The 243,793-nt window shown below is 41.4% G+C and overlaps 1 protein-coding gene across 1 annotated transcript; it reads right to left on the bottom strand.

The window, feature by feature from the left end:
- Positions 1-1,129: 1,129 nt before the first annotated feature.
- LOC139380931 (contactin-associated protein-like 5) lies at positions 1,130-132,828 on the bottom strand. Its single transcript, XM_071124100.1, has 24 exons — positions 132,643-132,828; positions 85,026-85,136; positions 80,855-81,048; positions 60,751-60,898; positions 50,704-50,907; positions 49,906-50,090; positions 47,988-48,131; positions 46,659-46,926; positions 45,427-45,570; positions 44,655-44,829; positions 41,469-41,575; positions 35,840-35,959; positions 35,127-35,327; positions 17,405-17,561; positions 17,032-17,159; positions 16,741-16,911; positions 14,503-14,721; positions 11,198-11,437; positions 9,920-10,144; positions 8,318-8,451; positions 5,530-5,617; positions 4,751-4,954; positions 4,317-4,376; positions 1,130-3,579 (listed from the first exon to the last, which is right to left on the bottom strand). The coding sequence occupies exons 1-24, from the start codon at positions 132,713-132,715 to the stop codon at positions 3,338-3,340; spliced, it is 3,942 nt and encodes a 1,313-aa protein (XP_070980201.1). The 5' UTR covers positions 132,716-132,828; the 3' UTR covers positions 1,130-3,337.
- Between the last annotated feature and the right edge of the window lie 110,965 nt (positions 132,829-243,793).

Here is a 243,793-nt window from a genome sequence, read left to right as displayed (position 1 = left end):
GATGGATGGATGGGTGGGGTTGGGTGGATGGGTGGGGTTGGGTGGATGGGTGGGGTTGGGTGGATGGGTGGGGTTGGATGGATGGATGGATGGGTGGGGTTAGGTGGATGGATGGATGGATGGGTGGGGTTGGATGGATGGATGGATGGATGGGTGGGGTTAGGTGGATGGGTGGGGTTGGATGGATGGATGGATGGTTGGGGTTGGGAGGTTGGATGGGGTTGGATGGATGGATGTATGGTTGGGGTTGGGAGGTTGGGTGGGGTTGGGAGGTTGGGTGGATGGATGGTTGGGGTTGGGAGGTTGGGTGGATGGGTGGGGTTGGGAGGATGGGTGGATGGGTGGGGTTGGGAGGATGGTTGGGTGGGGTTGGGAGGTTGGATGGTTGGGGTTGGGTGGATGGGTGGTTAGGTGGATGGGTGGTTAGGTGGATGGTTGGGGTTGGGAGGTTGGGTGGGGTTGGAAGGATGGATGGTTGGGGTTGGGAGGTTGGCTCTCTTATTTTAGTTTATTTTCCTTTACATACTAAATGTAAACTCTTTAATACAATCATAATGATCAATACTGTCCTTTTTTTCTAAATGTTTTATTTTCTTTTGGAGTGGCAGCCTACAGGTAAATACGATATTAACTGAGTAGCAAATTATGTGTCGGTTGTCCCTTTAACCCCCCCACACACGCAACAAAGAAATCACAGAAAAATATATAAATGTGGTCACAAAAAAAAAGAGACACAATAAAATGTTCCACAACTACAGTTCTGACATCGAAGCAATTTAATGTTCTGGCTTTGTGATTGAATTAGGTCAGATTCCATTTTATACCCTATTTACCATAACAACGTTTGGAGGAAGACGGGACGTAGTTTCACACCACGTAATGAATGTTTCTACTTCATCAGAATACACAGCACCACCCATCCTTGGTCTGTACATGCTTATACACACATGTACCAACAAATGCAAACACACATACCGTATTCAAAGCCCCAAAAATGTGTGTGAACGGAAGAAAGAGAATGGTTGTGATAGAGCACGATAGTAGCACGAAACATCTGGAAAATATGAATTATTTTTCAAAAAGAATGTTTGGTTTTATTAAACATATATTCATAATATACCTGTACAATTATAGCCATAAAAAAATGGCCCTCAAAGTAATCACAATATCAACAAGTACAAATAGGAGTCTCAGAGGTTAATTATAACTTGCTTTCAAGGACACTTTAATTTGAAAGAAAAATGTTTTCAGGCAATACCTCAGCCAATCTTTTTATTTTGTGACGGTGTGTATATGAATTGTTGCTCATGAAAGAGTTTTACGTATGAATTTTCATTCTCTGTTATTATTGTTTCTAAACTGTCAAACCGGGTTATTGTGCACTGATGATACTTTCCCTCTTCATTTTAGGTGGAAAATAAAACTAAGCTGAGCATCCACATCCATCATCCAATACCAGTAAACACTAATCACCTTATAATGTAGATCTAACATAGGGATACTGTTGACAATCAGTACAAAAGCAATGAATTACAAACTTCAAATAAGAAATAAGATATAAAATGGTCACCAATGCATGACCAGGATCAAAGGTGTGCCAGAACAAATGGCTGCTTGAGGAAACAATCCAAACGAAACAATGAAAAGTACAAAAAAAAGACAAAGAGCTTATGAGAAGATGAGGAACAACTAAAGCTTTGTATATGGCAGCTCTTTGAAGACTCTTCTAACCCTTGGCCGGCAGCCACTTGAGTGGGATGTGATGGGTTGGTTCTCTTGCTAGGGGACAGCTAGCAGATGTTCCAGTCAGCTGGGTTCTTTTTACATTCTCTTCCTTGCAGCAATACAAAGCATCCTAGCCTACGGCATAGAAACCTCAAGAACATTGGGCAGAAAGAACAATGATTTTCAATTGAACTTTCCAATGAAAAATGTAGGAAACCGGTCCAGGCACCTGTCTCTTGTATTGATGTAATTTTTAAATGGCTTTATTTAGGGATTTAATGAAATTTAAATATATCATTTTTTGTATTTAATCTTAATTAATCACTGCATTATCAAGATCAGTAAAACAATACTTATCTTACTCCAATGTGTTATTTAATATTATGCTATCTAAGAAGGCCTTTGCATTGAGCCTTTTCAACCATTCCCAGAGCACTGCACCGCAGTACTGTAATTACCATCAAAATGGTGGCTGAATAGTCTCCCTGCCCTCTGAAGGCAACCCACTCTGTATTGACCCTCTGTATTACATCAATGGCACAGATGTGAAAGCTGTTGAACTTCTCGTCCTTTTCGTAAGTATTTGAAATGGAGTAAGTGCATCTGTGTGTAGTTTCTGTGCGTCGGGAGATTTCTTCCCCACACGACAGTGGGAAAGTTTAATCTTGGCCATCTACACCATTGTGGCTTTTTCCCATTACATTGCCCACTGTTTCCATAACATTGCCCACTCTTCCCATAACATTGCCCACTTTTACCATAACATTGCTCACTCTTCCATAACATGGCCCACTTTTACCATAACATTGCTCACTCTTCCATAACATGGCCCACTTTTACCATAACATTGCTCACTCTTCCATAACATGGCCCACTTTTACCATAACATTGCTCACTCTTCCATAACATGGCCCACTTTTACCATAACATTGCCCACTCTTCCCATAACATTGCCCACTTTTACCATAACATTGCTCACTCTTCCATAACATGGCCCACTTTTACCATAACATTGACCACTCTTCCATAACATTGACCACTCTTCCCATAACATTGACCACTCTTCCCATAACATTGCTCAATCTTCCATAACATTGCTCACTCTTCCATAACATGGCCCACTTTTACCATAACATTGACCACTCTTCCCATAACATTGACCACTCTTCCATAACATTGCCCACTTTTACCATAACATTGACCACTCTTCCCATAACATTGACCACTCTTCCATAACATTGCCCACTTTTACCATAACATTGAATATTCTAATCTTTCCAGACTCTTTGTATTTCTGTCATTGGATAAATCCATTGGACTATATCCATATGCTTCAATCTCTTATGGCACTGTTTTCCTGTCCCATCACCACCATTTGTGAACCGGCCGGTCAACATATTTGCAGCTACAAGTCCCGTCCTACGGAGTATCTACACAGAAACGGGAAGAAATTCCCCATCAGGATATTCCCACAGTTCCCTAAAGGAGAAGGAATTCTTAATTTCTACCCCAGAGGAGGGAGGAAAAAGGCTGCCTCCTCCTGTGCAGACAGCTAGACAAAACAGAAGAGAGGTAAGCGGCGATGGCTAGAAGGCTTGGCTGGACACTGTGGTCAGATATAGTACTCCCTGTTGTCCCTGAGGGTGGAGCTATGACTGTCATGGAGGTGGCACTCTGTCCGGTAGGCTGGTTCTGCCTGGTAGGCTGCTTCTCTCCGGCAGGCTATTTCCAGGTTGGTTTGGTGCTCCTTCTCCTTGATGCTGGCGTCTCTCTGGGCCTGCCGGTGCTGGTACAGGAAACGGGTCATCACCACCACTACACACAGAGTGATGAAGATTACTGCTGACACCACACCTGTGGGGGAGCAAGGGCAGCCATTTTAGTTATAACATCTGAGGGGGGCTGGGGTCATGACTCATATCATGGTATGTCTCAATTTATTAGAAATAAGTTATCCTGGACTTAAAAATGCACTGTGCAGAAATCGCTGCGCCATTACCTGGTTGCTAAAATTTGAATAGTTCGCTTAATAGTCCCATTGCACTGTTTATTCCCCCCTATGTTTCTACATGTATATAGCTAGTTGTGTGTCCAGCACTTTTGAACTGTATATGTGACAAAACATGCAATTATAGTGTATCATCATTGTACCATCTACACTGCTGTGAAACATATTTTCCATAACCAAAAATAATTGTATTTTCAGCTGTTTGAAGCTGGTGTACAAAACTGGAAGTAATAGATGCAAAAACGTAACGAAAGAATGGGAAGCATAGAAATAGTGCACATAGAACATATCTACCACCTCTTAGACTTGCTTTCAATGAGAATGACAGATCTATAAACACACATTTCTGTGTGAATTTGGTTGGGTCGCCCAAAAAGTTACATATTGCAGATTTAACAATGAGGAACCCAATTCACAAAAAACTTCAGAGGGACAGCCATTGTGAGGTAAGAGAGTGAGAGAGAGAGGAAGAGAGAGAGAGGAAGAGAGAGAGAGGAAGAAAGACAAAGAAACAAAGTGACATCTGGGACTAGTTTCATATTAACACCGAAACAATAAATTAAGATAAAATAGAGAAACAAACCTCCTATGACTGCCGAGTCATGCAGGCTGATATTATCTTTGTTTGTTTTCGCAGCTTGATCTGGCAGGGAAGAAAGGCCCATTCATTATCTTTCAGTAATGAGTGAACGAGCTGTGCAGCAAAATGGATGTTCCTCAACAGGGTGTATGTGGCAGAAGATAACTTATTTGTTTAACTGCGTAAACAATGAAAAACAAAAGTTCCATCAGGCTGGCAGGCTTCAGCTCATTGTCGACTCATTCGTGATTCATCTGAAATGTAATAATGATGCTTTAAGCAGGAGGCGAGACTGGGAACATCCACAATCGATTCCACACAGCTCCAAATGGCTTCCGCTGTGAAAGCTGAATAGCTGTGGCAGAGTAAAGGAACTCATTTACTTGTTTTATCCAGTTAGCTGAGTGGAGACTGTGTTTTACAACAGCAGCACTTACCTGAGAGTGGGTGTGAGGTTGTTGAGTCAGCCGGAGCCCCACAGTTAGACTCCACCAGGTGACCCCGTACACTGACCAATGAGCTGCCACGGTTCAGTAGCGCTGCCTTCAGTGGAGCCATGTGATTGAACTGGACGGACGACAGGCAGCCAATGAAGCCCTTAGATCCTGCCTGCATCACTTCCTCATCAAAATTTTCACCTCCTGTTATACAGAATTAACATTGAAGCATTATAGCAGCAGTCTCCCACTAAAAACTACAAAACATACTTCATGATGTACAAATGAGTCATTGGGGAAGATATGTATGAAGAGCATTTTTAATAGATCTTCATTAGAGCGGGAAAGGGAGGGAGAGGAGGTGAGAGAGTTTGCTTTCTGTCCAGGTTATTGTTTAAGACATTTCTGTGTTTTCAAACAGCACCATTTTAGGTCCCATCAATTAATCTTTATTCAGCCTTTATTAGGTTCACCATTATTTCCCTCCGGAATTAAATATACATGTTTCTATGGCAACAGCAGTGAGGGATATAAAAAATAATCATCCTTCAGCAATGATGGTCAAAATCTTTAAATCTGTGATTACAAAAGCTGTTCTGAGACGGGGTATGAACATTTTGGGAAATTGTTATGAGCATTTGAACATTAAGTCAAAAACAGAACATGTGAAAAACTTAAACTTCTTCAGTATCATAGTATGGTTCCACTAAATGGTCCTCCACCTTCCATTATTCAAAATAGCTCCTTGCATGGCAGTAGAATTTAATTGGAAGGCTTACCGACGACTATGCCCAAAGTCAAGGATCTGATTAAGATCAACTCTGCATCAGATGACAGGGTGTACTTCCTGTGGATGTCCTGGTCGATCTGGTGGGAAAGTGAAAGATAATCAAATAATAAGGAGGATTACAGGAATTACAAATCCATTTTACATTTCAATACATTATGGATTGAGTATTCTTTCATTTAAATGGCTGCCGTTTACTGTAGTACCAATGCACTCTCATAGGGGTATACATTTGTTAAATGTTTTTATTTAAACTTTATTTATCAAGGAGTCATACTGAGACCAAGTCTATTTTACAGATGAGCCCTAAATGACATAGATGACAGAAAATACACACATCAAAATGTAAATACAAAAATGCAAGCAGAAAGAAAAACACGGTCATAAAGAACAAACACATTGATCAGTAATAAGGTCCTCAATCAGCTTTCTGAATGGACCTAGAGGCAGCAGAACTAACTCTTTCTTCAGTAATAAGGTCCTCAATCAGCTTTCTGAATGGACCTAGAGGCAGCAGAACTAACACTTTCTTCAGTAATAAGGTCCTCAATCAGCTTTCTGAATGGACCTAGAGGCAGCAGAACTAACACTTGCTTCAGTAATAAGGTCCTCAATCAGCTTTCTGAGTTGACCTAGAGGCAGCAGAACAAACACTTTCATCAGTAATAAGGTCCTCAATCAGCTTTCTGAATTGACCTAGAGGCAGCAGAACAAACACCTTCATCAGTAATAAGGTCCTCCTCAATCAGCTTTCTGAGTTGACCTAGAGGCAGCAGAACATTTTAAAGATTGTTCCACAAATAAGCTGCAAAAAAACCTAAAAGCTGGATTTACCTGTCTCAGTAGAGACCAAAGGAATATCCAGAGTTAACCATCCCTGAGACCGGGTGTGGTAACTTGTATGTCTAAAGTTGATTAAATATGTTACAGTAGGTACAGTTTTTGTAAAAGAGATTTATAAATGAAAACATAGCAATGTATCAACCTACGTGATATCAAAGAGGGCCAACCAACTTTCTGGTAGAGAATGCAGTGATGAGTACTAAAACTGTTGCCCATAATAAAGCGCAGAGCGCTATGATAAACGGCTTCTCAATACTTTAATGAAGTGGCAGATAACGTCGCCATAGATGATGTCGCCATGTTGACTGAATAATCTGCTTTCTACTATTTAACGAGAGGCAGGACCTATTTCCATAGAAGCCCAATTTAATTCTCAGCTTCCTAACTCATCAATATGCATTATAAAATACAATTTGTATCAGTAGATACACAATGAGTTCTATTTGTCAAGTAATTTTTAGACAATTTACATGCAGCCTGGTCTAAGCCAATTGAGGAAAGCTTGTGAATTAGTAGTGAGTGATCAACAGTATCGAAAGCATTTGACAGGTTCATGAAGAAGGGCAGCACAATGTTGCCTTTTATCCATAAAGTCAACCACATCATTTATAACTAGGGATGCATAGAGATAGTGCTATGACCTGGTCTAAAACCCGACTGATGTACAATTGAAATGTATTTCAAAGATAAGTAAAATCTTAGCTGAGAGTTAATCAAGGACTATAATATTTTAGCTAAGTTTAGAAATAGGGCAATAATGAATTAGGTCACAAAGGTCACCTTTCTGAAGGGGGAGTACATGGTCCGTCTTCTAAGCCTTGGAGATAGTACTAGATATAATTGTCAGGTAAATCATATGGGTTAATGACGGAGCAATCAGGCATGTCAGCCCCAGTTAATAATTCACCAAAAGTAAATTGTTGAAATGAAAACAAAGATTCACTAGAAGTTGATGATTTAACCACCCAGTCAGCTAGAGGCTGGCAGATGGAAGAGCAGTCAATTGACTGTCCAGGGTCAATTAAACCACAGTTTCTCTCAAATAAAAAGCCTGCCGAGATAAAATTATGACTAAAAACATAATTTATCCCATTCTTTTCTGTTATGATGCCAGAGTCAGATAGAACTTGCTTAGGCAGGGAAGAAGATTAATTTATATGCTTCAGTGCATTTACTGTTTTCAAAAATTTAGAAGGATCCCCAGCAGAGTCAGAGATAGAGCTAAAAAAGGTGGCTTGATTTAGCTTTCTTCATCAAGATAGTACATTTGTTTCTCAATTGCCTGAAAGATTGCGAGTTTACTACAGATTCAGTTTTCCTTGCTTTGGCCCAGGCCTGATTATCTCATTTGAATGAGCTCAGAGAGCGCCGAAGAAAACCAAGGGTTGGATCTTTCTTTGACTCTTTGACTTTTGAATTTTTTTAAAGGGGTGTGTTTATCTGCCAAAGCAATACATATGGAGGATATATTTTTCAGGGTCAGGAATACAGGAGATAGTGGCTAAATCAGAGCAGAACATGTCATTTAAAAACCCTTTAGGAGAAAACTTTTTAAAATGTCTCCTCTTAAATAAACGAGGATCAGTATTTTGCTGTATTGTATCTCTTATACCCTCAAACTCTGGACCTCGAAGCTAGTTCCACTGCGTTTTTTTCATTGTTGCTAATCAGGGACTGGTTTAGACCGGGAACACAAGGTGGGTACAATTAATTATCTGATAGAACAGAAAACCAGCAGGATACAGACCTCAAAGGGTAATAATCGAGTACCCCTGCTCTAACACATACTCTGGGACAAGGATCACTGAGATCATATGCAAATACTCCACTAGACAAATATTTATGGGGGTTATTAATGAGGATTGACATGCCTATATGTAGTGATGGAATTAAAATGCACAGGATCTACACCTTTTGTAAATGTATCCATTGCTCACCTGTAGGTAGACGTCTTTTCCCTCACGGTGGATTCTGATACGGTGGAGGCGTCCGTCTGCCAGGCTGGAGGGTCTGGGACTGAACACATCTGGCCTCCTGTCCACATGGAGATGGTACCAGATCTGTAGACTCCCTATAGACCACAACACAAACTGGGTGAAAACTATGCACTGAAAGATCTTAAACCTACATTAAGTTGTTGACTATTGGACTTGTTAAAGTCACGCATTGAAGTCAATGTGAGGACTGTTCAAATATCTCCAGTTACCATTTGGGCTAAAGTATGCGCCAACATGAAATCATATTTTGAAATAATTGAAACAATTGCCCTCATGGTGATTTGTAAACACTATTGCCTTGTTCTTTGAATACAGCCATTATCAATGAGCTGTGCCGATGAGATTGTCCCAAGCTGGAGGCTTGAGAATAACATTTAAATAGCTAAACTTATCTCATGATGTGGCTCACCTCACCTTCACCTACAAACCCTTATATTAAATTCATATCAATCAATAGAAATGAGTTTGGAATTAAGATAAGCTTATTAACAAAAATAGCATTTTGACTGAAATACAATGAAGAGTGTTGGCAGTTTATTTATAAATAGACTTCTCTATTGAAGCCCCCACAGTTACCTCTTTAGACATAAATATGTATCCTGGAGCAGCCTAAACTCTTTGCCCTGTGTTGAATATGTCAATATGCACCAAATGTTCCTCCCACACACATACCACACTAGATCAGAGAGGCAGAGAGCTTTCCATTATCAAGTGAAGTTGGGTCAATATTACAATTCCAGCACGGTTGGTGAAGGGATTTATGTTGTGTTTGAGAACCCCCTGACAGTGCCCAGGTGCCTGAGATTACTGTGGATGAAGTGTCCTCCTGATCCTCCCATATTTACAAAGGTGTGATTCATCCACGCGTTCTGATTGAACAAAAGAGCAAAGACTTAAAGAAACACAGGGCGTCACTCAACACGATGCTGATGGGCTTTCTGTACAACTTGGAAAGCTGTCAGATTAGAGGTTAAGGTGCGTGATCAAGGCTTCGTTATGGATGCGGCAGAATAGGCTTAGACGCGCCATTGAACTTGGATCTGTCAAGGTTAAATTCGTTTTTTTTTCATTCCTGTCTGTTATGTGATGGATGGAAATATTCTAAACATGACACATTACTTGTTCCATACTTGTCAAGGGATTATAAATCCATCTTTCTATGAAACGAATTGCATTCTTTGTGTTGAAAGGTGTGCAAGGCAAAGTGTTTTTTTCAGCTCTTTGCTGTGCAGTACAATGGGAGAGAACACTCAGCTGGAGTAAATAGTACGCAATAGTTAGCACTCTCTTCCATATAATGAGATTACATTCTGATTTTAGAGTTGCCCTCTGCCAGCTAATGGAGTCATTATAACACCCTTCACTAAAGCCTTGGTGGAGTCCCAACTTCTTCCCGTCAGAGTCCAAATACAAATCTGGAAATATGTTTGAAGCATATTGAATTTCACTCATATTACCAAATGCAATGAGGTGTAAATGTACACCTCAGAAATTATTAAATTATTTGTAATACTGACAAATGAGTAGTAGAGGTGTCCCTACCGTTGCGTGCCAGGATGACTGCTATGTACTGCTGGCTGAAGGTGCTGACAGTGAGCAGCATGGCAGGGCTCTGTGTGGTCATGAAGATGAAAGCCATGTTCTCTCTGGCCCTGCTGTTCCCTCTGTAGACACTGGAGGCCTGGAAGCTCCTATTCTGCATCACAGAGAAAGGCTCCTGGAAGGTGTAGGTCACCGACGACTCTCTGTTAAATGACACAGACACCTCTGTAGGGACAGGGAGAGAGGATGGATCATTTGGACAGACATACTGCAATACACTGAATTCAAAAGATAAATTGTTGAGAGCAAATAATGTCCATCAAATTGTAGCTGTTTTCTAGCTAAACCAAAGCAACAGTCAGAAGAAAGATTTTAAAAAACATTCTTGATGAATGCACGTTCTGTCAATTTCATTGGACAAAATAGAACAAAATGTACATCCTATAAGAAACAGACCACCCTTTGTCAAAGACGTGTCTGCTCCATGATAATGGAGCACAATCTACACTCTGAAAGCCACTGATCTCAACACCTCCACTTCAAGAGCAAAGTGAATACCCCTCAAAGCATTCTGTTATTTTCTCTTCTCCCGTTCTCCTCAAAATTAATTAATGGGAAATATATATATTGCATAATTATATAGCAGTCTAAGCACGATCTCAGCGAGATTTTTTATAACTAAGTTTCATAATAAGTCATCATGACTTAGTGGAAAGAGAATAAAGAATTGAAGGCTCTCTACCCACACAAGAGCAGATGCTGGAAATAAAGGAGCATCTACAGAAAAGGGTTAAGATTGGTCAATATGGCTTTTTTTCTTAAGAATGATTGAAGGTAAGAATTTCCTTAACATGCAAGTGGCTCAGGTACAAGTATATCCAGTAGTTCAGAGAAAAAGAAGCTAAGAACCATATTCAAGAATCCCGCACATGCGGCAGTGGATACACAAATCTTTTTGCTCAAGAGTTGCACTTTTTGTTCTAGATTGTGGAGGGCTCAAAACCTGGCAAGGAAAAAAAAAAAGACCCAACACTTTTCGGCAGGGGAGTGGAGAGCTATACAGTACCGGTTGCATATGAATGTCATCATTCTACTGTATAATACATGAAGTATGACGAGGACCTTAGATACATGATTCATCTTCATTTGGAAATGTAAGCCTTTTCTTATGTCTTAATCATTGTGTCAAGTGTTTTTTCCATTCAATAATTCATCAAACAACAATATCATGAGTGAACCCATTTACATCTAGTTCTTGGGGGGCATATCATCACACACCTTCCTTGCAGGATGGCCCCCCATAGGCAGACTGAGAGCAGTCACAGACGTAGCCGCTGTTCTTCTCAATGCACCTCCCGCTGTTGTGGCAGAGACTGCTGGAGCCACTGCAGTGGCCGGGGCAGCCAGCGCTCACCCCCGGGGTCATCTTAGCCCGCTCCTCCAGGTTAAAGGTCACACCGTTTATAGTCAGAGTTCTGATGCAACCCAAGAAGCCCCTCTGCCTAGCCGCCGTTCCCCCTGGAGGAGGGACGACAGGTTATAACTAGTTCATATGTTTATTACAGTGTTATAACACAATTAGTATATAACGCATCACATTCTACTGAGTACTAGCTGCTGTTCCCCCTGGAGGAACCACAGGTTATAACTAGTTCATAATGCCTATAACAATGTTATAACACATTTGTAGTCTAGTTGTGATACATAATAACTCACCGGGAGGCTAAAGAAGCCCACTGCTTTACTGCAACCCTTGATTTAAGTATGTAAGACAACTCTGGAGCTCATTAAGACTAACTATATGAAAATATGGAAGAATAGCTATTAGGATGAAGTGTTGGGCAGACCTTTGCAAACATTATAAGCAGAAGAAACAGTAAAGCGCCTGAAAGACAAATCAAGATTTATGGCCAACCAAAGGTTTAATCTCAGGGAAAGCTTATAGGTAATGTCTTATAGGAAACCCATTCATGTGTGTAATGCCTTGGTATAAGCAGAAAGTGACTGTGAAATAATCATAATGAATATGATCATTCATACTGTGACCTATTGTCTATTTGAGGCTATCATAAATCCTAAAATAGCAAATGTACCGAGACAATAGTATATCTCTGGTGGAACTTGTCAGGGGAAAGGCCACTGTTAAAGTCTGCGTATTGAAATAAATTATTTCCTAAGAGGGGTTATATTATATTACTAAGGCCAGCCATACCCGCAAACAGCTGGCTATTGAGACTGAAACTAAGGCTATGAGAAAGGCAGTCCTACCCACAAACAGTTGGCTGTTGAGCGTGAGACCAAGGCTATGAGACCAGGCCAGTCCTACCCACAAAGAATGTTTGAAGGGCAGCTTTTTTCCATCTACGTAACATTGCAAAAATCAGAAACTTTCTGTCCAAAAATGATGCAGAAAAAATGTATCCATGCTTTTGTTACTTCTAGGTTAGACTACTGCAATGCTCTACTTTCCGGCGACCCGGATAAAGCAGTAAATAAACTTTAGTTAGTGCTAAATACGGCTGCTAGAATCTTGACTAGAACCAAAAATGTTGATCATATTACTCCAGTGCTAGCCTCCCTAAACTGGCTTCCTGTTAAGGCAAGGGCTGATTTCAAGGTTTTACTGCTAACCTACAAAACGTTACATGGGCTTGCTCCTACCTATCTTTCTGATTTGGTCCTGCCGTACATACCTACACGTACGCCACGGTCACAAGACGCAGGCCTCCTAATTGTCCCTATAATTCCTAAGCAAACAGCTGGAGGCAGGGCTTTCTCCTATAGAGCTCCATTTTTATGGAACGGTCTGCCTACCCATGTCAGAGACGCAAACTCAGTCTCAACCTTTAAGTCTTTAATGAAGACTCATCTCTTCAGTGGGTCATATGATTGAGTGTAGTCTGGCCCAGGAGTGTGAAGGTGAACGGAAAGGCTCTGGAGCAACGAACCGCCCTTGCTGTCTCTGCCTGGCCGGTTCCCTCTCTCCACTGGGATTCTCTGCCTCTAACCCTATTACAGGGGCTGAGTCACTGGCTTACTGGTGCTCTTTCATGCCGTCCCTAGGAGGGGTGCGTCACTTGAGTGGGTTGAGTCACTGACGTGATCTTCCTGTCTGGGTTGGTGCCCCCCCTTGGGTTGTGGCGGAGATCTTTGTGGGCTATACTCGGCCTTGTCTCAGGATGGTAAGTTGGTGGTTGAAGATATCCCACTAGTGGTGTGGGGGCTGTGCTTTGGCAAAGTGGTTGGGGTTATATCCTTCCTGTTTGGCCCTGTCCGGGGGTATCATTGGATGGGGCCACAGTGTCTCCTGACCCCTCCTGTCTCAGCCTCCAGTATTTATGCTGCAGTAGTTTATGTGTCGGGGGAGCTAGGGTCAGTTTGTTATATCTGGAGTACTTCTCCCGTCTTATCCGGTGTCCTGTTTGTATGCTCTCTCTAATTCTCTCTTTCTTTCTCTCTCTCGGAGGACCTGAGCCCTAGGAACATGCCTCGGGACCACCTGGCATGATGACTCCTTGCTGTCCCCAGTCCACCTGGCCGTGCTGCTGCTCCAGTTTCAACTGTTCTGCCTGCGGCTATGGAATCCTGACCTGTTCACCGGACGTGCTACCTGTCCCAGACCTGCTGTTTGCAACTCTCTAGAGACAGCAGGAATGGTAGAGATACTCTCAATGATCGGCTATGAAAAGCCAACTGACATTTACTCCTGAGGTGCTGACTTGCTGCAACTTCGCCAACTACTGTGATTAATATTATTTGACCATGCTGGTAATTTATGAACATTTGAACATCTTGGCCATATTCTGTTATAATCGCCACCCGGCACAGCCAGAAGAGGACTGGCCACCACTCATAGCCTGGTTCCTCTCTAGGTTCCTTCCTAGGCAGTTTTTCCTAGCCAACGTGCTTCTACACCTGCATTGCATGCTGTTTGGGGTTTTAGGCTGGGTTTCGGTACAGCACAGCGGATGTACGAAGGGCTATATAAATACATTTGATTTGATTTGAACAGCTGGCTGTTGAGACTGAGACTAAGGCTATGAGACCAGGCCAGTCCTACCCACAAACAGCTGGCTGTTGAAACTGAAACTAAGGCTGTGAGGCCAGGCCTACCTACAAACAGCTGTCTGTTGAGACTGAGACTATGAGGCTAACCCTACCCACAAACAGCTGGCTGTTGAGACTGAGACTATGAGGCCAGTCCTACCCACAAACAGCTTGCTGTTGAAAATGAGACTATGAGGTCAGTCCTACCCACAAACAGCTGGCTGTTGAAACTGAGACTATGAGGCCAGTCCTATCCACAAACAGCTGGCTGTTGAGACTGCGACTATGAGGCCAGTCCTACCCACAAACAGCTAGCTGTTGAAACTGAGACTATGAGGCTAGTCCTACCAACAAACAGCTAGCTGTTGAAACTGAGACTATGAGGCTAGTCCTACCAACAAACAGCTAGCTGTTGAAACTGAGACTATGAGGCCAGTCCTACCCACAAACAGCTGGCTGTTGAAACTGAGACTATGAGGCCAGTCCTACCCACAAACAGCTGGCTGTTGAAACTGAGACTATGAGGCCAGTCCTACCCACAAACAGCTGGCTGTTGAGCCGGAGGCGGAGGAGTCCCTCAGATGGAGCTTCCAAGAAGCGCAGGGGCAGCTGGTCCACCTGCAGCGAGGCCTCCTTCACGCTGCGCTCTGCCCTCACATAGTGCCACTGCCTGTCATTCAGGGGCACGTGGGACTTGACGGCCAGGTCCACCGGCCTGTTTCCCACGTCAAAGGAGAACGTCACCACGGACGGAGCTGAGGCAACAGAACAGGGACACAAGCTGACAGTCAGGTCGCAGAGAACTCATCCTTCAAACATTCATTCTCTCTCTCTCTCCCTCTCTCTCTCAATTCAATTGAAGGTCTTTATTGGCATAGGAAACATATGTTAACTTTGCCAAAGCAAGTGAACTAGATAAACAAAAGTGAAATAAACAATACAAATGTACAGTAGACATTACACTCACAAAGGTTGAATAAAGACATTACAAATAACATATTATGTGCAAATAGTACAAAAGGGGAAATAAATAAACATAAATATGGGTTGTATTTACAATGATGTTTGTTCTTCACTGGTTGCCCTTTTCTTGTGGCAACAGGTCACAAATCTTGCTGCTGTGATGGCACACTGTGGTATTTCAACCAATAGAAATGGGACTTGATAGAAATTGGGTTTGTTTTCAAATTCTTTGTGGATATGTGTAATCTGAGGGAAATATGGTCATACACGTGGCAGGAGGTTAGGAAGTGCAGCTCAGTTTCCACCTCATTTTGTGGGCAGAGTGCAAATAACCTGTCTTCTCTTGTGAGCCAGGTCTGCCTACGGCGGCCTTTCTCAATAGCAAGGCTATGCTCACTAATCAAAGCTTTGCTTAAGTTTCGGTCAGTCACAGTGGTCAGGTATTCTTCCACGGTGTACTCTCTGTTTAGGGCCAAATAGCATTTTAGTTTGCTCAGTTTCTTTGTTAATTCTTTCCAATATGTCAAGTAATTATCGTTTTGTTATCTCATGATTTGGTTGGGTCTAATTGTGTTGCTGTCTCTCTCTCTCTATTTCTCTAGGCACATGGCTTATTTTCTGATGTCTATTTGATTACCTTGTTGTTCGTGGAATTAAGTTTCTTTTCAAAGCTAAGTTGACAGCTTGATGATATAGTGCTGTAGCTAAGTTGACAGCTTGATGATATAGTGCTGTAGCTAAGTTGACAGCTTCATGATATAGTGCTGTAAATAAGTTGACAGCTTGATGATATAGTGCTGTAACTAAGTTGACAGCTTGATGATATAGTGCTGTAGCTAAGTTGACAGCTTGATGATATAGTGCTGTAGCTAAGATGACAGCTTGATGATATAGTGCTGTAGCTAAGTTGACAGCTTGATGATATAGTGCTGTAGCTAAGTTGACAGCTTGATGATATAGTGCTGTAACTAAGTTGACAGCTTGATGATATAGTGCTGTAGCTAAGTTGACAGCTTGATGATATAGTGCTGTAACTAAGTTGACAGCTTGATGATATAGTGCTGTAACTAAGTTGACAGCTTGATGATATAGTGCTGTAGCTAAGATGACAGCTTGATGATATAGTGCTGTAGCTAAGTTGACAGCTTGATGATATAGTGCTGTAGCTAAGTTGACAGCTTGATGATATAGTGCTGTAACTAAGTTGACAGCTTGATGATATAGTGCTGTAACTAAGTTGACAGCTTGATGATATAGTGCTGTAGCTAAGTTGACAGCTTGATGATTTAGTGCTGTAACTAAGTTGACAGCTTGATGATATAGTGCTGTAACTAAGTTGACAGCTTGATGATATAGTGCTGTAGCTAAGTTGACAGCTTGATGATATAGTGCTGTAACTAAGTTGACACCTTGATGATATAGTGCTGTAACTAAGTTGACAGCTTGATGATATAGTGCTGTAGCTAAAATGACAGCTTGATGATATAGTGCTGTAGCTAAGATGACAGCTTGATGATATAGTGCTGTAGCTAAGATGACAGCTTGATGATATAGTGCTGTATCTAAGTTGACAGGTTGATGATATAGTGCTCTAACTAAGTTGACAGGTTGATGATATAGTGCTGTAGCTAAGTTGACTGTAATTGTACTTTATTATACATCTTATAATTTGGATTATCAAGTCTGTTTGGAATGTGTGTGTGTGTGCATGTATGCGTATGAGTGTGTGTGTGTGTGGGAGTGTGTGTTTTGTGTCTGTGTGTGGCATTCTCATGCTTGTGTGAGTGTGTGTGTGTGGTCCACAGACTCACAGCTGAGCTCCACTCTGATGAAGTCCTTGAGGCCCACGTTCTCCAGGAAGACTCCTGAGGGAGCGCTGGTCTTGAAGTAGAAGGAGATGTCAGCGCTGAGCTCTGCCTGGAGGGTGGGGAAGTGCAGGTAGGATGACTCCTGGTAGAAGGACGCTGCATTCCACACAGACTCTAGAAAACAGGAAATACACGTATTTTCTAAGTTTGAACACAGTCAATATTTACTCAGCATGTTGTTCAAAAGGACCATCTGTAAGATAAAAATTTTACAAAATAAAACAGTTCACCTACTGTCGCCATAACAACGCAGCGGGCCGATTCTGTAGAGCGCCTCAGAGCCAGTTCTGTTGGTGTCTCCAATCACGATCTCACTCACTGGTAAGTGCTCTTTGTAAGAAAGTACTCCTGTGTCATTAGACCTGCAATAGACAGACAGGAGAGTATGCTCTCTGTGGAAGGAATCAAACAATGATGAACCCCTCCCACCACTGTCATGACCCACTTAAGCTGATACATTTGGTCTCTTCCAGAAAATCTCCATCTGACACAAGGTAATATACTGAATATTGCTAAAATGTAGAAATATAGATGGACAAGCACAAGAAAATTTATAGCTAAATCATATTGAAGGACAGTAGACAGAGAGACATATTTGCCTAGTTACCATGAGTCTGTGTCAGCATCACAGTTGCAGAAGTAGTTCATGTCCATGCAATTCTCCTCCAGGCTGCAGGAGCACTGCTGAACACCTGGCAGGAAGCCTCCCCAGTAGGTCCGTCTCTCTCCACCCTGGTCCACCCACCAGGACAGAGGGCTGCCATCTGGACCAGTCACAGGATTACAATTAGGTCCACATGTAGAGAAACAGAATCAGCACAGTGAATGTGATTAGAGCCCTGGGCATCTTTTGGTATCCCATGGCATTGTGTCAATGAGTCCTCAGTGATGTCAGTTAGACTCGCAGGGCTCATTTCCTGGAGCATCTGTAAGTGGCCCTGCTACAGTCTTCTGTCCCACAACATGACTCTGCCTGAGAGACACTACAGGCCTGCAGGAAGTGTCCTCTCAGCCCTCTGCATAGATATAGGCTTCTATCAACACAACATGACTCTGCCTGAGAGACACTATGGGCCTGCAGGGAGCAGCCTCTCAGCTCTTAGACTGTACTTTTAACACAGGAGGGTGGTGGGAGGGTGGGGACCATATAATGGGATGTAATGAGTAATGTAATGAGAGTAATTTGAAGTGTGGTCATGGGGGGGTTGTGACAGTGGTGCTATTCAAGTCACACTGCCTGACTCTGACAGTGTATTTTGTGGGATAACGGATCACACAGCATCAAAGCTTAATATCCAGTATTCTTCTGCCTTTGTTCATCATGTCAAATTTACATTGTTACTCAATTGAAACAAAGCTGAATAGAATAAAAATGGTTTAGGGAATAACAAATTATATGGAAATAAGATGAATTGTTTGGGAGGAAATGTCGATGTACATTCGCAAATCAACTTGATGCCTTGGCTCATGAGCTGTGCGGCCGTTACCCTGAACCGGATTTTTAACAGGGTCGTTAGAAAAAAATGATAATTGCCGTGACCTAGCTCAATATCTAGGCGCCAGATAAGAACGAGACTTCAGCTTCCATAAAGTGACCATTGGACTTTCCATCTTTCGGACTGAATAAGTTTGTAGGGGCAACAGTTTTGATTAAATGTACATCTTATCGCTCTCACATGATAATTTGTGTCCATTAAGAACCAATGATGTGCTACCTTTTTGAAGCACTTCTGACAATGCTATCATCTTTTCAGCTAAATCTCAGAGTTCTAAAACCGGACCAAAGCACTTGGGTTGTGCAGCAACAGCGCTAGTAGCTAGCTAACACCAGTCGGATGAGAGGCAAGCTACAAGCAAAGGAAGCTAGCTATATTTTGTTATGGAAAGTTTTTCACATGGCCCTCTGCACACAGACTGCCTCACAGCATTGCTTCCATCCCTCTCCTCGATGCTTCGAGGGTGACTGTTGTTGATGTATGCAGAGGGTCCCTGGTTCCAGCCTAGGTAGGGGCGAGGAGAGGGAATGAAGCAATGCTGTTACATTCCCAGCCAACGCACCAAATGTAATAGTGCTCCGTCCCTCTCCTCGCCCCTACCTAGGCTTGAACCAGGGACACAATGCACACATCAACAACTGACACCCTCAAAGCATCGTTACCTATCGCTCAACAAAAGCCACGGCCCTTGCAGCGCAAGGGAAACAACTACTTCAAGATCTCAGAGTAAGTGACACATCACCGATTGAAAGGATATTAGCGCGCACTAGCTAGCCATTTCACACCAGTTACACAATCTAATCGTAGTCGCTGTACTCATAATATACAGGATAACTATTGGCTTATAGTGAGGATAGCCATGGTGCAAGCACAGCTTCAGATGCAATTGTTAGGCAAGGGCAATTTAAGTGTAGGAAAGGATGAAACAATGTCTGTGCCAAAAGTAAGTACAGACAGTAGTATAAATCACCCCGCAGAGTCCCCGCAGCCGGACAATTTTCTCAAGGCTTCTGGAAAGAAATGTTGTCTGCATACTCAGTCGTTGTATGCTACTTATGTAGCAGGCAAAACCCAGAGGACTAACCGTTCAGAATTTGTTTTTTTTGAGGTCTCTGTCTGTTCACTGGGCTCTCATTGGCAAACGATATTTCTTAGGAACTTGTTTTCAGTTCCTACTGTTTCCACTGGATGTCACCAGTCTTTGGAATTTGGTTGAGGTTATTCATTTGTGCAATGAAGAAGTAGGGCCAACTAGGAACTGGGTAACACTGTTGAGAGTTTCGTCTCGCCCTCTATTGAAAACAGATAGACCCGTCTTCAATTTGATCGATTATTAACGTTTAAAAATACCTACAGTAGTTTGAAATATTTTGGCAAAGTTTTTTGGCAACTTTTGAAATATTTTGTAGTGACGTTGCACATTTTGGAAGTTGTTTTTTTCTGGATCAAACGCGCCAAATAAATTGACATTTTGGATATATATGGACGGAATTAATCGAACAAAAGGACCAATTGTGATGTTTATGGGATATATTGGAGTGCCAACAAAAGAAGCTCGTCAAAGGTAAGGCATGTTTTATATTTTATTTCTGAGTTTTGTGTAGCGACTGCAGGGTTGAAATATGCTACCCTCTTTGTTTACTGTTGTGCTATCATCAGATAATAGCTTCTTATGCTTTCGCCGAAAAGCCTTTTTAAAATCTGACATGTTGGCCGGATTCACAACGAGTGTAGCTTTAATTGAGTGTCTTACATGTTTGATTTTTATATCAATTTATTTGTATTTGCCACGCTGCATTTTCCCTGGTTTTTGGCCAAGTGGGACGCCCCTATACCATAAGAAGTTTAAGCAACGAGTCGGAGTCAGAGGACAAGCCTTCTCAGGTGTCTCCTAAAACCCGTTATGGGCGCCGACAGAGATGGCCGCCTCGCTTCGCGTTCCTAGGAAACTATGCAGTTTTTTTTTTTTTTTTACGTGTTATTTCTTACATTAGTACCCCAGGTCATCTTAGGTTTCATTACATACAGTCGAGAAGAAGTACTGAATATAAGATCAGCGTCAACTCACCATCAGTACGACCAAGAATATGTTTTTCGCGACGCGGATCCTGTGTTCTGCCTTACAAACAGGACAACGGAGTGGATCCTATGCAGCGACCCAAAAAAACGACTCTGAAAGAGAGGGAAACGAGGCGGTCTTCTGGTCAGACTCCGGAGACGGGAACACCGCACACCACTCCCTAGCATTCTTCTTGCCAATGTCCAGTCTCTTGACAACAAGGTTGATGAAATCCGAGCAAGGGTAGCATTCCAGAGGGACATCAGAGACTGTAACGTCCTTTGCTTCACTGAAACATGGCTCACTGGAGAGACTCTATCCGAAGCGGTGCAGCCAACGGGTTTCTCCACGCATCGCGCTGACAGAAACAAACATCTTTCTGGTAAGAAGAGGGGCGGGGGCGTATGCCTCATGGCCAACGTGACATGGTGTGATGAAAGAAACATACAGGAACTCAAATCCTTCTGTTCACCTGATTTAGAATTCCTCACTATCAAATGTAGACCGCATTATCTACCAAGAGAATTCTCTTCGATTATAATCACAGCCGTATATATCCCCCCCCAAGCAGACACATCGATGGCTCTGAACGAACTTTATTTAACTCTCTGCAAACTGGAAACGATTTATCCGGAGGCTGCATTCATTGTAGCTGGGGATTTTAACAAGGCTAATCTGAAAACAAGACTCCCTAAATTTTATCAGCATATCGATTGCGCAACCAGGGGTGGAAAGACCTTGGATCATTGTTACTCTAACTTCCGCCCCGCCCCCCTTTCGGAAAAGCTGACCACGACTCCATTTTGTTGATCCCTGCCTACAGACAGAAACTAAAACAAGAGGCTCCCACGCTGAGGTCTGTCCAACGCTGGTCCGACCAAGCTGACTCCACACTCCAAGACTGCTTCCATCACGTGGACTGGGAGATGTTTCGTATTGCGTCAGATAACAACATTGACGAATACGCTGATTCGGTGTGCGAGTTCATTAGAACGTGCGTTGAAGATGTCGTTCCCATAGCAACGATTAAAACATTCCCTAACCAGAAACCGTGGATTGATGGCAGCATTCGTGTGAAACTGAAAGCGCGAACCACTGCTTTTAATCAGGGCAAGGTGTCTGGTAACATGACCGAATACAAACAGTGCAGCTATTCCCTCCGCAAGGCTATCAAACAAGCTAAGCGCCAGTACAGAGACAAAGTAGAATCTCAATTCAACGGCTCAGACACAAGAGGCATGTGGCAGGGTCTACAGTCAATCACGGACTACAGGAAGAAATCCAGCCCAGTCACGGACCAGGATGTCTTGCTCCCAGGCAGACTAAATAACTTTTTTGCCCGCTTTGAGGACAATACAGTGCCACTGACACGGCCTGCAACGAAAACATGCGGTCTCTCCTTCACTGCAGCCGAGGTGAGTAAGACATTTAAACGTGTTAACCCTCGCAAGGCTGCAGGCCCAGACGGCATCCCCAGCCACGCCCTCAGAGCATGCGCAGACCAGCTGGCCGGTGTGTTTACGGACATATTCAATCAATCCCTATACCAGTCTGCTGTTCCCACATGCTTCAAGAGGGCCACCATTGTTCCTGTTCCCAAGAAAGCTAAGGTAACTGAGCTAAACGACTACCGCCCCGTAGCACTCACATCCGTCATCATGAAGTGCTTTGAGAGACTAGTCAAGGACCATATCACCTCCACCCTACCTGACACCCTAGACCCACTCCAATTTGCTTACCGCCCAAATAGGTCCACAGACGATGCAATCTCAACCACACTGCACACAATGCTGTTCATCGACTACAGCTCGGCATTCAACACCATAGTACCCCCCAAGCTCGTCATCAAGCTCGAGACCCTGGGTCTCGACCCCGCACTGTGCAACTGGGTACTGGACTTCCTGACGGGCCGCCCCCAGGTGGTGAGGGTAGGCAACAACACTGGGGCCCCACAAGGGTGCGTTCTGAGCCCTCTCCTGTACTCCCTGTTCACCCACGACTGCGTGGCCACGCACGCCTCCAACTACATCATCAAGTTTGCGGACGACACAACAGTGGTAGGCTTGATTACCAACAACGACGAGACGGCCTACAGGGAGGAGGTGAGGGCCCTCGGAGTGTGGTGTCAGGAAAATAACCTCACACTCAACGTCAACAAAACTAAGGAGATTATTGTGGACTTCAGGAAACAGCAGAGGGAACACCCCTCTATCCACATCGATGGAACAGTAGTGGAGAGGGTAGCAAGTTTTAAGTTCCTCGGCATACACATCACAGACAAACTGAATTGGTCCACTCACACAGACAGCATCGTGAAGAAGGCGCAGCAGCGCCTCTTCAACCTCAGGAGGCTGAAGAAATTCGGCTTGTCACCAAAAGCACTCACAAACTTCTACAGATGCACAATCGAGAGCATCCTGGCAGGCTGTATCACCGCCTGGTATGGCAACTGCACCGCCCTCAACCGTAAGGCTCTCCAGATGGTAGTGAGGTCTGCACAACGCATCACCGGGGGCAAACTACCTGCCCTCCAGGACACCTACACCACCCGATGTCACAGGAAGGCCATAAAGATCATCAAGGACATCAACCACCCGAGCCACTGCCTGTTCACCCCGCTATCATCCAGAAGGCGAGGTCAGTACAGGTGCATCAAAGCTGGGACCGAGAGACTGAAAAACAGCTTCTATCTCAAGGCCATCAGACTGTTAAACAGCCACCACTAACACTGAGTGGCTGCTGCCAACACACTGACACTGACTCAACTCCAGCCACTTTAATAATGGGAATTGATGGGAAATGATGTAAATATATCACTAGCCACTTTAAACAATGCTACCTTATATAATGTTACTTACCCTACATTATTCATCTCATATGCATACGTATATACTGTACTCTATATCATCGACTGTATCCTTATGTAATACATGTATCACTAGCCACTTTAAACTATGCCACTTTGTTTACATACTCATCTCATTTGTACATACTGTACTCGATACCATCTACTGTATCTTGCCTATGCTGCTCTGTACCATCACTCATTCATATATCCTTATGTACATATTCTTTATCCCCTTACACTGTGTACAAGACAGTAGTTTTGGAATTGTTAGTTAGATTACTTGTTATTACTGCATTGTCGGAACTAGAAGCACAAGCATTTCGCTACACTCGCATTAACATCTGCTAACCATGTGTATGTGACAAATAAAATTTGATTTGATTTGATTTGATTTTGAGCCGCCGAAGCCTCCCACCATTAGCTCTGACAAATTGAAAACCCTAGTCATTGGCGACTCCATTACCTGCAATATTAGACTTTAAAAAATAATCATCCATACACTGTTTACCAGGGGGCAGGGCTACCGACGTAAAGGCTAATCTAAAGATGGTGCTGGCTAAGGCTAAAACTGGTGAAAGTATAGGGATATTGTTTAACCATGTCGACGGAGGAGATCTTCATGGGCTATACTCAGCCTTGTCTCAGGGTAGTAAGTTGGTGGTCTGTTGATATCCCTCTAGCGGTGTGGGGGCTGTGCTTTGGCAAAGTGGGTGGGGTTATATCCTGCCTAGTTGGCCCTGTCTGGAGGTATTGTTGGACAGGACCATAGTGTCCCCTGACCCACCCCTGTCTCAGTCTCCAGTATCTATGTTGCAATAGTCTATGTGCTGGGGGGCTAGGGTCAGTCTGTTACATCTGGTGTAAATCTCCTGTCATATCTGGTGTATTGTTTGAATTTAGGTATGCACCCTCTAATTTTCTCTCTCCCCCTCCTGGCTGTCCCCAGTCCACCTGGTTGTGCTAGTGCTCCAGTTTCAACTGTTCTGCCTGCTGCTAGAGAACCCTGACATGTTCACCGGATGTGCTACCTTGTGACGGACCTGCTGTTTTTGACTCTCTCTATCGCTCTACCACACCTGTTTTCTCGACCTCTGAATGCTCAGCAATTAAAAGCCAACTGACATTTACTCCTGAGATACTGAGCTGCCAACTGACCTGCACCCTCTACAACCACTGTGATATTATCTGACCATGCTGGTCCCCCTGCTGGTCATCTATGAACGTTAGAACAAAGGACTGGCCACCCCTCAGAGCCTGGTTCCTCTCTAGGCTTCTTCCTAGGTTCCTGCCTTTCTAGGGAGTTTTTCCAAGTCACCGTGCTTCTACATCTGCATTGCTTGCTGTTTGGGCTTTTAGGCTGGGTTTCTGTATAGCACCATTTGATTGATTGATGAACACCAAACTTTGGGAAATGCCATGTTCCTAATGTATAATACATGCAACGTTACTCCATATAAAGTGGCTTCACTTTGAAAGTCAAGGGGGGTGAAAGTATTCACCCCCCTTGGCATTTTTCCTATTTTGTTGCCTTACAACCTGGAAGTAAAATTGATTTATGTGGGGGTTTGTATCATTTGATTTACACAACATGCCTACCACTTTGAAGATGCAAAATATTTTTTTCTTGTGAAACAGACAAGAAATAAGACAAAAACTGAAAACTTGAGAGTATATAACTATTCACCCCCCCAAAGTCAATACTTTGTAAAGCCACATTTTGCAGCAATTACAGCTGCAAGTCTCTTGGGGTATGTCTCTATAAGCTTGGCACATCTAGCCATTGGGATTGTTGCCCATTCTTCAAAGCAAAACTGCTCCAGCTCCTTCAAGTTGGATTGGTTCCACTGTTTGACTAGGCCCTTCCAAGACATGTTAATGTTTTCCCTTAAACCACTCAAGTGTTGATTTAGCAGTATGCTTAGGGTCATTGTCCTGCTGGAAGGTGAACCTCCGTCCCAGTCTCAAATCTCTGGAATACTGAAACATGTTTCCCTCAAGAATTTCCCTGTATTTAGCGCCGTCCATCATCCCTTCAATTCTTACCAGTTTCCCAGTCCCTGCTGATGAAAAACACCCCCACAGCATGATGGTGTTCTCGGGGTGATGCGAGGTGTTGGGTTTGCCTCAGACATAGCGTTTTCCTTGATGGCAACAAGCTCAGTTTTAGTCTCATCTGACCAGAGTACCTTCTTCCATATGTTTGGGGAGTCACCCACATGCCATTTGGCGAACAACAAATGTTTTTTGCTTTTTTTTTTTTTTTAAGAAATTGCTTTTTTCTGGCCTCTCTACCTTAAAGCCCAGCTCTGTGGAGTGTATGGCTTAAAGTGTTCCTATGAACAGATACTCCAATCTCCTCTGTCGAGCTTTGCAGCTCCTTCAGGGTTATTTTTGGTCTCTTTGTTGCCTCTCTGATGAATGTCCTCCTTATTTGGTCTGTGAGTTTTGGTGGGCAGCACTCTCTTGGCAGGTTTGTTGTGGTGCCATATTCTTTCCATTCTTTAATAATGGATTTAATGGTGCTCAGTGGGATGTTCAAAGTTTCAGATATTTTTTTATAACCCAACCTTGATCTGTACTTCTCCACAACTTTGTCCCTGACCTGCCACTTTCCTGGTGGTGCACCTTGCTTAGTGATGTTGCAGACTCTGGGGCCTTTCAGAACAGCTGGATATATACTGAGATTATGTGACAGATCATGTGACACTTAAATAAAGTTCACCTGTGTTCAATCTAACTAATTATGTGACTTCTGAAGGTAATTGTTAGCACCAGATCTTATTTAGGGGCTTCATAGCAGAGGGGGTGAATACATATGCACACACTACTTTCCAGCTACATTTTAAAAAAATAATAATAATTAATTTCACTTCACCAATTTGGACTATTTTGTGTATGTACATTACATGAAATACAAATAAAAAACAATTTAAATTACAGGTCGTAATGCAACAAAATATGAAAAATGCCAAGGGGTGTGAATACTTTCGCAAACCACTGTACTAGTCAACCTGGCTTGCTTAGCAATGTAGCTAGCTAGAGTTACAGCCCTTACCTTATGCATTGATTCAGTATGCTCTCAAATGTTATTTGTCACATGCACTGAATACAACAGGTGTAGACCTTAAAATTAAATGCTTATTTACTAGCCCTTAACCAACAATGCAGTTCAAGAAAGAGTTAAGAAAATATTTACTAAATAAACTCAAGTAATAAAATAAAATGAAAAAAGTAACACAATAAAATAAAAATAACAAGGCTATATATAGGTGCTACCAGTACCGAGTCAATGTGCGGGGTACAGGTTAGTTGAGGTAGTAATCCAAATTTGCGCTGACCGATGAATACAGTACAGTAAAAGTACAGTAATACAGTAAAAAGTAGCCAGGGGTGTGCGGGTGAACATTCTTGCATTCAACACCAACATCTTTGCTTGCGTTGACCTTTGCACATTCAAAAGAAAACACCATGCTTGCTAACCTGGTTAGCAATGTTACCGTTTTCAACACAACATTGTTTTTTTTCTACCAAGCTAAATAAATAAACGTTCAATCAGTACTGGGTGAATGAACAACAACAAAATCTTCCTGTCATCTCCAGACTGTCCATTAAATAGAGTGTCAAGACAAACGTGTTCATGACAGGGTAAAACATAAAATCATGGGATCTGAAGGTCCTGGGTTCACCTCTGGGAGAATACATTTCAACCATTCTCTTTGACACCTCCATCCTTGTCCTGACACACACACACCGGCCCGCACGTTGTGTGCTTATTTTTTTCTATTAGATGGCTCTTAAAAGAGCATTGTTAAGTGGCAATGGACGGGGACTGTGGTGTGTGTTCTACTGTGTGTGTCTTGTTACTACGGAGATGGTGGAGACTGAAGAGACCAACTCTCAATACTCAATGAATACATCATTGCTCTCATCAGTCAGATGCATTCCAACCCCACGGTACATCCCAGGGACACACTGCTTAATGGTAGGGTGGCGGATTGTGTGTCCCTGAAATGCATACACCAGCTGATTGAGGGAGTGCAGGAACTTGTCTATGCACTTGTTTATATTCTGGTCCCAATGGAGACCACCACTGTCCCGGGAAATATTCGGATGACCACGTCAAACCACTTCTAAATCCGCACCTCTGCCACACCAGTGCCATCCCCTTGGTGTATCACAAGTTGTTTTCACTGAGGTGGATGACTAGGATGTCAGAGGGAGAAACAGCACAGTCCCTCTGCTGGCGCAAAACACAGAGCAATTTGTGCCACTTCATGCCTTGCTCTCCAGGCTACCTAATGTGACAGTCAATAATGTAAGTAAATAGTTAATGGGTAGGCTATATGTTGAGTATTTGTGTATTTTCCAGAAGCTTGTAAAAAGGTTTCCCCAGTTTTCTCCAAATTGTCTTAAATGGGTTTCTGTTTTTTCGCTTCCCTCTGTGTCACGCCCTGACCCTAGAGAGACGTTTAATTTCTCTATTTGGTTAGGTCATGGTGTGATGGGGGGTGGGCATTCTATGTTTTGTTTTCTATGTTTCTTTATTTCTATGTTTTGGCCGGGTATGGTTCTCAATCAGGGACCGCTGTCTATCGTTGTCTCTGATTGGGAATCATACTTAGGTAGCCCTTTTCCCTCCTTCAGTGTGGGTAGTTATCTTGTTAGTGGCACGAATGTCCTGTTAAGCTTCATGGTCATTTTGTATTGTTTATTGTTTTAGTTGGCGACATTATTCAAATAAAAATAAAATGTACCGTCACGACGCTGCTCTTTGGTCTACTTCCTACGACGCCCCTGACATAACTACCCACCACCAAAGGACCAAGCAGCGTGGTAAGGGGGACTGATGGACTTGGGAGGAAATCCTGGACGGTAAAGGACCCTGGAGGCAGGCTGGGGAATATTGCCGTCCCAAGGAGGACCTGGAGGCAGCAAAGACGGAATGGCATTGTTGCAAGGGAACACGGCTAGCAAGGAACCCCGAGAGGCAGCCTCAAAAATGGGTGGGGCACACAGGGAGTTTGGCTGAGTCAGGTTAGAAACCTGAGCCAACTACCCGTGCTTACCGTGGCGAGCGTCGTACTGGTCAGGCACCGTGTTATGCGGTGGAGCGCAGTGTGTCTCCAGTGCGCGTTCACAGCCCGGTGCGCTACCTTCTAGCTCCCTGAATCGGCCGGGCTAGAGTCGGCATCCATCCAGGTCGGAGGGTGCCGGCCCAGCACATCTGGCCGCCAGCATGTCTCTACGGCCCAGGATATCCTGCGCCGGCTCTGCGCACTGTGTCTCCGGTGCGTCTGCACAGCCCAGTGTGTCCTGTGCCTGCGCCCCGCACATGCCGGGCCAAAGTCACCATCCAGCCAGGACGGGTTGTGCAGGCTTTACGCTCGAGACCTCCAGTGCGCCTCCACAGCCAGTGTATCCTGTGCTCGCTCCCAGAACAAAGCCTCCAGTGAGACAGAGCTGAGTAGTTGTTCACATCGCAATACATATTTGTTTTTGGCACGAAGCCTCCAGTGATGATCCATGGCAAGAAGCCTCCAGTGATGATCCATGGCGCGAAGCCTCCAGTGATGATCCATGGCGCGAAGCCTCCAGTGATGATCCATGGTGCGAAGCCTCCAGTGATGATCCATGGCAAGAAGCCTCCAGTGATGATCCATGGCACGAAGCCTTCAGTGATGATCCATGGCAAGAAGCCTTCAGGGATGATCCATGGCACGAAGCCTCCAGTGATGATCCATGGCAAGAAGCCTCCTGTGATGATCCATGGCACGAAGCCTCCAGCGAGGAGTCATGGCACGAAGCCTCCGACGGCGGCCTCCAGTCTGGAGCCTCCAGCGACGGCCTCCAGTCCGGAGCCTCCAGTGACATCCTTCAGTACGGAGCCTCCAGCGACGGTCTCCAGTCCGGACCCTCCAGAGACGGCCTCCAGTCTGGAGCTTCCAGCGACGTCCCCCAGTCTGGAGCCTCCAGAGATGGTCTCCTGTCCCAGGCAGTGATGCAACCATGCTCTCGATGTTGCAGCTGTTGAACCTTTTGAGGATATCAGGACACATGCCAAATCTTTAAATTTCCTGAGGGGGAATAGGTTTTGTCGTGCCCTCTTCACCACTGTCTTGGTGCGTTTGGACCATTCTAGTTTGTTGTTGATGTGGACACCAAGGAACTTGAAGCTCTCATCCTGCTACACTACAGCCCTGTCGATGAGAATGGGGTCGTGCTCAGTCCTCCTCTTCCTGTAGTCCACAATAATCTCCTTGGTTGGCTACATTGAGGGATAGGTTGTTATTCTGGCACCACCCGGCCAGGTCTCTGACCTCCTCCCTATAGGCTGTCTCGTTGTTGTCGGTGATCAGGCCTACCACTGTTGTGTCTGCAAATTTAATGATGGTGTTGGAGTCATGCCTGGCCATGCAGTCGTGGGTGAACAGGGAGTGCAGGAGGGGACTGAGCACGCACCCCTGGGGAGCTCCAGTGTTGAGGATCAGCGTGGCAGATGTAGATGTGTTGCTACCTACCCTCACCACCTGGGGGTGGCCCGTCAGGAAGTCCAGGATCCAGTTACAGAGGGAGGTGTTTAGTCCCAGGTTCCTTAGCTTAGTGATGAGCTTTGAGGGTACTATGGTGTTGAACGCTGAGTTGTAGTCAATGAATAGCATTCTCACATAAGTGTTCCTTTTGTCCAGGTGGGAAAGGGCAGTGTGGAGTACAATAGAGATTGCATCATCTGTGGATCTGTTTGGGCGGTATGCAAATTGGAGTGGGTCTAGGGTTTATGGGATAATGGTGTTGATGTGAGCCATTACCAACCTTTCAAAGCATCATGGCTATGAACGTGAGTGCTACGTGTCTGTAGTCATTTAGGCAGGTTGCCTATCGTGGTCTGCCTGAAACATGTTGGTATTACAGACTTAATCAGGGACATGTTGAAAATGTCAGTGAAGACACCTGCCAGTTGGTCAGCACATGCCCGAAGCACACGTCCTGATAATCCGTCTGGCCCCGCAGCCTTGTGTATGTTGACCTGTTTATAAAGATCTTACTCACGTCGTCTACGGAGAGCGTGATCACACAGTCGTCCGGAAGAGCTAATGCTCTCATGCATGCCTCAGTGTTGCTTGCCTCGAAGCGAGCATAGAAGCGAGCATAGAAGTGATTTAGCTCGCCTGGTAGGCTCGTGTCACTGGGCAGCTCGCGGCTGTGCTTCCCTTTGTAGTCTGTAATAGTTTGCAAGCTCTGCCACTTAAGACGATCGTCAGAGCCGGTGTAGCATGGTTCAATCTTAGCCCTGTATTGGCGCTTTGCCTGTTTGATGGTTCGTCGCAGGGCATAGCAGGATTTCTTGTAAGCTTCAGGGTTAGAGTCCCGCACCTTGAAAGTGGCAGCTCTACCCTTTAGCTCAGCGCGAATGTTGCCTGTAATCCAGTTAGAGCACTGATTATGCTTTTGGGTCCTACTGTGTCTCTGACAATGAATGGGCGACATAAACCTAAATAGAAACTGACAATTGTGCACGACTACAGTATTACTTACTAAAACTGTTGTTACACTAATGTTTTTTTTATTTTCCTCTTACTGTAGTACTGTAGCCCACTCCCGACCAGTCCCGTTGTACACTGAGTGGTGCAATGGGCTAAGACACTGCATCAGCAGTGCAAGCTGTCTTGCTACATATGCTGGTTCAATACCTGGGCCGGCCTCGACTGGGAGACCCATGAGATGACTGTAGGGTTTTTCTTTCTCTCCCACTAAAAACAGAAATAATTCTAAATAACTAAATGGCTTTATTTACAAATTAGTAACAATGACTCACCCCATGTTCAAGAATGTCCCCCCCCCCTCGCTCATTTTACGTTATTTGAAAAACGAAATCTCCAAAATATTTGTATTTTTTAAACAAAGCGATTATTATTATTATATATAAAATCCCCTTGGATATTCACAGATATATTATTAATCCTGTTATTAGCAGGACAATATACACTGCTCAAAAAAAGAAAAGGAACACTTAAACAACACAATGTAACTCCAAGTCAATCACACTTCTGTGAAATCAAACTGTCCACTTAGGAAGCAACACTGATTGACAATAAATCTCACATGCTGTTGTGCAAATGGAATAGACAACAGGTGGAAATTATAGGCAATTAGCAAGACACCCCCAATAAAGGAGTGGTTCTGCAGGTGGGGACCACAGACCACTTCTCAGATCCTATGCTTGACTGATGTTTTGGTCACTTTTGAATGCTGGCGGTGCTTTCACTCTAGTGGTAGCATGAGACGGAGTCTACAACCCACACAAGTGGCTCAGGTAGTGCAGCTCATCCCAGATGGAACATCAATGCGAGCTGTGGCAAGAAGGTTTGCTGTGTCTATCAGCGTAGTGTCCAGAGCATGGAGGCGCTACCAGGAGACAGGCCAGTACATCAGGAGACGTGGAGGAGGCCGTAGGAGGGCAACAACCCAGCAGCAGGACCGCTACCTTCGCCTTTGTGCAAGGAGGAGCACTGCCAGAGCCCTGCAAAATGACCTCCAGCTGGCCACAAATGTGCATGTGTCTGCTCAAACGGTAAGAAACAGACTCCATGAGGGTGGTATGAGGGCCCGATGTCCACAGGTGGGCGTTGTGCTTACATCCCAACACCGTGCAGGACGTTTGGCATTTGCCAGAGAACACCAATTCGCCACTGGCGCCCTGTGCTCTTCACAGATGAAAGCAGGTTCACACTGAGCACGTGACAGACGTGACAGAGTCTGGAGACGCCGTGGAGAACGTTCTGCCGCCTGCAACATCCTCCAGCATGACCAGTTTGGCGGTGGGCTAGTCATGGTGTGGGGTGGCATTTCTTTGTTGGGGCCGCACAGCCCTCCATGTGCTCGCCATTGGTAGCCTGACTGCCATTAGGTACCGAGATGAGATCCTCAGACCCCTTGTGAGACCATATGTTGGTGCGGTTGGCCCTGGGTTCCTCCTAATGCAAGACAATGCTAGACCTCATGTGGCTGGAGTGTGTCAAGAGGAAGGCAGTGATGCTATGGACTGGCCCGCCCGTTCCCCAGACCTGAATCCAATCGAGCACATCTGGGACATCATGTCTCGCTCCATCCACCAACGCCACGTTGCACCACAGATTGTCCAGGAGTTGGCAGATGCTTTAGTCCAGGTCTGGGAGGAGATCCCTCAGGAGACCATCCGCCACCTCATCAGGAGCATGCCCAGGCGTTGTAGGGAGGTCATACAGGTACGTGGAGGCCACACACACTACTGAGCCTCATTTTGACTTGTTTTAAGGACATTACATCAAAGTTTGATCAGCCTGTAGTGTGGTTTTCCACTTTAATTTTGAGTGTGACTCCAAATCCAGACATCCATGGGTTGATACATTTGATTTCCATTGATAATTTGTGTGTGATTTTGTTGTCAGCACATTCAACTATGTAAAGAAAATAGTTTTTAATAAGAATATTTAATTCATTCAGATCTAGGACGTGTTATTTTAGTGTTCCCTTTATTTTTTTGAGCAGTGTATATTGTTCAATGCTCCTGAGTGGCACGCAATGGGATTGCCTTGCAGTTCTCCTGCTATATCCACTGAAAGCGAGCGAGGTTCAAGGCACAAGGGAAAGGGAGGAGGAAGTAGCACAGTGTAACACTTGCACTAATAATGGCACTGACTAGGGAAACGTTACTGCTGTTCTTAGTGCCAGTCTGCACGTTCATACCAAAACAATGTAACTAATGTCATATTTATGCTTTTGTTAAAAAAATAATTATAAAAATACTCTTTCAAAATGCCGATGTGTATTTAGTTATGGATCCATAACGAATTACTATGGGAATAAATATCACTGAATTAAAGAAATATCCTCCAATGTAATTATTATCTATCTAATTATTGGCGGAGAGTCACGTCATATTTTTCGATATACTGTAGGCAACATGAGTCTCACTAGTGTTGAGTAATGTGCTGCAAAGCGTAGGTCTTGTAAATGTATAGAGCATATTGAAGTTAGAAGCAATAGTCTACAACTATTTTAGCACAGTTTCACGCTACTTTTTGACAAGCATGGTGACTGGTCTAGATAAATCAATGAGATTTTTATTTTGACTGAATCTCCGTTTGGGTATTGGTTTGACTACAATTATAGTGTAGAAATGTTATGATCTTTGTGTAACCTTTATTTAACTAGGCAAGTCAGTTAACCTCTTGGTGTTAGGGGGCAGTATTTTCATTTTTGGAAAGGAAAAGATGCTAAAATATGCATATAATTGACAGCTTTGGATAAAAAAAACTTTAACGTTTCCAAAACTGTAAAGATATTGTCTGTGAGTATAACAGAACTGATGTTGCAGGCGAAAGCCTGAGAAAAATCCAATCTGAAGTGCCCCAGGTTTTGAAAGCGCTGCGTTCCAATGACTCCCTTTTGAGCTGTGAACGTATTCCCCAAGGAGCTTTCTACGTATTCCCCAAGGTGTCTACAGCATTGTGACGTAGTTTTACGCATTTCTGTTGAAGAATAGACATAGGCGGCCACATTGCGTAAGTGGTCACATGGTGTCTCCGAAAGAGATTCTCGCGTGAAATACAGAGGTAGCCATTATTCCAATCGGTCCTAGTGAAAAACAAATTGTCCCAATGGATATATTATCAAATAGATATTAGAAAAACACCTTGAGGATGGATTCTAAACAACGTTTGCCATGTTTCTGTCGATATTATGGAGCTAATTTGGAATATTTTTTGGCATTGTGGTGACCGCAATTTCGGGCGATTTCTCAGGCAAATGTGAAGAACAGAAATAAAAAGTTTTGGCCTTTACAAAATTTTATTTTGGCCTTTATTCAGATTACAATCGCTCACTTTAGTTTTTTTGAAAACAAAATAACCTCCAAAATATCTTTATTATCAGGTTGATGGCACAGTCATATAGCCCTGCACCTACATAAAGCTGAGTGACTGTTCTTGTCTATTACTGTTCTGTATTATGTCATATTTCATGTTTTGTGACCCCAGGAGGAGTAGTTGCTGATTTCGGCACAGCTAATGGGGATTCTAATAAAATACCTCTCCCTCAACATCAACAAAACGAAGGAGCTGATTGTGGACTTCAGGGTTAGGGTTAGGGTTGCGGGGCCGCAGTGGAGAGGTTGAAAAGCTTCAAGATCCTTGGCGCACACATCACTGACAACCTAAAATGGTCCTCCCACACAGACAGTGTAGTGAAGAAGGTGCAATAGTGCCTCTTCAATCTCAGGAGGATGAGGAAATTTTGCTTGGCCCCTAAGACCCTCACAAACGCACCATTGAGAGCATCTTGTCAGGCTGTATTACCGCCTGGTACGGCAACTATACCGCCCACAACCGCAAGGTTCAATTTGATGTAGCATGAGAAAGACATATTTCATACAGCAGGACAAAAAGAGCATCACCGTGACAATGTAAGGGGCATATTTTGTTTGCAAGTCCAATTATAGTGATCTGTGTTTTTCTTTCGACAGCTGTGGTTTCGGAAGCATTCAAGTAAACAATGAAAGCAATTATGTTTTGTTCATATCTACTGGGCCTGAAAATAGCTAACTTTTATTTTTAATGATCTTGTTCGGGCATAAAACACTTGTTTATTGTCTGCGATGACACTGCACCTCAGAGAAATCTGACTACATACATATTTCATAAATGATGAACCTATAGTTGGGTCTCCCCAAGCGATGAGAGAACTAACTAGATGGAGTCTTCAAGTCCCCATGCGATGGCACACAAACAATGTTCAATAGAACCCATACAGCAGGGAATATACAAATGCTATATAGACAAACAATTGGTATTAAATTGGTTGTGCTTGAGATGCCTACTTAGTGAAATGTGCAAAATATCTGTCACTGAAAGTTTCCAACATGTTGCAAGTCAATACTGGAAAGGCTCACCCCACGTGTTGAAGAGGCGGGACTTCCTGCAGCTGTATACTACTTCCTGTTGACACTGCTCTGACCTGGCCACGAGGGCCATCAGTTGTTCAGGTGAGGCGCTGTAGTTAAACTTCATAATGTAGGGCTTCTGTAGTGTAGAACCCTGGACCCTGACTGGATCTGTGCTGTTGTGGGTCACTACTGTCCACACCTTGTTCTCTACAACATGGAGCAGATAAAAAAGGTTTTAGTTTAGTTTTTTTGGACACTTGGCTGTAAAAAGGCACAGAGTCAAAATCTGAAAGCACAGTACATTGAGGAGTGATTTGAATATGATTATGCATGATCCTGTACCAAGCTGGGAGGTAGTTACATATTTGACACTCCACTTAATTACCAGTCAGTCTCGGTGAACCTCACTAGAGTGCATTGTGATTTTACAGATATGAAGTGGTCTAATGTGGCTGCTTCCCAAATAAAGGCACAAAGGGAAAAGGAAAATGCATGTAATCCAGAATGTTCTGACCTTAAATAAAGCCCCTGAATAGTATAGGATAAAGATCTACGAGATATACTGAGATTGATTATCACAATACTGTTGGATTATCATCAACGGCAATCCGATTAAATACATAATTCTGTCTGTAAACCTAGATTAGTCTGACAAAAAGATCCTAAAGGCCATCAGTTTAAAAATGTATGTAGGGTTTAGGGCCAGGGTGGCAGCTCACCTGTCATGTTGCAGTAGACCTGTGTGGGCCCCAGAGGACCACTGCCATCCGGATCAATGGAGAAGAGGCCTGAGGAGCTGCCAGTCAGCCGGTAGGCCTCACATGATGCCTCATAGATGGCTACAGAGGAACACAGGGAAACATCATGACTCATAGATGGCTACAGAGGAACACAGGTGTTACGGATACAGGTATCCTGTGTGTGTATCCTGTGTGTGTGTATGTGTGTTTCTTTTCTCTCCTTCTCCCCTCACAGGTGAAAATCATTACTCCCCAATCAGTCAACAATCAACCCATCAATCAGAAGACACACCTCCTCCTGTTTCCTACCCAATCACAGTTCCTTTCCCTTGGTTTAAAAACCCCATCAGTTGTTTGCTCTAGAGCTCAATCTCTCTGTAAATGCCATGTATGTAGATCTCTCTGTTTCACTCTCTTTTTGTGTCTTAACCTCTCCTTTTGTTTGAGCACCTCCATAGCACTTTGTCATCACCTGTGAGTATTGTTTTTGGTTATGGTGTTTGTATTTGATTGCTGGTGGGAAAAGGGGAAACCAAGACAAGTCGCCCATGGGCATACACTACCCGTAGGTGAACTTTGTTAAATACACTAGTTAGAACTGGGCGGACCACCCACTGTATTTTTGGTTAGTTAGTTAGCTGTTATTAAAATAGGCTAGTCTAGCTTAGGGGTGTTTTGAATACTTCTTGTTTCTTTCCTTGGGTCCAGCTCAGCCCCTTTTCCTGCTCTCCCCTCATTACCGTGTGTTTATAAATAAACCTTGAGTTTGACGGTAGATTTCAGTTGTCCTGGTTATTTCGTTCACACTCTTACTTTGTCACTATAATAATTTACATGAGTTATGTTACGGGTCTCCTTACCATCCCCCCTAGACTGTCGGGCCAAAAGGGATTCGTAACATAAGTGGGGGCTCATCCGGGATCTGTCATAACTGACACCCATGCCGCTCATGTAGATTGTGATAGTGGTATAGTTCAGTGTTGAGCGTCATAGCTGAAGTAGCATTAGTGTTTGCTATTTTCTTTGGCTCTTGTGAAGTAGTTAAGATGGCTACTTTTGATTTGAAATCCTTTTTGGATAACCCTTCGTGGGAGGTTTTTGACAAATGTCGTAGAGTTGACTTAATGACCTTGGCTGACCATTATTCAATATCGATTCCGCAGAGTTTAGTTAAGGCGGAGGTTAAACAGCTAGTGTTAAATGTATTGTTGGAAGAGCAGGTGCTTGTGTTACCGCTGCCTGAGTCTACTACCCCTGTAGGGGATGTTGCTGCTCCTGTAAGCCCATTGGTGTCTGAGAATGAGGGCGAGGCTAAAACACCAGCCACATTGTCCCGTTTTGATCCACTCTCCCCACTGTCAAACGGTGATACCAGGAGGGATGTCCGTTTAGCACAGTTCCAACTGGAGGCGGAAGAGAGAGCCCAAATTAGGCGAGAGACTCTCCAGTTGGAGATGTGTAAAATTGAGGCAGAAAGAGAACAACAGCATTTGTAGATGTGTAAAATTGAGGCAGAAAGAGAAAGAGAACAGCGGCAGATGACGTTTAAAATGCGCCAGATGGAACTGGAGGCAGAGACAGCGAGGCTAGCCTCCGGTCCTACTGTCACTGTTAGTGAGTCGTCCTCACCTGCTATGTCCTCAAACACGTTTGACATTAGTAGGCAGATTGCCTTAGTACCTTTGTTCAGAGAGTCGGAGGTTGACTCTTATTTTTGTGTATTTGAGCGTATAGCCGTAGCATTGAAATGGCCTGAAGAGGTATGGTGCCTATTACTTCAGTGTAAATTAACTGGTAAAGCCCAAGAGGTTTTGTCAGCGCTACCTCTGGAGGACAGTTTGAATTATGAAGTGGTCAAAGCTACTGTTCTTCGTGCCTATGCGCTTGTGCCTGAGGCATACCGACAGAGATTTAGGTCTCATAGAAAGTCTTCTAGTAAGACTTATGTGGAATTTGCTAGAGACAAGGGAAATCTGTTTGATAAATGGCATGCTGCTAGTAAGGTAACTGATTTCAACTCTCTCCGGGAGTTAATCTTGTTGGAAGAGTTTAAAAATTGCTTACCCGAACGCATTGTAGTTTACCTAAACGAACAGAAAGTATCCACCCTGGCAGAAGCGTCTGTGTTGGCAGACGAGTTTGTGTTGACGCACAAGAGTGTGTTTTCGGCTCAAACTGAGAGTAGAGCCACTGAGTTTCCTACCTTTAGCCCTAGTCGACCAGCAGTAGTATATCAAGCACGCCAGAAGAATGAGCGTCCCTGTTTCTATTGTCATAAAGTGGGACATATGATTAATGATTGCTTCCTGCTTAAACGCAAACAAGGGATGCCTCTTCGTGCCAAGCCACCAACAGGTGTTGGTCTAATTCGTACGGTTGTGAGGTCTGCAACAAAACAGGTGCCTCAGGGTAACTGCAGTTTGAAAGTCTCAGTCCCCGACCGCAGTTATGAACCATTCATTTTCGAGGGGTTTGTGTCCCTAACGACTGACGAAGCGTCTCAGCGTCCGGTTAAAATCCTTAGAGATACTGGTGCGGCGCAGTCGTTTATATTGTCTGATGTGTTGCCCTTATCTGACGATACATACTGTGGTTCCAGTGTGTTAGTGCAGGGTATTGAAATGGGTTTTGTCCCAGTGCCATTGCACTTTGTGAAAGTACACTCTGAGTTAATCAGTGGCATATTCATAGTGGGGGTACGTCCTATGTTGCCAGTGAAAGGTGTGACCTTTATAATGGGTAACGATATTGCCGGAGGAAAGGTATTAACCGTATTGGATAAAAGTGACCACTCTCTCTCGAATGAGTTGGCACAGAGTTATCCACATGTGTTCCCCGCTTGTGCTGTCACTCGTGCTCAGGCCCTACAAGAGGGTAACGTGATAGATTTGTCGAACACTGTTCTGTTCAAAGAGGTTGATCAAGAGGATGGATTGTGTGATACCTCTGAGAAGCTGATCACCTCTGACAAACAGCCCAGGAAAGAATCAAAGTACATTGAACTTATTGCTGATGCAATACAGTTACCAGTCACTCGTGAGCAGCTGATTGCTAACCAAAAGGTTGACAACCAGCTTGCTAAATGTTTTTCTAGTGTTGTCTCATTGGAAGATGTGAAGAAGAAGAACGTGGCTTACTTCATTGATGGTAATCTCCTCATGCGTAAATGGAAATCCCATGTTGACGCCGATGGAGATTGGAATGCTGTTTACCAAATAGTGATTCCTACAGCCTTTTGACAAAATGTGTTATCTCTTGCTCATGATCACCAGTGGTCTGGTCATTTAGGAATCACAAAGACTTATGATCGGATCCTTCGACATTTCTTTTGGCCGGGTTTAAAACAAGATGTGGCTCAGTTCTCTCGGACATGCCACACATGTCCGATAACAGGAAAACCAAATCGGGTTATTCCTCCCGCTCCTCTTTGTCCCATACCTGTCATAGGTGAACCATTCGAGCATGTGGTGGTTGATTGTGTCGGACCGTTACCGAAGACAAAATCGGGTAACCAGTTTTGTTAACAATAATGTGTATGGCTACAAGATACCCCGAGGCTATTCCTCTGCGAAGGATTACAGCCCCCGTAGTGAGTAAAGCCTTAATAAAATTCTTCACGACATTCGGGTTACCGAAGGTGGTACAAAGCGATCAAGGTACCAATTTCCTATCCAAGCTCTTCAAGCAGGTCTTAAAATCCTTGTCAATTACGCACCGTGTGTCAAGCGCCTATCACCCAGAGTCTCAGGGTGCGCTTGAAAGATGGCATCAGACACTGAAGTCTATGCTACGTAAATATTGTTTGGAATCTGAGAAAGATTGGGATGAGGGAGTTCCTCTAGTTTTGTTTGCTGCTCGTGAAACTGTGCAGGAGTCCCTAGGTTTCTGCCCGGCTGAACTAGTGTTTGGTCATACAGTGAGAGGACCAATGAAAGTCCTTAAAGAACAGTTTTTGTCCCAAGAGTTGTGTACAGGAGACGAATGTATTGGCAGATGCTTTGTCTCGTGTGTAAAAATGATTTTTGTATGTTTTAGCAAGGTTGACTTTGTTATTATTGTGAGTATTCATTGAAATACTGTAATCGCAATCCCCCCTAGGGTTGCTCTTTTAAGGGTGGGAGTGTTACGGATACAGGTATCCTGTGTGTGTATCCTGCGTGTGTGTGTTTCTTTTCTCTCCTTCTCCCCTCACAGGTGAAAATCATTACTCCCTAATCAGTCAACAATCAACCCATCAATCAGAAGACACACCTCCTCCTGTTTCCTACCCAATCACAGTTCCTTTCCCTTGGTTTAAAAACCCCATCAGTTGTTTGCTCTAGAGCTCAATCTCTCTGTAAATGCCATGTATGTAGATCTCTGTTTCACTCTCTCTTTGTGTCTTAACCTCTCCTTTTGTTTGAGCACCTCCATAGCACTTTGTCATCACCTGTGAGTATTGTTTTTGGTTATGGTGTTTGTATTTGATTGCTGGTGGGAAAAGGGGAAACCAAGAAGTCGCCCATGGGCATACACTACCCGTAGGTGAACTTTGTTAAATACACTAGTTAGAACTGGGCGGACCACCCACTGTATTTTTGGTTAGTTAGTTAGCTGTTGTTAAAATAGGCTAGTCTAGCTTAGGGGTGTTTTGAATACTTATTGTTTCTTTCCTTGGGTCCAGCTCAGCCCCTTTTCCTGCTCTCCCCTCATTACCGTGTGTTTATAAATAAACCTTGAGTTTGACGGTAGATTTCAGTTGTCCTGGTTATTTCGTTCACACTCTTACTTTGTCACTATTATAATTTACATGAGTTATGTTACGGGTCTCATTACCATCCCCCCTAGACTGTCGGGCCAAAAGGGATTCGTAACAACAGGGAAACATCATGCCTCATAGATGGCTACAGAGGAACACAGGGAAACATCATGACTCAGATGGCTACAGAGGAACACAGGGAAACATGACGTCTCATAGATGGCTACAGAGGAACACAGGGAAACACCATGCCTCATAGATGGCTACAGTGGAGAATGAGAATACTATGACAAATGTAATAAAATATGTTACTAAAATAAAATAGCTTGCAGGAACTTCAGAGTTAGATAATGGGGTGGTGTATATTCCTATCAGAGTTTGAGGGTACATATTGATAACGGGTTAGTGCATATTGATAACGGGTTAGTGCATATTGATAACGGGTTAGTGCATATTGATTACGGGTTAGTGCATATTGATTACGGGTTAGTGCATATTGATTACGGGTTAGTGCATATTGAGTACAGGGTGGTGCATATTGAGTACGGGGTGGTGCATATTGAGTACGGGGTGGTGCATATAAGTGTCAAAGAGAGAGGTTATTACCATTTCAAATGTGATGGTGGCCTAGCAATAACTACAGAGTCGCATATCTCACCAAACAATCAATGGCTAAGCACTACAACAACATATTAGATATGGAAATAGTGAGAATAAATTGTTTATTTCAATTAAACAGTGTATGTTGCAGGGTCGGGGTCAATTCCATTTAAATTCAAGTCAAAGTATATCAAAACTTGACAAGCATTGAAGAGAATTGGAATGGGAATTTCACTTCCTGAATTGACTGAAGAGCAGGTGGAGACTCACAGTTGTGGCAGGTGGCTCCAGTGTATCCTGTGCCAGAGCAGTCACAGTAGAAATGGCTCCAGGACTGTGAACACTGCCCTCCATGTTCACAGAAGTTGGGCAGACATCTGGAGAGACAGGGAAGATCAGACAGTGGGAAGGAGTACAAGTAACCTAGTACCAGAGAGGCAAAGCCATGGAGACAGCGATGCTAAAACAATGTGGTTGCTCCCACTGACCGAACTGAACTAGCTGGAGTCAACGGTTTGATGACACTACAACATACACACTAGGGCTGCAGGTAGTCAGTTGGTTAGAGTGTTGGGCCAGTAACCCGAGCTGACAAGCTAAAAATCTGTCATCTGCCACTGAGCAAGGCAGTTAACCCACTGTTCCCCGGGTTCCCGAATAAGTGGATGTTGATTATGGCAGCCTTCCGCACCTCTCTGATTCAGAGGGATTGGGTTAAATGTGGAAGACACATTTCAGTTGAAGGCATTCAGTTGTACAATTGACTAGATATCCCCCTTTCCCACTTGACTGACAATGACAGGTGTTGTGATATCTACTTAACAACAAAACAGCTGTAATTATTCATGACAGACTAATCTCACAGGGAGCTGTTTAAAGATCAGAGCATCTGCATACAAAACTCCTTAGTGTCTGAAGATTTTACCAAACAGAATATTGAGTTTACTGTTCTGATTTTCATAACATGTTGGTTATTTTCCTTTTTGGTGGCGTCTCAAATTCAATTGAACCAGCCAAACTGATTTCAGTGTAAGTAAGGCAGGTGTTTGTGCAGGCATTAGCTTGTAAACAAAGTCACTGCATAAACATGCATGGCTAAGGTAGGTGTCAGCAACCCAACCCCCTCTCCTCACCCCTCTCCCTGTTAACAATATGCAGAAGCATTCCCAGTGAAATGTCTGATTGGCTAATGAAAGACACTTCGATTAATAGTGCCTTCCCCATACCTCTCGAACTTCCAAAATTACTATCATTTTTTAAATAGTATTATTTAATTCAGCTTTAATTGTGAATCCTGTCCCAGGAGGAGCTCTGATTTAGTGGGGGTTGTGCATACAACACAGCCTTTCCAAATTCCATTTACCTATTTAGCTTTACAAAGGGAGTCAACTGTTCTCCGGATAATGTTCAGGTGATGGTTAAATTATTGCTGTTATTTTTATTCATGCACATTGAAGGGGCTTTCGTGGACCATATAATGATGCTGCTCAACTTGCAGAACTGTTTCTCCGCGATACATTGGTCAGTGAAGTTTGTGGTAAGAGTGAATGGCGAGGAACGCTCTTGTTCAACAAATTTAGCAATATTCTGAGAGCTTTTTGTTTTACGTAATTAGGTTCATCGGTGACAAAGAAATTAATTGCTTTTGTGTAATATATGTCACAGGCCAAAGTGATGGGTTGGGCATGTCTCCTAATGGCTATATTGAACATTCAGAGGGACCCTTGGCCTCCTCTCCGAGGTGGCACATGAAAGCTGTGGTCTGCCAGTCAACCTGCACTGGCTGTTAGGGGACAATCAACCTAAACCTGGCACGGTCCTGGAGGATGACAGCTGCTCATGAATGTTTTAAAGCTGGAGAATTGGTGATGGAGAGAGAGGGAGGCCTAGATCTGCTATGTTTTACTATTAATAAACAGGAAGAGTGTTGAGCAGCAGGAAGGATCAATCACTGTTTTGAAACATTCTGAAAAGGTAAAAGGATAGAGAGAACAACTGCCAGGATGATGGAGTAATCTTGTTTGATTGTAGTGATTAGTCCATTACTGTGGAGGTTGCGCAATTATAAGTAGGTAAGCATTATTGAAAAGGTTGAAGACGGAAATGGAAGAATGTATTTGATTGTGTTGATTACTGGAACTTCACAAGCATAAACAGTGCTTAATCCTCACCACAGGAAGAGAATACAAAGTCCTTCAGAAATGGGCGCTTTATCTCTGTTTAAATCTCCAGCTTCCCTAAAACACTCCATGTGGCAGATCCTGAAATAGTGACTAAACTATTTACAGTATTGGTTTGCAAGTAGACATCAGATTATTCATGCGGTGCTTGCTGTAACTAATGTATTGGGTCCTAGTTGCCACATACTGTATTTGACAGATTCAGTTGAAGTCGGAAGTTTACACACACCTTAGCCAAATACATTTAAATTCAGTTTCCAAAAACCTGACATTTAATCCTAGTAAAAATACCCTGTCTCAGGTCAGTTAGGATCACCACATTTTAAGAATGTGACATATCAGAATAATAGTAGAAAGAATTATTTATTTCAGCTTTTATTTCATTCACCATATTCCCAGTGGGTCAGAAGTTTACATACACTCAATTAGTATTTGGTAGCGTTGCCTTTAAACTGTTTAACTTGGGTCAAACATTTTGGGTAGCCTTCCACAAGCTTCCCACAATAAATTGGGTGAATTTTGGCCCATTCCTCCTGACAGAGCTGGTGTAACTGAGTCAGGATTGAAGGCCTAGTTGCTGGCACACGCTTTTTCAGTTCTGCCCAAACATTTTCTATGGGATTGAGGTCAAGGCTTTGTGATGGCCACTCCAATGCCTTGACTTTGTTGTCAAGGTATTGCAACATTGTCACATCACTTCAAAATTCAAATACTGTGTGCAGTAATTCACTGGTCATCCTAAAAGCCAACACTTCCTTTGGCCGCCTTTACTTCCAGTTCTCTGCTGCCAATAACTGGAACGAATTGCAAAAATCACTGAAGCTGGAGACTTATATCTCCCACTCTAACTTCAAGCATCAGCTGTCAGAGCAGCTTACCAATCACTGTACCTGTACACAGCCAATCTGTAAATAGCCCACCCGACTACCTCATCCCCATATTGTTATTCATCTTCTTGCTATTTTGCACCCCAGTATCTCTACTTGCACATCATCATCTGCACATCTATCACTCCAGTGTTAATGCTAAATTGTAATTATTTTGCCTCTATGGCCTGTTTATTGCCTTACCTCCCTACATTTGCACACATGGTACATATATTTTTTTCTATTGTGTTATTGACTGTACGTTTGTTTGTGTGTAACTCTGTTGTGGTTTTTGTCGCACTGCTTTGCTTTATCTTGGCCAGGTCGCAGTTGTAAATGAGAACTTGTTCTCATCTGGCCTACCAGGTTAAATAAAGTTGGATATTTATTTTTATTTAAAAAGGTGATACCTGTCATGGATGCCACATGTGTCAAACTGCAGCTCCTTGTAGTCTCCTAGTCGTCCTTGGTGCACCAGGTTCAGGTCCATGGGCTGGCTGTTGATGGAGAAGAGACGCATGCACCCCTGGAACGCCAATGTGGGGTTCTCACAGTACGAGTCACTGGAGGACGAGGAGGGGCAGCCTAATGGAACACACAGCAGAGGGATGTTTACGTAACCAAACATCTGCCAAATCAGCTTCTACTGTAATAATGCAACAAAAGAGGCTTACACAAATATGTTAAGATGCTAAGAGGGTGGTGTGCTGACTGATTTACTGACTGGAGGCATACAAGTAGAAATTACGAAAATGGAAATGATTTAAACAGTACATGCACATTAATATAGTTTTTTTCATCTTCAGTGTGACAATCCTGTACAGTTTTTTAATCTCCGTTATGGCTGAGAGAGAAGTTGCCCCCCCCACCCCCCCCAAGAAAAGAGAGCAACTTTAAACCTGTCAAGACATGCCACTATGCAAGTTGAAGCTTTTTAAAAGCAGCTTAAATAAAACACCAGCTATCAGAAGATTTTAGATTCACATGTTCTGGGAAGCTAAAGTTTGTACAGGGATGTATTACGTCAATCTCTGCCTACAAGGCAATGTCAACTCCACTAAGGGACTGAAGTGATGATGACAAAGAGTGAGACTTCGTAGGTATTACAGTCCACAGATGTATCAAGTCATACCCAAGCATATTTTAAAATGTAACTTTTAGTCATACTACCTGTCCTCTTACCTCCGAAGTAAAGGCTGTCTCCTGCCTCCATGTGGTCTCCCAGCTCCATAGTTGAGGACGGCTCATTGTCCAGAGTCATGGTGACCTGGAGACCTCGGGAGCTAAGACTCGCAGAGTGCCACAGTCCATCATTCACTCTGTGACCTGTGGACACATGGGGTCAGTTATGAGATAAACCGTTTATAAAGACACGATCAATCTCTGCATATGACTGTGGTTTTACAATAGTAACTACACTGTTACAAAAGCATTTTAAGAAAACAATTTTAGAGTACATTTTTATATTTATATTTCTAATCTTGTTTGTCCGCAACAAAGCTCTGCATTCAATCTGTTGCTGGTGTTGACTTTATGGCTCTCCCTACACGCTACACACACATTTCATATCGTTTCCCCCCACACTATCAAATAAACAAAGGATCACCCACAACCCCCAGTCTGTTTTGTTTGTGGTTCCATTTTGAGAAGGAACCAATGGAAAAACCTCAGAGGTATAATCTTTGCTTTTTGATTTAATTAAACTCAGGCTTTTACAGTGAAGGGCATCCAAGCTGTGTGTCTACAATCCCCTCTGTGCTTGCCATCTGCCTGCAGTGTTAGAGTGAAGTTGCAGGCTAAGAGAATTACCATGGAACACGATTAAATGCGCTATATTTCAAGCAGTAAATAGTTTGAAACAAACAAACGAAAATCACACCTGGTGCAAACCTTGACTGAAAAGCCTCTGACATGCAATAGATTGGAGGACGACCTCAGCATGTTCTTTCTGATCACATCTGGATTACGTTGCAGTGATTGAGATCAGTCCAAAATGACACAAACCTAACTATGTCTGTCTGCATGGAGGGATTCTGTGTTTTTGGATTTAGTTATTTCTACAGGATTAGCGAGACAGAGCATATTTCATTTCCCCATGTGTGGGAAATGGACAAAACCAAATGCTTCTCATTGTGTGTGAACTCAGAAGAGATAAGCACAGAGCCAGCTGAATGGATTCTCTCTTATAATCTTTTCTCATAATCTTTACTATCACTATCAGACTATTTATGTGGAAAACCACAAACATTCAGAGTCACAAATGCCTTCTCTGCAATAATAAAATGGGTTTCTCATTGTCTGCCTGCTTCACTGGAACAAAGAGCCTTTTCTACTCTGAGTCCCCATAGACAGAACCACTGATTCCAGCATAGAGTGGGTCTGGGTCAGCTAGACTAGGGGCTGTTGGCCCTCACCGGTGGAGACCTCTTCTTTCTGCTGGGCTGACATGTGGTGGGTCAGGCGCAGCCGACTGTTGCTGATCTGCAGCTCCAGTCTCTGGGGCTCCAAGGCCAGCCGGGTAGAGAGCAGTAGCCCATCTGGGTTCCACGTTCTGAACTGGAAACGCACAGCGAAGCCCCCCGAAGCAGACAGCGTGGCCGGGAGCGACAGGAAGCTGCTGCTGGAGCTCAGGAAGGTAGTGGACACCAGCTGAGGCTCAGAGCACGAGAAGGTCACATTGCCCTGGTGACACAAATGGAACACAGTCTTACAGTCACCTTGCCCTGATTCACATCAACTCTCAACATTTCAGGGTTAATTAAACAATTATGCCAACTCTGTAAGTCTAGTGCTGCTATTAATTACTACAAACACTCCCTCCCTTTCTAGAAAGGAGAGAGAGATGGAGAAAGAGACAAAAACAAGTAAGTATTGAGAGAGATAAAGAGACGGAGAGAAAGAGTATGAGGGGAATAATACAGAAAGAGATAGAGAGGGAGAACGAGGGAATGAGAGAGACAAAATTAACTCTACAGGGAGCAGGGTTAAATGTCACTACCAGCCCAACTGTGACTCCTAGGGACAGGAAGAGCCAGTACAGAGGACATGAGTTCCTGTACACAGGAAAAGGTCAGAGCAGTGTGGGGATGAACACATCATTGATCGCGGTGACATGGAATGGCAGCAACTAAACCTTTCACAGGGACTCTTCCATCAACTCCACCAAACTTGATTTCAGAGTGATTCTGTTTCAATAGGCTGACACTGAGACACAGAATTATTGTGTTCAGGAATCATTGATAACTTTAGTTCTATTTCAGTGTTAGTGGATTTATTGTTAGAGGTAAGGTGAGATTTATTTGTGTTTGGGGCTCTAACAACACTGAGCCAGAAGGTTACTTAAAGTTCATATCCATTGAAGATGTAATTTAGGGTCTGCACTAGACCCTGACATATACCTTAAATAATGCAATCTACCTCTATCCTACTAATAATACTTCTACAGCTCCTGCTCCCCCTCATCATTGAGCCCGGATCTCTTTTCCAAAACAAGAAGTTTTCTCAGCTAAGAGTGGTTCTCGCCACGCACTCTGTAAATCACTGCTTCCCTATCTGCAATCTGACGGTTTATTACTCAACAAATGTTATGGTCCTTTGGCTCTCTAAGGTTATGTGATGTTAACCTCCACTTCTAACAAAATGGAGCATTATCACATACATAAGTGAATATATTGGTAATGCAGTGTAAAATAAACTTGGGCCTTGGCCTATTCATACAAAATTAATAGTTGAAAAGCTCTTACCACGCTGTAGATCTGAGGCTTGCGTCGCTTGGCTAGGTCGATGATGTTGATCCCATTGTAGTAGAGGTTCTCAATGCAGCCATGGAAGTTCTTCCTCAGGAAGGTACCAGGCTTACCTGGCAGTGGGATGCCCCCAAAGCTGAGCTATGATGACGACAGAGGGTGAAGTATAGACATGTTAGAACGAAAAAGAAGAAAAGTCCTTTGAGTGTTAGGTGTCACGTTGAAAAGAGATTCTAAAGAGATATACCAAGGGCTCTATTTTCGTTAAAGGGGTGCTAGCGTCAAGCGCACGCTAGTTTTTAATTTCATCATGTAAAAACTGCCACGCTGGCATTTTCCAGCCCTAACGCCAGGTTCGGCAATTTACATGTCTTATATCAGCTCGCTTGCGCTCAGATGACGGGGTGGAAATATTTGACGTGTTCCCTTAAAAACAAGATCCAAAGTGCTAATTTCAGGCAGTGCTGAGAGGGATATTTAAGAGCGGTAACGCAGTTGAGCTGGTTGAGGCATGGCGTGGGAGCCTGCCGAGCCAACCGAGACATGTGAACCTCTCGAACCAGCTGAGGATTGCTTCGGCAGCGGCACCCGGACCCAACATCACCAAAAAAATAAATAAATTGTAGTGTCTGCATTCTATAACGGTTCCGTAACCACAGATGCTGGGGGACGGGAAACAAGTACAGGGTGAGGATTTAAATTGAAAAAAACATGAAACTAAACAAGACTAGCGTCTGGACAAGAGAAACAAAACAACATCAATGCAGACATGGGGGATGAAACTGAGGAAGTGACAGATATAGGGGAGGCAATCAATGACGTGATGGAGTCCAGGTGAGTCGGATGAAGCGCTGGTGCGCGTAACGATGGTGACAGGTGTACGTAATGATGAGCAGCCTGGCGACCTTGAGCGCCAGAGAGGGGGAGCGGGAACAGACGTGACAAGCACAGCCTTCCCTCCTCTCAATTAAGGCTTTTTTTTTTGTCTGCCCAATGCAATCGTGAAGTAGTCAATAAAGGGTTTGGCTCCTGAGGCCGCTTGGAAATAAATCTTAATCACCAAAGCAGGCCCACATTATTTCAAACATGCAGGTCCCGTTTTGGATGTGTGTAAAACCCTCCATAGTCTGAATTGTTTTAATAGTATATGCCAACGGGGAGAAATGATGGTGCTGTAAGTGTGATCAAGCCTATATAAAACAAGATATTGTTTCATTTTGTTTAGAATTTGATTAGAATTATTTGTTGTCTTTTTAGGCCTTATCAAAAATGAATTGAATCTTGCTTATTGACAATCTTTGGTATGCCCATGCACAGCCATAATGCAATTTACACTAGGCCTAGCCCCTATATCAGCATGAACGCTATTGAAGCCTTGCAAATACTTAGAATAATGTGGACTGCAAATGGGTTCAAGTTAACCTATTTAGCAAAGATGGGATAGGTCTACATTTTGTTATTTCGTTTCTGTAAACCATTTAACAAACTATAACCGATTAACATTGGAATTGGAGTTGACTCCAACACAATACATAAAAGACAGTAAATAAAAAAACTGAAGAAACCACATATTTTGCCATGTAGCACATTCTGATTGGCCAGTGAGGGGCCAAGTCTCGACACATGCACAACTTGCTTATTCATCAAAACCCAGCACTTTCACGTCAACGCCAGAAAGAAAACCGATAATTGTGATAGTGAAAATCAAAAAAAATATCACACACTTCCGAAGCTATAGTGCTATTGCCAAGCGTTTAGACTTACCATTGCGTTAAGTTTGTTAAAACAGAACCCCAAGTATTATTCTTAATCTTACCATGGCATAAGTTTAAAGTGTTTTTCTGACTGGGTGCTGGTGGTGTAATCTTTTCAGACCTACTGTAAAGGAATATTCTGGATGTTTGGATAGACACACCTCATAGTCCACCTCCAGGGAGTCTCCTTCCCCCTTGGTCCTGAAGTGCTGTGTGTGGGTGTCCACGGTGAGGTTGACCTGCTTGTTGAAGCGCTCGATGAGGACAGAGTGCCAGTGCTGGTCGTCCAGAAGACTGCTGAGAGTGACCGCAACACGACCACTGCTGAACCGCAGCCTTGTGTCATCTGAAGACAGAGAACAGACAGAGAGCAAGATTATATGGTTACTTTGATATAGATCATAAAACAGTCCAGTATATTGAGGAAAGAAGAGGTCTGAAAGAATGTGCTCACAAGACAAACCCAAAACGGAGTACTAGAACAGTCTTCCCCAGACTCAGATGTTCACAATGTGGATCTTTATGGTTGTTAACATTGATCATTATACAGTTGCCATAGGGACCATTTGATTTGATTTGTATTGAAAGAAGAGGTTCTCTCATAGGAAGTGCAGACAAGACAGTCATTTAAGAATCCTCTTTCCCAGCTCAACTGCTCTCAATGTGGATCCTTAACAGTCTATCTTGTAAATGGAGCTCAGCAGCAGTGGTAACTGGAAGGGTATCGGAACACAAACATCCAGTTACCCTCCCAGACTGCTCCCCAGTCTGCTTTTAAATGGTTCAAAATACTATTTTATCTGCAGTCCGAGTCCCTTGTGTCCTATTACCAATGACCTCTAACCTCTAAACCCTGAGTTATGTGAGCCAAGTTGAGGTAGAGGGCCAACCTGCCCCGGTGTGATTAACTCACCCAGGTTGAGGTAGAGGGCCAACCTGCCCCGGTGTGACTAACTCACCTAGGTTTAGGTAGAGGGCCAGCCTGCCCCGGTGCAGCTCCAGTGTGATGTAGTCGCCCCTCTGTCCCTCTCCATGGAGCAGCACCCCCTCAGCCTGGCGGCTCTTGAAGCTCAGCGAGATCACATCCTTCACCGTGCTCATGGACTTCTGGTTAAACCGGTAGAGTAGCGAGCTTCTGCCATCAAAGTCTGCCACATACGATTCTAGGGGATTGAGAGAAGATCAAAGAATCATCGTGTTTTCGAAAATTGCCCCAACGATAGCTCTCTCTGTCACATCTGAGCTGTGAGTTTTCTGTTGCCACTAATTTTGAGGGGAATTCAAGTGGCAAGTCCCATTTCTCTCAACAGTATTACATTTTCACCACAACTTTTGATTGGAAGTACATGTCAAACTTGCAATTTTTTTGACATACTTTTATCACAATTCTCTAGCTCTGTCTAATAGATTCCCTAACACTGTGTCTCTGCTCAGTGCTCAGTTCATGTGGATGGGCCTGAACTGAAGACATAATGTAGTAAGTTACAGCAGCAGGGGAAACGTTGAATTCCTGTTTTTTAAAGCCTGGATGCATTATATTTTCTGTTGGGATTCAGTTTGTGTAAGTAAAGCTGTCTGAGTAAATAATGAAATCTCTAACATGCACCTGCTATTCCAATGCAGAACAGAAGAAGGGTGATGTGCCTAGAGAAACAAGGGAAGCTATGAGTAGAAGACATGTTTGGGCAAGCTGTTCAAAAAAGGTTTGCTTTACATTGTATCATATACATGACTATGCAAATAACTTTTGGAACTATCACTTATTGAAGAATGTCTAACACATTCATGAACACACAAACAACATGCTAGAATTCCCCTAGCTTTTTCAAATGGTTTACTCAATCTAATGAGACAGTATTGTGTTTCAGTGGAAGTCACCGTGGGATAAAGAAGGTTAGGATTCATTTAAACTCCAAGGTTTTTACCCATATGTATATGCCCAAATATGAAAAGTTAATAACTTAGCTGGTATGAGATGATTATACAGGTGAAGTCGGAAGTTTACATACACTTAGGTTGGAGTCATTAATACTTGTTTTTCAACCACTCCACAAATGTCTTGTTGACATCTGAAGGTAATTGGTTGCACCAGATCTTATTGAGGGCCTTCATAGCAAAGGTGATGAATACATATGCACGCACCACATTTCAGTTTTAATTTTAAATTTATTTTTTTAAGTAATTTTTTTCTCATTTCACTTCACCAATGTTGAATATTTTGTGTATGTCCATTACATCTAATCCAAATAAAAATCTATTTAAATTACAGGTTGTAATGCAACCAAATAGGAAATAATAATTTTGCAAGGCACTGTATGTATGTATGTATGTATGTATGTATCAATGAGACATTAAGATAGTTATCACTATTAGTTATTTATTGTGTAGGGTGCTATCCTACTTGAAATAAAATGATGTAAGAGAAAAAAATGGCCACGTTAGCTACCGTAGGCGACACGGCCGTGATACACAAATAGGAAGAACCCTCAGGTTGGCAGCCATGCCAAACCGTCTTGAGAGGCAACAAATCTCCCCAATTAGCTGATTCGCTTTTCAAACATCCACTCCTTTCGACACACCTACTCGCCCATACTCCTCCATCTACAGTGCCTTGCGAAAGTATTCGGCCCCCTTGAACTTTGCGACCTTTTGCCACATTTCAGGCTTCAAACATAAAGATATAAAACTGTATTTTTTTGTGAAGAATCAACAACAAGTGGGACACAATCATGAAGTGGAACGACATTTATTGGATATTTCAAACTTTTTTAACAAATCAAAAACTGAAAAATTGGGCGTGCAAAATTATTCAGCCCCCTTAAGTTAATACTTTGTAGCGCCACCTTTTGCTGCGATTACAGCTGTAAGTCGCTTGGGGTAAGTCTCTAACAGTTTTGCACATCGAGAGACTGAAATTTTTTCCCATTCCTCCTTGCAAAACAGCTCGAGCTCAGTGAGGTTGGATGGAGAGCATTTGTGAACATCAGTTTTCAGTTCTTTCCACAGATTCTCGATTGGATTCAGGTCTGGACTTTGACTTGGCCATTCTAACACCTGGATATGTTTATTTTTGAACCATTCCATTGTAGATTTTGCTTTATGTTTTGGATCATTGTCTTGTTGGAAGACAAATCTCCGTCCCAGTCTCAGGTCTTTTGCAGACTCCATCAGGTTTTCTTCCAGAATGGTCCTGTATTTGGCTCCATCCATCTTCCCATCAATTTTAACCATCTTCCCTGTCCCTGCTGAAGAAAAGCAGGCCCAAACCATGATGCTGCCACCACCATGTTTGACAGTGGGGATGGTGTGTTCAGCTGTGTTGCTTTTACGCCAAACATAACGTTTTGCATTGTTGCCAAAAAGTTCAATTTTGGTTTCATCTGACCAGAGCACCTTCTTCCACATGTTTGGTGTGTCTCCCAGGTGGCTTGTGGCAAACTTTAAACGACACTTTTTATGGATATCTTTAAGAAATGGCTTTCTTCTTGCCACTCTTCCATAAAGGCCAGATTTGTGCAATATACGACTGATTGTTGTCCTATGGACAGAGTCTCCCACCTCAGCTGTAGATCTCTGCAGTTCATTCAGAGTGATCATGGGCCTCTTGGCTGCATCTCTGATCAGTCTTCTGCTTGTATGAGCTGAAAGTTTAGAGGGACGGCCTCGGTCTTGGGGACGGTCTTGGTAGATTTGCAGTGGTCTGATACTCCTTCCATTTCAATATTATCGCTTGCACAGTGCTCCTTGGGATGTTTAAAGCTTGGGAAATATTTGTGTATCCAAATCCGGCTTTAAACTTCTTCACAACAGTATCTCGGACCTGCCTGGTGTGTTCCTTGTTCTTCATGATGCTCTCTGCGCTTTTAACGGACCTCTGAGACTATCACAGTGCAGGTGCATTTATACGGAGACTTGATTACACACAGGTGGATTGTATTTATCATCATTAGTCATTTAGGTCAACATTGGATCATTCAGAGATCCTCACTGAACTTCTGGAGAGAGTTTGCTGCACTGAAAGTAAAGGGGCTGAATAATTTTGCACGCCCAATTTTTCAGTTTTTGATTTGTTAAAAAAGTTTGAAATATCCAATAAATGTCGTTCCACTTCATGATTGTGTCCCACTTGTTGTTGATTCTTCACAAAAAAATACAGTTTTATATCTTTATATTTGAAGCCTGAAATGTGGCAAAAGGTCGCAAAGTTCAAGGGGGCCGAATACTTTCGCAAGGCACTGTATATTGGGCTGCAGTGACCCATACTCCGCCATCTATATTGGGCTGCAGTGACCCATACTCCGCCATCTATATTGGGCTCCAGTGACCCATACTCCTCCATCTATATTGGGCTGCAGTGACCCATACTCCACCATCTATATTGGGCTGCAGTGACCCATACTCCTCCATCTATATTGGGCTGCAGTGACCCATACTCCGCCATCTATATTGGGCTGCAGTGACCCATACTCCTCCATCTATATTGGGCTGCAGTGACCCATACTCCTCCATCTATATTGGGCTGCAGTGACCCATACTCCGCCATCTATATTGGGCTGCAGTGACCCATACTCCTCCATCTATATTGGGCTGCAGTGACCCATACTCCACCATCTATATTGGGCTGCAGTGACCCATACTCCACCATCTATATTGGGCTGCAGTGACCCATACTCCGCCATCTATATTGGGCTGCAGTGACCCATACTCCACCATCTATATTGGGCTGCAGTGACCCATACTCCTCCATCTATATTGGGCTGCAGTGAGCCATACTCCGCCATCTATATTGGGCTGCAGTGACCCATACTCCACCATCTATATTGGGCTGCAGTGAGCCATACTCTGCCATCTATATTGGGCTGCAGTGACCCATACTCTGCCATCTATATTGGGCTGCAGTGACCCATACTCCGCCCTCTATATTGGGCTGCAGTGAGCCATACTCCGCCATCTATATTGGGCTGCAGTGAGCCATACTCCTCCATCTATATTGGGCTGCAGTGACCCATACTCCGCCATCTATATTGGGCTGCAGTGACCCATACTCCGCCCTCTATATTGGGCTGCAGTGACCCATACTCCGCCATCTATATTGGGCTGCAGTGACCCATACTCCGCCATCTATATTGGGCTGCAGTGACCCATACTCCGCCCTCTATATTGGGCTGCAGTGACCCATACTCCTCCATCTATATTGGGCTGCAGTGACCCATACTCCTCCATCTATATTGGGCTGCAGTGACCCATACTCCGCCATCTATATTGGGCTGCAGTGACCCATACTCCTCCATCTATATTGGGCTGCAGTGACCCATACTCCGCCATCTATATTGGGCTGCAGTGACCCATACTCCGCCATCTATATTGGGCTGCAGTGACCCATACTCCGCCATCTATATTGGGCTGCAGTGACCCATACTCCTCCATCTATATTGGGCTGCAGTGACCCATACTCCGCCATCTATATTGGGCTGCAGTGACCCATACTCCTCCATCTATATTGGGCTGCAGTGACCCATACTCCTCCATCTATATTGGGCTGCAGTGACCCATACTCCGCCATCTATATTGGGCTGCAGTGACCCATACTCCTCCATCTATATTGGGCTGCAGTGACCCATACTCCACCATCTATATTGGGCTGCAGTGACCCATACTCCACCATCTATATTGGGCTGCAGTGACCCATACTCCGCCATCTATATTGGGCTGCAGTGACCCATACTCCACCATCTATATTGGGCTGCAGTGACCCATACTCCTCCATCTATATTGGGCTGCAGTGAGCCATACTCCGCCATCTATATTGGGCTGCAGTGACCCATACTCCACCATCTATATTGGGCTGCAGTGAGCCATACTCTGCCATCTATATTGGGCTGCAGTGACCCATACTCTGCCATCTATATTGGGCTGCAGTGACCCATACTCCGCCCTCTATATTGGGCTGCAGTGAGCCATACTCCGCCATCTATATTGGGCTGCAGTGAGCCATACTCCTCCATCTATATTGGGCTGCAGTGACCCATACTCCGCCATCTATATTGGGCTGCAGTGACCCATACTCCGCCCTCTATATTGGGCTGCAGTGACCCATACTCCGCCATCTATATTGGGCTGCAGTGACCCATACTCCGCCATCTATATTGGGCTGCAGTGACCCATACTCCGCCCTCTATATTGGGCTGCAGTGACCCATACTCCTCCATCTATATTGGGCTGCAGTGACCCATACTCCTCCATCTATATTGGGCTGCAGTGACCCATACTCCGCCATCTATATTGGGCTGCAGTGACCCATACTCCTCCATCTATATTGGGCTGCAGTGACCCATACTCCGCCATCTATATTGGGCTGCAGTGACCCATACTCCGCCATCTATATTGGGCTGCAGTGACCCATACTCCGCCATCTATATTGGGCTGCAGTGACCCATACTCCTCCATCTATATTGGGCTGCAGTGACCCATACTCCGCCATCTATATTGGGCTGCAGTGACCCATACTCCTCCATCTATATTGGGCTGCAGTGACCCATACTCCGCCCTCTATATTGGGCTGCAGTGAGCCATACTCCGCCATCTATATTGGGCTGCAGTGACCCATACTCCGCCCTCTATATTGGGCTGCAGTGACCCATACTCCTCCATCTATATTGGGCTGCAGTGACCCATACTCCGCCATCTATATTGGGCTGCAGTGACCCATACTCCGCCATCTATATTGGGCTGCAGTGACCCATACTTGGATGATGAGGGCCAGCTATGCAAAAGGTATTACAAAGCAGTGCAGTGCAAGGGAGGTTTAGGTGCAAAATGACATAAAAAAAACTATTTTACACATAACATTTGCATTGTAACATAATTCTACTCGCAACTAAATTCAGAAAATATATTTATTGACAATGACATGAATGTAGTGGAAAATAGAGAGTGAACAAATGTCAACGATAATGAAGGCCAGTGATGAAGATGCCTCTAATGACTTGCTGGCACAGAGGCCCAACGTGATGATTCAATCATGATTTATGGCATTGTTTGAATGGCAGACCATCCATGGGCTATCATAGGGGTCAAACACACCTTATCTGTGGTAATCTCGATGAAGAGACATTCCCACAGAAGTCCTAGGGTCACTGAATCCAGGAGAGGTGTGAAGACTGACGAAACTTGAAACGACGCAATGAATGTTACTGTGTGAATTAAATTGTCATGGTTGGATTGTTTCATGAGTTCATAAAGAACTTTGAATTTTGATATGATTCATTGTACTTACTGTAAGTGCTATGGATGTATCGTTACAGTGTTATCCAGTTTGTGGAATGGCGGATAGTTCAAAGAGGAGCAACACAGAGGTGTGCTCCTATCAAACAGTGTATCATGTAACATACATGAAGTAGAGAATGCGTGTGAAGTGTTATGCCTTTTGTTTAAATGTTTTGGGCCATTCAAAGTGACGTTAATTAGACGATGGGAGACACTAGGATTCGGTGCTCTTGGAAGAATAAATGTTGGTTTAAAATGTCAATCATGGAGTAATTTGTAAACCGATCCCCTGATGTACAGTTGAAGTCGGAACCTTATATAAAACCCGTTTTTCAACCACTCCACAAATGTCTTGTTAACAAACTATAGTTTTGGCAAGTCGGTTAGGACATCTACTTTGTGCACTTTGTGTCATTTTTCCAACAATTGTTTACAGATAGATTATTTCACTTATAATTCACTGTGTCACAATTCAGGTGGGTCAGAAGTTTACATACACTAAGTTGACTGTGCCTTTAAACAGCTTAAAAAATTTAAGAAAATGATGTCATGGATTTAGAATCTTCTGATAAGCTAATTGACATAATTTGAGTCAATTGGAGGTGTACCTGTGGATGTATTACAAAGGCCTACATTCAAACTCAGTGCCTCTTTGCTTGACATCATGGGAAAATCAAAAGAAATCAGCAAAGACCTCATAAAAAAAATTGGAGACCTCCACAAGACTAGTTCATCCTTGGGAACAATTTCCAAACTCCTGAACATACCACGTTCATCTGTACAAACAATAGTACACAAGTATAAACACCATGGGACCATGCAGCCGTCATACCGCTCAGGAAGGAGACACGTTCTGTTTCCTAGAGATGAACGTACTTTGGTGCGAAAAGTGCAAATATATCCCAGAATAACAGCAAAGGACCTTGTGAAGATGCTGGAGGAAACAGGTACAAAAGTATCTATATCCACAGTAAAACGAGTCCTATATCGACATAACCTGAAAGGCCACTCAGCAAGGAAGAAGCCACTGCTCCAAAACCTCCATAAAAAAGCCAGACTACGGTTTGCAACTGCACATGGGGTCAAAGATCGTAATTTTTGGAGAAATGTCCTCTGTTCTGATGAAACAAAAATATAACTGCTTGGCCATAATGACGTTTGAAGGAAAAAGGAGGAGGCTTGCAAGCCAAAGAGCACCATCTCAACCATGAAGCATGGGGAGTGGCAGCATCATGTTGTGGGGGTGCTTTGCTGCAGGAGGGACTGGTGCACTTTACAAAATAGATGGCATCATGAGGGAGGGAAATTATGTGGATATAGTGAGGCAACAACTTCCACATGGACAATGAGCCCAAGCATACTTCCAAAATTGAGGGAAAATGGCTTCAGGACAACAAAGTCAAGGCATTGGAGTGGCCATCACAAAGCCCTGACCTCAATCCCATAGAAAATTTGTGGGCGGAACTGAAAAAGCGTGTGCGAGTAAGGAGGCATACAAACCTGACTCAGTTACACCAGCTCTGTCAGGTGGAATGGGCCAAAATTCACACAACTTATTGTGGGAAGCTTGTGGAAGGCTACCCGAAACATTTGACCCAAGTTCAACAATTTAAAGGCAATGCTACCAAATACTAATTGAGTGTATGTAAACTTCTGACCCACTGGGAATGTGATGAAAGAAATAAAAGCTGAAATAGATCATTCTCTCTTCTATTATTCTGACATTTCACATTCTTAAAATAAAGTGGTGATCCTAACTGACCTAAGTCAGTGCATTTTTACTAGGATTATATGTCAGGAATTGTGAAAAACGGAGTTTAAATGTATTTGGCTAAGGTGTATGTCAACTTCCGACTTCAACTGTACATAACCATGCTATCAATTACAACAGGGCACTGTCAATGATGGGGAATGCTCAGAACAGTAGTGACAACAGTTCAAGTGATTATTAGTGAAAATAGCTCCGATTTGTGGACCTTTTATCAATCAGAAGTGTGAGGGTGCAGGTGAACGAAAACCAAAATGAGATAAACATGGGATAGACATGGACTTGAGTCTACAGATTTGTTTTTCTCCAGATGTTTTATACAAATAAAGACTTGCTAAATTGTGAAAATTCTTCATTTTTACATGTTCCTCTGTAACTTTGAGGAAGATCCCAACATTTATTAACATTTTCACCGTCATTGTAAAGACCTTGTTATTTTGTTGCTTTGACAAAGTCATTGCTGTCGATTATTATTCATTTAAAGGTAAAAAAAACTACAAAAAAATCACTTGCTAATTGAAATGCATTTGAATTTGTATTTATTATGGATCCCTATTAGCTGCAGCATCTACTCTTCATGGGGTCCAGCAAAATGAAGGCAGTTTGCAAAATGAAGGCAGTTTGCAAAATTAAGGCAGCATTCCAGGTGACTACCTCATGAAGTCACCTGGAAAAGAATGCCAAGAGTGCGCAAAGGCAGACAGTGGCTATTTGAAGAATCTCAAATATAAAATATATTTAGATTTGTTGAACCCTTTTTTGATTACTATATGATTCCATATGTGTTATTTCATAGTTTTGATGTCTTCACTAGTATTCTACAATTTCAAAAATAGTAAAATAAAGAAAAACCTTTGAAAGAGTAGGTATGTCCAAACGTTTGACCGGTAGTGTATAGATATATATATTTTTACAGTACTTAAACGGTGGAACGGCCCATAAGTGGAAGTTTGCCATCTATGACATGTTCAATGGTAACATATGGCTCTTCATTTGCTTGCTATTAGAGCACCCTGGAGTTACATTTTTTGCAGTTTAAGTGAAATGAGTTGCTGGTGAAGCTGCATGTATTAGCAGAGCACACATTCATCCAACATGAATACAGGGATCATGCTGTGGTACCATTCGGCATTATTTGAAAGTGCTCGCTCGGGAATAATTATAACTGTCATAGTGCAGTATTTCGCTGGCTGATCCAGTTAGTGCTACTTCAGAATGTGTGTGAAAGGCGTCCCAGTGAATCCCCTTTATTTATTTAGCATTACCCAGGCAGGAACCGGCTCTTAACTGGCACGCCTGCCTGGCTGTCGCTGTCTACCTCTATTAGCTGGTAGGATTGTGTTTCGGTCAGCATTTGCTTTGATCTCGTTTGAAGGAAAAATGTCTCTTCACCTTGCAGACACTATACAGTATCTCTTTAAATAGTGTGCGAAACAGGATGGTTACAGGATGGTTACATAATCATTACAGGATGGTTCCACAATGATTACAGGATGGTTACACAATGATTACAGGATGGTTCCACAATGATTACAGGATGGTTACACAATGATTACAGGATGGTTACACAATGGTTACAGGATGGTTACACAATGGTTACAATGACATAATGCTATTTTCTAATGGAAACCACTGTCAACAAGGGGATACAATCAGCCCCATGATAGATGACATGCTTAAACAAGCCTCAATGTCATCCGTAATAGATGTTAGAGTCTGCACAGGTCTGACCGCACTCTTGTTAGAACATGTTTCCTTGCAGTCCAGGAGTCCCCCAAATTACCACATGGGTATGAATCATGGCAGAATAGGATGATATTAGCTGAACGTGTTTGTGTTCTGTAAGAGCTGGGGGTCACTTTAATGTAGTCACAGCCCATATGGTCTGAATGTAAGGGCTGGTGGTCTGATCACTCACTGTAGGCACTGCCTATATGGTCTGAATGTAAGGGCTGGTGGTCTGATCACTCACTGTAGGCACAGCCGTAGACCTCCACTCTGAGTCCCACCCAGCCACTGGGGTTCCAGTCCAAGGGGACGAAGCGCAGGAAGCGGCTTCTGATAGAGTGAGACAACTTGTGGTGGACGACACCGTCAGCGTTCACATTCCCCGCAAACCTCTGCAGACAAACAGAGGAGGAAAACAGGAGGGAGAGCAGGGGGAGAGAAGAGGGAGAGAACAGGTTTAATAAGATGTAACAAGTTTCTCAGCGTTCATGCAGTGTCACTACATTTACCCTGTTGGGTGAGGTTTATGACCCCCCCATAAATACCTTTCCCCCCTTTCTCTCCACTAGACATAATGGACTCTTGGAATGCTCTTTGTTAACGTAGAGAGAGTATGGTAACATTAACAGTTTTGGGAAAGATACAATATTTCAGTAATCCAACCAGTTGAAAGTGTCCATTGGTACTTAAAGAATATGATGTCAGATCAGTTTGTGTCTGGGACATTATATCTGATGATAGGATGACATAAATTGTATCTTGGAAAGTCTACACATTATAGTTATCAGATTCACATGGAATTGTTGTGCCGCAGCTCTATAAACACACCCTGTGGTGCCCCAGGTTGTTAACGAGTTCATTGTTGCATGGTTTAATTCAATCACGTAATCAATCAAACGTTAGGTAATAAATTTGATAAAATGCCTGTCACATAATTTAATCAGTCAGAGACACGACAATGGTAAAGGTCAAAATTACAGTACACCTACTGTAATATTAATACAACATCAAAGCAAGTACTGCGTAATACAATACACAATACAATAAACGCTACCGTGATCAGAATGAATGAATGAAATGCATTGAGGAGAGGGGTTTGTACTTCACAGTATTTTACTGTAATTACAAGGGCTTGGTACAAGCAGATTGGCTGCTGGGTAAAGTGTTTACATATTACAGCATATTAATTCATATTTGGTGTATTATATCACTTGCACGTCTAGAGGCCTTAACAAAGGCTTCCAAACTGGCAGTGACAATAGGGCAAAACAGACCAAAAGGACATGGAAAAATGTTGAACCATTTCAGGTTTAAGACTTGCTGCCACTCCAATCTGTCCCCTATACAATTTAAATTAGTGGGGCACTATAACCACATAGGAGTTCAATTGGTACAGCCTTCTCACTCATGGGTGCAACAAATATAGCCTCTTAAAAGGCACGCCTCCAAATATGTTAATGACTCAGGAACAACGATATCATGAGCCCACTAGTGATCAAAAGTGTTTTGGAACTTCAAAGATACGGTACGATAATGTATTCTGTAAGATGGAATTAAGGTAGCATTCGATAATTTACAGGATGTGTCAGAGTATTTTACTGTTGATAATAACCCAAATGACCTTATAATTACATTTTTCAGTTCATGTCCACAGAAAGTGTACCTTTAAAAATGTACGTTTAATTAAACCTGCTCATCATGTAAATGACGTCATCGACGTCGTTCAACTCTATTCAGTGATAGAAAGTGAGTAGAAATGGAAGAAGTACTGTTTTTTCTTCTATATAACATATGAACAGTTCAAACACATGGAGACCTTTGGAGGTCATATAAATCACCATGATAAATGACATCTCTTTCTCTCAAATGAGTCATATACAGCAAACCTAAGACCAATTTTTTTGTGTGTTTGGGCCTAAATTGATGAGTGCATGGTGTAACCTTGGAAACACATGTATAACAAGTGATTCAGCAGGGACAGTGACCTCAAGCTTTGCAGCTTGCTTTTAAAAAGCCCCAGCAGTCATCTTGCATCATGTCAGGAAGATTGTTCTCCCATATGAGTGATCTATTTTAAAGCACAATGGAAACCAAACCCTGTCTCAGAACAGCCATTGTTATTCCAGATCGGAAAAAATGGCGACAGCGCATCCATCCAATTACTGTGCAGATGTGAACCAGAGTATCTGGAACCCTGAAGGGAGCCGAAGACCTCCCATTGGACGACAGAGCTTCATGTTAGGCACTGTCTACATAAACAGCTCAACCCCACAGTGACTTCATTCATTCTATTTCTGTATCCATCCTGAACCGCCGGTCTCCCTCCCTGTTCATTAGGACTCTTTACTCTTCCTCTCTCATGACGAGGTCCCTAATGTCACATACATCAGCTGAACACACACAAGCCCCTGGGTACACCGATTCACGCCCCTGCTCTATGCTATGCTGCTACTGCTAAGATATATTCTCAGTATATGAGAATTCAAGATAACAAAATTCTTAGACTATACACTGAGTATACAAACACATGAAGAACACCTATTGTCCTGTAGTCCAATGGGAGGTCTTCTCCTCCCTTCAGGGTTCCAGATACTCTGGTTCACATGACGACATAGACTAAACAGGTGAATCGAGGTGAAAGCTATGATCCCTTGTTGATGTCACTTGTTAAATCCACTTCAATCAGTGTAGATGAAGTGGGAGATATGTTAAAGAAGGATGTTTAAGCCTTGAGAGAATTGAGATGGATTGTGTATGTGTGCCATCCAGAGGGTGAATGGGCAAGATTAAATATTTAAGTGCCTTTGTTGAACGGGGTATGGTTGTAGGTGCCAGGCGTACCAGTTTGAGTGTATCAAGAACTACACTTCTGGGTTTTTCACACTTAACAGTTTCCTGTGTGTATCAAGAATTGTCCACCACCCAAAGGAATTCCAGACAACTTGACACAACTGTGGGAAGTATTGGAGTCAACATGGGCCATCATCCATGTAACACACTTTAGACACCCTTGCAAAAAGATGACTTAGCTACGTGTCAAGCACAAAGAGCACCTGAGAGCCATGGTTGCCGGGCTTACAGGGGAGGCTAAGACAGCTAAGCTCTCCAAGGGGGCCTACGCCAAGCACTTTGTTATCTCACTGCATTGGATGCTACTCTACACATCCACATTGGTAAACATTACAGACAATCTATTATTTACTCTGTTCAATGAGGAAGAAAACACAGAATAGCATCTGGGATGGAAAACTTTGACAAAATATGATTTCCATCATTCATCACAATACAATACATTGTCCATCATGAAGATATGAATATGACAAAGGCAGACTTGTATATACTGTATATTCTCGATATGGGAGAAATACGAGCTAATAATCACAGAGGCTGTGATCTTATGAGATCTTTGTTTACTTTGTTTACATACTGTAAATAAATATTTTCTGTTTGATTTACTTGAAAGGATGCTGGTATGTCTCCCATATTGATGTGTACAGAACTAAGCTCTGGCTCTTCTCAGAACTGCCTTTGACACAATATTGATACAACAATGGAGACAATAAATTAAACACATTGATGCAGTAACCAAATATATGCACTACTACTATAACACAAGAAAAGCATCTTTCTTAGATTTACAAGAAGAACCTGATGAAGCCCATGTCTGGAACAAGAGTAACGGATGAAGCCCATGTCTGGAACAAGAGTAACGGATGAAGCCCATGTCTGGAGCAAGAGGAGCAGATGAAGCCCATGTCTGGAACAAGAGGAACGGATGAAGTCCATGTCTGGAACAAGAGGAGAGGTTAAAGCCCATGTCTGGAACAAGAGAAACGGATGAAGCCCATGTCTAGAACAAGAGGAGAGGTTGAAGTCCATGTCTGGAACAAGAGGAACGGATGAAACTCATGTCTGGAACAAGAGGAACGGATGAAGCCCATGTCTGGAACAAGAGGAACGGATGAAGCCCATGTCTGGAACAAGAGGAGAGGTTGAAGCCCATGTCTGGAACAAGAGAAACGGATGAAGCCCATGTCTGGAACAAGAGAAGAGGTTGAAGCCCATGTCTGGAACAAGAGGAACGGATGAAGCCCATGTCTGGAACAAGAGGAGAGGTTGAAGCCCATGTCTGGAACAAGAGAAACGGATTAAGCCCATGTCTGCAACAAGAGGAGAGGTTGAAGCCTATGTCTGGAACAAGAGGAACGGATGAAGCCCATGTCTGTTAAAAAGAGGGATAGATGAAGCCCATGGCTGGAACAAGACATGGAATACCCTATGAAGATATAACATTTCCTGTTGTCATAATATGAAAACTAGTAAGGTTACAAATATATATTATTCGGGGGAGTTACTTGCTCAGGCAGTAGGAAGCTCTCTCATCCATTTATATGTAGATGATACAGTCTTGTACTCAACTGGGCCCACCCCAGTTGTGTGTTACACGCTCTACAACAAGATTTCTCTGCCCTTAACCTTGTTCTGAACACCTCCAAAACAAAGCTCATATGGTTGGGTAAGAAGAATGCCCCTCTCCCCACAGGTGTGATTACTACCTCTGAGGGTTTTGTAGCTTGAGGTAGTCACGTCGTACAAGCACTTGGGAGAATGGCTAGACTGTACACTGTCCTTCTCTCAGCACATATCAAAGCTGCAGGCTAAAGTTAAATCTAGACTTGGTTTCCTCTATCGTAATCGCTCCTCTTTCACCCCAGCTGCCAAACTAACCCTGACTCAGATGACCATCCTACCCCTGCTAAATTATGGAGATGTAATATATTGATCAGCAGGTAAGGGTGCTTTCGAGCGGCTAGAGGTTATTTTCCATTCAGCCATCAGATTTGCCACCAATGCTCCTTATAGGACACATCACTGCACTCTATACTCCTTTGTCAACAGGTCATCTCTGTATACCCGTTGCAAGACCCACTGGTTGTTGTTATTTACAAAACCCTCTTAGGCCTCACTCCCCGCTATCTGAGATATCTACAGCAGCCCGCATCCTCCACATACAAAACCTGTTCTGCCAGTCACATTCTGTTTAAGGTCCCCAAAGAATACACCCTGGATCCCTTGTCTTTACAGTTCACTGCAGCTAGCGACTGGAACGATCTGAAACAAACACTCAAACTGGACAGTTTTATCTAAATCTCTTCATTCAAAGACTCAATCATGGACACACTTACTGACAGTTGTGGCTGCTTGCGTCATGTATTGTTGTCTCTACCTTCTTGCCCTTTATGCTGTTGTCTGTGAATTACATGGGCTTGCTCCTACCTATCTTTCTAATTTGGTCCTGCCGTACATACCTACATGCTACACGCTACGGTCACAAGACGCAGGCCTCCTAATTGTCCCTAGAATTTCTAAGCAAACAGCTGGAGGCAGGGCTTTCTCCAATAGAGCCCCATTTTGATGGAATCGTCTGCCTACCCATGTGAGAGACGCAGACTCGGTCTCAACCTTTAAGTCTTTACTGACTCCTCACTTCAGTGGGACATATGATTGAGTGTAGTCTGGCCCAGGAGTGTGAAGGTGAACGGAAAGTCTCTGGAGCAACGAACCACACTTGCTGTCTCTGCCTGGCCGGTTCCCCTCTCTCCACTGGGATTCTCTGCCTCTAACCCTATTACAGGGGCTGAGTCACTGGCTTACTGGTGCTCTTTCATGCCGTCCCTAGGAGGGGTGCGTCACTTGAGTGGGTTGAATCACTGATGTGATCTTCCTGTCTGGGTTGGCGCCCCCCCCCCCCTTGGGTTGTGCCGAAGCGGAGATCTTTGTGGACTATCCTCGGCCTTGTCTCAGGATGGTAAGTTGGTGGTTGAAGATGTCCCTCTAGTGGTGTGGGGCTATGCTTTGGCAAAGTGGGTGGGGTTATATACTTCCTTTTTGGCCCTGTCCGGGAGTATCATCAGATGGGGCCACAGTGTCTCCTGACCCCTCCTGTCTCAGCCTCCAGTATTCATGCTGCAGTAGTTTACGTGTCGGGGTCTAGGGTCAGTTTGTTATATCTGGAGTAATTCTAATTCTCTCTTTCTCTCTTTCTTTCTCTCTCTCGGAGGACCTGAGTCCTAGGACCATGCCTCAGAACTACCTGGCATGATGACTCCTTGCTGTCCCCATTCCACCTGGCCGTGCTGCTGCATCAGTTTCAACTGTTCTGCCTGCGGCTATGGAATCCTGACCTGTTCACCGGACGTGCTACCTACCTGTCCCAGACCTGCTATTTTCAACTCTCTAGAGACAGCAGTGATAGAGGTACTCTTACTGATCGGCTATGAAAAGCCAACTGACATTTACTCCTGAGGTGCTGACTTGCTGCACCCTCGACAACTACTGTGATTATTATTATTTGACCATGCTGGTCATTTATGAACATTTGAACATCTTGGCCATGTTCTGTTATAATCTCCACCCGGCACAGCCAGAAGAGGACTGGCCACCCCTCATAACCTGGTTCCTCTCTAGGTTTCTTCCTAGGTTTTGGCCTTTCTAGGGAGTTTTTCCTAGCCACCGTGCTTCTACACCTGCAATGCTTGCTGTTTGGGGTTTTAGGCTGGGTTTCTGTTGAACACTTTGAGATATCAGCTGATGTACGAAGGGCAATATAAATACATTTGATTTGATTTGATTTGTGTCCAACAACGTTTGTACCCTATTTTGTGGTGCTGCCATGTTGTGTTGCTACCATGCTGTGTTGTTATGTGTTGCTACCATGCTATGTTGTCATCTTAGGTCTCTCTTTATGTACTGTTGTGTTGCCCCTCTTTTCTTGATGTGTGTTTTGTCCTATATTTGTATTTAATGTATTTTTATTTTTATTACCTGCAGGAGGCCTTTTGCCATTTTGCCTTTTGCCTTAGGCTAACCAACGTAGCCAGGTGCACGGTGTTTCCTCCGACACATTGGTGCGGCTGGCTTCCCGGGTTGGAGGCCCGCTGTGTTAAGAAGCAGTGCGGCTTGGTTGGGTTGTGTTTCGGAGGACGCATGGCTTTCGACCTTCGTCTCTCCCGAGCCCGTACGGGAGTTGTAGCGATGAGACAAGATAGTAATTACTAACAATTGTATACCACGAAATTGGGGAGATTGGGGGGTAAAATAATAAAATGTTGACCTTGTCATAATTTGAAAACTAGTAGGTTACAAATACATACTATTCCTGGGAGTTACCGCTACCATAGTAATTTCAAGTCACTAGCTGCAGGCTGAAAGAAACATTCCATCATATACGTTGCATAGAAACCCAAATCCAACCATGTAGATAGATAGGTGTGTGTCATGTATGCTAGAATGGAGGTTTTAAAACGACAGCTGCATGTGCATTTTATCCAACACATATGGCATAGCATACTTTGCAATACAACATTCTTTAAAGGCAGTTGTACAATGTGCTCTGCAATAAGAGTTGGATTTCTAAACCAGACGGGTTCTCAAAAAACTTGCCCAATACCATAGTGGGCATGCATAATGTTGGATGCATTGGACTGTAAGATTATACAAAAATCAGTTGGGAAATTAATGTCTGAGTTTCAAATACAAAATCTTCAGTGAATGTGAGTATATTGGCAACTAGGTAGACTTCCCACTCCTAGCAAGAGGGTAGTGCTTGTCAAGCGGGAGCAAAGCGCCCTGTGTCCTGGTGTTGTTGCCGTTCATGCTCTCCCCATTTAGTATTACACTGTATATACAGTGGCTTGCGAAAGTATTCACCCCGCTTGGAATTTTCCTATTTTGTTGCCTTACAACCTGGAATTGAAATAGAGTTTTCAGGGGTTTGTATCATTTGATCTACACAACATGCCTACCACTTTGAAGATGCAAAATATTTTTCATTGTGAAACAGACAAGAAATAAGACAAAAAAAATTTAACTTGAGAGTGCATAACTATTCACCAAAGTCAATACTTTGTAGAGGCACCCTTTGCAGCAATTACAGTTGCAAGTCTCTTGGGATATGTCACTATAAGCTTAGCACATCTAGCCACTGGGATTTTTGCCCATTCTTCAAAGTAAACCTGCTCAAGCTCCTTCATGTTGGATGGGTTCCGCTGGTGTACAGCCACAGATTCTCAATTGGATTGAGGTCTGGGCTTTGACTAGGCCCTTCCAAGACATTTAAATGTTTCCCCTTAAACCACTCGAGTGTTGCTTTAGCAGTACACTTAGGGTCATTGTCCTGCTGGGAGGTGAACGTTCGTCCAAGACTCAAATCTCTGGAAGACTGACACGTTTCCCTCAAGAATTTCCCTGTATTTCCCTGTATTTAGCGCCATCCACCATTCCTTCAATGATGACCAGTTTACAGTCCCTGCCGATGATAAACACCCCCGCAGCATGATGCTGCCACCACCATGCTTCACTGTGGGATGTCGTTCTCGGGGTGATGAGAGGTGGTGGGTATGCGCCAGTGTTTTACTTGATGGCCAAAAAGCTCAATTTTAGTCTCATCTGACCAGAGTACCTACTTCCATATGTTTGGGGAGTCTCCCACATGACTTTTGGCAAACACCAAACTTTTTTGCTTATTTTTTAGTTTAAGCAATTACTTTTTCCTGGCCACTCTTCCGTAAAGCCCAGCTCTGTGGAGTGTATGGCTTAAAATGGTCCAATGGACAGATACGCCATTATCTGCTGTGGAGCTTTGTATAGTATTTGTATTTATTATGGATCCCCATCTTCCTGGGGTGCAGCAAAATTAAGGCAGTTAATACAATTTTAAAACATTACAATACATTCACAGGTTTCACAACACACTGTGTGCCCTTAGGCCCCTACTCCACCACTACCACATATCTACAGTTCTAAATCCATATGTATGTATAGTGCGTATGTTATTGTGTGTGTGTGTGTGTGTGTGTGTGTGTGTGTGTGTGTGTTTGTGTGTGTGTGTGTGTGTGTGTGTGTGTGTGTGTGTGTGTGTGTGTGTGTGTGTGCATGTGTCTGTGCCAATGTTTCTGTTGCTTCACAGTCCCCTCTGTTCCATAAGGTGTTTTTTTTATCTGTTTTTTATAATCAAATTTTACTGCTTGCGTCAGTTACTTGATGTGGAATAGAATTCCATGTAGTAATGGCTCTATGTAGTACTGCATGCCTACCATAGTCTGTTCTGGACTTGGGGACTGTGAAGAGACCTCTTGTGGCATGTCTTGTGGAGTATGCATGGGTGACCGAGCTGTGTGCCAGTAGTTTAGACAGACAGCTCGGTGCATTCAACATACCTCTCATGAATAAAAGTAGTGATGAAGTTAATCTCTCCTCCACTTTCAGACAGGAGAGATTGACATGCATATTATTAATATTAGCTCCCTGTGTACATCCAAGAGCCAGCCGTGCTGCCCTGTTCTGAGCCAATTGCAATACAGAAATACTCATTATAAAAATTCAGAAAAGATACAACTATTTTACATTGGTTTAAAGATGAACGTCTTGTGAATCCAACCACGGTGTCAGATTTCAAAAATGCTTTACGGCAAAAGCATACCTTACGATTATTTGAGAACATAGCCAAGCAGGCAAATCATTAAAAACAGTAACCAGCCAAGTAGAAGAGTTACACAAGTCAGAAATAAGTCTCTCTTTATATCCGAAAAACTCAGTTTTGTTCACGCATTTTCTTCGGTAATCCACAGGCTCAAACGAAGTCACAACAGGCAGACAAAAAAATACAAATTGTATCCGTAAAGTTCATTTAAACATGTCAAACGATGTTTATATTCAATTCTCAGGTTGTTTTTAGCATAAATGATCTATAATATTTCAACCGGACAATAACGTCGTCAATATAAAAGGTAAGCAAGAAAGGCACTCTCTCTGGTCGCGCGCATGAAAAAGCTCTGTGATACGGCAGGGTCCACTCATTCAGACTGCTCTTACTCCCTCATTTTTCAGATTACAAGCCTAAAACAATTTCTAAAGACTGTTTACATCTAGTGGAAGGCATAGGAACTGCAATTTGAGTCCAAAGTCAATGGATACTGTAATGGCATTGAATAGAAAACTACAACAACAACAAAAAATCCTACTACCTGAATGGATCTTTATCAGGTTTTCGCCTGCCAAATCAGTTCTGTTATACTCACAGACATTATTTTAACAGTTTTGGAAACTTTAGAGTGATTTCTATCCAACCTTACTAATTATATGCATATCCTATCTTCTGGGCCTGAGTAGAAAGCTGTTTAATTTGGGCATGCTTTTCATCTAAAATTCCAAATGCTGCCCCCTACCCTAGAGAAGTTAACCTCTTGGATCTCTAGGGGCGCTATTTCATTTTTGGATAAAAAACGTTCCCGTTTTAAGCGCAATATTTTGTCACGAAAAGATGCTCGACTATGCATATTATTGACCGTTTTGGAAAGAAAACGATTTTCATGAATAGTTAACGTTGCGTTATGGTAATGAGCTTAGGTCTATAAATAGAATCCCGGATCCGGGTTTGGTCGTCGCAACAGGTTAAGAAAGCAGAACATCACTTTATTATAGACAGACTTCTCCCCATCTCAACTACTACTGCATCAATATGTTTTGACCATGACAGTTTACAATCTAGTGTTACTCCAAGCAGTTTAGTCATCTCAAATTTCCACATGATTTATTACAAGATTTAGTTGAGGTACCGGGTTTAGTGAGTGTTTTGTTACAAATACAATGCTTTTAGCTTTAGAAATATTTAGGGCTAACGTATTCCTGCCACCCACTTTCAAACTATTTGTTGAGTGTTGCAGTCATTTCACTCACTGTAGTAGCTGACGTGTATAGTGTTGAGTCATCGGCATACATAGAAACTCTGATTTACTCAAAGTAAGTGGCATGTTGTTAGTAAAAATTGAAAAAAGCAAGGGGCCTAAACAGCTACCCTGGGAAATTCCTGATTCTAAATGGATTATATTTGATAGGGTTCCATTAAAGAACACCCTCTGTGTTCTGTTAGACAAGTAACTCTTTATCCACATTATAGCAGGTGGTGTAAAGCCATAACACATAAGTTCTTCCAGCAGCAGATTATGATCAATAATGTCAAAAGCTGCACTGAAGTCTAACAAGACAGCCCCCACAATCATTTTATCATAAATTTCTCTCAGCCAATAATCAGTCATTTGTGTAAGTGCTGTGCTTGTTGAGTGTCCTTCCCTATAAGCTTGCTGAAATTCTGTTGTCAAAATGTTTACTTTAAAATAGCATTGTATCTGGTCAAACACAATTTTTTCCAGAAGTTTACTAAGGGTTGATACGTCGGCTATTTGAGCCAGTAAAGGGGGCTTTACTATTCTTGGGTAGTGGAATGACTTTAGCTTTCCTCCAGGCCTGAAGGCACACGCTCTCTTAAATGTGAAGATGTGGCAAATAGGAGTGGCAATATCGTCTGCTTTTATCCTCAGTAATTTTCCATCTAGATTGTCAGACCCTGGCGGCTTGTCATTTTGATTAGACAACAATGATTTTTTTCACCTCTTCCACACTGACTTTACGGAATTCAAAAGTACAATGCTTGTCTTTCATAATTTGATCCGATATATTTGGATGTGTAGTGTCAGCATTTGATGCTGGCATGTCATCCCTAAGTTTGCTTATCTGAAAAAGTTATTAAAGTAGTCTGCAATATCAGTGGGCTTTGTGATGACTGAGCCATCTGATTCACTTCAATGGAGGAGTTGTCTTTTTTCCCCAGAATTTCATTTAAGGTCCCCCAAAGCTTTTTACTATCATTCTTAATGTAATTTATCTTTGTTTCATAGTGTAGTTACTTTTTATTTTTATTTAGTTTAGTCACATGATTTCTTAATTTGCAGCACATTTGCCAAACAGAAAAAAACTAACTGCCAGACTTAATTGCCATACTGTTTGCCTAATCCCTCTCAACCATACAATTTTTAAATTCCTCATCAATCCAAGGGGATTTAACAGTTTGTACAGTCATTTTCTTAATGGTTGAGTGTATATTAGTTACTGGAATAAGTAGTTTCATAAATGTGTCAAGTGCAATGTCTGGTTTCTCATCATTACACACCACAGAACAGCAAATGATCTTTACATCATCAACACATGAATCACGACAACACTTCTTGTACCTCTTGTACACTATATTAGGCCCAGACTTTGGAACTTTGGTTTTCCTAGATATGGATACTATATCGTGATCACTACATCCTATGGATTTGGATACTGCATTAGTATTCCCCGCATATTATCCAGATACTGACTGTTAGCACTTGGTGGTCTATAGCAGCTTCCCACAGGAACGGGCTTTAGGTGAGGCAGATGAACCTGTAGCCATATTATTTCAACAGTATTTAACATTAGATCATCTCTGTAACGGTATTCGTCGTCGGAAGAAGAGGAATTTGGACCAAAGTGCAGCGTGGTAAGTCTTCATGCTTGTTTTATTAAAACTGAACACTATAACAAAAATAAACTAGAGAATAACCGAAACAGTCCTGTAAAGTGAAAACACTAAACAGAAATTAACTACCCACAAAAACCATGAGGGAAAAGATAACTAAGTATGGTTCCCAATCAGAGACAACGATAGACAGCTGTCCCTGATTGAGAAACATACCCGGCCAAAACAAAGAAATACAAAAACATAGAAAAAGGAACATAGAATACCCACCCAAATCACACCCTGACCAAACCAAAATAGAGACATAAAAAGCTCTAAGGTCAGGGAGTGACAATCTCTAAGCTTTACAGGAATGTGGTTCTGAATATAGGCCGCAACACCGCCACCGTTGGCATTTCTTTTTTTTTTTTTTTTTTTTTGGCATTTCATTTTTGTGAACCAGGAAGTGGGTATGTTTCTGTGGTCTTATTGCCAGGACCGGCCAGGGGAGTGGGTGAGATACATCCCCTGGGCCGAAATGGCCCAGAACTCACTACGCGACTCCTCTACTAATGTGTCCCCCTTTCAGTGTGTGTTGGGGTACCAGCCAGTCCTGGCACCATGGCATCCAAGCCAGACCGAGGCTCCTGCGGAGGAGGAATGGGTGCAGCGCTCCAAGGAGACCTGGAGGGCCGTCCAGCTAGTGGACGGCAGAAAAGGAGTGCTGACCCCCACCGCAGTGAGGCCCCCGTGTTTGTACCGGGGGAAAGGGTCTGGCTCCCGACCCGAAACTTGCCCCTCCGCTTGCCCTGCCGGAAGCTGGGGCTGCAGTGTGTAGGGCCCTTCAAAGTCCTGAGGAGAATAAACGAGGTGTTTTATCGATTACAACTCCCTTCCTATTATCGTATTAACCCCTCGTTTCATGTGTCTCTCCTCAGGCTGGTGGTAGCTGGTCCCCTGCAGGACAGTAAGGTGCCGGAGGTCCCTCCTCCCCCTCTGGACATCGAGGGGTCCTTGGCGTACACGATACGGGCCATTCTGGACTCGAGACGCCGGGTGAGGGGCCTGCAGTACCTCGTGGACTGAGAGGGGAGGTGCTGGGTACCGGTGGGGGACATTTTGGATCCGTCAATGTTGAGGGATTTCCATCGCCTCCATCCGGATTGCCCTTCGCCTCGTCCTCCGGGTCGACCTCGAGGCCGGTGTCAGCACGCTGCTGGAGCCGTGCATCAGGGGGGGGGGGGGGGTACTGTCACAACTCCGACCGAAGGTGGCTCCCCTTCGGGTGGCGCTTGGCGGTCGTTGTTGCCGGCCTACTAGCTGCCACTGATTCTTTCCTCCCCCTCCTTATGTGTTTATTGTTTACACCTGTTTTGAGTTTGTTGTAATTAGTTGGGCTTTATTAGTCAGCCGGCCCGCCCGTTTCTTTGTGCGGGATTAATTATTGTAATCTTTGTGTTTGGTGCAGACGAACGTGTTGGTCTATGTTCGTGGAGTTCGCTGGACAGTTTTCGTCCCCCAAGTCTGGGGCATTTGTTTTGAGCACCCAGTGTTTCGTGGGGTGGCCGTTGTTCACCGTGTGTGCATTAATAGAGCACTATATTGAACTATCTGTTTCCTGCGCCTGACTTCCCACTCACGACACCCAGAATGTTACAATTGTTGTAATTTTATAACAGGTGCTGATCAGCAGAAATAAGGGAGTACTAACTAACTCTCATAGTTGTAGATGTGAGTTTCTCTTTTAAACAATCGCCTGGCTTTGTACACAGGTAATAGCTAACATTCGCCCGAGCAAGCGAGCTACAATCAAAAAGCCTGTGTTTGTTCTGTTATTCATCTGGGGGATGTGATCAATCCATTTATTACAGGGGGACAAAGATCATACATCATTTTTGGAGAAATGTCCTCTGGTCTGACGAAACAAAAATATAACTGCTTGGCCATAATGACCATCGTTATGTTTGGAGGAAAAAGGGGGATGCTTGCAAGCTGAGGAACACCATCCCATCCGTGAAGCATGGGGGTGGCAGCATCATGTTGTGGGGGTGCTTTGCTGCAGGAGGGACTGGTGCACTTCACAAAATAGATGGCATCATGAGGCAAGAAAATTATGTGGATATATTGAAGCAACATCTCAGGACATCTGTCAGGAAGTTAAAGCTTGGTCGCAAATGGGTCATGCAAATGGACAATGACCCCAAGCATACTTTCAAAGTTGTGGCAAAATGGCTTTAGGACAACAAAGTCAAGGTATTCGCGTAGCTATCACAAAGCCCTTACCTCAATCCTATCATAAATTTGTGGGCAGAACTGAAGAAGTGTGTGCGAGCAAGGAGGTCTACAAACCAGACTCAGTTACACCAGTTCTGTCAGGAGTGTGTTTGACCCAAGTTAATGGGAATGCTACCAAATACTAATTGAGCGTATGTAAACTTCTGACCCACTGGGAATGTGATGAAATAAATAATTCCCTCTACTATTATTCTGATTTTTCAGATTCTTAAAATAAAGTGGTGATCCTAACTGACCTAAGACAGGGAAATTTTGACTTGGATTAAATGTCAGGAATTGTGAAAAACTGAGTTTCAATGTATTTGGTTAAGGTGTATGTAAACTTCCTACTTCAACTGTAGGTTTTGTATGTCATAGTGGAGACGCAAGACTTGCAACCTTGGCTATACCCAGTAGATACTATTATGGGCCTATACCCTTCACATACTAATGGAGTCAGATAGTGAATCATATTGGGGTCATAGACATTCCACATTGACCATTAGACCATGCTCTTAAGCTAACCAATTTCCACATGGTAATAGACTACATATTGAATGGCCTGTGGGCTGCTCAAGCCTGCATGTAATGGAAGACTAGAGTAGCTGGAAATAAGGGATGAACAGAAGTAGAGGGAGCTTGTGTTCTGATGTATATGGTCATGTGTTCAATCAGGGGTAATGAGAGCCTGCGAGCAGCACTCGGCACTAATAGGTTTGTTAGTCTGTTTATCGTCGCACTTTAAACCAAATATAACTTATGAATGCTTAATGAAACCTTTCATAAGGCCTCAATGAATGCTTAACAAATCTCCTATTACATAATATGTTACCTGTTAATCAAGGTTCAAAACAAATGTGTGACCTAAACTGTGAGATAAAAGATGGCTTTTAAGAAGCGTAGGTTTTAACTAAGCACAACCTTTTTACGTCTTTATTTCCTCCACATTTGTATGCAACAACGACAATGGTGCAGCTGTTCTGGCCTCTCAGCGTCTTTGATCCTGGATACCTGGTGACAATTACCAGCAGCATGTCAATGAATACCATTCTCCCAAAAAAATGTGCCCTGTCTGATTCACAGGAGAGAATAAAAGTTTCTGAAAAGTGCCGTGTGCCCGAGATCAAAAGAATCAGTGACACCTTTCATGGAGAATAAAGAGCGGGTTGAACCTCGGAAACCTTTACAGCACCATGGTTTGAATGAGAGTGACATTCACCTCATCTTTATTAAGGGCAAAGTCTCTCGGAGAACGGAAGAACAAACCTCATGAGATTTACTGGTGGAATAAAGGTTCAATGAAAAATAAATGTTAAATGTTACGGTTATCAGCACTTTTAGAACTTTATAGTACATAATATAATTGATGTCGCATTAACCCTTTCAAACATGCCCAGTAGGCAGAATTAGCCTGTGACCTATGCTACAAGGTTAGCATTTAGAAACAAAGTGAATAATTTCTAATCTCAATGTCAAATAGATTAACACAGTGCCTCCTTCTCTGTGGCCGACATGAGTAAGACATTTAAATAGTTGCCTGGAGTGTTTAACAACATATTCTATCGCTCCCTATCCCAGACCGCTGTCCTAACATGCTTCAAGATGTCCACCATTGTTCCTTTACCCAAAAAGGTAACTGAACTAAATGACTATTGCCACGGAGCACTCACTTCTGTCATCATGAAGTGCTTTGAGAAACTAGTCAAGGATCATATCACCTCTGCCTTACCTGACACCATAGACACACTTACATTTGCTTACCTCCCCAATAGATCCACAGACGATGCAATCACCATCGCACTGCACACTGCCCTATCCCATCTGGACAAGAGGAACACCTATGTAAGAATGCTGTTCATTGACTATAGCTCAGCATTCAACACCATAGTACCCTCCAAGCTCATAATCAAGCTCGAAGCCCTTGGTCTAATCCCCACCTTGTGTAACTGGGTCCTGGACTTCCTGACGGGCTACCCCCAGGTGGTGAAGGTAGGAAACAACACCTCCACTTCACTGATCCTCAACACTGATGTCCCACAAGGATGCGTGCTCAGCCCCCTCCTGTACTCACTGTTCACCCATGACTGTGTGTCCACGCATGCCTCCAACTCAATAATCAAGTTTGCAGATGAAACAACAGTTGTAGGCCTGATTACCAACAATGATGAGACAGCCTAGAGGGAGGAGGTAAGGGCCCTGGGAGTGTGGTGTCAGGTAAAATACCACTCACCTAATGTCAACAAAACAAAGAAGCTGATCGTGGACATCAGGAAACAGCAGAGGGAGCACCACCCTATCCACATCGACGGGACCGCAGTGGAGAAAGTGGAAAGCTTTCTCCACTGCGGTTCCTCAGCATACACATCACTGACAAACTGAAATGGTCCACCCACACAGACAGTGTGGTGAAGAAGATGCAACAGCGCCTCTTCAACCTCAGGAGACTGAAGAAATTTGGCTTGGCACCTAAAACCCTCAAAAACTTTTACAGATGCACAATTGAGAGCATCCTGTCAGGCTGTATCACCGCCTGGTATGGCAAATTTTACAGATTTCATAACCGTCAAACAATTACGATGGAACTTTTGTTGCAGAAATGTAGTTTGTTTTGTTAGAACAATTTCATTTTCAGCTGCTTTGTATGTAATGGCTGACCAAAAATACCAATCATTACCCTGATCTATTTGTTTAATAAGAGTTAGAAACATATGATGCGCTCTCCAAGTTAAAGATTTTAATTTTATTAACAAGGCTATTATTGTGAAATTATTGTGGCAATTTTCTTGGCCAAAGCAAGTTTAACGTTCTATCCCTGTCTTTGAATGTCAATACTTTTATGAGACACAAAGTACACGCATTCCCTCCTAGCAAAGTACATCTGAGAATAGACTATGGCACTATGCTCTTGAAAACTATCATTGAGATGACAACTTATGATGCATTAAAGTGTCTAAAATGCATTTCTTTGGGGAGAAGATATGCAGCAACAGTAATAATTGTGTACTGATGAACACTCTATTATGATTCCTCATATCTTACCACTATGAGGAATCAAGGATCACCTGCCATTAACCCTCTAGCACTTAGCCATCCCGGATCCGGGATCGTGAATACAGCCTCAAGCTCATTACCATAACGCAACGTTAACTATTCATGAAAATCGCAAATGAAATGAAATAAATATGCTAGCTCTCAAGCTTAGCCTTTTGTTAACAACACTGTCATCTCAGATTTTCAAAATATGCTTCTCAACCATAGGAAAACAATCATTTGTGTAACAGTAGCTAGCTAGAGTAGCATTTAGCGTTAGCGTTAGCGTTAGCATTCAGCAGGCAACATTTTCACAAAAAACAGAAAAGCATTCAAATAAAATAATTTACCTTTGAAGAACTTCAGATGTTTTCAATGAGGAGACTCTGTTAGATAGCAAATGTTCAGTTTTTCCTGAAAGATTATTTGTTTAGGAGAAATCGCTCCGTTTGGTGCGTCACGTTTGGCTACCAAAAAAAAACGAAAATCCAGCAATCAAATCGCAGAACTTTTTTCCAAATTAACTCCATAATATCGACTGAAACATGGCAAAGGTTGTTTAGAACCAATCCTCAAGGTGTTTTTCACATATCTCTTCGATGATATATCGTTCGTGGAAGTGTGCTTTCTCTCCTGAATCCCAGGAGAAAATGCCTGCACCTGAAGATTACGCACCAATTTAGACAAAGGACACCGGGCGGACACCTGGAAAATGTAGTCTCTTATGGCCAGTCTTCCAATGATATGCCTACAAATACGTCACAATGCTGCAGACATCTTGAAGAAACGACAGAAAGGGCAGGCTCGTTCGTGGTGCATTCACAGCCATATAAGGAGACAATGGAAAACAGAGCTTCAGAAATTCTGCTCATTTCCTGTTTGAAGTTTCATCTTGGTTTCGCCTGTAGCATGAGTTCTGTTGCACTAACAGATAATATCTTTGCAGTTTTGGAAACGTCAGACTGTTTTCCTTCCAAAGCTGTCAATTATATGCATAGTCGAGCATATTTTCGTGACAAAATATTGCGCTTAAAACGGGCACGTTTTTTTATCCAATAATGAAATAGCGCCCCCATAGACTCAACTGGTTGTAAGTGACAAAAGCTAGGAGATGAAAATAGATTATCCACTGGACACAGACGTCAGTTCAACGTCTAGTTTTGATTTACATTTGGTTGAGTTGTGAACTCAAGGTGAAATCAACAAAAAACCTCACCATGTCATTGGATTTAGGTTAAAGTTTGGGTGAATTTTTTTTAAACAATACATTAATTACTTTTTGCAAATCGAATCAGTTTTCCACATTGATTCAACATAATCACAGATGTTTTTTGGTCGAAATGACATGGAAACAATGACATTGATTCAACAATTTTGTGCCCAGGGGGATGGGTGTGGAGTGATATGTGTCCATGTCAGCTCCATAAGAGCCCCAAGCTGGCTTGTCAGCACAGTTATGTCCACTACTCTGAATCTAATGGCTCCTACACCTCTCACACAAACAACAATAGTGCAAGGTTTATGTCTGCTTGGATACAAGTGACAGCACCTAATAGAAAGGTCACTGGAATTGCTGTGGCATCCCCTGCAACACCTCAATGACCAGAAACAGAAGTGTTGTTGGCCTATGGTTGGGCCCTAGCCTATATGACTACTACGTGAGTATCAGGTAGGCTCAGAATGACTGTACCGGGAAAATAAAAGGAGTAGTCGGGCTAAACTCTTTCACCCATCTGTTTCTGAGAGTGTGAGTAATGAAAAGTTCACACCTCCAGGGTGAGACATGGCATCCATTTTGATGAGGCAATAAAGGGACTTGATAAGTAAATCAATCTTTCCTCCTCCAGAGTGTGACTTTTCAATGACACTGCATCTGTGGGGGGAAAATGGACAGAGAGCCAACTGCACCATATCTGAATCGTGTGTGGACATGAATAACATTATTATTCCACAACCTGGAATGGTGTGATAGAGGAACATGTGTTTAGGCCTGTCCAGGGGGTTGTAGTTGCCTGAAGAGTTGCAACATGCAGTATTGTTTGTCCAGGGGGTTGTAGTTGCCTGAAGAGTTGCAACATGCAGTATTGTTTGTCCAGGGGGTTGTAGTTGCCTGAAGAGTTGCAACATGCAGTATTGTTTGTCCAGGGGGTTGTAGTTGCCTGAAGAGTTGTATGTGCATCTGCAAAAGCCATCCTTTGTTATGATTTTAAACCACAGGAACAAAAACAAGTCTAGAAACCTTGATAACCGTTTGTCTGTCCCTCATGGCAATACTAAACAGAAGTAAAGACTTGAAAGAGTGGATTAAAACTTCCTTTTATCCGGCAGAAGGAAGATATAGAGCTCAGATGCTGAGTCACACGGTTCTTATCCAGAAGTGGTATTTAGAAGTGCCATCTATTCTTCCATACGTTCAGTCTGATTCAAATCTACTTCAGTAAACCCAAACATTTCTGTCAGCATGTGCCTCTGAGTTGACAGGTAGAAGGCAAACTAGCTAGCTACGTATATCCCCAAGGATGTCTGTCGTTACTGTCAGATATAACGCTTCTTCGGAGCGTTGTCATGAGGAGGACAGTTGTCATGAGGAATGCCAGTTATAGAATTGAAGCTCTCGCATAGAAATGAACAAGCTTGGCAAAGTTAACAGCCTGAATTTTTTTAAAGGATTAAAATAGAGAACAGAGTCTTGTACAGTAAATAAATCATCAACGAGGAGACTCACCCCCACCCCGTCCTCCTGTCGGTACTGCTTCCAGGCTCGGCCTGTGTCACTGAACAGGAGCAGGTAGCCGCTGACCCAGTCTGAGCCTCCGTAGCGCCCCTGTGTGGCGACGGCCGTCACCTCCATCCTGTCCCTGAGGTCCAGCTGCAGCCAAGGCTGTCTGTCTGTCACCTGGGGAGACCAGCCTCCCGCTCCTCGGGAGACCAGAGAGAGAAAACAGCTCAGAACAGGAAGGTGCAGAAAGTGACCTAGCATGTGACACAGCAGGAGTAGAACACACACACACACACACACACACACACACAAGCAGATGCGTAGTCCAGACAGCTAGCGCCAGTGCAAAATATTATTTTCCTTAAAACTCCAGCCCTGTCACCAGATACAATCCCACTCTCTCGCACACATTCGATATTCTCTGAATCGGTCACTGTGGCAGTTATAATGACTACAGAGGTGTGAGTCTGCTTTGTCAGACAGGAATGATAAGGCATTATTCAGCTGGGCATTTTGGATTAATTAATTCAGACTCCCTGGCTGTACTCTACTATAGGTTAGAATGATCTAAACCCTGTTTAAAAGCAAATACAATTTAATTTGATTTGATTTAATGTAGCCTTATTGGAGGTGATTTGGACAGTGCACTGTAAAAGGGTTACTGTCAATTCAACAGTAGCTTACAGAGAGCTCAGTGGTACAAGTACAATTCTGTATTTAATATTACAGAACACCTGCTGTAATATGAATACGGTATCAAAGCAAGTACTGTATAATGACACACAGTACAATATTGTAAAATGTACTGTGTTATGCTGTAAAAAATTAATTGCTGCCATAATCAGAATGAATGAATAAATGATTACATGAAATTCATTGGCGGGAAGCGGTTTGTATTTCACAGTATTTTACTGTAATTACAAGGGCTTGGTCCAAGCAGATTGGCTGCTGGGTAAAGTGTTTACACATTACAGCATATTAATTCATATTTGGTGTATTATATATTTTGCACTTCTAGAGGCCTTAACAAAGGCTTCCAAACTGGCAGTGACAATAGGGCAAAACAGACCAAAAGGAAATGGCAAAATGTTGAACCATTTCAGGTTTAAGACTTGCTGCCTCTCCAATCTGTCCCCTATACAATTTAAATTGAAATAACCACATTGACTGGACTTCGCTAAACACCCGCAGATCTCTACATTACTCCCATTTAGTTCACAAAGCCCTTCTTCATAAACATCCATCTTATCTAACTTTGCTGTTGAATTTTTTTTATATATTTTTTTATTTTTACCTTTGTTTAACTAGGCAGGTCAGTTAAGAACAAATTCTTATTTACAATGACAGCCTAGGAACAGCGGGTTAACTGCCTTGTTCAGGGGCAGAACGACACATTTTTAGCTTGTCAGCCAAGGGATTTGATCTTGCAAACTTTTAGGTACTGACCCAACGCTCTATCCGCTAGGCTACCTGCTGCCCCACTATGTCACGGCCTGGCCATAGAGAGGCTTTTTATTCTCTATTTTGGTTAGGCCAGGGTGTGACTAGGGTGGGCGTTCTATGTTCTTTTTTCTATGTTTTTGTATTTCTTTGTTTTGGCCGGGTGTGGTTCTCAATCTGGGACAGCTGTCTGTCGTTGTCTCTGATTGAGAACCATACTTAGGCTGCCTGTTTTCCCACTATGGGTTGTGGGTAGTTGTTTTCCATTTCAGTGTTTGCGCCATACGGGACTGATTTGGTTTGAATTAATTCTCTTGTTCTTTTGTATATAGTGTTCAGTTAATTAAAGGCAATATCAACACGTGCTGCGCTTTGGTCTACTCCTTCTTCCTCAGACGAAGAGGATCGTTACACACTATATAGACATCTGAGTTGTCTAACCCATTCACAGGTTTGAACTCTTGAGGTCCCTAGGGTCTCCACAAAGCTAAAGGTCAATCTGCTTTTGTTTTTGTGCACCGTATTGCTGGAACACAATTCAAAATACATTTAATCTTGAAGTTCTGGTGCCGTTCCGGCAATTTTTAAAGTATTGTTTGAGGACTTATTTGTGGAGGAATGTAACTGTTTTTCAGGATGATTTGTGATGTTTTATTTATGCTTCCCATAAATTAATGTGTGTGTGTATGTATACAGTAGTGTCTGTATAATGTGTCTACATTGTATTATACAGGGTGAATTTGGAAAAGAGACCTAGGTCTCATGTCTTTCCGTAAAAAAAAAAAATATATATATATATATTAGGCACTTCTGCAAAATCCCTTCTAAATTGGAAATCTAGTAACTATAAGACTCTCAAGACTGGTTGGTTCTAGAGGTTTCGCGGGTCTCCTCTGAGTTAGGGAAGACTGCCTTAAGTTACTGTGCCCCTCATTCTTGGAATGACCTACAGGTCACTATAAAACTTGATTCTTAAGCCTCATAAGGTAAATTTAGCACTGATTAAAAAATGTGACCATTGAAAACTGCACGTTTTGATTTATTGTATTTGTTTTTACTGCGCTTTTAAATGTAACACTATGAAATTCTAACTAATTTTGTAAGGATCATTGTTGTTTACATTAGATATGTTTTCAGAGAAACATTGGAAATTAAACTGGTTAAATAAAGGTTCCTAAAACGTATTAACAAACTAAAATGTACAATGTGCTGCAGTAAATTGTTTTACTGTTGATAATACCAAAAACGTGTGTGTATAAATGCCAGTTTTCCGTTACAGTGTGGTATAAGGCTATGCCTTATATCAGTCTTGGTAGTGCGCTAGACTGATCCTTCTAGACGGATCTGAACTAATTTGAGTTTTTCTTTCTTGTCTTTCTGGTAGTGAACCATTAATGGCTTCAATACTGTAGGTCTTCCTTGGAAAAACGGAGGTAAACATGAAACCAAAACAACTAACAATAGGCTTTGAACCTAGCCTGATATTGGTATTCAGCATTCTGTTACACGCAGTGTCGTTACTCTTAAATATGAACAGTCTTGATAACCCTTAGCTTGCAAACCTCCCAGATAAACTAACAGAGAAACAGACACGCTAGCAGAGAATGAGTAGTCTGTCATTGAGATGCATATATACTGGTATGTTTTGTCCTAAGCTTGAAATTACTTTTCTTTTTTAACTCTCCATTTAAGCTATGCATTTCCAGTATATGGGAAGCTTGTCGAAGCGTTAGGTGAGAAGTAGATCTAATGTATTTTGGTGATAGAAACCACCCCACTATTTTGTTTGTGTGTCTGTCCATTGAATTTCTAATTTAATTTCAAGATTTACTGAGGGAAACACATTGCCCAGTCCATCTCCATCATATATAGCACTGTTATGAATTCAGTGGCTAAGATTCCACAGGGGGTGGAGATATTGTAAAGTATGGTGTGTTTTTTTTAAAGATGAGTTTAATCCCCACAGCTACTCAGTCGTTGAGCGGAAGAAGACAGGTTAGCTCTGGCAGAAAGGTTCATTACTCAGCTGCTGAAGGCTGGTACACACCACCATGGGAGCAGATGAGTGCAGCATATCAAACCAGAGTCTGAGCAACAGAGGAAGCATCGTTTATGGTTGTTACAGACACACGTAGGGGGGTTTGGCCGTGGCTAAAAATAACCCAGGGTACAGTCAGCGTTTGATGGACAGGGTGTGAAAAATATATGTGCATATCTGCTACCCTGGAAGATCTGTGGTTGTTATATTTTTATAAGTATGTAAAAGGCCATACAGTGAAGAGCAGTTTAGAAGGCAGGCATGAATGTGCACTTCCAGCAACTCTACGTTGTTGCCACATTGACTACGAACCAGACTGAGGAGTATGGATTACATGGGACAATTAGGTTGGCCTTTGAGTTGATCAATACTTTGACACGTTTTAATTTACACAAGTGAGAGCCACTGATGTTTAGTGATCAGACGCAGGTAGCTGACTCTAAATGAAACAGCTGACAATTAATCTAACTGCTCACAACCATAGAATTAAATGACAAGAAATTGTTGTTTACAATCCATTCATCAAATAATTTATAGCTATACACTGAAAAATGTATGTTTATTAATTAAGCTACATGTGGAAATGAAATGCTAAACAAACATACTCGGCACGTAATGTTCATGGGAAGTAGGCATCATGAGGATCATTATTACTGATATGTCTACTCGGTGTTGAGCATGGTCTTAGTCTTTACTCACCATCTCGTCTGTTGAGCTTGGCGAAGTGTGGAGCGTTACTGATGGAGGACTGCGAGGACCTCTCAAAGGAGGCCTGAAGAAGATTTGATACCAAAGGGCCATCACAGTTATCTAAAAAGACCAAAACCAGAACACTCAGGTCAGTAAGATCATAAAGTAGTCTGAAAACTGTAGCAAATATGCTTTCCACATACATTTTATAACATTGAAATTATCCTATTTCCTGTGATCTCCTTGAGCATGTATTATACTGTCTTCAGTGAATGATTGACGACATTCAAGTGAGGTTCACTAGCTCCAGTATCTGCCAAATGACAGTGTATTGTATATGCAGACAAACGTGACAACCAACTCATTAAACTCTGATGGCATTAGACACAAAAGATGGGAAAGACAAATGGTTCTGAGAAGGGTTACACCTAATGCTTCATTTCAAAGTCATGCACAGGCTGATGAAATACGAGTTCTCCTAACTTTGTCTCTTCGTTTACCAAGCTTTACCGTTCTTTGTGGACTGGGAGACTTAACTAATTGCATGTCTCGTAAATGAGTCAAATATTTTGGCATTTGTGATGGAGCACCACAGTGAAAGTTAATTTACCCCTTGTTGTTATAGTCCTCATAGTGGATAATACATGGTTTCCAACATTCTGAAGCTAGCCCTCTTCATCTAGGAATGTGCACCATTTTGTTAACGTTTGTCTCTAGAGAATATGGACAGTTTGATGATGAGTTATGCAGAAAGTACAGAGACCTTCAAATGACCGACAACAAACCGCCTGGAACAGGGATCATCAAAGGCGGGCCCATTTGTTCAATGGAGGCCCATTTGTTCAATGGAGGCCCATTTGTTCAACGGCGGCCCCATTTGTTCAACGGCGGCCCATTTGTTCAATGGAGGCCCATTTGTTCAACGGCGGCCCATTTGTTCAACGGCGGCCCATTTGTTCAACGGCGGCCCATTTGTTCAACGGCGGCCCATTTGTTCAACGGTGGGCCCATTTGTTCTTGAGTGGATGGTCGGGGGACTGGAATGTAATGACAAATAATTTGTAGACTGCAAATTTACTGCAAGAAGCTCAAACAGATATAATCTTTGACTAAAACATAATAATTTCAAACCTTGCTTACATTTGTATACGATCACGTGTCTCTATATTATGCGTGGGAACACATTTCCAAAAATAAAATCACATGGAATTGATTTCCTGGTGTTGTTACAGTCTTATGTCCAGCAACTAAAATAAAATAAAAAATCATTTTTTAAAAATGTTTATTTATTTTTTGCTCAGAAAACTTGGAAAGGGGGCAAATAAAACCACGCAGGGTCCAAATTTCGCACCACAGGGCACCAGTTTGGGAACCGTGGCCTAGAACTTGTTTGAAGTTATCTGTCCTGGTCCAAGTGGGTACAAGCCTCTTTAATCTCTCATTGTTGGGATGAAGACATTTTCAGTTTAGAGGAAATCATCAAGAAATCGCCTCCTTGTTCACATAAAAGATCAAAATCACTTTTTCTTATTTTGTCTGCTTGCCCTTCCTCTAACAATAACAATTGACATATATGTTTTAATCTGTTTAGAACAGGGTCAAGAAAACCCAAGAGACAAACCATTAGTGTTTCCTGTTTTCAATTGTGGCTTCAAAGAGCATCAGCACAATATTTGATTATGATGCTGCCAGGCTTTTATATCACATAACGAGCACATATCACTCCTCTCTTCTCTCTTCTCACATTCTTATGTTCCTTCTATTCTTACAGTGCATTCGGAATGTATTCAGACCGTTTCCCCTTGTCCACATTTTGTTACGTTACAGCCTTATTATAAAATTGCTTAAATAAAAAATGGCACTCATCAATCTACACACAATACAACCGTAATGACAAAGCAAAAAAGGTTTTTAAAATTTTTTGCAAATGGTTTAAAAATAAAAAACTGAAATACCTTATTTACATAAGTATTCAGACCCTTTACTATGAGACTCGAAATTGAGCTCAGGTGAATTCTGTTTCCATCCATCATCCTTGAGATGTTTCTACAACTTCATTAGGGTCCACCTGTTGTAAATTCAATTGACTTGACATAATTTGTAAAGGCACACACCTGTCTATATAAGCCCCCACAGTTGACAGTGTATGTCAGAGCAAAAACTAAGCCATGAGTTCGAAGGATTTGTCCGTAGAGCTCCAAGACAGGATTGGGTCGAGGCACAGATGTGGGGAAGGGGACCAAATCATTTCTGCAGCAGTGAAGGTCCCCAAGAATGCAGTGGTCTCCATCATTCTTAAATGGAAGACATTTGGACCCACCACCCGGCCAAACTGACCCATCGGGGAGAAGGGTATTGGTCATGGAGGTGACCATGAACCCGATGGTCATTCTGACAGAGCTCCAGAGTCCCTCTATGGAGATGGGAGAACCTTTTAATCAGGCCTTCATGGTAGAGTGCCCAGACGGAAGCCGAAATGCCAAGCGTCACATCTGGAGGAAACCTGGCACCATCCCTACGGTAAAGCATGGTGGTGACAGCATCATGATGTGGGGATGTTTTTCAGTGGCAGGGACTGAGCGGCTCGTGAGGATCGAAGGAAAGATGAATGGAGAAAAGTACAGAGAGAGCCTTGATGAAAACCTGCTGCAGAGCACTCAGGACCTCAGACTGGGGTGAAGGTTCACCTTCCAACAGGACAACGACCGAAAGCACACAGCCAAGACAACGCAGGAGTGGCTTCAGGACAAGCCTCAAGGCTCCCCATCCAACCTGACAGAGCTTGAGAGGATCTGCAGAGAAGAATGGGAGAAATTCCCCAAATACAGGTGTGCCAAGCTTGTAGTGTCATACCCAAGAAGACTCGAGGCTGTAAACGCTGCCAAAGGTGCTTCAACAAAATACTGAGTAAAGGGTCTGAATACTTATGTAAATGTGATATTTCAGTTTTTATTTTTAATACATTTGCAATAATTTCTAAAAACCTGTTTTTGCTTTGTCATTATGGGGTATTGTGTGTAGATTGATGAGTGGAAAAAAATCATTCAATCCATTTTAGAATAAGGCTGTAATGTAACAAAATGATGAAATAGTCAAGGGATCTGAATACTTTCCGAATCCACAGTATGTCTATCTCTTAGACCACATCTGTCCAATTCATTCCACGGAGGACTGAGTGTCTCTGGATTTTCCCTCCTCCCTTGTACTTGATTGTTGAATTAAGGTCACTAATTAGTAAAATAACTCCCCTCACCTGGTTGTCATGGTCTTAATTTAAAGGAAAAAAGGAAAAACCCAAACACACTAGGCCCTCATGGAATAAGTTTGACACCTCTTAGACTTTCTCTCTTTCCCTGAGGCCAATTAGTACATTACATCATTGATTCAGTAGTACCTCATTGACCTGCTGAGACCTGCTGCTTTCCACTGCACCTTATTGCCACTCACCATAGCGATGCTGAGAACAGTTTGTTTACAGACTGGAGAGAATGCCAGCGTGAGACTCAGCTCCACAGAGAAGTATGTGGTATATATCTCCTTTTCATAGTCCTGTATTCTCTCTGGCTCCCTCTTCTATTTCCTTGCATTTCTCTCTTACTCCTCTCCTCTCTGAACACTTGCCCGCCCCCAGCTCAACTGTCTCTCTCTTTCTCATTAGAGCATATTTCCTCTCATCTTCTCTCCTCTGTGATTGCTGGGGACAGCTTTTTCCCTCGTCAGCTGGATGAGGCTTTGCCCTCAGATTGCAGTTTGGGACCTGTCACTGACCCCCTCCCCCTACCTCCTCCCCTCAGAGGAATGCAGAGGAAGACTGTGTCTACTCTATACACTCTCCAGGGGCCTGCGGTTTTAGTTGCCAAGCGGTAGCTAAGCTGATTATTCAGCTAATTAACCTTTTCACGAGTCTGCTCAAAAAGACACACATAAAAAAAGATGGCTCCAGGTTTTATGAATTGATTTCCAACAACATCATGAGAGGGAAAGAGATGCGAGAGTGACAGCAGGAAGAAGAGACATATGTTGAAAGCAGGGAGATAGGGTACAAGGTGGAGAGGGCGGTCCTTGAGAGTGTCAGATGCAGGGTGGAGAGGGGTCCTGCAGAGTGAAGGATGCAGGGTGGAGAGGGGTCCTGGAGCATGCAGGGGGCAGGATGGAGAGGGGTCCGGCAGCGTGCAGGGTGGAGAGGGGTCCGACAGGGTGCAGGATGCAGGGTGGAGAGGGGTACGGGACATACAGGATGCAGGGTGGAGAGGGGTTCGGCATGGTGTGGAGGCCCCTCTGGTTAACACTCAGTGTGATTCGTTTCCGCTAAGATACGTCAGAGACAGACAGAGTAGCCTTTACATTCTGTTAAAAAACAAGAAGAAGAAAGGTTGGAAGATGTGATTCTGTGGTTCTAAGCTGTGAGGCTGTAGTGGCCAGGGAATGATATGATACCCAATGAGGGCTCTAAGTACCTAAAGGAAAGGACAGCAACGAGGCGCCAATCTGCTCAGAAACATACAGGGTATACTGTAGAATCACTGGGATATCCCGAAGCCTTAACCGCTATGGATTGGAGAACAAAACATTTAGAAATTCACACATATCACAGATTTTGTGGTGTTATTTGCAGCACAATTTTTTAAAACAAATTATAACAATCTAAGCAAGAAGCGAAAATGAGGTAGGTGTCCCTTGCCTTCTCTGCATTGGTCACCTTCCGGTTCTCTTTGTTAAAAGACCTCAAGCAGTTTGCCCTCCATGTCCTTTAGCTGCCCACACACTGTCCTTTGTGGCAGTCACATCTGCAATAAGCCTCAAGGTTGCTGTCCACCGTATTGGACTACACAGTCTTTGAAAGCAAGGAGAGCCTTGAGTGCAATCCAATTGACTCCTCTTATTGATCTGCTTAATTCCTATGGCTAGGGGTTCCGCTAGTGGCACCCCTCGACAATATTCCGACAACATTCCGCTCAAAAGGCAGCGTGGGAAATTCAATTTTTTTTTTTTTTATATGTAACTTTCACACATTAACAAGTGCAATACACCAAATGAAAGATAAACTTCTTGTTATCTACCCATCGTGTCCAATTTTAAAAATGCTTTACAGTGAAAGCACAACATATGATTGATTATGTTAGGTCAGAGCCAAGTCACAAAAACACACACAGCCATTTTTTTTAGGAGTCACAAAAAGCAGAAATATCGATAAAATTAATCACTAACCTTTGATGATCTTCATCAGATGACACTCATAGGAAATCATGTTACACAATACATGTATGTTTTGTTCATATTTATATCCAAAATTCTCAGTTTACATTGGCGCGTTAAGATCAGTAATGTTTTTGCTTCCAAAACATCCGGTGATTTTGCAGAAAGCCACATCAATTCACAGAAATACTCATAATAAACATTGATAAAAGATACAAGTGTTATTCACAGAATTAAAGATAGACTTCTCCTTAATGCAACTGCTGTGTAAGATTTTTAAAAAAACTTTACGGAAAAATCACACCATGCAATAATCTGAGTACGGCGCTCAGACGATAAAATCAGCCCAAAAAATATCCGCCATGTTGGAGTCAACATTAGTCAGAAATAGCATTATAAATATTCACTTACCTTTGATGATTTTCATCAGAATGCACTCCCAGGAATCCCAGTTCCACAATAAATGTTTGATTTGTTCGATAAAGTTCATAATTTGTCCAAATTCCTCCTTGTTGTTAGCGCGTTCAGCCCAGTAATCCATCTTCATGAGGCGCGAGCACTACATCCAGACACAGTCCAAAAGTTCCTTTACAGACCGTAGAAACATTTCAAACGATGTATAGAATCATTCTTTAGGATGTTTTTAACATAAATCTTCAATAATGTTACAACCGGAGAATTCCTTTGTCTGTAGAAAAGCCATGGAACGAGAGCTACCACAGAGTTTGTGGCACTCTGCCAGACCACTCACTCAAAGAGCACTTATGAGCCCCTCCTTTATAGTAGAAGCCTCAAACAAGTTTCTAAAGACGGTTGAGATCTAGTGGAAGCCTTAGGAAGTGCAAAATTACCCCATAGACACTGTGTATTTGATAGGCCAAGCTTTGAAAAACTACAACCCTCAGATTTCCCACTTCCTGGTTGGATTTTTCTCAGGTTTTCGCCTGCCATATGAGTTCTATTATACTCACAGACATCATTCAAACAGTTTTAGAAACCTCAGAGTCTTTTCTATCCAATACTACTAATAATATGCATATATTAGCATCTGGGAATGAGTAGGAGGCAGTTTACTCTGGGCACACTTTTCATCCAAAAGTGAAAATGCTGCCCCCTATCCCAAACAGGTTTTAATATTACACAGTAAATTGTCATATCTTGATTATATAAGCACTTTCTCTCTCCCTCTCTCTCTCCCCTTCTCTCCCCCTCTCTCTCTCTCTCTTTCTCTAGCTTTCCTTCACACTCTCTCTTCCTCTCTCTCTTTCTCTAGCTTTCCTTCACTCTCTCTCTTACTCTCTCTTTCTCTAGCTTTATTTCTCCCTCTAACTCTCTCATGTTTAATGTGATAATATAAGTGATCAATTGTTTCCACTTCTGAGGTATGAGGCTTAGTCATGCATAGTAATTAAATCAGGGCCACCTGCTATGTGTGTGGCATATGCCAAACTGCATTACATTTATCTGAAATGTAATTCATGCATTACCTCCCCCTTACATTGTCAAAAACATTATTGTATCTTACATGTCAATTAATCGGATTTCCATTCCATTTAAATTCACATCACATACAACTCCTTAAACACTGTTGGGTACCAGCTACCTGGCGATAGTTGCTAGTCCATTGTCCAATTTTTGTTGAGGATCTATGAGAAAACATGACATGACTGGTTTCAGTTGAGGATAGGTCTAAAGAAGATCTACAACCATCTTCTCTCAACCGTGACCTTCAGTGCAGACATTTCTATCAGATGCAATATCGTAAGGTACTTCAGGGGAGCATAAACACCTATACAACATACAACTGGGGTTCTACAGCCATAATAACAGAGGTCGATGTCATCTCCATGGCAACAGCCTTTAGCCACACAGAGGGTATAAATGGCCCAAATATCCTCTGCACCTTGACAGGTGATGTGTAGAATATTAGATGATTGAATTGGCATGTGAATATTGTAGTAATGAAAAACAAAAACATTCCACAACTTGGAATACAATCGTGAGTTATGAAAGCCCCATCCATGTCAGTACGAGACAGCGAGAGAACTGCCTGTGGACTCAATAACACTGAGGGCAAGCTGCGCAGCATGGCTTTGCAGGCTCTGACACGCGGTGGATCATCGGCTATCTTTAAAACGAGGGCCTATTCTGGCACTGTCAGCCAGGCACTTCTCTCTCAAGGTCTCAGCCCATTCTGAGCAGAGAGAAAACACAGGTTTCCACTGCATATTCTGAATAAAATAACTCAACTTGTCACACCCTGACCATAGTTTGCTTTGTATGTTTCTGTTTTGTTTGGTCAGGGTGTGATCTGAGTGGGCATTCTATGTTAGATGTCTAGTTTGTCTGTTTCTGTGTTTGGGCCTGATATGGTTCTCAATCAGAGGCAGGTGTTAGTCATTGTCTCTGATTGGGAACCATATTTAGGTAGCCTGTTTTGTGTTGGGTTTTGTGGGTGATTGTCTATGTTAGTTGCTTGTGTCAGCACAGGTCTCATTTATAGCTTCACGGTTGTTTATTGTTTTTGTATAGTTTGTATTCAGTGTTCAGTGCTTTCTTTTATTAAATATTCATCATGAACACATACCACGCCGCATTTTGGTCCTCCGATCCTTCTCGCCTCTCCTCTTCAGATGAAGAGCCCGTGACACAACTGAATCAGAATATTCAGTATTCTGTAGAATAACTCAACTGAATCAGTATATACAGTATTCTGTAGAATAACTAAACTGACTCTGAATATACTGTATTCTGTAGAAAACTAAACTGAATCAGAATATACTGTATTCTGTAGAATAACTAAACTGACTCTGAATATACTGTATTCTGTAGAATAACTCAACTGACTCTGAATATACTGTATTCTGTAGAAAAACTCAACTGAATCAGAATATACAGTATTCTGTATAATGGTTCTTCTGTGTTGAGTAATAACAAACATGTTTTACTTTCAGTTCTCTATCTTAGCATATTACTTTGCCGCACATATGAAAAGCTGATATAGCTTATGACATTAACTACTGTAAGGTTTGACGTTTCCTGGCCTTTCTGGGGAATTTGCATGTAATTGCAAACACATTTCCACTAAGCTCTCAGCAGCTCATGGTGGCAGCTGCCTCTGAGTCTACCAATCTCACAGGAGTCAATGGCCTTGAGAAAGAAAAATAAAAAGATAATATAATATCAATATTTACTCAAGGGAATTCTTGGTCAACCCAGGCCACTGTTGCTGCATGTCATGAAACCAAATTCCATTTTAATACAGTCCATTTTAATATATAGTACCAGTCAAAAGATTGGACACACCTACTCATTCAAGGGTTTTTCTTTATTTTTACTATTTTCTAAATTGTAATATAATGGTGAAGACATCAAAACTATGAAACAACACATATGTAATAATTTCTTAAGCAAAACAGTGTTTATGAGATTATTTGAAGTAGCCACCCGTTGCCTTGATGACAGCATTGAACACTCTTGGCATTCTCTCAACCAGTTTCATTAGGTAGTCACCTGAAATGCATTTCAATTAACAGGTGTGCCTGTGCAGGTTCATTTGTGGAATTTCTTTCCTTCTTAATGCGTTTGAGCCAATCAGTTGTGTTGTGTCAAGGTAGGGGTGGCATACAGAAGATAGCCCTATTTGGTAAAAGACCAAGTCCATATTATGGTAAAAACAGCTGAAATAAGCAAAGAGAAATGACACTCCATCATTCATTTAAGACATGAAGGTCAGTCAATCCAGAACATTTCAAGAACTTCTAAAGGTTTTTAAGTTCAGTCTCAAAAACCATCAAGCGCTATGATAAAACTGTCTGTCATGAGGACCGCCACAGGAAAGGAAGACCCAGAGTTAACTCTGCTGCAGAGGATACGTTTATTAGAGTTACCAGCCTCAGAAAGTGCAACCCAAAGGAACAGAGTTCAAGTAACATCTCAACATCAACTCTTCCGAGGAGACTGTGTGAATCAGTCCTACATGATCAAATTGCTGCAAAGAAACCACTACTAAAGGACACCAATAAGAAAATACATGCTTGGGCCAAGAAACACAAGTAATGAACATTAGACTGATGGAAATCTGTCCTTTGGTCTGATAAGTCCAACATTTAGATTTTTGGTCCCAACCGCCGTGTCTTTGTGAGATGCAGAGTAGGTGAAAGGAGGATCTTCACATGTGTGGTTCCCACCGTGAAGCATGGAGGAGGAGGTGTGATGGTGTGGAGGTGCTTTGCTGGTGACACTGTTTGTGATTTATTTAGAATTCAAGACACCCTTAACCAGCATGGCTACCGCAGTATACTACAGCGATACGCCATCCATCTGGTTTGCCCTTAGTGGGAATATCATTTATTTTTCAACAGGACAATGACCAAACACACCTCCAGGGCTGTGTAAGGGATATTTGACCAAGAAGGAGAGTGGTGGAGTGCTGCATCAGATGACCTGGCAGATGACCAATCCCCCATTCTTAACCAAATTGAGATGTTTGGGATGAGATGGACCACCAGCGTGAAGGAAAAGCAGCCAACAAGCAGCCAATCAGCAGCCAATCAGCATATGTGGGAACTCCTTCAAGACTGTTGGAAAAGCCTTGCAGGTGAAGCTGGTTGAGAGAATGCCAAGAGCGTGAAAAGCTGTCATCAAAGCAAAGGGTGGCTACTTTGAAGAATTTAAAATAAACTTTAATTTGTTTAACACTTTTTTGTTTACTACATGATTTCATATGTGTTATTTCATAGTTTTGATGTATTCACTATTATTATACAATGTAGTAAATGGTAAAAATAACACAAAACAACGTGAATGAGTAGGTGTGTCCAAACATTTGACTGGTACTGAAGTCAAATGTTTCCTTTCACGCAGTAGTTTCTCTTGCAAAGTTTCACAAAATGTCCCAGAGAGTTAAATTGGAAAGAATTACTTTTCTGATTAAAAACATCTCTTGGACCCTGGGGTGTATTTTATTTAATTGCCAGAAAACATTGTTATATCTTCCTATCTGCATAGATTTAAGACAAAGGCAAACTAATGCTGTTGATGCCACACAAACCAAGGTGAAAGAAGAGAAGATACAAAGACATTATAAATAACAAACCAATCATCTTTTGCTGAACTTCCATTGTTATTCAGGAGTAGCTGAATATCTCCTCCATGTATTTACAAGAACATACAGTGGGGCAAACAAGTATTTAGTCAGCCACCAATTGTGCAAGTTCTCCCACGTAAAAATATTCGAGAGGCCTGTAATTTTCATCATAGGTACACTTCAACTATGACAGACAAAATGAGAAGAAAAAAATCCAGAAAATCACATTGTAGGATTTTTTATGAATTAATTTTCAAATTATGGTGGAAAATAAGTATTTGGTCAATAACAAAAGTTTATCTCAATACTTTGTTATATACCCTTTGTTTTGCAATGACAGAGGTCAAACGTTTTCTGTAAGTCTTCACAAGGTTTTCACACACTGTTGCTGGTATTTTGGCCCATTCCTCCATGCAGATCTCCTCTAGAGCAGTGATGTTTGGGGCTGTTGCTGGGCAACACGGACTTTCAACTCCCTCCAAAGATTTTCTATGGGGTTGAGATCTGGAGACTGGCTAGGCCACTCCAGGACCTTGAAATGCTTCTTACGAAGCCACTCCTTCGTTGCCCGGGCGGTGTGTTTGGGATCATTGTCATGCTGAAAGACCCAGCCACGTTTCATCTTCAATGCCCTTGCTGATGGAAGGAGGTTTTCACTCAAAATCTCACGATACATGGCCCCATTCATTCTTTCCTTTACACGGATCAGTCGTCCTGGTCCCTTTGCAGAAAAACAGCCCCAAAGCATGATGTTTCCACCCCCATGCTTCACAGTAGGTATGGTGTTCTTTGGATTCAACTCAGCATTCTTTGTCCTCCAAACACGACGAGTTGAGTTTTTACCAAAAAGTTATATTTTGGTTTCATCTGACCATATGACATTCTCCCAATCTTCTTCTGGATCATCCAAATGCTCTCTAGCAAACTTCAGACGGGCCTGGACATGTACTGGCTTAAGCAGGGGGACACGTCTGGCACTGTAGGATTTGAGTCCCTGGCGGTGTAGTGTGTTACTGATGGTAGGCTTTGTTACTTTGGTCCCAGCTCTCTGCAGGTCATTCACTAGGTCCCCCCGTGTGGTTCTGGGATTTTTGCTCACCGTTCTTGTGATCATTTTGAAACCACGGGGTGAGATCTTGCGTGGAGCCCCAGATCGAGGGAGATTATCAGTGGTCTTGTATGTCTTCCATTTCCTAATAATTGCTCCCACAGTTGATTTCTTCAAACCAAGCTGCTTACCTATTGTAGATTCAGTCTTCCCAGCCTGGTGCAGGTCTACAATTTTGTTTCTGGTGTCCTTTGACAGCTCTTTGGTCTTGGCCATAGTGGAGTTTGGAGTGTGACTGTTTGAGGTTGTGGATAGGTGTCTTTTATACTAATAACATGTTCAAGCAGGTGCCATTAATACAGGTAACGAGTGGAGAACAGAGGAGCCTCTTAAAGAATAAGTTACAGGTCTGTGAGAGCCAAAAATCTTGCTTGTTTGTAGGTGACCAAATACTTATTTTCCACCATAATTTGCAAATAAATTCATAAAAAAATCCTACAATGTCATTTTCAGGATTTTTTTTCTCATTTTGTCTGTCATAGTTGAAGTGTACCTATGATGAAGATTACAGGCCTCTCTCATCCTTTTAAGTGGGAGAACTTGCACAATTGGTGGCTGACTAAATACATTTTTGCCCCACTGTAAATATTTCTCTAGAATACACATTTTCCAGTACTCAGTAGGTTACTATAACCAAATACGAGGCATCCAAGTAAAGTTACAGTAGTTTGTGGATTCATCCATAACTACATCTAACCTTTTAAATCAATGAGTGGGTAAATGAAATCCAACTATTTTCTACACCCATTAAATCCTGAGATTGATTTTCTCCACTGGTTCTACAAATCCCCCACCGGTTTTGATTAGCCTATTACCTGCGTTGTGAGGCATGAAAATCCTCTAGGGATTAATACCTGAAACAGGACCTGATGAGTCTTCCTTATAAAACTCCAATTCCCATGGCGATTAGATAACGAGATCATTGCCCAAAGATAAACAAATGATGACATTAATTGTATCATTCATTCAGATTGCGGCTTGCACATTTACTGAATCACATATCCAAATTGAGTTGAGTTATAAGCAAAAACCTGCACGAACACTTGTCATGTTCCCCTAATCCATCAGTGTGAGATTAGAGCACTTCCACCAGGCAGAAGGAGATTAAGAGGCCAGTGATCTGAGCGTGTCGGCCTCATCTTCCACTTATACAGCCCTGCCCGCCAGGCCCCAATAAGAGCAGTGAGCAGGGTAGAGCTCCTTCACTGCACCACAACTCTTCTTTGTTTTTCCACAGAGCAGTGATCACTCCTGGATCATCACCGTGTAGCTGCTAAAGAGGATCCCAGGCCATAATAAGAACTGGCAACATCTTGATTACAATAATCACTGTAGTCTGTCCGTCAGTTACTCATTCATGGATTTCTCTTTATATAATTTTTCTTTGTGGATGCTGTCTCTATGTTGGAGCTCTCCTCCTGGAAATTTCTGCAGTGTCTAATGACAATTTATTTGGTAGACAACGACATCATGTAAAAAAAAACAGACAGCAGCAATGAGCCTGTTTGCGCTACTTTGGCTGACTGATCTTATCTGACCTGATTTGACGACCATAAAATCGCTCGCCAGAAGATGTCTCTGACGCTAAGTGATTCAATACATTTTTTAAGACCCAGATACGGTCGGGCAGTGAGATACACTACATGGCCAAAATCATGTGGACACTTGCTCGTTCGAACAGTTTATTTCAAAAATCATTAATATGGAGTTGGAACCCCATTTGCTGTAACAGCCTCCACTCTTCTGAAAAGGATTTCCACTAGATGTTAGAACATTGCTGTGGTGACTTACTTCCATTGAGTCATAAGAGCATTAGTGAGGTTGGATACTGATTTTGGGCAATTAGGCGTGGCTCGCAGTCGGCATTCCAATTCATCCAAAAGGTGTTCGATGGGGTTGAGGTCAGGGCAATGTGCTGAAACAGGAAAGGGCATTCCCCAAACCATTGCCACAAAGTTGGATGCACAGAAACATGTAGAATGTCATTGTATGCTGTAGCGTTAAGATTTCCCTTCATTGGAAATAAGGAGCCTAGCCCGAACCATGAAAAACAGCCCCAGACAAATAATGCTACTCTACCAAACTTAACAGTTGGCACTATGCATTGAGGCAGGTAGCGTTCTGCTGGCATCCACCAAACCCAGATTCACCTGGGTGGCTATGGGGAGGGAGGCTGACTGATTAATCACTTCAGAGAACACGTTTCCACCGCTCCAGAGTCCAGTGGCGGCGAGCTTTACACCACTCTAGCAGATGCTTGGCATTGATCTTAGATCTTAGGCTTGTGTGCGGCTGCTCTACCATGGAAACTCATTTTATGACTTTACCAATGACAAGTAATTGTGCTGACATTGCTTCCAGAGGCTGTTTGGAACTCGGTAGTGAGTATTGCAACCGAGGACAGGCGATTTTTTACGAACTACACACTTTAGCACTCAGAGGTCCCATTCTGTGAGCTTGTGTGGTCAACCACTTTGCGGCTGAGCCGTTGTTGCTCCTTGACGTTTCCACTTCACAATAACAGCACTTACAGTTGACCGGGGCAGCTCTAGCAGGGTATAAATTTGATGAACTGACTTGATGGAAAGGTGGCATCCTACGACGGTGCCACACTGAAAGCCACTGAGCTCTTCGTAAGGCCATTCTACTGCCATTGTTTGTCTATGGAGATTGCATGGCTGTGTGCTCGATTTTATACACCTGTCAGCAATGGGTGTGGATGAAAGAGCCGAATCCACTAATTTGAAGTGGTGTCCTGCCAATGTACATTACGAAAATCACTACAGCAAATTCCAATGTGCTCTGAAGAGATTTTGATGTTGGCGTTTTATTCTGTGGTATGCTGCAGGCTGCTGTGCATGTTGGCGGTTTGCTTTCTGTCCTTGCCTATCTCACTCTCTGCCCCTTCTTCTCCCTCTGCTACTCTCTAAGCAGACATGTAAAACCCTGCAGAGCATGCATCTTTACATCAATATTATGTATGGTAAGAGGATCAAGGTTTAAAGATTTAGGGTTCTTGCGTCATCAGGAATGATTAATATTTAACTTTAAATAGATTGGTACTTGCTATTGTTCTATGATTATCAAGCACTAGCAAACCAGCAGACGTGGGACAGCACGTAGGCCTACAGTTGACCTGAATGGATTACCTCGCTAACAACTTTAGCAAGACTTTACTATTCCTATTACACAAGTGGAATAGGGAACAGTTTTTATTCCACTTGTGTAATAACAAAAAGCCTTGTTCATAAAACATTGTTACAATAGTCGGTGGTCACATAATGACATTTCCCTGCCGCCAGCAGTTTAAGTCTGCTTGCTACTGTTGGAAAGAGGCTGGCTGATGGAGGAAGGCTGGTTGATGGAGTGAGACTGGCTGATGGAGGAAGGCTGGCTGATGCAGGGAGGCTTGCTGATGGAGGAAGGATGGCTGATGGAGGGAGGGAGGTTGGCTGATGGAGGGAGGGAGGTTGGCTGGCTGATCGAGGGAGGCTGGCTGACCGAGGGAGGGAGGCTGGCTGATGGAGGAAGGATGGTTATTGGGAGGGAGCCTGGCTGATGGTACGAGGCTGGCTGATGGTGGAAGGCTGGCTGATGGAGGGAAGCTGGTTGATGGAGGGAGGCTGGTTGGTGAAGGCTGGCTGATGGATGGAGGCTGGCTGATGGAGAAAGGCTGGCTGATTGAGGAAGGCTGGCTGATGGAGAAAGGCTGGCTGATGGAGAAAGGCTGGCTGATGGAGAAAGGCTGGCTGATGGAGGAAGGCTGGCTGATGGAGAAAGGCTGGCTGATGGAGAAAGGCTGGCTGATGGAGAAAGGCTGGCTGATGGAGAAAGGCTGTCTGATGGAGAAAGGCTGGCTGATGGAGAAAGGCTGGCTGATGGAGGAAGGCTGGCTGATGGAGGGAGGGAGGCTGGTGCAGGGAGACTGATAGAGAGGCTGAAGCATTGTACTGTAATAGAAGGTTTTAGGCAGCAGAACTTGGCTGGGCAGCACTGGGCTGTGCTATTCTCCTCTGCATGTTTGACCTGGAAAAGGAGGCTTGGTATTAATCTAAATCCCAAATTACAATCCCTTCTCTGAATAAAGGCTAATGAGGGGTTTCGCTCTACTCTATTCTGACTGTTGGATTTTAGCCAAAAGGGGAGTTGGTGAGTTGACATAATCCAAAAAGCAAACAGATTAAATGGGTTGATAGCTAAACAGGAATTTGATGGATTATTTATGACCATCTCCAGATACAGTATAAGTAGCCTACTCCACCTGAGATGTGATTTTACAGTAGTTGCCGCCAAATCAAGTTTTGATGCAGTCAAACAAATCCCTGAAAACATAATCCCAAATACAGTCTGATAGCCTGAAAAGAGCTGTCTGAAGTATAATAGACATATTCCTGAGGGCAAACCATGGTTATATGAACTCACCAGTAATGAACCAAACACAGACAGAAGGGTATAGAGACTTTAGGTCGTTTGCGAGCTGAATACTAAATAGATATACCGATCTTAATTTCAGCCAGTTTCGTACAGCAGGACAGTAATCCTGCAGCAACAGGGAATGTGAATTATTATGTGGATTATAATTAAAGGACGTTATTGTAGGGGTTGATACATTTTCCCTAAGGGAAAACCAAGTCTGATATTTCAAAGTGGAAATTACAAACTTCAGAAGCTTTTTTAAACCTCAAATACACTACAAATTAAACATGTCCTGCAACAGGGTCAATGGTCAATGTAGATATGTAGATCCTACATCCATACTAAATGAGTCATTGAGATACACTAGCATATATACATTATCTTCTGGGGTTGAGTCAATAGGGCATCCTCAATCCTCTCCCCACAACTATTTATAATAACCTCATGTTACATAAGATTGGTAACATACATAGAAACCAGTGATGTTTGTTTCATGACAGCTCACCAGATCATGTTCTATTGGCTGCACAGGGATATTTCAGATGGTATACAATGGTAAACACAGGTAAAGGCTTCAATGACTCACGATGATATGCCTACTACACAGTTTTTTAAATTATATTACTGGCCTACATTCAACAAGGAGAATATTACCAAGTAGATTAAGTGGCTGAAATAAATGTTGTTTAATAAATGTTAGGTCCAATTTTTTTTAACCAATGTTAGCCCATTACTGTCTTTGGCCCCAGCTCCCTTATCTGTGAAACATGTCCTGGTGACTCCTGATTTTCATGTCGTCTGTCTGACACTGCCTTAAAAGAACACATCCTCAACTCTCTGTGCTCATTGGCAAGCTTCTTAGATACCACACGAACATAATTGGCCTACAATGAAACCAGACTCATTTACGTAACAAATTGCCCTATTTTCCCAGGATAGCTGAGTTTCAAATTGTCTTTGTTTTTCCTTCTCTTCTACAGCCTAAATGCCAACTTGGGATTTCGATACTTAACGTTTACATCAGTTCACCCAAACTCAGCATCCAGGTCACACCAGATTTACTGCTATATTAGAAGTTTGTCCAGGTCCCCAGTCAATTTCAACAGGCGCTGGTGCAACATAACAGGCCTACTTTACTGTTAAAATGGTGTCGGAAGAAATGGCAGCGGTTTTACAGGCACCCAAACAATTGGGTTATTTTGCGTTATTTGTAACTTATTTTGGACATAATGTTTCTGCAACCGTATCTTACGGATTAGACAAAGATTTTTTCTTCAACAAGCAGGACGCCCACGACATTCTCCGAACACCCATCAAGACATCCCAGTTATTGGCAGGAGGAAGGGACGCAGGTACAGAGGACACAGAGCGGGGTGCCTCGTAAGGGTTCGCAGAAGGCGAGTGGGAAAGCTACCATTACCATCAATATTACTCGTCAACGTGCAATCATTGGACAATAAACTAGATGAGGTACGATCACGAATATCCTACCAACGGGACATCAAAAACTGTAATATCCTATGTTTCACGGAATCGTGGCTGAATGACGACATGGATATTCAGCTAGCAGGATATACGCTGCACCGGCAAGATAGAACAGCGCACTCCGGTAAGACGGGACGGGACGGGGTCTGTGCATATTTGTAAACAACAGTTGGTGCACGAAATCTAAGGAAGTCTATAGATTTTGCTCGCCTGAAGTTTTCTTTATTTTATTTTTTCATTTCACCTTTATTTAACCAGGTAGGCTAGTTGAGAACAAGTTCTTATTTCCAACTGTGACCTGGCCAAGATGAAGCAAATAAGTTCCAAACATACAACAACACAGAGTTACACATGGAATAAACAAACATACTGTACAGTCAATAATACAGTAGAAGAAGTCTATATACAGTGTGTGCAAATGAGTTAGGATAAGGGAGGTAAGGCAATAAATAGGCCATGGTGGCGAAGTAATTACAATTCAGCAGTTAAACACTGGAGTGATAGATGTGCAGAAGATGAATGTGCATGTAGAGATACTGGGGTGCAAAGGAGCAAGATACATTAATAAATACAGAATGGGATGAGGTAGTTCGATGGGCTATTTACATATGGGCTATGTACAGGTGCAGTGATCTGTGAGCTGCTCTGACCGCTGGGGCTTAAAGCTAGTGAGGGAGTTATGAGTCTCAAGCTTCAGTGATTTTTGCAGTTCATTCCAGTCATTGGCAACAGAGAACTGGAAGGAAAGGCGGACAAAGAAAGAATTGGCTTTAGGGTGACCAGTGAGATATACCTGCTGGAGCGCGTGCTACGAGTGGGTGCTGCTATGGTGACCAGTGAGCTGAGATAAGGTGGGGCTTTACCTCGCAGAGACTTATAGATGACCTGGAGCCAGTGTGTTTGGCGGCAAGTATGAAGCGAGGGCCAGCCAACGAGAGCGTACAGGTCGCAGTGGTGGGTAGTATATGGGGCTTTGGTGACAAAACGGATGGCACTGTGATAGACTGCATCCAGTTTGCTGAGTAGAGTGTTGGAAGCTATTTTATAAATGACATTGCCGAAGTCGAGGATCAGTAGGATGGTCCGTTTTACGAGGGTATGTTTGGCAGCATGAGTGAAGGATGCTTTGTTGCAAAATAGGAAGCCGATTCTAGATTTATTTTGGATTGGAGATGCTTAATGTGTCTGGAAGGAGAGTCTGGAAGGAGAGTTTACAGTCTAACCAGACACCTAGGTATTTGTAGTTGTCCACATATTCTATGACAGAACAGTCCAGAGCACGGGTGGGCAGGTGCGGGCAGCGATCGGTTGAATAGCATGTATTTAGTTTTATTTGTATTTAAGAGCAGTTGGAGGCCACGGAAGGAGAGTTGTATGGCATTGAAGCTTGTAGAGTATCTTGTGATAAAATTCAGACCACAATATTGCCTAGAGAGTTTTCAGTTACACTTTTCGTGGCTATTTATTTACCACCACAGATGGATGCTGGCACTAAGACCGAACTCAGTCAGCTATATAAGGAAATAAGCAAACAGGAAACCGCACACCCAGAAGCGGCGCTCCTAGTGGCCGGAGACTTTAATGCAGGGAAACTTAAATTGTTTCTACCTAATTTCAATCAACATGTTAAATGTGCAACCAGAGGCCAAAAAAATCTAGATCACCTGTACACCACACAGAGACGCGTACAAATCTCTCCCTCGCCCTCCATTTGGTAAATCCAACCTGCTTACAAGCAAAAATTAAAGCAGGAAGCACCAGTGACTCTAAAAAAGTAGTGGTCAGGTGAAACAGATGCTAAACTACAGGACTGTTTTGCTATCACAGACTGGAACATGACCCGGAATTCTTTCGATGGCATTGGGTGTTACACCACATCAGTCACTGGCTTTATCAATAAGTGCATCGAGGACGTCGTCCCCACAGTGACTGTACGTACATACCCCAACCAGAAGCCAGGGATTACAGGCAATATTCTTAATGAGCTAAAGGGTAGAGCTGCCGCTTTCAATGTGCGGGAAGCTTATAAGAAATACTTCTATGCCCTCCGACGAACCATCAAACAGGCGAAGCGTAAATACAGGGCTAAGATTGAATCATAGTACACCGGCTCCGACGCACGTCTTATGTGGCAGGGCTTGCAAACTATTACAGACTACAAAGGGAAGCACAGCCACGAGCTGCCCAGTGACACGAGCCTACCAGATGAGCTAAATCACTTCTATGCTCGCTTCGAGGCAAGCAACACTGAGGCATGCATGAGAGCATCAACTGTTCCGGACGACTGTGTGATCAGGCTCTCCACAGCCGACGTGAGTAAGAACTTTAAATAGGTCAACATTCACAAGGCTGCAGGGCCAGACGGATTACCAGGACGTGTGCTCCGGGCATGTGCTGACCAACTGACAGGTGTCTTCACTGACATTTTCCACATGTCCCTGATTGAGTCTGTAATACCAACATGTTTCAAGCAGACCACCATAGTCCCTGTGCCCAAGAACACGAAGGCAACCTGCCTAAATGACTACAGACACGTAGCACTCATGTCATGACCAATGAAGTGCTTTGAAAGGCTGGTAAAGGCTCACGTCCGTAGCCATGAAGTGCTTTGAAAGGCTGGTAATGGCTCACATCAACACCATTATCCCAGAAACCCTAGACCCACTCCAATTTGCATACCGACCAAACAGATCCACAGATGATGCAATCTCCATTGCACTCCACGCTGCCCTTTCCCACCTGGACAAAAGGAAAACCTACATGAGAATGCTATTCATTGACTACAGCTCAGCATTCAACACCATAGTACCCTCAAACCTCATCACTAAGCTAAGGATCCTGAGACTAAACACCTCCCTCTGCATCTGGATCCTGGACTTCCTGACGGGCTGCTCCCAGGTAGTGAGGGTAGGTACTAACACATCTGCCACGCTGATACTCAATACTGGATCCCCTCAGGGGTGCATGCTCAGTCCCCTCCTGTACTCCCTGTTCACCCATGACTGCATGGCCAGGCACGACTCCAACACCATCATTAAGTTTGCAGATGACACAACAGTGGGAGGCCTGATCATGGAGAACGACGAGACAGCCTATAGGGAGGAGGTCAGAGACCTCGTTGTGCCAGAATAACAACCTATCCCTCAACGTAACCGAGACTAAGGAGATGATTGTGGACTACAGGAATAGTAGGACCGAACACGCCCCCATTATTATTGACGGGGCTGGAGAGGAGCAGGTTGAGAGCTTCAAGTTCCTTGGTGTCCATACCACCAACAAACTAGAATGGTCCAAACACACCAAGACAGTCATGAATAGGGCTCCACAAAGCCTATTCCCCCTACCGCATGGTAAGCGGTACCGGAGTGCCAAGTCTAGGACAAAAAGGCTTCTCAACAGTACATTCATGTACATACTACCTCAATTGGCCTGACCAACCAGTGCCCCCGCACATTGGCTAACCTGGCTATCTGAACTGTGTCCCGCCACCCACCAACCGCTAACCCCTCTTTAATGCTACTGCTACTCTCTGTTCATTATATACGCATAGTCACTTTAACTATATCTACATGTACATACTACCTCAATCAGCCCGACTAACCGGTGCCTGTATGTAGCCTCGCTACTGTAATTTTTCAGTATTTTTTACTGTTGTTTTCGGCACACGTGACAAATAAACTTTGATTTGATTTGATTGGACTTTAAATTCACCTATAGATGTTTACCCACCCCCCAGTTGCAATATAGCAGGCCTACTCCCCCCCCCCCCCCCCTTGACAAAAACTGAATACTGAAATAAGTCTGTGAGATCTTGCTGAACTCAGATCTGCCTCGGACATCCACGAGTAAAAAAAATGTGCAATCACTTTGGCACTAATTTCAGAACCTTGTGGTCATTTCTCAAAGCTCTAGACACAAAAATCTAAACGGTCATCACTTGTAACACAGTCTGTCTAATGTTCAAAACATTGCATTGTGCATTCATGTCTTTAAAGAAACCTTGCACTTGCATATCTATTGGTTCAATTAACTCATTTATCATGAAATACCATAGGAACATTCATTTAGATCACCCACACACAAGATACCGGTAGTTTCACTGTGTAGTTGTTCGTACAATCATTAAATATTGTAGTACAAAATATGTGATACATGTTTCATTATGGTACTACACATAAATGCATCACTGTAAAAGGACTAGTACAGAGAATACTACAGCAAGAGTGGAATCATTGAACAAAATCTGACATGTATTTATGAAATACAATAAAATCACAACAGGTTTCTTTGAATCAAAGCAAAAATAATTAGCTACAAAAAAGGAAAAAACTACAGTAAAACGTCAACTGCAGTGTTGGCTTACCGTTAAAAGCTAAACAAAGGTGTTATTACTGTACTTCTGTATTTCCATCAACCCTGTCCTGTGGATTTGGCCACAGGTTCTCATCCACATCACAATGGATGTTTTCATTAGCCAAACATCTTCGGCAGTAACGGGTTGTAATTGTAGATGGGCCTGAAACCATGCTTGCACCCTTGAGCATGATGGAACCTGACATTATCCCACACAATGTCATAGGTCATGCCATCAGCTGCCCTCCTGAGATTTTTACGCACTACAGTCTCTAGAGTTTACAGAGAATGGTGTGATAAACAAAACACATTCAGTGAGCGGCAGTTATGTGGGCAAAAACACCATGTTAATGAGAGAGGTCAGAGGAGAATGTCCAGACTCATTCAAGCTAACAGAAAGGCCACAAATGCTCAAATAACAGCCGTTTAAAACAGTGGTGTGCAGAAGACCATCTCTTAACATACAACACCATGAATAATTCAGGCTGTTGTGAAGGCAAAAGGGGGTCCTACCCAGTACTAGATAGGGGTACCTAGTAAAGTGTACCTAATAAAGTACAGTAATGTCAAATCTGAAAACATGGTCTGCGAAAAGTGGTACATTGGACCATAGAAACAGTGTCTGATAAAGAATGATGATGAAATATTACATCCATAGATGATGTAGTCCAATTGGTTCATGTTCCACGGTAATTGGTGTCAATGGATCACATTATCCTGAAACTTGAATGATCTAAACATGGAATACTGTTTGTCAGTTTCCATGAAACTGCATTAAGAGTAATGCAACAGTTACTTATAATTTTGAGCAGTTGTATCAATTGATAGTTAGATCATTGTAATGAAATGAATAGACAGTCATCTCAGATGTAATGTGTGAATTGCATTTTGAAATGGTAATACTTTGATGTTAAGTTGTGTCATTTTGAACAGGTAATTTTAGTTCAATGAACAAATGATATTAGCTTGATGTGTAGTGTAGCCAAGCAATTGGAAAAAGTGTTAAGAGTTTTGAAAAATGTGCATTTTGATCATCGGTTGTGAGTTTTGTGTCGAGAGATTTGAAAAATGACATCAAGGTTCTGAAATTAGTGCCAAAGTGATTGTAAAAAAACTGTAATAGGAATATCACAAAATATCAGAGAAGTTCTATTTTTACAATTCTATTGCCATAGTCACAATCATTGCACGGTGGTAATTCCATTCATATTGGACACTCCAGGTGATCCCGCCTCACCGCTGCTGAATGGCTCTAGTGCTGAGAAACAATCTGGATCTGTGTCGGTCCTAAGTGACCCCACACAGGTTTAATCATTAGCCCTCACTAGAAGTCAGCAACAAGGGGTTTGGGGCTGATTATAGCCCCCAATTGAAAACCCGACTGAAGGAGAGGGATTCCCATTGGAGGAGAATCATGTATCCCAGCAGCCTCAGATGGTGCGTCCGACACTATAGCCCTCTCTGTTTCCTGTAGAAATGTCACCTAGCACACTCACATTTAAATACCCTGGAATAATATTACAGATATTATCAAATAAATGGTGCTAGTATTATGTGGTGAAATCTAAGCACACTGTATATCATGTACTGTATGTGAAGTATTAAGCTGTACATCATGTATCTGAAGTATTAAGCTGTAAATCATGTATGTGTAGTATTATGTTGTGAAGTGCACATTAATCTATATATAAAAACAGGATATGCCAGTCCATTTTCACCACCAAAGGCATTGAGGTTAGGGCTGGGCGATATATCCTGAATAATGGTATGGCGGTATGGATTCACATAGCGATACTGGTATGGATTTTTTACAGTACTGATATTTTGATAGTGTTGAATTTTATGAAAAGTTCTACAAATTGGACTACTTCCCTGTCAGTTTTGTCCTAGTTTGGTTGAGGGTAAAACCATCAGAATGTAGAACGCCCATTTTAACCACTTAGAATTAATTTACTGGAACGAATAACAAAGTCTTTAATTCTGCTTAGATCTTTTAAAACCCACGACTGCGTGGCCATGCACGCCTCCAACTCAATCATCAAGTTTGCAGACGAAACTACAGTGGTAGGTTTGATTACCAACAACAACGAGACGGCCTACAGGGAGGAGGTGAGGGCCCTCGGAGTGTGGTGTCAGGAAAATAACCTCACACTCAACGTCAACAAAACAAAGGAGATGATCGTGGACTTCAGGAAACAGCAGAGGGAGCACCCCTCTATCCACATCGACGGGACAGTAGTGGAGAGGGTAGAAAGTTTTAAGTTCCTCGGCGGACAAACTGAATTGGTCGACCCACACAGACAGCGTGGTGAAGAAGGCACAGCAGCGCCTCTTCAACCTCAGGAGGCTGAAGAAATTTGGCTTGTCACCAAAAACACTCAAACTTTTACAGAAGCACAATCGAGAGCCTCCTGTCGGGCTGTATCACCGCCTGGTACGGCAACTGCTCCGCCCACAACCGTAAGGCTCTCCAGAGGGTAGTGAGGTCTGCACAACGCAGGGGGCAAACTTCCTGCCCTCCAGGACACCTACACCACCCGATGTCACAGGTAGGCCATAAAGATCATCAAGGACAACAACCACCCGAGCCACTGCCTGTTCATCACGCTATCATCCAAAAGGCGAGGTCAGTACGGGTGCATCAAAACAGGGACCGAGAGACTGAAAAACAGCTTCTATCTCAAGGCCATCAGACTGTTAAACAGCCATCACTAACATTGAGTGGTTGCTGCCGTACATGCAATACATGTATCACTAGCCACTTTAAACAATGCCACTTCATATAATGTTTACATACCCTACATTACACATCTCATATGTATATACTGTACTCTATACCATCTACTGCATCTTGCCTATGCTGTTCTGTACCATCACTCATTCATATATCTTTATGTACATATATCTTCATCCCTTTACACTTGTGTGTGTGTATAAGGTAGCTGTTGTGAAATTGTTCGGTTAGATTACTTGTTGGTTATTACTGCATTGTCGGAACTAGGAGCACAAGCATTTCGCTACACTCGCATTAACATCTGCTAACCATGTGTATGTGACAAATACAATTTGATTTGATTTGATTTGAGACAGGCCTCTACAATGGATTAGTCCACTCAGACAGAACTCTACAATGGATTATTCCAGTCAGACAGGCCTCCACAATAGATTAGTCCACTCAGACAGACCTCTACAATGGATTAGTCCACTCAGACAGACCTCTACAATGGATTAGTCCACTTAGACAGGCCTATACAATGGATCAGTCCACTCAGACAAGCCTCTACAATGTATTAGTCCACTGAGACAAGCAGGAGTTAGACAGGTGTCTCATGTGACATAAAATTGTCTATGTATTTGCCACTGCTCTATACAAAACAAATATTGGTTGACCAACAGCCTATCAACCAAACAAAATATAATTTGGGGTCAGCCCTACTGTCCACACATGCAAATTGCTAAAGTTGATGCAAGTGGATAATTTATTTTCAGGCCACTATATTTGTAGCGATTCATCGTTAGACATTATCAGATGAGAAACACAAGCTTATTGAGAAAACACAACCGTGGGTGAGATGACTTAAAAGGATCTGAGCGGACCTAAAGCGTCATTTTTCACATATTGGAAAATTAAGAAAGCTTTCGAAAATTGGAAAATGAAGAAAGCTAATTTAACTGGAAACAGCTCATGTCCCCCACTACCACTATGCATATTACTCAGACTGTGGCAACTTGAAGACAGCTATTTAATCAAATGAATTGGCTGCGGACCGACTTTTCCAAACCTTTCCTCCTGACAGCTAAAGGTCCCGAAGCCCCTGCACATGTGCAGGACCCTCCACTCCACACACAGTCTTTGCTCCAGAGAACAGGCTACTCTGGCGAATGGTTCGAGATCACATATAACACAACTGAATATAATAGCAGAGTATAACGTTATTTTAAGACAAATGACACCATCTCATTTCTTATGAGATTTTAGGATGACTGTGTGAATGGTCACATTTTTATCTCATGTGGTCTCAACTCAACAGCGTGCCTCACTAGGAAAAATATGTGCTTTGGTTGAAACTAAACACAGGTAAACTATGCTACAGTTTGTTAAAAGCATCTGCTCTAAAACTCACCCATTGTATATAATTCAAAACAACACTGTAGGCTACTATGAAACTGTAGGCTACAACTCAAGAAGATCTAAATGTGTAAGAACCGACGCTGATGATGAGAAGCAGGTACAGAGAGTGAACATTTAATTAAGAACGGACATGGAACAGGACTGGAACAGCGTCAGAACAAGGTAACACAATGACAGACGACAATTAATGCAGAAGCGGGGGACAACCTTGGGAACAGACCGATATAGGGGAGGAAATAAACAAAGGTGAGTGAGTCCAGGTGAGTGTAATGAATCGCTGATGCACGTGACGAGGGGAGCAGGTGTGCGTAATGATGGTGGCAGGAGTGCGTACTGCAGGGCAGCCTAGCGTCCTAGTGTGAGGTAGAGCGGGAGCAGGCGAGACATGAATGCATATCCCCATGAAAACCGATTGAGATCAAATGGTTGGTATGCAGATGCTGCATAGATGTTTCATAGGTAAGATTTGTGAGGAATTAGATGTGATGGAGATTTTTAGAGGGTAATTCAGACCATGTTTATGGCTCAAAGTTGCTTTTACATACATATACAGTGCATTCGGAAAGTGTTCAGACCTCTTCCCTTTTTCCACATTGTGTTACGTTACAACCTTATTCAAAAAATTTAATTTTTTAAAATAAATCCTCATCAATCTGAACACAATACCCCATATTTACAAAGTGAAAACTGCTTTTTAAACTATTTGGGAAATGTATTAAAAATAAAACAAAACATAAATACCTTATTTACATAAGTCTTCAGACCCTTGAGAATGAAATTTGAGATCAGGTGCATCCTGTTTCCATTGATCATCCTTAAGATGTTTCTAGAAATTGATTGGAGTCCACCTGTTGATTGGATATGATTTGGAAAGGCACACACCTGTATATATAAGGTTGACAGTGCATGTCAGAGTAAAAACCAAGCCGTGAGGTCAAAGGAATTGTCCGTAGAGCTACAAGACAGGATTGTTTCGAGGCACAGATCTGGGGAAGGGTGCCAAAAACATTCCTGCAGCATTGGAAGTCCCCAAAAACACATTGGCACAAGTTTGGAACCACCAAGACTCTTCCTAGAGCTGGCCGCCCGGCCATACTGAGCAATCGTGTAGAAGGGCCTTGGTCAGGGAGGTGAACAAGAACCCGATGATCACTCTGACGGTGGTTTCTCTGTGGAGATGGGAGAACCTTCCAGAAGGACAACCATCTCTGCAGCACTCCACAAATAAGGCTTTTATGGTAGAGTGGCCAGACGGAAGCCAGTCCTCAGTAAAAGGCACATGACAGCCCACTTGGAGTTTGCCAAGATGCACCTAAACAAGATTCTCTGGTCTGATGAAACCAAGATTGAACTCTTTGGCCTGAATGCCAAGAGTCACGTCTGGAGGAAACGTGGCACCATCTCTACGGTGAAGCATGGTGGTGGCAGCATCCTGCCGTGGGGATGTTTTTCAGCTGCAGGGACTGGGAGACTAGTCAGGATCAAGGGAAAGATGAATGAAGCAAAGTACAGAGATCATTGATGAAAACCTGCTCCAGAGCGCTCAGGACCTCAGACTGGGGCCAAGGTTCCATTTATAACGTGACAATGACCCTAAGCACACAGCCAAGACAACACAGGAGTGGCTTCGGGACACGTCTCTGAATGTCCTTGAGTGGCCCAGCCAGAGCCCAGACTTGAACCGATCTAACATCTCTGGAGAGACCTGAAAATAACTGTGCAGCGACACTCCCCATCCAACCTGACTGAGCTTGAGAGGATCTGCAGAGAAGAATGGGAGAAACTCCACAAATACAGGTGTGCCAAGCTTGTAGAGTCATACCCAAGAAGACTTGAGGCTGTAATCACTGCCAAAGGTGCTTCAACAAAGTACTGAGTAAAGGCTCCCCTCGTCACGTGCATAAGCGATTCATTACACTCACCTGGACTCACTCACCTGTGTTATTTCCTCCCCTAAATGTGATATTTCATATATTTTATGGGGAGGGGATACAATTTCAAAAAACGGTTTTAGCTTTGTAGTTATGTGGTATTGTGTGTAATCCCTTTTACAATAAGGCTGTAACGTAATACAGTGTGGACATAAAAGGACACTAGTTTGAACAAAAAGACACCACAACTATTATAAAATAGCTCATAGCAATGAACATGTAAATGCTCTTTTGTATGTGTGGGTCATTGTGTTATACAGACAAATTGCATTTTAGTCTTGACACTTCAAAACCATTAGACCCTTACCATCCAGTGTGATAAAACAGAATAACAGAACAGCAATAAGACTCTGCCCTGCAGACCTATTTTAAAGAATGAACAATTTACTTGAGTGTGAGTCATACTGTATGACACAATGTATCAAACCACAATCCAAAAACCTACGGTAAATCAAAGCGGACCAGGCACTAGCAAAAACATAACACTAATTTGATCAGGAGCTCATGGAGAGGAAGAACAACCGTTTCCCTCTACCTCTCTTTGCCTTAGTACTCAATTCACCCAGAACACCTGAGGTGCAGAATGAGGTGAGGATCAGAATAGCCATGTTGTCATCAGTACAAAAAGCAATGGTTTTAAACAGTGTGGCCTGAACAGGATAAGTCTGGTAGAGGAAGACATTCACACATTACGGCTGTGTGTTTATCCAGAACAGTTGTGTTTGTAATGAATTCCTATAGAAACCCCTTCAGGATAAAGACAGCTATATTGTCCCTGTGCGAACTGCGTATCATTGCCCTGTCCTCAGTGTCTTGCCAACTCAAACATTTTAATGCCCTCTAAGTCTCACCAGGGCATATCATAATCTGTATTATCTGTGATCCTGGCAGAGGGCTAAGCATGGTGAGTCAGACTATCATGATCCTGATGATGATAACGGTTTATCCCAATGTCCTCTTCAGAGCAAGTCAACAGCTGATTATCATTTTGGAAATATAGCATATCAGCTGATAAGACTGGCCCCATCGTAATTAAACAACAACCCAACAACATCCCTCGCATAAATTATAGTGACATTTTGTCCTCCTCCTAACTCCCTGATCTCTGAATGGATCTCATCTGTCTTGGCAATCTGGAGGGAGACAAGGGGCGAGTGATGGTGCTTTTATCCAGGGCATTTCAGACCATGTCTTTCTCTTAAAGATGCTTCAATCTCTAGATTCACCAATCACTCCCTGGTCTAAAATGATCCCCTATTGAAAAACCTGGAATAATTTAGTCTGGGGCAAAGATGAGAATTATTATCATATGTCACTGCTATTGCATTTGTCTTCCCTCCCAAGTTCATTCATACTGTAACTACGCTCGTTGTGTGGTCTATCTACAATAAGAGCTATCCATTTACATTTTCTAGGGTTTCAACGGTTGGATGGCTTGCAATGTTTGACAGTCTTGTGTGTGTCCCCATGCACACGCTTTGGTGTGTGTGGGAATGTAGGAGTGTAGGTGTATGTGTGTAGGTGTGTGTCTGTAAGAGTGTAGGTGTGTCTGTGTGGGTGTGTATATGTGTAGGTGTGTAGGTGCGTGTAGGTGTGTTATGTGTGTGTGTGTGTAGGTGTGTGAGTGTAGGTGTGCAGGTGTGTGTGTGTAGGTGTGTGTGTGTAGGTGTGTGTGTGTGTGTAGGTGTGTAAGAGTGTAGGTTGTGTGTGTGTGTAGGTGTGTGTGTGTAAAGAGTGTAGATGTGTAGGTGTGTGGGTGTAGATGTGTAGGTGTGTGTGTGTAGGTGTGTAAGATTGAAGGTGTGTAGGTGTTCTGTGCGATAAATAAATATTCCAAACATAGTCCGGGACAGTTGTGGGATATGGATAGATCTCAAATTAATACAGCGACTGGCATCAAAAAAACTGTTTTAAGTAATATGCCTGACGCAACAGATGAGATAGTTTAGCTTAAAATGTTGTTAAATTGTTTGGCTATTTCTTCACATTATAAGCGCAGCAATGTGCACAAGGCAGTGGGCTACAGTGCCTTGTAAAAGTATTCATCCCGCTTGCCGTTTTTCCTATTTTGTTGCATTATAACCTGTAATTTAAATGGATTTTTATTTGGATTTCATTTAATGGGACATACACAAAATTGTCCAAATTGGTGAAATGAAATGAAAAAAAATTGGTGTGTGCATATGTATTCACCCCCCTTTACTATGAAGCCCCTAAATAAGATCTGGTGCAACCAATTACCTTCAGTTAAATAAAGTCCACCTGTGTGCAATCTAAGTGTCACATGATTTGTCACATGATCTCAGTATATATACACCTGTTCTGAAAGGCCTCAGAATCTGCAACACCACTAAGCAAGCGGCAACATGAAGACCAAGGAGCTCGCCAAACAGGTCAAGGACAAAGTTGTGGAGAAGTACAGATCAGGGTTGGGTTAGAAAAAAATATATAGAACTTTGACCATCCCACGGAGGACCATTAAATCCATTATAAAACAATGGAAAGAATATGGCACCACAACAAACCTGCCAAGAGAGGGCCGCCCACCAAAACTCACGGACCAGGCAAGGAGGGAATTCATCAGAGGCAACAAAAAGACCGAAGATAACCCTGAAGGAGCTGCAAAGCTCCACAGCGGAGATTAGAGTATCTGTCCATAGGACCAGTTTAAGCCGTACACTCCACAAAGTTGGTCTTTACAGAAGAGTGTTCAGGAAAAAAACATTGCTTAAAGAAAAAAATAAGCAAACATGTTTGGTGTTTGCCAACAGGCATGTGGAAGACTTCCCAAACATATGGAAGAAGGAACTCTGATCAGATGAGACTAAAATTTAGCTTTTTGGCCATCAAGGAAAACGCTATGTCTGGCACAAACCCACCACCTCTCATCACCCTGAGAATACCATCCCAAGCAATACCAAGCATGGTGGTGGCAGCATCATGATGTGGGGATGTTTTTCATTGGCAGGGACTGGGAAACTGGTCAGAATTGAAGGAATGATGGATGATGCTAAATACAGGGAAATTCTTGAGGGAAACCTGTTTCAGTCTTCCAGAGTTTTGAGACTGGGACGGACGTTCACCTTCCAGCAGCAAAATTACACTAAGCATACTGCTAAAGCAACACTAGAGTGGTTTAAGGGGAAACATTTAAATGTCTTGGAATGGCCTAGTCAAACAGTGGAACCCATCCAACATGAAGGAGCTGGAGCAGTTTTGCCTTGAGGAATGGGCAAAAATCCCAGTGGCTAGATGTGCCAAGCTTATCGCTAGAATAACTATGCACTTTTTGCCTTAAGCTGGGCATCATTCACAAGTTATTGACTAATATTGTCACAAAATGTAATTTTGTCTTTACATATACTAAATAATATATGTGTGAAATTTGTTTTGATTTAGAATGGACCATTATCATGCACCTGTCTCAACAAGGGCAGCAGAAAAAAATCTACGTCATCTATGTGCTTAATAACCTCTTGGTGTTAGGGGGCAGTATTTTCAAAAAATAACGTTCCCAAAGTAAACGGGATATTTTGTCAGGACAAGATGCTAGAATATGCATATAATTGACAGCTTTGGATAGAAAACACTCTAAAGTTTCCAAAACTGTAAAGATATTGTCTGTGAGTATAACAGAACTGATGTTGCAGGCGAAAGCCTGAGAAAAATCCAATCCGGAAGTGCCCCAGGTTTTGAAAGCGCTGCGTTCCAATGACTCCCTTTTCAGCTGTGAATGTACCATCAGCGAGCTTACGCTTTCTACGTATTCCCCAAGGTGTCTACAGCATTGTGACGTAGTTTTACGCATTTCTGTTGAAGAATAGACATAGGCGGCCACATTGCGTAAGTGGTCACATGGTGGCTCCGAGAGAGATTCTCGCGTAAAATACAGAGGTAGCCATTATTCCAATCGGTCCTAGTGAAAAACGAATTGTCCCGACGGATATATTATTGAATAGATATTAGAAAAACACCTTGAGGATGGATTCTAAACAACTTTCGCCATGTTTCTGTCGATATTATGGAGCTAATTTGAAATATTTTTTGGCGTTGTGGTGACCGTAATTTCAGAGCGATTTCTCAGCCAAACGTGAAGAACAAACGGAGCTATTTCGCCTACAAAAATTATCTTCTGGGAATAAAATGAACTTTGGCTGTCTACCTGGGAGTCTCGTGAGTGAAAACATCTGAAGTACATCAAAGGTAAACAATTTAATTTGATTGCTTTTCTGATTTCCGTGACAAGGTTGCCTGCTGCTAGCAAGGCATAATGCTATGCTAGGCAATTATAAACTTACACAAATGCTTGTCTAGCGTTGGCTGTAAAGCATATATTGAAAGTCTGAGATGACAGGGTGATTAACAAAAGGCTAAGCTGTGTTCCAATATATTTCACTTGTGATTTTCATGAATAGGAATATTTTCTAGGAAGATTTATGTCCGTTGCGTTATGCTAATTAGTGTCAGATGATGACAACGGTCCCGTTCACAGGATGGGGTGTCACTACAGGTTAAAAAGCGAATTGAGGACGCTTTTGATTAACCTGAGCTCATGGGCTGTCATGAAGGGTTTGATGTGATTTTCGAAGACATTTTCATTGATGTTAGAGTGATTAGAGGGACAATAGAGTGCTGAATACCAGACAGTTAACACGTTTGGTAGACTACTAATGACCATCAGCAGCATCAGAGCTTGATGAAGCCTAATAACGTGACTAAACGTTCACATGGAATTTGACTGCCATCATGACTTGTGACCGCCGGTATGGCGGTAATACGGTCACCGTAACAGCCCTACATGTGTAAGAGTGCAGGTGTGTATGTAGGTTTGTGTGTGTAGTAGTGGTAGGTGTATGTGTAATAGTGTAGGTGTGTGTGTAGTAGTGTAGGTGTGTGTAAGAGTGTAGGGGTGTGTGTAGGTGTGTATCTAAAATTCAAAGTCAAATCAAATCAAATTTTATTGATCACATACACATAGTTAGCATATGTTATTGCGAGATACTTGTGCTTCTAGTTCCGACCGTGCAGCAATATCTAACAAGTAATCTAACAATTCCACAACAACTACCTACTACACACAAATATACTTAAGTGAAGGAATGGAATAAGAAAATATACATGTAAATATATGGATGAGCAATTACCGAGCGGCATAGGCAATATGCAATAGATATAAAATACAGTATATATATATATATATATATGAGATGAGTAATGCAAGATATGTAAACATTATTAAAGTGTCATTATTAAAGTGGCTAGTGATCCATTTATTAAAGTGGCCAATGATTTGAGTCTGTATCTAGGCAGCAGCCTCTCTGTGTTAGTGATGGCTGTTTAACATTTTCATGGCCTTGAGATAGAAGCTATTTTTCAGTCTCTCTGTCCCAGCTTTGATGGACCTGTACTGACCTAGCCTTCTGGATGGTAGTGGGGTGAACAGGCAGTGGCTCGGTTGGTTGTTGTCTTTGATGATCTTTTTGGCCTTCCTGTGACATTGGGTGCTGTAGGTGTCCTGGAGGGCAGGTAGTTTGCCCCCGGTGATGTGTTGCGCAGACCGCACCACCCGCTGGAGAGCCTTGGGGTTGTGGGCGGTGCAGTTGCCGTACCAGGCGGTGCAGTTTCTGTACCAGACGGTGATTCAGCCCGACAGGATGCTCTCGATTGTGCACCTGTAAAAGAGGAACATAAATCCTTCCACCTTCTCCACTGCTGTATCGTCGATGTGGATAGGGGTGTGCTCCCTCTGCTGTTTCCTGAAGTCCATGATAATCTCCGTTGTTTTGATGACATTGAGTGAGAGGTTGTTTTCCTGACACCACACTCCGAGTGCCCTCACTTCCTCCCTATGTAAGTGTGTGTGTATTAGTGTAGGTGTGTTTGTAAGAGTGTAGGTGTGTGTAGTACTGTAGTTGTGTGTGTTTGTGTAGGAGTGAGTGTAGGAGTGTAGGTGTGTGTCTAATATGTGCTCTTGTATAAATCCCTTTGACTCTGCGTGGGTCGTCAAGGCACATTTGCCTATGGTATTGACAGGATCATTTCCCCATGGTACTGACAGGATCTGGAGCAGTATGCTGGAGCCAGACCCTAGGGAAGTATGTCAGAGGTTGTACTATAAGTATGAGCTTTTGTAATGAAACCCCCCTTGCTGTTCCTAGCCCAAGGCAACCTTCACAACCCTACTCTCCCTCCCAGCAGGGTGACTTCATTAAAACTCCTCACATGATTGACCTCATAAAACACTTGAGGTAAAATACCTTATCACACTAATGCTCTGGTCAAAAGTCCACAATCCCCCACAGAGAGTGGGGATGTCTTAGGAATGTGAAATTAGGAGGCCCTTACTGGCCCGGCTGTAAAATTTGCCACCAAGAGGGCAATGAATTATGGATGCAAATGTATGTCTTTGATTTATGTAGATCCACTTGTCATAAGCCCTAATACATGATCTATCACAGCTCTCGACAGCTGCTTTCATAAATACAGTGAATCCCTTTACATATAATGTTTTAACCTTTTGAGTGCTTTTGTCAGAATAAAATCCTCTCCTTGTTTTAACTCTTTAGCTACACGACTATCATACAACTGTTTAATTGCCCAGGCATTTGTGGTGCATCAATCAGTACCAGTTCTAGTATAAATAAGTTAATATGAGACGGTTGTTTACTCTCTTGCTAGTGTGGCAGCCCTAAACAAGATAATGTTGTACCACGGATTGTCCCGGGTTTGTGGCTGTCTAGATCTCTGCTGTTTGTTGTTTTCAATCTTTCCTGTGACCCACCCTGTCTGGAACTGCGAAGAGCAGCAGCGTAACCTACGTTGCTAGCTACCATGACAAAGACCAAAGCTGGCGGGAGTACCGTTGAGGACAGTGATGTCTGTCTATCACAGGTGAAGGATTTTTTAAACAAACAAAAAGAGACCTACAAGCAGTTGTTACAACAACACGAAAATAGTTTCAAGTGTTTTGTCCAAATACTTGTGGATTCTACTAATAAAATAATGGACAACCTATCTAGGACTTGAAGAACAGTTCAATGAGTTGAAACAGGGTCAGTTCAATGAGTTGAAAAAGGGTCAGCTCAATGAGTTGAAACAGGGTCAGCTGAATGAGTTGAAACAGGGTCAATTCAATGAGTTGAAACAGGGTCAGCTCAATGAGTTGAAACAGGGTCAGCTCAATGAGTTGAAACAGGGTCAGCTCAATGAGTTGAAACAGGGTCAGCTCAATGAGTTGAAACAGGGTCAGCTCAATGAGTTGAAACAGGGTCAGCTCAATGAGTTGAAACAGGGTCAGCTCAATGAGTTGAAACAGGAGAACGGCAAGATGACAACAATCTGTAAGTCATTGAGAGAAGACAGCAGTTCTGTGTGTGAATCCATGATAACAATGACAGATAAATCAGACTCTCGAAGGACAATGATGGCGGAACAACGTGGTTGTGGACGGAATTGAAGAATGTCCACATGAGACCTGGACTGAGTCTGAGGACAAAGTGAAGGAAATGATCTCTGAGAAATTGAAGATGGACCACAGGAAGATTGAGGTGGAACACACCCACAGGACTGGAAAACCCACCACCGGCCCAGGCCATAGGTCCAGTCCGATAGTGGTCAAGTTCCTGAAGTTCAAGGACAAGGTAGCTGTTCTGGAAAGAGGCAAGAACTTGGGAGGAACGTATATCTTCCTCAACGAGGACTATCCTGAAGCTGTGCGCTCGAAGAGGAAAGAACTTATCCCAGCCATGAAAGCTGCCTGAGCGTGTGGGGACATTGCTTACATCCGCTATGACAGGCTCATTGTCCACCCTCCCTCCTCGAAGCCTGGAGGGGATGATAGAGCCAAGCCTATGGGTTCGTAGCGTCAATCCCGCAGCACACACACACACACCAATTGATTAATGTACTGCTGAATGCATATTATTTTCTCTTGTTTTGTTTGCTCTTTTGATTATTACATCTATCTCTGATAAGCCCCACAGGAAAGGGCTGAAAATAGCCCATGTGAATATATGTAGCCTTAGAAATAAGGTTCATGAAATCAATAACTTGATAACATCCGATACCATTCATATATTAGCCAATGTTAGAGGTTAACAAAGAGTTGCAGTCTGTTTTGGAATGGGTGGCCAGTAAAAACTGGTCCTGAACATCTCTAAAACTAAGAGCATTGCATTTGGTACAAATAATTTCATAAGTTCTAGACCTCAGCTGAATCTGGTAATGAATGGTGTGGCTGTTGAACAAGTTGAGGAGACTAAATTACTTGGTGTTACCTTAGATTGTAAACTGTAATGTTCAAACCATACAGATTCAATGGTTGTAAAGATGGGGAGAGGTCTGGCAGTAATAAAGAGATGTTCTGCTTTTTTGACACCACACTCCAAAAAGCTACTTCTGCAGGCTCTGGTTTTGTCTAATCTTGATTATTGTCGAGTCCTGTGGTCAAGTGCTGCAAGGAAAGACATAGTTAGGCTGCAGCTGGCCCAGAACAGAGTGGCACGTCTTGCTCTTCATTGTAATCAGAGGGCTGATATAAATACTACGCATGCCAGTCTCTCTTGGCTAAGAGTTGAGGAGAGACGGACTGCATCACTTCATATTTTTATGAGAAACATTGTGCTAAAAAAATCCCAAATAGTTTGCATAGTCAACTTACACACAGCTCTGACACACACACATATCCCACCAGACATGCCACCAGGGGTATTTTCACAGTCCCCAAATCCAGAAAAACATTCAAGAAGGCGTACAGTATTATATAGAGCCCTTATTGCATGGAACTTCCTTCCATCTCATTTTGCTCAAATAAACAGAAAACTTGGTTTCAAAAAACAGCTTAAGCAACACCTCACGGCATAACACCTCTCCCCTATTCAACCTAGATAGTATGTATGCATTGATATGTACAGTTGAAGTCGGAAGTTTACATAAACTTTGGTTGGAGTCATTGAAACTCGTTTTTCAACCACTTCACAAATTACTTGTTAAAAAACTATAGTTTGGACAAGTCGGTGAGGGGCACTGAACGCTGCAAAATATTTTATTGAAGTTGGTGTGGTTGAAGGCAAATGTTTCCAGTACAATGGTGTGCAGGCGGTAGATAACATCCAAAACATACACTGCAGCATTTGAGGGGGAGGGGGGCACACAATGCAAATAGTCCGGGTAGCCATTTGATTACCTGGTCAGGAGTCTTATGGCTTGGGGGTAAAAACTGTTGAGAAGCCTTTTTGTCCTAGACTTGGCACTCCGGTACCGCTTGCCATGCGGTAGTAGAGAGAACAGTCTATGACTGGGGTGGTTGGGGTTTTTGACAATTCTTAGAGCCTTCCTCTGACACCGCCTGCTATAGAGGTCCTGGATGACAGGAAGCTTAGCCCCAATGATGTATTGGGCCGTACGCACTACCCTCTGTAGTGCCTTGCGGTCGGAGGCCAAGCAAATGCAGTACCAGGCAGTGATGCAACCAGTCATAGACTGCAACATGCTCTCGATGTTGCAGGTGTAGAACCTTTTGAGGATCTCAGGACCAATGCCAATTATTTTTAGTGTCCTAAGGGGGAATAGTCTTTGTGGTGCCCTCTTCACGACTGCCTTGGTGTGTTTGGACCATTCTAGTTTGTTGGTGATGTGGAACACCAAGGAACTTGAAGCTCTCAACCTGCTCCACTACAGCCCAGTCGATGAGAATGGGGGCATGCTCGGTCCTCCTTTTCCTGTTGTCCACAATCATCTCCTTAGTCTTGGTTACGTTGAGGGATAGGTTGTTATTCTGGCACCACCCGGCCAGGTCTCTGACTTCCTCCCTATAGACTGTCTCGTAATTGTCGGTGATCAGGCCTACCACTGTTGTGTCGCCTGCAAACTTAACGATGGTGTTGGTGTCGTGCCTGGCCATGCAGTCGTGGGTGAGCAGGGAGTACAGGAGGGGACTGAGCACGCACCCTTGGGGAGCTCCAGTGTTGAGTATCAGCGTGGCAGATGTGTTGCTACCTAATCTCACCACCTGGGGGCGGCCCGTCAGAAAGTCCAGGATCCAGTTGCAGAGTGAGGTGTTTAGTCCCAAGATCCTTAGCTTAGTGATGAGCTTTGAGGGTAATATGGTGTTGAACGCTGAGCTGTAGTCAATGAATAGCATTCTCAGGTAAGTGTTCCATTTGTCCAGGTGGGAAAGGGCAGTGTGGAGTGCAATAGAGATTGCATCATCTGTGGATCTGTTTTGGCGGTATGCAAATTGGAGTGGGTTTAGGGTTTCTGGGATAATGGTGTTGATGTGAGCCATTACCAAACTTTTAAAGCACGTCATGGCTACAGACGTGAGTGCTACGGGTCTGTAGTCATTTAGGCAGGTTGCCTTTGTGTTCTCGGGCACAGGGACAATGGTGGCCTGCTTGAAACATGCTCGTATTACAGACTCAATCAGGGACATGTTGAAAATGTCAGTGAAAACACCTGCCATTTGGTCAGCACATGCCCAGAGCACACGTCCTAGTAATCTCACGTCGGCTACAGAGAGCGTGATCACACAATCGCCTGGAACAGCTGATGCTCTCATGCATGCCTCAGTGTTGCTTGCCTCGAAGCGAGCATAGAAGGGATTTAGCTCATCTGGTAGGCTTGTGTCACTGGGCAGCTCGCAGCTGTGCTTCCCTTTAGTCTGTAATAGTTTGCAAGCCCTATTTGCTTATTTTCTTGTACAGCTGACTGAGTATAGTCTTAGTGCCAGCATCTGCCTGTGGTGGTAAATAAACAGCCACGAAAAGTATAGCTGAAAATTCTCTAGGCAAGTAGTGTGGCCTGCAATTTATCACAATATACTCTAATTCAGACGAGCAAAATCTTCCTTAGATTTTGTGCACCAGCTGTTGTTTACAGATATTCACAGACCGCAGGTCCTCTGTACCTGCGTCGCTTCCTCTTTCAAATAACGGGGATGTCGGCCCTGCCGGGTGTTTGGAGGATGTCTTGTGCGTCTTGTTTGTTGAACAAAAAATCTTTGTCTAATCCGAGGTGAGTGATCTCTGTCCTGATGTCCAGAAGCTCTTTTTTGCCGTAAGATACGGTTGCAGAAACATTATGTACAAAATAAGTTACAAATAACGCGGGATAAAAACACATAATAGCACAATTGGTTGGGCGCCCGTAAAACTGCTGCCATTTCTTCCGGCACCATTTTCATTTACACCAGCTCTGTCAGGAGGAATGGGTCTAAATTCCCCCAACTTATTGTGGGAAGCTTGTGGAAGGCTACCCAAAACGTTTGACCCAAGTTTAACAATTTAAAGGCAATGCTACCAGATACTAATTTAGTGTATGTAAACTTCTGACCCACTGGGAATGTGATGAAAGAAATAAAAGCTGAAATAAATCATTCTCCTACTATTATTCTGACATTTCACATTCTTAAAATAAAGTGGTGATCCTAACTGACCTAAGACAGGGAATTTTTAAATGTTAAATGTCAGGAATTGTGAAAAACTGAGTTTAAATGTATTTGGCTAAGGTGTATGTAAACTTCAGACTTCAACTGTAGGCTGCATGTGCCTTTAAAAACAAAATATGAGGTTCTGTCCTTGAGCTGTTCTTGTTTATTGATGTTCTGTATTATGTTTCATGTTTTGTGTGGAGCGCAGGAAGAGTAACTGCTGCTTTTGCAACAGCTAATGGGGATCCTAAAAAAATACCAAATATACCAAAGCAACAGAGTCTATGTAGAGTCCCATTACACAAAAGTATAAACTTGCTTCTATCACAACCACAGTTCTCTCTCTCTCTCTCTCTCTCTCTCTCTCTCTCTCTCTCTCTCTCTCTCTCTCTCTCTCTCTCTCTCTCTCTACATAAACGGCTTGGAATTATTATTTCAATGTTATTTCACTGTTCAAGACACAAACTGTTCACAGCCCTCTTGTTGGTGGAAAGAATTTAGGTTTAATGCTTATTTCCTGCAATTCTACACATTTTTTCATTGGGCGCAAAGAAAATGTTGCAGTTTTAAAGCACATTTTCTTGCAATTCTATACATTTTGGCATGTCTAATGTGTATTCATGTGATATTTCAGTGGCAAAAAAATTACACCCTAAACCTAACCCCTAACCCTAACCCTTTTCACTGGGTTAGCCAAAGAGTGTACCCTAAACCTAACCCCTAACCTAACTCCCAACCTTAAATTTAACCCTAACCCTTTTAACTAGGTTGGCCAAACAACATACCCTAACCCTAAAATGAACCTTAACCCTAGACCTAAAACAAACTCTAACCCCTAACCTTAACCTAACCACTTATATATGTGTTTATAATTATGTTATATATATATATATATATATATGTGTGTACTATATAAGCATCTATCCCTTGATCCCTTGTATATTTTAATATCTTAGTCACTTCATGGTCATAGATAAACAGTCAGACGATCATTTTAGAAACAATATTAACCTACCCTAACCCTAACCCTAACTGCTAACCCCTAACCCCTAATCCTAACCCCTAAACCTAACCCTAACCCTAAACCTAATCCCAAACCTAACCCTTTTCACTAGGATGGCCAAACAGTGTACCTTAACCCTAAATCCTAACCCTAACCGCTAACTCTAACCCCTATCCCATAACCCCAACCTCTAACCCTAAACCTAACCCTAACCCTTTTCACTAGGTTGGCCAAACAGCGTACCCTAACCCTAACCCCTCAACCTAACCACTAACCCTAAACCTAATCCTAAACCTAACCCCTAAAACTAACCATTTTCACTAGGTTGGCCAAACAGTGTACCCTAACCCTAACTCCTAACCGCTAACTCTAACCCCGAACCCATAACCCCAACCCCTAACCCTAACCCCTAACCCTACCCCTTTCACTAGGTTGGCCAAACAGTGTACGCTAACCCTAAGCGCTAACTCTACCACTAACCCATAACCCCAACCCTTAACCTCTAAACCTAACCCTAATCCCTAAACCTAACCATAAACCCTTTCACTAGGTTAGCCAAAAAGTGTACCCTAAACCTAACCCCTAACCCTAAACCTAACCCCTAATCATAAACCTAACCCCTGACCCTAAACCTAACCCCTAACCATAAACCTAACCCTTTTCACTGGGTTAGCCAAAGAGTGTACCCTAAACCTAACCCCTAACCCTAAACCTAACCCTTAATCCTAAACCTAACCCTAACCCTAAACCTAACCCTTACCCTAACCCCTAACCCTTAACCCTTAATCCTAAACCTAACCCTAACCCTTTTCACTAGTTTAGCCAAACGGTGTGCTACAAAAGTAAGAAGAAAAGTCAGCCTTTACCAATCGAGGAAATTGGATTACTTCACGGACATTGGGTGGAAATGTTTTCCTGTAACGGATTACAACCACCACTGAATCTTTTGGCTTCCGACGAACATGAGGAAGAAAAACAAATCTTCGGAGCCAAAATGCATGAATGATTGGCAGATCAACAGACCGTACAGTGCGTGCACATGGTCAAATGGTTCATTGTGGAAGAAGTGTTTTACTGGAAATCACTATCTATGTTATGTCTTTTAGACATTTGCTATACCTATTTATAACTTTATAAACTAAATACAGAAACGAACAGTAAACCATCTTGTGCTACTTATGAATCCTTAATTGCTAGAACAAAAGGTGATTGAATGGAAATGTCACGTTTCATGCTTCAGGCCGATGCAGATAGTTGACTCAAGACCAAATCCTTTAACTACAGGATGAGAAGATCAGGAGTTATCACAACTGATGTACGAGGTCATTGAACTGTTAGGCCATGAAATTAAATTAGCCACACACAAATGCACACCAACAGTACCCATGCATGCATGCAACCAGTCAGTAACTCACACACACACACAGAGAAAGGGTAAACAGTAAAGTGAGTGTTCTATTTTTGTCATCTGTTAGACATCCTATGACATAACACCCCGTAATATAACACCCTGTAAATATAACACCCTGTAACATTACACCCCATAATATAACATCCTGTAAGTATAACACCCTGTAACATAACACCCCGTATGATAACACCCTGTCAGTATGACACCCTGCAAAATAACACCCTGTAATATACACCCTGTAAATTAACACCCTGTAATATAACACCCTGTAATATACACCCTGTAATATACACCCTGTAATATAACACCCTGTAAGAATAACACCCTGTAAGTATAACACCCTGTAAGTATAACACCCTGTAAGTATAACATCCTGTCATATTGCACCACGAAGTAAAACACCCTAAAGGTATAACACCCTGTCATATAACACCTCATAAAAATAACACCCTGTAATATAACACCCTGTAATATAACACCCTGTAAGTATAACACCCTGTAAGTATATCATCTTGTAAGTATATCACCTTGTAAGTACAACCTACTATAAGAATAACAGACTTTAAGTATAACCTACTGTAAGTATAACCTACTGTAAGTATAACCTACTGTAAGTATAATCTACTGCAAGTATAACACCCTGTAACTATAACACCCTGTAAGTATAACCTACTGTAAGTATAACCTACTGTAAGTGTAACACCCTGTAAGTATAACACCCTGTAAGTATAACCTACTGTAAGTATAACATACTATATGTATATACTGTATGTATAACCTGATGTAAGTATAACAGACTGTAAATTTAATCCAATGTAGGGATAACACCATGTAAGTATAATACCCTGTAAGTATAACACCTTGAAAGTGTAACCTACTGGAAGTATAACCTACTGTAAGTACAACCTACTGTAAGTATAACACCCTGTAATTATAACCTACTATAAGTATAACCTACTATAAGTATAACCTACTACAAGTATAACCTACTATAAGTATAACACCCTGTAAGTATAACACCATGTAAGTTAACCTACTGTAAGTATAACATACTTTAATTATAACTTACTGTAATATAACAGACTGTAAGTATAACACCCTATAAGTATAAAACCCTGCAAGTATAGCCTATTGTAAGTATACCACCATGTACGTATAACCTACTGTAAGTATAACCTACTGTAAGTATAACACAATGTAAGTATAACACCGTGTAAGTATAACCTACTGTAAGTATAACACCATGTACGTATAACCTACTGTAAGTATAACACCATATAAGTATAAAACAATGTAAATATAACTTACTGTAAGTATAACCAACTGTAAGTATAACACCATGTAAGTATAACCTACTGTAAGTTGACCTACTGTAAGTATAACCTACTGTAAGTATAACATACTTTAAGTAAAACATACTTTAAGTATAACCTACTGTAATATAACAGAAAGTAAGTATAACAGACTATAAGTATAACCTACTGTAAGTATAACCTACTGTAAGTATAACAGTCTAAGTATAACACCCTGTAAGTATAATCTACTGTAAGTATAACCTACTTTAAGTATAACATATTTAAGTATAACCTACTGTAAGTATAACACCATGTAAGTAGAACACCCTGTAACTATAAAACCCTCTAAGTATAATACCCTGTAATTATAACATACTGTAAGTATAACCTACTGTAAGTATAACACCATGTAAATATAACACCCTGTAAATATAACATACTGTAAGTATAACACCCTGTAAGTATAACACCCTGTAAGTATAACCTACTTTAAATATAACATAATTTAAGTATAACACCCTGTAAGTATAATCTACTGTAAGTATAACAGACTATAAGTATAACCTACTGTAAGTATAACACCCTGTAAGTATAACACCCTGTAATTATAACATACTGTAAGTATAACCTGCTGTAAGTATAACCTACTGTAAGTAAAACAGACTATAAGTACAACCTACTGTAAGTATAACACCCTGTAAGTATAACCTACTTACAGTATAACCTACTGTAAGTATAACACCTTGTAAGTATAACCTACTGTAAGTATAACACCCTGTAAGTATAACATCCTGTAATTATAACACCCTGTAAGTATAATCTACTGTAAGTATAACCTACTGTAAGTAAAACAGACTATAAGTACAACCTACTGTAAGTATAACACCCTGTAAGTATAACCTACTTACAGTATAATCTACTGTAAGTATAATACCCTGTAAGTATAACACCCTGTAATTATAAGATATTGTAAGTTAAACCTACTGTAAGTTTAATACCCTGTAAGTATTACATCCTGTCAGTATAACATACTCCAAGTATAACCTACTGTAAGTATTACATACTTTAAGTATAACACCCTGTAAGTATAACCTACTGTAAGTATAACACCCTGTAAGAAGCACTGACCAAGACATGGACATTTTCATATCAGATCCATCAGTCTTTTAAGCATTCTGTGCTGAGTTGAGTTCATTCCTTTCCTTGAGTTTTGAGGTTTCAAATTTGGGGAGAAGGATAGTGAGAATGACCCATAATGATCAGAGCACTGCCTGGGAGGAGGACCGTTCAACAGAAGCTTAACTTGATAAGACTGACCCTAACAGAGGAGAGCAGCTGGCCGGTCAAACTGAGGCACTAACACTGTAGTCACCCCCCCCCAGGATGCCTTCCAGCACCACGGAGAGCAACAGCAACACAGTTACTGTCTGACATTCAACTGCTGCTGATGATGCCTTCAATCCCAGCTAGCTAGTTTGTGCTGGCTAGCTGGCAACAACAGCAGCATGGCGCTAGTTAAGACTTGTAAAATAAAGTGATGTTTATTTCGATGGACGAGGGAGAAAGTAATATTGGTCACCATCTGGATGTCACCGTGACATGCCAATTAGCTAACGTAACAACAGGCCGCTGCAAACTAAATGTGAATGACCAGTACAATGGTGTTGTATCGAGGTGGTTGCCGACAAGTTGCTTCAAACCAGGCAGCTCTAGTCTGTCACGTGTCTCCGGCAGTAGCTAATGTGGCCAATTTGTTCCATCCCATTTGATTATATTTTTGATAGTAGGATAGCAGCCGAAACGAGAAGAAAAATTGTAATGTTGGTACTCATCTGGGTGTCACCGCAATACAATCTACTGCTCAATGGGGAGTTTCACTGTGATACAGTATACTGCTCAATGGGGAGAGATTCACCGTGATACAGTCTACTGCTCAATGGGGAGAGATTCACCGTGATATAGTCTAATGCTCAATGGGGAGAAATTCACTGTGATATAGTCTACTGCTCAATGGGGAGAGTTTCACCGTGATACAGTCTTCTGCTCAATGGGGAGAGATTCACTGTGATATAGTCTACTGCTCAATGGGGACACAACAACAAAGGCCAGTGTGCTTTGCTCCCCAGTAAGGAAAGAGAAGTAGCTAGATAGTGTAGTCAATATAAGGCCAGTAAGGAAAGAGAAGTAGCTAGATAGTGTAGTCAATATGAGGCCAGTAAGGAAAGGGAAGTAGATAGATAGTGTAGTCAATATAAGGCCAGTAAGAAAAGGGAAGTAGCTAGATATTGACTACACTATAAGGCCAGTAAGGAAAGGGAAGTAGCTAGATAGTGTAGTCAATATAAGGTCAGTAAGGAAAGGGAAGTAGCTAGATAGTGTAGTCAATGAGGCCAGTAAGGAAATGGAAGTAGCTAGATAGTGTAGTCAATATAAGGCCAGTAAGAAAAGGGAAGTAGCTAGATATTGACTACACTATAAGGCCAGTAAGGAAAGGGAAGTAGCTAGATAGTGTAGCCAATCTCAGGCCAAGGTGACAGCTAAAGCACATTTATTGTACTGATTCTCACCCAAAATGTACAACTATGGCATTAACGTCTACATTTTAGTTTTAAAAAAATAGAAATTACAATTACAATTACAATTAAAAATTGAATGATTCTGAACACTCACAAGTTTCAAAATCTCTTTGAAGTTTCTACTTTTTAGCTACAAGCCTTAGCTAGCTAGCTGGGAAGGGCTCATCAAGACGACTGACTGAACTAGCTAGCTGGGAAGGGCTCATCAAGACGACTTACTGAACTAGCTAGCTGGGAAGGGCTCATCGGGACGACTTACTGAACTAGCTAGCTGGGAAGGGCTCATCAAGACGACTGACTGAACTAGCTAGCTGGGAAGGGCTCATCAAGATGACTGACTGAACTAGCTAGCTGGGAAGGGCTCATCAAGATGACTGACTGAACTAGCTAGCTGGGAAGGGCTCATCAAGACGACTGACTGAACTAGCTAGCTGGGAAGGGCTCATCAAGACGACTGACTGAACTAGCTAGCTGGGAAGGGCTCATCAAGACGACTGACTGAACTAGCTAGCTGGGAAGGGCTCATCAAGACGACTTACTGAACTAGCTAGCTGGGAAGGGCTCATCGGGACGACTTACTGAACTAGCTAGCTGGGAAGGGCTCATCAAGACGACTGACTGAACTAGCTAGCTGGGAAGGGCTCATCAAGACGACTGACTGAACTAGCTAGCTGGGAAGGGCTCATCAAGACGACTGACTGAACTAGCTAGCTGGGAAGGGCTCATCAGGATGACTGACTGAAGCAAATCCGTACGACTCCACTTGACTCTTGCTGCGTGACAGCCGTCATCAATTTGGGCACTAGTCGTGTCCGTATAGCTAAACAGGTGCCAGGCACTAACATTAGCAGCAAAGCTCAATACACAGCAGTATTTTCCTTAACCTTAAACAAGGTTATATTGCATTCAATAATGCCATTTAGACAACATCTCCCTGTTTGAAAAAAGGTTTCAAAGAATTGCACAGAAACATTAAAGGGATTTAGAACTCCAGTGCTACCAAATCAATATCAGAAATTGATTACTAATTTAATTGCATTTATTTATCAAGTCTGAAATAAGCTATGAATTATGAATTGATATTATTTCTACTGAATACTGAACCTTTTATGTTGACAACTCTTTGGTGACGTCTGTCATATTGTACAGCAGTATTTTCAACTCCAGTCCTCAAGTACCCCAACAGTACACATTTTTGTTGCTGTAGCAAGGACTTGATGATGAAGTAGAATCAGGTGTGCTTGTTCGAGGCCACAACAAAAAGATGTGCTGTCGGGGTACTTGAGGAGGAAGATTGGAAAATACTGCTGTACAGTATACTGTTTAGATGAGGCTCTTTCATGTTGTACTATATGCTGTTTAAGTGAGGTTCTGGCATACTGTACACTATACTGTTTAGATGAGGGAACATGTCATACTTTTCTTAGCTTTGAGAACATACAGTAGTGTTCAGAACTGTATCATTCCACTTCAAAATGATCAATTGTATCCTCTGTTCAAAGCTAATTCTGACCTCTAGTGACAGCGGAAACATTCTAACACCGATTGTAGCCTACATACAGTATTTGCGCTTGACAAGCATGGTATGCTGCATGTGCTTCTCTGGCAGCATAGCCGTCCAGTCGAATTGGGTTCACATTACAGGTAGTAGGTATAGCGCACATGTATTGTGCTCTAGTGCGGTCCCTAAAATAAACCGTAGCCTACAAAAAAAAACAGAAACATTGCTGCGTTTTTGCAAGGGCTTCACAAATCCAGAGGTAGAAAAGTGCTGTTCAAAACTTAAATTCAAATGTAGGCCCACAGATCCGTTAATAGAGAACTATGTTCACTACCAATGTGAGAAAGATGGATCTATGCGACACATGTCATGTCCATTCAAATTGGCATGTTTCACAACATGTCTCCGAAGAACATGAAGTGTAGGATATTAATTGATCTGAACAATCGATAAGTCGTCCACAAATGCTCGAATAATCCGTTTAAATACACTGCAATTGTAGAGACAACGGCACGTTATGGAAAACCGCTCTGAAGCTTGTGTGACTGAGTAGTCAGTCATACAGTATGTTGGGGGCGGACGTGGCATTATTGACATTTCTGCTGATTTAGAATTGCCAGAAAAAAAACGACCATACAAACTTAGAAAACAGAACCAACTCTCTTTTTACAATATATGTTGTAGTTTTGTCAAGTTACTTACAATGACTGGCCGCCAGCGCAGTACTGAGGACGCCGAGCACGGTGAGATTGAAGGCGATGGCCAGAGATGACATTTCCACCTTGCTCGCCACAGATATCCAGGCTTCTGTATATCCTCAGTCTTTGAGTGAAAATAACTCCGATGGTGCCTCCGTGCAGTGTGGTATAATTCCAGCTGCTTCGACTTTACCTCTTAACTACAGAACCATCAAGAGGCAGGTCTGCCAGCGCGCGCACAACATCCTTTCCTAGTGCGCTTTCTCTGCTGCTGTTGCTGCCAATGCTCCGTCACATCGGTGCGTCTCCCTCTCTCTCTCTCTCTCTCTCGCTCTCTCTCTCTAACTCTCTCTCATAAAAGCCTTTAATCAATTTGAGTTTATGTTTGCACATTCTGCACGATTTAGCAATGGTATAGCAAGATTTACATATTTTGCATTAGTTATGACAGTTTTTGAAGGTTGCAAAATATTTCAGAGGGACTGGGGAGGAGTGAGGGAATGGGGAGAGAGAGAGACTGGGGAGGGGAGAGGGAGTGAGGAGGGGAAAGGGACTGCGGAGGGGAGAGGGACTGGAGAGGGGCTGGGAGGGGAGAGGGACTGGGGAGGGGGCAAGGGGGACTCTTCTTTACCAGAAACAACAATATCATGCACTCACTAGGGTTTTTGGTGCTCCAAAGATACGGTATGGTATTCTGTGGGGTGGAATTACAGTACAATTCGAAATTAAGCAATTTTTTAACCACCAACAACATTTTCTCACAATGCACCATAATTTACAGTATGCTAGAGTAAGACATTTCAGAGTATTTTACTGTTGCTAATACCCCCAAAATACTGTAAAAAATAACAGTTTTCCTTTACAGTGAATACCAAGCTGCTAGCAGACCTGGCTCAAATGAAAACTTCATACTTCAAAACTACGTCTACCAACTTGTTTGGCTTAATATTGCAGTTTCTCTCAAGATATTGTGCCAAAGGCTGTGTGTTTTAAATGTTCAGACTCCATAGACTACAGAGACGCTACAAAGAAACACAGGCATTTTTCTCTTCTCTCAGTTTATTTACTTCTACCCTCAGTGATTGCCCACAGGCGGTCACCAAATTACCACAGCGGTGAATAACATCCTGTCTTGCAGTGATTACTGTCTCTATTATCGTATCTAGAAACAGATTTCCTTTTTGGATGATAATGAAAAACAATATTGTGATCTATGGGCAAAGACTGTTTACGAAATGGTAGGTGGGGAGATATAAGCTCAGAGTCATTAATTTCAAGGTAACACAATTGTGAAGAAAATACCTTCAACACAACAGGTCTTTTCACACACACACACGCACACACACACACACACACACACACACACACACACACACACACACACACACACACACACACACACACACACACACACACACACACACACACACACACACACACACACACACACACACACACACACACACACTGTTCCCCTATGCTTCCATATTGCTGTAATCCCTCCATTCATCTATAAGCAGTAATATCTTCTATTATCACAGTTTAGATTTTATTGGCCACCTTTTGGACATAGAATGAGACAGTCCTCTCAAATGTATATATATATATAAAAAAAAAGTTTAAATGAGAAGTAAGCATTGGTACTGTATGAAGCTGAAAGAGAAAGGAAATTCACATGAGCACCACAATGCCTACTCCACACATGCTCTACCAATGGCTTCTAGCACAAGGTTTTGTCCTACTACAGTAGCGATGTTGGTCTACTGTACTTCTAACAATGTGTTTGCAGGTTGCTTAGGATTTAAACCTTCTCACTGCGTGGCAGTTTTCCCAAAGTTTGGTGTATTTAACTGGCAATAATAGCAGCCAAGGATGTTCACTAATGTATTTGTTTGTGCTCTGATTACACACAAGTGTACAAGTCAGCAGTTTCCACAGACATATGAGAAACCTTCGGTAGCAAAATATACCTACTTAGCTAGCTACTTTCCTTTTGCTTCTCATCCAACTGGTGTTAGCTAGCTAAAGCTGCTAGCCTTCTACTAGCTAGCTGCTACTGTTGCACTCGAGCTGTTTAGATTTGGCTGAAAATATGTTAGCATTGTCAGAAATGCTAAAAAAAGGTAGCGCATCGTTTATTATCTGGCCGAAATGTGCACTTGAGAGTAATAAAATGTGAATTTAATAAAAACTGTTGCATCTAAAAACGTGTTTAGTCCAAATTGATCTAATGGTCGGTCACCTTATGGACGCTGTAGCCTCGTTTTAATCCGACGTCTAGAATTTGAGCTAGGTTTGGGAAAAACATTGTCTGATGACCCTACTGCTATGAGTTCTACACTAAAGTGATTACAAGGGCCATATTTGACACCTTTCTCAGGCAAACAAAATACGGCCCCAGGTTCAACATCATTTTCACTTGACAAGTGCCCCATGAAAAATGTATACTTTCTTTCAAGTCTCCAAGGTTGGAGCAAATTGAACATTTAACGAGACAGAGTAAAAAGTACTTGCATCCAAAAAGCCCGAAAATCAGCACGTGTTTGTTCCGTTCTAAAATACAATAAGCAGGCTTTAGTGTTAAATCAACTCTACTGATCTGAAAATGTTTTTTCTCATTTCAAGGAGTTAATACATAACTTTTATGTTTAGATTGACTTATTGATTTATTGAAAGGCTGATTAGTTGTGATTTGTTGGTTGATCATTGACTAATGGATAGAGAAAATTAAGTTTGTTGTTGCAGTGGTGTGTAGAACTAATGACAGTGACTCATTTCACAATGCCTGCAATGGTTATTAGTGAATGACTGTTCTACTGCAATAGAAATTGAAAGACCTAATACTGAATATAATAACATGGTACCCTGAGTACCAGCCACATAATCAGAGAGATGGCTATGGACGTGATTTCATTTGATCTTCACAATAGTCAAACATTAATAAACCCATTCGTCATTTGTGCTCTGCTCTGGTTGGAAGCAGAGGGTGTTGTTGGAAGTGTGGAGAGGATCCATCTGCTCTCTCTTGCTGATGTCGTTGTACCCACTGGAAACAGCCACCCAACACAGTACATTAGCAAAGACTGCCGTGTCCTTTGCATTCAAGGTGTTTTGTAGTACTGTTCAAACATGAGATGTTAAATTACAAAGATGCTAGCTAGAAATGTTATATCTGCCATAAATATAAGTCAAAGTTTCTAACTCAGGTGGAGAAAGTGCACTAAGTCACCAAGTCACTAAATTCGCTGCATTCACCAAGGGCAAGTGTGTTCGTTTACTTAGTTTGAAAATCTCATTTTACGGCGCTAGTCAATACAGAAGACAGTTGACCGTTAAAGTTTGCTCAATAACCTTAAACTTCCCAGATGCGTGGTCTAGAGTGTTGCCAAGGTGTAATGTTAAACTGTACTAATGGACTCACTTGATGAAATCTGCAGATAATGAAAATGTGAGGAAAAGATCAAGAGAAAAATGCAGATGAAACAAAATAGAAACTGCTGAAATATTATTCCTGATCAATAATTGAGCATTTCATGGATGTTCTTCTTATTTCCAGAAGTACATTATCTACAATATTCTCCATAGTGTATTGTTTTACTGAGATAGTGATACTGGAATATACAGGAAATGCTAGCCTCAACATTTGAATTCCGGAGTAAAAATCATTGATTTATGGATGGATGGTCTCCCAAGGTACATACTGTGGCTAGTATCATGGTGGTGGTATGCGTTCAAATAAGAAATAGTGGCAATATCAGCAATAGTTTGGTGAACAATGGCACCAAGTACATTCTTGTTGAAGGAAAGGATCAAGGAAGTAACAGACATCCTAGTGCTCTTAATTTCTCAGAAAAGGCAAAGTGGAACGACATTAGTTTCCAGGTTATCAGCCAAAATCACTTAGAGACCCCATCTATATCCTGGCCAGAGCATGTGAGCGGAGTTGCGGGGTTGGAAACTCTTCTCTCTTGGCCTTTCTAACCGCTCCGCTAAAAACCACTCAGCGCAGGAAAAAACTGCAGCTCCAAATTCGCTCCATTCATTAAAATCACAATTTAACCAACACCCATCTATTTTTGTGACTAACTGGACGTACCATATGGTTTTTAAGTATTGACACCAAACCATATGAATTTGAATTAAAGTATTTGAATAAACATGAAAATGTGACTGTAGGAAGCCCACATCAATTCAAGTTGCGGTGGCAGGTAGCCTAGTGCGTTGGGCGTTGGGCGTTGGGCTTGGAACCGAAAGGTTGCAAGAACTAATCCCTGAGCATGGCAGGAGATTCCCTGAACATGGCAGTTAACGCACTGTTCCTAGGCCGTCATTGAAAATAAGAATTCGTTCTTAACTGACTTTCCTAGTTAGATTAAGATAAAAAATAAATAATAGGCTACATGTAATTTTAAACAGCATATAAACACTCTAAATAGGTCATTATTTCAAGGCCTAAAAAAATATACATTGTGTTTTGTGCGACACAATAGGCTAGTAGGGACATACAGCGCTCAACATTTCATTTAATTGCATGAAATGACAAATTCATTCATATTTATCTACAAATTGTGACTTAATTGTGACCTAAATACAAATTAAACGAAAAATTACTAATTAGTGCCTCTGAATTCATTTTTAGAAACGCGAGTTTGTCCAGTCTGTGACTTCAGGCTCATGCGATTGTGCCTGGAGAGCAGGCCAGCAGTGGAGAATATCCTCTCCACACTTGCAGAGCCACTGGGGATAATAAACACCTCTGTGGCCACTCTTGGCAGGCTGCGCAGAGATGCACAGTTGTTTTTTTCTCAATATTTTTTATAGGTGGGCCTAAAGGTTTTTAGGCTAAATAACCCAATCAAAACGGAAAGCTCATTGAACGTGATATGCCAGGCATATTGGGCCAAAATCTAATAGATAATAGAACGAAAATGAACAAAACTTTAAGAGATCAGATTTTTGGTTTATAAATACTTTATTAAAATGACACACTTAGCTAGCCACCCACCTCTTCCTTTTTGTTAGCAAGTTCACGTAGTAAATACACCATCATGCTTTCGGGATACACGTCTTTTCAGATTCCACAATGATTCTTTAGTTGCGGAAACTACATCACCACACTCCCTCTCTTGCTCTTGGTCCTCATCTTTGTAAATCACCTTGCTTTAGCATCTGTGTGTTTTATCAGTTTCATTATTAAAATATTTATCAAACTCCATGACAGTAGCTAAAGAAAGGGGCTATAGCAGCACACGAGTAGACTACAAATGCGTGCTGCGCCGGGCATGCCCGGAGCTCCTGAAGTGAGCGCTACTGGAGCGAAATTGGAGCGGGAATGGGCGACACTCCAGCCTTTGGGAATCTCGCTCGGTGTTCCATTAAAATTGGGCACGCTCTGCTCCAGCTCCGCTCTGCTCACATACTCTGATCCTGGCTTTTCCTTTTAGAGGCAGGCAGGATCCTATAGCCTATCTGCAGGTAGGATCCTATAACCTGCAGTATAAGCAAGCAGGATCCTATAACCTCTCGGTATCATATAACCTATCAGCAGAAAGAGATTATTGAAATAGACATGTGCATGAAACCGCTATGTAGACTTATGTAAAATCATTGGCATAATCTGGTGAACACTTTCACCTGAAAATACATTTCATTCTGGGACTCATAGATCACCTAGAGATTCAACACCTCTCTATTTGTTGCATTCTCAGGTTCTCCTCTCCATCACATCACTCTTCTGTGAACACCCTCAGATGGAGGCACGGTGGAGAATTTAATTTGGGAAACAGAGACACCTTAAAGTTCCACTCATATGGATGATGGATGAGGCTGAGATCTCAGATGCAAAGAACTCTCACATTTAGGGCTGAATGATTCTGATGACGATGCCCTTGAGCATTTCTCAATTACCACAGGCCTCTCTATTGAAAAGCTCTAGCATTGGGAAAGTGCTTTTTAACGAATGCTGCCATAAGAAGCCAACAACCCTCTGGCCACAGTGTTACCCATCTCTGTTTCTCAAATGCTCTATCAGTTGTCTGTGTTCCATTTGTTGTCATCTCTGTGTTCTGCTCCTTTGATCTCAATTACATTGTGGATGCATTGTGGCATCCACAGAACCCAAAACAAATATTGAGGAGAGATCTGAGTCACAGAGTTCTTCTAATGTCATATTAGCTGCCTGGCTTCAAAACTACGATACAATAACCCTTCATTTCTTGCCGTTAGATGTATTTGCAACGATATCAAGGCAATATGAGCTATCTGCTTTTGTATTACCTAGAGACGGGGGCAGATTTGTCATTTAATCATGGCTGCATTAGCCTTTTCATATTATCTCTTGTCCTCTCCCTCAGCTGAAGTAATAGTGTTACCAAGGCAATAACTGACAGGGTTCAAGGTGGGCGTGCGTTTCCATGGCGTTAGGATTTGTCAAGCAAACCCTCCCAGCAACCCAGGCACAGAGCATAAAACGGGTAGGTGTCATCAGAGGAGAGTGAAGTTGGGAATGTCCTGACTTTAACGATGACGTCGTTACGCAGCCTGATCAATTTACAACTAAATGTTGTTTTTGTCGCTGTTCAAAAACAATATTAGGTTAGCATATATATAGCCTCTTAATTACACTGATAGTGTACATGTATAAAACACGATTGACAGGATGACAAATAAAACACATTCCTCTAGTACACTTGTTTGTTGATGGTGGGAGGATGGAGCTGACATATAGATGTACTGTAGTCTACATATAACATATTCTACATATAACACATATCATGTTCTACACATATCATATTCTACATATAACATTCTACATATAACATATTCTACATATAACATATTCTACATATACCATATAACATGTTCTACATATAACAAAATAAATTCTACATATAACACATTCTACATATAACACATATCATATTCTACATATAACATATTTTACATATACCATATATTCTACACATAAAAATATATTCTACATATAACACATTCTACATTTAACATATTCTACATATATGGTATTAAACATATACTGTAACATATTCTACATGTACCATGTAATATATTCTACATATAACATAGCATATTCTAGAAATAACACAATCTACATATAACATATTAAAAATAACATATTCTACATATAACAAATTTTACATAAAACATATTTAATGTAAAACAGTCTACATGTAACATATTGTACTTATAACATATTGTACTTATAACATATTCTACTTATAACATATTCTACTTATAACATATTCTACTTATAACATATTCTACTTATAACATATTCTACTTATAACATATTCTACTTATAACACATAACATATTCTACATATAACATATTCTACTTATAACATATTATACTTATAACACATAACATATTCTACTTATAACACATAACATATTCTACATATAACATATTCTACTTATAACATATTATACTTATAACATATTATACTTATAACACATAACATATTCTACTTATAACATATTATACTTATAACACATAACATATTCTACATGTAACACATAACATATTCTACTTATAACATATTATACTTATAACACATAACATATTCTACTTATAACATATTATACTTATAACACATAACATATTCTACTTATAACACATAACATATTCTACTTATAACATATTATACTTATAACACATAACATATTCTACATGTAACACATAACATATTCTACATATACAATATTCTACATTTAACATATTCCACATGTAACACATTCTACATATAACATTAAATATTCTACATACAACACATTCTACATATAACACATTCTACATATAACATATGATCCATATAACAAACAACATATTTTATAAATACCATATCCCAGGGGCGTAACTTTGGTTTTAGAAGTGGGGGGGACATCACTTTTTCATTTTTTTATGTTGCAGATAGATAGTTTCTTCCAGTCAAAAGTTATAGAACACCTACTCATTCAAGGGTTTTTCTTGACTATGTTCTACATTGTAGAAAACTAGGGAAGACATCAAAAAAAATGAAATAACACAAGTAGTCATGGAAAAACACATGTAATCATGTAGTAAACAAAAAAGTGTAAAACAAATCAAAATACATTTTATATTTGAGATTCTTCAAAGTAGCCACCCTTTGACTTTGCACACTCTTGGCACTCTCTCAATCAACTTCACGAGGAATGCTTTTCCAACAGTCTTGAAGTAGTTCCTACATATGCTGAGAACTTGTTGGCTGCTTTTCCTTCACTTTGCGGTCTGACTCATCCCAAACCATTTCAATTTGGCTGAGGTCGGGGGATTGTGGAGGCCAGGTCATCTGATGCAGTTCTCCATCACTCTCCTTCTTGGTAAAATAGTCCTTACACAGCCTGGAGGTGTGTTTGGTCATTGTCCTGTTGAAAAACAAATTATAGTCCCACTAAGCCCAAACCAGATGGGATGGCGTGTCACTGCAGAATGCTGTGGTAGCCATGCTGGTTAAGTGTGCCTTGAATTCTAAATAAATCACAGACAGTGTCACCAGCAAAGCACCCCAACACAGTAACACCTCCTCCTCCATGCTTCACGTTAGGAAATAAACATGCGAGATCATCTGTTCATCCACACCACGTCTCACAAAGATGTGGAACCAAAATCTCCAATTTGGACTCCAGAACAAAATACACATTTCCACCGGTCTAATGTCCATTGCTTGTGTTTCTTGGCCCAAGCAAGTCTCTTCTTCTTAATGGTGTCCTTTAGTAGTGGTTTCTTTACAGCAATTCGACCATGAAGGACTGATTTACACAGTCTCCTCTGAAGAGTTGATGTTGAGATGTGTCTGTTACTTGAACTCTGAGAAGCATTTATTTGGGTTGCAATTTCTGAGGCTGGTAACTCTAACGAACTTATCCTCTGCAGCAGAGATAACTCTGCGTCTACCATTCGTGTGTCGGTCCTCATGAGAGCCAGTTTCATCATAGCGCTGGATGGTTTCTGCAACTGCACTTGAAGAAACTTTCAAAGTTCTTGAAATGTTCAATATTGACTGAACTTCTTGTCTTAAAGTAATGATGGACTGTCATTTATCTTTGCTTATTTTTAGCTTTTCTTGACATAATATGGACATGGTCTTTTAGCAAATAGGGCTATCTTCTGTGTACCCCCCCCCCCCCCCCCCCCCCTACCATGTCACAACTCAACTGACTGGCTCAAACACATTAAGAAGGAAAGAAATTCCACAAATGATCTTTTAAGATGCCACATGTCTTAATTGAAATGGTTCTTGCTGATGTTGGCTGATGTTGGCTTAGATCTGTAGATGATCTTTGTCCTTTCAACGTGGGGACTGCCAGTCCGGACGTCCTTGGAACAGAAAGTTACATTTTTGTCAAAGGGCTTATATAGGATTGGGAGAGAGGGTCGTGTTTCATAGTTTACAACCAATGTCTGTTCATATGGGCGGGGCCACTGAGTTGGCAGAGTTTACTCTATGACAAACCGTTCTCTCGTTAAGAAGCTATTACATTTAATCTTTTCACAAATAGTTTCATATTTAAATTGCACAACAATTCCATGTGAATCTGATAACTATAATGTGTAGACTTTCCAAGATACAGTTTATGTCATCCTATCATTAGTAATAATGCATCAGATGAAAACTGATCTGGCATCATATTCTTTAAGTACCAACGCATATTTTCTGCTGGTTGGATTACCAAAATGTGGTTCCTTTCCCCACCCTTTTGATGTTATAAGACTCTCTCTATGTTCACAAAGGACTTTCCAAGAGTCACTCTGTAGAGTAGGGAGAGAGAAAGGGGGAAAGGTATTTATGGGGGTCATAAATACCAAAAAACAGAGATGCTTGTTTTAGGTCCCAAGAAACAAAGAGATCTTCTGTTGAATCTGACAATTAATCTTGATGGTTGTACAGTCGTCTTAAATAAAACTGTGAATACCTCGGCGTTACTCTGGACCCTAATCTCTCTTTTGATGAACATACCAAGATTGTTTTAAGGACAGCTTTTTTCCATCTACGTAACATTGCAAAAATCAGAAACTTTCTGCCCAAAAATGATGCAGAAAAATTAATCCATGCTTTTGTTACTTCTAGGTTAGACCACTGCAATGCTTTACTTTCCGGCTACCCTGATAAAGCACTAAATAAAATTCAGTTAGTGCTAAATATGGCTGATAGAATCCGGACTAAAACCAAAACATTTGATCATATTACTCCAGTGCTAGCCTCCCTACACTGGCTTCCTGTTAAGGCAAGGTTTTACTGCTAACCTACAACGTATTACATGGGCTTGCTCCTACCTATCTTTCTGATTTGGTCGTGCCGTACATACCTACACGTACGCTACGGTCACAAGACCCAGGCCTCCTAATTGTCCCTAGAATTTCGAAGCAAACAGCTGGAGGCAGGGCTTTCCCCTATAGAGCTCAATTTTTATGGAATGGTCTGCCTACCCATGTGAGAGACGTAAACTCGGTCTCAACCTTTAAGTATTTACTGAAGACTCATCTCTTCAGTGGGTCATATGATTGAGGGTAGTCTGACCCAGGAGTGTGAAGGTGAACGGAAAGGCTCTGGAGCAACAAACCGCCCTTGCTGTCTCTGCCTGGCCGGTTCCCCTCTCTCCACTGGGATTCTCTGCCTCTAACCCTATTACAGGGGCTGAGTCACTGGCTTACTGGTGCTCTTCCATGCCGTCTCTAGGAGGGGTGCGTCACTTGAGTGGGTTGAGTAACTGACGTGATCTTCCTGTCTGGTTTGACGCCCCTTGGGTTGTGCCGTGGCGGAGATCTTTGTGGGCTATACTCGGCCTTGTCTCAGGATGGTAAGTTGGTGGTTGAAGATATCCCTCTAGTGGTGTGGGGGCTGTGCTTTGGAAAAGTGGGTGGGTTATATCCTTCCTGTTTGGCCCTGTATCATTGGATGGGGCCACAGTGTCTCCTGACCCCTCCTGTCTCAGCCTCCAGTATTTATGCTGCAGTAGTTTATATGTCGGGGGCTAGGGTCAGTTTGTTATATCTGGAGTACTTCTCCTGTCTTATCCGGTGTCCTGTATGAATTTAAGTATGCTCTCTCTAATTCTCTCTTTCTCTCTTTCTTTCTCTTGGAGGATCTGAGCCCTAGGACCATGCCTCAGGACTACCTGACATGATGACTCCATGCTTCTACACCTGCATTGCTTGCTGTTTGGGGTTTTAGGCTGGGTTTCTGTACAGCAGGTTGAGATATCAGCTGATGTAGGAAGGGCTATATAAATACATTTGATTTGATTTTGATTTGGTCATAAACCTCCCCCCATCAGACAGATGTTACTATGGAATACTGTAGTATAATTACAAACATTGCATACATTTTTATTTATTTAATTTGACCTTTATTTATCTAGGCAAGTCAGTTAAGAACAAAATCTGATTTTCAATGACGGCCTAGGAAGGGGCAGAAAGACAGATTTGTACCTTGTCTGCTCAGGGGTTTGAACTTGCAACCTTCCGGTTACTAGACCAACTAGGCTACCCTGCCGCCCAAGTGCAAAGGCTTTTAATGACAATTACATGAAGTTGATGCAAAGAGTCAATATTTGCAGTGTTGACCCTTCTTTTCCAAGACCTCTGCAATCCGCCCTGGCATGCTGTCAATTAACTTCTGGGCCACAGCCTGACTGATGGCAGCCCATTCTTGCATGATCAACACTTGGAGTTTGTCAGAATTTATGGGCTTTTGTTTGTCCACCAGCCTCTTGAGGATTGACCACAAGTTCTCAATGGGATAAAGGTCTGGGGAGTTTCCTGGCCATGGACCCAAAATATATATGTTTTGTTCCCCGATCCACTTAGTTATCACTTTTGCCTTATGGCAAGGTACTCAATTAGGCTGGAAAAGGCATTGTTCGTCACCAAACTGTTCCCGGATGTTTGGGAGAAGTTGCTCTCGGAGGATGTGTTGGTACCATTCTTTATTCATGGCAGTGTTCTTAGCCAAAATTGTGAGTGAGCCCACTCCCTTGGCTGAGAAACAACCCCACACATGAATGGTCTCAGGATGCTTTACTGTTAGCATGACACAGGACTGATGGTAGCGCTCACCTTGTCTTCTACGTACAAGCTTTTTTCCGGATGCCCCAAACAATCGGTAACGGGATTCATCAGAGAAAATGACTTTACCCCAGTCCTCAGCAGTCCAATCCCTGTACCTGTTGCAGAATATCAGTCTGTCCCTGATGTTTTTCCTGGAGAAAATTGCCTTCTTTGCTGCCCTTCTTGACACCAGGCCATCCTCCAAAAGTCTTCGCCTCACTGTGCGTGCAGATGCACTCACACCTGCCTGCTGACATTCCTGAGCAAGCTCTGTTCTGGTGGTGCCCCGATCCAGCAGCTGAATCAACTTTAGGTAACGGTCCTGGCGCTTGCTGGACTTTCTTAGGCGCCCTTAGCCTTCTTCACAACAATTGAATCACTCTCTTTGAAGTTCTTGATGATCTGATAAATGGTTGATTTAGATGCAATCTTACTGGCAGCAATATCCTTGCCTGTGAAGCCCTTTTTGTGCAAAGCAATGATGACGGCGCATGTTTCCTTGCAGGAAACCACGGTTCACAGAGGAAGAACAATGATTCCAAGCACCACCCTCCTTTTGAAGCTTCCAGTCTGTTATTCAAACTCCACCAGCATGACAGAGTGATCTCCAGCCTTGTCCTCGTCAACACTCACACCTGTGTTAACGAGAGAATCACTGACATGATGTCAGCTGGTCCTTTTGTGGCAGGGCTGAAATGCAGTGGAAATGGGGATTCTTTGGGGATTCCGTTCATTTGCATGACAAAGAGAGACTTTGCAATTAATTGCAATTCTTCTGATCACTCTTCATAACATTCCGGAGTATATGCAAATTGCCATCATACAAACTGAGGCAGCAGACTTTGTGAAAATTAATATTTGTGTCATTCTCAAAACTTTTGGCCACAACTGCACATTATTCCATATGTGTTATTTCATAGTTGTGATGTATTCACTATTATTCTATAATGTAGAAAATAGTAAAAATAAAGAAAAACCCTTGAATGAGTAGGTCTTCTGAAACTTTTGACCGGTAGTGTACATTTTGCAGACACAGCATATTTTACAATAGTTGTCTTTTGTTTGTTTTTAGTCCCAACCTTCAGCTCCACTTAACCGTTCCCATCTATCTCTGAACACTATCCAGTTTCTATTTGCCATATATTTTTCAACTGTGCTGAGATGTTTCCCAAAAGTTCTGAACCTTTCTATTTTCATAGATTCTACATACTGTAAATTAAATATATTTTTTTGCTAAGAGTATTATTTATTATATTATTGATCGATTGACTATGACTTTATAAATCACACAGCATTACTATTTGCAGAGAGGGACATAACTTGGCAGGGGGTCTGAGGTCCTCCCATTTTTGGGGGCATCTAAAGCACATTTCCTGCATTTCTACATAATCTAATATGACCCATGGCTCTTGTACTCATCTATATTTAGGGCAACAAAAAGCAGGCAAAAATGCCCACATTGAGGTAAGAGCTCGGTAAGAGATTATGAATTAGGTTTAAGGGATTGATAAGACTTAATTCAATAATCAATATTGTGTTGCACCTTTAACCAACAGCCTAACAAACCAACAACTCTTACAAATAAAGTACATGGACAACTTTTGATTGTCTTTAAGACATCCTCTAAATCAAATTTCAGCCAGACCTCCCAGCCAACCTGAGCCCCTTACACGCCCAACCCACACCAGTCTAGTCAATAACTCCTCTCTCCCAACACAACTTCCTTCCCTTCTTTTTTTAATGTCTCAGGGGAAAGGTTTGGAAAACAAAAGTTGAAAAAAACCCACACATACATTGACAGAAACAGTACAAACTCCATATAATTCATACCATAGGCCTAAGGGTCCATGGCCCTGCAGCGCCCCAACCGAAAACACCCAACTCAGATTTTGGATATTAGTGAAACATGTATTATTGGTTTCAGGTGTGTTAGGCCAAGGCCAGAGTGACAACCAACAGCAGACACCCAGGGACCAGGACTGAGCAGACCAGCAGCTAGGGATTGCCTAAATAGGTCTCTCCCCTGACTTGGTCATGTTTTCAATACCAACTCATTTTGTCGTCCAGTATTCCATATAAGTTATCCAGAGCTTGTGAAAGTTGCACAGTATACCCTTAATCTTAAAACAAATCTAGTGATACTGTACATAACCTGAAATTTATTCCATACATTGTGGGAGGATAACCTACCTTCCAAATAATGGCAATGCATTTATTAGCCACTATAAATGCTAGGTTACACAGTTTCTTCTGATAACTGTCTCCAGTATCAACATTTCCAAGTGAACAAAAACAGTGAGAAGGGAGAATCTGTAGACATGCTGAGATAAAAAAACGTAGTCTTTGCCAGAATTTAGCCAGCTTTGACAAGACCACAACACATGTAAATACAGTGCATTCGGAAAGTATTCAGACCCCTTGACTTTTCCACATTTTGTTACATTACAGCCTTGTTCTAAAATGTATTAAATAAAATAAAATCCTCATCAAGATACACACAATACTCCATTATGACAAAGCGAAAACAGGTTTTTGACATTGTATTACAATTGTATTACAAAAAAAAACAGAAAAACATTTCTGCAGCATTGAAGGTCCCCAAGAACAAAGTGGCCTCCATCATTTTTAAACGAAAGAAGTTTGTAACCACCAAGACTCTTCCTAAATCTGTCTGCCTGGCCAAACTGAGCAATCCGGGGAGAAGGGTCTTGGTCATAGAGATGGCCAAGAACCCGATAGTCACTCTGACAGATTTCCAGAGTTACTCTGTTGAGATGAGGGAACCTTCCAGAAGGACAACCATCTCTGCAGCACTCAACCAAGCAGCCCTTTATGGTAAAGTGGCCAGACAGAAGCCACTCCTCAGTAAAAAGCACAAGACAGCCCACTTGGAGTTTGCCAAAAGGCACCTAAAGGACTCTCAGACAATGAGAAACAAGACTATCTGGTCTGATGAAACAAAGATTGAACTCTTTGGTCTGAATGCCAAGCGTCAAGTCTGAAGGAAACTTGGCACCATGTCTTCGGTGAAGCATTGTGGTGGCAGCATCATGCTGTGGGGATGTTTTTCAACAGCAGGGACTGGGAGACTAGTCAGGATCAAGGGAAAGATGAACAGAGCAAAGTACAGAGAGAACCTTAATGAAAACCTGTTCCAGAGCGCTCAGGACCTCAAAGGCCGTAATGTACCAAAATGTGGAAAAAGTCAAGGAGTCTGAATACTTTCCGAATGCACTGTATGTCCCCTTTGGTGCTTCACACCTCCAACAGAATAATACAATTTCTGAGTGCATGATATTCAGTTTCACTGGCGTACAGTACATTCTGTGGATGGCCTTAAACTGCAGTCATTTATGTCTGAGATTATATGAACATGACTGGGCATTCTAACATATCTGTATCCATTCATCATCATCAATAGTGTCTCCCAGGTCTTCCACACATTTTTGTTTGACATGTTTTGTGTAATCGGGAAAAGCCTCTATCAACCCTTGATAGTGTCTGTAAATCAACTTTGGAAGTGTGTCAGACTGCATCTGGCTTGTCCAGTGTATGCTGGACAGAGAGAATACCATGTTATATCTGCAATAATTCACCTCACCTCTGTCACAGACTGGTCTTCCCTGGCTGTCTGACCCTGCTGAGACCCGTGTCACCATAGGATCCTCCTAAAATGAGGAATGACAACTAATTAATTTGGTGTACATGTATACATTATATTATCCAAGTACAGAACCAATGGTTCAATAATTGAAATGACCATTATTCCCAGATCCCAGACTGTAGATGTAAGCTTCTGTCCTGTAGCTACTTTAGGTCTATCCATCAATTCAAGATGGAACTTTGTATCATTCACTGAATATATTGCAAAATGAACTTGAGCTCCGTAGACTGGTCTTCACTGGCTGTCTGACCCTGCTGGGCTCCCTGTCACCATCTGATCCTGCTAAAACATGATGAGCATAGTGTTGTGTACTGACTACACTAGAGGGCTGCATTCCCTTGGGATGCCTGCAGGACCTGCCTGTCCCAACAGAGATCTTTGCAGTGTTGTCTGCATTTTTCATGCTGCAGGCAGGAGCGAGCGGTCAGACAGACGACTTTGTGATTCAAATATTTTTAGAGTCCCGCAGATTATTTTGAAGCTGTCCTCTTTTTAATATGTATGCGTTTGCCTACCTCAGAATTCGCTGCAGTAGCCTACCTCTCCTAGTTGGGTGTGAGAGTTCAAGTGCGCCTAGTACATGTAGTCTCATTAAACTAGAGTAGGCTGCCTACATGGGCGGAGAATCACACGGCAGTTAACTTGAATATGAAATTAACTTAAATATGATTAGACTGTAGTTTACAACAGTGTCATATTGATAATGGAGGGTGCTCTACCAACGTGAGTCGAAGTGCAATCAAAACATGTAATCATGATTGAAAAGGAAAAGGCACAATGCGCACATAGGTTAGGTAACTATGGTGACCATAGGTTAGGCTAATATGGTGACTATATGTTAGGCTAATATGGTGACCATAGGTTAGGTTACTATGGTGACCATAGGTTAGGCTACTATGGTGACCAAAGGTTAGGCTACTATGGTGACCATATAGGTTAGGCTACTATGGTGAACACATAGGTTAGGCTACTATGGTGACCATAGGTTAGGCTACTATGGTGACCATATAGGTTAGGCTACTATGGTGACCATAAGTTAAGTTACTATGGTGACCATAAGTTAGGCTACTATGGTGACCATAGGTTAAGTTACTATGGTGACCATATAGGTTAGGCTACTATGGTGACCATAGGTTAGGCTACTATGGTGAACATATAGGTTAGGTTAATATGGTGAACACATAGGTTAGGCTACTATGGTGAACATATAGGTTAGGTTAATATGGTGAACACATAGGTTAGGCTACTATGGTGAACATATAGGTTAGGTCACTATGGTGAACACATAGGTTAGGCTACTATGGTGAACATATGGATTAGGTCACTATGTTGAACACATAGGTTAGGCTACTATGGAGAACATATGGGTTAAGCTACTATGGTGAACACATAGGTTAGGCTACTATGGTGAACATATAGGTTAGGTCACTATGGTGAACACATAGGTTAGGCTACTATGGTGAACACATAGGTTAGGCTACTATGGTGAACATATGGGTTAGGCTACTAAGGTGAACATATGGGTTAGGCTACTATGGTGAACATATGGGTTAGGCTACTATGGTGAACATATGGGTTAGGCTACTATGGTGAACATATGGGTTAGGCTACTATGGTGAGACAGCCTTTTCATTCTCAATAAGTATGGATTTCCCATTTATTTTTCACTGCCTGCAAATCGTCCTGATAAAAGGTAGGCTATATCCTATAGGACTATGCAAAACGTAGCAAGTGTCAATGGCATCATTCTTGCTGCTTCCAGTTCAGTAATCATACCAGCAAGACCAGGTACTCATGTGGTCTTAATTAAACAGTGAAAGCTATAGCCTATGTATACATGGGTGACACAGGAGGTTGGTGGCACCTTAATTGGGGAGGACTGGCACGGGGTAAAGACTGGAGCAGAATAGGTTTGATGCCATTCCATTTACTCCGTAACAGCCATTATTATGAGCCGTCTTCCTCTCAGAAGCACTAATGTGAGGAGAACCACGGGGCAGTTATCTATGGAAGGAAATGTATTTCCTAAATAGACCTATTCTTAGGCTATAGTTTACTACATTGTCTAGAATTAGGACTAAATAATGATCACACATATTTCTCCATCTGAAAATCTTCACCATCCTAAAAGGTAGGCTATAAAAATAGCTCAAGAGAAAGTGCAAGTCTCTCCAACTTTGATCTCTTCAAACTAGCATATTGGCTGATATAGCCCAGTAATACAATGTAAGGGTCATGTGAGAATCTCTGGTAATTGAATCTATTTCCTGAATTTTTTTTGTGCGTTTCATATTGCCTATAGGGAACCAAATTGCTGGGACCATGGCTGGCAAGTTATCTGCGTCACATACGCCTAAAATAACATTGTGGGACTGCTGTTGGGTTCGGGACCAGTTCTTGCTGTAGCGTGTGGGAGGCGGGAACGGGATAAAGAAATCGGCCCTGCACAGACCTTACTGTGCCTGTCACGTTGGAGCTGTTAATTACTGTGTCAGTGTGAAAAGTAGGTAATTAGCTAGGGAAGGTGACAAATCAAAAACGTTACACTGACATTGCACTGACCATTTTTCAGAACACCAATCTTCATTTGTTTGGCCGATGGCAACATTTTTTGTTTCATGTCTAGTTTGATTCAGGTCTAGTTTGATTCAGGTCTAGTTTGATTGAGGCAAAAATAATAGCCAACTTTTGGTCTGCTCTCTCTCGAATGGTTCATCAACTGGGGAATGCTTGGCAATTTAATTTACTTCTGAAACGTGTCAAAATAAAGGCTACAACATATTTCCATACAATCAACTGCTGCTAGATAGTAATAATAGCCACCTCATATCGCTGTCTGACAGACAACTAGAGGCTAGAGTTGACCGGGCGGGGGGGGGGGGGGGGGGGGGGTGTAACTTGCACCACTGACATACTCTACATATAATATATTCTACATATAACACAACATATTCTACATGTAACTTATTCTACATTTAACATATAATATATGCTAAATGTACCATATTCTACATATAACAAAATCATATTCTACATATAACATATTCCACATATAACATATCATCAAATTCTACATAATGCATATCATATTCTACATATACCATATGATCATATTCTACATATGATCATATTCTACATATAACATTTTCTCATATTCTACATATAACATATTCTACATATCATATATTATCATATTCTACATATAACATATTCTACATATACCATATGATCATATTCTACATATAACATATTCTACATATACCATATGATCATATTCTACATATAAATATCATATTCTACATATAACATATTCTCATATTCTACATATAACATATCATATTCTACATATAACATATTCTCATATTCTACATATAACATATCATATTCTACTTATAACATATTCTCATATTCTACATATGACATATTACCATATTCTACATATAACATATTCTACATATAGCATATCATATTCTACATATAGCATATCATATTCTACATATAACATATTGTCATATTCTACATATAACATATCATATTCTACATATAACATATTCTACATGTAACATATTCTAACCATATAACATATTATCATATTGTACATATAACGTACGATCCTATTCTTAAGACCTTGCTGAAGATGCTCTAGCCCCTGGGGACTTTTTCACCACCCACAACACATATTTTCTTTCCTCCACGACGCAACCTATTTTCTCACTTTTTTCCTCTCTCATTTCACTTAAAATCCTGTTTATTCTAAATCCATATAAGTTTGGAATTAACTAGAAGCCAAAATCTTACAAATCCTGTTAATAAGCATGGAAGATGACTGTCATTATGAATTATGAACTTTCACAAGGATCCTTGACTTGATGAATTGATCCATAGCTCGACACCTCACCCAGCCTTACTGTGAGACTGGGTATAGCTTTAGATTTAATGAATCCTACCAGCCTTCATAACCATCTCTACTGAAATTGATCAAAAGAAACCTCTGTCAGATGTCCTCATTGTGAACCATGCTGATATCTGTACTTTGCTGAAGGGCAGAAGTGAAGAATGAATGGGTTATCTTATTAAATACGGAGGAGGAGGTTTTATCGCTGGTTAAATGGCACGCCTCATCTCCTCTGATGTATCACCCTGAGCCCGGGGGGACTATGTGTGTGTGTGTGTGTGTGTGTGTGTGTGTGTGTGTGTGTGTGTGTTTGAGTGTGCGTGTGTGTGTGTGTTTGACAATGCCCTTCACTGGCTGCGCCCGGAGCTAATGTTGAGACAACGAGAATGCTCTCCTCCATCTCCTCTTCTCACTTATGTTTAAGAGTCTGTTTGTCTTTTTTTTACTGACGGTCATTCAATCAGTCCAGGCACATTAAATCATTAGATCCTCACTGTGTTAGCTGGCTGTTCTTTTCAAAATACCTTTAGGAGATTATCAATGCTCAGTTAATTCTGAACACATGACTTACTGTAGCTGGCTTGATAGCACTCACCCGGGGCTGTTTTTCCACTGAGCAGTATAGTGTATATGTCTCAGTTGGCAGAGGACCCCTATCCTGTCTGGCTCAGTCTGTTTGAAGTCTGCAGTGTATTCCTCTCCTCTCTGGCTGTCGCAGATCAGGCAGGGCCAGACAGAGACAGAGAGACACGTTATGGTATTGAAAGGTTCCGTCTCCAGCTCTGAAGCAGTCACTGGGTCACAGAAAGAGAGGGCATCCTTTTCCTTTTCCTTTTATCGCTAGTGTTGTACTCCGATATGGGATAGTATGCTAGGTTCATGTGAAAAAAACTGTAAGGTTGGGCAAGTACACAATACTGTAGGAGTAAATCCTTTAAACTAGCACAGGTTAGCACATTTCTGTTTTCTGCTCCTTGTAATGTTTTTCTATGAATGCATTGGCGTAGAAATTATTAGTTATTTGACTGAAAATGAATCGTATCCCTAAGTAACGCTCAAGGGACAATCCTCTTCCCTCACCCACAACTACAACTGTGCCAAATGGGAGGTTCTAGTGCTCCCATAAAAACGTGTTTCTCCTCTGAATGCCACGCTGCTCCCCAAAGGGAGGCCCATCTGCAGACAAAAGTTCACTTTAAAACACAGGGGTGGGACAACAGAGCCATGATTGAGGAGCCAATAAACTCTGACATGACATCCTTTGGGTGCCAATGGGATGAAAGCACTATTATTGAGTTTTGACATGGGGAGGCATTAACCGTGGCTGATTGGAAGCCCCCATTTGACCTGACAGGCTGTTAGAACTTCAGAGTTATCACACCAAGGATTAGAACCGGGTATGAATGTCATGGTTGATGTACTCTGAGTGAGGGTTCCTACTAACGGCTATCTTCTGCCTGTGGGCTGAAGAGGTGGGTGGGTTTAGGTTCCATCACACAAATGAAACGTTACAAGACTCCCACATTGATGGTGCCTGTGCGTCGTATGCAATCTTAACGAGGACGTTGGTATTTCAATCTGCACTAGAGAGGGGAACCGCGGTTGGTGGCGGTTGGTGCCGTTTTTTTTCTATTACAGCATATTGGATGACTGTCATTCATATTCCATTCACCCAGCTCAATGTAACATAGAAAGGTTCAGTGTACTACTTGATACTCAACATTTTCCTTTCAAGAGGTTGCTACTACATAGCCTATAAATTTAAGTTTACAACGTAGGTGCACAGGTTGAGAGAAATGAGAGTAATCAAGGTGACAGACATTGACACATTTAATACCACCTTGGACACTCTTGCCTGCATCTAGCTGATCTAGGGTGTAAACATTAGTCCAACAGTTGCAAACGAGAGTTTCTATTAGACAAATTCAGGTGTTCATCCTCATTTCGTTCAATTTGCTTCTGTTTAAAACAGGATCGTCGGAATGAATACACCCCTGATCACACGCAAACACATTTCACTTTCATAGCAGCCACATACAAACGGCATGATCCCTTTGATCATTGTGTTCCTTCTAGCATCGAAACACTCTCCTCCTCTCACCTTTTCTCTCCACTTGTGGACTTCGATGCACAACACAACAGCTTTCTGTGACCAGGTGAAAAAACCTTTCCAAGCTAAACTTTCATGTCATAACCGCTAAGCGCTACACACGTCCTACATTGTTGTCACCATATTAATGCCATAGTCAACATAGCTACTAGATCTAACGCATTAGTGTACAGTCAGTAAGCAGTTTAGCAGTTACACCGGCAGACCCCGGTGGGAATAAATAATAAAACCAAAAGCCTACCTTGACTTGGAAGAGTTCCAGTGTGATAGCCATAATCAGCTAGCTAACATAGCATCACTTACTGTTCGGGCCAGGTGTTTGAGTAGGCCTAACTAGCTAGCTGCATTCGCTAGCTAAGAACACACACACACATATATATAGCTATCTCTCTCTCAAAACTAATTTGTAACAAAAAAATAAACTGTTGTCTTCTCTCTCTTTGAGTCAAACCACATTTGATGTACTGCAGTGCTAGCTAGCTGTAGTTTATGCTTTCAGTACTAGATTAATTATTTGATCCTTTGATTGGGTGGTCAACATGTCAGTTCATGCTGCAAGAGCTCTGATTGGTGGGATGATGTCCTCATGAAGCTGTCATAATCACTGTGTTAGTCTATGGAAGGGGGTGAGAACCACGAGCATCCTAGGTTTGTATTTGTATTTGTATTTATTATGGATCCCTTGGCAGCAAGGGATGGATCCCTTTACTCTTCCTGGGGTTTATTATGGATCCCCATTAGCCAAGGCAGCAGCTACTCTTCCTGGGGTTTATTATGGATCCCCATTAGCCAAGGCAGCAGCTACTCTTCCTGGGGTTTATTATGGATCCCCATTAGCCAAGACAGCAGCTACTCTTCCTGGGGTTTATTATGGATCCCCATTAGCCAAGGCAGCAGCTACTCTTCCTGGGGTTTATTATGGATCCCCATTAGCCAAGGCAGCAGCTACTCTTCCTGGGGTTTATTATGGATCCCCATTAGCCAAGGCAGCAGCTACTCTTCCTGGGGTTTATTATGGATCCCCATTAGCCAAGACAGCAGCTACTCTTCCTGGGGTTTATTATGGATCCCCATTAGCCAAGGCAGCAGCTACTCTTCCTGGGGTTTATTATGGATCCCCATTAGCCAAGGCAGCAGCTACTCTTGATGGGGTCCGGCAAAATTAAGGCAGTTATACAATTTTAAAAACATTACAATACATTCAATACAGAATTCACAACACAAGAAGTGTGTGCCTTCAGGCCCATACTCCACCACCACATATCTACAACGCAAAATCCATGTGTACGCATGTGTATAGTGAGTATGTTATCATGTGTGTGTATGTGTCTGTGCCTATGTTTGTGTTACTTCACAGTCTCCGCTTTTCCACAAGGTGTATTTATACCAGATTTTTAAATCTGATTCTACTGCTTGCATTAGTTACCTGATGTGAAACAGAGTTCCATGTAGTCATGGGTCTATGTAGTACTGTGCACCTCCCATAGTCTGTTCTGGACTTCATTATGGACATACTTCTCCCCATATTAGCTTCTGTTGTATCAATACATTTTGACCATGAGTTTACAATCAAGGGTTACTCCAAGCAGTTTAGTCACCTCAACATGCTCAATTTCCACATAATTCATTTCGAGATGTAGTTGAGGTTTAGGGTATAGTGAATGTTTTGTCCCAAATACAATGCTTTTAGATTTGAAAATATTTAGGACCAACTTATTCCTTGCTACCCATTCCTAAACTAAATGCAGCTTAAGTGTTATTTTCAGTCGCTGTAGTAGCTGATGTGTATAGGGTTGAGTCATCCGCATACATAGACACACTGGCCTTACTCAAAGCCAGTGGCATGTCATTAGTTAAGATTGAAACAAGTAATGGGCCTAGAAGCTTCCTGCTTCTACCTGGATTATATTTGAGAGGCTTCCATTAAAGACCACCCTCAACCTTTGGATTTCCTAGATATGGCTATTATATTGTATACATCCTAAGGATTTGGATACTGCTTTAAAGAACATTTCTGCAGCATTAGTAAAAATATGATCAATACATGTTAATTATTTCATTCCTGTGCTGTTTGTAAATACCCTGGTAGGTTGACTGACAACCTGAACCAGGTTGCAGGCACTGGTTACAGTTTCAAGTTTTTTCCTGAGTGGGCAGCTGTAACAATGTGCGCTGAGAGTTAGGAACCAAGTTCAGGGAGTGAGTGTTTTAATAAATAAACAGAACATAATACAAAACAAGAACCTCGAACAACGCACAGACATGAAACAGAAACAATGACGCCTGGGGAAGGAACCAAAGGGAGTGACATATATAGAGAAGGAACCAAAGGGAGTGACATATAAAGGGAAGGAACCAAAGGGAGTGACATATAAAGGGAAGGAACCAAAGGGAGTGACATATATAAGGAAGGAACCAAAGGGAGTGACATATATAGGGAAGGAACCAAAGGGAGTGACATATATAGGGAAGGAACCAAAGGGAGTGACATATATAGGGAAGGAACCAAAGGGAGTGACATATATAGGGAAGGAACAAAAGGGAGGGACATATAAAGGGAAGGAACCAAAGGGAGTGACATATTTAGAGAAGGAACCAAAGGGAGTGACATATATAAGGAAGGAACCAAAGGGAGTGACATATATAAGGAAGGAACCAAAGGGAGTGACATATATAGGGAAGGAACCAAAGGGAGGGACATATAAAGGGAAGGAACCAAAGGGAGTGACATATTTAGAGAAGGAACCAAAGGGAGTGACATATATAGGGAAGGAACCAAAGGGAGTGACATATATAGGGAAGGAACCAAAGGGAGTGACATATATAGGGAAGGAACCAAAGGGAGTGACATATATAGAGAAGGAACCAAAGGGAGTGACATATTTAGAGAAGGAACCAAAGGGAGTGACATATATAGGGAAGGAACCAAAGGGAGTGACATATATAAGGAAGGAACCAAAGGGAGTGACATATATAGGGAAGGAACCAAAGGGAGTGACATATTTAGAGAAGGAACCAAAGGGAGTGACATATATAAGGAAGGAACCAAAGGGAGTGACATATATAAGGAAGGAACCAAAGGGAGTGACATATATAAGGAAGGAACCAAAGGGAGGGACATATAAAGGGAAGGAACCAAAGGGAGTGACATATTTAGAAAAGGAACCAAAGGAAGTGACATATATAGGGAAGGAACCAAAGGGAGTGACATATATAGGGAAGGAACCAAAGGGAGTGACATATATAGAGAAGGAACCAAAGGGAGTGACATTTTTAGAGAATGAACCAAAGGGAGTGACATATATAAGGAAGGAACCAAACGGAGTGACATATATATGGAAGGAACCAAAGGGAGTGACATATATAGGGAAGGAACCAAAGGGAGGGACATATATAGGGAAGGAACCAAAGGGAGTGACATATATAGGGAAGGAACCAAAGGGAGTGACATATATAGGGAAGGAACCAAAGGGAGTGACATATATAGAGAAGGAACCAAAGGGAGTGACATATTTAGAGAAGGAACCAAAGGGAGTGACATATACAAGGAAGGAACCAAAGGGAGTGACATATATAAGGAAGGAACCAAAGGGAGTGACATATATAAGGAAGGAACCAAAGGGAGTGACATATATAAGGAAGGAACCAAAGGGAGTGACATATATAGGGAAGGAACCAAAGGGAGGGACATATATAGGGAAGGAACCAAAGGGAGTGACATATATAGGGAAGGAACCAAAGGGAGTGACATATATAGTGCAGGTAATCAAGTAAGTGATGGAGTCCAGGTGAGTCTGACGATGCGCATGTGAGTGTAACGATAGTGACAGGTTTGAGCCATAACGAGCAGCCTGGTGACCTAGAGGCCGGAGAAGGAGCACATGTGACAGCAGCTTGATGAGAGCTAGTCAATATTTTAATTACCCAGAAAATATACTTCTCTGTTGATATCACATACATTATCAAGCATTTCACACATATTATCCAGATACTGACTGTTAGCACAGATGAACCTGTAGCCATATTACTTCAACAGTATTTAACATTAGACTGTCTCTAATCTTTACATAAATGTGGTTCTGAATATAGACCACAACACCGCCACTGTAGGCATTTCTGTCTTTTCTGTAGATGTTATAACCATGTATTGCTACCACTGTATCATCAAAGGTATTATCTAAGTGAGTTTCAGAGATAGTCAGAATATGGATGTAATCTGTTACATGCATGTTATTGACTTCATGGACCTTGTTCCTCAGGCTGCATATGTTAATATGGGCTATTTTTTAGCACTTTTCTGGGTTGGTTGATTGTTTTTAATGATTTACTGGGAAGCTTATCAGAAGAAGACTTGATAGTGCAGGGTGAGCTGCACAAAGTGGTCTTCCTATTAGGGCACACCTCCTCAGTGCTAACAGTGTAACTCTGGTTCATAGGTTCATGATTACTGCATCCAATAGCTGTAGGATTAACAAAGGTATTCAGGGCTATTAGGGGGACGAAGTCAATGTTCCCAGAGGAGGACGGAAACTAGCTGTCCTTCGGCTACACCATCATGCTACCGGCAGAGTGCTGTTGAGGCTATTTCAGACCTTCGTTGAAAAACCGTATGTTTTAATCAATTATTTTGTGACGTGAATATTTAGTATCTATTTATCTAAAAAGGATAACTTTTTTAAGGTTTTACTTTTTCTTTTCTCTGAAGTTCACTGAGAAGGACGATCCTCCCCTTTCACCTCTCAGGAGCCTCCACTGGTTCAAACTGACTGTCAATGATCTAACACCTGCCTGCACAATCTTTCCTCGTATTATTAGTCATTGCTTTAAAATGTGACACTGTTCTACAAAATCAGCTTTTGTCTAACATTATTATAAAAGACTGGGTTGTTTTTGCCATCTCAAAGGCAGTTCCGTATCCTTATGACTTTATGATGTATATCCAGGTAATGTACCATACACAACGAGAGAAAAGCCGCAAGCACATTAGTTTTAATTGTCTTGGACTTAATCATTAGAGTGTGACAGAATTCAGAGTAATCTGTACACCTGCTTCTGATTGTCTGTCTGTCTCCTCTGAGCACCACTCGGCCTCTGTATCGGTGCTTCTGATTTGCTGTCTGTCTCTTCTGCGTTTCACTCAGTCTCTGTATCTGTGCTTCTGATAGGCTGTCTGTCTCAACTCAGTTCCACTCAGTCTCTGTATCTGTGCTTCCGATTGGCTGTCTGGCTCAACTCAGTTCCACTCAGCCTCTGTATCTGTGCTTCTGATTGGCTGTCTGTCTCCTCTGTATCTCTGGTGCTAGAGAGAAAACAAAGCTGACAAACTGGGGACAGGATCTGTAAGTAGATAAAGCTCAATTACCCTACAGAGGCAATCAGTAGCTGATATGGTATGCTACTGTCTACCACAGACAGATGCCTGCCCCTGTCTACCACAGCCAGATGCTTACTCCTGTCTACCACAGCCGGATGTCTATGAAAGCTGATGGATGGGAATGTTTCTCTTGTATTTCAACAGTGCCTTGATTAGACATTTTAAAAATAATAGCCTTTGTTAAGTTCATGAAGTTCCTGATATATTGTAAGTGGATGCAGATGCGTCATTCTAAAACGGAGAAGTAGTGCTTTCCCTACAGAGTGTGCACCTAAACTCCAATAAGGGAGTGAACTTTATTTATAATAAGGGTTACATGGAGAAAACTGGACTTCTCTGAAATTAAAATGGATTGCTCTCCCTTCAGCAAAATATATTTTACCTAAACCCTCCCTGAACGCCTGAAAAAAGTAAAAGTGACCCTTCCTTATACCCCCCCAAAATAATGAAAACAAAGTGGATAGCAGACAACATGTCAGTTTAGCCTCATTTATTGGAGACCAGAGCCTTAGATATGCAGTTATAGAAACTGTTCTTCATCCTGTTAGCATTAGATGGCAACGTGGGAATGTTGATAGCGCAGGGCTGCGGGCCAGAAGGTTGTGGGTTCTCAGAGTAGGGGTGGAAAAAGCCCTTTACAGACTCATGCAATGCTTTTACTATCAGCGTATCTTTTTCCAAGACAAAATAGCTTTTCAGAGATATTTCATGCAATTCTACGTAATTTTACATATTAGCGTAATCTATATTTTATACCACAGAAATTACCAGAATTACAGGCTAAGAGATACAGAGAGATAGGCCTATGTGTTCATTGATAAAAGACAGTACTGTGCAGCCGTCTTCATCGACCTGGCCAAGGCTTTCGACTCTGTCAATCACCGTATTCTTATCGGCATACTCAATAGCCTTGGTTTCACAAATGACTGCCTCGCCTGGTTCACCAACTACTTCTCAGACAGAGTTCAGTGTGTCAAATCGGAGGGCCTGTTGTCCGGACCTCTGGCAGTCTCTATGGGGGTACCACAGGGTTCAATTCCTTGGCCGACTCTTTTCTCTGTATACATCAATGATGTGGCACTTGCTGCTGGTGATTCTCTGATCCAACTCTACGCAGATGACACCATTCTGTGTATGTCTGGCCCTTCCTTAATACCCCTCAATTTGAGTCTTGGTTTTAACTTGACAGTCCTTCCCCGACATGGATGTAGGCTATTTTAAGAGTGCATGGTTGGTGGAGAAATTGACCGACAAAGCTATGGATATAGCAGCCTATAGCCTAATTGAATCTGGCCTACCTCTTATTTCTTAGAAAGGAAGAAATAGGCTCCAACACAAAGCCATCTTGTTGTTAGTAAAGTCTAATTAAAATTAAGATGGTTCAAATGAATTATGCCTACTCAAATTTTCCTATTGATTGTGCTGCGACTGCTGCTTCAAGTTTCAGCACCACAATGTAAATTACTCAAATCTGGCTTATTGTGAGGTCAATAAAGTACATAATGGACAATAAACATATTGTTTTTAATAAAATCTATTATAGTAGTAGCAAGCTATCAAAGTTGATCTCCGCTCCTCCTCATCTTCGCCCCCTCCTTCTCAAACTGAACAGAACATAGTCTATAAGCTAGTCCGCATTAACCACACAAAAAAGGTTTTGATCAGCAAGAGCAGAGCAGGCCGGGCTTCAGTGTTAGAATATCCATTGCACAGCCTCCCGAGTGGAGCAGCGGTCTAAGGCACTGCATCACAGTGCTTGAGGCATCACTACAGCCCCGGGTTTGATCCCGGGCTGCGTCACAATCGGCCGTGACCGGGAGACCCATGAGGCGGTGCACAATTGGCCCAGCGTCATTCGGGTTAGCGGAGGATTTGGCCGGCCTTGGATTTCCTTGTCCCATCGCACTCTAGAGGCGCCTGCAAGTTGACTTTGGTTGTATGGTGTTTCCTCCGACACATTGGTGCTTCTGGGTTAACTGAGCAGTGTGTCAAGAAGCAGTGTGGCTTGACAGCGTTGTGTTTCAGAGTACGCACAGCTCTTGACCTTCACCTCTCCAGAGTCCGTACTTGAGTTGCAGAGATGGGACAAGACTGTGACTACCAGCTGGGGAGAAAAAAAGGGTTAAAAATAAAACATTTGATTATTCATTGCAGTGGGAAATACAGCCTAGTTTTATTCACAACGTCCCAGCAGCTATCTTATAACTTTGCTCTGTGCTTCTCTGAGCATTCACTTCATAGCCTATAGTCTATAGGCTATGGATCATTTGATTAATACCACACTAAATAGTCCATAGGTGCACTTTATATTGTGTGAATCAGATGATATATAGTTTAGTAAGCAACTAATTCCTAAACACTTTGAATTTTTTACATTTCATCAATTAAAAATGACATGACCCTCCCATGGACTAGGTTTAAATAATACTAAACCCTCCCCTTGCCTAAAATTGAAAAACCATGACCTTTCACTATTTTCCTCCAGGTAACCATTCTGTGAATTTCGATGCGTCCCTAAGGCACAAAGCTTAACAAAAGTGCATATTTCTCACTGAAGAATAGGCCCTCGAAAGTTACTTATGCTTAACTCATGGTTTATATTGGTATCAGGAATGTGCAACCGACAGCACTCTAGCAATAGAAAAAGAGCATGCAGTCATATCACATGGGCCCAGTTCACGGCACCTGTGTGGGGTGAGTAGCTGTGAATTCTGCCTGGATCCTCTCTGTTTCTTTGCTCTGGAGTGAGATGACAGAGTCAGCGCCACTGCATGGAGCTGCCCGGAGGGGAGGGCTGCAGTCACTCTGATGGATGGGGAAAAAAGCAGGGAGCATAACTGACGAGACTGGGGATCACATTTCTCCATACGTCTTCAACAGGGTAAATATGATGAATATTTATCCATCCCACGGCACTGGCCAAGCACTGGCCCAGCTCCACTGCCAACCCTGAATATCATGGCCTCTACACCCAGGGGGATCGCCACATAGACACTTGCACTGGGACGCACAGATACACATAGAGAAAGTATTGTAATTCTAAATCATTACATGCCCAGAAAAAGAAATAAAAATATCTTCTAATCAAGAGCAATTTCTCATGCAAGAGTTTAGCTAAGATTGCCTGCGAGTGGTCTGAGTGGGGAGGGGAAAACTGTAAACTAGTTGTTATTGGCAGAGAGGTTTTGAACTCTCTTTCTTATTAGTTTATTAACTATTTTACCACCTGGTGATGTCACCAGGCAGGCCAAAACTCCATCCCGCCAAAACAGGTTGAAATTTCGGGCGGTCTCTTCAAACAGCTCTTACACTAAAAGGGCATTACCATAATTTCCCCAGTTCCACTATACCAACCTTATAGTGTGAAAATACGTATGAAACAGAAGAAAATCATGTTTTTGACTGCACTGGGCTCTTCACACTCTTTTTGTACTGGTCTGACAATGCAGATCTCTGTTTGTTTTAAAAGTGAAAAATATAAATGGAGATACTGGTAATTTTACCTAGGCTTGAACCAATATGAAATCTACAAATTGATGTTATAACATAATCAGGATAAGTGGAACTGTCACGTATAAACAAGGTGGGTGGAATCAGGCGCAGAGAGCAGGTATAGTGAGTCGATAGTTTATTCTCCGAAAACCAAACACGGTCAACCCAAAAACACAGGGTGAAATAATCCAACACAGGATTAAATATATCGGAGCAAATAACACACCACGTACTAACGAAAATACATGAACCCAAAACAATCCCGCACAAAACAAGGGCGGGACAACCTACTACATATAGGGACGTCAATTAAACTAAAATACACACAGGTGAAACTAATAAGACAAAACCAACAGACAAACGAAAAAAGGGATCGATGGTGGCTAGTAGGACGGTGACGACGACCGCCGAGCACCGCCCGAACAGGCAGGAGAGCCAACTTCGGCGGAAGTCGTGACAGGAACACTACAATTCTATACATAATGTAAAAATGCAAGGGAATAGGGAAATCACAATTTACTGTATTTTATAAACCATATCACTGGTAACAAATTCCCTACATGCAGTCAGTTAAAGTCCCTTTAGAGATCCAGTCAGCAAAACTTCATCAATATTTAACAATCAGTGTTGTGAAATGTATGTTCAATGTAAAAAACAGTAATAGATTTTACGCCCTGCCACTCTGGTATGTATATTAATGTACAGCCATTTCTACTTCACCGACTGTAGCTACATTATACTGGACACTACTCTACTCTGTTTTATTTTCCATTCTGTTTGTTGACCACAATACTGCTGAGTACTATTGTACTGTCTGAATCCATACTGTACATCAATCATGCAAGCCCTCCTGTTTTCAATGGTGTGGCTTCGATGATTCATATGTTTATTCAATAATGTCTCTGTAATAGAGACCCGTGTCTATGACAGCTTTCAATTGAAGATCATTCAATAGATCAGATTCTCAGGACATAACTCAATGAGGTTATTTAACTCTTTTACAGAGTGAATAGAGAAACGGTGGAGTCTCACTGCATACACCTGTCAATCAAACCTTATACAGCCAATGCCATGACGACAGGTTCAGACAGTTACTCAATACAGCGGTCATGTGACCTGTCAAGGGATATGCCATGGGTGACAGGGTGGTAATATCAGTGTTGAGAGAGGTAGAAAGCTGGTTACAGCCTCCAAGGTGGCAAGAGAACAGAAAGCAGGTAGTCTACACGAACATACAGTAATGTGCATGTGTTGTCGGCACTGGTTGGAGCTAAAACAAGGTAATAAACTATTGTTTTTACCAACAAATACCAACAAATTGAGTGATAACACAATACACAAAAACAAAACAATAAATGGTCACTTTTTATTCTTCCAAATTCAGACCTGAAGTGGCCCACTAGTCTTCCTCTTAGACTTGAAGTGGCCCACTAGTCTTCAGATGCATTGCACGGTAAGCTCTCACTGTCAAGGAGATTAGTCATAATACCCTGCTGGGCCAGATCCATTCAGTTGTCATAATACCCTGCTGGGTCAGATCCTTTCAGATGTCATAATACCCTGCTGGGCCAGACCCATTCAGTTGTCGTAATACCCTGCTGGGTCAGATCCATTCAGATGTCATAATATCCTGCTGGGTCAGATCCATTCAGTTGTCATAATACCCTGCTGGGTCAGATCCATTCAGATGTAATAATACCCAGCTGGGTCAGACCCATTCAGATGTCATAATAACCTGCTGGGCCACATCCATTCAGATGTCATAATACCCTGCTGGGCCAGATCCATTCAGTTGTCATAATACCCTGCTGGGTCAGATCCATTCAGATGTCATAATACCCAGCTGGGTCAGACCCATTCAGATGTCATAATACCCTGCTGGGCCACATCCATTCAGATGTCATAATACCCTGCTGGGCCACATCCATTTAGATGTCATAATACCCTGCTGGGCCACATCCATACAGATGTCATAATACCCTGCTGGGCCAGATCCATTCAGATGTCATAATACCCTGTTGGGCCAGATCCATTCAGTTGTTGTAATACTCTGCTGGGCCAGATCCATTCAGTTGTTGTAATACCCTGCTGGGCCCTTTGTTGAAAATGTTGGTGGAGGCTATTGATGTGTTAGTATACAGTAATTCATCTTTATATTGTAATAAACAACAACAACAACTCAGAAATAGTGAAATGCTATTTTTTTTATTTATTATAAAACAAAATCCCTTTCCTAGGTGGATAATGCTGTACAGGGAAATTATTGGCTAATATCGGCCTACCAGTAATCCGTGCGTTATATACGTAATATAATTGTCAGCTGAAATATAAATGTCCCAGATATCGGTAATGGTTTTTCATATACACACTTACACCACCCCCCCCCCCCCCACCCGTGGCTGTTTATGCAGTAGAGGCTGCTGGGTAAATTGATATGTTGAGTGGTAGGTTGGGTTTGTGCATATATCAGCATGCTTTGCGTGGGTAAAGGTACAGCACTGAGAATAGAGCAATCTATGTAATGATTTTCTTCCCTGTAGCTATTCAAACAGTTGTATGTAGCAGCAATTACCCTTCATGGACATTTCCCCATGTTTTTATATTGCTTTTGATTGGAAATGCAAATGAGAACTTATGAATTTGGCAATGAGAAAAAATACATGTCTGTGATATCTCCATTACGCACAACAAGATAACCATACTTTCATAGTATACTTAACTGAAAGCAATAACATGCTTGCAAATGTGTAATCATTCCAAGTCATTGAAGCCTTTGTGTCTTTCTTTTGATTTCTGTTTGAATCTGAGCAAATGCTTGTTATGGGTACCAGATAAGCCACATGGCTGGTTTTAAATGCCAGATTACATCATAAACGGCACATCAGAAATACTATAAGGGATACCAGAAACAATTCCCCAACATCAAAAATAGAATTAAAAAGCATTTGGCAAAAAATGTTATCTGGTGCTTTTACAGCCGATTGGTTTGGTTTGATAAATATATATATTTTTAAATGTGTGGATTTTGTGATTATAGCCCAATTGACTTGAAAGGAAATCGACATCAAATGGGGGCAAACTTCTATCATCAGAGACCCAGCTGACTACAGTGTCACCAACAGGCAGTGAGAGATCTCTCTCTCCTCCTAAGCATCCTCACTCTTATCCAGACAGGCAGGCTGGCTAATTTCACTCAAGAGAGCCAATACTGCCATTCAATGAGCTAGTCTTTCTATAGTCCATTAAGGAATTACCCATCCATGCCCACAGCAGCACTTCCTGGGGGCTTATAAGGATGATATCAGCTTTATTGAACATGTAAATGTCGCCAGTGTTACACTCTTATTCTTCGGACTGACTGTTATGTGCTCCCGGATTCTTGGAACAGTTTATTCCACTGGGCACATACTTAAGTTCGATTGAGGTCCTGAATATTCTCACTAATTCCTCTTTAATGGTCAAAACAAGAAAGATGAATAGGCTTATGTTATTTGATTTTGATGCAAATAGGACCGATTGGCCATTTAAAAGAGCAATCATAACAGAACAGCTTTTCTTTAAAGTATAATCTGTGTACGCATCTTAAATAGGAAAAATGAAATATCAAAACCCTTACTATAAATGCTGTTTAAGATCTATCACTATGCAACTCAAAGACTGAGAGTATAGCATAGACTGTGCATTACTGGCAGAGGTTGTTCTTCAGTGATTGACTCCCTGTGTGTTGCGTTAGGAGGGTGGAAGCTGAACATGTGCTTTGTCTGCTTGCTTCCATTAGCTTAATGTTCCATTTGTTCCTGATAAGTGCTGAGGTGAGCGTGACTCCACGTGAAATAATGAAGCCTACAGTGAATCAGAAAGAAAGGGAGAGAGAGAGAAAGGTGGAGGGAGAGATGCAGTGTGTGTGTGAGAGAGAGAGACGAATAGATTGTAATTAAGAAACTTTAATTTGTTTGTCTTTCAGTTAAACAACTTCATTGTAGTTTTAACAGAATAACAATCTACTTCTTGGATCTCTCTGGGAAAAATGTTGTTAACTAATAACCCACTCTGACATACAAATCCATCATGAAACTAGTGGATAGAGAGGGTGGGGTCAGCATCTGGCTGCCTCACAGCAACAGCTGGATCAGCGAATACTCCTGCTGCTGCATTGCCTGAGGACGTAAATCAGTTCCTAGCATACATGCAACATACCGCAAAAATGGATGCTGTAGGTAGTAACCAATTAATATCAACCACATAGAAAATGCACAGTAGGCTACGGTCAGAGTCAGCGGAACAAGTGTTTGACAGGGGGTCCAGGATTTTTTAGATATGTTTCTGCTCTAGATTTTTTTTATAGGCTATTTGTTAGTCAACCTGTCTATAATTAGATATATTTAGCTTCTCATTATACACTACCGGTCAAAACATTTTAGAAAAGTTTTACTCATTCAAGGGTTTTTCTTTTTTTTTACGATTTTCTACATTGTAGAATAATAGTGAAGAAATCAAAACAATGAAATAAGACATATTGAATCATATAGTAACCAAAAAAGTTTAGACAAATCAAAATAAATTATATGTTTGAGAGTCTTCAAATAGCCAACCTTTGCCTTGATGAATGCTTTGCACACTCTGCAGCTCACACTCATACTCTCAACCAGCCTCATGAGGTAGTCACTGGAATGCATTTCAATTTACAGGTGTACCTTCTTAAAAGTTAATTTGTCTATCCTTCTTAATGCTTTTGAGCCAATCAGTTGTGCTGTGACAGGGGGGTGTATACAGAAGATAGCCCTATTTGCTAAAAGACCAAGTCCATATTATGGCAAGAACAGCTCATATAAGCAAAAAGAAATGACAGTCCATCATTACTTTAAGACATGAAGGTCAGTCAAGATGGAACATTTCAAGAACTTTGAAAGTTTCTTGAAGTGCAGTCACAAAAACCATCAAGCGCTATGATGAAACTGGCGCTCATAAGGACCGCCACAGGAATGGAAGACCCAGAGTTACCTCTGCTGCAGAGGATAAGCTATTTAGAGTTACCAGCCTCAGAAATTGCAGCCCAAATAAATGCTTCGCAGAGTTCAAGTAACAGACACATCTCAACATCAACTCTTCAGAAGAGACTGTGTGAATCAGGCCTTCATGATCGAATTTCTGCAAAGAAACCACTACTAAAGGACTCCAATAAGACGAAGAGACTGTCTTGGGCCAAGAAACATGAGCAATGGACATTAGACTGGTGGAAATTTGTCCTTTGGTCTAAATTGAAAATTTTGGCATGTGTTTTTCCCAACGTAAAACGTAAAGAGGTGTTATCGTGTGGAGGTGCTTTTCTGGTGACACTGTGATTTATTTAGAATTCAAGGCACGCTTAACCAGCATGGCTACCACAGAATTCTACAGCAATACACCATCCCATTTGGTTTGGGCTTAGTGGGACTATCATTTGTTTTTCAACAGGACAATGACTCAAAACACCACCAGGCGGTGTAAGGGCTATTTTACCAAGAAGGAGAGTGATGGTGTGCTGCATCAGATGACCTGGACTTCACAATCCTCCAAACTCAACCAAATTGAGATAGTTTGGGATGAGCTGGACCGCAGAGCGAAGGAAAAGCAGCCAACAACTGCTCAGCATATGTGGGAACTCCTTCAAGCCTGTTGGAAAAGCATTCCAGGTGAAGCTGGTTGAGAGAATGCCAAGAGTGTGCAAAGATTTCATCAAGGCAAAGGGTGGCTATTTGAAGAATCTCAAATATAAAATATATTTTGGTTTCTACATGATTCCATGTGTTATTTTACAGTTTTGATGTCTTCACTATAATTCTACAATGTAGAAAATAGTAAAAATAAAGGAAACCATTGAATGATTAGGTGTTCTAAACCTTTTGACCGGTAGTGTATGTTGCCCCAGAAGATGCTTGCTCACCAGAATAAAACGCTTGCTCACCAGAATAATGTCATAAATCGATAGAATGAATGCTTCAATCTATTTGGTAAAGTTTCTCTGTCATCTCTTCTTCTTTCACGGAGCAAAGACGTTTACGGACCATGGATTAAATGCAATAGGCTTAACAAAATAAAAAAGGAATAATTTTCTGTGAAAACGGCCCAACATGTTTCTGATAAGATAACAGTTCGGCTTGTATGCATATTTTATGTGGTTCACCTCTACACCTCTACAGACGGTATCTAACTGCACATTCACATTCTCTCAAAATGCATTTTGACTCCTGTTTTAACAAGTCAAAATGCTGCCTAATTTTGATGCATAATTTTATTGCATGAAATGCTTAATTCAGCAAGAGTGAATATATGAGAGGTTATAACCCTACAGTCAGGTTCCAGATTTCACATCTGAACAATAGGCTAAAGTTCCCTTGACGTGCCATAGGCCTATTTGAAGTTCCCATCTTGTGACTGTCGAATTTGTAAAGCACCTCACAATCATCACACATAACACTGCTATCATCCTCTTAGACCACTTCACCAACTCTCCGTTTCGCAACATTTTGCCTCTGTGGATCGATGTTAACTTTTCTGCCTGTTCCCAAAAGGATTTGGTAAAGTGTGTGAAATCTATTGGGCCCACATACAGTTAGGCCCTAAAGCTTAGGCTGAAGCACTAATGCCAGATTAAAATAATTAACTATTTTTAAAGGTATTATTTTCTCTTTTTTCAACCTGCCACGCCACCCACCTTACAATATTTCATGACCCTAAACCCACCCGCCTAGCGGATAGGCTATAACCGCTGGGACTGCAGGTTATGAGTCAGCCCGGGCATCACTAATGTGCAGTACTGCATTGGGAATTCTAGTAGTGTCTAGAAGGAAAGAATACATCAAAAATTGAGATTGACTGGGTTGGCTTGATGAGTTAAATCTCCACATGCCAGGGTTCACAACCAACAAGACTGGCATCTATGACAGGGAAAGACCTCTGCTTCTTTGGCATTAGAGGAGCATAACCTACAGTATTAAGTTTGGGTAAAATAACAGCATTATTTTCTATGGCGATTAGGTATTCATGAGGTTCAGCTTCCACTGCCAAATGGTATTAACTACAGGAAAAATATGAAAAACATGTACACCTGTCAATGATGGTGCCAAACTCAAAGGCTGCTTTTATACAGGCAGCCCAACTCTGATATTTCTTCCACTATTTGGTCTTTTGACCAATCAGATGAGCTCTGAAAAATAACTAATGTGAAAAGATCTGATGTGATCGGTCAAAAGACCAATTATTTGAAAAAATATCAGAATTGGGCTGCCTGTGTAAACGCAGCCAATGTGTGATTGCTTATTGAATATTGTCTATGTGATTGCTTATTGAATATTGTCTATGTGATTGCTTATTGAAGCTGATGTTTTTATTTTTAATTTTTTTATTTAACCTTTATTTAACAAGGCAATCAGTTCTTTGACTGTATAATGAAATGTTGTCACGAATAAGACCTTTATTAGGGAAGAAGCATCTTCAAGGCCCTGTAGATAAATGTCAATCTAAACGTCAAGAAGATTAGACAAAAATATGAATTAGGTTAATTTAGATTGGCTCAGTGACTCATTACATATCTTTTCAGTGAGTTATTAGTGACTGAAGTCTTATCCCACACTAATTTCTGTGGTATATGTGGCATGTTCTAATGTATTGTAGTTGTATAGCTGCAGAAGTGCCACTGAAGGAACACTGACACTAGACACGAATGTTAAGTTTCACATAGAAACATTGTACCATAAATGATTCAAAGCATATTTCACCATATTATATTCATCATTGGATCAATAGGTACATGAAAAAAGCCAGGATGTAGAGACGTAACTTTGACAGTTCAATGACAGCTCTGTGGGCCAAAAATACAGCCGAGAATAAACCGGTTTTCAGGTCCTCGTGGTTGGTGGTGTGAAAACGGAGCAGGTTAATGTAGAGATAAATGAAAGGTCCCTGGGAGTGAACAGAGGAGTCTATGTATCGAGCGTCTAAAGCCAGTCTTAGAGCAAAGTTCGATTAGGTCAAGCAGAAGACCAAAAAAATCTTTGGAGGAAGAAGTTCGGAGAGGATAAAAAGTTTGTAATGCCATCAGAGGCCAGACTTAGGCTAAAATGCCAGTAGAAGCCTGAACAATTGGAACAAGAAAATAAACACACATTCCAGTTAATTTTTTCCTTTCTTAAATTTTTTTTTTTTACCCCTTTTCTCCCCAATTTTGTGGTATCCAATTGTTAGTAATTACTTTCTTGTCTCATCGCTACAAAGCCCGTACGGGCTCGGGAGAGACGAAGGTCGAAAGCCGTGTGTCCTCCGAAACACAACCCAACCAAGCCGCACTGCTTCTTAACACAGCGCGCATCCAACCTTGCAGTTCTTAATACATTATTTAATCCAGTTTGTATTAATTTAATCCAGTATGATCTGACCATTCCATATCAAGCTGATTAGCGAAAGGCTAGTAAATGCACAAGAGCTTTTGAAGCATGGTTTCTTGTGGAGTTTCATGTGGATTGGTAACAAAGTACTTCTTATCTAGTTCACCTAGTTATGAGACTGTAAAAAATCTAAAATAAAAATACACAGGAAATTAAGACTACAATTATCTTGTGGAGAGGTACAGTGGTTTATTTAATTAAACAGTGTTTAATGGTTCGGGGTTTTCAGATCATTTGATTATCTCCACTTTAATAACCATATCTGTTGTTAATAAAATGAGTCAAGTTCATTGCAGAACGAGACCCCTTTGCTTTTGTTGAGGTATTGTCCAATAAGCTTAATTACTTAGATGTTATATACAGTTGAAGTTGGAAGTTTGCATACACTTAGGTTGGAGTCATTACAACTCGTTTTTCAACAACTCCACACATTTCTTGTTAAAAAAACTATAGTTTTGACAAGTTCGGTTAGGACATCTAATTTGTGCATGGCACAGGTCATTTTTCCAACAATTGTTTACAGGCAGATTATTTCAGGTATAGTTCACTGTAGCACAATTCTAGTGGGTCAGAAGATTACATACACAAAGACTGTGCCTGTAAACAGCTTGGAGGATTCCTGTAACGGGAGTCGTCGTCTGAAGAAGAGGAATCGGACCAAAGCGCAGCGTGGTAAGTGTTCATTACTTTTTATTTAAACTGAACACTAAACAAAAATAAAATCGTGAATAAGCGAAACAGTCCTGTCAGGTGCAAAACACTAAACAGAAAACAACTACCGACAAAAGCCGTGTGGAAAAAGGCTACCTAAGTATGGTTCCCAATAAGATACAACGATAGACAACTGCCCTTGATTGAAATACCCGGCCAAAACAAAGAAATACAAAAACATAGAAAAAAGAACATAGAAAGCCCACCAAACCAAAATAGAGACACAAAAAGCTCTCTAAGGTCAGTGCGTGACAATTCCAGAAAATTATGTCATGGCTTTAGAAGCTTCTGATAGGCTAATTGACATCATTTGTGTCATGCCCTGACCTTAGTTATCTTTGTTTTCTTTATTATGTTGGTTAGGTCAGGGTGTGACAAGGGTGATATATGTGTTTATTTGCCTGTCTAGGGTTTTTGTATGTTTATGGGGTTTTTCCAGTCTAGGTGTTTTTATATCCATGGTTGCCTAGATTGGTTCTCAATCAGAGGCAGCTGTTTTTTGTTGTCTCTGACTGGGGACCATATTTAGGTAGCCATATGCATTGGAAAGTTTGTGGGTTACTGTCTATGGTTAGTTGCATGTCAGCACTCGTTATATATAGAGGCACGGTTTAAGTGTTCTTCGTTTTCGTTATAGAAGAATGTATTCATATCACGCTGCGCATTGGTCTCCTCTTTACGACGAACTTGACAATTTGAGTCAATTGGAGGTGTACTTGTGGGTGTATTTCTAGGCCTACCTTCAAACTCAGTGCTTCTTTGCTTGACATCATGCGGAAATCTAAAGAAATCAACCAAGACCTCAGAAAAAAATTGTATACCTCCACAAGTCTGGTTCATCCTTGGGAGCAATTTCCAAACGCCTCAAGGTACCACGTTCATCTGTACAAACAATAGTACGCAAGTATAAACACCAAGGGACCACGCAGCTGTCATACTGCTCAGGAAGGAGACCTGTTCTGTCTCCTAGAGATGAACGTACTTTGGGGCGAAAAGTGCAAATCAATCCCAGAACAACAGCAAAGTACCTTATGAAGATGCTTGAGGAAACAGGTACACAAGTATCTCTATCCACGGTAAAAACGAGTCCTATATCGACATAACCTGAAAGGCCGCTCAGCAAAGAAGAAGCGACTGCTCCAAAATCGCCATAGAAAAGCCAGACTACAGTTTGCAGCAGCACATGGGGACAAACATCATACTTTTTGGAGAAATGTCCTCTGGTTTGATGAAACAAAAATTAGAACTGTTTGGCCATACTGACCATTGTTAAATTTGGAGGAAAAAGGGGGAGGCTTGCAAGCCGAAGAACACCATCCCAACTGTGAAGTCCGGGGGTGGCAACATCATGTTGTGGGGGTGCTTTGCTGCAGGAGAGACTGGTGCACTTCACAAAATAGATAGCATCATGAGGGAGAACATTTTTGTGGACATTGAAGCAAAATCTCAAGATATCAGTCATGAAGTTAAAGCTTGGTCGCAAATGGGTCTTCCAAATGGACAATGACCCCAAGCATACTTCCAAAGTTGTGTTAAAATGGCTTAAGGACAACAAAGTCAAGTTATTGGATTGGCCATCACAAAGCTCTGAAAAAGTGTGTGCGAGCAAGGAGGCCTACAAACCTGACTCAGTTACACCAGCTCTGACAGGAGGAATGGGCCAAAATTCACTTACTGTGGGAAGCTTGTGGATGGCTGCCCGAAACGTTTGACCCAAGTTAAACAATTTAAAGGCAATGCTACCAAATACAAATTGAGTGTATGTAGACTTCTGACCCACCGGCAATGTGATGAAATAATAAAAGCTGAAATAAATCACTCTCTATTATTCTGACATTTCACATTCTTAAAATAAAGTAGTGATCCTAACTGACCTGAAACAGGGAATTTTACTAGGATTAAATGTCAGGAATTATGAAAAACTGAGTTTAAATGTACTTGGCTAAGGTGTATGTCAACTTCCGACTTCAACTGTATATACACTACTGTTCAATAGTTTGGGGTCACTTAGAAATGTCCTTGATTTTGATTGAAAATAACGTTTTTTGTCCATTAACCTGTTTACGGTGTAGGTTCCCTTTTGGGAACCTACCCTCCCACGTTCAGCTGGAACGGTGGCGCACGGAATGCAAAAATATTATTAGAAATATTTAACCTCCACACATTAACAAGTCCAATAGCTCAAATGAAAGATAAACACCTTGTTCATCTAGCCAGCAAGTCAGATTTCTAAAATGTTTTACGGCGAAAACATAGCACATATTTACGTCAAACCACCACCAAAGACACAGCTCATTTGAATAGCCAAAACATGCAATCAACAAACGCAGGATTAAAAGAAAAATAATTCACTAACCTTTTGAAAATCTTCATCAGATGACAGTAATAGGACATGTTACACAGTACATTTATGTTTTTTTCAATAATATGCTATTTATATCCATAAATCTCTGTTTACAATGACGCCATGTTCACAAAATGCTACTCGGATGTCCGGAGAAATTATGATAGCTCTGGCAGATAACGTCAGATAACAAGCAATACACATCATAAACTTTGACTAAATATACATGTTCTACATATAGATAGAAAGATACACTTCTTCTTAATGCAACCGCTGTGTTAAATTTATTTTTAACGTTACAGAATTCGTTCACTAGGCTATAATATGAGACGGCGCTCAGAAATTAGCATTATGTCTCCTCTATCTTGGAGTCCACAGAAACCCAAAATAACCACAGAAATATTCCCTTACCTTTGATGTTCTTCGATCAGAAGACGTGGAAGGAGTTATACTTACCAAAAAATGCGTTTGGTTTTTTAAGTCTGTGTCTTTAGGTTATCAAACGCGACAAATTCCGGTTGAAACGCAGCCAAAATTCTAGTGGACGCGCATCAAAACTTCAAAATTACATATTATATGTCGACTAAACTGGTCAAACTAAGTGCAGAATCAAGCTTTAGCATATTCTAAACGTGCAAAACAATCCTTGGCTCGAACAGACAACCCGACATCGTTTGGTCAGTCCTGGAACAAAGAGAGAGCCAGACCCGACACGCGCATGAAAGTACATGTATTTTTGCGCGACCCGAAGGTTTCAGCCCGCCAAAAGACAGGCCCCACTGAAAGGAGACACCGCGCTGAACAGATAGAAACTGTTCCCAGATCTGTAGCTGGTTGGGAAGGGTGTGGGCGATGACGTCAAAGTTGGCCCAACTTTCATGATGACAAGAGAGAGTTTGGGAGAATGGCTGCCCTGAGAGTTCTGCTTTACATACAGACATAATTTGAACGGTTTTAGAAGCTTTAGAGTGTTTTCTATCCAATATTATTATTATTATTATTATTATTATATTATATGCATATATTAGCAATTTTGGACAGATTTGTTTTCAGTTTACTATGGGCACGCAATTCTTCCAAAGGGGGCAGTATTGTATATACACTACTGTTCAATAGTTTGGGGTCACTTAGAAATGTCCTTGATTTTGATTGAAAAGCATGTTTTTTGTCCATTAAAATAACATATAATTGATCAGAAATACAATGTAGACATTGTTAATGTTGTAAATTACTATTGTAGCTGGAAACTGCAGATTCTTTTATGGAATATCTACATACAAGTTTATCATTTTAAAAGGCTAATTAATAATTAGAAACCCCTTTTGCAATTATGTTAGAACAGCTGGAACTGTTGTTCTGATTAAAGAAGCAATAAAACTGGCCATCTTAAGACAAGTTGAGTATCTGGAGCATCAGAATTTGTGGGTTCGATTACAGGCTCAAAATGGCCAGAAACTAAGAACTTTCTTCTGAATCTCATTACTCTATTCTTATTCAGAGAAATGAAGGCTATTCCATGCGAGAAATTGCCAAGGAACTGAAGATCTCGTACAACACTGTGTACTACTCCCTTCACAGAACAGAGCAAACTGTCTCTAACCAGAATAGAAAGAGGAGTGGGAGGCTCCGGTGCACAATTGAGCAAGAGGACAAGTACATTAGAGTTTTTAGTTTGTGAAAGAGATACTGCACAAGTCCTCAACTGGCAGCTTAATTGAATAGTACTCGTAAAACACCAGTGTAAAGGTCAACAGCGAAGAGGCGATGCTGGCCTTCTAGGCAGAGTTGCAAAGAAAAAGCCATATCTCAGACTGGCCAATAAAAATAAAAGATTAAGTTGAGCAAAAGAACACAAACACTGGACAGAGATATTCTTACCACGAGAAATGTGTAATTCATCAGAGGGTCTAGCAGAGTGCATTGCATGGTGCCGTTGCCAGAGATGTTATAGAAAAGAGATAGGAATCCAATGCATGGAGGAACTTGATAACGCCCCACCCAGCAGACTGTCGACCAATCTCATTCACATTGTCATGCTGCATCATGTGGTTGCTAAGCTAATTGTCACGCAAAGAGGTCAAATAAAATTATATTGGTCTCATACACATGATTAGCAGATATAATTGCGGGTGTAACAAAATGCTTGTGCTTCTAGCTCAGACAGTGCAGTAATATCTAACAAGTAATATCTAAGAAATTACACAACATAAACACAATACACTCAATACACTCAAGTTGATGATTGTATTGGAGGCGTGCATGGCCACGCAGTCATGGGTGAACAGGGAGTACAGGAGTGGGCTGAGCACACACCCTTGTGGGGCCCCAGTGTTGAGGATCAGCGGAGTGGAGGTGAAGTTTCCTAAATTCAGCACCTGGGGGCGACCTGTTAGAAAGTCCAGGACCCAGTTGCACAGGGCAGGTTCAGACCCAGGATCTCAAGCTTAATGATAAGCTTGGAGGGTACTACGGTGTTGATTGCTGAGCTGTAGTCTTGCTGAACAGCATTCTTACATAGATATTCCTCTTGTCCAGATGGGATAGGGCAGTGTGCAAAGTGATGGCGATTGCATCATCTGTGGATCTATTGGGGCGGTAAGCACATTTAAGTGGGTCTAGGGTGTCAGATAAGGTAGAGGCTATATGATCCTTAACTAGCCTCTTAAAGCACTTCATGATGACAGAGGTGAGGAAAAATGGTTGCCATCTTGAAGCATGTGGGGACAGCAGACTGGGATAGGGAATGATTTAGTGTGACTGTAAACACACAAGCCAGTTGGTATCTCTGGAAAAAAATCCTTGCTCTAAGTTCATCAACTTTGTTATCCAAAGACTGAACATTGGTGAGTTAAGTTTTGCAGACGACACAACAGTGGTAGGCCTGATCACCGACAACGACGAGATAGCCTATAGGGAGGAGGTCAGAGACCTGGCCGGGTGGTGCCAGAATAACAACCTATCTCTCAATATAACCAAGACTAAGGAGATGATTGTGGACTACAAGAAAAGTAGGTCCGAGCATGCCCCCATTCTCATCGACGGGGCTGTAGTGGAGAAAGTTGAGAGCTTCAAGTTCCTGGGTGTCCACATCAACAACAAACTAGAATTGGTCCAAACACACCAAGACAGCTGTGAAGAGGACACGACCAAGCCTATTCCCCCTCAGGAAACTAAAAAGATTTGGCTTAGGTTCTGACATCCTCAAAAGGTTCTACAGCTACAACATCGAGAGCATCCTGACCGTTGGCATCACTGCTTCGTACGGCAATTTCTCGGCCTCTGACCTCAAGGCACTACAGAGGGTAGTGCGTAAGGCCCAGTACATCACTGGGGCTAAACTGCCTGCCATTTAGGAGGAAGGCCCCAAAAATGGTCAAAGACCCCAGCCACCCCAGTTCTCTCTACTACCGCATGACAAGCGGTACCGGAGTGCCAAGTCTAGGACAAAAAGGCTTCTAAACAGTTTTTACTCCCAAGCCATAAGACTCCTGAACAGGTAATCAAACAGTTACCCGGACTATTTGCTTTGTGTGCCTCCACCCAGCCCCTCTTTTTACACTGCTGCTACTCTCTGTTTATCATATATGCAGAGTTACTTTAACTATACATTCATGTACGTACTGTCTCAATTGGGCCGACCGTCCAGTGCTCTCCTTTGATTTTGTTCCAGCCATTATTGTGAGCCATCCTCCCCTCAGCAGCCTTCTGTGGTACTCAGTGACACTCACAGAACACAGCTGTGTAGAGTATTGACAAATATTGACAAACATACACAAATATTGAGTAGACCAACATAGCTGGTGTAGTAAGTCAAAGTGTGTTTTGGGGAAACTTTGGTAGAACGTGGGTGGAATAGGCATTGTGGTGCTCGTGAATTTCCTGTATTTATCCCCTTCAGACCAATGCCTACTTTTCACTTAAAATGTAGTTTTTTGTTTTTAATATTCTGTTAACGTACCCAAATTATGTTGTTCACTCATCCTATGCTGGTATTTGTGGACAAATAATAATTTGGAGAAGAAAACATTTTTAAAAAACAACCTCAAACTTGTAACACAAACAGACCAAAATGATTTTTTCTCTTATAGGATTATGTCATCATCCTGAGGAGGATGAGCAGGCCAATCAGTGTTCTCGCATGAAAAATTGTAATGACCGGTATACGCCCACACCATTCTGTTATTGGGGTATTCTCACACCATTCAAACACAGAAAGGCTGCTTTTAAACATATTCAATTACCATTCTTGGGAAGGATAACTATTCCACTCATATTATAATTAAATATAGGTAATATTTCATAGAAATCTGGAAAACCACCCAGTCAGCAGGCCTGTCCACTCCTCCCTTCACAGCTTCACCACGACCAAAGAGGCAGGGCGCCATGCGAGCAGCTCCACATGGGTTAGGGCACTGCCCTTGTCATCCCTCAGCCTTGGAATCATCTGTCACAGCCTCTGAAGAACTGTAGGGATCAGCACAGAACAATACTTTTCACCCACTCTTATCCCAGTCTGTCCTCGACAATTTGCTTTATAGTATGTCTATGGGGAGGGGATTCAGAAATATATTATTTCAAGGTTTCTGACATATTACAGAAAAGTTCTCAAGCGATGATGAAACTGTTATGTTTTGGGCACCTTTATCTCAAATGGAATGTTTTGAATTGAATATGTATTTTTCCAGAGCACAGCATTATTAGGACGTACTGTAGGAGAACATAAGGTGACCTTGTGACATTAGCTAGAGCTGAAATAAATTTTTCTTATTTCAGGGAGCTCTAACATAAAGATGGAAAGACTACCAAGCAAAAGTGTATGCTTTTGTATGTGTACTGTATGTCCTGGGAGGAAAGGTGTCATTAGCACTGGTGTGTCACAACACAGACAATCTTCCTGTGTTCAAATCAAGTTGTATTTGTCACATGCTTGGTAAACAACAGGTGTAGACCAACAGTTAAATGCTTTCTTCCCAGCAATGCAGACAGAGAAAAAAGATAAATAGTAGAACAGCAAAAATAATAACACATGGAATAAATACACAATGAGTGACTTCTCTCTTTAGTGTGATCAAACTGACGTGCCTCCTCTTCCGTGCAGTAGGCCTACATGCTGATGTCTTATGGACAGGCTGTCGACCTCACGCAAAGTGGGGAGAACACCACACATGGCTGGATCAGACTATTTTTTCTGAGTCTAAAAGCTCATGTTATAGCTCATTAAATTTACGATAGAAGAGTATTATTCGCTTTCCTTTATCAAAGAAAATAACAGGAAAATTATAATGTGTTTTGGCTAAACTTGGAATATGAAGACTTGCAATGTCATTAAGCAAGTAAGGTCATCTGAAATGATGGAACAGCAGAACACTCTGCACCCAGAGGATAGAGTGTGCCACCCGGCATATCTGTCATCACTGGAAGTGCTGAGACTGTGCATGCTGCCAATAACCAGGGGACAGAGTGCACCGTCTGTACAATAACATAGTGTCAACAAACATGCACTCTCCCATTATGGGACAGTCAGAGGATGACAACAATACAACAGTGTTTTAAAAACGTGAGATAACGTCAAGATAGCTCAACAGATGTATTGTATTGTATGTCTCTTAACCCTGAGGCTCCTCAGAGGAGGAGGGGGAGGACCATCCTACTCAGTGAATTCCATAAAAATAAAAATAGTGAAACATTAAAAAGGTATCCTTTTTAGATAAAACTATACTAAATATATTAATGTTAAATAACTTGTTTTGCCATGAAGGTCTACGGGTAACCTCAGCAGCACTCTGTAGCGTAGCACCATGTTGTAGCTGGACAGCTAGCTTCTGTCCTCCTCTGTGTACATTGACTTCAATGCAAAAACCTCGGACGATCATGGTTCTCACCCCCTTCCATAAACTTACACAGTAATTATGACAACTTCCGTAGGACATCCACCAACCTTTCAGAGCTCTTGCAGCATGAACTGACATGTTGTCCACCCAATCAAAGGATCAGATAATGAATCTAGTACTGAAAGCATAAGCATAAGCTTACTAGCACTGCAACACTGGAACTCTTCCAAGTCAAGGTAAGCTTTTGGTTTTGTAAAGCAATTGCCATCGGGGCTCTCTGGTGTAACTGCTAAATTGCTTGCTGTACACTGTACCTCATGATTGTAGTGGGAAGACTAACGTGTTACTTCTAGAAGCTACAGTGCCTTCAGATTGTATTCATACCTCTTGTCTTAGTCCGAATTTTGTTGTGTTATAGCCTGAATTCAAACTGGATTCGATAGATTTTTTCTCTCACCCATCTACACACAATAAACCATAATGACGTAGTGAAAACATGGTCGACATTTTTGCAAATGTATTGGAAATAAAATACAGAAACATCTCATTTACTTAACTATTCACACCTCTGAGTCAATACTTTGTTGAAGAAACCTTAGGCAACAATTACAGCCGTGCATTTCCAGGTCCTGCCATGGATGTCTAAGTAGATTTAAGTGGAAACTGTAACTTGGCCACTCAGGAACATTCACTGTCTTCTTGATGAGCAACTCCAGCGTAGATTTGGCCTTGCTGAAAGGTGAATTCATCTCCCAGTGTCTGGTGGAAAGCACACTGTGCTTGACTCCATTCCGTTTATTTTCATCCTGAAAAGCTCCCCAGTCCTTAACGATTACATGCATACCCATAACATGATACAACCACCACTACACTTGAAAATATTGGAGAATGGTACCCAGTTATGTTTTGTGTTGGAGTTGCCCCAAACATAACACTTTATAGTCAGGACAAAAAGTGAATTGCTTTGCCACATTTTGTTTTGCAGTATTACTTTAGTGCCTTGTTGCAAACAGGATGTATGTTTTGCAATATTTTGATCTATACAGGTGTCCTTAAAGTCACCATTGGCTTTTCCGGTATCTGAGTTTGGAATGACACTTGTATCTTTGTAGTGTACAGGTGTATTGATACACCATCCAATGTGTAATTAAGGGATATTCAAGGTCTGCTTTTTTTTTTTTTTACCCATCTAACAATATTTGCCATTCTTTGTGAGGCATTGCAAAACCTCCCTGCTCTTTGTGGTTGAATCTGTGTTGTTAATTCACAGCTTGACTGAGGGACCCTACAGATAACGTATGTGTGGGGTACAGAGAATAGGTAGTCATTAAAAAGTCACGGTAAACACTATTATTGCACAGTGAGTCCATGAGACTTGTGACTTTTTTTAAGCACATTTTTACTCATGAACGTATTAAATCTTGCAATAACAAAGGGTTGAATACTTATTGACTGATGACATTTCAGCTTTTAATTTGTAATACAAATTGTAACATTTAAAAAATATATTTCCACTTAGAATTTTTGGGGAATTGTGTGTAGGCCAGTGACAAAACAATTTAAATGTAATCCATTTAAAATGCAGGCATTAACACAACTAAATGTATAAAAAGTCAAGGGGTGTGAATCATTTCTGAAGGCGATGTATGTTCACTATGATGTTATTATGGTGAGAATTTGTAGGCTGTGTGTAGCGGTTAGGTTTTGTGGTATCAAAGTTTGGCTTGGAAAGGTTTATTTGCCTGGCCAAAGGTGAGAGGAGGAGAGAGCTTAGATGAAAGAAGGAATTATATACACAGCGAGCAAAGTGATACATTGGTTTATACAGTGGGGCAAAAAAGTATTTAGTTAGCCACCAATTGTCCAAGTTCCCCCACTTAAAAAGATGAGAGAGGCCTGTAATTTTCTTCATAGGTACACTTCAACTAGGACAGACAAAATGAGAAAAATAAATCCAGAAAATCACATTGTAGGATTTTGAATGAATTTATTTGCAAATTAAAGTGGAAAATAAGTATTTGGTCAATAACAAAAGTTTATCTCAATACTTTGTTATATACCCTTTGTTGGCAATGACAGAGGTCAAACATTTTCTGTAAGTCTTCACAAGGTTTTCACACACTGTTGCTGGTATTTTGGCCCATTCTTCCATGCAGATCTCCTCTAGAGCAGTGATGTTTGGGGCTGTTGCTGGGCAACACAGACTTTCAACTCCCTCCAAAGATTTTCTATGGGGTTGAGATCTGGAGATCTGGACTGGCTAGGCCACTACAGGACCTTGAAATGCTTCTTACGAAGCTACTCCTTCGTTGCCCGGGCGGTGTGTTTGGGATCATTGTCATGCTGAAAGACCCAGCCACGTTTCATCCTCAATGCCCTTGCTGATGGAAGGAGGTTTTCACTAAAAATCTCACGATACATGGCCCCATTCATTCTTTCCTTTACACGGATCAGTCGTCCTGGTCCCTTTGCAGAAAAACAGACCCAAAGCATGATGTTTCCACCCCCATGCTTCACAGTATGTATGGTGTTCTTTGGATGCAATTCTTTGTCCTCCAAACACGACGAGTTGAGTTTTTACCAAAAAGTTATATGTTGGTTTCATCTGACCATATGACATTCTCCCAATCTTCTTCTGGATCATCCAAATGCTCTCTAGCAAACTTCAGACGGGCCTGGACATGTACTGGCTTAAGCAGGGGGACACGTCTGGCACTGTAGGATTTGAGTCCCTGGCGGTGTAGTGTGTTACTGATGGTAGGCTTTGTTACTTTGGTCCCAGCTCTCTGCAGGTCATTCACTAGGTCCCCCCGTGTGGTTCTGGGATTTTTGCTCACCGTTCTTGTGATCATTTTGACCCCACGGGGTGAGATCTTGCGTGGAGCCCCAGATCGAGGGAGATTATCAGTGGTCTTGTATGTCTTCTATTTCCTAATAATTGTTCCCACAGTTGATTTCTTCAAACCAAGCTGCTTACCTATTGCAGATTCAGTCTTCCCAGCCTGGTGGAGGTCTACAATTTTGTTTCTGGTGTCCTTTGACAGCTCTTTGGTCTTGGCCATAGTGGAGTTTGGAGTGTGACTGTTTGAGGTTGTGGACAGGTGTCTTTTATACTGATAACAAGTTCAAACAGGTGCCATTAATACAGGTAACGAGTGGAGTACAGAGGAGCCTCTTAAAGAAGAAGTTACAGGTCTGTGAGAGCCAGAAATCTTGCCTTTTTGTAGGTGACCAAATACTTATTTTCCACCATAATTTGCAAATAAATTCATAAAAAATCCTACAATGTGATTTTCTGGATTTTTTTTCTCATTTTGTCTGTCATAGTTGAAGTGTACCTATGATGAAAATTACAGGCCTCTCTCATCTTTTGAAGTAGGAGAACTTGCACAATTGGTGGCTGACCAAATACTTTTTTGCCCCACTGTATGTGGCTGCTAGTTCTGTTTGCATGTGATCAGGGGTGTATTCATCCAGCAAACAGAACAAATGGGGATAAACCTACCTGAATTTGTCCAATCAAATCTGTCAATTGCAACTGTTGGTCTAATGATTACAACCTAGATCAGCTAGATGCAGGCAAGAGTGTGCACGCCTGTATTGAATGTGTCACTGTCTATCACCTTGTTTACTCAAATGTTTTTCAAACTGTGCACCTCCCTTGCAAATTTTCATACGTAGGCTAGGTTCTAGCAACCTCATGATGGGCATAGGGACAATTTGAGTATCATGTAGTAGCCTAAACCTATCGATATTACATTAAACTGGGTGAAGGGAATATGATTGACAGTCATCCTATATGCTGTAATAGAAATAAGGCCATGCTCATATATATATATTTTAATTGTCCTCCTTAAACGGTACCGACTGCCACTGAACTAGACCATGTACATCTTTCTCACTGAAAACCCTAAGCAATGTAGTCTGAAATGAGAATAGTCTCAATTGGCAGGCAAATGCAATGTTCTGAATAGGGTCAGAGCAGTTATATATGCTACATACAAACCAGAAGTTACATTTTAATAAATGCAACACTGTGGAGTACTGTACATTTGTTGTATGTGGATTAGCAAGGTCATCCCATATGAAGTGACCAGTGCATTCAGTATTCTGACCAATTTATCTCCCAATAAAAACTTTTATCCAAGGTTTCATGCCAGCGCTGTCCCTGGCCTATGTAACACCCCTGGCCAAAAACAACACACATTTACACAACCCTGTTGCCAATGCATTAAATACGACTCCTATTGTCACCCCCAGGCAGTAGATGCCCTGTGGAATGCTCAAAGGCCTCTGTATAAGACAGGGGATACCAGCTAATATGTTATTGCTCACATGACACAGGTGGCCAATTTTATGTATGGTGTCATAGCCTCACTCCAATCCCCTGATGTTGCTGTGTGGTTATGGGCAATTCCATGGTTACAGAATGACACTGAGACTCCAAATGTTCTCTTAAAATGTGTGCCCCATTTTTCATTTTAGTCATTTAGCAGATGTTCTCTTCCAGAGTGACTCACAGGAGCAACAATGACTAAGTGACTTGCTTCAGGGTACATCAACAGATTTTTCAACTTGTCAGCTCAGGGATTTGAATCAGTGACTTTTCAGTTACTGGCCCAATACTTTTAACCGCTAGGCTACATGCCGCCAAATTTGCAAAGTTAAACAAACCCTACAACTCAATGAACAAGGACTACTTTTAAAGGTCCCGCGCAGTTATTCTATTTCCCAAGTAAAAATTGCCTTTGAATAACCAAAACATCACCTTTAATATTTTTACGCTATTAAAATGGTCAGAATTTAAGAAACTGTAACTTCTCTCTCACCTCTAACTATCAGGATGCCTGAAAGAACAGTCTTGAGTGGGCGGGGAGCTTATGAGATCACCTTGACTGACAGCTCTATAAAACGCCCTTGTTGTCATTACCAGGTAACAAGGGAAACAATGGGCTTTTTGTAATTGATGACAAGTTACACAATGGGTGACATGTAATTGATGACAAGGTAAACAATGGGCCTCATGTCATTCCAAGCCTAAATAGCATGCCTCAACCCATTTTCTCTGCTAAATGCTCTCATGGTCAACAGAGCTGATCATGGACTGTTGGATATCAGACAAAAAGCATCAATACACAATTTAATTTCAATTGTAGTGTAACTAATTACAGAATACAGTTCAGAGTTCTGAATTAGTAAAGCCTGTATTGATCCGACATTTATTTGCTTTTTAAAAATAGGCCATCATAGCCAAAATATTGATCAACATGAACACATGAGAAATAAAGGGGAGAAATATAAGTGAGAACTTATATACAACTCCAGCTATAACTTCCTCCTTGTCAGGACCCGTAAACTGGGCAAACAGGGGTCCTGGGATGGACAGCTCGCACAGCGTCCTCACATACGATGTTTGATCAGGGGTGACCCCGTTGAAGTGGAGATCCAGGAGCCAGTCTGCTTAGCCTGAAATGTTTTTGAAAATTGAAATGTTTGTTAAATGGTTAGTGAATTTAATTTCCTTTCATTTACAGTTCTGAGTTATGGTGCTATCAATTCATTGATGTAATGACCTACTCACTCTACAATGTGTTTTCTGGTGTTTTTGAAGCAATATTTGGTTGAGCACTTTTTCAGGGGCAGATTGGCCATTTGGGGATTCTGGAATATACCAAATGGGCTGGACAATTTGTTTGATGGGTGGGCTGGTTGAAATTACAACACAATTTTATTTTATTTCCTATAAAAATTCTACAGTAAAAAAAGGTGACATGGCCGGTGTCCAAGATTTGTGGGTAATTTCTCTGTTATTCTCCATTAAAACTAATTTTTCAACCACTCCAAACATTTCTTGTTAACAAACTATAGTTTTGGCAAGTTGATTAGGACATGTACTTTGTGCATGACACACATAATTTTTCCAACAATTGTTTACAGACAGATTATTTCACTTATATTTCATTGTTTCACAATTCCATCTACACACACTAAGTTGACTGTGCCTTTAAACAGCTTGGAAAATTCTAGAAAATGAAATCATGGCTTTAAAAGCTTCTGATAGACTAATTGACATAATTTGAGTCAATTGGAGGTGTACCTGTGGATGTATTTCAAGGCCTACCTTCAAACTCAGTGCCTCTTCACTTGACATCTTGGGAAAATCTAAAGAAATCAGCCAAGACCTCAGAAAGTCTGGTTCATCCTTGGGAGCAATTTCCAAACACCTGAATGTTCCACGTTTATCAAGCAATAGTACGCAATCATCAAGCAATAGTACGCAAGTATAAACACCATGGGACCACGCAGCCATCATACCGCTCAGGAAGGAGACACTTTTTGTCTCCTAGAGATGAACGTACTTTGGTGCGAAAAGTGCAACTCAATCTTAGAACAACAGCAACACCTTGTGAAGATGCTGGAGGAAACAGGTACAAAAGTATCTATATCCACAGTAAAACGAGTCCTATATCGACCTAACCTGAAAGGCCGCTCAGCAAAGAAGATGCCACTGCTCCAAAATCGGCATAAAAAAGCCAGAATACGGTTTGCAACTGCATATGGGGACAAAGATCATACTTTTCGGAGAAATGTCCTCTGGTCTGATGAAACAAAAATAGAACTGTTTGACCATAATGACCATTGTTATGTTTGGAGGAAAAAGGGGGATGCTTGCAAGCCGAAGAACGCCATCCCAACCATGAAGCTCGGGGGTGGCAGCATCATGTTGTTGGGATGCTTTGCTGCAGGAGGGACTGGTGCACTTCACAAAATAGATTGCTTCATGAGGTAGGAAAATTATGTGGAAATGTTGAAGTGACATCTCAAGACATCAGTCAGGAAGTTAAAGCTTGGTCACAAATGGGTCTTCCAAATGGACAATGACCCAAGCATACTTCCAAAGTTGTAGCAAAATTGCTTAAGGACAACAAAGTCAAGGTATTGGAGTGGCCATCACAAAGCCCTGACCTCCATCCTATAGAAAATTGGTGGGCAGAACTGAAAAAGCATGTGTTAGCAAGGAGGCCTGAAGTGCTTTGAAAGGCTGGTCATGGCTCACATTAACACCATTATCCCATAAACCTAGACCCACTCCAAATTGCATACCGCCCCAACAGAACCACAGCTGATGCAATCTCTACTGCACTCCACACTACCCTTTCCCACCTGGACAAAAGGAACACCTACAGTGAGGGAAAAAAGTATTTGATCCCCTGCTGATTTTGTATGTTTGCCCACTGACAAAGAAATTATCAGTCTATAATTTTAATGGTAGTTTTATTTGAACAGTGAGAGACAGAATAACAACAAAAAAATCCAGAAAAACGCATGTCAAAAATGTTATACATTTCTTTGTATTTTAATCAGGGAAATAAGTATTTGACCCCCTCTCAATCAGAAACATTTCTGGCTCCCAGGTGTCTTTTATACAGGTAACGAGCTGAGATTAGGAGCACACTCTTAAAAGGGAGTGCTCCTAATCTCAGTTTGTTAACTGTATAAAAGACACCTGTCTACAGAAGCAATCAATCAATCAGATTCCAAACTCTCCACCATGGCCAAGACCAAATAGCTCTCCAAGGATGTCAGGGACAAGATTCTAGACCTACACAAGGCTGGAATGGGCTACAAGACCATCGCCAAGCAGCTTAGTGAGAAGGTGACAACAGTTGGTACGATTATATATATTTTTATTTATTTATTTATTTTTCTGTATTTTTTTTAAACTGCATTGTTGGTTAGGGGCTCGTAAGTAAGCATTTCACTGTAAGGTGAAATCATCCACCTTTTGTATTCGGCACATTTGACTAATACAATTTTATTTTCTTTTATATGAGCTACAGTCATTTTTCATACTTGGGTCACCCTACGTTGAACTGGTTTCATCCAAATATCATCCATTTTTGATGAAACATGATTTTCATTTCCTGATCTCTCTTATATCTCTCAAACAGAGCATTCAGAAGGTTTTCATTTCCTGATCTCTCTTATATCTCTCAAATATACAGAGCATTCAGAAGGTTTTCATTTCCTGATCTCTCTTATATCTCTCAAATATACAGAGCATTCAGAAGGTTTTCATTTCCTGATCTCTCTTATATCTCTCAAACAGAGCATTCAGAAGGTTTTCATTTCCTGATCTCTCTTATATCTCTCAAATATACAGAGCATTCAGAAGGTTTTCGGACCCTTGGACCATTTTGTTATGTTACAGCCTGTTTCTAAAATGGTTTAAAGTGTTTTTCTCTCCTCATCAATCTACACACAATGACAAAGCAAAAACAGGTTTTCAGAAAATGCAGTTAATTTATATATTTTTGAAACACTGAAATATCACATTTACATACGTATTCAGACCCTTTACTCAGTACTCAAATCTTCTTTGGTATGACACTACAAGCTTGGCACACCTGTATTTGTATAGTTAAGAATTCAATAACCATAGCAAACAAGTATGGGGAAAGAGTGTAACCCTGTTTAACACCTCTAACAATTCATAATTCTCAGAGAAATAACCATGAATTGTAAATTTACATAAAGGACTGTTACACATTACTTTTATACATTTTACAACAGATTCTCCAAAGTTGAAATAATCCAGTCACTTATAAATAAATTCTGGCTATACTTTATCGAAGGCTTTCTCAAAATCTGCTATTAAGATTATCCCTGGTTCCTGTGTAATTTCAAAGTTTTAAATACTTTAGATTAATTGTCTAATGCTAATATTGTCTCCAATATATTGTCCTTTTGTGAGTCCTGTGTGATCATGGTAATATACGGTAAGACTTTTTCAATTCTATGAGTATGGCTGTGGTGGTCACACAATTTTGTCAGCCAGTAATTGTCAAGCAAATAAATGCTGCGGTAACTGACTGCTAATTAACATAAACACATTTAGCATCTCCTGGTTTCCATACATAGCCTACAAGCCAATGATGCAGACATTTGGAACATTTGTATTTTAAAAGGGAAAAAAATCCCTGTAATACCTTCACAATAAATCCATTATTTGACATGATATGAAGAAAATGTAGTCAATTTTAGAAGAACAGAATAGCATACTCTGAGCTGTTCTTATGTTAGGTCCTGATCTGGCTATGCCAAATGGCTGTGGGCTACACTAGTTAATTTAGCAGATGAGATTTGCTTCCAATTCCATGGCATTATTTTATAATATGAGGAATACAACTGAACAAAGGTGAATAAAATAGAAAGGATATTTTCTGCAAACGATATGAGGGAACGCGCACATGTGGCTATTCTGTGTGGAGCAGTTAACAAAGAATCAGGTACTCCTACATGCTTAATTTATAGTTATTAATGTAGCTTTAGTTGTTCTACAAACGTTGGGACGTATATTATGATTATTAATACATTGAAAGGCTGCATGACGCGACTCTAACGATGATTTGAAAAACGTTCTGCTTAGTTTTTTTTTGCGTAGGCTGTACACACTTCACCAGTCTCTCATTCACAATTTGACAAGCTCTTGCTAATGCCTCGAATTTCCCAGTGGCATAATAACATTTGTGTGGCCCCCTTCAAAATAATCCATACATTTTGTGACCAGTGGCCACTGTGATCTTGCGCTAAATATATTAATTATAATTCCCTTCTCCCTGAGTGCAGCGTGCGCTGAAGCACCTCTCACTCAAATGGTTCGCCATCAAGTGATCGAGTCTTTCTCACAGGCTACAAGTGAAGACAGACACGTCGGGGATGCAAGTGCACACGTCATTATCCAATTCTGAGGTGCATATTGAAGATATTAGAAGAACTGTGCACATTTACTTTTAATCAGCCAACAAGACGAGTAGGCCTAACGAACAGCAAAAGCACTAGCCTACAGCAATCTACCATCCGCGATAGTACAAAAGTTGACCTATTGTATTCTGTGCCAGACATAAATATTCCAAACATAGTGGGATGCAATCGATTCCAAATTAATACAGCCACTAGCGTCTAAAACACATTTTTTACGCAATGGCGCAACAGATCAGAACGTTTAGCTTAAAATGTTATAAACTATTAGGCTATTTCTTCACATTATAAGTGCAGAAATTCGCATTAGCGGGGAAATACCATGATCAAAGGTTACCTCAAATGCGATTATGCATGTAATGCTTTAATTAAAAAGGTGAATTTTTATGTTGAAAAATATCTTCCCCAAACTTGAAACTCACACTCTGCTTATGTATGCCAGTGAGGCTCTATACCAGTTGTAAAGCGGATTAACGTGCTTCATTTTAAGAAGTTATTTGGCCACTTTAGTTGCGATACAAAACCTATCAAAACATATAGGCCTATGGGCTAGGCTACATTGTTTCTTGCATTACGCTGGGCATCATTCACAAATGATATTACAGTATATAATTCACAAGTGATTGGCTAATATTGTCACCCATCAGACTATTCTTGATTTAATCTTGTCTTTACATCTATTAAATAATATACACTACCGTTCAAAAGTTTGGGGTCACTTAACAAATTTCCTTGTTTAGGCGTACAGAGGCCCATTATCAGCAACCATCACTCCTGTGTTCTAATGACACGTTGTGTTAGCTAATCCAAGTTTATCATTTTAAAAGGCTAATTGATCATTAGGAAACCCTTTTGCAATTATGTTATCACAGTTGAAAACTGTTGTTGCTGATTAAAGAAGCAATAAAACTGTCCTTCTTTAAACTAGTTCAGTATCTGGAGTATCAGCATTTGTGGGTTCGATTACAGGCTCAAAATGGCCAGAAACAAAGGATTTTCTTCTGAAACTAGTCTAGTTTGAGAAACAGATGCCTCACAAGTCCTCAACTGGCAGCTTCATTAAATAGCACCCGCAAAACACGAGTCTCAAAATCGACAGTGAGGAGGTGAGTCCGGGATTCTGGCAAGCTAGTGGTGGATTTTTCAATAATTCACTAAAATGTTTGATATATTTTTATTGAAATCCCATCAAGGCCAGGGGTTTTTCCAGTCTGAAAGGAGTCATATGCCAACCGTAGTTCGTCCTGTGTAAATTGCCCTTCACAATAATTGTTTTGTTTTGAAGACAGTTTAACCAGATTTTTTAAGGAAAATGATATCATAACGCTCTTCAACATGTAAAATTGAAGGAACTTGAAAGGACTTTTTATTCAAAATGTCCTTTGGTGAGACAATATTTTCACCATTATTTGTAAATATTTCATGTAGGTTCTTTATGGTCGCATTTCTATGTTGTTGGTTGCATTCTAAATCCAAATGGCTCATTATTGAAAAATAAATGAAACCAGATCTTTCCTGAATAAGTTCCTCAAATTCCTTTTGTTTTGTGTCTAAACTATTCAGGTTTTATATAGAACAATTATCAACACTATTGATGTGTAATGTTAGTTCTTCTATTTTTGCTAAAAGTCTTTTATCTCTTGACCAAATTTGTTTTTGTTATTGGGATGACAATTGAATTCAATGGCCTCTAAAACACTCTTAAAAGCATCCCATTCTATAAGTGGATCTGATTAACCTATATTATGCAAGTGGAAGCCTATTATAAACTACTTAGTTTTCTTCAAAAAATGTATGGTCTGTCAATAAATTCTGATTAAATGTCAAATATCCCCAACCTCATGGAAAGTCCATCGTAGTTACATGGAGGGCTATAGGCTGATGGTCTGATCCCATTCGGTCCTCAATCCATACCTTTTGCACTTTTGGCACAATAGGAAAGGATACCAGAATGTAATCAATCCGACTGGCTTGATTCAGCCTCATCCAAATGTATCTTACAAGGTACGGGTTTTAAAGCCTCCATATATCGAAGTTTGGATAATCATAATAAAATAGCCTTATTCATTTTTTTTAAAAATGTTCCCCTCATCAATCTACAAACAATACCCCATAATGACGATGTGAAAAAAATGTTTTTTTAAAACAATTTTGCAATTGTATAAAAAAAATAAAAAAAAATTTCTTTACATAAGTATTCACACCCTTTGCTATGAGACTTGAAATTGAGCTCTGGTGCATCCTGTTTCCATTGATCATCCCTGAGCTGTTTTTACAACTTGATTGGAGACCACTTGTGGTAAATTCAATTGATTTGACATGATTTGGAAAGGCACACACCAGTCTTTATAAGGTCGCACAATTGACAGTGCATGTCAGAGCAAAAACCAAGCCATGAGGTCAAAATAATTGTCCGTAGAGCTCTGAGACAGGATTGTTTCAAGGCACCAAGAACACAGTTGCTTCCATCATAGAAATTTGTAATGACCAAGACTCTTCCTAGAGCTGGCCGCCCGGCCACTCTGAGCAAACTGAGCAATCTGGGAAGAAGGGGCCTTGGACAGGGAGGAGAACAATAACCCGATGGTCACTCTGACAGAGCTCCAGAGTTCCTCTGTGGAGAGGGTAGAAAATTACAGTAAGACATCCATCTATGCCTTTATGGAAGAGTGGCCAAGATTCTCTGGTCTGATGAATACCAAGCATCTCATCTGGAGGAAATCTTGCACCGTCCTTACAATGAAACATGGTGGTGGCAGCATAATGCTCTATGGATGTTTTTCAATGGCAGGGACTGGGAGACTAGTCAGTATTGAAGGAAAGATGAACAGAGAAAATTACGGTGAGAACCTTGACAAAAACCTGCTCCAGAGTGCTCAGGACCTCAGACTGGGGCGAAGGTTCACCTTCCAATAGGACGACGAACCTAAGCACACAGCCAAGACAAAGCAGGAGTGGCTTCAGGACAAGTCTCTGAATGTCCTTGAGTGGCCCAGCCAGAGACTGGACTTGACCCCGATCGAACATCTCTGTAGAGACCTGAAAATAGCTGTGCAGCGATCCTCCTTTTCCAACCTGACAGAGCTTGAGAGGATCTGCAGAGATGAATGGCAGAAACTCCCCAAATACAGGCGTGCCATGCTTGTAGCATCATACCCAAGAAGACTCAAGACTGTAATCGCTGCCAAAGGTGCTTCAACAAAGTACTGATTAAAGGGTCTGAATAGTTATAGAAATGTAATATTTCAGTTTATTATTTGTAATACATATCCTGAAAAATCTAAAAACCTGTTTTTGCTGTTTTTAATGGGGTATTGTGAGGAGATTGATGAGGAGTTTTTGTTTTATTCCATTTTAGAATAAGGCTGATACGTAACAAAATGTGGAAAAAGTCAAGGGGTCTGAATTCTTTCCAAATGCACTGTATGAGCCATAACTGTTTGTCATCAAGTATTTGAACTGAACTACCCCAACTTCCAAATTACGTTCGAGTACGAACATAACGCCTTTTGCAGTTCTTAACCCATGACTGAAATATATTTTACCATCTCGTTCTTTTCCCCAGACCACTTTGTCAAAATATATTGAATGAGTTTCCTGAAGACAATGCATAAGGTATTCCTTCTCCTTTAACCATGTAAAAACACCTCTGCGTTTATTATTATCAGCCAAACCACTGGAATTATAGCTAGCTATACTTCATTCATAGATTGTCATAACGGATTACATTTTATGATACTTATCAGTGTTCTTACCATAATTGTTATACACTTGTCTATACTAACTGTAAATCAACCTCCAGTTGTACTCCAATACCCCTCCCACAAAAACAAAAATCCATTAACAAAATACAATTACCCTCAAAAATCTATTCCCTTTCGCAACCTGTCTCCCTAGTAGAGCTTGGACCCCTAGAGTTACACCCAGTCCATGTTGCACTTGGCAACTCCTACACGGAAATTAATTCAAAAAAAGTATATTATTATTATACTCTCATAACACAATTATAAGTACTGGACAACAAAATACACTATATATACAAAAGTACTTGGAAACCCTTTCAAATGAGTGGATTTGACTATTTCAGCCACACCTGTTGCTGGCAGGTGTATAAAATCGAGCACACAGCCATGCAATATCCATATACAAACATTGGCAGTAGAATGACATTATGTAAGAGCTCAGTGACTTTCAACGTCGCACCATCATAGGATGCCACCTTTCCAACAAGTCAGTTTGTCAAATTTCTGCCCTGCTAGATTTACCCCGGTCAACAAGTGCTGTTATTGTGGAGTGGAAATGTGTAGGCCGCACAAGCTCACATAACGGGACCGCGTAAAAAATCGTCTGTCTTCAGTCGCAACTATCACTACCGAGTTCCAAACTGCCTCTGGATGCAGCATCAGCACAATAACTGTTTGTTGGGAGCTTCATGAAATGTGTTTCCATGGCCGAGCAGCTGCACAGAAGCCTAAGATCATCAGTTGCAATGCCAAGTGTCGGCTGGAGGGGTGTAACCCTCGCCGCCATTGTACTCCGGAGCAGTGGAAACACTTTCTCTGAAGTGATAAAACATGCTTCACCATCTGGCAGTCCGACGGACAAATCATGCCAGGAAAACGCTACCTGCCCCAATGTATAGTGCCAACTGTAAAGTTTGGTGGAGTAGGAATAATGGTGAGGGCTGTTTTTCATGGTTCGGCTATGCTGCTTGGAAATCTTGATGCTACAGCATACAATGACATTTTAGATCATTCTGTGCTTCCAACTTTGTGACAACAGTTTGGGGAAGGCCCTTTCATTTTTCAGCATGATAATGCCCTCGTGCACAAAACAAGGTCCACACAGAAATGATTTGTCGGGATCAGTGTGGAATAACTTGACTCGCCTGCACAGAGCCCTGACCTCAACCCACCCAATCGAACACCTTTGGGATGAATTGGAATGCCGACTGTGAGCCAGGCCTAATCGCCAACATCAGTGCCCAACCTCACTAATGCCCTTGTGGCTAAAAGGAAGCAAGTCCCCACAAACGGGTGTCCTGACTCTCTGTGGTCACTAAAGAGCCCACGGCACTTATCATAAGAGTAGGGGCGTTAACCCCGGTGTCCTGGCTAAATTCCCAAGCTGTCCCTCATACCATCACGATCACCTAATCATCCCCAGCTTACAAATTGGCTCATTCATCCCCCTCCTCTCCCCTGTAACTATTCCCCAGGTCGTTGCTGTAAATGAGAATGTGTTCTCAGTCAACTCACCTGGTAAAATAAACAAAAATTTTTTTATCCAGCATCTAGTGGAAAGCCTTCCCAGAAGAGTGGAGGCTGTTATAGCAGCAAAGGGGGGACCAACTCCATATTAATGACCATGATTTTGGAATGAGATGTTCGACGAGCAGGTGATAAAATATTTTTGGTCATGTAGCGTATATCAAATATTTTTTTATGTGCTCAAAGGTCCGCTATTAACAGCAATAAACAAAAACACTCCATACTTTATTGTATAGTGCTGGGCATACAACATACACAACAAACTATACATTATTCAAAGGGAAAGTGGTAGTCATCACCATACAGTTTATTTTAAAAAATTATAATATTAATCCCCCTCCAAGGCCTTTCAAATACAAAAAAAATATTTTGTAGCCTCACAAAACAAAATAAAAAATAAATTGTAGCACTCAGAATACAATTATAAGTCTTGGTCAACTAAGTACCATTATATAATGGGGTCTTTACCCGTAACCTAACATAATACACATTCTCCTATACATAGGGGAAGGGAGCATCTCTCCATTTAAGTTATTAGCCTCAATTTAAAAGGCAAAGAGAAAACAAATAAACCCCCTAGGCCTTTCGCACAGAAAATTCAACTTATTATCGTCCTCAGATGAATATAAAAGTTTGGTCATAAACTTCTACCGCAGTCAATGGATTAATTTAAGAAGGCTGGAATAAACACACTGGTTTTATTTTGATTTTTAAAATGTGTGGAAATTAGTAGTATAGTATACTAGTCTGCATGATTACTAGTTGCATTATGCCTATTCAGGATGATCACATGACTAAACATGTAGATTAACAAAGCGTTTTCTGTGTAGACTAGTATCTGTTTATTACACCGGCTATAACTAGTACAACAGCTGACAGAACAGTATGTTCTGTTATAATCTCCACCCGGCACAGCCAGAAGAGTACTGGCCACCTCTCATAGCCTGGTTCCTCTCTAGGTTTCTTCCTAGGTTTTGGCCTTTCTAGGGAGTTTTTCCTAGCCACCGTGCTTCTACACCTGCATTGCTTGCTGTTTGGGGTTTTAGGCTGGGTTTCTGTACAGCACTTTGAGATATCAGCTGATGTAAGAAGGGCTATATAAATACATTTGACTTGATTTTTGTTTGGAATTAGGATAACCACATCAAAGTTAGGCTATACAGCCCAGTAGCAGTCTTTTGGCATATTGGCCGTAAAAGTAAACTCCAAGGAAATTATGGTCTATCGTTTCAGTCTTTTGGGTCATAAACCTTAAGGCAACAAGCTCAAATGCTTTACCCACAGGTTTAGCCAACTGTTCACATACCCTGGTCACCTTCCAGTTATCAGCACTTTCCGGTAGAGGCAACACCTCGAGAGTAGCCTGGCCTCACAACCTTTAAATGAGGAGTTCTATAACATCCATTGTCCTGTTTTCCATTGAGCTTTCCTGTATGCTCACAAAAGTAAAGTTCATTACAACTATCATCGTATAAAACCATCATGCACCCAAGTTGTTCTGCATTAGGGCTTGGTTCAGCTCCATTTCAATGAACATGTAACCTTTATTTAACAAGGCAAGTCAGTTAAGAACAAATTCATATTTACAATGACGGCCTACCCCAAGCCAACACTGGGCCAATTGTGCGCCGCCCTATGGGACTCCCAATCACAGCCGGATGTGATGCAGCCTGGATTCAAACCAGGGACTGCAGTGACGCCTCTTGCATTGAGATGCAGTGCCTTAGACCGCTGAGCCACTCGGGAGAGCGAATAAACCAATTCACTTCTTTTTCCAATTCCAGCGACAGTATTGTTTTTATTCTATGTGATTAATTCAAGAAAGAAGAAGAGTATCCGTCAGTACGTTGTAATAAACTTTAGTGAACTATTTTCAAAATAACACACATAGAAGCAGTCACCATTGTACGCCAGGATGCCTTTCGACTGCCAGCCTTCCTCAGCTGGCGTAGCAATTAATTCATAAACAATCGGATTAATTGGATCTATGTATCAATATCACATACTAATAAACAATATCATACGTGGATACATTTCTGTACATTTGTATAGCAATTCACAAGTCACATTACATTACATTCATAATTATCATATCTCAGTACATTTTACAATGTGTGTCCTTCCTAACAATTAAGTGGGGAACTCGACTCTAACAAAATGAACTGTCACGATCGTCGTAGTTAAGAGACCAAAGTGCAGCATGATGTAAATACATACTTTTGATGTAACACAAAGTACACTAAACAAACAATCACCCACAAATTACCCAAGGAATATGGCCGCCTAAATATGGTTCCCAATTAGAGACAACAATAAACAGCTGCCTCTAATTGAGAACCAATCTAGGCAACCATAGACATACAAAACACCTAGACTAGTCCCTACTCCATAAACATACAAAAACCCTAGATTGGACAAAAACACAACAAACCACCCCTTGTCACACCCTGACCTAACCAAAATAATAAAGAAAACAAAGATAACTAAGGTCAGGGCGTGACAGGAACACAATGTTTAAGTAGCCTAGCCTATGTTTAAAAATAACCTGAACAGGATATTTACTAAAATATTGCACATCTGTATTTAACATCTAGCAAGGGCTAAATTAGACTAAACTCATTTAAAGTTAATCCTTAACGCAAGTCACATTAAATGGTATTATGAGAGACAGGTCTGTTTTTCTTCTCCTGTGGTGTGACAAATTCATGCAATTGGAGCAGCTGTTGGCCAAGTAAATGTGTTGGTGTGAATAGTGGAGGATGTTGGTGTGAATAGCAGAGGATGTTGGTGTGAATAGCAGCATGGAGGTTGTGTAAATAAGAGCACAGCCATAGATGGCCGAAGGTTAGGGTTGCTAAGGGAGGGCATATTACCAGTAAACTACCAGAATGTTGATAACTTTTAAGGAATATATAAACCATCAACTTAATGAATACCACCCGTGTTTAATAAGAGAGTTTCGGGCATGAAATCATTCGGAAAGTAGTCAGACCCCTTGACTTTTTCCACATTTTGTTACGTTACAGCTTTATGCTAAAATTGATAAAATCGTTTTTTGCCTCATCAATCTCATCACAATGCTCAATAATGACAAATAATAAAAAAAAACAGGTTTATATAAATTTCTGTACATTTTGCAAAGTTACAAAAAACTTAAATATCACATTTACATAAGGATTCAGAACCATTACTCAGTACTTTGTTGAAGCACCTTTGGCAGCGATTACAGCCTCGAGTCTTCTTGGGTATGACGCTACATGCATGGAATATCTGTATTTGGGGATTTTCTCCCACTCTTCGGTGCAGATCCTCTCAAGCTCTGTCCGGTTGGAATGGTATCATCGCTATACAGCTATTTACAAGTCTCTCAAGAGATGTTCGATCAGGTTCAAGTCCAGGCTCTGGCGGCCTCTCAAGGACATTCAGAGGCTTGTCCCGAAGCCACTCCTGCATTGTCTTGGCTTTGTGCTTAGGGTTGTTGTCCTGTTGGAAGGTGAACCTTCACCCAAGTCTGAGGTGATCAAGGATCGCTCAAGGATATATATATATATATATATAGTTGAAGTCGGAAGTTTACATACACCTTAGCCAAATAGATTTATAACATATATAACCCACTTTATTTAAGAATGTGAAATGTCAGAATAAAAGTAGAGAGAATGATTTATTTCAGCTTTTATTTCTTTCATCACAATCCCAGTGGGTCAGTCTACATACACTCAAATAGTATTTGGTAGCATTGTCTTTAAGTGGTTTAACTTGAGGCAAACGTTTCGGGAAGCCTTCCACAAGCTTCCCACAATAAGCTGGGTGAATTTTGGCCCATTACTCCTGACAGAGCTGGTGTAACTGAGTCAGGTATGTAGGCCTCCTTGCTAGCACACACTTTTTCAGTTCTGGCCACTCCAATACCTTGACTTTGTTGTCCTTAAGCCATTTTGCCACAACTTTGGAAGTATGCTTGGGGTAATTGTCCATTTGGAAGACTCATTTGCGACCAAGCATTAACTGACTGATGTCTTGAGATGTTGCTTAAATATATCCACATAATTTCCCTCCTCATGACGCCATCTATTTTGTGAAGGGCACCAGTCCCTCCTGCAGCAAAGCACCCCCACAACATGATGCTGCCACCCCCGTGCTTCACGATTGGGATGGTGTTCTTCGACTTGCAAACATCCCCCCTTTTCCTCCAAACATAACAATGGTCAATATGGCCAAACAGTTCTATTTTTTGTTTCATCGGACCAGTGGACATTTCTCCAAAAAGTACGATCTTTGTCCCATGTGCAGTTGCAAACCGTAGTCTGGCTTTTTTATGGCGTTTTTGGAGCAGTGGCTTCTTTTTTGCTGAGCGGCCTTTCAGGTTATGTCGATATAGGACTCGTTTTACTGTGGATATAGATACTTTTGTACCTGTTTCCTCCAGCATCTTCAGAAGGATCTTTTGCTGTTGTTCTGGGATTGATTTGCACTTTTCGCACCAATGTACGCTCATCTGTAGGAGACAAAACGTGTCTCCTTCCTGAGCAGTATGATGGCTGCGTGGCCCCATGGTGTTTATCATGGCTTTTGGAAATTGCTCCCAAGGATGAACCAGACTTGTGGAGGTCTACAATTTTTTTCTGAAGTCTTGGCTGATTTCTTTAGATTTTCCCATGTTGTCAACCAAAGAGGCACTGAGTGTGACGGTAGGCCTTGAAATACATCCGCAGGTACCCCTCCAATTGACAAAAATGATGTCAATCAGCCTATCAGAAGCTTCTAAAGCCATGACATCATTTTCTGGAATTTTCCAAGCTGTTTAAAGCCACAGTCAATTTAGTGTATGCAAAGTTCTGACCCACTGGAATTGTGCTACAGTGAATTATAAGTGAAATCATCTGTCTGTAAACAATTGTTGGAAATATTACGTGTCATGCACAAAGTAAATGTCATAACTGACTTGCCAAAACTATAGTTTGTTAACCAGAAATTTGCGGAGTGGTTGAAAAACAAGTTTTAATGACTCCAACCTACGGGTATGTAACCTTCTGACTTCAACTGTATATATATATATATACAAAAGACAAATGTTGGAAGCATTTCAGAGTTATGCCATTGTTGATTAGATACTTTTCTTTCATTAATTAGGATATTTTCTCTCTTCTATCCAATAGAAAGTAATTGACAATATGGACACAGATATTTAAAAAATGAATACTATATATGAATACTTTTAAAAAAAAGTTTCCATAAGTTGCTATAGACTGCCTGTTAATTAACAAAATTACAGAAGATTCCAGGAACATTACCGGTAGCTTGGCAACCGTACCGCTGGTTGTCCAAGCCAATTATTAATGCAAAAAGAACGATGTTGCGGAGGTCACCCAGGTCACCCAGAAGAGAAGCCTTTAGGGAACAACAATATGTGTTATAGGTTTGGTCATTTGGGCTGCTCTCAAATGCTGCAGTGTATGTTTTGGATGTTATCTACCGCCTGCACACCATTGTACTGGAAACATTTGCCTTCAACCACACCAACTTGAAAAAAATATTTTGCAGCATTCCGTGCCCCTAAAATACCTTCCCTGTATGAATCATACTTTTCATCATTTTGATTGTCCATGTGATTGTTTGATATTATTATCCAAAATACATTGCCAACTAGGGAGAATCTCAATTGCATTCTGAACGCGTCCTCTCTCACTCCTCGCCACCTTCTCAAAACCCATTGGAGAAGGCCATAGGGGTGTGACTTCTGGCTTTCACAGCCAATGGGTTTTGAGAAGGAGGAGAGAGGATGAGAGGAGTATACAAGTGAGATTCACCCTAGGTTGCATTTGAATATTTCACGTATGTGGACCTACGGTATTCAGTATTTTCACAAGTGTATCCTTTTCACCATAACTTTATGAAAAGGTACACAAACTACTTCTAAGAGGTCAGATATCACCCCAGCACACAATTTGTTGCCTATTCATCCATCTGAAGGGTCTGACTCTACAGCCTAATCCTTGTCAATTATATTGATGAGGAGAAAATTTGTCATCCATTTGAAGGTTGTGTGGTGGTGCACTCAGACCCCCCTTCTACATCCACTCAGACCCCACTTATATTTCCATTCAGACCCCTCTTATTCCTGTAACCACAATGAAGCTATGCCCATGACCTTCCCACCATCTTCTCTCTGAACACTGAAAGCCATTGATTCTAATTAATTGCAGGTTTCAAACATCAAAAGGCAAGTGCACATCCTTGAATGCGAGACAGAAACAGCCAATGGACGATAGATGTTTCTTAAAATCCTGTATGTAGAAGTAAGATAGAGAGGAGATTTAAAAAGCGAAACACGTTAGAGTCATCATGGGGGATGCAGTAAACATGTTGACTTTTAATTCAGTAATTTGTTTAAAGTTATTTGAATATAATGCCAGATATTTCTAAAATAGCACAGTATGAAAAGAGACTTTTCATTAAAGCTATTTGTCAATCCTCAACATAAATGTATTGGTCTGAGGACATACTGTGCACTGCCTTTGAGTGTAAAAATCAAGGCTAGCAAGCAAACAAAACCAAAACAAACAGAAAATAACCATTCTATTAAATTGTGTAATAATCAATAGTTTCCCAATAGCACAATAATCCACAAACAAGTCAATTTCCAATGTTCTCAGTCAAGACAAAATGTGAAAAATATTACCGGGTGCTGCTGTTTACACTGAGCCACTGAGATGGAACATCCCTGGCTGGAGAACAGCTGTTGTCATACCGTAGAGGTCCTCGTGAGGAGCTGAATATGGGAATGTCCCCCAGCTGCTAAATCCCACTGTGATGGGGAATGTGATTTAATCAAACCCAAGAGACAGCTCAGCGCTTAGTTCCTTTGTTCCAATACAAGCCACAAGTGAACCCTCCCTGGCAGCTACGGAAAAAGAATGCAGTATGTTACTGTATGTCAAAGGAAGGTAATGCAGTTCGTTGAAGACTTTTTGAAAGACTCAACAAAGTTACTTAAGTTCATACACATTTGTATTGTAAAAAGTTTGTTGCACTGTTTACTTAACTTCTTGATGCTACCCATCCCTTTAGCGTGATAATTGTCATCAACAACTGCTGAATAGCAAAGCGCCACATTCACAAAATATTACAAAAAATATTTATATTAATGAAATCACAAGTGCAATATTGCAAAACACAGCTTATCCTTTTGTTAATTAATCCACCTGTCATCTCAGATTTTGAAAATATGTTTTACAGCGAAAGCAATCCAAGCGTTTGTGTAAGTTTATCGATTGCTTGACAAAACATTAAGTACACTTAGCATCAAGTAGCTCGGTCACGAAAATCAGAAAAGCAATCAAATTAATTGTTTACGTTTGATGATCTTTGGATGTTTTCCCTCACGAGACTCCCAGTTACACATTAAATGTTCCTTTTGTTCCATAAAGATTATTTTTATATCCAAAATACCTCAGTTTGTTTGGCGCGTTATGTTCAGATATCCACAGGAAAGAGCGGTCACGACAACGCAGACGAAAATTCCAAATAATATCCGTAATGTCCACAGAAACATGTCAAACGTTTTTTATAATCAATCCTCAGGTTGTTTTTAAAATATAGGTTAACCTCTTGAAGCTAGGGGGCACTATTTTTATGTTTTTTTAAATAATTTTGTTATAAATGAACTACAGCAAATAATTTCACATACAGTATAGGAGTGAGTAAAGATAATTACAAGGTACAGGTGTAGGATCGTAATTTGAGCCAGTTTGCTGGAGCAAAGAAATAATCCTGTAGCAAAATGAAATGTGAATTATTATGTGGATTATAATTAATAATTTGGTAAGGGAACATTTTAAGGGAAAATCAATTAAATTTGATGAAATTCCAAAGTGGAAATTCCAAACTTCAGAAGCCCTTTTAAACCTCAAATAAAGTAGCTTAACATTCCTTGCAACACAGTGATCAAATTAAATCCTATGTCTGTGGAGTATTCATTTAAAAGACACAGACAGACACCTTAGGCACAAGAGAGCCATAAAAATATTTCTCAAGAGTGTGCCTATTTAATTAACCATGTGAAATTATACAATGGAAACTCACAGTACAGTGTGAAACCTCTTAAGAGTCCGCCCCCTTTTTTAAATATTCGCCTAAAATGACATACCCAAATCTAACTGCCTGTAGCTCAGGACCTGAAGCAAAGATATGCATACTCTTGACACCATTTGAAAGGAAACACTTTGAAGTTTGTGTAAATGTGAAATTAATGTGGGAGAAAATAACACATTAGATCTGGTAAAAGATAATACAAAGAGGAAAATGTGATTTGTTTTTTTTGTACCATCATCTTTGAAATGCAAGAGAAAGAACATCATGTATTATTCCAGCCCAGGCACAATTTAGATGTTGGCCACTAGGTGACAGCAGTGTATGTGCAAAGTTTTAGACTGATCCAATGAACCAATGCATTTCTGTTAAAAATGTTGTATCAATACTGCCCAAAAGCGCCTAATTGGTTTATTAATAACTTTTCAATTTCATAACTGTGCACTCTCCTCAAACAATAGCATGCTATTATTTCACTGTTATAGCTACTGTAAATTGGACAGTGCAGTTAGATTAACAAGAATTTAAGCTTTCTGCCAATATCAGTTATGTCTATGTCTCAGAAAATGTTCTTGTTACTTACAACCTCATGTTAATTGCATTAGCTTACGTTAGCTCAACCATCCCGCGGGGGAGCCACCGATCCTGTAGAGGTTTAAAGCATAGTATGTCCACCACCAATAGTTACTGGTATGTTTCCTGATTACCTGAGCACTGAATTCACATCCAACCTAATCCACTAATCTTCAAATACACCCCTTAAAGCTCCCATGCAGTCTTTGTAATTGTATGTCACTGACTAATAAATCACTCTGTGTTCATTTAATTTCATTAAAATAAAGTGATTAGTTCCCTCAGCCTCCTTTGGCCCTTGAAATGCTCCATCCGATCATGTGGGCATTAGGAAACACATGTCAATGTATTTACATTGACAGCCCTGATTGGCTAATAGCCTGGTCTAGAGCCCATCCCTTACCCAGATGAACAGTCATTGGTCTATTATAATCAGATCACATTGTGATGGTATGATGTGGGCCAAAAGTTCCACCCCACCTGAACAGGCTGAAATTCCAGGCATTTTTTTTCAAACAGCTCCTACACAAAAAGGGCATTATCATGATTTTTCCAAATTTCAGACTTCCTTGTAGAAACAGGCAATAGAACATTTCACGTTTTAACTGCACTGCCCCTTTAACAATACAAGCACTGATCTGTAAGCTAAACATTTCATGACATGGGTGGTGCCATCAGCACAGTAAATGAACCATTTCCACTAATGTCACCCCAAGGCTGTGGAACCAGCAACAACCCAAATGTCTGAAGTCAACCTAGAGAGAGATGGCTCATTTAGCTAACAAGCATGCTCTCTGTCTTCTTGTGGACATTATACATTCAGTAGCCTGTTAATGGTGACATTAAAACCTTATGTATCTAATATCTGACTGATTACACCACTAAATGATCAAGAAACCCTCAAGAGAGAATCCAAACTACTAAGAGAGAATCCAAACTACTAATGAAAACCAGGAAAAAACATTTGAAAAAGTAATTTTTAAGAGATCCACACAGCACTCAAATCAAATCAAAGTTTATTTGTCACGTGCACCGAATACAACAGGTGTAGTAGACCTTACAGTGAAATGCTTACTTACAGGCTCTAACCAATAGTGCAAAAAAGGTGTTAGGTGAACAATAGGTAAGTAAAGAAATAAAACAGTGAAAAGACAGGCTATATACAGTAGCGAGGCTATAAAAGTAGCGAGGCTACATACAGACATCGGTTAGTCAGGCTGATTGAGGTAGTATGTACATGTAGGTATGGTTAAAGTGATTATGCATATATGGTGAACAGAGAGTTGCAGTAGTGTAAAAGAGGGGTTGGCGGGTGGAAGGGTGGGACACAATGCAGATAGCCCGGTTAGCCGATGTGCGGGAGCACTGCTTGGTCGGCCCAATTGAGGTAGTATGTACATGAATGTATAGTTAAAGTGACTATGCATATATGATAAACAGAGAGTAGCAGGAGCGTAAAAAGAGCATGCTATGAAAGGGTTTCTACCACTGCGGTGCATGCTAAAGTGTGCATTGTTAGTATCCGTAATCTGTCAAATAATGTTGTGTTCTTGAGCAGTGTTCAAATGCAAAGCAACTGTTGCTAATGAGGAGGAAGTCAAGACTTGATAAAGAGTCAAATGTTGCAATCTGGCTTCTATAATTAAATCAAATCAAATTGTATTAGTCACATACACATTTTACAGCATGTATAAAAGGTGCAGTGAAATGCTTGCATGCTAGCTTCCTCAATTTCGCAGTACAATAAGGTAGTGTGCAAAGAAATAAACTTATATGTACACAGTAGGATATACAGTATAGATTATGACTGTGCTATGTCAACGATGACAGCATTTACACATAAAGTGAGTAGTGATTTGGTCACGCAGATAAATAGTAAAAAAAAGAAAAGTGTCTGTTTATTAGTAAAATACCTTTTAAAACCTCAACATCCCAATGTCTGACATTAGGACAACTTTCCCTTTGGACTATTTTTTGGAAGTGTACTTCAGACTTCATGTCGTATACTGCTGGGTGTGCCACACAAAGTACTGGAGGACTCTTGAAACTTTGCTTCAAAGGGGGCTTCCTTGTTACGTCCGTTGTTAGAAGGAGACCAAGGTGCAGCGTGGTAGGCGTATATTATACTTTTATTTTAAATGACACCAAAAAAAAGAACAAAATGCAAAACGAACAAAAAGGTATATGCAGTGCAGAAAGCAACTACACACAAACAAGATCCCACAACTGAAGGTGGTTACTTTGAAGAATCTCGTGTATAAAATATATTTTGATTTGTTTAACACATTTTTTGGTTACTACATGATTCCACATGTGATATTTCATTGTTTTGATGCCTTCATTATTATTCCACAATGAGTAAATATGTATGATGCATGTTGCTGTATATTCTTATTTTTCAAATAGAAACATGTCCCTGGAGGAAACAGAAAGCAAATGGAGTGGAATCACACTTTGATGAGCTAAGAGCTTTCAAAACATGTGAGATAGTGACCATAGAGAAATGTACTCTACAAGACCAAAAGCAGACTCCTGCTTGCCCAAAATAATGGGCATTAATATGGAGTTGGTCCCCCCTTGCTGCTTTCCACTAGATGTTGGTACATTGCTGCGGGGACTTCCATTCAGCCACAAGAGCATTAGTGAGGATGGGTGATTAGACCTGGAGCGCAATCGGCTTTCTAATTCATCCCAATGTCGTTCGATGGGGTTGAGATCAGGGCTTTGTACAGACCTGTCAAGTTCTTCCAAACCGATCTTGACAAACCATTTCTGTATGGACCTCACTTTGTGCACGTGGCACTGTCATGCTGAAACAGGAAATGGCTTTCCCCAAACTGTTGCCACAAAGTTGGAAGCACAGAATTGTCTAGAATATCATAGTATGCTGTAGCCTATGATCCCCCTTCACTGGAACTAAGGGGCGTTGCCCAAACCATGAAAGTCAGCCCCAGACCATTATGCCTCCTCTACCAAACTTTACAGTTGGCACTATACAGTCGGGCAGGTAGTGTTCTCCTGGCATCCGCCAATTCCAGATTTGTCCGTCGGAATACCAGATAGTGAAGCGTGATTCATCACTCCAGAGAACGTGTTTCCACTGCTCCAGTGTCCAATGGCGGTGAACGTTACACCACTCCAGCCGATGCATGGTGATATTAGACTTGTGTGAGGCTGCTCAGTCATGGAAACCAATTTCATTAAGCTCCCGACAAACAGTCATTGTGCTGAAGTTGCTTCCAGAGGCAATTTGGAACTCGGTGGTGAGTTGCAACCGAGGACAGATGAGGACAGATGAATATTTACACGCTACGCGCTTCAGCACTCAGCGATCTCGTTCTGTAAGCTTGTGTGGCCTACCACTTCCAACTGAGCAGTGGTTGCTCCTAGACGTTCCCACTTCACAACAACAGCACTTACAATTTACCGGGGCAGCCCTAGCAGGGCAGAAATTTGACAAACTGACTTGTTGTAAAGGTGGTATCCTATGATGGTGCCTCGTTGAAAGTCACTGAGCTCTTCAGTATGGCCATTCTACTGTCTTACTCTATTTGTCTATGGAGAGTGCATGGCTGTGTGCTCGATTTTATACACTTGTCAGCAACGGGTGTGGCTGAAATAGCCGAATCCACTAATTTGAAGGGGTGTTCACATACTTTTGCATATATATATATATATATATGTTGTATGTTTTACGCCTTTTCAAGGCCAATTTTCAAGGCCAATTCTACTGCATTTTTTCTAACAAAAAAAGTCAAAGTAATTTGTTGATTTAGTTTTCTGATTAACTAATAGAGTAGTACGTAAGATCAAATGCTTCTTTCACCACTCTCACCTATTTGATGCTCACCAATTAGCAACACATACACGGCATCAATGTCACTAATTGAAATGGTAATTAGCTGATTGTCGCTCTTAGGGTCACCAGGAGGACACAGCATGCCTAGAAAAGCAATGACATTTTGTCTGTAGCTTCACCATGCCTTTGAACTACTGTAGTTAATTCACTCCCTAACACAAATGACTAGACTTCAAAGATAATGGCAATCTAATGACAGTAGGACTGGTCTAGACAAGGTCATTAACGATACAAGACAAAGTGATGACATGTTATGTACACAAATATACAATATTTATGTACAATTAATTAGAGAATAATTTACAGTTCTGCAAGTATTGAATTTGTTTAATTAAATTGCAGTATTGAAAGTGACAGTCATTTTGTCACGCACTGATCTTTTTCACCTGTCCTTGTGATTGTCTCCACACCCTCCAGGTGACGCTTATTTTCCCCGGTGTATTCTTCTCTTGCCTGCCCCTTGGATACTAATAAATATCAGACACTCAAACCATCTGCCTCCCGTGTCTGCATCTGGGTCTCGCCCTGTGCCCTTATACAGTTGTCATTATGCAAAGATATCGGTCCTAATTCGCCTACATTTGATTGGTTCTGAGCACTTCCTAAATCGCTTGTAGGTGTGTTGGAGGTACAGACATCCTGGACACATTCTTTGACGCATCTATTTGTCCAGGATCCGCCCATAGCAGCCACACGCCTGTGTGCTAGATGGGAGCTGCGCGCTATAGACAAGACAACAAACTGAAAACTGTTATTCTCACAAAAACGTCTCAAGTCTGATCAGTTTGCGCTCCAGACTATTACAACCCTATCAAGGAAAGCTCAGACTCACACAAACACAGGTTTTTCTACATAGAAGATCATAAAGACGTATTGCATTGTGATTATTCTTGATGTTTTCCACTAACGGACAGATCACAGACATGGATATAAGGCAAATGGGGATGTGTTGTGGCTATAACATCAAATGTAATCAATTTACACCCAGGAAATAGTGTCTAAAACTTTGTAATAGACTATAGTTGCTGTCACAAACTCCACACAGTTGTGACTATTTCAATATTAAATTTCCCACTGAACCAACATTGCCCTTACCTTTTTAGAACTGGGTTTTGTTTGGCGGACCTCATTTTTGTAGAGACATTAGTCAATAAAACCCATGAATGTAACTTTGTTTCAAATTGTTTTCCATTCTACTTGTAGCCCTGCTTTTCCAGAAAATAACACAGTAAAACACTTCAATACGAGGGTACACAAGCAGATACATGAAATTTGTGAGAAAATGGTACTGAAGGGGCTGATTTCGCTTGGGACAGATAGGACGAAAAAATGGAGACTGCAGTTACCATAATTAAGCTCTTCATATGTTCAATGTAGTGACTACTATAGTAGAGAATCAAAACTGCATTGAAAATGAAATTCTCTCTGAAAGTAATTAGCATTTCAATTATTCGAGGATTATATACACTGCTCAAAAAAATTAAGGGAACACCTAAACAACACATTGTAACTCCAAGTCAATCACACTTCTGTGAAATCAAACTGTCCACTTAGGAAGCAACACTGATTGACAATACATTTCACATGCTGTTGTGCAAATGGAATAGACAACAGGTGGAAATTATAGACAAATTAGCAAGACACCCCCAATAAAGGAGTGGTTCTGCAGGTGGGGAACACAGACCACTTCTCAGTTCCTATGCTTCCTGGCTGATGTTTTGGTCACTTTTGAATGCTGGTGGTACTTTCACTCTAGTGGTAGTATGAAACGGAGTCTACAACCCACACAAGTGGCTCAGGTAGTGCAGCTCATCCAGGATGGCACATCAATGTGAGCTGTGGCAAGAAGGTTTGCTGTGTCTGTCAGCGTAGTGTCCAGAGCATGGAGGCGCTACCAGAAGACAGGCCAGTACATCAGGAGACGTGGAGGAGGCCGTAGGAGGGCAAGAACTCAGCAGCAGGACCGCTACCTCCGCCTTTGTGCAAGAAGGAGCAGGAGGAGCACTGCCAGAGCCCTGCAAAATGACCTCGAGCAGGCCACAAATGTGCATGTGTCTGCTCAAACGGTCAGAAACAGACTCCATGAGGGTGGTATGAGGGCCCAACGTCCACAGGTGGGGGTTGTGCTACAGCCCAACACAGTGCAGGATGTTTGGCATTTGCCAGAGAACACCAAGATTGGCAAATTCGCCACTGGCACCCTGTGCTCTTCACATATGAAAGCAGGTTCACACTGAGCACATGTGACAGACGTGACAGAGTCTGGAGACACAGTGGAGAACGTTCTGCTGCCTGCAACATCCTCCAGCATGACCGGTTTGGCGGTGGGTCAGTCATGGTGTGGGATGGCATTTCTTTGGGGGGGCCGCACAGCCCTCCATGTGCTCGCCAGAGGTAGCCTGAGTGCCATTAGGTACCGAGATGAGATCCTCAGACTCCTTGTGATTGGCCCTGGGTTCCTCCTAATGCAAGACAATGCTAGAACTCATGTGGCTGGAGTGTGTCAGCAGTTCCTGCAAGAGGAAGGCATTGATGCTATGGACTGGCCCGCCCGTTCCCCAGACCTGTATCCAATCGAGCACATCTGGGACATCATGTCTCGCTCCATCCACCAACGCCACGTTGCACCACAGACTGTCCAGGAGTTGGCGGATGCTTTAGTCCAGGTCTGGGAAGAGATCCCTCAGGAGACCATCCGCCACCTCATCAGGAGCATGCCCAGGCGTTGTAGGGAGGTCATACAGGCACGTGGAGGTCACACACACTACTGAGCCTCATTTTGACTTGTTTTAAGGACATTACATCAAAGTTGGATCAGCCTGTAGTGTGGTTTTCCACTTTAATTTTGAGTGTGACTCCAAATCCAGACCTCCATGGGTTGATACATTTGATTTCCATTGATAATTTTTATGTGATTTTGTTGTCAGCACATTCAACTATGTAAAGAAAAAAGTATTTAATAAGAATATTTCATTCATTTAGATCTAGGATGTGTAATTTTAGTGTTCCCTTTATTTTTTTGAGCATTGTATATGGCATTAACTGGGTGGTTCCAGCCCTGAATGCTGATTGTCTGAAAGCTGTGGTATATCAGATCGTATACCACAGGTATGACAAAACAGTACTTTTTGCTCTTCTAATTACATTGGTAACCAGTTTATAATTGCAGTAAGGCACCTCGGGCGGTTGTGATACCACGGCTAAGGGCTGTATCCAGGCACACAATGAAGTTTACATTAAAATCGCTAAAAAGCTACAAATATGAAGTCCAGACCTAATCCCAATTGAGATGTGGCAGCACTTGAAATTAGCAGCTCATGCTTAAAAACTAACAAATGTCGCTGAGTTAAAGCAGTTCTGCATGCAAGAGTGGATCAAAATTCCTCCACAGTGATGTGAGAGATTGATCAACAACTACAGGAAGCATTTGGTTGCAGTCATTGCACCTAAAGGTGGCACAACCAGTTATTTGAATGTAAGGCGGAAATTACTTTTTCACACAGGGGAATTGGGTGTATTATAACTTTGTTAATTAAATTAATAAAACAAGTATTTTTATTTTACTCTGGTTCCTTTAATCTGATAGTTAAAGAACTTTCAGTATCAAACAATAGAGAAAATCAGAAAGGGGGCAAATACTTTTTCGCAGCACTGTGCTGCATATCCCTGTAACAATCTACATTCCTTGGTTTCTCCTCCTACATTCAGAAGAAAAGTCCCCTGGGTGTGCTGGCTTGGAATGCCATAACTTTAACAGCATGACGATACAGGAATATTTTGTTCGTAATTTTTTATATTTTTACGCCACAACATCTGGAACCTAGCGACCCTCTTCACTTTAACAGCTGGCATGGAAGTGCTTCGTCTTGGAGAAAATAACAGTTTGAAAACCTTTGCCACTTGTAATACAGAACTGAAGAGCTAAAGAAGTGAAACTCAGTAGAAGTGTTTTATGGTGTAAACTTTTGAATAACCCCACGCAAGGTTTTTTGGGACATAGAGCATTTTCAGGTGAGACAATTCCACAATGGAATAATCCACTGGTTTAATATTTTTCCATGAACAAAGCAGCTATATTCTGAATAAAATTCTTAAAGATTACTAAAATTGTATTTATTATTATTTTGCCTGAGTGAGGAAATACAGAGTAAAATATTGTAATTATACTGTATTGAGATCCAAACCCACCGGATTCAGACGTACACATTGTTATGTTCCCTAAAAAAACTACCAAAAATATTGACTTTTTTGGATTTGATATCAGACAAACTAAAATAAATAAACCCACACCACTAAGGACAGGGAGTACCAATGGATATGAAGAAAAAGTAATATGTCACGCCTGCTCCCACTCTCCCTCCCTGGCGCTCGAAGGCGCCAGGCTGCCCTGCTTTACGCACTCCTGCCACCATCATTACGCACACCTGCTCCCCTCGTCACGCGCATCAGCGATTCATTATACTCACCTGGACTCAATCACTGTGTTATTGCCTACCCTATATCTGTCTGTTCCCAAGCTCTGTTCCCCGCTTCTGCATTAATGTTTGTTTGTCATTTTATACCCGGTTCTGATGCTGTTTCTGTCCTGTTCCATGTCTGTGCTAATTAAATGTTCAATTCTCCATACCTGCATCTCATCTCCAGCATTGGGGCTGGGGGGGGGGGTGCCTTAGCTGGCTTGTTAGGCTCTGGCTGGCTTGAGAGGTTTCCTTGCCCCAGTTGGCTTGGCAGGCGACCATCCCAAGTCAGGCCTCAGCCGCCAGGCTCCCATGCCTCTGCCAGTTCGTTGGGCTTCCACGCCTCAGCCGGCTGGTCCAGCACCCGTGCTTCATTGCTACCTAGGGTACTGCCCCCCGGGTTGTGCCCATAGAGGGGAGGGGGGTACTGTCATGCCTGCTTTCCAACTATGTCGAGCCGGAATCAGTCGATACTTGTAAAAATGTCCATTATTTTATGCGTAACTTGTACCTGTGTTTGTCCTGTGTAGTTTCATTATTTTCTTTGGGGCCTACAATCTGTAGTTTTTAAAAATAAAATTAGCATTTAGATTTTACATTTGAGTCATTTAGCAGAAGGTCTTATCCGGAGCGACTTACAGACACAGGATCTTAATTTGATCACTATTTCATTGATGAGAATTTTTCTGCACTCCATGAAATGCAAACTTGTAGTGTATTCAAGGTTTAAAAGGCTCATAAAGTTTGTAGTTTTCACTTTAATTTCAAAATTGACTTACCCTAATGAAAAATGTATCAACTCCTGCTTTTTTTGTTTTCTGCAAACCATACTTTTTCAATAAACGTTAATCAAATACAACCACTGACTATCCTGGTTGAGATTCAAGTGGCACATGCACATTTGCACTGATTTGCCATCAAATCAGCAATGAGAAAGCAGTCAATGGTTGTATTTCATTAATGTTTATTGAAAAATTATGGATTTCAGAAAAACAAAGAGAGACATGCAACTACGCAGGATAAACATAGGCATAAGGTTGACATCTCATAATTTACATTTTTTTAAGTATTGATCTTGGACTAATCCGGAGCTGAATTCCACAAAGCTTGGTCTCTGCTCTACTCCATTGGTGTAGTTAATCATAAACATCATTCACCATGGAGTGGAGTTAAGTCAGCTATACTCTTTCAACATTTACCACACAAAAGCAAGACAATTATGTCACATAAAGAAATCATAAGTACTTGAAGTAATACTCGGAAGTGTATTCTAATTGCTTCCCAACACCCTTCATCATTTGAATTGGGGACGACATCCTCATTGCTTGCTGGGAATTATTTGGTCCTTTCAATTATTGTTCCACTCCAAAGTGTGTCCTGGTACAGTTTTTTTTTGTGACCTAGGTTTCCTCTCAGAAGTGTCAGACATCTTTTTCTAAGAAAGAGTTGGATATCGCCTTACTCAACTAGGAGGGAAAGAGAGGCACTGTTTGAAAAGAAAATAGACATCAACCTGCTAGCTACTTCCTGTTTCCTCTGAGGCTTTGCTTTAGGCTTGTATGTCTAGCTTTGTCGCTAGCCCATACTCATCTTCCACTTCTATTTTTGCATATACAACTTGAATTTATTTATTTTGGTGAGCATTACTTTGTAAGGGTAGATGAATGGATGCTGAGACGTTGACGGAAAGTCTTGATATTTGAGTTTTTCTGCAGAGGAAACTTTTTCCTTCCGAGTAAATGGCACACTTTGCCTTCCTTGCATGTTACAAACCAATGAGCTCTGGACTCAGAGAAGTAAACCATGTACTGTTTGTACCTTTATTCAATGTCAGATGTTGATATTCAGATTTGTTTAAAATTATAATTATACATTGGGAGAAATGAGTTCTATACTTTAACAAATTGTTCAGTTTTCCTTTTTTTTTTAAAATTTGAACCCAAGGGCTTATCATGTTATGTGCTTTTCTGAATAGAGTTGTTGTTTATGTTGTCTTCAACCCTCCACAGAGACTAGACTACTCCTCCCATCTAATAAGAATATTTACTTTCTCTATCTCTCTGAGAATGTATACATTTAGTTTCCCCACAGATACACACAATGTGCAAAACATGAATCCCCAAACCCACTGAGCGGCCTTTAGGGTAACAGACTACAGCTGAGTAATGAACAGAGCCAGGTTATCGCCAATCAAGTCATCCTGGCTATTTTAATTAATGTGCTTTTCAAACTGTAAATAAGAACTCTGGTGTAATTAAATGCAACACATATCAAGAGAGCTCTATAGGCTTCAATGGAATACATTATGAAGCAGATATACTGTAAAAGCAATACTGAGGAGGAAATACAAGGCTGCTTGGGACACCATTTTATATTCTAGGTTCAGAATCTTAAACAATAGGGAAAACGCTGTCCTTAATGCTCTCAACTCTCCCTGAGATTGATTTTTTTTTCAGAACAGAAAAAGGCCAAAGTTAAATCCAAATGGGAATCATCCAATAGAGAAAAGCTTTTGAACTTGATGCACCTATTCATAGTTGATCAAAGCTGAATATAACATTGGTTTCTGGGCAATACAGGAAAGTAATAAACTCTCTAATTTCCTTATGTACGTTCTAGTATCATATTGGGGTATTTGTTGATTATAGTCCATATAAAATACCTATGCTGTAAAACAATCCATGGGCTCTATTTCTTGTCTGGTATCAAGGTAAGACCCAGTTGCAGACCGTGTCAAAGTAACAATGTTTATTACAACAACAGGGGCAAAGGTACAGGAAGGCAGGCAGGCTCAAGGTCAGGGGCAGGCAGACTGGTCAGGCAGGTGGGTACAGGGTCAGGACAAGCAAGGGTCAAAAACCAGGAGGACGAGAAAAACAGAGACTGGGGGAAAGCAGGAGCTGACACAAAAGCGCTGGTTGACTTGACAAACAAGACGAACTGACAACAGACAAACAGAGAACACAGGTATAAACACACAGGGGATAATGGGGAGATGGACGACTAATCCAAAACCCAGACATTATGTTGTTGCTTGGATATTTTTTTCTCTTCAGTGTTAACCCTTTCCTTTCCAAAAAAACCTGAAAAGATTAAATTACAAAACCATTGAAAATATTAATATAATTATTATTATATTATTACAATAATGACTTAAGTCCTTTGCTCTTCTGAAGGTGTAGAAGGCCCATTTTCCCTACTGTGTTTGGGTTAGTAATAATTTGTATAGTGGCTCTATTTTTTGTCAGCATGCATTTTTTTACTATTCTGAATCCATATGTTTTGTGGAATATGAACACAGAAATACTGGACATGTTGAACTCTTATTTTGATTTGACAAAATAACAATCATGGTCTCGGTCCCCTTGTCCCCCTCCCGGTCTCGATGTGGACTCGGTCTCACCATCCCCCCGGTCTTGGTCTTGACCTGGACTCGATTTGCTCCATTCTTGGTCTTGAATTGGTCTCACTTTAGGTGGTCTCGAACACAACAATGGCAATTATATAACTTGAAGCAACCACATATTTAGCCATAGAGGGCTGTAAGTGGGCAGTGAGGGGTCAAGCCTAGACACACCTAGAATATATTTATTTATCCAAAACCCAGCCCTTTTGTGTCACCGCCAGCTACTGCACCCATAATTCCCACAGGTGAAAATAGCACAAATATTTCTGACATACCTCTGGACATGAAGCACTCTAAAATAAAGCCCCATGTGTCAAATAACCCTGCTCATTGAAAGGAAATTACGAAAGAATAGTGTTTTATGGAGCATTACAGAGAAAAGGAAGCACAGGGAGTCTGAAACTTATTTCCTTTCTATTCAACAAAGACATCCTTACTGCAACACATTCTCATGGAACACAGACCTCCAACAGTGCAGTTTTCTGTGCAATGCTTTCCTGTTATTCACATTGCAGACCAGGGCTTCAGTTCTCCATGTGATTTCCCTCTCAAAGATTCAGAATAGCACATTGAATGCAACTTACCACTGTTGCACTAAAAGCAAGTCACAGATTTGACATTCTGCCACATACATCTGCGCCCTTTCAATAGCAATGGCTTTGCCCAAACCATCAACTTGGAGATTTAATCTGTGCATTTAGAGCAGTCTGGCCAAATAGAATACAGAAAACTATGATCTTTTATAATATCAAATCTGGAAGGAATCTGAACAACAACAAAAAATATTTTTTTTACACAGAGGATGAAGAGGTAAAATAGTGCTGAGCATACTGACAGCATAACCCACCAAATTGGGGCCGCAGGTACCCGAGTGGTAAGAGCATTGGGCAAGTAACCTAAAGTTATCTAGATCGAATCCCTGAGCTGTCAAGGTAAAAATCTGAAATCCCCTGAACAAGGCAGCTAACCCACTGTTCCTAGGCTGTCATTGTAAATAAGAATTTGTTCTTAACTGACCTAGATGAATAAAGGTTCCAAAAAAATGCTAACGACCAACCCTGATGTTGCCACTGTTTACACTTAATTAAAGTGTGAGGTGCAGAGAATACATTTCACTCACATTAATTAATCCAGAGAATATATTTTACATAAAATTAGTTAATCCATAGAATATATCCGACTCACATTAATACATCCAGAGAATCTATTTGTCTGAATATCAATAAATCCAGAGAATACATTTGACTCAAATTAATTAATTACTTCTACCCCCTCCTTTTTCGAACATTCTGTTAAAAATCGCGCAACTTTTCAGCGTCCTGCTACTCATGCCAGGAATATAGTATATGCATATGATTAGTATGTGTGGATAGAAAACACTCTGAAGTTTCTAAAACTGGTTAAATCACGGCTGTGACTATAACAGATCGTGTGTTTCATTGAAAAACACAAGAAAAACTGCTCTCTGAAAGCTAAAAATAATTTCCATAAGTCACTTTCATGGGTTGTTAAAAGAGGACAAAATTTAATATCGACCTGCATGCAATTCATACAAATTCCACACGATGTCGCAATTGTCGTCATTTTCAATTGAATTTTTTGTTGGAAAATCCAAGTATCTGGCATCCGTTTCTTCCAGTCTCCACCAGGACGCTGTAAATGTGGACAATGGCAGCCATTGATTTGAAGACGAGGAGCTATTGAATATACATCGCCCTGTAATCATTTTGATAGATTATAAACGTTTACTAATACCTAAAGTTGGATTACAAAAGGATTTCGAAGTGTTTTGTGAAAGTTTATCGTCGACTTTTTTAATTTAAAAAAATGATGCAGCGTTAAAAAACGATGTTTTTTTCTGAATGACACAGCTTCCATAGAAAGCTATTTTGGGTATATATGGACCGATTTAAACGAAAAAAAGACCCAATAGTGATGTTTATGGGGCATATAGGAGTGCCAAGAAAGAAGCTTGTCAAAGGTAATGAATGTTTTATATTTTATTTCTGCGTTTTGTGCTGCGTCGGATAAGCAGAGTCTTTGTTTACGTCGCATTCAGGCATTTTCAGGTGGTGCATGCTATCAGATAATACCTTCTCATGCTTTCGCCGAAAAGGATTTTAAAAATCTGACTTGTTGGCTAGGTTCACAACGAGTGTAGCTTTAGTTCAATACCCTGGTTGTGAATTTTGATCAAGGTTTGAGTTTTAACGAGTACATTTAGCATTTAGCGTAGCGCATTTGCATTTCCAGGTGCCTACTTGAGACATATGCGTCTCAAGTAGAATCAAGATTAATGGAGAGAATAGATTTGACTCACATGAATTACTCCATAGAATATATTTGACTCTTAATTCAGAGAATAAAGTGTTTCCTTTCAAATGGAACCAATATGCATATCCTTACTTCAGAGCCTGAGCTACAGGCAATTAGATTTGGTTCTGTCATTTAGGCGAAAAATGAAGGAAAAAAAGGGGGATATCCCTAAGAAGTTTAAAAATGTTTTTTTTTGCATATAATATATTTGACTCACATTAATTAATCCATAGAACATGTTTGACTCACATTAATTAATCCATAGAACATGTTTGACTCACATTAATTAATCCATAGAACATGTTTGACTCACATGAATTAATTCATAGAACATGTTTGACTCACATGAATTAATCCATAGAACATGTTTGACTCACATGAATTAATCCATAGAACATGTTTGACTCACATGAATTAATCCATATAACATGTTTGACTCACATGAATTAATCCATAGAACATGTTTGACTCACATGAATTAATCCATAGAACATGTTTGACTCACATGAATTAATCCATAGAACATGTTTGACTCACATGAATTAATCCATAGAACATGTTTGACTCACATGAATTAATCCATAGAACATGTTTGACTCACATGAATTAATCCATAGAACATGTTTGACTCACATGAATTAATCCATAGAACATGTTTGACTCACATGAATTAATCCATAGAACATGTTTGACTCACATGAATTAATCCATAGAACATGTTTGACTCACATGAATTAATCCATAGAACATGTTTGACTCACATGAATTAATCCATAGAACATGTTTGACTCACATTAATTAATCCATAGAACATGTTTGACTCACATTAATTAATCCATAGAACATGTTTGACTCACATGAATTAATCCATAGAACATGTTTGACTCACATTAATTAATCCATAGAACATGTTTGACTCACATGAATTAATCCATAGAACATGTTTGACTCACATTAATTAATCCATAGAACATGTTTGACTCACATTAATTAATCCATAGAACATGTTTGACTCACATTAATTAATCCATAGAACATGTTTGACTCACATGAATTAATCCATAGAACATGTTTGACTCACATTAATTAATCCATAGAACATGTCTGACTCAAATTAATTAATCCATAGAACATGTTTGACTCACATGAATTAATCCATAGAACATGTTTGACTCACATGAATTAATCCATAGAACATGTTTGACTCACATTAATTAATCCATAGAACATGTTTGACTCACATTAATTAATCCATATAACATGTTTGACTCACATTAATTAATCCATATAACATGTTTGACTCACATTAATTAATCCATAGAACATGTTTGACTCAAATTAATTAACCAAGATAATATATTTGACTCTGTCACGCCCTGGTCTTTATATTTTGTGTTTTCTTTATTATTTTGGTCAGGCCAGGGTGTGACATGGGTTTATTTATGTGGTGGGTTTTGTCTTGGGGTTTTCGTAGGTATTGGGATTGTGGTTTAGTGGGGTTCTCTAGCAAAGTCTATGGCTGTCTGGAGTGGTTCTCAATCAGAGGCAGGTGTTTATCATTGTCTCTGATTGGGAACCATATTTAGGCAGCCATATTCTTTGAGTGTTTGGTGGGTGATTGTTCCTGTCTCTGTTTGCACCAGATAGGCTGTATAGGTTTTCACGTTTGTTGTTTTTGTATTGTTCGTTTTTTCGTCTTCATTAAACATGTATCAAGAATACCACGCTGCGTTTTGGTCCGACTCTCTTTCACCTAAAGACAACCGTAACAGACTCACATACATTTTTCCATAGAATACATTTGACTCACATTAACTATCCCATATGGACTCACATTGATTAATTCAGAGATTACATTTGACTCAAATTAATTATTCCATATAATATCTGAATTACATTAATTAATTGAGATAATATATTTGGCTGAAATGAATTACTCCATAGAATACATTTGTCTGAGATTAATTAATCCATAGAAAACATCTGACTCACATTAATTATTCATTTAAAAAATATATATTGTATTTATTTCACCTTTATTTAACCAGGTAGGCCAGTTGAGAACAAGTTCTCATTTACAACTGCGACATGGCCAAGATAAAGCAGAGCGACACAAACAACAACACAGAGTTACACATGGAATGAACAAATGTACAGTCAAAAACACAATAGAAAAAACCTATATACTGTGCGTGCAAACGAAGTAAGATTAAGGAGATAAGGCAATAAATACGCAGCAGTGACAAAGTAATTACAATTTAGCAATTTAACACTGGAGTGATAGATGTGAAGAAGACAAATGTGTAAGTAGAGATACTGGGGTGCAAAAGAGAAGGAAAAAAAACAATATGGGGATGATGTAGTTGGGTGGGCTATTTACAGATGGGCTATGTACAGGTGCAATGATATGTGAGCTGCTCTGACAGCTAACACTTAAAGTTAGTGGGGGAGATATGAGTCTCCAGCTTCAGTGATTTTTGCAATTCGTTCCAGTCATTGGCAGCAGAGAACTGGAAGGTGGCCAAAAAGGAATTGGCTTTGGGGGTGACCAGTGAAATATACCTGATGGAGCGTGTGCTATGGGTGGGTGCTGCTATGGTAACCAGTGAGCTGAGATAAGGCGGGGCTTTACCTAGCAGAGACTTAGATGACCTGGAGCCAGTGGGTTTGGCGGCGAATATAAAGCGAGGGCCAGCCAACGAGAGTATACAGGTCGCAGTGGTGGGTAGTATATGGTGCTTTGGTGACAAAACGGATGTCACTGTGATAGACTGCATCCAATTTTCTGAGTAGAGTGTTGGAGGCTATTTTGTAAATGACATCGCCGAAGTCGAGGATCGGTAGGATGTTCAGGTTTACGAGGGTATGTTTGGCAGCGTGAGTGAAGGATGCTTTGTTGTGAAATAGGAAGCTGATTCTAGATTTAATTTTGGATTGGAGATGCTTAATGTGAGTCTGGAAGGAGAGTTTTTTTAGTCTAATCAGACACCTAGGTATTTGTAGTTGTCCACATATTCTAAGTCAGAACCGTCCAGAGTAGTGACGCCAGTCGGGCGGGCGGGTGCGGGCAGCGATTGGTTGAAGAGCATGCATTTAGTTTTACTAGTATTTAAGAGCAGTTGGAGGCCACGGAAGGAGTGTTGTATGGCGTTGAAGCTCATCTGGAAGATTGATAACAGTGTCCAAAGAAGGGCCAGACGTATACAGAATGGTGTCATCTGCGTAGAGGTGGATCAGAGACTCACCAGCAGCAAGTGCGACATCATTGATGTATACAGAGAAAAGATTCGGCCCAAGAATTGAACCCTGTGGCACCCCCATAGTGACTGACAGAGGTCTGGACAACAGGCCCTCCGATTTGACACACTGAACTCTGTCTGAGAAGTAGTTGGTGAACCAGGCGAGGCAGTCATTTGAGAAACCAAGGCTGTTGAGTCTGCCGATAAGAATGTGGTGATTGACACAGTAGAAAACCTTGGCCAGTTCGATGAATACGGCTGCTCCATATTGTATTTTATTGATGGCGGTTATGATATAGTTTAGGACCTTGAGCGTGGCTGAGGTGCACTCAAATAGTCGGTGACCTGTTTGTTAACTTGGCTTTCGAAAACTTTAGAAAGGCAGGTTAGGATAGATGTAGGTAAGTAACAGTTTGGGTCTAGAGTGTCTCCCCCTTTGAAGAGGGGGATGACCATGGCAGCTTTCCAATCTTTGGGGATGTCAGATGATAGGAAAGAGAGGTTGAACAGGCTAGTAATAGGGGTTGCGACAATTGAGGTGGATAATTTTAGAAAGAGACGGTCTAGATTTTCTAGCCCAGCTGATTTGTAGGGGTCCAGATTTTGCAGCTCTTTCAGAACATCAGCTGTGGGTGAAGGAGAAATGGTTTGGCTTGGGCAAGTTGCTGTGGGGTGTGCAGAGCTGTTGACCGGGGTAGGGGTAGCCAGGTGTTAAAGCATGGCCAGCAGTAGAAAAATGTTTATAGAAATTCTCAATTATCATAGATTTATCGCTGGTGACAGTGTTTCCTAGCCTCAGCTCATTGGGCAGCTTGGAGGAGGTGCTCTTACTCTCCATGGACTTTACATTGTCCCAGAACTTTTTGGAGTTAGTGCTACAGGATGCAAATTTCTGTTTGAAATAGCTAACTTTTTCTTTCCTAACTGCCTGTGTATATTGGTTCTTAACCTCCCTGAAAAGTTGCAAATCGTGAGGGCTTTTCGATGCTAATGCAGTACGCCACAGGATGTTTTTGTGCTGGTCAATGGCAGTCAGATCTGGAGTGTTCCTGGTTTAATTTTTTTTTGAATTGGCATGCTTATTTAAGATGGTGAAGCACTTTTAAAGAATAGTAGGCATCCTCTACTGACAGAATGAAGTCAATATCCTTCCAGGATACCCGGGCCAGGTCGATTAGAAAGGCCTGCTCGCTGAAGTGTTTTAGGGAGTGTTTGACAGTGATGAGGGGTGGTCGTTTGACCGCAGACCCATTACGGAGGCAGGCAATGAGGCAGTGATCGCTGAGATCCTGGTTGAAGACAGCAAAGGTGTATTTAGAGGGCAGGTTGGTCAGGATGATATCTATGAGGGTGCCCATGTTTACAGATTTGGGGTTGTACCTGGTAGGTTCATTGATAATTTGTGTGAGATTGAGGGCATCTAGCTTAGCTTGTAGGACGGCCGGCTTGTTGAAGCCAGGGGTTCCCCTCAGGGAACGCCACCCCCCCCCCCGTTCAGCTGAAACGGTGGCGCAGGGAATGCAAAAATATTCTTAGAAATATTTAACCTCCACACATTAACAAGTCCAATACCTCAAATTAAATATAAACACCTTGTTCATCTACCCAGCTTGTCAGATTTTTTAAATGTTTTACGGCGAAAACACAGCACATATTTATGTTAGACCACCACCAAAACAAAGGCAGACATTTTGTCCCACAAAATATAAAATGATTAAAGCAGGATAAAAATAAATAATCATTGACTAACCTCTTGAAAATCTTCATCAGATGACAGTCATATGACAGTACATTTATGTTTTGTTTGATAATATGCATTTTATATCCATAAATCTTGGTTTACATTGACGCCATGTTCATAAAATTATCAAAAATGTCCGAGAAATTATAGAAAGCTACGCCAGATAACAGAAATACTCATCAGAAACTTTGACTAAAGATACATGTTCTACATATAATTAAAAAGATACACTGGTTCTTAATGCAACCGCTGTGTCACATTTTTAACGTTATGGAATTAGCCTACCAAGCAATAATCTGAGACGGCGCTCAGACTTAACAATATTTCTCCGCTATGTTGGAGTCAACAGAAATACAAAATTACAACATAAATATTCCCTTACCTTTGATGGTCTTCGATCAGAATGTAGTGGAAGCAGTCCTACTTCAAGAATATATCGTTTGGTTTCATAATGTTCAATTCTAGTGTCCATGTAGCTGCATTTGCTGCCTCTTTCAGCTCAAATGCCCAAAAAATGACTTCTGGTCCAGCATCAAAACTTCCAAATTACATATTACAGGTCGACGAAACTGGTCAAACTAAGTGCAGAATCAATCTTCAGGATGTTATAAACGTACAAAACGAATGGCATTCCAACCGGACAATCCTAGCTCCTTCCGTGCTGATTGGAAAAGAGGGAGCACACAAAACGCATATGCGCTTTGAAGCACGTGAATCTTCTGGGACACTGTGGTAAATTCCTTCCCATTAGGTTAAAGTTCACAGCAAATGCCTGATTACACTTTCTACTGAATGAGGACATCTAGTGGAAGACATAGGAAGTGTTTCCAGATCCATAACCTTTTGGGAAGGGAGGGGGCGATGACGTCAAAGTTGCCCCAACTTTCAGGATTCCAAAACTATTTTGGAAGATTTCCTGCCCTGTGAGTTCTGTTATACTCACAGATATATTTCAAATGGTTTTAGAAGCTTCAGAGTGTTTTCTATCCAATAATAATAATAATATGCATATATTAGCAATTTAGGACAGATTTTGATGCAGTTCACTATGGGCACGCAATTCATCCAAAGGGGAAATACTGCCCTCCTGAACATTAAGCATGTCCCAGTTTAGGTCACCTAACAGTACGAGCTCTGAAGATAGATGGGGGACAATCAATTCACATATGGTGTCCAGGGCACAGCTGGGGGCTGAAGGTGGTCTATAACAAGCGGCAACAGTGAGAGACTTGTTTATGGAAAGGTGGATTTTTATATGTAGAAGCTTGAAATGTTTGAGGACAGACCTGGATTGTATGACAGAACTCTGCAGGCTGTCTCTGCAGTAGATTACAACTCCGCCCCCTTTGACAGTTCTATCTTGTCGGAACATCTTATAGTTAGGGATGGAAATTTCAGGATTTTTAGTGGCCTTCCTAAGCCAGGATTCAGACACGGCTAAGACATCCAGGTGTGCTAAAGCGGTGAATAAAACAAACTTAGGGAGGAGGCTTCTAATGTTAACATGCTTGAAACCAAGGCTTTTACTGTTACAGAAGTCAACAAATGAGAGGGCCTGGGGAAAGGGAGTGGAGCTAGGCGCTGCAGGGCCTGGATTAAACGCTTCATCACCATAGAAACAGAAGAGGAGTAGGATAAGGGTACGGCTAAAGACTAATAGAACTGGTCGTCTAGTGCGTTCGGAACAGAGTAAAAAGAGCAGGTTTCTTGGCGTGAAATAATAGATTCAAGGCATAATCTACAGACAAGGGTATGAGATGTTAGCCAGGAGTAGCCACTCGGATAGCAGCTAGCTAGCTGCGATGATCCAGGTGAAAATGTTCAGAGCTTGCGGTAGGAATCCGGAGATGTGGAGATTTGGTGGAGAAAAAGCAGTCCGGTAAGCTCTGGGTTGAATCGCACTGTGCAGACTGGCAGGAGTTGAACAGGTTAAGGTTAGCTGATGCCCGCTAGCTGTGGCTAACTGACTACTAGTAGCTAGTTAGCTGGCTAGCTTCTGTTGGGGGTGCTGGTTCTAAAGCATAGAAAATAGCAGACCCATAACACATTGGGTGAGGTGGGTTGCAGGATATTATGTTGATATTGTGGTTAAAAATATAAAACATATATACGAAATATATACGAACAAAAAATATATATATACACCGGTCACAAGAAGACAAAGACAAAGACGTCTGAACTGCTTTGCCATTTTGACTCACATTAATTATTCTATAGAACATATTTTACTCACATTAATGTACTGTATCCATAGAATACATTTGACTCACATAAATGAATCCATAGAATACATTTGACTCACATAAATTAATCCATTGAATACATTTGACTCACATTAATTCATCCAGATGCATAATAATACATGACTGAACAGCTACAATGTGTCATATGTGGTTACATTATGCTGGGTAGTAATAGAATAGACATCTGGAGTTTGATTAAAGACCTTGTGTGCCTCAGACAGGGGTTAGATGTTGTGCTGCTAACGGCAAGACGAGCTGACTGGCACACAATGCACATCCTTCCTGGCAGGGCTCTAGCTCTCCTCCCTGACCGACAACCTGAAATATAAATAAATAAAGGTCATATAGTGAACCAACATGTTCTCCTGCTATTATGCCTTCCCCTCCAAATGTCTTTAAATACACACAGAAGAATGTCATGCCGTGATGGAGCGGCAGAGTCTAGATGGAGGGAAACAACATATTAATTCCAGTATTATATTAACTAATGGTGTAATGCCTGAAGTGGGCTCATATAATATTCTCAGGTAATAGTCAATACAAACCAGTAAAGGGAGGGTTTACTCTAGCCTACGGTGTGTAGCCCCTAGCTAAAACATAGCAAACTGATTCAGGGATGTTTACCCCTATCTCTACTCAATCGATTTGGAGAGATTCAGCTACCCTGGTTCCTAAAATATACTTATTCTGCATATCAAACTGCAGTGCCAGTACAAACCCATCCTCACAGCTCTATGTGCAGCACTATGGAACCAAAACTTATGATTCAGCAACTTGGACAGCGACACTGTCGTGTTGCAGCAACAGTATTTAGGACCATGGACAGACAGATTGCTGTACAGTAAATCTGTCCTCTAACTCTGTCCTCTCAACTTTGTCCTTTCAACCCTGTCCTCTCAACTCTGTCCTCTTAACTCTGTCCTCTTAACCCTGTAACTGTCAAGAATGTGAAAAAAAACATTGGTTTGTACTTGTAAATGTGATAAACAGAAACAGAGGTGCCAGGGATGTAAAGAACATTAAAGCAGACATTTTAGTAGCCACCTTATCCACACTCCAGGGTTTATCCACACATTAATAGTGACTGCTACCCATGGTCCTGAATAGGTTACTAGGACAGAGTTGAGAGGACAGAGTTGAGAGGACAGAGTTGAGGACAGAGTTGAGAGGACAGAGTTGACAGGACAGAGATGAGAGGACAGAGTTGAGAGGACAGAGTTGACAGGACAGAGATGAGAGGACAGAGTTGAGAGGACAGAGATGAGAGGACAGAGTTGAGAGGACAGAGTTGACAGGACAGAGTTGAGAGGACAGAGTTGAGAGGACAGAGTTGAGAGGACAGAGTTGAGAGGACAGAGTTGACAGGACAGAGTTGAGAGGACAGAGTTGACAGGACAGAGTTGACAGGACAGAGTTGAGAGGACAGAGTTGAGAGGACAGAGTTGAGAGGACAGAGATAAGAAGACAGAGTTGAGAGGACAGAGTTGACAGGACAGAGTTGACAGGACTGAGTTGAGAGGACAGAGTTGAGAGGACAGAGTTGAGAGGACAGAGTTGAGAGGACAGAGTTGAGAGGACAGAGTTGAGAGGACAGAGTTGAGAGGACAGAGTTGACAGGACAGAGATAAGAGGACAGAGTTGACAGGACAGAGTTGAGAGGACAGAGTTGAGAGGACAGAGTTGAGAGGACAGAGTTGAGAGGACAGAGATAAGAAGAGGTGATACTTGATCATACACAAATAAAGGTTCCTTGACTACATTCTTGTTTCGGTCCTTATCATAATTGCAGGAAGCTGCATGACCACACAGTTACACAATAGAATGAAAACAATGGCAGCTGTTCATGAATCACTTATCTTACTCCCACTTTGATGGAAAGGCCTGCGTTGCCTAGCACCGTTACAAAAATACTTAGCTAGGCCCCTCTTGCCAAGTCATAAATGGAAGCCATTTCGAGAATCTGTGTTGATTTATTAATATGATTTTCTTAAACAATCTCTGCCATTATAATGCACAATGCGATGTTTCAACCTCAATGTGAGGTAGAGGTGTCATGCACCCCCCAAAATCAGAGGAGGCACAAAGTATGTGAGGAGGGCTAGGGGGTGGTCCGGGGGTGGTCCCCCCATCCATAAAATTTTCAAAATGTGTATTTTATTAAACACCCAAAACAGCTTTTTCCTGCAATCTATAGCCATAATCCTTATGCTTAATTCTATGTAAAAAAAAAAAAGATGTACAGTACTAGTCAAAAGTTTGGACACACCAATTCATTCTTTATTTGTAAAATTTTTCTTTATTTTTTACTATTATCTACAATGTATAATAATAGTGAAGACATCAAAACTATGAAAGAAAACATATGGATTCATGTAGTAACCAAAACAGTGTTGAACAAATCATAATATATTTTATATTTCAGATTCTTCAAAGTAGTCACCCGTTGCCTTGATGACAGTTTTGCACACTCTTGGCATTCTCTCAACCAGCTTCACCTGGAATGCTTTTCTAAAAGTCTTGAAGGAGTTCCCACATATGCGGAGCACTTGTTGGCTGCTTTTCCTTCACTCTGAAGTCCAAATCATCGCAAATCATCTCAATTGGGTTGAGGTCAGGGGATTGTGGAGGCCAGGTCATCTGATGCAGCGTTCCATCACTCTCCTTCTTGGTCAAATAGCCCCTACGCAGTCTGGAGGTGTTTTGGGTCAGTGTCCTGTTGAAAAACAAATGATACTCCCACTAAGCGCAAACCAGATGGTATGGCGTATCACTGCAGAATGCTGTGGTAGCCATGCTGGTAAAGTGTGCCTTGAATTCTAAATAAATCACAGACAGTGTCAACAGCAAAGCACCCCACACCATCACACCTCCTCCTCCATGCTTCACAGTGGGAACTACACATGGGGAGATCATCCCCCTTCACCTACTCCGTGTTTCATGAAGATATGGCGGTTGGATCCAAAAATCTAACATTTGGACTCATTAGACCAAAGGACAGATTTCCACCGGTCTAATGTCCATTGCTCGTGTTTCTTGGCCAAAAGCAAGTCTCTCCTAATTATTGCTGTCCTTTAGCAGTGTTTTCTTTGCAGCAATTCAATCATGAAGGCCTGATTCACGAAATCTCCTCCTCTCCTCTTCACTCTGTGAAGCATTATTTGTACTGCAAATTCTGAGGCTGGTACCTCTAATGAACTTATCCTCTGCAGCAGAGGTAACTCAGGGTCTTCCTTTCCTGTGGCTGTCCTCATGAGAGCCAGTTTCATCGTAGCGACTACACTTGAAGAAACTTTCAAAGGTCTTGAAAGTTTCCGTATTGACTGACGTTCATGTCTTACAATCATGATGGACTGTCACTTCTCCTTGCTTATTTGAGCTGTTCTTGCCATAATATCGACTTGGTATTTTACAGCCCTATCTGGTGTAACAAACACAAAGACAGGAACAATCACCCACAAAACCCAACACAAAACAGGCTACCTAAATATGGCTCCCAATCAGAGACAATGACTAACACCTGCCTCTGATTGAGAACCATATCAGGCCCAAACACAGAAACAGACAAACAAGACATCGACCATAGAATGCCCATTCAGATCACACCCTGACCAAACAAAACATAGAATATACAAAGCAAACTATGGTCAGGGTGTGACAAATAAATTCATTAAAAATCCTAAAATGTGATTTTCTGGATTTCTTTTCTCATTTTGTCTGTCATAGTTGACGTGGACCTATGATGAAAATTACAGCCCTCTCATCTTTTTAAGTGGGAGAACTTGAACAATTGGTGGCTGACTAAATACTTTTTTGCCCCACTGTACATATGAGATGAGTAATGTAGGGTATGTAAACAAAGTGGCATAGTTTAAAGTGGCTAGTGATACATGTATTACATAAAGATGCAGTAGATGATATAGAGTACAGTATATACATATACATATGAGATGAATAATGTAGGGTATGTAAACATTATATTAAGTAGCATTGTTTAAAGTGGCTAGTGATATATTTTACATAAATTCCCATCAATTCCCATTATTAAAGTGGCTGGAGTTGAGTCAGTGTGTCGGCAGCAGCCCCTCAATGTTAGTGGTGGCTGTTTAACAGTCTAATGGCTTCGAGATAGAAGCTGTTTTTCAGTCTCTCGGTCCCTGCTTTGATGCACCTGTACTGACCTCGCCTTCTGGATGATAGCGGGGTGAACAGGCAGTGGCTCGGGTGGTTGTTGTCCTTGATGATCTTTATGGCCTTCCTGTGACATCGGGTGGTGTAGGTGTCCTGGAGGGCAGGTAGTTTGCCCCCGGTGATGCGTCTTTGCATCTCTGCTCAAATCTGGGTAAAAGATTGAAAGGAATCTGATTCTTATTCAGTATATTTATATTGAGAAAAAATATAAACTTGAGTTATGAGGTTAGGAGATTGGGAACTTATCTGGACTCCCTAAAGCTAACCTCATAACATGTCTACGTTGCTAGTAGTATTACAGAGAAAAATCTAACAAAAATGACTTATTGTTATTTATTTTTAAACAGGACACATCTGAGGGTGCAAGTGCCCCTGTGACCCCTATGGTCATGACACCTCTGATGTGAGGTAATGGTACGTGTGAAGTAAACCCAATATAAACACAATAAATAGCATATGGGTTTGTCAATAAATGTATTATATAAAAGCATGGCATTTATTGGAGTAAGATAGCAACATACATAATCGATGCACTTGAGGATTAAATGGCAACAGTTGATATCACATTAAAGGTATAATTTACATGCATGTAATATTAACGTAGAGGAGAGTGGAACAGGTTTTTACATTCAGCATCACTCCGTTAAGGAAAATATAGCATTCTTTCTAACAAAGATTTCTACATGTATTTCAGGAGGTTGTGTATCCATGGAAATAATCAGAATTCACTTCAACAAAACATAGTTTGTCCAAAAAAAAGTGTTCTCCCGGGTATGGGGTAGGTTGAGCTGTGGGACAGGGTAAGTTAAGCCGCCTACCAATTTCTGAACTGAATTAAATATTATCACTACTTGTGTTTTTCCCAAACACAATTCAAGACAATAACTTTTTTGCCTTTTAATACGTTTTAGCATGTTTTTACACAGGCTTAACACCTAACCAAGACTTCATATTTAAAAAATAATAATTTTAACATATTCCAGACCCTGTTGTTACCTCATATCCCAGCAATAATGCCTTGCATTACACCATGAAAAAAAACACTTCAATTGGCTCAACTTGCCATTTGCTCAACCATTGGCTCAACATACCACATTGCCATTGGCTCATTTTACACCAAGGCAAACATTTGTACGATATTAAAACTTCTTAGGGATAGCACCCTTTTTTTTCCAATTTTCACCTAAAATGACATACCCATATCTAACTGCCTTTAGCTCAGGCCCTGATGCAAGGACATGCATATTCTTGGTACCATTTGAAAGGAAACACTTTGCAGTTGGTGGAAATGTGAATGTAGGAGAATATAACACAATTGATCTGGTTGAAGAAAATACAAAGAAAAAAACAACCGTTTTTTTCTACCACCGTCTTTGAAATGTAGCAGAAAGGTTCGTTCTAGCCATCACTCTGGTTGTAATTCCAATAGTGTCCACAAGATGGCAGCAGTGTATGTGCAAAGTTTCAGACAGATGACTTTAAGTATGAGCTAACTACATAACATTTAATGTGAAGTCAACCTGGTAAGTACATTTGGGCAAATCGTGAAGGAGACATTTGCCTTCATATTACATTTTTTTCTACAAGAATTTCGTCAAATCTGTATACTTGGACTTTGATTTAGCTTTTCCAGTATTAGTAGCCAGATTATAAGTTCAACATTTGCAAAACAACCAATTTTCATGACTTAATAACTCTGAATATTCTTATAATTATTGTCCAAAAGGAAAAGGTATGCTGTCGCACAAGGTTAGCAGGTACATTATGCAACAGATACTCCCGTAAAGCCCAGCTCATTGGCTATCTAGCTAGCTTTGTTTGACCCTGAGTGGTGCTTATTTGACAAAGTTAGAGTCGATCAAGTGAAGACCGCCGCGTCATCGTGGTGTCATGAAGGCTTCGCTTTCTGACCAAATTTTGTGTCCTATAGGATATACTACACCCCTAATGATATAGTGAAGTCTGGTTACATTTTAGGATCTCTGAGGAATACATACGAATGTGATTTGACTGGTTGAAACAACATTTAGGGTTAGATTTTCACAGATTCCTTTCTTTGAAAATTGAACGAGTGGAAATACAAAATCGATCGTGCATGCTATATGGGCATTTTTAGGATGTGAAAAAGTATTTTATCTAACAGAACAACACTTCATGTTATCTCCGGGATCCTTTGGATGATAAATCAGAGCAAGATTTCAGAATGTAAGTACACATTTCACCTTAATAGAGGTGAATTTATCAATGCTATCGCGGTGAGAAAAAAATTATGTTTTATTGATAGGAGCTCTATTCAAACAATAGCATGGCATTTTTTCGCAGTATTAGCTACTGCAAATTGGACAGTGCAGTTAAATTAACAAGAATTGAAGCTTTCATCCGATATAAGACCCTTATATGTACCGACATTTGTTGTTTCTCTAAAATCTGCGATCGTGACACATGGCGCTGCATGATTTACAACTGTCCCGTGACGGGACACCTATCCCTAAGAAGGAAAACACTTCAATTGGCTCTACTTGCCATTGGCTCAACATACCACATTTCCATTGGCTCATTTTACACCAAGGCAAACATTGGTACTATATTAACCTCTCACACAATAAATGCATTTGACTTAGTGAAAATCAGTTTTTTGGACCTAACTTGCTTAGCACTTTTTTCCATGTGGTTTCTTCCTTCAAAGACTCCATTAATTTTGTGTATGATTTCCTAGAAACAATGGTGGCTTACCCCTTTGGCTCAACTTACCCAATTCTCCCTTACAAGAATGTCTCTTGTGTTACCAGAGTGTTTCACAACCATCAACCATAATGTATTGATTTTGTCTCTGTTATTTTCAACCTTTCGCTCCTGTAATGTGCAGTGTGTTTGCTTTTGACAGGGGAGAGAAGGGCATGAAACAATAGTTGTTGCTCTGTAATCACATCTGAAAAGGTCTTTTAGTCACAGAAGGGCCGCTCTTTGTTGTGTATCTGTTAACACCACCTTGGTTGTACACCTGCCCATTCCTATCGAGACAAAGAGAGTGACAGTTGGTCTTTCTGTGTTGTTTAATAGTTTACAGTATCAACAAATGCTGACACCTAGCCATGTGGATGTTGTACGTTTTACTGAGGGGGGGGGGGGGGGTTGTAAAGAGAGAGACAGGGCAGAGAGATAAAGAGAAAGAGAAAGAGAGAGAGAGATCTAGCTAGCTACAGGAGTCATAAGGATTAAGCAAAGGAAGAGGTTCCATCATGTGATTCTGATAAACACTGAGACGTGACACTGGCAGAGGGAACTTTGTTTTCCCTCAGGGGCACACCAGGAAGATCTTGCAAACACATGATATGCTTTAATTCCCCATTGAAAATGGCATGCTGTTAGAGTAGATACTGACTTGGAGGGCGTAAGAATGATGGCATATTTTCTCACCTATTATCACCCATCTGCAGTGTTGGAGATTCAGGGACCTCTGACCATATGATCCATTTACCTTTCATGATGAAAACTCTGATAGTGCTGCAACATTCATAAAAAAAGAGGAAAACAGTTTGACATGGACCGAGTAGCAAATTCAAATTCCAGATTAGCATTATTTGGACTGCAATTTCTGAGGCTGGTACCTCTAATGAACTTATCCTCTGCAGCAGAGGTAACTCAGGGTCTTCCTTTCCTGTGGCGATCCTCATGAGAGCCAGTTTCATCGTAGCGCTTGATGGCTTTTGTGACTGCACTTGAAGAAACATTCAAAGGTCTTGAAAATGTGCGTATTGACTGACGTTCATGTCTTAAAGTAAGGCTGGAAATGAGCTGGTTTTTCCCATAATCAATTGAAATAATGCTGTGGTTACTCCAATACAACAAGCCTGTGATCCCAGCTGCCTGCTCTGCCTCCTCTACCGCTCCATAAAACAGAGGCCAAGGAAGAGAGAGAGAGAGACAGGGAGAGAGAGAGGCAGCCTATGTGTCGGGTGCAGACCTGACACCATTGGTGTGAATTCTAAAGCTGACACTTTCGGAGGGACCCCTGCCACTCAGGGCATCACAGGTCAAGCAGGGGACGAAGCAGGTGACACTGACGAAACAGGGAACACTTTATGTGGTCAGAGCCTCTGATGACAGTCCCGTTATACCCGAGCTTGTTACCCTCAGAGCAGCAGTCAGCTAATATAAAGACATGACTCTAACTACAAACACAAAACCTGCGATGTGAGCTAAATTCAGCTAAATTCAGCTAAATTCAGCTAAATTCAACAACTACAATCACATTCAAAAGAGGCTAATCATTTCAATCCCTTTTGCAAATGTGTTAATATCAAAGGATTACACTGACTGTATAAAACATTAGGAACACCTTCATAACATTGAGTTTCAGCCCCTTTTGCCATTAGAACAGCCTCAATTTGTCAGGGCATGGACAGGGCATCCACAGGGATGCTGGCCCATGTTGACTCCAATGCTTCCCATAGTTGTGTCAAGTTGGCTGGATGTCCTTTCGGTGGTGAACCATTCTTGATACCACAGGCGGTTGGTGTAACCTTAATTGGGGAGGACGGGCTTGTGGTAATGACTGGAGAGGAATTAGTGGAATGGTATCAAATACATCAAACACATGGTTTCCATGGTTTCCATGAGTTTGGTGCCATTCCATTCGCTCTGTTCCAGCCATAATTATGAGCTGTCCTCCCCTCAGCAGTCTCCACTGCTTGATATGCATGGGACACTGTTGAGCATGAAAAACCCAGCAGAGTTACAGTTCTTGACACAAACCATACCCCGTTCAAAGGCACTTAAATCTTTTGTCTTGTCCATTCATCATTTGAATAGCACACATACACAATCCATGTCTCAATTGTCTCAAGGCTTAAAAAGTCCTTCTTTAACCTGTCTCCCCCCTTCGTCTACACTGACTGGAGTGGATTTAACAAGTGACATCGATAACGGATGATGGCTTTCAGCTGGATTCACCTGGTCAATCCACGTCATGGAAAGAGCAGGTCTTCTTAATGTTTTGTACACTCAGTGTACCGTATGTGTACCATATCACATGCAGACATCGTATCACATGTAACATGCTGTGATGACTGGTAAACACAGCTGCACGAAGACAACAAACATGAAGGCTGACATGACTTGTTCTCCCCCATCTGCCAAATACATGTTATGTCAATCTGACCCAACTGTTTCCATGTCAACAAAAAGGCTGTCTTGAGTTGCACATCTATTTCTCAGTGTTTCTGAAATGTCTGAGATTAGCTGCCTGCTACCTGCTGATTATATCCAGTCAATTTGGCTTGTTCTTGATAAAACAAGAATGTTCCTCTTTGTAGTACTCTGTTGTGCAGAGAGATAAGGGACCCAATAGGAACCAGCACTCCTCCGTAGCTCGGCTAGATTTCACTTTGATTTCAAACCCCTGTACTTGTCTCCTCAGAGAGGACACACTGCGTACTGGACCTTATTCCAACTAAGCTACAGAAAGAGCCACTTCATGTGCTTGGCCCTCCTATGTTGAACATAATATATGGCTTTCCTCTGAATGTGTACCAAACTCACTAAAAGTGGAAGTAATAATGTCTCTCCTGAAAAAGCCAAATCTTGACCTGGATTTTTATTTTTTACTATTGGCCTATGTGGACTCTCTCCCATTCCTCTCAAATGTATTTTGAAAAAGCTGTTGCTCAGCAACTCACTGCTTAACTAACGACAAATAATGTAAACAAAACGCTCCAATCAGGTTTTAGACCCCATCATAGTACTGATACTGCACTCGTGAAGGTAGTAAATTACCTTTTGATAGCATCACACCAACGTACTGCATCTGTCCCACGTGCTCATAGACCATAGTGTTGCTTTTGACACCATCGATCACCACATTCATATCTACACGTACTCTACGGTCACAAGACGCAGGCCTCCTTATTGGTCCTAGAATTTATAAACACCACCCATATCTCAGTATCTATGTTGCAGTAGCCTATGTGCCGTGGGGCTAGGATCAGTCTGTCCTATCTGGTGTAATTCTACAGTCTTATCTGGTGTCACTCTCTCTCCCTCTTTCTTACCTTTTCCGGAGGACCTGAGCCCTAGGACCTTGCCTCAGGACTACCTGGCTTGACTCCTGGCTGTCCCCGTCCCCAGTCCACTTGGTTGTGCTGCTGATCCAGTTCCTGCTGTCTTGCCTGTGGCTATGGAACCCAGACCTGTTCATCAGACATGCTACCATGTCATGATGCTGCTACAGTTTAAACTGTTCTGCCTGTGGCTATGGAACATGACATGCTACCTTGTCCCGGACCTGCTTTTCGACCCTTTCTCTCCACCCCTCCCCCCCACCGCCCCACCACCCACCCCCCCCTCTCTCTACCACACCTGCTGTCTCAACCTCTAAATGTTCAGCTATGCAGGCCAACTGACATTTACTCCTGAGGTGCTGACTTGTTGCACCCTCTATAACAAATGTGATTATTTTTTGATCCTACTGGTCATCTATGAACGTTTGAACTTCTTGAAGAATGATCTCACCTTAATGGCCATGTACTCTTATAATCTCCACCGGGCACAGCCAGAAGAGGACTGGCCACCCCTCTGTGCCTGGTTCCTCTCTAGTGCCTGGTTCCTCTCTAGTGCCTGGTTCCTCTCTAGTGCCTGGTTCCTCTCTTGCTGTTTGGGGTTTTTGGCTGGGTTTCTGTATAAGCACTTTGTGACATCTGCTGATGTAAAAAGGCCTTTATAAATCAATTTGATTGATTGACACTGAAGTGGTGTGCAAAGACATTCAGTAATTTCTAGCTGTGAGATTATAAGAGGGTGACAACCTCATGCCATCAGTGACAGATGCAAATTTGAAAGGTATTAGAATATCCATTTTCATTAAGGCATTACTATTCAATTGACTGGCCTCTCTCTTAGATGCAGTAAGAGTGAACGGCAAATGAATACTGACTACAGGCATATTTATTAGATGAGTTACTAACGCCACATTTTATAACAATCTAATCCCCCGAATGGAAAACTTGATGAAGTTGCTGAAATAACACTCCAGCCTTTAGCTAAGACATAAAATCCCCAATTACTGTCAGATCTGAAATGTCAGCTGTGCACTTATATAGACTTTGGGTGGACTGTCTGAAATTATGCAATATGTGTAATGGCAGAACCTGTCAATCAGAAGGTTTCCCACTAGCTCTGGCTAAAGAGTGGGGTAGGTTAGTATTCTCATCCAAAAGTTGCCTGAAATGTCAGTATCACTTTCAGTGGAGGCTTCTCAGAGGTGGAAGGGGAGAAGCACACTCCTCAGTGAATTTCACAAAAATGTTAATTCTAAAACATTTAAAATGTGATCCTTTTTAGTTGAAACTATACTAAATATAATCACGTCACCAAATAATTTATTAAAACACAAATATTTGCCATTGAAGTTCTACAGTAGCAACACCAGGGTAGCACAATAGTGTAGCCGGAGGCCAGCTAGCTTCCATCCTCCTCTGGGTACATTGACTTGGTTCATGGTTCTCACTCCCTTCCATAGACTTATAACAGTAATTTTAACATCTTCCCGGAGGATGTCCTCCAGCCTATCAGAGCTCTTGCTGCAAGAACTGACATGTTGTCCACCCAATCAAAGGATCAGATAATTAATCTAGTACTGAAATCATAAGCTACAGCTAGCTAGCGCTGTAGTGTATAAAATGTGGTGAGTAGTTGACTCAAAAAAAGAGAAAGACGATAGTTGAGCTGTTTTTAACAAATTAATTTCTTCCAAAATGAAGGAGAAGCAAGAGTGAAATAGAGAGAGATATTTGTTGCTTTTTTCACTTTCAGTTTCACTTACTTAGTTATCAAATGCAGCTACTGAAACACCCTGCTCAAATAGAGAGATGCTATGTTAGCTAGCTGGCTATGACTTTTCAACACAACACTAGAACTCTTCCAAGTCAAGGTAAGCTTTTGGTATTATACATGATTTGCCAACGGGGCTTCCCATGTAACTGCTTACTAACTGTACACTGTAACGTTACTGCATGATTGCAGCGGGTTACCTAACGCATGAGTTCTATTAGCTATGCTGACTATGACGTTAATTTAGCTAATATGGTGACAACGATGTAGGCTGTGTGTAGCGGTTTGGCTTGGAAAGGTTTTTTTGCCTGGTCCCATGCAGCTGATGTGTTGTGGATTGAAATTCACAAGCAAGGGAAGAGGTGAGAGGAGGAGAGCACATATGTGCGAGAAGGAATGCAACGTGGCTGCTATGAAATTTAACTGAGTTTACGCGTGATAGAGGTGTATTCCTGGTTCTGTTGAAAAATGTTTCTTAAGCGGAAGCAAACGGAACAAAACGGGGATGAACATACCATACATAATTTGTCCAATAGAAACTATTGTTTGAAACTGTTGGACTTAATGATAAAACACTATATCAGCAAGAGTGTGCAAGGCGGTTTTGAATGTCACTGTTTGCTGCCTCAAATTTGTCTCTCGACCTATAAGCACCTACGTTGTAAACTTTAATTCGTAGGCTAGGATGTAGAAACCTCATGATGGGTATAGGGAAATTTTGAGTATCATGCAATAGCCTAAACCTATCGCTGTTACATTGAACTGGGTGAATGGAAAATGAATGAGAGTCATCCAATATGCTGTAATGAAATAAGGCCCTGCTGATTCATTATTTGGGGGGGTCCTCCCTCATCTAAAACGGCACTAACCGACACTACTTTCAATATTGTCAGTACGCTTGGTGGTATGACAGGACCAAATCCATAACTGCAATGAAAATGAATGGGACTGTAGCGACTGTGTTGGCACCGAAATCCAGGGTGTAATGAAAATGAATGGGAATGTAGCGACTATGTTGGCACCAAAATCCAGGGTGTAATGAAAACTATTGGGACTGTAATGACTGTGTTGGCATCAAAATCCAGGCTGCAATGAAAAAGCATGGGACTGTAGCGACTATGTAGGCATTCATATCCAAGCTGTAATGAGAACTAATGGGACTGTAGCGACTGTGTTGGCATTAATATCCAGGCTGTAATGAAAACTAATGGGACTGTAGCGCCTGTGTTGGCATTAATATCCAAGCTGTAATGAAAACTAATGGGACTGTAGTGACTAAGTTGGCATTAATATCCAGGCTGTAATGAAAACTAATGGGACTGTAGTGACTGTGTTAGCATTAATATCCAGGCTGTAATGAAAACTAATGGGACTGTAGTGAATGTGTTGGCATCAAAATCCGGGGTGTGATCTACGTTTCCATTCAAGCATTGATTGACATGGTAATGGGCCAATAGTATTGGAGAAAAGTTGAAATAACAGACCCCTCATGCATTATGAATCTCTTTCCACCATGTGTAGCGTTTCTCTCGCAGATTAAAAACAAGAAATTATCAACAGTGAGGGTAATAGTGATTGCAAATGTAATTACTTGTGAGTTCATCAATAGTTATTTCAATAAATTGTCAATTTTTTTGCGTAATCACTGCGAGCTATCATGACTCTCAAAAATCATGAAGATACATTTCGCACTGCCTAAAAACCCTATTCAAATATGACACAGACCTTCAAATAGGTATGTAAATGAGACATTTTATAAACTCTTTATAGTGTTTTATTTACATGTTATTTACATTTTTTGATAAGTTGGACAAATCGGGTTTCCCCACACAACATATCTCCCTCTTTCATTATCACGCAGCAGCTTCCGCTTCCCCTCCCATCGTTTTAAAAAGTTCAGGCGAAGCTCCATTGCCTTCTTCAGTCATGCAGAGACGTGCAGCATGAAGGTCTCGTAATTGATTTTGCTGGAAAGGGGAGAAATTGTGCTTTACAGTGGCATTCATATTACAGCTGACCTGGAAGCATTACGTTTTTTGGGGAGCTAAACTAATGGCAAATGTACAGAACAGTGCGATGTACAAAAGTGTGTTAGGTATCGTTACTTACTTTTGCTTCTTTGGAATAACAATGGACACACTTCGATATGCGTTCTCATTGTACTAGTTCTACGCTAGATGCTCATGTCAAATAAGTGGAAATGTACCTACTCTTAAATATTCAGTCCTACTTAACTTGTGTTTGGAATTGCTTCAAGCTCTGGAGATGAGAGAAAATGAATTGAATCTCTTTAACTACCGTATGAATATGGATGAAAATGCCTCCTAGACATCATGTGGCCTTGGATCATAAAGATTCCCACAGCAAAATTATTGAGTCATTTAAATGGTGACCTTGCTCTGAAAATTCATCTCTTCATCCAGCAAATCTGAGGAGAAAAAATAAATGACTGGGGCACTATGTCATTTTTATACCAAGACAAATGACTATGCTCAACCATTCAGACTGTAAAGAGTTTTCTATATGGGAACTTGGGCAACAACTAAGCTTAGAAAATTGTTGGACCTTGTGATTCTGTAAACACAGTATGTTTTTCAATGTCCAGATAATGTTCGGTTTGAGGAGTGCACTGTTGTATATTTCTGTCACAGATCTCTATTGGGAGAAATCTTCTCAAAGAATGTTGTGCAGAGAACACAGAATGGGCATCAACACTGTCACATGACCCGAGTGGCTGGATGAGTGAGGTCAAATGACCTGACCTTGATCTCATTGCAGGAAGTCTTCTTCCTGAAAAGCACCACTTATTTTTAAAATTAGGAATCCAATGTGCCATTTGTTTATTTCTGTGTTTACGTGACTAATGCTACTACTTTTTAGAAAATGTGTTGTATATATCAGGCCTAGTGGCATTTTAGTGTTGGAAATTATTTTAGGTTTTAATGATGTAATCAGTTCTGACGCAGTACTGACAGAATTTGGTAACACATCGCACCATGTTATTGATATCCAAATAGTAGTTACAGTCTTGTCCCATCACTGCAACTCCCGTACGGACTTGGGAGAGGCGAAGGTCGAGAAACGTGCATCCTCCGAAACACGACACTGCCAAGCCGCACTGCTTCTTGACACAATGTTCGCTTAACCCGGAAGCCAGCCGCACCAATGTGTCGGAGGAAACACTGTACACCTGGCGACCAGGTCAGCGTGCATTGTGCCCGGACCGCCACAAGAGTCGCTAAAGCGCGAAGGGACAAGGACAACACGGCCGGGCCAAAACCTCCCCTAACCCACACGACACTGGGCAAATTGTGCTCTGCCTCATGGGTTTCCCGGTCACGGCCGGCTGCGACACAGCCTGGGACTGATCCAGGATCTGTAGTGACGCAGCTCGGGAGGCCCTCCCTGGACGTTTTTGTTAATGTTACTGTAGGGTTGTGCAATGGTAAATCTGACCCTACCTTTCTCTGCCTTATATTTATCTCTGAGCAGCTGGTCAGGGAGTTCGGGGGATTGGACTTTGCTATCTGAGGCCATTTTCAGTGTGAGTGGAACTTTCACATCTGTGACCAGTCCTATAGCCTCTAGCCTCTCTCTGTGACATTAAATAAATAATAAAACACTGTTGACAAAACACACACATACATATACACACATATATATATATATATATATATATATATATATCGCAATCTGCTAGCTGATATGGTTTAGCGGAATAACACTGTATTTGTGGTATTCTGCTGATATGGCTGACTTGTGGACCACAGTTGAGGGGACTGGCGCAGCTGTCTCCTGTCCAGGAGGAGCTTCTGACCCTGAAGTCAACCTCAACCATCTACCCCTGTAGGCAAACAGGGCTGCTGTTGTAGCTAGTATAAATACATTATTATATAATCTTGGTGAAAAATGTGGAATGTAATGTGTTAACGACTAGGATATTATAAACGGTTGTAGATAAACAATACTTTTCGCAGTGATTTATTAATGATCACATTGTCCATAATAGGTTGGTCACAGGTTTACTTCAGCTGTGCCTGCGCTACATACTCACACACAATGCCAAACACACTACGATGATTTCTGAATGTTTCAGAGTTCTTAATGTGAGCGCTACCCTCAATCACTGTTGCATAGAGGAGGCAGGAGAGTAGCTTCAGGTGAATTGTTGAGGACATTTTATTATTGTGGCATTTCAGAATGATAGATGGTTTCCTTGGGCTCTGTATATTTCTGGGAGAATGGATGTCAGAAGAACTCTCTCATATATTATGGAGACCATCATTACCTGACAACTTTCGAGTGCCGCAAGAGCAATTCTATAACCTAAAAAATATATCATACCTTCATTTCGGTTCCATATTAAGGACTGTGCTTTAGAGAAGATATTTTTCCATTATGCAAATCCTCTGGTGTATTAGTAAAACCTTGGGGCGGCAGGTAGCCTAGCGGTTAGAGCGTTGGACTAGTAACTGAAAGGTCTCAAGATCAAATCCCCGAGCTGACGAGGTAAAAATATGTTGTTCTGCTTCTAAACAAGGAGGTTAACCCGCTGTTCCTAGGCCGTCATTGTAAAATAAGACATTTGACTTAACTGACTTGCCTAGTTAAAAAAATGTGTAACAACTTTATGGGTCCAAATGAGATTAACATACTTGCAAGAACAGTTGTTAGTGTTCCTGGTATACAGATGTATGATATTAATTTGACCTATATTGTCACAGCAAAATAATCCTGCTGCAACAGGATTTGAAATTCAGTCCATAATGTTGCTTGATCAGTCTATTAGCTGGCCAAAAGTAGGCTACTTGAAAAGTTCAATACTGTTAATATAACAGCGTGTTTCCAGTGAATGTATGTAAATCACAAACCTCATTTGCAATTCCTGATTGGATTTGCAAAAAAAAAAGAAAGCTGATTGGATTTTCAAAAGTCATCAAAGTCATATTTTTTTCACCCAACTTCTAACCTAAATCCAATGACATGGTAAATTTGTTTTTTTTATTTCAAGTTCAATTCATATGTAAATAAATATATGTCCATGCTGAAATGTTTGTTATGGTAAGAAAATATGTGGCTAACAATACAACACCTTCTTAATATCACCAGAGAGAGAGAGAGAGAGAGAGAGAGAGTGAGACCGTGGGAAAGATAAATGACATGAACAAAATCATAGAAACCATCTCTTCCCCTTCAATCTCTGTCATGTGTCAAGTGATGGTGTCGTCACGGAGGCTGCCTCTAATTGAATTACAGGCACACAGCTATTTTAACCCTTCCATAGCACATTGTGATTCAGTCATAGAGTAGGGAGATCAATAACACATTACTGTGAATTAAATCACAAACATCTATAGCATGACTATTCTTGATGTTCAGAATATCAACCAAACATGAAATATGAGTTTTGATGTTCTCACTTGGGTTCGACAGATATATCATCTGCCTTGACTAGTTAGTGATGAAGAATGAGACAGCATACTTGAACAGACTTGACATTTGAGTGGACTATGCTGGCCACTAATAGAATTATTGGTCTCACAGGGTCATACCCTAGGGGCATCATCAAAAACAATTCTACTAGTCACAAACTGGCATGCCATTTTGTAAAAAATACTGACATTTAGTACAAGATTGGCTTAATCTTCCATGTGAATGGATTGAAGCTGCCATGATTAATTTGTACATTCTGATTGAAAAAGCTTTGGGTTTGACCTTAGTACATCTGTCAATTGATCTCCCTATTATTTGTAAATGGTTGAATGAAACATATGTGTAAAAGGAATAATCCAGAAGGATGCAATTAACCAAATCCAGTAAATTGCATGAAACTGAAGAAAAAGTGGATCAAGCCTTGGAACTCAGTGTTGGAACTACAACCAAGCAGAGAGAATCCTATGGTGGTTAGACCATAATCAGTCCATCATTGATGTCCGCATTAAAGAAAAGAGCAAGGGCTTTTCCGACTGAGACTCTATCTGGGTAGACTGGGAGGAAAACCAATTAGACCATAGGATCTATCCTTAAGGCCCTATTGGAAAGGCACAATGCTCAAAGAAAGAGGCACATCAGAAGTAGGATCAACTTGTCTGTGAACTAATGTTGTGGGTTGTAGGGTCACAGGGGCAGCATCAGTGTTGTACAACAGATTGGGCAGGCCTTCTGCTCGTGGCAGTGCTTGTGCTGAACCAGGAATATATTATTCCTTTTTTTTTCTCCACTCTGAGAGCTTCTGCTGTGAGTCCTTCACCATA

The sequence above is a fragment of the Oncorhynchus clarkii genome, chromosome 22 (genome assembly GCF_045791955.1).
Source record: "Oncorhynchus clarkii lewisi isolate Uvic-CL-2024 chromosome 22, UVic_Ocla_1.0, whole genome shotgun sequence".
Classification (NCBI taxonomy): domain Eukaryota; kingdom Metazoa; phylum Chordata; class Actinopteri; order Salmoniformes; family Salmonidae; genus Oncorhynchus; species Oncorhynchus clarkii.
The sequence above is the reverse complement of the archived record's forward strand: the minus strand, read 5'-3'. Positions and strand labels throughout refer to the sequence as shown.

What these genes read in the sequence shown, in the direction of transcription:
- LOC139380931 (XM_071124100.1), bottom strand. Translation starts at nt 132,715, where the DNA reads ATGTCATCTCTGGCCATCGCCTTCAATCTCACCGTGCTCGGCGTCCTC. An exon ending in CAAGCTCAACAGACGAGATG is followed by an intron (nt 81,049 to 85,025) that starts GTGAGTAAAGAC and finishes TGGTCTCCCGAG; the next exon opens with GAGCGGGAGGCTGGTCTCCC. An exon ending in GGTCTACTGCAACATGACAG is followed by an intron (nt 35,328 to 35,839) that starts GTGAGCTGCCAC and finishes TCCATGTTGTAG; the next exon opens with AGAACAAGGTGTGGACAGTA.